Below are 222,174 nucleotides of genomic sequence, written 5' to 3'. Positions count from 1 at the left end.
CCAGCCTCACATGTACCAGACCTTAACTGTATATGAATCTTATGAGTTTTTTTCTTCATTGCATTAGCAGTATGCTATGCTGTCATGATGAAAAATAAAACTTTTCTCAATCGGATTCTTTTCATAAAGATCAGCATGATGAATTACACAAAAATACTCTTTTCCACCGATGTTTACTCCAGTCTTTGTGAGCCATTGCATGTTTTAGTCTCTTCGCCCCATCTCCCCCCGAAAAAGTGGTTTTGTGGCTGCTATCACTCCACAAGGGCCCTTGATCAACTTGGCAGCTGGATGTCAGATGCTGAGCTACTGAAGTAGCACTTTGTACTTACTTTTTTTCCTCACACTGCATTAAAAAAACAAAGAAAAAATTGTAGCAAAATATTGCGAAACATCAGAGAAGCCTGTGTTTTTTCAACATCACAGGAAAAGACAAAACATGCAGACACTTAAAGATTCACTTAGAATGACACACTTTAATCCTTGAGGGGATACTGAGCCATTTTCAAGTTTTTAGAAAGTACTTGGCTTGATAGTAGAATGTCATACCAGTCGATCCACACTCCAACCAGAAGGTGGCGGTCAAGCACCTGTAAACTTTTTGCCAAACCAATAAATCTCAAAGGAACAAGAAGAATCCGCTACTGAGAAGAAAATACTGTTCACGTCGATTTCCGTGTTGGTGAAATGTCGGTTATAGACTGTTTTTAAAGTGCTGGGTTGAACGCAGTTCTCAGGATGCTGCTGGTTTTGTCTGAAGGACATAAAGAACATCTCGCCTTTCTGACGAAGGTTGACACATCAGGTAAATTGGACAGAGCATGTAGAGCATGGACATCCTCTGTCCTGACTTCCAGAGACCCTGTCACGGGGAAAAGATGGAAGAAGCAACAAGGGGGAGATTCCGTTGTCAGAAGACAAGAGTATTATTACAGGGAAAGACTGAAACAGGGATATGTCAACCAAGACAAACATTAGTTTTAATTTTTAATATGTTGTCTTTGAACTTTGTACCAAGAATAATAGCATTTAGATTATTTATAAATGACGTTTTCTTTTTCTCTGAGTTTTACAGTGTCCAAAGTTTGTAGTTGTCTCTGTTTAAACTGCTTTATATGACGGATGTGTCCCCTATAACAACCACATGACTAGAAGGCATAAATGATAAACATTACATGACCATAAACTCGTATATGAATTGAACATGTGGATTATTACAGTCATTACAGTAATTCCTTTTTCATGGGCCTGTACAATTAGTTCCTTACAACTATGCCTGCACAACCTTTATCTTCCTGCTTCCGACTGAACACACATGACCCAGGTATTCAGCAGTGGGTAAATGGAAAACAAGCAGGGCTGCAGCTCTGCACCAGATTTGGCCACCCCTGTCCTAGACGATCACTACAATTCACTGAGTCTCTCACGTTATCTGTTCCTTGGGCCAGGACTAAATTCAATGAACAAGCTGCAGGAAGTGAATTTCCCCTATTACCCTAGAATAGTCTTCCTATGGAGTGGAGAATGTGTACCTTAATTAGAGCTTTTAAAACTAAAATTGGCTTTACTTAGAAACTTTGTCTTCTTACAGTATTAACAGTTTTTAAATTTGATTTCTTAATGAAATTAATTAGATTTTACATATTGTGTTAATGTTTTATCCTGGTGTGCTTTGAACTTTGTACTTTTTATTGATATTTTAATTTAAATTCTTTTTTAAGTGGTTGCAGAGTTTGGGCGCATAGTGCTGCAGTTCCTGAGGAAAGGATCTAGCCCTAAGATCTATGAAGGAGCAGCCAGTAAGTCTGGGAACCTTTTCATTAATTTCTGCTCCATGGAAATCACATGACATTTCAATATTGTCAGTGTTAAACTGAACTAAATCAGTCATGGGGAGATTTGTCATATCACGCTGCTTTAATTCACCCTTTTGTGACTTATGCACAAACAGTCGAGTCCTAACCTTAAATCTATGACACACACCACTGCTTGCAGGAAAGCTATGTGTCCCTGTGGAGATGGTGCAGTGTGGAGTAGAAGGCCTGATGTTCCTGATGACCGAGAGCTCCAAGCACATGGTAATTCTCGCTCTCTCTGTCTCTGTCTCTCTCTCTCTCTCCCTCCCCCTCTTCTGTCTTTACCTGCACAGCAGATTACTAATGAAGAATAGGGCCACCAATGTTAGTGATGACTAGTTTCCGTGCATCGTGTCAGTGACCCAGATCGCTACAGTATATTAACACCCATCCTTATCCACATAGGACGATAACATCAATGGCTACCTGTAATATTTTGTGATGTATTATCACCTCGTGAGCAATATATTTATTTTGGCAAGTGTGGAAAACATGCACTGTTCCCAAAGTCACTGTCCCAAGTGTGTGTGTTTGTATCTAGATCTCTGAAGTCGATTTCCTGGACTCAGTCTTGGTTTTGGGGTTTGATGATGAGCTTAACCAGATCCTCTTACAGGTGACTTTGAATTTTATGTGGGAAAGGGGTGTTTTTAGCAGTTAGCACCAGTTAGTTTACATCCTGCAGTTCATTGTGCTCCAGTTGAGTGTGTGAATGTTTGTGATTGCAGCTTTACCTACAGCACAACAATCAGATTCGCAGCATCCTGAGTCAGCTGCCTTCAAACCTTCCTGCTTTCCACAACTTGGAATGGAGACTGGATGTACAGGTGAGCGTGTGTGTGGGTGAGAGAGGCCATAACAGGTTGCTTTATGTGTAATTTAATTTAGTGGTTTTAATGAAAATCAATTTCTAAGATCAGACCATCAGACCTGTCCAACAGATTCAAACACTGAAAGCCTGGTTCATATTTACTTCATATTTAGATTTGTGCTTTTTTTCTTCCTCTTTGTTTTCTGTTTCTTTGTACTCTGGTTTCCCTCACTCCTTCTCGCTAGTTGGCCAGTCGTTCAGTCCATCAGCAGGTAATTCCCATGCTGACAATCCATTTGCACCTAACTAGAGGTTGTGGCAGTCACGGTGACCACAGCAGCAGAGTTCTTCAGACAGACCCCAGCACCCTCCTGCACCTCATCTCTACGCTGGATGTTGCTCTGGCCACAATGAAGTCCAGTCATTCTCGGCGCCTATTACGCAACATCAAATAATCACCCCGCTCACTCTGTTTGCTAGGAGTATCTCCTGTCACTGCAGAACACCATGTTGCTGCCTTTATACCTGCAAAACAAGCAGCAGTGTCAGCAATTAAAAGCTCCATTTGGATTAGTTCTGCAAGTTAGAATTTTTTTCTGATGTCGAGTCACAACGTGTGCAAAATCATATTTACTTTAGATAAGGCTTCTACCGTGTTGTTTATCTTTCTATAAAGTATAAGGCAGAAGTAAAACACAATTACTGTCATTTTTCAAAGCCAACAGTGTTGGCACAGTGCATCTTTTTCAACATATGCATGTGCATATTGGAACAGAATAAAACTTGTGACACAATAAAGAGTGATGCACAGTCATTGCTGTTTTAAGTGGAAATTGTTTTTCTGGTCATGTCTAAATGCTGCTGTAACAACACTTTTTATATATTGGCATATTTTGAGCTGTATAAAGGCACATCTATCTTAGGAAAACTTAAGACAAATCATGCAAAGAATCTGATGTATGAATTTGGTCAGTTGAGTAAATCAAGTACAAATGATTAATGGCATTTGGCTTGTCCCTTTTTTTTTTTTTTTACACGCTGGATGGCCTCTCTGCTGCAACCCTCCCATTTTATCCAGGCTTGGGATGAGCACCAAGGTGGCCCTTGATGGCTGGGTGGGGCTACACCTAGTGGGGGGGAATTTGATCCGCATTCTGTATGCCAAACTGATGCTCTACCCATCTAGCCACCAGGCCCCCCAGGGTACATAAATTACATTCTTTAATAATTACTTATATCAATGCTAAAAGACCTGCTAGACAAAAAAACATATTTCTCAAAGGTTATTGCTTAAAACACAAATAATCATTGTAAGGAACATTGACTGTAAAGAACTGCTGATGCATATTAGCATGACAATATGACTCTTTTCAAAGTTGTGTAGATTCATACATGGATCATTTGTCCTGTTTCTTGTAATATGCTCAAAGCTGACTATTCAATGCAGTATCAGCTTTTCAATTCACTTCAGTTCAACTATTTGTATATTGCCAATTTCAGACAAGTCATCTCAAGGCACTTTACAGAATAAAGTCAAGACTATAAAGATGTATAGAGAAAAACCCAAAATTCCCCCTTGAGCAAGCCCTCGGCAACAGGAAAAAAACCCTTTAATGGAAGAAACCTCCAATAGCAAAGCAGGCTCAGGGTGGGTGGTCATTTGCCTTGACTATATGGGGTGAGTGAAAACTGGGGAGAAAAAAAGAAAAGAGGAACAAAAAGCAACAACAAAACAGTGGGCAGGTTGGTAGGACAAGTACCTGTGCACTAGAAAACACTGAGCTCCAAAGCTTGCAAAAGGGACAGAGAGAGTGAGAAAGAGAAGGAGAAAGACAACTACGGGAGAGAGAATACACAAAGTTCATGTCATACAGTGGTGATTAATAAATGTGTGGTGATAGGGGAGGAGGAGAGGAGGAAAGGAGCTCAGTGCATCGGGTTCCCCAGCAGTCTAAGCCTATAGCAGCATGACTATGACTAACTATAAGCTTTATCAAACAGTTTATAAGACTATATTAAGCCTAGACTTAAAAGTCTAGGCTGTCATACATGACTTAAAAGTCTAGGCTTAAAACTTTAAGCTTAAAAGTAGAGAGGGTGTCTGCTTCCCAAATCTGAACTGGGAGGTGGTTCCACAGAAGAGGAGCTTGATAGCTAAAGGCTCTGCCTCCCATTCTATCTTTGGAAATTCTGGGAATCACAAGTAGGCCTGCATTCTGAGATTTAAGTGGTCTACTGGGATGATATGGTATTATGAGGTCTTTTATATATGATGGAGCATGACCGTTTTATATGTAAGAAGCAGGGTTTGTATTCTAGATTTTATGGGAAGCCAATTGAGATAGGCTGGTGAAGGTGAAATATGATCTCTCTTGCTAATTGCAGTCCGCAGTCTTGCTACAGGATTTTGGATTAATTGTAGGCTTTTTAGGGAGTTACTGGGGCATCCCGAAAGTAGGATATTACAATAGTCCAACCTAGAATAAACAGTTTCATGGTGCAGTCTTTAGGCATCACTTTGAGACGGGATGCTCCTAATTTTGGCAATGTTCCGTAGGTGGAGGAAGGCTGTTCTAGAGATTTGTTTTGTATGTGAGGTAAAGGACAAATCCTGCTCAAAAATAACTGAGGTTCCATGCAGTAGTACTACAGGCTAGAGTTATGCCATCTAGGGTGACGATATGGTTGGACATCATATTTCTGAGATTTTTAGGCCCAATTCCTATGACTTCAGTATTTTCTATGTTTAGAAGTAAAACATTGTGGGACATTCAGGACTTTATGTCTTGTAGGCGTGCTTGAAGCTTGATTAACTAATTTTTTTTCAACTGGTTCCATAGATAGACATAGCTAGGTATCATCAGCATAAATGGTAAATGGTAAATGGTCTGCACTTATATAGCGCTTTTCTACCTATTGGCACTCAAAGCGCTTTACACTGCTTCTTATTTACCCATTCACACTCACAATCACACACACACTCATACACCGATGGGGGAGCTGCTATGCAGCTGGCCAACACTCACCGGGAGCAACTAAGTTGGGGTTCAGTGTCTTGCTTAAGGACACTTCGACATGTGACCGGAGGAGCCGGGGATTGAACCAACAACTGTGAGATTGGTAGACAACCGCTCTACCTTCCTGTGCCACAGTCGCCCATAGCAATGGTAACTTGTGTTTTCTAATAATGTTGCCTAAAGGAGACATATATTAAGTAAAAATTATTGGTCCTAACACAGAGCCTTTTGGAACTCCATAACTAACTTTTGTTTGTGTGGAGGATTCATCATTCACAAATTGTACAATTTGATTATCCATTTCTTCCATTAACATTTAAATACAACTTTATTAATTTCTTAAGTTCTGTTTATTTGATTAAACTCTAAACCAGTCACATGATGAGAAGCTACTACTACTACTACTCTCCTTTCGGCTTATCCCGTGAGTTCGGGGTCGCCACAGCGGATCATTGTCCGCATGTTGATTTGGCACAGTTTTTACGCCGGATGCCCTTCCTGACGCAACCCTCCCCAATTTCTACCGGGCTTGGACCGGCACTGCATCGCTGGGGAGGGGGAATGGGCTGTTAGGGGTTCAGGGTCTTGCCCAGGGACACTTCGACATATAGCCAGGGCCGGGGATCGAACCACTCACCCTGCGGTCCGTAAGCAACTGCCTTTACCAACTGAGGTAAAGCCGCCCAGTCACATGATGAGAAGCAAAATGCAAAATCTGGCCTTACAGGCAGAAAGGCAAATATTGCTGAGGCACTGCCCTTTGTTTGTCAAGACAGCACAAATACTCATCCATGCTTCTATAAGAAGTAGGCTTACGTAATCTTATGCCTTTTTGACAGGCCAAATTAAAACTGCTGATATGAGAATTTTTTTCATTTTTTATGACATTCTCATTGATTTTTGACGTGTTTTATCTTTGTAATGATACTCACATTATGTGAAGCACCAGTTTCCTTTTATTGTGTGAATTGTGCTGAATAAAAGAAATGGTTGGTTGATTTTAGAAGCACTCCTGATCATGTGCATGCAGAATCTCTGGGCGGAGAAAAAAAATTATGATGAAATGTACAAAACACAATTAGGTAATTTAGTAAGCGTTATTTCTGTAATGCTTTTAATTGGATCAGATAGAAGGATCACATATTAGAATTTATGTAAAATCCTGTTGTAAAGACAAACTTTCTGACTGTGACCTTTCCAATATTGTGTAACCATTGAGTTAAAGGGCTTTGCTTGGGATCTAGTGCTATGTTATGAGCAGGCCACCAGATGCTGTTTGTTGGCAGAGGGCAGTCGGCAGGAGGGATTATAAGATTGGATGAGTAAGAAACAGGTCTGTCCATAAAGAAGCGATCAAGATTACCAGACTCAGCTTCACTATTATGTAATTAAGAGCATTTGTGATTCTTCTGGCAAAAATGAAGGCCAAAATGGTTATAATATATTTTTTTATGAGACATCAATTTGAGGTGTTTGCAGAGTTCAAGAGTAACAAATTGTCTTCTTTTGAATATTGTGAGATATATGGTTGCTTATAAAATGAGCAGCAAAAGGTAAGGGCTGGGCTATTTGATATGATTTCATTTAATTTTAATTGAATAATAGTTCTATTTTTAGCATAATGCCTTTCCAATTTGAAGAAATAATTCCCTATTTTGTTCATTTACATACAGCTATATAAAGTTTTAGCACCACATCAGAAAAGCATTTTTTTTAAACTTACAGTAGTTTTGCCTTTAAAACACCCATTAGCTAATTATCTAAAACTTGCAACAAATATCAACACATGTGTTACAGGCCCCAAACAACAGTGACCTGTAGACAGGTTATATACCCTGTTTCAGACAGGAAAAAGTAGAGACGGGAGACGTTAATTGTGTCCGTTCAATCAGGCTGTGTCTGTCTGAGAAGCAGAGGCCTGAAGGCTACGTTCAACTAGCGCTCATTTTGGTGAATACCCCACCTAGTGGCGTAACTTGACAATTACAATGAAAAGCTTGAAACTTAAAACCATAGTAAATGTTCAGAAATTTAGCCTCTCTGCACCAAAATACAAAAAACACATAATCCTAATCAACAATTGTGACCAACCATTGGTGGGTGTCACACACTCCCCAACAAAAATAAAATAGCTCCGGACATTTTCATTTATAACTCATTCACTCAATATAAACTAAATTTAGAACTTTAAGTACTACTCAACCCACTTTCTAAACCTGTGTACATCGACTTGTGAACCAACCCTGTTACGTATAAGACTGTGGTAAATATACTGGTGACATGTGGTGAAGTGAAGGAACCATGTGAGGCATCCAACAGTATGGCTGCATGTCCCAAAGTGTTGTGTAGGGTGTTATGTACACATCTGTACTATTCACTGATGGGTGTACTTGATGTGAAGGCTGGCCTAGTGTATTGTAAGTGAAAAACGTTACCGGTCGCCTGTCTCTATTAGACCTTTTGAGTGTCTGCTCCGCTGCTTCCGAGGTCAGACTTGGTCCTGCTGGTGCCTTGTTCAGAGCAGGTGACTCAGCTGCACTCTCACTCTCTGCAGAAGAATTGTGGATGGCTTCCGACTCTCCATCTTCCATATTGTAGTCCTCTTCCCCTCTACTTGCACATTCTTGGTCCTGATGTCCACTGTACTGTTCTTGTCTTTGCTCATTTATCAGTTTAGTAGGTGATTTGACCTTGTGTTTCAAACTTCCTCCTCTGACAGGGTGTTTATAGTTGGCAGTGGCACGTGATTCAGTGGGAGAAGAACCCACAGGAGCAAAGATAGGTTCACTAGAAGGGAAAGCATCTGTTCTATTTCTATTTCTCAGGTCATATCGTAACTCGTAGTAGACAGAGTTATCATCATCATCAGAACTTGTCTCACTGTGAGATTGTGGTTTTGTCTCTTTGCTGCTTGTTTTTGATCTCGTTCTCTGCTCAAGTGTTGCTTTTGTTTTTCCATTGTCTGCCGGAAGATCCAAAGGTAGATCGTTGACAAGATGCAACAAGTTACGATGCAAGACACGTGATCTCTTCCCATCCATTTCTGAGACAACTTTGTAGACTGGATTGTCCTGGTGACTAGTGACTTCAAGCTGGCAGGTAGAACTAGCTGCCGTCTCTCTGTGGTCTTACGATATAGGATCCCATCTTCAATGCATAGTTTTCCCCATTCATGCATCATTTTTTTACTTGCTCCCTTTACACTACGCTTCATGTCATCTGTGAGTGTTTTTTTTGACTCCTTCATTTTCATTATTTCGCCTATCACTGAATCATCTCGTTGAGCTCTTTGCAGTTAAGCGGGATCCATAGGCAACAAAACATCTCTGCTGCTTGCTTCAAGCTGGTCACCCTGTGAGATGGTCAGGGCGGCAATCCAGGCAACATCCTGATTTTTACTTGCCCTGCAGCCTTCCCATGTAGTAGTGACAGCTTCCCCAACCAGTTGCTCCGTACACTCTTTCATATATTTGTTGATGTCAAGAGGGCATCTAGAAAGAGTGTCTGCATCAACATTCACTTTTCCCGGTCGATAACGTATGTCAAATCTGAAATCAGACAGTTCCCCCACCCATCTGAAACCGACTGCATTCAATTTGGCTGTACTCATGACATACGTCAAGGGATTATTGTCTGTATAGATAGTGAAATATGGGGCATAAAACAAATAATCCCTGAATTTCTCGCAGACAGCCCACTTTAGAGCAAGAAATTCCAACTTGCCCGAGTGGAGCCGATAGTTTTTCTCGGCTGGTGTGAGGGTCCTTGAGCCATATCCAATCACCCTGAGTTTGCCGTTCTGATTTTGGTAAAGGACTGCTCCAAGCCCTTTGTCGGACGCGTCTGTGTGAAGCACAAATGGCAGTTCAAAGTCTGGATAGGCAAGAACAGGTGGATTCGCCAGCATATCAATTAACTTACACAGTGCCTCTTGGTGTCTCATTGTCCATGTAACTGGAGTTCTAGATGGTAACTGTGCACCTCTGACTTTCTGTACACCACGTCTCCCTCCCGTCTGCACCTCAGGATTCACCTTTGGTTGCAGAAGCTCATAGATTGGTTGGGCCAGTCTGGAAAAATCTTGGATATATGAGCGGTAGTAGCCCAAAAACCCAGCAATTCTTCGCACGTCTCCCACAGTGTTTGGCGTTGTATCCTTCAAGGCGTACACTGCCTCCAAATCTTTGGGATCAATACGCACTCCTTCAGCCGAGACCAAGCAACCAACATACCTCACCTCCCGTTTGAACAAGTCGCACTTTGTGGCCCTGAGTTTGACTCCATGACTCTGTAGGGCTCTAAGGACTTTCCTCAGTCCTTCAACATGGTCTTCAAACGTGCGAGCATAACATAAGATGTCATCCAAGTATGGAATGCAGCACTCATCTCGCAGGGGGGCAAGCATTTCTTCCATACTGCGTTGGAATGCAGCAGGAGCATTTGTTAGCCCAAAAGGGATTCGCACCCACTCGTACAGGCCCCAGGGGGTTATGAATGCAGTTAAGTGGCGTGAACCCTCAGCAATAAAGCCCTGGTGATAAGCCTTTCCTTGATCTAAAATGGAAAACCAACTGTACCCACCCAGGGTGTCTGTAAGGTCCTGGATTCTTGGCAATGGATGCCGGTCTGGTACTGTGTGTTGATTGAGAAGGCGATAATCGACGCAGAGTCTGAGTGTTCCATCCTTCTTACGTACACAGACAACAGGTGCTGAGTACGGAGATTTGGACTTTACAATCCACCCCTTTGCCAAAAGATCCTCGATATACTCCTTGACTTCCTTGTAAAGGGGTTTTGGAATGGAGGTGTAAGCTTTCTGAATAGGCGTGTTATCTTTCAGTGTGATGGACATCTCTAAACTCGGGATACACCCCATGTCATTGTCGTCCCGTGCAAATGCCGCTGATTCCTCTCGCAGCATTTTCTTGACAATTTTCTGCCGGTCATCACTTAAGTGACTGACATCCACTGGTGGGTCCCATGTTGATGTCCCACTACTTCCTGCATCCTGCTGTGCGGCAGAGGACTCCTCACTGCTGGTTCCCTGGGGGGTATGTGACTCAAACAAGTTCAGTTCCTTAGTCTCAATTACTTTTGCTACTGGTTCAATGCTCCCCAAGACAGTCCTGCAGTTCAGGGTTATACTGTGCTTTGTACGGTTACTAATGGGAACTGTGACGTAAGGGACTTTCGCCTGAGTGATTTCAATTAGACTATCCCCAACATCCAACTGTTGTAGCTGTGGATTGTCCTCATGAGGTTCAAAGAGCACAAGTGAATTTGACGTGTCAAATGTGGAGGGTACTTTACACTTAACATTTCTAACTTGACCAGCTGGAACAACTACATCATACTGCCCCAGTCTCAGCTTGCCATGACATGAACCCTTGTCATTGCTGAGTTTCGTCTGGATTAAGTTGACAAGTGCAGTGGCTTAGTCGCAGTGAAGATTCATTGCACCACGTATGAGTTTCACCAGAGCAGGGATGAGGCCTGTATCGCCCTTTGGTCCTAATACTAGCTGCTCAATTACATTAAAACCGATCAGAGGGGCATCCAGAGGAACACTGCTCACCAGGAAGGGCACTTGTATTGACAGATCTGGGTCACTGTTGTCTGGAAGACTCACAACCACTCCTATCCAACCATCATAAGGTAGTGGCTGTCCATTCACAGCCAGCACACTCAAGTCTTTTTTTCCTATGAGTTCAGCTAGTGGCCGTAGCTGGTGGTCAGGGAGGTAGGTCTTTATCCACTGGCGGTCGAGGAGGCTAACTTGTGCTCCAGTGTCTAATAAACATTCTACTGCATAGTTGTGAATGTAGCATTTGATTCGACATTTCCTCCCAACTAGCTGAGCTACAGTCTCACGGGCTTCAGTCTCATGTTCTGTGAGCAAGGATGGCACATAGCTTGTCTTCACATTGGCAGTTTCCTTCTGACAAAGCTCTGATTTTGTGGTGTTTGGCTGCCCGCTGCTACTTGGTGTATGTGCTTCAGCAAGTAAGTGACTGGAGCTCTGTCCTTGTACTCTTCTGAGACATCCAACTGCCCTATGACCTGCCTCTCCACATATGAAGCAATGACTGCATGAACTCATGCCTCCTTCAATACATCTCGGACAGCCATACTTCCTTGGTGTTAACTTGGGCTTGCTTTGATTAGTATGAATACACTGGTAAGATGGTTCTTGGACCCCTTTAGCTGCGAGGGCTTCAACCACTTTAGTCAGAGCATCAATTTTGGCATTCAGTTCCTCTATGACTTTATTTTTACTCCTTACTTTACCATCTGATGTACTTTCAATGTCTCTTTCAGTAGTAAGTTGAGCACTATGAGCATGAGTTACCTTTTGACGAGAGGATGCACCGAGTCTACGCTGCCTTTCGCTCTCCTCACTGGATACTTTATTCACCTGCCGTATTAGTGCTTCATCTGTCACACCATAGTCTGAGAGAAGGGGTTTGAGTTCAGTACGAACATCTGCGTATTTTGGGAGAAGGCCCTGATGGATGGTGCGCAGGAACACATTTTGCACTGTGCGCGGTTCATACTCAATGTCCATGTTATCTTGTTTAGAAGCAAACATAACTTTCTGTTTTAGTCCTATCATCCTGTATAGGAACTGTTGGGGGCTCTCATGCTCATGTTGCTTAGTGCTCATTAGCTCCTGGAAGAGCTCACTGCCGCTCTTTTCACTCAAGTGTGACCTTAGGAAACTTTTGAGTTCTGTGAGGGTTAGGTCATCTTTGTTGATGAGCATGTCTTTAAACTGTCCTGGTTTGATGATGCGAAGCACCCCTTGAATGATTTCACTGTCTGTGTGCTTTGCTTTGTGTCCCTCATCAATCCGTTTACACAGCCCATGGTAGCTGATGTCGGATGTACTGTCCCCAACCTGGCCCCCATGGACTTTAAACTCTCTACGCTGGAGGAAGGATAAATCCCTTAAGGAGACCATACTATCAGGCCTACGTTCGATGTGGTCTAATGGGGCTGGACTGTGATGTCTAACTGCTGTCGAGGGTTGTGGTTGTGTAGCTGTTAAGATGGGCTTTATTTGGACCGGTGACGCTGTCTTAAACTCAGCCAATCTTCTACCTAGAGCCTCATAATTAGTCATTAGCTGTTGGTACTCGACTACTTGTGGGTCATCAGAATGCACAGGATACGTGTCATCGGTATTATTCTTTACACTGCTCTGCTCTGACAATCTAGTAGGTGGGGATGCCAGTGTCATAGTCTCATTTTCACTACCTGACAATATAGATTGAGTGCATCTAACAGCACGACTAGACATAAGATCAGTAATGGCATCTCTCATGGATAGCAGATGGGAAAACCCCTGATCCTCTAAGTCGAGCAATGCCTGACAGTTCAAGTAAGTACATATGTAGTCAAGGCAACTCTCCTCATCACCCGGTATTACACTTGAAGGATCCAGGTCCTCTACTAGTGTGATATTCTTAAAAATTTGAAAGAGTTCCTCTGTTGTTAAGGCATGAAGGCTTTTCTTTATCTTCCATATTAACTCTTTTCTTCCGCTGTCATCCATGATGTTTCCCCTGATAAGTGATATCTCAGTTTTGCAATTTCCAGCAGGCTGTGCTGTCCTCCTCCAACTGGGGTTTCTCTCTAGCCCTTAGTCCTCGGGTTACCTCAGTTGCACACATGCAGCTTTACCATGCTGGTTCTGTGATGTCTGCCTTGGGTCTGTAGAGTTAAGGACCAGCACCAGCTCTCACCAGATGCCGATCCCAGCAGTGCCTCCAAAATTATGTTACAGGCCCCAAACAACAGTGACCTGTAGACAGGTTATATACCCTGTTTCAGACAGGAAAAAGTAGAGACGGGAGACGTTAATTGTGTCCGTTCAATCAGGCTGTTTCTGTCTGAGAAGCAGAGGCCTGAAGGCTACGTTCAACTAGCGCTCATTTTGGTGAATACCCCACCTAGTGGCGTAACTTGACAATTACAATGAAAAGCTTGAAACTTAAAACCATAGTAAATGTTCAGAAATTTAGCCTCTCTGCACCAAAATACAAAAAAAAAAACCACATAATCCTAATCAACAATTGTGACCAACCATTGGTGGGTGTCACACATGCATATCTGTTTGATCAATAGATCAGGGATTAAACAACGGTTGATGACCACTGGTTAGTCCACACGTTTGGAAAAATAAACATCTTGGAACAAAAGATATTTCGTGGCTCCAGAGAGATTTGTCACTGAAGAGCAGAATTTTGTTTTTATAGGCTGAAAGTCTCTCTAGACTTAGAGATGCAGCAATCTCTGTGTATGTAGATGGCCGTACTTTGAAAAGATTGACAGAATGTTACTGGATTTTGTTTGGAAGAGGAGAATTTGTTATATTAGGAAGTCTGTAAATAGTCTACAGCTACTCTTTCTGTAATTCCTGTCCTGAGACAATTGTACCTTTTTTTGTACCTGTAATTATACTGAAGTGTTCTGGTCTTATGTCCTTATTTTCATTCAAATTAAAATTCTCCGTTGTGTCTGCTTTTCCTCTAAAGAATTTTTTTTATCTTTAATTACACGGAAGAGGAGATTGACAAATATTTTCTAATAAATGTTATCTTTATGATTTCTAAACTATATATTTATAATTCGTTTTACTAATAATAAACCACTCTTTTTTTGTTTGAAATAAGATATTTTGAATATTTTTCCTCATTGCTGTTGTTTCCTCTCTGTACACTTATATGCTATTATAAGCCCCGTGCTATTCTGTGTTTGTATTTGTTCTTGGTTCAATACATAATTTAAGAAAAAATAAAACACACAGACACTAAAAAACCTAAAGAGATGTTGTTGTGACTGTGCGCCTTGGTGCGCACGCGTTCACGCGAGACCGGAACAGGAAATGTTTTTTTGTAGTTGAAGCCTTTTCGTCACCATCACCTGACCGTCAGTTTTACACAGGAAGTGGGTGGTTAAAGTTAATATGGCTGTTGTCTGAAAACAGAAGAGGAGCTGTCTTAAGCAATGAAATAGGATTTCTTAAAGTACAGGGAAGCAGATTCAGTTCAGTGTGTTAGGTGGTTTTGTCCGTTGTCCAACATGGCCAAATGTGTCCAATCTGTGCAGGAGTTCGTTCAGGACTCGTTTGTTCCGATGGTAGCCGTCTTGTGTAGTGAAGAAGCCGAGAAAGTGACTCGTAAGAACAACCTGCATTTTGCTGAGCTACTGAGGCCTTTCTGCAGACTCACGTCCGAAGGTAAGAGGAGCTGTGTAACGTTAAATCCCATCATGACCCTCGACGGCCAGTTTCGCAATTACCATCACGAAGCGTGGTCAGGTTTGTAATATCATTAGCCTAATGTGGGCTAACAGTTACCGATACAGTTGACAATTAGCTCCGCCTTGACTGCGGTAAAGTGAGCCGTCGTTGGTTAGAACACGGTCAAACCAGCCACTGCTAAAGTTTTGTTGCGCCTTTTGCCCCGTTCTTATGGTACGGTTACAAGGAACGGCCAAAAAGATACGCAGAGGCTCAGGGATTGTTTCACACAGACCACTGCAGTAAATATTATTTTTCGACGTAGTTATTATCGATCAATTAAAGTATTACTTGACATCTTTTATTTAAGATCAACGGAGAGTGTGGAAAAGAGGTTAAGAGGCGAGTGCAAGCAGGTTGGAACCGGTGGAGAAAAGTGTCAGGTGTGTTGTGTGAAAGAGTATCAGCGAGAATGAAAGGAAAGATGTTCAAGACGGTGGTGAGACCAGAGATGTTGTTCAGCTTAGAGACAGTGACACTGAAGAAAAGACAGAAGGCAGAGCTTAAGATGTTGAAGTTCTCTTTGGGAGTGAGGAGGATGGACAGGATCAGGAATGAGGACATCAGAGGGACAGCTCATGTTAGATGTGTTGGAGATAAAGTCAGAAAAGGCCAGATTGAGGTGGTTTGGACATGTTCAGAGGAGAAACTGTGAATATATCAGTAGAAGGATGCTGAGGTTGGAGCTGCCAGGCCTCTAGAGGAAGATCAAAGACAAGATTTGTGGATGTAGTGAGAGAGGACATGAAGTTAGTTGTGTGAGAGAAGAGGATGCAGAGGACAGGGTTGATGGAGGCAGATGATTTGCTGTGGTGACCCCTGAAAGGGAACAGCCCAAAGGAAAAGAAGAATTGACGTCTTATATTCGTCTTAAAAGGACGACTAAAAGCAGTAAAAGAATATAATATGTGAAAAAGCAGCTTATTATAATTCAGTGTTTGAAATTTATTTAAAAAATATATAAAAACTTGGCTGAAAGTTGTAATGTATTCCCATGCATGAAGAAATAATATTTTTCAACTCTTTTCAAATATTTTTAGAAAATGTTAAGATATTGGCAGGTACACCATTACACAAAGTTTCTTCATGATTTCATTTTGATAATATCTTTATTAAGGGTTAACTGAAACTTTCATTGATGGCTTTTGCGGTTAAAGAGTACTCAGGTTTGGATGCTCATAAAATGGTTTTCTTCATTCTTCTAAAATTTCAATGCATTCTGGTTTGTGAGCGACTGTGGCGCAGGAAGGTAGAGCGGTTGTCCACCAATCCCCGGCTCCTCCGGCCATGTGTCGAAGTGTCCTTGAGAAAGACACTGAACCCCAACTTAGTTCCCAGTGAGTGTTGGCCAGCTGCATAGCAGCTCCCCCATTTGTGTGTGTGTGTGTGTGATTGTGAGTGTGAATGGGTGAATAAGAAGCAGTGTAAAGCGCTTTCAGTGCCAATAGGTAGAAAAGCGCTATATAAGTGCAGAACATAAATCATTTAGACTCATTTTACTGTACGGTTTGGTAATAAAGTGAAGGCAAATTCCCACCTGACAGCATTGTAACTCATGTAACTCACTCATCTCATGTTTGAATGCTCATAAAAAACCTCTAAGGTAAAATTACCTTAGAGGTTACCTCAAACTTTTAAAATATTCTTGTTAAGAGTGATCTCTCTTATAGCATACTAAGTTTGAACCAATTTTACTGGACGATTTTTGAATAAATATAATTATCTCACCACACCAGCTTTTGTACTGTACAGTTTTTTTTTTTATAAAGTAAAGGAAACTTCCCCCCTAGAAGCATTGTAACAAACTAGGTCCTCAAGTCTGGATGCTCATAAAAAGCTTTCATTAGAGGTTACCCAAAATGTAAATACATTCTGGTTTAGACTCTTGTCTATGATCACCACATCAAATTTGACTCGTTTTAAAGTAGAGGGTCTGCACTTATATAGCCCTTTTCTACCTGTTGGCATTCAAAGCACTTTACACTGCTTCTTATTCACCCATTCACACATCGATGGGGGATCGGCTGTGCAGCTGGCCAACACTCACCAGCAGCAACTAAGTTAGCGTTCAGTGTCTTGCTCAAGGACACTTCAATGTGTGACTGGAGGAACCGAGGATCGAACCAACTACTACAGGATTGGTGGATGACTGCTCAACCTTCTTGTGCCACAGTCGCCCACTATTATCATTAGTTATTTACAGCAATTACTTTTCAAGCCATTTGTTGCCCCTGTTTCAAAATTTTTGAGATGTGGTGCTGCCATAATTTTAAAATTTTGCTATTTTCCTTGAATTATAAAATGTCTGTTTCAACATCTGATTTTTTGTTCATGTTCTATTGTAAATAAAATATGGGTTTATGAGATTCACAAATCATTGCATTCTGTTTTTTTATTTATGTTTAACACATAATCCCAATTGTTTAAATTTTTTTTTAAATCTAATGCAATCAAATAGAGTTGCTCTGCAATCAGTTCTTCTATAATGGTATAATTGTCACAAAGGTGACAATTCTACTCTATTTAAACCTATTTGCACCCTATATAAAATAAATGAGGTGGGCAAAAACACTCCAGTCCAACTCCACTAACCACTTCAACCTCAATAATAAACAGAGAGTAGAATTATTGTCAAAAGGAGAATCTTTCTCTCAACAAAAGAGGCCTCAGGCACAATCTGTTTCCCATTTTTCATGTTGCCCTTAAGACCACTTCACACACCAATTTCCCATTAAAATAATAAGTAAAAAACAATTTAATCCTAAAATTGCTTCAATATTGGTATAATCAGAATATACATAATGCAAGTTTTTGGTAATCTCTAAAGAATAGCTTTTTATTAAAGCTCAAAGGTAATGAGTGTTCGTGACAATGGAGTTACAATTTCCCTTTAATTAAAATATTTTTTTAACAGTAAAAACACTTCACAATTGATGCGGTGATAACAGACATGAGTCTAAACAAGAATGCTTTGAAATCTTTTGGTAACCTCTAAAGAAAGGCTTTTAAGAGCATCCAAACATGAGAACCCTGGTAGTTAGTAATGCTGACTTGGGGGAATTTTCCTTTTTACTTTAATAAAAAACTGTACACAATATTTGTTACATTACAAGGCAATTTTTTCAATATATATCATTAACTGACTCAGAATAATCAGCAAGAAAAATACAGTATTTCACATATCATAATTTCTACAGATTTTGTTCGTTCTGTTAATATATTTGTAATATTTCAACAATGTGTTAATTAATTATACACTATATTGCCAAAAGTATTCGCTCATCTGCCTTTAGACCCATATGAACTTTGGTGACGTCTCATTCTTAATCCATAGGGTTTAATATGATGTCGGCCCACCCTTTGCAGCTGTAACAGCTTCAAGTCTTCTGCGAAGGCTTTCAACGAGGTTTAGGAGTGTGTTTATGAAATACATAATACACAGGTGTTCTATCGGGTTGAGGTCAGGACTCTGTGCAGGCCAGTCAAGTTCTTCCACACCAAACTCACTCATCCATGTCTTTATGGACCTTGCTTTATGCACCTGAATTCATTTATTTGGATGGGTGAGCGAATACATTTGGCAATATAGTGTATTAACTACGTGTAATAAAAAAAAAGAACCTGTGTGGTTGCAACAAACCCTCAGCTTTTAAGCATCATTTTACCGAAAATATTAGCTCATACCGTAATTACGGGAGAAAAAGGGCAACAAAACTTTACGGGCGTCTAGCAGTTTTCAATTGACATCCATTGGCAGATGAAATGCGTCCTTTTATTGAAGAGGACCGAATGACACTGGGCTAAATAAAAGCCGAACAATAAACTACTTATGAGCTAAGAAGGATGAACTTGTGTGGACTTGAGTTTCAGTACAAAGCTAATTATAGATACAATATGAAAATTAAGTCAATGCTTATTAATGGCATAAAATAAATGGAAATCCTAGAAAATGCTTGAATTTTAATGTTGTGTTTTCAAGGTCTGAAATGTGCTTGAATTTTGGATTGAAAATGCATGAAACAGTAACTGTATGTCTTTCACAATAATTAGCAGTGTGACTAGGTGGTTAGTTTGCTTAGTAGGCGGAGAAATAAACTACTCTAAAATTAAAAATGTTGCACCTGCGTGTGTGACCCTGGCCCGCCCCCGAAGGCACTGAGTCTGACATGACTACGCCAACATGCAGGAGTTTGTTTTTTTTTTTATTAGAAATGGTCCAAAAATGAAAAATAAAAAAGAGGAGCAAATCCACTAATGGCCTCCTGCGAAAAAGACATAGAGCTTTTTTCCCCATGGAAGAGTCTGGGATTTCAAGTCACATGAAACGCTTGTTAAGGTATAGAAATTTCCAGTAACGTTAGACAAATGTTACATGTGTATGTAACAATTATGCTAACTGCTAGTTGGTGAATTTGTAGCCTAAATGATTGAGAGGCGCTGTGTGTGTTAGTGTGGTAATGCTAGTATTGCCTGTTAATAATGACACGCTCATTTATGGAATATGCAGTACACGTACCCAACGTTAGTTAACAGTTACGATAACGTTAGTAACTTTCTGCAACTGAAATATTCATCAAAAGTTATCCCACTGCATAACCCGCCACCTTATAGCTAACTGAGCAGGTTATAGTTTTCACATGGTTTGAAATCAGCAGTTTTTTCTCAACCCTTAATTTGGTTTCTAATTTATTCTAAACAGCAGGGCCAAAAGATTAGAACCATGTCCTAATGTACTCCAGTAGGACTCCACCAGCAGCTATGATCTCAATAATAAGCACACAGTAGAATTATCACCTTTTATGACATTTTCATCAAAAAATAAATAAATTACAACCATATAAAAGTAGAATTCATATGACTCCCATACCGGATTGGTCGGGGCCCAGGTTAACAACGACCGCCACCGGTGCCGTTGACCTACAGGGTACCAGTGGATATTGGACTACTGTTGGTCGAAGAAGGAGAGGAGGAAAGTGTGTTCATAGGCAGAGAGAGAAGAAAGCTAAAAATGTAGGACTGACAGTAGGGACTTTGAATGTTGGGACTATGACAGGGAAGGCTAGAGAGATGATTGACATGATGCAGAGAAGGAAGGTGGATATACTGTGTGTCCAGGAGACCAGGTGGAAAGGTAGCAAGGCTAGAAGCTTAGGAGCAGGGTTCAAGTTGTTCTACCATGGGTCAGATAGGAAGAGAAAACGAGTAGGAGTTATCCTGAAAGAGGACTTTGTGAGGAATGTTCTAGAAGTGAAAAGAGTATCAGACAGGTTGATGAGTCTGAAGCTGGAAATTGAAGGCGTGAGGTTCAATGTTACAGTGCCAGGAGTGTGATGGAAAGATGAAAGGAGAACTTTGAAGAGTTGATGAATGAGGAAAATGAAAGGGAACGAAGAGTAGAAGAGGTGACTGGTGTGGAGCAGGAAGTAGCAAAGATTAATAAGAGTGAAGTGAGGAGGATGTTGAAGATGAAGAGTGGAAAGGCAGTTGGTCCTGATGAAATACCTGTGGCGGTATAGAAGTGACTAGGAGAGGTGGCAGTAGAGTTTCTGACTAGTTTAATTAACAAGATCTTGGAGAGTGAGAAGATGCCAGAGGAATTGAGAAGTGAAGGGAGAAGGAAGATGTGCAGAGCTGTGGCAACTACAGAGGAATAAAGTTGATGACAATGAAGTTTTGGGAAAGAGTAGTGGAAGCTCGGCTAAGGGCAGAGGTGAACATTTGTGAGCAGCAATATGGTTTCATGCCTAGAAAGAGTCCAGCAGATGCAGTATTTGCTTTGAGGATGCTGATGGAGAAGTACAGAGAAGGTCAGAGGGAGTTGCATTGTGTCTTTTTAGATTTAGAGAAAGCGTATGACAGGGTGCAGAGAGAGGAGCTGTGGTATTGTATGAGGACGTCTGGAGTGGCAGAGAAGTATGTTAGAGTGGTGCAGGACATGTATGAGAGATGTAAGACAGTGGTGAGGTGCTGTAGGTGTGACAGAGGAGTTCAAGGTGGAGGTGGGTCTGCATCAAGGATCAGTTCTGAGCCCCTTCTTGTTTGCTCTCTCAAGCAATCATTTTCAGTATTTATCTATTTGTTCAAATATCTAATTTACCATGACTGTAAAATGTTGGAAAAGCTTAAAAGTGTTTGAAAAGTGCTTAAATTTGACAGTATAAAAGGCGTATGAATCCTGGTGCTAGCATGAAACTCAAATCAGTCCAGTTTTCTTTTCCCAGCCCTCCACTGCTCCACTACACAGTTCTACAGTGTCCTGAACTCTGCCATGCTTTGCACAGCCCTTCAGGTATAATCATTATCTACAACCCCAACTCCAAAAAAGTGGAATGATTTGTAAAACATTAATAAAAGCAGAATGCAATGATTTGCAAATCCCATGAACCCATATTAACAGTAAAACATAAACAACTGATATGTTGAATATATTGAAAATGAGACATTTTACCGTTTAATGGAAAATATTAGCTCATTTTCAATTTGATGATGATGTTTACTATTGTGTAGCATCCCCGCTTCTTTAACCAACTGTCTGTAAAATTCTGGGATGTGATGAGACCATTTGCTGCAGTTTATTGTCCCATTCTTGTCTGATGCAGGATTGTAGCTGCTCAACAGTCCTGGTCCTTTGTTGCTGGATATTTCATTTTATGACGTGCCAAATGTTTTCAATTGGTGAAAGGTCTGGACTGTAGGCAGGCCAGTTCAGCACCCAGACTTTTCTCCTGTGAAACCTTGCTGTTTTGATAGATGCAGTATGTGGTTAAGCATTGTCTTGCTGAAATATGCAAGGCCTTTCTTGAAAAAGACGTCTGGATGTTGTACTAAAACCTTTTATGTACAGCTTTGATGGTGCCTTTCCAGATGTGTAACCTGCACACATACCATCAACAATGCAGGCTTTTGTCCACTGACAAGCTTGATGATTCCTCTTCTCTGTAGTTCCCAGGCGTCCGTAGTATGAGCCACGAGATGACCCAATCTGTACTGAAGGTAGAGATTTAAGCGTTTTACAGCTAGAAGTAGAGAGATATTTTATGATAGGGAATTTAAAGGGACATTTAATGGCATTTTTTTTACGTGTATACTACCCAAACTAGAACCAGAAGAAGCAAGATCAATATCAGTGAAGGTGTCCTTTAATAATTTCACTCACACCTGGTCATCTAAAACATATGAGACTGAAGAGATCAGATTCTGATAATAGAGTCAGTTCAGCAGTAGAACCTGCAAAGTTATCTGTCCAGTTTAAAAGTAGCATCTCTTCGATTTTGTATTGCTTGTCCTCTATGATCCTTAAAGAGCTGATGTACCATTAACTAAGATTTCTAAAAGTGTTTCTGGAGGTGCAAAGGCTAATAAAATCTGTGGATTGTCTGATATGAAGTGATTTGCAGTTCGACAACGTTCTGTGGTGTATTTGAACATAGAAAAATTGTGTAAGTAATAGTTTTAGGCATCCCAACAGTATGGTGGCAGCAGCATCAATTTTATTTCTATTCAATTTTGAGAAACTTGGTAAGATTCGATCTAAGCATTTGGCTTGGCTTTCATCTGGTTGGTCAGCAGAGCTCTCCTCCACAGAATTGTCTTTGAGGTTTATGTCCTTCTTCTTTGGACTCCTGGACACTGCTTTCAGAGACAACTTCGTGGACAATATAAATTAAAAATGCAACCATAAGAGCCCAAAAGTTTGCCTAAAGAATAGTGTTTTCAGTTGCTTTTTAAAAGAATCAGTGGAATCAGCCATGTGCAGAGTCAGGGGCAGGACTGAAACGGAAGATGCCCCGAGGTTAAAAATGGGTTTTAGGGACCACGAGCAGATTTTGACCTGATGACCTCAATGCATTAGAGGAGCCAGGGGTCAACAGGTCAGAAATGTACTCGGGGCGTTGCCATGAAAAACTAAGTGAGTATATTTGATTGCTGACCAGTGAAGAGAACATAAAACCGGTGTGACTGTTGTTAAGACAAGCGAAGCGTGAATTACAATAGTTTGAACTAGATGAGATAAAAGCATGATCATCTCTAAATCTATATTGGACAACATTTTCCTCATTGTAAACGACTTCTTCTTCTTTTCCTTTGGGCTGTTCCCTTTCAGGGGTCGCCACAGCGAATCATGTGCCTCTATCTAATTCTATCCTCTGCATCCTCTTCACTCAGACCAAGTAACTTAATGTCCTCCCTCACTGCATCCATAAATCTCCTCTTTGGTCTTCCTCTAGACTCCTGCCTGGCAGCTCCAACCTAAGCATCCTTCTACTGATATATTCACAGTTTCTCCTCTAAACATGTCCAAACCACCTCAATCTGGCCTCTCTGACTTTATCTCCAAAACATCTAACATGAGCTGTCCCTCTGATGTCCTCATTCCTGATCCTGTCCATCCTCGTCACTCCCAATAAGAACCTCAACATCTTAAGCTCTGCTACCTCCAGCTCTGCCTCCTGTCTTTTCTTCAGTGCCACTGTCTCTAAGCCGAACAACATCGCTGGTCTCACCACTGTCTTCAACACCTTTCCTTTCATTCTTGCCGATACTCTTTTATCACACAACACACCTGACACTTTTCTCCACCAGTTCCAACCTGCCTGCACTCGCCTCTTCACCTCTTTTCCACACTCTCCGTTGCTCTGAACCGTTGACTCTAAGTACTTAAAGTTCTGCACCTTCTTCACCTCTGCTCCCTGTAACCTCACCGTTCCACCTGGGTCCCTCTCAATGACACACATGTATTCTGTCTTGCTGTGGCTAAGCTTCATTCCTCTGTTTTCCAGAGCAGACCTCCACCTCTCTAGATTATCCTCCACCTGCTCCCTGCTCTCACTACAAATCACAATGTCATCGGCAAACATTATAGTCCATGGAGATTCCTGTCTAACCTCATCTGTCAATCTGTCCATCTCCAGAGCAAACAAGAAGGGGCTCAGAGCCGATCCTTGATGCAGACCCACCTCCACCTTGAACCCCTCTGTCACACCTACAGCACCTCACCACTGTCTTACAGCTCTCATACATGTCCTGCACCACTCTAACATACTTCTCTGCCACTCCAGACGTCCTCATACACACACAGCTCCTCTCTCGGCACCCTGTCATAGTCTTTATCTAGATCTACGAAGACACAATGCTACTCACTATGACCCTCTCTGTACTTCTCCATCAGCATCCTCAAATCCTGCATCTGTTTTACTCTTTCTAGGCATGAAACCATATTGCTGCTCACAAATGTTCACCTCTGCCCTTAGCCGAGCTTCCACTACTCTTTCCCACAACTTCATTGTGTGGCTCATCAGCTTTATTCCTCTGTAGTTGCCACAGCTCTGCACATCTGCCTTGTTCTTAAAAATTGGCACCAGTACACTTCTCCTCCAGTCCTCAGCATCCTCTCACTCTCCAAGATCTTGTTAAACAAACTAGTCAGAAACTCTACTGCCATCTCTCCTAGACACTTCCATACCTCCATAGGTATGTCTTTCCGCTCTTCATCCTCTTCAACGTCCTCCTCACTTCACTCTTACTAATCTTGGATACTTCCTGCTCCACACCAGTCACCTCTTCTACTCTTCGTTCCCTTTCATTTTACTCATTCATCAACTCTTCAAAGTACTCCTTCCATCTTCCCATCACACTCCTGGCACCTGTCAATACATTTCCATCCTTATCTTTAATCACACTAACCTGCTGCACATCCTTCCCATCTCCATTTCTTTCTCTGGCCAACCTGTACAAATCCACCTCTCCCTCTTTAGTGTCCAACCTAGCATACAAGTCCTCATATGCTCTTTGTTCGACCTTTGCCACATCTACCTTCACCTTACGCTGTATCTCCCTGTACTCCTGTCTACTCTCATCAGTCCTCTCAGTGTCCCGCTTCTTCTTAGCTAACCTCTCTCTGTATACACTCCTGAACTTCCTCGTTCCACCCCAAGTCTCCTTGTCCGCTTTCCTCTTTCCAGATGACACACCAATTACCCTCCTACCTGTCTCCCTGATCAAATTAGCTGCAGTGGTCCAGTCATCTGGAAGCACCTCTAAACCACCCAGATTCTGTCTCAGCTTCTCCCTGAAAACTACACAACATTCTTCCTTTTTCAACTTCCACCACTTCGTCCTCTGCTCTGCCTTAGTCCTCTTCATCTTCCTCACGACCAGCATCATTTTACACACCACCAGCCTGTGTTGTCTGGCTACACTCTCCCCTACCAACACTTTACAGTCACTGATCTCTTTCAGATTACAGCGTCTACACCTGCTTCTACCTCCTCTCTTATATGTTACCCTTTGTTCCTGCCTCTTCTGAAAGAAAGTGTTCACTACAGCCATTTCAATCCTCTTTGCAAAGTCAACCACCATCTGACCTTCTGCAGTCCTGTCCTGAAGACCAAACCTGCCCATAACAGTCTCATCACCTCTGTTCCCTTCACCTACATGTCCATTGAAATCTGCACGAATCCCCACGCTCTCACCTCTGGGGATGCTCTGCATCACTTCATCTAACTCACTCCAGAATTTCTCCCTCTCTTTTAACTCACATCCTACCTGTGGGGCATAACCACTCACAACATTGAACATCACCCCTTCAACTTCCAGCTTCAGACTCATCAACCTGTCTGATACTTTTTACTTATAGAACATTCCATACAAACTCCTCTTTCAGGATAACTCCTACTCCATTTCTCTTTCTATCTGACCCATGAACAACTTGAACCCTGCTCCTAAGCTTCTAGCCTAGCTACCTTTCCACCTGGTCTCCTGGACACACAGTATGTCCACCTTCCTTCTCTGCATCATGTCGATCAACAAAACCACCAGCTGGTACTACGCAGTTTAGTTCTATGCAGTCAACATTAAACAATATTCAGAACTAATCACAGTAATTGTACACATGTTGTCATAATTAGGATAACAGACATTACATTTGCGTCATAAAAAATCCTCCATCTCCTCAAACGTGACACACTGTCTCTGTACAGTCAAACACAGTGAGACAAGATTGAGCACTGACAAACCTTCATTGAAACATGTTTGAAAAGGCTGCTGAGTGTATGTTGCTTTTATTTATATATGTGTGTGTGTGTATAAATAGATAAATAAATAAATAAATGTACTATTACCTTTTACAGGTGAATTCACAGGTTTACATCATGAGACCAAGATGACAATTGACAACTGAGTTATTGAAACACTGACAGTGTTATACCCAACACTGTTGTTAGCTTTTGTTTCAATAAAATGTTTGGGATGAAGAAATTAACTTTGCGTGCTACTTAATTGGCCTAATTTTAGTATATAATATTACTGTAGCATTGTAAATTTCACTAGAAAGTCAAATATCTCTTTTGTGGCTACTGTATTAGTGCAGTACCTGCACTTCAGTGCTACACATATTATCCTAAATGACTAAACATTGTGTACTTGTCCTTTTTCTTTAGGTCACATCAGGGACCCCAACAACCAGTTACAAGTTGTGAAAAACCTCCGCATTTGTGTGAACAATGTGATGACAAGCCCAAACACAGCGTCTGGTACCATGAGCCCTGCCCAGCGCACACTGCTTAATGAAGTGGTGTTATCCTGTCACCCACAAGAAGGTGCAGCGAGCAGTGTGATCACTGCAGGAGACTATCAGCTCAACTTCAGTGGTGAGGACTGATACAGAAATTTAAAGTTTCATTTGTATTTTATATTTTAGGATTTATGTGTTGTTTGGACAACATATAACAAAAAAAAAACACTACAAAGAAACCATGTTTTCTAAAAGCCAAGAAACAGGCCACAGCAAAAAAGTGTTGACTTCTACGAAAGGTATCCACAAAAACAAAATCACACAACATAAACTAACATTTTCCTCGACAGTCCTCGCCAGGTCCAGACCAAACATGCTGGACCATCTGATCCATGAAAATGTTTTTGTTTCACCTAACCATAGAATGTACTATCAGTATTTAATAGTTTTCTTTTCAATTTTGTGGCACTGTTTTTATTAGTTTACACACAATATATTTCTTTTTGTGTTTGTAGAAGCAGACTTGTATTACTGACTGCATGTCATCATGTCCTTCACGATTTCTGCTTAGTCCAAGCAGTTTCCCTAGATAATCCTTGCTGGAGTTGGAGGCATTTAGCTGATGAACAATTATACAGATATTGTAATATGGTATGATTGATTTAAAAAAAATAATTTACAGGCGTCAACATTGCAGGACTGTACAAGCCCCTTTAAAACATGAACTGGAATTCTGACCTTCTCCTAGCTTTGTCCAGAGGGTATGTTTGTGAGAACACAATGTATCAGTGACATGATCCCAATATTATCTGAACTTTATCCTTTGAGCTTCTAAGTGCAATGTCTGTATTATGTGCATAAGCTTGTTTGTGCAGTATGCTGCCCTGTCCTGAATTGTCGAGAGGAGTTAATGCGATCGAATTGGTGTTTTGATTACATTTTTATCCCTTAACTGCCATTATCGATCAGTTAAATTTTTTATTTTTTTTTAGATGCACAGCTCCAATGTGCCTAAAATAAAACACTGTTTCTCTAGTTTTATATCATGTTTTATATCATGTTGTCAAATTAACAACAATTACAATTTCCTGTTGTATATGCTAGTCATTTGTGTACCTTTCAGTGTATTTATAACATGTTCAAAAACTTTACTGGGGAAAAATTCTTGGATGCCTTAAACTATTAGGCTAACGTATTGAACCATGTGGGTTGTTGGATGAAATCCTTTATTTCATTATGTTTTCCAGCAACCACACCCTGGTTTGAGGTCTACAGGGAGACTTTCCTGCAGTCAATGCCTGCCTCCGACCATGAGTTCCTCAATCACTACCTCGCCTGTATCCTTCCAACAACATAAAGTTCTAACCAAGAAACATATTTATGTTGTGGTTAGGTCATTTTTAAATAAAATTCCAGTTAGGGAAAGGTTGTCCACATGTCCACGGTGTAGTTTTTGACCAGCGTTCCGATTCACTAGTAACTGGGCCTTCCACATCCAGGTGTATTTATACTACAATCCTTGTGTGTGTGTGTGTGTGTGTGTGTGTGTGTGTGTGTGTGTGTGTGTGTGTATCACAATATTCAATATCCAATATATTGATTTGTCCTTGACTTTGTGACCATGCAAGGCCTTCTTGTGGTGTCCTCCACAGAGGCAGTGCCTGTTGAGCAGTTCCTTAAGCTTTCCCAGGAGCAGCACAGAATTCAGCACAGTGGAGAATACACTATCCCCAAGTGGTTTATCCCTAACACACTCAAGTACTATGTGTTACTACATGACATGAGTGAGGGGGATGAACAGAGGTACTGAAACAAAGCTTACTAATTACACTGGGGTTCACAAATCTGACACTACATTGAAAGTCTGATATTTTTATGTAAACCTGCAAATAATTGTAAAGCTTGATAACACTGAAGTCTGACACCAAAGATAAAGAAGAAATATTAAACTTCTGCATTAACCCAAGCTAATTTTTTTTACATTGACCATGATAATTCCTTTGGTCACATCTCTTTAAATTCAATCCCTTTCATGTTATTAGATGGCACTAAGGACTGTGTGAGCCTTCAAATTAAAGGTGACCATTAGTGGTTTCAGAAGTTAAGAAGCAGTTGATTTGGTCCTGTTTTCACTTTTAAGAAGTATTTTAGACTCTACTACTCTTCATGGCTTTAATCTTGCTGATTGGAGTCAGCAACTTATTTGTCAGTAATAAAATTGGATTTCTAGAGAGAGTATGGAAAAACGATTTGAAGATGTCTTATGCCTCCTCAAACTTTGAGCCCAACTGTACAGTCGGTTGTATAGTCTTTTTGTGCTGCTTCTCATTTTAAAATGGTATCAAATGTTTGTAAAGAAAATACTGACATCTTGCATTAGTTGTCATTAGAGTTTTGATGGGCGTAACGTATTGTGTCCTTCCTCTCTAGAGCCGATACAGTGTATGAGGATATGAAACAGAGATATGGTCCTCAGGGCTGCTATCTGTTGAAAGTGAACTCTCGCAATTTCTCAACTGAAGACGATGAACAAATTCCAGATCCATGGAGCCAATACCTGCATAGGACTAACCTGCTTAACCAGGTAACACTGTAGCTTCGTCCGCTGGCATTAGCTACAGTAATTTTCATCTTTGGGAACAAAACCCAAATCAAAATCCACAAGCCAATGGGTCAGGACTACTAAAGAGCGATTGGCAAGCCTAAAAGTCCACCTCAAAAGTGTGTTACTGATAGAATACATCCAGTGATGGTAATTGAAACATGAAAACGTCTTTGTTTACAACCAATAACTATGTATCATGGGTGTAATGGTGAGTTAGTTTAAGAGCATAACACAAATCAGCCAGAGGTTTAGTCTCGTGTAACTAAACATTTTTGTTTACATAATATTTCTTATTGCAGGAAATACTCAGTGATGTTGCTTCATCTACAAACAGTGGTGCTGTTAATAACAGTGTCAGTGCAGCTGAAGACGAACTCCAACACACAACAGAGAAAGGTCAGCCCAATTAACATCTTTAAAAGTATTTACACCATTTCACTTTTTGCAGACTTTGTTGTATGGTAATCTACAATTCAGAAGGATTACATATGTTTTCAGATTCAGCATGATTCACCTTATGTTTCTCCAGCTGTTTATCTGGTTTGTGCACATACTACAGCTAATTAGCACTTGCTCAAGCACAGCCAAGAGAGAGAGAAAAGGAGATTGCACACGAGAAAAGACACGGGTTAACTAATGCTGACTTCCATCAGTTAAGAGACCTTTGACACGGAGTGCAATGTGTGCGCTTAAAGTTTGCAAGTAGTTTTTGTGTACACATTGGATGACAACTAGAGGAACATGCAGTTTTTGCTGGGCATGTTGATAATTTGTTTGCCACAAACATTCAGCTAGTTTATTAATGTGGGTTGTATGGTAGTGTGATTTTAGATACTGTTGCTGCTGTAGGTCACCAACCCTCTGAGTCCTCATTTAGTCACAACTAACTTAATGCTTATGTGTTTTCGTTGAGGTTCATAGTAGAATATCCTGCGATATATTAGTTGGATCTATTCTTTTTGTATTTGCTAGTATTACTCCAAAGGCAGTGTGCATATTTGAAGTTCAGTCTTTTGTTACTTTCTAAAAGAAAACTGAAGACTCATGTTTTCATATTATTTTGCCAGAATGATTGACTATAACTTCAGTTTCCAGTGGATCTACACTCAGTAACTATAATGAATACATAAACATTTGTACTGTAGACCTCAATTGTCATAATCCCCAGCTTACTAACAAAAGTACTGTAGGTTCACAGCAATCTCTGCTTCATTTAAAATGCTAAGGATGCGTGTCTACATACACAAATGTACACCATAGTGATAGAACGAACAGTGTGGGTTTCAATGTGAATGTCATTGTTTTCTTGGCCATGCTATCACAAACATTACCAATTTTATTTGACCTGATTCAAATAAATCTCCATCACTTTTCTAGCCCCACAACACCAAAACTACATACACATGGTCAGTGTCTGTGTAGTGAATATAAATTAAATTTATACTGTGTAACAAGCAATACATCACATTTTTTCTCAAATCATCTGATTTACCTGCACGTGGTTGTTTGGTTACTTTAAAACTCTGATAAAGAAATTGTTGTTGGTAAGTTTGGTGGTACACTTTTTCCTATCAGGTGAAATGTCCAACAGCCTGGAAAGCCATCCACTCCAGCTGAACACAGCAAGCAGCGCAGGCACCCTGCACAGATTAAGTTCTCTGAACGCTGAACTGAAGAAAGGAACAAAAGAAGCAGAGAACCTAGTAGGAGGTTCAGGAAGCCATGGTTCATGCCTAACCCTGAATGACCATGATCGCATCAGGCAGTTCATCCAAGAGTTTACCTTCAGAGGCTTGCTGCCACACATAGAGAAGAACATCAGACAACTTAATGACCAGGTAAGACTTCAAGCCTTGACCCTCAATGTAATATGAAAGATTTAGTTATAAATGAACAATGTAAACACATGTAACACTTTGACAAAAGTTAAAATGTGTTCAATTTAAGTAGCAATAAATTTTTAGACCAAAGTGTTTGAACTCTGAGGTTCATGAACTGTGAGGAGTTGAGGAGCTGGGAGACATTCAGCTCAGCTAGACTGTTACACCCCTCAGCATCAGCTTTAAGCACATGATCTGCTCCTTTGTCCACAGCTAGTCTCCAGGAAGGGTTTGAGTCGATCACTGTTCACTGCAACCAAGAAATGGTTTGGTGGAGGCAAAGTTCCAGAGAAGAGCATTAGTGAACCAAAGAGCACATGTGGCCTTCTGTAAGTTACCGAGCACTACAGCTTCATCATGAAACTTAAGTAGTTCTGATTAACGTTGTGTGACACATAAATACTATTGCTAGTTTGACGTTTCATGTCTGTATTGTCAGATATCCACCAGAAGCCCCTGAGTTGCAGATCAGGAAGATGGCTGATCTGTGCTTCCTGGTTCAGCACTACGAACTAGCCTACAGCTGTTACCACACTGCCAAGAAGGACTTTCTCTCAGACCAGGCCATGCTATATGCTGCTGGTGCACTGGTAAGAACACACACACTCATATACATCTATCCCTTTGTCTTGATAATGACTTATTCTTGTCCTTTCAGCCAAACCCATGTGCCTCCATCTAACCCTATTCTCTGCATCCTCTTCTCTCACACCAGCTAATTTTATGTCCTCTCTCACTACATCCCAAAATCTCCTCTTTGGTCTTCCTCTAGACCTCCTGCCTGGCAGCTCCAACCTCAGCATCCTTCTACCGATATATTCACAGTTTCTTCTCTGAACATGTCCAAACCACCTCAATCTGGCCTCTCTGACTTTATCTCCAAAACATCTAACATGAGCTGTCCCTCTGATGTCCTCATTCCTGATCCTGTCCATCCTCCTCACTCCCAAAGAGAACCTCAACATCTTAAGCTCTGGTACCTCCAGCTTTGCCTCGTGTCTTTTCTTCAGTGCCACTGTCTCTAAGCCGAACAACATCGCTGGTCTCACCACCGTCTTGAACACCTTTCCTTTCATTCTCGCTGATACTCTTTTATCACACAACACACCTGACACTTTTCTCCACCTGTTCCAACCTGCTTGCACTCGCCTCTTCACCTCTTTTCCACACTCTCCGTTGCTCTGAACCGTTTACTCTAAGTACTTAAAGTTCTGCACCTTCTTCACCTCTGCTCCCTGTAACCTCACCGTTCCACCTGGGTCCCTCTCTTTCACACACTTACAAATACATGTATTCTGTCTTGCTGCGGCTAAGCTTCATTCCTCTGTTTTCCAAAACAGACATCCACCTCTCTAGATTTTCCTCCACCTGCTCCCTGCTCTCACTACAAATCTCAATGTCATCTGCAAACATCATAGTCCATGGAGATTCCTGTCTAACCTCATCTGTCAGCCTGTCCATCACCAGAGCAAATAAGAAGGGGCTCAGAGCCGATCCTTGATGCAGACCAACCTCCACCTTGAACCCCTCTGTCACACCTACAGCACCTCACCATGGTCTTACTGCTTTCATACATGTTCTGCACCACTCTAACATACTTCTCTGCCACTTCAGACGTCCTCATACAATACCACAGCTCCTCTCTCGGCACCCTGTCATATGCTTTCTCTAAATCTACAAAGACACAATGCAACTCCCTCTGACCCTCTCTGTACTTCTCCATCAGCATCCTCAAAGCAAATACTGCATCTGTTGGACTCTTTCTAGGCATGAAACCATATTCCTCTTTTCTTTTCGGCAGTTCCCTTTCAGGGGACGCCATAGCAAATCATGTGCTTCCATCCAACTCTATCCTTTGCATCCTCTTCTCTCACACCAACTAACTTCACGTCTTCTGTCACTACATCCATAAATCTCCTCTTTGGTGTTCCTCTAGACCTCCTGCCTTGCAGCTCCAACCTGTGTTGTCTAGCTACTCTCTCCCTCTCTCTCTACTTTGCAGTCACTGATCTCTTACACTGTCGGCTTAAGATGTAGTCTACCTGAGTGCTTCTCCCTCCGCTCTTATATGTCATCCTATGTTCCTGCCTCTTCTGGAAGAAAGTGTTCACTACAGCCATTTCCATCCTCTTTATAAAGTGAACCACCATGTCTCCATCACATTCTCATCACCTCTTTTCTCTTCACCTACATGTCCATTGAAATCTGCACCAATCACCACTCTCTCACCTCTGGGGATGCTCTGCATCACTTAATCTAACTCATTCCAGAATTTCTCCTTCTCTTCTAACTGACATCCTACCTGTGGGGCATAACCACTAACAACATTGAACATCAGATCTTCAATTTCCAGCTTCAGACTCATCAACCTGTCTGATACTCTTTTCACCTCTAGAACATTCCTTACCAACTCCTCTTTCAGAATAACTCCTACTCCATTTCTCTTTCCATCTGACCCATGGTAGAACAACTTGAACTCTGCTCCTAAGCTTCTAGCCTTTCTACCTTTCCACCTGGTCTCCTGGACACACAGTATGTCCACCTTCCTTCTCTGCATCATGTCAACCAACTCTCTATCCTTCCCTGTCATAGTCCCAACATTCACAGTCCCTACTGTCAGTCCTACATTTTTAGCTGTCCTCTTCTCTCTCTGTCTACGAACATACCTTCCTCCTCTCTTTCTTCGTCTTTATAATGACTGTGAGCATTTATTCTCCAACTTAGCTGCATTAAGTAGGTCTGGCATGAGCAGCATTGCCTTTCATGAAGGCAATAATGCTCATAATTTTCAGCTGTTATGATCACTTGTTTTATAATCATATATTTCATTTCTACTCCTTTGGTTAGCTGTGCTTCTAGCTGTCCATGCCTATATCCATATATGCATGCAAAGATGAAAAACAAAATTTCGAATCAAAATAACTGTGTGGAAGGCTGTTACGTTGCATTTTAAATCCAACGCCAAATATGATAGTGCATACCAGTGATGAAATTGGCAAAGCTACTTACAGGTGAACAACAAGGGCACAAGCACATTAACAATACAAAGTGTATTCAAAAATCTCACAATTTTAGTTTGCTTTTGGCCAAGATTATACTGGGCAGTGGTGTTTTATTGCTTATCAGTTGGAAGATTCTTGATTCTCTTCTTCTTCATTCCTTGATTATGTCTGTCTGTGTTCTTTCCATTCTTCTGTAGGAAATGGCTGCAGTTTCAGCCTTTCTACAAACTGGTGCTCCTAGACCCTATCCAGCACACTACATGGACACTGCAATACAGACATACAGAGATGTCTGCAAGTATGTCCTAATTATTATTTTTACAATTGAAAGTGGGGCAGCACGGGCAATATTGGGGCTAACTGCTCTTGCAGTGTACCTTGTTAAAACACTTATGTTATAAACACTAAATACTAATATTTCGGACCTATTTTCTTAAATAAGATAAAACGTTTTGTTCGATACTCATTGTGACACCAGTTGTGGGGCACAATGCTATCTGTTCAGAAGTTTGTTTTGCATCTATGGTATTTGTCAATGTTTTTACTTTGATCCAAAATGTCAAAATTTTTCTTCTGACAGAACCTCTTCTTCCTGTCCTTTGCAGGAACATGGTGCTGGCTGAGCGCTGCGCCTTACTCAGTGCTGAGATACTCAAAAGTCAGGGAAAATACTCAGACGCTGCAACTCTCCTGATTAAGATGACCAGTGAGGTGAGAAAACCCTTACCATTTTTAGTTCTGCCCGACTCCAAAAACAGAACTGCCCCAGATTCACTGCCCATATCCATGAAAGTAGGAAAAAAATGACACCACAATCCAGTAGATCTCATACACTAAAAAAATGTGACAATTGTGTAGGCATGTGTAATATTAATGTGGGAACTTAATCTTTTTGTCCAGGACTCTGACCTGCGCAGTGCTCTGCTTTTGGAACAGGCTGCCCACTGCTTTATTAATATGCGCAACCCCATGGTGCGCAAGTTTGCCTTCCATATGATCCTGGCTGGTCATCGTTTTAGCAAAGCAGGACAGGTAAGGCTTTCAGCCATCACTGATCCATGTGGTCCAACGTAACATAGGGGTGTCATTTATAACTGTTGCATACACACAAAGCAGGGCTGGAAACACCCCAATTTTTAACGGAAATTGGTGTGTGCACATGCAAAGAATGCGAAATGCTCATAAATATTGATAGTGATATCAATGTGTGCCCAGTGCCCTTTCCTCATACACTACTTACAGAAAGTTGGGGATATTCAACTTTCGAGTGAAATTTAAGGAAAGTCTAAAAAGTTCATGCTACAGTGATATTAACAGAAGCTAAGAACAATGGTGTGTATACCACAACCAAAAAATCTGGAAAAAAAACCAAAATGGTCTTGTGATATCAAAATGTGAAAAGCATGATGAAGAGGACTGTTTAAATACGCATTTTCATTGAACCAGAACATTTAGTTGTCGATTCACGGATTAGACATGATCCATGAATTACGTTGTGATTTTTGCAGTTAATCACCTTGTTAGAGAACAACATGTTATGGAATAAGCACTGAAACATTAAAAAGTTGGACAAGTGCATTCAAAAGTTTGGAGAAGGTCAAAATAAGGTTATAGTGCATTTTAGGTGCATTCTGAAATTTCACCCAAAAGTTGAATATCTGTAACTTTTTTTGAGTAGCGTATGTTTGCAAAAGGCCCCAGTTCTGTACTGAATCTGTGTTATGTCTTTATTCTGCATTTACAATGTCAGTTTTATTTGGTGCTTTCAATTTTGTGACCTTGCCCTCAGTATTACTGGTTAAATGAAAATAGAGATAGGAATGTTATCAGTTGAAATATTGTTTAACTTTGTCATTTCTCTTTCACTTTCCGGACTTGTAATCCTTTTTATGAAATTTAAAAGGGCTAAACACTTGCTCTTGCTGGCATTATCAATGAGGCCATGGGAAAAAGCCAGAATAGGGCATTGTCAAGTTTTGGTGGTTTAATATTTTTTGTAATTTGCTAAATTGGTAATGGTTATGGAACTCATATGTAATATGGTAGGCTATTTCATGTAGTTTGTACTGGGTATATTTAATAATAAATGAAATAAATGGACATCACATGTTTCAGGTGATACTTCTCTAATACTGAGTTGTCTTTATATCCTGTATGCTTTCTCCTGGCTGTGTCTTTATGTAGAGGAGGCATGCACTGCGCTGTTACTGCCAGGCCATGCAAGTGTACAAAGAGAGGGGCTGGTCTCTGGCAGAGGACCATATCAACTTTACAATTGGTCGTCAGTCCTTCACACTACAAAAACTGGGGGACGCTGTAATAGCTTTCAGACAGATCTTGACTAATGGCAGCAGGCAGACCGCCACACAGCAGGGTGCCTTTCTCAGAGAATATTTATATGTTTACAAGGTAACTAGAGTTTGAAATTGCATTTGTATGCTGAAACACTTACTTTGCAGAGTTATCTACTAGGACCTACTAGGTGTTAGTAACCACTCACCTGGGTCAAAGTATAGCAAGGCTCCATTTTTTAGTATTTGACTGTACTCAGGTGATTTCCATTCAACTAATTGTGTGACTTTTAAAATAAATTGACTGCTCTATTGACCGTTGATTTAAGTGAGTTATTTTAAATTTGGTAAAGATTTCGTCAATAGTTTTTTATTTTTATGTGATTTTTTTGTCAGAAAATCCCAATAATTGACCAGGTTAGCTTAAAGAAAATCATTATCAGAACTATAGAGAGACTCATAATGAATATTTATAGGGAATTAAAATAGATTCAGAGGCAAACACAAGTTGGCACATAAATATCCAAGTTGTATATTTGGTTTTCAGAGTGTGATGGAGAGAAATGATGTCAGTCTCCCCCAGCTGCCGCTGCCCTGCATTCACAGCTCAGCCACAAGGGTCTATTTTGGACATGAACGCCGCCTTGCAGAAGGTACAACACTGCATTATCATTTGTAAGCTCCTTACAGGCTTATTTAAATCTGAAGTTACAAGTAGAAATTAATTCTTGCGGCTGTTGCTTACACTTACAATAACTAATAAGGCATTATCGTAAAACATGTTTTGAAAACTTAAAGTTATGCTGCCTATGCTAAGAACAAAATGCACCTTCTTTCTCACACTCTCTTATCACTGTCTTTTTCTTATCACACTTTTCTGCTTTGCCCAATATCATAGGTTGTATAAAATATTTATAAAGTGCATATTACATGGCATTTGAAAAGTTGTCAAATGTGAAAATATAGACTCGAAAACCTAAAATATAGTACAATTTTCAAAATGAGGTATTCATTTCTGACCCTGAAAGCAGTATTTAGGGACAGTTACAGAATTTTATTTTATATTGGGGTACCTTTGAGGAAAGTCATGGTTGAAAGATCTGAACATATAAGTGGGACAGAGGAAAAGAGGTCCATTATATTAAACAACTAATCATGATTCTTTTCTGGTTTTTAATTGGGGCAGGGGAAAAACAGGCAGCCACTCATGTTTCCCTGGACCAGGAGTATGACCAGGACTTGGCAGCCATGTGGTGCCAGCTAGAGGAACAGCTTGTGGCCGCTGCCAACCGGGGGATTGTTCCAGTAAATTTCGTGCCCACCCAATTCTGCCTGAACAGCCAGACAGACAACCTGCGCCACCCACTTGCCGTGGTGGAGGGTAAGAGGTCTTTTGACATAGAACTAACTGAAAATAAAGTCTAGACTAAAGCTTAACACAAATGTCAAGTTCACACTTACACATAAATTTGTAATAGCTGGACTCTGGTGAAGCTTTGATTCTGGGGGTGTGTGGTGCTGAGCACATTATTTCCATGCTCTGCTTGAACTAAACTGTTGTTTTCAGCTGTCTAGCCATGGCTCATCACCAACAAAGTTGTTGAAATGTCTGAAAAGGTCATTCTTGCTTTCTTCCATCCCATAAACTTATCAAACTACAATGATCAGCTTTTCCAATTTTTAATGCTTAATTCTTTTGTGTCAGCTATTGAAGACTTTGTTTCAGTTTCCACTGGACTCCTAAAGTGGTTGCTGGTATAGACTTTTTCAGCGTATGTATATGTTGCACCCCTCTTTGCGTAGTCAATAATAATAGACTGAGATGCAAAAGAACAAAGCAAGTAATAGAAAAAATGAAGCCTTAGATGTATTCTCAGACTCCTTGTTGCTGCCGTTTTCACACATGCACGTGGTTTTCAACTCGGAATCCATCAAAACTTGGAAGGGGGAAGACAGATTTCTGCACGTAAAGCCTGTTAGAGTGCTTCTCTTATTATTGGATCGTAAACAAAAATACATTTTAATCACAGCTATTGCAATTTTAAGATTGCGTTGTTTGAATTTTAAATGAACAATCATTAAGAGCTACTTTGTATAAACAAAGACATGTTCCAGGTAAATGCCAAAGTTAGGGCCAAGAAAACTGTTCTTAAGACATATTAAGAAGAGGTACTATTTTATTGTTATACATTGCATATTTGCATATTTCTTGTACCTACCATTTAAACATTTGTAAATAGTTTTAACCTACTTAATAACATTTACAGTGAAAGGCAAATAAATTAATTCATTGTACAGGAAGACTTATTTGTTTGTTGTGCATATGACAATAAATGCTCTTAGAAGGAGCATTGTTTTTAGTTCTTTTAATACTGGTTTCTGGAATACTGGAAAATACTAGGTTTTAATATGTATTTAAACTTTAGCAAAAAACTTTGAATTTCCCTTACACCAGTCTACACGTAACTATACATGTAGGTATATAGGTGTTTTGATATTACATTTTGATGGATGCTTGACAGATGATCAATAAATACCTTTTCTCTTTCTTTAGAATTAGGTTTTTTATTGTTTTCCATGACATATAATCATTGTATTTCGCCTAGTCAACATACGGCCATTGTTCTTTCTCCATCTCCACAGAGCCAATCATAGTGGAAGTGACATTTAGAAACCCTTTGAAGGTCTCTCTGGCTCTTTCCAACCTCTCACTCCTCTGGACGTTTACTCCTGATGATGTGTCTCCATCAAAGGAAAAGATGACTGAAGAGTTGGCAGGAGAGACGATCACTAATGCAGGGACCCTGGCTCTAGGGGTGAGCACCTGGACAAATTTCATCTTAAAAATTGCAAATTCTTATTTATTTTTCATTCATTATGATAGATATAGTAAAACTGTTCTATTCAATACATTGATTTTACAGATAACACAGAAAAATGACACTGTCACCACTGAGACCACCTTGGAATTTAATCTGGGTCCAGAAGAGTCCAAAGTGGTAAGGTGCTTCCATGATTTTCTGTTCATCTGAGTTAGTTAATCTGATCAAAAAGTGTTTGATCAGTAGTTAATTAATCTATTTGTATCTACTACAGAGACAGTGCTGCCCATGTGTGATATTATAAGTAATGTACTGTAGATCTTATTTTTCTAATTTCTAGTTAGTTTTCTCAAATGTTCCTGATTACAGAAAACATGTTTCTTGTGTATATGACATTTAGGTTAATACAGAAAACTGCTTAAACCCTACTGAAAACTTTGGAGCATCTGAATGTACCAAGTGTGTTCTAAGCATACCAAACATTTTATAGGGATTTTGTAAATTGTGTGTGTGGGTGTGTGTGCACTCTTGTCTTCCCACTGCTAGACCTAACAGCCAGTTTAACTTTAATCATAGTATGGATATTTTGAGAAAGTGACAGCAGTTATACTTTGCATTTGTTTTCAACTTATATCTGTTGTAAGGTTAAGACTTGGTTTTTGGTTAAGGGTAATGAATACTACTACGACTAGAGTTGTGAGTGTGTAGAACATGTCTGTGTGGGAGCGTGCACAGATTTTTCAATAAATAAAGCCAGAGATGGTGAAAATTCTGTAAATAAATGTTCATTTATGTTGTAGTTTTAAGTTTTTTGAAAGTTTGAACTTTGATGTCAGGCCCGACTCAGGCTGCTGCCACATAGAACTGGACAGCTAAACATTGGGGGTGTGGTGTACAACCTGGCTGCAGCCTCCTCTGGAGAGATTGGTCCCAACGCTGAAGGTAATGCTCACAGATTTGTTAGCAGTTATCTGCTGTAATTATAGCTGCCTACTTCATACTTTTTATATCAGGGTCTATGTGGGATGTCTTTCCTAAAGGCACATCCACAGGCAGTGATTGGAAAAGGAAAAAGTAGTTGGGGTTATACTTTCTTCTTTATGACTTTTATTTTAAATATTTATTGGTAACAACTATAAATTATTTTTGCTGTAATTGAAATACATTTCTGTTTATAGATAGAGAAGTTTTCCCACTTAAAAAAGAATTTTTGAAGTTTCCTTTTTGTAATATTCATATTGGCCACATGAGTTCACCACTACACCCTGTTTTAAATGGGGAGAATGCTCTGGATCTGATAACAGAGAGGGGGCCAAACATCCATTCATTATCTTGTGCTTATCGAGGTCACAGCGGCCGCAGATTTAGTAAGGCTTCCAAGACGTCCTTCTCCCCAGCAACAAATTCCAGCTCCTCTGGTGGGATTCTGAGGCCTTTGCGGGCCAGATGAGGGATTTAATCCCTATAACGTATTCAGGGTCAACCATAGGCTCTTCTAGTAGCTGTAGCCAAGAGAAGCCAAACTGCCAAATTGTCTCAATTTACAGTTAGTCTAACAGTGGACTAATGAAAAAATAAAGCCTCACTCTGTAAACCTTTCCAGCTAAATGCAAATCAACTCTTGATCACAGGTCTTCTGTGAACTCAATTCCAAGACATGGCTCATGTCAGCCGATGCTGCCTATGAATAGCAAACTGACACAGTTTGAGTGTTTTTGTAAGTCAGTTTAGAAATGTGTTTATTTTTGACTTTGAAGATCAGGTCACACTAATTTATGCAGAAAATTAGACTGGTAAAAGTTACTTTACTTTTTCCTGCAACTGTATCAATGAAGTGACCCAATGATAAATGATTTAGGATGTTCTTGCTGTCACCCTAACTCATTATGTAGATTTCCTTCTGTCAACAGGCCAGCAGACGATGGATTTGATGGTTTGTGGTAGACAGGACCTTAAAATTCAGGGCCCACGACTCAACCAGACCAAAGAGGACAAGATGTTGGTTCGACATGGTCCTGACCGACGTTTAGATCCCATCATAACATCACCAATGCCCCTGATGGAGGTAGCGCTAACCTTACTGTCTGTAGAAGCACCCATTCATGCTGTTGTCCACTATTAGTGTTTGTCAGACGGGTCGAAATTAACAAATAAATAAATGGGATCTGAATCACAAAGATTTGGGATTTGGGCAAATTTTGGACTAGACAAATTGTATGAATTCCGAAGTGAAATATTTATCTAGACTTTGCAAGTATTAAAATGTATTTAAGAAGGACAGTGAACCCCAGTCACGGCAGCTGCCCTATTAGTGTGTGAGTTATTGTAAGTGTGAATGGTTGAATCTGAAGAAGAAGATTAAAGTGCTTTGTGAACCAATAAGGTAAAAATGCATTAATGTAGAAAAACTGAGCATATAGTTTGAAGCTGTTATTCAGCTTTAAATGTGTATGTGATATGGCAGTAAAACATTTAATCTGAAAGCCATCTTCATTATTTAGCATACAAATATGAACGTGATCTCTATCTTCTCATCTAAATCTTTGCAAGAAAACAAAGGAGCATATTTGCTGTACTGTTTCAATGAATATTAATATATTAGATGTTAATATTTCAATTTAAATATTAAGATGATTTAGTATATTATTAACGACTTAAATTGTGCTTTGCAACAACTACAGGGTTTTAATTGATAGTGTCGGAAGTGCCAGTCTTCAACAAATGAAAACCTTTTGGCTAAGTAGTGTGATTCACCTATTCCCAGCATGTTGGTACATTTTCACAAATGTAGCTTTTCAAGATTCAGGATCATCCTCCACTCATCAGCTACAGTCCTCTGAGCTTGTTGTGAATTCTTCTTTGACATCATCAAAAGTTGTCAGTTCTGTGTTTTTATCAGCTTTTCCGTGTGTGTGTTTAACAGGTCTTCTTCCTGCAGTTTCCTACTGCTTTGTTGTGTGGCGAGATCAGGAAGGCCTACGTTGAATTCTGTAATGTCAGTGGTGTTGCTTTGTGTGGCGTGCGAGTTGCATCCACACACCCTGATTTCTTCACCTTTGGTAGCCAGGCCACCACACCAGTTACGCCCCTCAGTCCAACCTCAGCTGAAAACTGTTCGGCCTATAAAACCTTGTTCGCACCCCTTCAGCCGGGCTTAGTGGCATCTGAGATATTGGTTTCAGCTGAGGATTTCAGCCAGCCGTGTGGTGTGGTGGACATACCAATACATGGAAACACACTACAACCAGGGGAATCCACCCAGCTGCCTCTCTGGCTCAGGGGGCCAGACCAAGAGGGAGTTCATGAAATCAACTTTCTGTTCTACTATGAGAGCACAGAAAAAGGAAACAAAATCAGGTAATATTCATATTGGCTTAAATGCATGCATGGTAAGATTTGTTGGAATAAACCTCTTATGGTTTCATGAGAAGCCAATATTACTAAAACAAAAAAACTATATAAATCTATTATATAAATGTGCAGCAACATAGGACATTTTTATTCCACTTTCATTTTTAAGAGCAAATTTTTTGACCAGAATCAGTTAATTTCAGTGAGCACTTTATTATTAATAAAACCCATTTATTTCGACTGCAGGAACTTTCATATAAATTCCATCTGTACAGTTCAGACTGTTCTGTCCAGTACTTGGTGCCAGTTGGATCAAATATTTTAGGACAATAGTCAGACATGACTATTCTTGTAATGTTTGGTAACATTAAAAAAATAAAGTTCTGTAGTTTGATTTCTACCTGGGGAAAAACAAATTGAGAGCACCAACAAATGACCAGAGAGATGGGGAGTGCTAGTGAATAAGGTGAGAGGAAAAAAAAACTCTTTGCTCATAAGGGTTGACCATGGTCCTTGCATAAAATAGTTAGGCAATTGAAATTGTTACACAATATTAAAAATTGAAGAATAGAATGTATGTTGGCCTAGAGCCGGGTGATAAAAACTCAATACTCAAAACTCAAACAACAATAACAATGATATTTTGCCCAGCATTTTCTGGTTGCACTTTGTCAACTTTGCTGCTCAATCATACACTTAGATAACAGAACCTGTTAAGTGAGGGAAACTTTGGAGTTTGTGAATGATAAAAATAATTAAGGCATACTGGCAAATAACTGAGTTCAGATGCAGATAATGGCATAATGCTATACACAGTTTATCAGTTGAAAATATTAGTGTAGCATACTAAACATTTGGGTGGCAGCTTCTAGTTTTTAACTTTGTTGACCTTTACTTTTAATGACATGTGATCTTCCTGGGCAGAGATGATACCGGTCTTGTAAAAATCTGTTGAAAAGAGGTTTCCCATTCTTCATTTCTGCTGCTTTTTACTGGAGGGATTTTGTTACTGTGTTCAGCTTTGAAACACTCCTCTGTCCTACTTGATTTAAATCTACTGTAGCCATGTTGCATTAGACACAAGGCTGAACTGAGAAGGCTGTGGTGTTCAGGTCATTTCTAACTTTATACATGCAGTTAAGTCTTTATTGGATGTCATCTTGGTTTTGTTGTATAGCAAGACACGCTGCATCCGGTTTTCAGGCCACACCTATTCACATTAGTCACATGTAAAAATGCTGTTCTGTTATAAAATAATTGCTGATATAGTGATTTTTTTTTTTAACACTCAACTGATCATACTGATGAATAGACAACCCATTATCTCGCTCATATTTTCTCTCTTTATGTAAAGTCATCGGGTGTTGCGTCACACAGTCTTTATCTGTGCCAGTCGCTCTCTGAGTGTCCAGGCGTCAGCCTGCCGCAGCAGTGTGCCACCACATTACAGTGTGGATGACAATGGCAGCAGTGAAACACTGGTCTTTATTGATGTGGAGAACATCAATACGGTGAGATATACTGCATGGGAGGACATACATTTGTGTTTTCTTTGCCACTGATTTATTTGTAATTGCTCTTCTTTTATCTTTCAGAGTGAAGCTAGTGTGCGTGAGTTCCACATTGTCCAGGTGTCCAGCAGCAGTCAATACTGGCGCCTCTGTAAATGTATCAATCCAACCAAGGATAAAGGTATGTACAGTATACTGACACATCTGGGCTTAATCTTTTACATTGGCTTTGTCGGTTGATCCTTTTATTTTTGCTTGTACAGTCGGTATAGAAAAGAATTCCCCTTTTTATAGCATTCACATTTTGTCATTTTACAACCTAAAATAAAAACTGATTTTTTTTCCTGCTTGATTTACTCAATGCAGCTTACAATAAAAAATACCTTTGATTTTAAAAAGGATCACTGCCCTGTGTTAATACTTTGTGGAACCATCTTTTTTGTTAAATTACAGCTTTGAGTCTGATTGAATAGTTTTCTACCAACTTTGCACACCATAGATTGAACCTAGGAACAGCATGAGCCTCGATCTTTGATGTGCTATAAACAAAACACAGCGATTTCTGCATCATACTTTTTATGTCCTGCCATGCCATGACCCTCTACATGCTCTGACCAGGCACCACTGCTCACGCGTAATAAACAGAGTACTTCCTACCTTATTCCCTTTTCTTCTCCTGATGTACACTACGGGTATGACAGAGCAGCCAGACCTGATTCTGCAGATATTCTAGTGACTTAATTTGTGAAAGAGGTTTGAATAAGTCCTTTTTTGAGGAGTGTTTTCTTACACTCCTCCCAAATCAACGAGTTCCTTCTTATATTTCTTATCAATTTTATTGTTCTTTCTTTTCTTCTCACTTGTATGTTATAAGCCACATTTAGTAAATATCGCTGGAAAATTTATTTTTTAGTTTCATTTTAAGCTATAAAACAACAAAATGTGAATGTTTTGTATACTCTCTGTATTTACCTGTATATATGAAATGGCATGATTGGTGATTACTGCTATGGTCTCCACAACATAGTCTTTCACATTATTGGAAATTATAACACAGCAAGCTGAACCAATGAGCTGCAGTCTAAGCTGAACTCATTTTACCACGATTGTATAGTATATAATATTACACAGTCTTTGTTTTCCACCCTTGTTCCTGTTTGTTGCAACTCTATTGTATTGTGAAGTATTTTTATTCTATTTTGCTCCAGACTGCAAAGTTACCAGCAGAGAAAGAGCCAAGCTGTGTTTCAAGGCCACACGTTGCAAGCAAGGTAAATCTTTCTGATATTAACACCCCACACTAGTCTGCTATGGTTAGATTGACTATTTTGAATCAGCACCAGTTTGATTGTTCTGTTGTTTTCTAGCTAACGTTGGTGCTGTGGAAAAATACACGTTTGCAGATCTGAACCTGGGAAATGAACGGGTATGTTGATATTGTGCTTTGACATGACATTGTTTTTAATTGGTGCTATATAAACGAAGTTGAATATTGGAGAATGGAAAGCCTTCCTCGCAAAAATCAAAGTGGTCAGTTTAATTTCTTCAGTTGAATACATCACTTGTTCCTGTGGAGCTCGGCGATCAGGCATGATGAGGACTGATTTTACAGACAGTAGTTGATTACTTTTTGCAACTAAATTTCATAAAGTATTGTCTGTTTTGACTCTGGCTAATATAAAATTGGGGTAGTAGAAGAAACACTTGCAACTAAAAACTGCAATGTTTAGTTTGTATGGAAGTCATTATGGTAACATTTACACAACATCCTTGAATTCTGGTCTGTATGGTCTTTCTGTGTATTTTCTGCTCTTTGCTCCTCTGCCTTCCTCTCACCTCTTGCTACTGACTCTATGCAGATCATCAGTTCCTTCACACCCTGTGGAGATTTCTTCTTTCGTTGCTGTCAGACCTCAGAGTCTCAGAGAGTGGATGTGGCAGCATCCAGGACATCTTCCAGCAACAAGAGTCCGACCTCTTTCCCAACTGAGGTCAGAGCTTCTGACATCACCAACATTGTCAAGAAGTGCAATGAGCTGGACCTCAACATTATCATCATTTGGAAGGTACCCTGTTTACATTTCAGCCTGCTTTCTACTGTAGAAATTGTGGTATAATTCATATATACACACACACACACACACACACAAACACATCCACACACTTTGTTTCATTTTGATAAGAATTGTTAATAGTGTCTATTTTAACATTTATGAAAAGAAATGTGGGTTCAATCTCAATTTCCCTTTAGTTTCAGACTTTTCCACTATTACTTTTATTCATGTAATTTTAATTTTTATATCATAGACACAAATCTACTTTATTTTAGTTTTAGTTTCAATTTAGTGAAAAATAAAGGTTCTCGAGTACAAGTAAGGGGAAACTCACATTTATCTAATCTACTGTATTCAACGCTAAGATAAATTAAACATATTCAGCACAGTTGTTTTACACTGGCAAAACCTAATAAGCAAGATTGAATGTTAAACTATTTACATCTGGCCATGTTATGCACAGTTTTACATAATCAATTCACTAACAGAGTGGTGCTGTGAGCTTCTCTGCATTTTCAGCCGAATACATAGGCTAATTAATTTCTGCAGTCTTTGGGGCTTTTAATCCAAATCAAATGCAGCTTAAGCTTGCTACAATTCTTTTTTATTGGCACTAGTCATCCCCCACTTTTGATCATTAAAAACTGTGTTTGCATCTTGTTAGTTCTAGTGTTGGTATTACCGTTGGAGTCATTTTCCATTAACGATTTACATTGCCTAATGTAGACATTTGCATCTTAACACATATTTCTACCAAAAAGTAATATTAAGTCATATATACATGTTTAGTGTTAAAAAATGAAATGGGGCTGATCATTTCACATACAAACTGCACTTTAATTGTTTGATGACAGCTAAGAATGTAATAACTATAGACATTGCTTGAATTTTCTGTTTGTGATGTGTGTGTCTGCAGGCCTATGTGGTTGAGGACAACAAACAGCTGATCCTAGAGGGCCAGCTTCATGTGGCACTACAGACCATTGGCAAAGAAGCCAGTTCTTTCACTTCCAAACAGGCATGTGTCCTGTCTCACACATATCATACACATATCCGCCTAAATGTGACCCCCCCCAAAAAAAAAAAAAATGCAGCGAACACAGATCACAGATAGATATCATTTTGAAAATTGATTGGATGGGGCTAGAGCAAGAGGTGATTGTTTTGTGTACTGTAACTTTGAGTGTGTCTGTGTATGTGTTCTTTATTCAGGAAGCTCAGGAGATGGTGCTGCTGAAATTTAAATCAGAGCTGCCTCCTCCAGTCATCCTCCCCTCTGCAGAGCTGTCCCAAATCATCAAAATCAACCTGCACTACCCTGAGACCTACATGCATCCATTTGACCAGGATAGGTAAGTAACAAATGCATTGAATCTTGCTTGTTGGTAATAAACAGTTTGATGAGAAATAAAAAGTAGTTTAATAAAAACTAATAAAAATAGTTTCTTTATGGTAGCTCAGTTGGTAAGTCGTCCACGGACCACTGGGTCAGTGGTTCATTCCTCGGTCCTGGCTATATTTCGATGTGTGTCTGAGCAAGACACTGAACCCCCAACAGCCCATTCCCATCCCCAACTGTCCAGTGCCGGTCAAAGCCCTTTAGAAATTTGGGAGGGTTGCGTCAGGAAGGGCATCTAGCATAAAAAAAAATATCTGCCACAAAGATCTGAACTCACTGGATGAGCCAGGGATAGTCAAGACAAAGGCATTGAATGAGTATATAATTAGCTGTTATAGGATGAATTGTACTGTGCTCGAAATGAGTTGTCCTTATTCATACTTAGGCAATTTTGAAGTGCTCCAAAAACATTTTGTGTAACTTGTCTTGGATATTTGAAGTCAGTTTCAGTTAAACTGAAAACACACGAAAAAAAAAAAATTAAATATAAATACACATTACACAGGCATTTGCAACTAAGATTAAATTAGCAACAAGAGAGGAGCTTGATATCCAAAGGCTCTGCCGCCAGTCCTTAGTAACATCGGAAACTTCTGAGAGGAAGTCGATGCTGAACCTGTTTTTCTCTTATCTCTAGTCTTTGTGTGGTGCCAGTTACTCTGACTCTCTCCAACTGCTCATTGGCTCTTGTGGATGTCATCATTGACTTACGCCAAAAAAGCGTAGGGTAAGTATCGAAACTCTATGTATAAAGAGGGAGCTTTGTGATGGAATTGCTGAATGGGTGAGGTGCATACGAAATATCTACACTATTCCGGGTTCAAATATGGCTCAGGACTTTTGCTGTCCCATGTTTTATTTAAATAGTCTGAGTTATATTTAACACATTCTTAAGATTTCTATGCTTTTACTCTTTTTCAGCCCAGAATCTTTGGACATTTACAGCTCATTCACCTGGGTGGGTCAGACCCAGTATAAGAGGCAACTAAAGCCTCAGGAGATGCTGGGCCTGACTCTGCAAGCCTGTTTCCTGAAGGCTGGAGTCTACAACCTTAACACTCCACGAGTCTTTGCAAAGCCAGCTGAGCAGGACACCATGTGTGAGACAAGCCAGCAAACAGCTAGTCCTGCTCTCATAATCATCAACAACGCATGAGCAAAAGCGTCATGGCCTGGACAGATGGGAGAGCCTAGACTCTGTGGACACAGGAATTATAGAGCCACTCTTCTACATACACAATTGTCTTTGTTCTTGAATAAAACTGGACAGTAGGAAATGCAGATGTTTTTTTACCAATTAGTAAAATACAAACATTTTTATTTATAACAAACAGCTACCCTTTATAGAGATTGATAAGCTGATGTTACAGATGACAGTCAGTTTCACTTGGATATTATGTTATTCTGTATGCAGCCCTTCATAAACAAAATTAGTTTAGCCTTCTTCCATCCAGTTCTCCCTGCTTCCACGTCTTGATTTACCCCGTAAATCACCTGCATCTCAAAAACCTAATTTTGTTTGGACCTAGCAAGGTTATGCTGTTAAAGCAGTTCACTATAAAAGAGCACAGTCTGAGACAAACTGTTGCACAACAGTCCACAGCCAGTGATATCACATAATGACATCATTTTTTTGTTTGGTCCAGCTCACTTGTGCTGGCTTTCAGTTCTAGACTGAGCCGTTGCAATCTGCTGTCTAATTCAACACATTAAGTTTCACTTCTGTGGGAATCACATTAGCTGAATGGATCTAGTGTTTTTTTTAATTGCCAGTTACATACTAACCACAGTCTTTTGCATCTTCATGAATGTCTTACACTTCACCACTTAACTAAAGTCCCCAACTTCTCCTGAAGTCGTCAACAAGTGAAAGTTGACAACTGAACACCATTTTACTTTATTCTGTGTGACTTTCATTCTGTCAGTACAACAGCCCACCATAGCATTATCTGTACATCAGCTTACCTCCCCAACTTGTGTGCTTAATTGTATTGTGATTGAGTTCTTGTATGCAAAGACTTGACCGTTCTTCTGAAAATGATGTATTATATTTATATAACAAATTGGATGTAAATAAAAAATAAAATTGTAACAAATTATATGGTATTTACCGTGTAAGTAAACATTTTTATAGATATGGTGTTATGATTGATATGGTGACAAAATAAAGGGGCGTGTCGACACTCAGTCTGGATATATCGCGAGCAATTCAACAGTGCTGAGTTTGGCCACTTATTTAATGCTATGCCTTTCTTGCCACCTGATGAAATGTTTAACAGGGCCTACAGTATGTTGTTCAACTCATATTTTTTATCATATTTTATACTGGTTTGGGATGTTCCGTTATAGGCATCAGTTCTAGTCAATTGTTGGATTAACGAGATCATTGGCAGCAAACTCAGCAGTCAGGAGCCTTTATAATGGGCGAATTTTTATCAATCGACGTCAAAATGTATAATTTAAAAGTCTTGAGTCACAAAAATTGTTTCTTCAATACTTTGATTGCAAAATGTTACTTTTTTAGTTCTTAATCTAGGAGGGGGATGAAGATGAATATAACGTTTAAACACCATTTTTTCACTATTGTCTGCCTTTTCAAGTTTAAAGATTTTTTTCCATCTCCCTCCAGTGTCATAGTTACAACTTTTGAAGTTATCTTCAAAATATTTAGTAAATCTTTTTTGTTTCGAGTTGAGACTTTGGGGTTTAGAGTATTGAGAAATATTTTAGGGATTTGTAGTATTAAGAATTATTAGTGTTTTATTTTATTCTGTACAATTATTTCAATTTTTAATCTTAATATTGCTTTCTATCTTTAAACATGGACAGGTAGCATGGCGGGTGATAGCTTTTGCCTTGCCGTCATGTATTATTGTATGTATTATGAAGGCTGACATACCATACAAAAAACAATGTTATTGTCAACGTGCTATGAGAGGATATTCTTTATTAATCCATCAATTATCTTTCACTGCTTATCCTATTCAGGGTCAAAACGTACACGTTGGACAGTTCACTTGTCTACCCCAGGGCCAACACAGACAACCAACCTAACCTAATTAATGTTACCCTTCCACTCTAGTTCGAGTCCAAGCCTTAACATTAAAGTGGTACATACTAGTCAGCCTGAGGTTGAACAGAACTGGTTTACATTTATTTAGCCTTTATAATTGAGGTCAAAGTCGTTAGTGGAGTCATGCTGGAGTGCATTGTAAGAAGAGGTGGTTTCAAAGTTTTGGCCCGTGCACATGTTGGTGTAGGAGCAGGATCTGAACATGTCAGGGGGTGTGTGTTATACATTTGTCTTCAGGGTGTGTGTGTATATACATTTATGTCTTCAGGGGGTGTGTATATACATTTATTCATACTGCACTAAACTTTTGCCTCATATTTGCTGCTGTAACATGAAAATTTCCCCATTGTGGGACAAGTAAACATTTTTTTTATATTATTAGTTGCAGCCATTTCATCAGAGGGTTTAAATACTGTGTTTCCCAGTTCAGCCTAGACTCTCGTCACCTAAGATATGGGAAACTTTCCGTAGGGGTGGGGTTAGCCTTTTATTTTTTAAAACAATTTTTTTTCAGTTTTCCATTAGGACTTAAGGTAAGTGTATTGTATATTTCATCCGTTTTGGTTTGTTTCGATAAGCATATGGTTCTCTGTAGCTGCTTTTTCGAATGGACACGGACACCCTGACTGTTCTAAAGATACTTGGCCCCATATGCAAACTACTAAACCAGGAACTTGGGGTTCTGACACCTTTCTATTGGAACCAGCATAACCTTTTTCAGCAATTTACCTAGATTATTTTACTGGATCGGGCTACACGGGCCAGTCTTCACTCCACATGCATCATATTTTGTCCACTTGCTGCTGAATATTGACTACCCACTCCCAGGTGTTATTGTAAGAAAATAGTCAATGTTGTTCAGTTGTGTATGTGGATTAAGATGTGTTAATTATACATTTGAACATTAGGAGCCTTAATACCGGCTTCTCAAAGATCCAGTATTTTCCCACAGAGCCTGGCAAGAAATTTACTTTTGTAACAATTTCTTGGTAACGGGAATATCAAAAGGCAATTGCCTTAAATTTCTATACTATATTTCAATCTTGTTATTTGTTTATATGCCTCAATTATACAACCAAGCAAAACAACACAGTGCTACATTAATTGACAATATTTACCTGTTTTTGTTAAAAGTTGAAAGTGGACTACTCAAATGAAGCAAGTGATCATCTACCAGTTTTTACAAATCTCCATGGGGATATTAGATCCACATTATTAAGGTAAAATTTACAAGACAAAAATACAATGGACATTATGAAACAAGATTTGAATAATGTTTATATGGATTATGTAGACATACACTATTAAGCATTTTTCCATAATAACTGCGTATGAAAAACAATGTCAGTAGATAAAAGTAGTGAAAAATATGTTCAAAAGTCTTGGATAAGCAAGTGCCCTCTAAGATTCCCTTACAGTAGCTCATAGGTGCAGTCTAACGTGCCCCCCCCCCCCCAGTGGTGCAAAAACAAGGACATTTGTTTCAAAAGTCAAACAATTAGTTATAGATTACCTGAGTACAGTGATTGTGTTTAAAGTTTTGTAGTATAAATACACTGAGCAAATGTCCCTTTGAGTAAACTTAAATCCATTTTTAAAAAAAGGAAGGAATGTGATTACAGGCCCATATCAACATAGAGCATCCTCAACAATGACAATGTTACTGTGGCTGAGATGGAAGGGACTGCACAGACAACAACTGTGGCCCTTGTTGAGACTAAGGGGAGTAGCGTGTCTTTTCAAGTCATAATGCAAGAGTTTGTCATTCTATAAAGCTTTTTTAGACACCAAATAAAAATATTCTTATAAAAAGCTTAAAGCACAAAACCCGTACGATACTGAGACATTTTAAAAGGCACACAAAGCTCAGGGCGGGGTGGTGTGGAGAACTCTCCTGCAGTCCAAGTCAAATCAAAGTGAGCTCCCCTTCAGCAACACGATGATGATGATTCTTGTTTGCTGGTAGACATCTAACATGCAGTCCCTTGTGACTGGCTGTTGACCCACATATATCAGTCTTCTTGCGCTGCAACAGTTTCATACTGTGATGAATGTCTGTAGAGACAGTAGTGTTGGGCCAGGAAAAGAATGTCAAACACCACAGAGAACAGACCCAGACCAAACTTCGTGGGATCACCAAATATCAGCTTCCACTCATCTGAGGAAAGACCAACATTACAATTAGTCCAAATAAGCATTGTAAATTATGTACTTTACATTGCATCAGTAGTACTCTGTAAAAATATAACTTTTTTCCTTAATAATATTTCACAGGTAATCTCACATGATTCTGACTACCAAGAATTTAGGAGTCATCAATCATAAGCCTATTATTATTATTATTATCATCATTAATTACACTGCAGAACAACAACATACATGCTATTTATAGTATATTGCAGCAGCAAAGTAATATGATCTCTCTCCACACTCGAACTTATTTTGAAATCTCACATTTACCTGTATATTGACATAAAATCATAAAATGCCGCTTTCCAACCTTAGTTTTTTGGGGGGGGTGAGGCTACAGCTGCGAAAGGTTCAATTGAAAGGAGAGATCATTAATAGAGCAAAGCTGCCCCACCAGCACCGTCACAGGCTTTTGAGGAGGTGGTTTAGGGGAGGAAACAATGAAGTCTGATTTAATTACGTCATTGGGTTGATAATCAGCATGGAGCACACACTGCATCTGCACAGACTCATGCGTGAATCACACAGCAGTTTTAGTTCGCTCAATCTGCAAGTCTAAAGAAGAACTCTGGGGAGTGTTGAAGGAAGCCTTGAAGACAGTGTAGCCAAAACAATTTAAGATGTTCTAGGTCCAAAGCAAGTCAGACAAAACACTGACTTCTGCCTGTAGAAATCACTTTGTTCTGAAAAACATTTTTTTAATTGTGTACATAATTTCCTGAATTTCTAGTTATATCTTAAAAAAGAGACCTAAAAAGAGTATGGATTGGCACTGTAGCCTTACAGCAGTTGATAAGTTACAGTGTTTACCATTGTTGTAAGACTGTAGGATCATCTGTAGAATACTGAGTATGCCACCGGTGAAATCCAGCAACACATTGCCTATACTCCAACCCTCAGTACTCTTCCTTCTGTAGTTCATATATGCCTAAAAAAAAATTAAATAAATCACAGCCAGAACGCCACCAACAATGTAAATGTCTGTCTTAATTCACAAAAGGAACAAAAAATAAATAAATTAACATTACAACAATATGATACTGGACTGAATTGGACTGGACAATTAGGCTACCAGTGATAGAGACATCTATAGTTTTGGGTGAAATAATACAGAAATGTGTTCAATGTCATGCAATTCAATCCAGCAGTCCAATACTAGAAGGTATAACTTACCTGTGGTACATATTTGATAAGAGTGACTGCTAGTTTGATGTAGGAGAAGTAGTAAAGGTAATCCAACCATGTAATCACTTTGGCTATGGCAAGAAACAAGCTGATGAAGGCAAATGTCCAGCCAATCGCCAACAAGCACAAGGCCGTCCGGGAGACCTTTTGTCCCCCCCTCTGGAAGAGAAGTGATACAGAGGATTGTTGACAGAGGACCGAAACACAAATACATATGGCAGTATCCACTACTTTAGTCATTTTTCAAACAATGCTTGACACTGGGCAAAGCATTGACACTCCTTTTAAAGCTTATTCTTTACTGCAGTTTTACTGCAATTCCACAATATGTAGAAATAGATCTGAAATATTGTTCCCCACACCTACAGTGTAACTTAAAACACAAAACGTATTTATGGTATATTCTTAACAAGAGTAGTAGATATGATTAAAAGAATAACACAAGCTAAATAAGATATAAAAAGACAGAAATAACAGCATCAGGTTAAACTGCAACATTAATGTCCAAAACAAAAATGTCTCGCTTTTAAAGAAAATGACAGTTAGTGATTGGGTATTCTTAAAGTGTGTCCCAACCACACCTGCTCATAATGCATTCCTGTCAATAATGTCTTCCACTTGTTTTTAAGATTGTGCCAGGCTGCATTTTCTATACACTAATGAAAGTAGTCACTAAAACTCCAAAAAAGGTTGCTGAACATGCTCATAGTACTCTCACACAGGGGGTGTAGACATCCATTTAAAAGACAGAAAATGTAGAATACATTTATAATATAATAATTATGATTTAAAGACTACAGGGCCTATAGTATTCAGCACCATCAGTAAAATAAATTGGAGAGGGGCATGTTTCTGAATAGTGTGAGAATACAATAGATTTATTTCTAACAAAAACTTACAAGCTTCTTGACATTACATACAAACCTCATAGACAGCAGCTTGGCTAATGTACACCAAACAGAGCAGGACTGCGTGAAGACTGAAGAAGACATCATTTGCACTGACAGGGTTGATTCCATTAGGATTTCTCTTCAGAAACTCCTCCTACAGTGTAGGTACATAGTAAGGTCAATTGCAAAATATTAGTATCTGTTAGATCAGATTGAGTTTTATACATTGTCTTGTCCAGTGGAACTTCCATACATTACATGGAGGTTTAGGATAATGCACATAAATCAAACATATAATTCAATTTGTCCATTCGTTTCCATTTACCATATGCTACACTTAATCAGTGTTAAACTCAAAGGCTATGGCACAGAAGGTAAAGGTAGTCGTCCACCAATCCCAGGGTCGTTGGTCCTTTCCTCGCCTTCTCCAGTCACATGTTGAAGTTTCCTTGAGCAAGACACTGAATGCCAACTTAGTTGCTCCCGGTGAGTGTTGGCCAGCTGCATAGCAGCACCTTCAGTTTGGGTGTGTGTGTGTGTGTGTGTGTGTTATTGTGAGTAGGAATGGGTGAATGGAAAGCAGTGTAAAGCGCTTTAATGCCAATTGGTAAAGCGCTATATAAATGCAGACCCTTTACTATTTATCAGTTTTTTCAGATATTCAAGTGGGGATTCTCTGAAATAGATCATACATGCCCTCCCAATATGAAAACCATGATATATCAATATCAACACGTGACAGGAGGAGCCAGGGATTGGGATACGACCACTCTACCTCCTGCGCCACAGTTATGGGCGACTGTGGGCGCAGGAATCTCTTATGAATTTCCCAATCTTTTGTTGATATTACTGTATATACAGTGGATGCTGGGATTTTCAAAGTCTTCACAATTTCAGGTTGAGCAATACTTTTCTGAAATTGTTCCACAATTTTATGGTGCAGTTTATGGCAGATTGGTGAACCTCTGTCATGGCTCTTCCTCTCTAAATTGCTGCTAAATACCATGTTCCAACTTTTTTGAGATTATTTGGTGCCATCGAATTCAAAACAAGCTAATCTTTTCTAAGATTTCTTAGTTTCAACATCTGTTGTTGTTTATTCTCTAGTCTGAATAAAATATGGGTTGATGAGAATTGGAAATCATTGCATTCAGTTTTCATTTACATTTTCTTCCAAACTGTTTTGGAATTGGGGTTGTATATTTTAAAATAAAAATACAGGATTTATCATTAGAAATAAGCTATCATTCTAGACTGATTGGGCAGATGTTTGTAGATGAAAAACAATGACCTACGTTCCGCACAGTCACCTGTTTAGTCACCTATTTCTCTGGAACTCTGGACAATGTCAGGAGAAATCAGCAGGAGATCAGAGTCAGACGCGTTCTCACGGAAGAAACTCCACTTGATTTTAGTGCAGTCGCTTTTGAGCACCGTTGGTAACCTATGACTAGCACCCTTCAAAAGGTGGTCCTCAAGTTGCTTCTTAGTCATAACAATGCCAGTTGGAAGCTTGTGTGCTACAGAAACATATACATATCTTAAAGCTACTGCTGATATCTAATTATTTGTATGTTGTTTCTGGTCTTTATAACTAGGTCGGGTATGTTATAATAGGTCTATTTTGAAAGGAGGACAACTAATGGGAACACTATAAACAATTAGCCAGCCACCAGCATGACTAAAGATGGTTAAAAGATGAGAAGCATGTTCCAGGCCTGCACAACAGCATCAGTGATGTTATTATGGACCTTAGCAGCTTTGCACTGGGATTTGCGCTACTTTCCACAGAAAGCAGTGAGTTGGGCTTAACACTGTTTTACAGCAGGAGCTTTGGTGTGAGGTGTTTAGGGACGGTACAGAAAATAGGTCATCCAAACTTTGGAAACAATTAGGATAAAATAACCTAAACAATATTAGTATGACGGATATTCATAAGTAACAACAGATATATTAGTAAAGGATGAGGGAGTTACCGTTATATATGGAACCCAGAAGAGCCCGATATTGAAGACGCTATATGCAATAAAACCAGTTAGGTTGAGAGCCACAAAGTCAAAGTTGAGACCTACAACACTGAAAACAAACATATTAGTATAATTGGTCAGAGTCAATTTATATATAAATATATATACACGTATAAATTTAAGACAGCATGTAGAATCTACCTTTTCCTTCTCCAGTTTTCCCAGGCTTGTGGATAGAAGGACACAGACCAAGCTACAAAGTAAATCCAGCCAATCACCTGACTGAATACTGACAGGGCATTGCTATGGACAACCATAAAATGGATCCTGACAGACAAACTATAGGAAAGAGAATCAAGCACCATGACAGTGAAAAGAGGATGTTAAAATGTACTATGATAAAACACACATTTACATTTTTATATTCTATTTTCAACTATCCCACACAGACACTAAAACCGACACTTAACTATCTCTGCTCATGTTTACTGTCACTTCACAACCTGGATAAGCTTATTTGTCTTTGCAATAGACCTATGTTGTTGTCCAAAAATAATTAGAAACACACCTTTCCATTGCGTAACAAGTTGCTCTATTCCAAAACACACTTTTGAGACATTTTAAAAAATATATTGCCTTTAAAACTCTCAGTCACAACAATTTCTTTTGGGATCTCACATGTGCTGTTGACTCCTGCCACCTTAGATTACTGTACAGAGTTAGGATGATGTGGATTGTCTGATTATTTTAGGAACACGAGTAATTTACAAAATAAAAAACGTATCCTTTAAGTAAATTTACCAGTGCACTGAAACAGAATGGTACCCACCAGTTGAGGTCTGAGTTGTTGCTAAGCAGATATGTAGTCACTTGACCAACATCAAGGGCTGTCACAGTGAAACTGACAGAGGTTGCCACTGCTGGTAGCAGTACCTTAAATCAATAGATCAATCAGTCAATCAAACAAATTGTTGCAGTAAGCAGCAATTGCAACATTAAAACAATTGCTGCATCTGTTACCTGCTCAGGCATTAAAACAGCTGAGTTGTTCCCATTGGAGCTGTAGGTTACATTTAACACAATCACAGTTGGCTGGTTCACAGGGACACTAGAACAAGACACAAAACTTCAGTGAGAACTACACTGAGCCTGACAGCTGCTATCAACACAGATTCCCTATCAATATAATTATGTTATGTCTCGCAGCCTAAAACTATATCTAACTTCCTTATATGGCACTGAACCAATAAATGCTTCTGTGAACCATTATTAATCATGGTGTGATAAAATGAAATGGCAGTTGAAATTTCCAAAGCTCCAACTGAATCAAAAAGTTTTTAATTAAGCCGTTCTCAAGCATTTCCCATTTGGAATGTATTCCAAATAACCTCAGGATACCACCCAGATGAAGGCCTAATTGGCAAGTCTGGCAAATTAGACAAAGGCAGTGTAGAAAAAGTATTTGAAACGTGATTAATTTATTTCACAAGTGAGACGTGGCAAAATACAGAGTAACATTTTTTTACATTTAACTAAAAACACAAGCCCCAGGGTTTGACATTAATGTTTTTGCTCACCATGGACTATTGGTAGTAATTTTCTAAAGTTACTAGCCAATTAACATTTTCACATTTGCACCATGGGCATGTGAGTGTGACATCTGTACGTGGCACCTCGGTCTACAACGGTTCCAGGTGACACTAAAAAGTGACATTTGTCATTGTGTTGTGTGTTTTTTGTCTATTTGCATGTGTCGTGAGCTCACAGGTCCACGTATCGATGGGCTTATATTCGCTTGCCTTATGTTCGGTGCCTCATGTTACAATTACACAAGCAATCTCAGAAATGTGAGGCTCCTATGTGAGAACTGTATCTCATTAAGATGTATGTAATCAAATCTGCAGTCAGCAATAGTTCACATCTGAAAATGCGGTCTTCCCCAAAGAACACTGACTTGAGGAAAGCAGTACACACAGTGTAAGTAATTTATACTTTTGCTCTAATGAAAACTCAACTTTCTAAAATGCCAGACTGTTTTTACCTGGAAGTAATGGTGACATTGGTTTTAGAGTATTTTTCAAGGGTTACAGCCTCAGGTGCAAACAAACACGCTCTAGAATCTGCAGGACAGAAATGTTAAATCAACTTTGCTGTCAATCCAAAATGCTCACAGATGACATATCACATACGTAGAATGGATTGGTATCATCAAAGCATAAATGATTCAAGTATAAAGAATCATATTTAGGCATGTTTTATTAACATAACCATGAGGTTATGCTCAGTGCTGACTAAGCATTCCCAAACATGTTTTTCAAGCATGTTCTAATTATACTAGATTAAATTACGAGATGAAATCTGAGTGATTTTTTCTTTTTCAAGTGTGTTTTATTTTTTTTTGCTGCAGCACATTATGCCAACAACCCCAATGCACTGGTCTCTTTGAAATATACTTTTTCACACTGATGTTGGCAGTTTCACTGTAAATACCAAAATGTCAGTCACCAGATATGCTTGTCAGAGTCAGGAGCAGCAGTTGAGCAGGCAGCCATCTCTTTACAAAGCCCAGAAATTTCATCTTATGACTTGAATACTGCCAACCTAATGGACACAAGACACACAGGATGTCAACAAAGACGTAACTTGGAGAGTAATTCTAAATTTTAAGCATACCTGCCTGTGATCCAATTACTTATTTGACAGATGTCAGGAACCCTGTATGTATATACATACAAGAATTATTTGTAACGTATAGTTTTGTTTTCTTTACTGTGAGCTTATAGAAACCCCAATATCGAATATGAAGCAAATACACAGTTTTATTTAATACGTTTTGGATTTATTTTAAAACAAATTCAATCTCATAAGTATTGAACATGGATTTTTTTTTTATCCTTGGTACAGGTGCCACAGTAGGACAATTCCAAAGACAGTGGTGGGTGTGAATGCACCATGTGCACATGATAAACTTTTAATTATTTGAAAAAGAAGAAGAAGAAGTAAACATTATGGAAAATACAACACAACAAATGGAACCTGGCATTATCAGCTCATGCCAGGACAAAGCAAAGATTTACTTAAAACACTAATTAAAAATATTAGAGAACCAGATCATAAAATCCTTAAGGTCTTTATATCAGTGAGATTGGTAAATGTGTGAGTGTTACATTTACCAATCTCACTGTAAATTCAGTGTTGCACCTATTGGCATGAGCTGATTGTGACAGTTTCCATTTGTTGTCTTGTATTTTTCATAATGCTTACTTCTTCTTTTTTAAGATAATTAAACGTTTATCTTGTGCACATAGTGCAGTCACACCAGCCACTGTCTTTGGAATAGTCCCACTATGGCAGCTGTACCAAGGATTAAAAGATGGGATTAAATTTGTTTTAAAATAAATGCAAAACTTCTCAAATAACACTGTGGATTTGATTCATATTTGAATGGGGTTTCTATAAGCTCACAGTAAAGAAAACAATAACACGTTACAAATAATTCTTGCAGACCTTCTCTGTGCTACCCTGTAGGGGCAGCAATCATTGCCTATGTGTTTGTTACATATTGTTTCTGGTCACTACCCCCCTGTCTTATTAAAAACTTGGAAGTCAGGGCTGATTTTGAAACATGAATGATCAAGATTCTGAGGTCAAAGATCTGTGGCCCCTGTGACTGACTGACTGGTTGAACAGCCAAAAGAGACGCACCATTACAACAGATTTCGACATGCAAATGTTTTTGACGTCCAATTAAAATTTTGGAAAATGTTTTTGTTTGCATTTTTTATTAAAGACAATAACGTTTTGCTATCAAATGTTTTACTGGATTCCATTTTAAAGTCACGGAGTTACCTGCACTCCAAAGCATCCCCCGTCCTTACCGCTGCGTAACAGGCGGCTCACTGTCAAAAGTGTGAAAAGCGAAGTGTGCATCTAATAACTGATAGTGTTTCACGCCGTCGCGATGGTTTGTGTTTTTACTCTGTTCGCATCAACTGCATTTTAAATCGTTCTGTTCAAATCGGTTTCGGCTGTTCTGTGGTTTCTTCATTTTTTTGAAAACTAGTTTATGCTCGCTGGCTTCGGGTCTGAACTTCTGGAACTGTTAAGACTTCTATTAACAAAAGAGCAACTACTGACGCGTTCGGCTGACAGTCACGTGGACAAAAGTGAATCTCAAACACTGGTAACTTCAAGCGTGAAAATATTTACCAAAACCAGTAAAATAATTTTAAAAACGTACCACAGATGTACTTGTTACACACGACTCAATACTTCACTACCTGCTTCCTCTTAAGCAGGTCACAAGACACAGCGGTGTGTTCTTCTTTTGTGGCAGTTCGCAAACAAGCAGACGGTGGAATAGCGCCACCGTATGGAACGGAGATTAATAGGAGGTCGGATATTCTGCTGAATAGAAAAACTGAGGCAAATAAACTGCCCCCGTGTTTTCCTTAGAATGTATTTTTTCAGATTCACACTGAACCCCCCTAACAGCCTCTTCCCCTCCCCAGCTTTGCATTGGCACTCAAAGCGCTTTACAGTGCTTCTTATTCACCCACTCACACACAATCACAGACCGATGGGAGAGCTGCTATGTAGCTGGTCTACGCTCACCGGGAGCAACTAAGGTGGAGTTCAATGTCTTGCTCAAGGACACTTTTGACATGTGAACATACTGTGTACTTATTAGTAACAATGGTGCACCACCTATGTACATATTTGTTGTTACTTGATAACAATAAGACAACTTTGGGTATTACCAGGCTAACAAGCAGAGAATAAGATAAATACCTAACCCAACTTGCTCCTGGTAAATGCAGGTCAGCTGCAGGGCAGCTCCACCATCAATGTGCAATTGTGATTGTGAATAGTTGAATGCGAAGCAGTGTAGAGCACTTTAAGTACCAATAGGCAGAAAAGAACTATATAGGTACATAGCATTTACCATTTAGAAAGAGCTAGATTTACATGACCTGGAAAGGATGGACATGATATGTAATGTTAAAATATTTAGGTGTTTTAGCATCTATAGAACTCCTGGGTTTATACAATAAAGTTTGGGAAATGGGGAAATTCCCTAGTAGTTGAAAATGTGGTGGCAGATGTGAGGACAAGAAAGAGATCAGTAAAGAAGCACTGATTATTCAAATAAAGAAATCAGAAAGGGATCCATCACGCCCATCGAACTACAGACCCATAAACATTGTCATCACATATAGGTAAAATTATGGAAAGAATGATCATTGAAAGATTAACGTGGAAACAAGAGGAATTCTAACCTTCTTTCTGATGGTTTTAGGATTATAGGAACTATGAAACCAATCATATGCTTGGAAACACATGTCCAGATAGCTGATACTAGCAAATAATCCATAAAGACAGTTTTCTTTATTGTGGAAAAAGCTTATAATATAATTTAGAAATTATTAAATTAAATATGATTGGAATAATGGGAAGAACATTTAACTGGATTAAGGACTTTTTGTTTAATAGATTTATTTAATTTAGAGTTGGATCAGCTCTGTTAAGTAAATATATGGTGGATAATGGAACTCCTTACGGTAGTATCATTGGTCTATTGCTTTTATTGATTATTTATTATAATAAATAATCTCTTTTTTCAGGTAGTTATCCATGGACCACAAGGTTAGTGGTTCAATCCTCAGTCCCACCCATATGACAAAATGTCCCTGGGCAAGACACTCAACCCCCAACAGCCCCCTTCCATCACCAGCTTCGCAGTGCAAGCCTGGTAGAAATTGGGGAGGGTTGCATCAGAAAGCATCCAGCGTAAAAACTGTGCCAAATCAAGGCTTGAAACAGTATAAACAGTCTTACTCTTGGAGTTTCTTTCTCCTTCTCTGTCTCTCTGTCTGTTTCTGCAGGTGTCCCAGGCTTTGGAGCTGTGTGTTTTTCAATGCATAGCTACTGGTCTTACCAACCTGCCCAATGTTTTGATGTTGCTTTTTGTTGAACTTTCCTTTTCTCTCTCTCTTTCCACTTACAAGCCAGATGGTCGCCCAGCCTGAACCTGGTTCTGCTGGAGGTTTCTTTCGTTAAAGGGAGTTTTTTCCCTCCACTGTTGCCTGTAGACAGGACATAATTAACGAAATATATGAAGCACTTTACAGACTACAGGAATTGCATGTAACAGTACGCATTCCCGCCTGTAACACAGTAGATTTCAAATAGTAAATGGTCTGTACTTATAGTGCTTTTCTACCTGTTATTTCTATCTCAAAGTGCTTTTACTGCTTCTCATTCACCCATTCGCACTCACAATCATACACACTCACACAACGATGGGGGAGCTGCTATGCTGCTGGTTAACACTGATCTAAAGCAACTAAGTTGGGGTTCAGTATCTTGCTCAAGGACACAAGGACATGTGAACGCCCTACTTTCCTGCGCCAATTCAAGGAAGTGAAATTGGCGGATTCTTAGCAAAAGAGGCAGTCAAGGAGGAAGATGTCATGGAAGTTTCTCTTCGCAAAGCAGAAGCAAAAACAATAATGAGAAACAAGATTATCAGTAAGTGGCAGATTGACTGGGAGAATGGACACACAGGTTTTCATCTCTGTGCAATTCAGAAGGAAGTGGGAAATATGAGGACAATGGGAAGAAACACTAATGTAATATCAAGACTAAGATTAGAACACACTTGGCTAAACTTTACATTATATGTGATAGGTAGGAACCCATCTGGTTTATGTGATTTTTGCCATATGGAAGAGTCGGTAAACCATGTTTTATGTCAATGTCCAAAATATACGTCAAAGAGAGAGTAATTAATAAGACACATCATAGAAAAAGAATAATTAAATTTTAAGCATATACTTAACCAACCAGGAACTTATAATAAGATGGAACAGAGAAACAAGATTAATAAATAGAATTAATTTTTTAAATAAATACCAAAGGGATAATTACTGTGGTCCACCCTCCAGTATAGTAGGTGGCGGTAATGCACCTTTTTACGTTCGATGCCACCCGCCATTAAATAAAAGAGGAGGAAGAAGAAGCAGTTTGACCTTTTTGGTTAGTGCTTCCTGGTAAAATAGTGCCACACTGATAGACTGCTGGTACAAATGGCTAACGTCGGTTTTTTGCAGTCTTGTGCTCCGCGTTGCCTGCGTTCATGGTAAGACTCAATTATGTCACTTTAAATTTAATAAACTCTAGTGTTGAATAGCTTATTAACTTTAATTTCTCTTGGCTAACGTTAAGTTGCTAGCTTATATCCTCTTTTTACATGAGACACCAGATGCCTTGTTCTGATAGTGGTACATTCCACATTTTCATTATAAATCGTGTGTGTGTGTGGAATCCTGTGTGTGCACGGGCAGGTGTGTTTCCCCGATTTTCACTCAGACAGGTTGCCAGTCAGTGTCACAGAGACACCCTCGTCTCGGTCAAGCTTTACTGCTGCACACTCAAAGTGCTCAGCTCAACGCCAACAGGACCTCGGTGGTGCGCTGTGGTCGACAGAGATATGAGAGACTGTATCCTGTGTTACTAGTCCGGCCTGATGGATCTACTGTCAACCTAAGATACAAAGAACCCAGACGCATCCTGATGGTTGGTACATCTCACCTTATTTTCTGCTCTGTTTCTGTGCGTATCTTATCAGTTATTTAGTGTGAAAAAATAAATTGTAATTGGGTTATTTCAGTTTTAAGCTGGGAATTTAAATAGCATGCAGTTTGTACCCAATAGTTGTTTCCCACGTTTTGCTCAACAATAGCTGAGATCAGCACCAGCCCAGAGGAACATGTGACACTTTTTGAAAGCGGGTTAGTTTTTTAGGCAAAGGCAAGTGCCAGAAATATACTGTACAATCTTAATTGGGTAAATACTTGCATTTTTACTTAAAGTGGGGGCGGCTGTAGCTCAGTTGGTAAAGGCAATCGTCCACGGACCACAGGGTGAGTTGTTCGATCCCCGGCCCTGGCTTTATGTCGAAGTGTCCCTGGGCAAGACACTGAACCCCTAACAGCCCATTCCCCTCCCCAGCTGTGCAGTACCGGTCCAAGCCCGGCAGAAATTGGGGAGGGTTGCTTCAGGAAGGGCATCCAGCGTAAAAACTGTGCCAAATCAACATGCGGACAATGATCCGCTGTGACGACCCTCAACTCATGGGATAAGCCGAAAGGACAAAAAATAAATAAAAAATAACCTGCACTTTTTCTTAAAGTACTAAATTCTTGCCACAAAAGAACAGCACTTTAAATTCTTTTCTTATAATAAAGTAATAACTACACACTCTAACTCAACTTTCTACTGCACCCTAAATGTTGTAAATGCATGTTTAACCAAGCGGGTGTAGAAGAATGAGAGAAAGTAGTCCTCTAGTTAATTCATCACAGGCGTTATCTCAGACTGATTAAAAAAACAGGTGCCCAAATATCTTGCCCATATTGCATGTATGGAGACAATATCCTTTCAGTGTTGGTTAAGAACCTGAAAAAACAAATTTAAAAGACATGTTACTTGTCTACCAAGCCCGGTAGAAATGGTAAATAGTCGCTTTTATCCAAAGCGCTTTACAATGTTGCTTCCCATTCATACACACACTCACACACCGATGGTGGTGGCTGCCATGAAAGGTGCTCACCTGACCCACCGGGAGCAACTTGGGGTTCAGTGTCTTTCCCAATGACACTTCGACATGTAGCCAGGAGCAGGGATCAAACCACTGACCCTGTGGTCCATGGTCAACTGCCTTACCAACTGAGCTATATGAGAGGGTTGTGTCAGGAAGAGCATGCGGTGTAAAATAAAGGACACTTTGACATGTGACCTGAAGAGCCAGGGATTGAACCAACAACTGGGAGATTGCTGGACGACCGCTCTACCTTCCTGCACCACAGTTGTACTAACATTAATTAATGTTTTGTAATATTACTCTTGTTTCTTTGTAATTTGAAAGATGCCACTCAATCTGTCTACCCTGTCTGAAGAGGAGCGACGAGCTCGACAGAAAAAGAAAGAGGTGAAGAAGATGAATAAAGAAACGGCTGTCCACTATGAAGATGACTTTAAAGCTGACAAGTACAGTCACTTCTGGAAGAAGAAATGATCTTAAATGAAAATATAACGCACAACAGGGTTGTTATCCAGAAAAACACTCTTAACCTGAAGCTTTCATTTGTCAATAGATGTTTGTGCTGTTTAAACTTGGCTGGTTTCATTCAAAAAGTGATTCATATGTGGGACACGTACTGTAAATCCAGACAAATGAAAGGTTTGGCAGGATGACTGAACATTACAGAAGGAACTCTTTTGATGAGTTTTACCTTGAACTATAAACAAGCTATTACAGCTGACGACGACAACATCAACATAATAAATTATTTTAAACCTCTATGCTATGTGAGGGTATTTCATTAAAATCAAACTTGTTAAACTGTCCAAATCCTGCTGTTGAAGAAATGTTTTTTATTATTATTATTTTTAATTAATGAGCCAAAATCAGAAGAGTCAGCTTTATTGGCCAAAGATGTTTGTACTTACAAAGAAATTGACTGTGGTTTCTAGTGGTCCTCATCACTATATTGCCAAAAGTATTCGCTCACCCATCCAAATAAATGAATTCAGCTGCACAAAGCAAGGTCCATAAAGACATGGATGAGTGAGTTTGGTGTGGAAGAACTTGACTGGCCTGCACAGAGTCCTGACCTCAACCTGATAGAACACCTGTGTATTATGTATTTCATAAACACACTCCTAAACCTTGTGGAAAACCTTCCCAGAAGACTTGAAGCTGTTACAGCTGCAAAGGGTGGGCCGACGTCATATTAAACTCTATGGATTAAGAATGAGATGTCACTAGAGTTCATATGGGTCTAAAGGCAGGTGAGTGAATGCTTTTGGCAATATAGTGTACATAATGTTAGCATGAACAAAGCTGATCAAGGTCACTAAATGTTTATGGTAAACATGGTAATTTGTAATTTATGGAGACTGTTAAGTAGCCTATGAGAATACACGAGAGGAGTCGAAACAGGTGATCATACCAGATGCAGCTGGGGTTAGAGGACTGACAGATTGCATTGCAATTTGAGTTTTGATGCCAATAGAACATGGTGACAAGTAATATAAACTGCATTTAGAAAGAGGGCACCACAGGCACCTCACAATACCATGGCATTTTGAAATGCAGTTAATTTAGCCTTTTATTTAAAAATGTAATTCAAATTTAATGAAGGATGGAATTGCCACTTGCAAACCGATTTGTCATTTGCAAACTGCATTTTCAAATTACATGACGACTTTGCATATTAATATGCTAATTGCAAAATGAATTGGCATATGAATTAAGACTACAAAAAAACAGAACAATATGAAATGCAAGTGATTTGGCTTTCATTTGAAATTGTGATCCAAATAATTCAAACTGAATTGAAGATTGAATTGCCACTCTGCATATTGAAGTGCCAATTGCAAAATGGATTTTCAAATTGCATGGCCAAAATGAAAATTGAATTAGGAATTGCCATTAGAATTATGAGCATGATGTGATTCCAAAAAAAATAAACCTAACACTATATTTTGGTGGAAAAGATATTTATGATGTCCTTGTAATAATTATATCAGACTTCTTTCTACATAATCTTTCAGCCAAATACATCAATAATGAGCATGTGGACTGCATTGTGTGACAATGTTTCATGTCATAGGCTATAAATTATTACTGCAATTATTGGTATGTTAATTTTTATGACATGTTTAACATTGTTATTTATTTTTCTTTTCTCAAGTATTAGCTGTATTGTTTGGGTATGCTATTACACTTTTATGAATTGATACATTTCCTGAAATCTCCAGTACATTTCTAAGAAACAGTAAACAAAAACCCCAAACCTTAAGCTACACAGAACCATTAGTCTCCTTAACCAGTCAGCTCAAAACAATATAGCAAAAGGAGCAAAAGTGTGTTAAAAGAAGAGATGATGTGGGGGTTGGCATGAGTACAGAAAGTGTGAGGCAGAGACTTCAGCTGAGGTATTTCAATTGTGATGGAGAACACAGTGCTGCATTTTGGGGGTGTGAAATAATGAAGCAGCAGTGCAACAAATAAGATTAAAAGGAAAACTTTCTTTTGCAGAAGGTGTCAAGGGGGCAAAAGAAGACAAATGGAAGCACAAATATATGATAAAGGATGTGACAAGGAGAGTGTTATGAAAGGTTGAAAGAGGGATGGAGGAATTGTCACTTGGGTATGACAGGGCTGTGATGGGAGGAGATAAGAGAAGAGATCAGTATGCAGGCTAGCCAGGAAGCACAGTGGGCTTGATAATCCTAATAACAATTCTAATATTCCAGTAGAATGCTAGAAGTTTAATTGGGGATGGACAGGAATTCAAGCAGTTTATAGGTGCAAGAATGGAAAAGCCAAATGTGGTTAAAGCCCCATTTAGATTTTGTTTTAAATGAGTACACTACAGTTAGGTGTGACAGAAAAGATGAAACAGGCTGGGTGCATAGGATGTTGTGTGGGCATGTTAATGCACATAACACACTTAGGAGGAGTAGTAAAACAGCTGGAGAGTCTATCAGCAGGGAACCTTCGGTACTGACAACTATCCCGTGTTGTGTAACATGAACATTCAAATGTTAGTGCTAGTAAGTGCCCAGAGGGGGAAAGTGGGTATTTGTGAAAGCTAACTGGAATAATTTTAGGCAGGAAAGTAAACAGATGGATAAAACAAATTAAAGATGAGGAGGAAATAGAAGTGTATGATAGAAAATAAGAGAGGGTATTAGGACAACAGCAACCAGGTCTGTTCCGAAATGTAAAGTTATAATCAAAAGGAAGATTGTACCGTGGTGGAATGATAAATGTAAAGAAGCAGTAAGAGACAGAAATAGATTAGTGAAAAGAACTCATAACTTCCAACATATGATTACAAAAAAAGCAGAAGCTGTAGTGAGGTGTACAATAAGGAAGTCAAAAAGGGCATTTTGGAGGCAGTTTTGTGATTCAATAGGGGACACAACTTACAGTAGGTAGGGGAGACATGGGGAATGAGCTTAAAGATAGGAGGGGATGGAAGGGAATGGGCATGTCCTGTCCTAACAAATGGAGAGGCAGTAGCAGCAATGATTAAGGAGAAAGCGGAATTGTTAGTCAAAACATTCATATCTGTTCATAGTTCAGATAACCCACCCGAGGAGAAAAGAGGGGGGAGAGGAAAAACAAAATCTGAAATCTTAGAGGCCTAAAACTGAAAGGAAAACTGACGATGAGATAAACACTCCTTTTACCGTGGCAGAGTTAAAGAGGGCTTTAGCTAAAAGATGTAAAACAGCACCAGGATGAAATAAGTTATGTAATGAATAAACATTTAAGTGAGGAGGGACTAAGTAAGTATTGTCATTATATAACATAGGAGTATCGGATTAAGGGAAAATATCGACAGGGTGCAATTATTGTCCAATAAATAAACCAGGTAAAGATGTAAGCAAACCTACAAACTATAGTCCAATTGCACTAATCTCAAACATCTGTAAACTCATGAAAGACTGGTAAATGAAAGAGTAATTTACTATTTAGAAAAACTATATTTGTGTAATACTGGAATAATATTGACAAATATGTAATCTCTTACCAACCACTACAGACTTACAGACGTGCTGAAAATAGTATTCTGTCAAACAGTGGTGTGGTCTATGGTTCCCGTGTTGCTGTCAGAAACACCTAGGTAGATCTAGAATTACTCGACAGGAAAGAAAATGTGATTTGGTGGGTGATTGTTATAGCTACACAGAAACTAGATATCCAAGATACATTCAGATTTTTACGGACAGGTAAAAAACAGTGACAGTGTAACTAGTGCTGCAGTTACAGTTCCATCCCAAGGAGTGAATATTGCTAGAGGGACATCAAACTTTGAGTGTGTACACAGTTGGGCTTCATGCCAGACAAGACCTAACCTGGTTATGATCTGCAGTGACTCTGTCTCTCCTATGTCCAGTATTAGATCAGGTACATCGAGGTGTCAGCAAGACTTATTGACGAAGCACTGAGCATTCACTCTCCAGTACTAAGACAGTGAACAGATTTAAAATGAATCTGGGTCTCATAGGCTCACACTGGCCCACATAGGCATTGTAGGGAATGAGTAGATAGGTTGGCACAGCAAGCAATTAAACAGTTAAATATAGATTTCTCAAAGGTGGAAGAAAAGATTATAGTATGGGAAAACAAAAACTGGCAGCAGTACTGGGATTGGGAAAACATGGGGCAGACAATTTTACAGGGTATTAAGTATAGTATATGTAGGGAGAGTTTAAATCCAGAAGATGGCAGCAATTCAACAAATGGGATGTCGGCTGCGATAAATCCAAAGAAGAAGAAGGAAATGAAGAGGAGGAAAAAGAAGAAAAATTATTTTATCGCGAGAATTTGGTTTTCGAGACAGTGAGTGTCAATAAGCAAATCCGAAATGGGCTACTGGGACTTAACAGAGGGCACAGACTGTGTCCAAAAAACATGGATCACTGCCAAAATGGGCACCGCTTTGGGTAAATATCAGTATTAATAAAACAACTCCGATTCAGGTTGAACAGGTTTCACTGCGCATTGAAAGGAATAGAACTGTGGGTTTAAGTAGCAATAAGGTTTTTAACGCTAACGTTACCCTTGGTAATGCTAACGCTTAGCTAGCACATTAGCACTAGGCACAGCTTGTGATTCTCACGTCCGTAAATGTTATTAGAGGCTCAAGTTGGGGCTGGGTTAGCCCAGGGCTCCAGAAATGACATAAAACAAGCTGCGTTCATATCAGTAAAGTTACAACTAATTTTGTCTTGCGTATTTGTGCCTATTTCACTGTCAGTGTCTCACATCTCACCGATCAGCTACCTTAAAAACCTCATGGGTCAGGGTCAGACAAGGGTCCGAATGGGCACTCGGGCATATGTTACAGTGTTGTTTAGAATTCTGTCTTCCACCATCGATGTGTTCTTCCCCTTATATCAACCTGTACCTGACATTGTCCTAACCCTCGCCACCGAGAGAGGCGCAACATAAAACAACACAATTCAGTTAAGGTAATGGGACCTTAAGCTTCGCATTGATCTGACTGATCTGCTGTACGAAGTTTTAAAGACACTCAGGTATTTTTTATTTGAAATTATTTACCTGTGTGCTAATTTTTGTGAACAGATCAGCTATTGTCAATGCTATCACTTCCTTAGTTCCAGGGCTGTGTTAAGAATAGTGGTGATAAAATAATGCCTCATTTATTGGATCATTATTTTGTTAAATTATCCACTGCCTCTTTTAATGATGGTTGGATGCCTCACTTTAAAATCTATACATTTGTCTCCATTCATTTTCCCTTTCAAGTCATGCAGAGCTCTAGTTCCTGATGCAGACACACACCCCCAAAACATCAGGGTGCCTCCACCATGTTTTATTGTGATAATTGTGAAAAAGGTGTTATTCTTCTAATATGCAAAGGAGGTTATTTCTCACCACACATACCTCTGTGAATTATGACCAAATAATTTATCACACACTAAATCGAGAAGTAAGCAATGGTTTCCTGCGGGATTTTTCTCCCAAACGATTCAGACAATGCAAACTGTGCTTGACGTCTTTATTCTATTTACCTCTATGGTAATTGTCAAGTCCCCATTGTTTGTTTTGTATGGTTACATAGCACTCAAGCAAGTTTCCCAATATCAATTAATGTTCTTAATATTTGACTTCTTGAAAGAGTCTTAATGTGTCTACCTTTCTTCCATTTGTAGGTTATAGTCTTCACAGTTAGTACTAGTATCACCAACATTCATAAAAGTTTACTGTTTTTATTTTGAGGTTATAACAAAGCTGTTTTCCTGATCCCAGGAAACTACTCAGTTTGCTCAAGTAGTTTGCTACTTGAGTGCCCCTGGAGATTTACCCACTTGGAAATTTAAAGTGCAAGCCCAATTAAAAACACTTGATGCCTTTTATCAAGTGTTGACAGTCCTAAGAATAAATGTGACTTTACAAATTAAAGTTAAATAACTTGCGGGTTTATGAAGGGGGATACATCATTTTGCACCGATATTATTTATTATTTTACTTTAATTAGGGCTGCATGATATTGGGGGTAAAAAAAACGTATACTGCATTTTTTCTCTGTGATATGAAACAGGAATTTTCACTAGATGACTTCATTTGCTTAATTTGGAAAGAACCTATCATTCTTGAATGATTGTATTGGGTGATGTTTGTAGTTGAAACGTAACTACAATACTCTGCATGGTCCTTGCACACCTCACTAATAAAGTAGTATGAGGAAGAACTGGTAGCTAACTGAAGAGCGGGGGAAGGCATTGAGTAAACAAAAAAAATTTGCCACTCACATTCCCTTAATGTTTTATGGACATTCGTGTTGATTTTCTTTAGTTGCAAATATATACGTTTAATTGACCTTTTACAGAAAAAAAATGTGTGTGACTGAGAATATTGCAGGATACAACTTGGTAGTAGCATACAGCTCAAAATCTCTGTAATGTCTTGCAGTCTCCTACTTCCATTCAGGACAGTATCCTCGTTGCCTATGGGACAGTCCCAGATTAAATTTATAGAAATGATCAGTGCATTAGACCCTTTATTATTACCATTTTTGAATCTAAAAAGGTAAGAACCAGGATTGATTTAGAATTGACAAAATTAAAATGAAACCTGACCCTACTCAAAACTTTAAAAGTCAGTCCCTACGGGATTTTAAAGACTTTGTAATTGTTGTCACCTTAAAATGCCCTTTTTTGTTGAAACATTTGCAATGTGAGTCAATACAATTTATTTAGGCATTTGTTGCAATAAAATTTGGGGAGCAAGAAAAAAATTGCAAAAGATGCTTTGTAAAATTCAGTAAAGGTCTAACGGGACTTGTCTAAGTGAGAATAACTGATAAACCATTCATTTCGACACTATAAAATCACATTTTGTATATTTTACGTTTAATAATGTGTGCCTGTTTTTCCCTCTCCCCCCAGGCCTGGTTGGTTCAGCCTATCACATTGTGGCATTCCAGCCTGAATCTGCATTGGCAGCAGTGCAGAGGGCTACCAACGCAACTGTTACCATGGGTAAATATGCATTTTATATATTATTTGACTATTAATCTATTTGAATTTTAATTATTGACTACGGAAATATGTCTTTTTTTGTTTTTTTATAATTTTTTAAACCAACATTTGTACTGGTGCATTTTCTTCAACTTCAAATCACACATCAGTGAAATCAATCCATTTTAATAAACCCTCACCTCATTGAGGTTACAATATGTGCTGTTCACCTGTGTGATAATTTTGAAGGCTGTAGTGTTTAATGCTGTTGAGTTGTGTTGTGTTCTACTAATAGGAGTTTCTTTATTTATTTTACCACATCTGTATCAATGAAGCTGTGCTAAGTACATAATCATCTCTCTATGTAATGCAGTACAGCTTAACAGCAGCATCTTCCACAATTATAATACAGTAGCTAAATCAACTCAATCAATCAATCTAAAACAGTTTCACTTTAAACATCAAATCTACATTAAAATAACATTGACCTTAATTTCTTGGTTAAGTTTTAAAATGATGAATAATATAGAAATCAAATTAAAGTTTATTTATAGGGCACTTTCCAACAACCAGCTGGTTGACCTTTACAGTAAAAAATAAGAGAGACGTAGTTAAAAGTAATAATCTACAGAACTACAGATAAATGCTTGAAGTACTAAAAGGAAATAAAAATAAAACAACCAATTTAAAACTAATGGATAAAATAATGCTGGCAGGCCTTGTGCAAAATCAATGTGAACCCTGAGGGGACAAGCAGAAAGCCGTTGATCTTTGATAGTAATTCAGCAGTCAGCCAAAACGAGAGTTTGCAGGCAGGGCTAATATTACTCTTATTCTGTTACAAGTTTTATTTGTTCAACTGTCCTGCTAAACTATTTACTCACTTTTATTGTCCTTACATCGGTACAATGAGGCTCTCTCTGTCCTTCTTTTCGTTTTGAGCAACTACTGATTGATCGATTGGTTGGCCAATTATTGGGGTGATCTTTGACGTTCTAATAAATTGGCATTGGCAGATGTCTGCACTTAATGCACTTTATTATGCCAAAAAGTCTGTGGACACATCTGCATTCTACACTGCCACTAATTCAATTAATTCAAACATGACTGAAAAATTGGCGCATGCTGATATGTAAAATTATTGGACTGCATCAGTGTCAACCAGATGCATTTTACTGAAACTTAAAGAGATTAATAAACCAGATGCTACAAACAGCTCACATCAGCAGAAAAAAGTAATAACCCAATAAAGAATGTTTATTAGGCCATCTGTTGAACAAGTAAATCTCTCAGAATAATGGTAATATCAGCTCTGCTTGCAAGCTCCCATTTGTCATAGTGTTTGCAAATCATTAATTGCTATAAACAGACTAAAGAGAAAGCTGACTGCAGATTGCAGTATTTTGCAATTTTTTTCATTCAGTCTGCAAATATAGGCCTTACTAATATTAGGACCGATTGGTCCAGCTGGTAAAGCACATATCTTTTATCAAGAAAGGGTGATACTTTGTTTCATTGAAGCTCAAAATAATTATTACATTTAATCTTAAGGTGGCCATAAACCTTGTTTGTATTAAAGTGAGATAAGTCACCAGTGAAGAACAATATACTTGGCTTAACTGATTATTTTATTTTATTTTTTACTCAGTTAAAACAGTGCAATGTGACTCAAACATATGAAGTTCTAAAGTTCTGACCTTTGCATTTCACAGATATGGTATTGTCAACCCTGGTCCTAAGGGACCCGTGCTCTGCTTGTTTTACAGCTATCTCTGCACTACATTCAGTCAAACAGAAGTGGAAGAAACCATCTTAGATTAATGTAGGGTGGGGGAAGATAAAGTAAATTAGTATCTTCCAACTTCTGATTGACTAAATAGACCTGATCCAGGTTATCAGCAGTGGGTAGGGCACTATTTTGATAAGGATAATTGAAAAACAAGCAGGGGAGGGGTCCCTAAAGACCAGGGTTGTGCATACCTGCTCTAGAGGATTTGTTTAATACTGATATGGTTGCCTGTCTGTGTTATACCAGCTACCATGGGAGCTATTTTCGGCATGGCAACGTGTCTAAGTGCTCAGGCACGTGAAGCCCCTGATGATCCATTGAATTACTTCATTGGTGGCTGTGCCTCAGGGATTTTCCTGGGAGCCAGAAGTAAGTATCAGTCCTGGTAGAAAAAAACACTAGGTGCATTTTGCCCAGCAAAATCTCTTCAAAAGTTCTCTTCTCCTGACCTGAAGGACAAAACCTAGATTTTTTTTCATTTACTTTTGTCATTAGCCAATAGGGTAAAGTTTTTCTTTGATTTGGCATTTTGAGTCTGATTGACTCATTCATGAAAAATTTACAGTTATAGTTCGACCTTTACAATTGTCCTTATATGGACCATTGAATCTTTTTTACCCTTAAAAAAAAAACAACAGTTCTTAAATGTTTAGTAGTGATGGGTAGATGATGCCTGATGGAGCATGCGGAACATTTTCCTAACAGTGTTGACACAGTGTTGACCGTGTGTTGGTGTATTGCTTAATAGTGACATCTGCTGAATTACAAAAAACATTGCAGGCAATGTGGATAAAGTGTGGGGAGACTGAACTAAGCTCATCCTTTCTGACATGTGGACACCAAATGAATGATGAATTGGCCTTATTACATAACCAGCTCATAATGAAGTGTTAACAAAGAAAGCGATGTGTACACTCACTGGCTACTTAATTAGGTACATCTATATAATCCAACCTATTTTAAATGAGTGAGGGGGCCTTTAGAGACAGGTCTTATTATAATGTCTTCCTAAATACAACTTCACAACCCACTATAGCCTCAATAGTAAACAGAGTACAATTATCGTGTCAACTTAAAAACTGAGAAATTATTAGTTTATATATTCCAAGTAGTTTGAATATAACCAAAATAATATGACTGACTAATATAGTATGTCAAATGCAGAATGTACAAAAATATTTTTTGAAAGGAAGTATAAGTGAAAAAAATTTGAAATCAAAGTGAAAGTTTTGTTAATGTCATTAATAAAAAAAAAAAGTGCGAAAAAATTAAATAAACAGTCCTTCAGAAAGGAATTTGAACATAATTAACGGATAAAAACTCAGCAAAAGTGTCAACAGGAAAAGAAAACATTTCCATTATTTGACGTTATGAGATCAAAATGATGTAACCAACATGAAAGCCAGAGAGCTGTCTATGGGTGAAAAACAAGCCATTGTGAAGCTGAGAGAAGACTGAAAATCGATCAGAGCAATTGCGCAAACATACAGGGTTTCGCTCTTTGTGCTTGATATACCCCCCTCCCCATGCTTAGGCATTGTTTTGCCCATCATTAATATTTAATAACTGAACCCAAACTGTGTGTGTGTGTGTGTGTGCGTGTGCGCGCGTCTGCGTGTGTGTCATTGTTCATCCAACCAGCTCACAATGCAATGACTGGTACGTCAGCGTGTCTGGGTCTAGGAACACTCGCCTTCTTCACAAAAGTTGGGAAGATGGAAGGATGGAAGCTGGCTGGACCACCCAAACTATGAAGATGAATATGGCTTTCAAATTAACTATGTCTTTATAAAAGATTATTAAATAAGAAATAAATAAATAAAAACCTTCAGTCAGTTCACTTTGTTTCTTTGGTTGATATTCATTTTAATATATATATTTTTTAATTCCAGGATTGTTTTTTTGAGGGACCTTGAATTTAAAACTGAAGTAGTACAATTTTCCTGTTTTCTCTTTATTTTATTTTGATTGTGCATAGCTTTGTGGTGTCCTGTTGTTACAGCTGATCTTTAGGACCAATGACAGGACATAATGTTCTCCAGCACCCTGCCACACTTTTTGCACAGGGCCTGGGCAGTTGTCATTTCAATTATGCATGGACTACAGTACTTTAAGAAGGAAGGCAAAGAACAGGGGGCTTGCTTTGTTTTCTTACCCTATTGATTTTGGACTCAATTAGCACTCAGCACACTGCTTATAGCCCAACAGAGGAACCACCATTAAAGAGACTGATAGGTGTTGCATATTAGTTATGACTCTGGGACTTCTGTTTAGACTGAAATACAGATATACCTTTGACTGATGAAAGGGTCTGTGCATTTTTCTGCTCAAATGGTTCTCTTGCCATGCTAAATTTGGTGGCAGTATGCACTTCATATGCTGTCTGTTTCCACATTGGGATCCCTGTGTAGTACCTTAAGAGTGAGAGAGTCTAAGCTGGTGATTAGTGCAGACTTTAATGGATATATTGGTAAAGGGAACAGAAGTGATGAGAATGTGATGGGCAGGTTTAGTCTTCAGGACAGGACTGCATAAGGACAGATGGTAGTAGACTTTGCAAAAAGGAGCCAGAAGAGCCAGCAACATAGGGTGAAGTATAAAAGTGGGGGTTAAAGTACTCAGGTGTGCTACATCTTGTGGCTACATAGTAATCAGAAATTCTCTTGTCATTCTTTTACCAACTGGCTCCTCTGGCTCCACTGGCACCTGTCTGAACCTCCTCTGGCAGTGTTGCACCTCCACCCGGCCATCAATCTCCTGCCTCGCTGGAGATACATCCACTGTGCTGCAGCAATTTCCATCCCAACAACTCCAAAGCAGTTATCCTTTTGGTGCTTTTAGTCAACCACTCGTTGCCCTCCCAGCAGCAGTTGAAGCCGGGCTGTTGATCACAGTGCATTAGTCAGCCTTCCTAGATTGGCTAACCCCACTGTCAAACGTAACAACACTGCTGTCAACTTCAGTCTGCTTAACATCCACTCTCTCAAAAACAAGGGACACTTGATCCAGGATCCTCTTAATGACCACAAGTTTGATTTTCTCTGTTAAACCGAAACAGGAACAGCCCAATTACTTTTCCCAACTTAATGACCCTACTCCTCCAGGTTTCGTTTACATCTGTCTGGTGTGTTTGTAATTAAGCCACCATCTCTCATCTCATTTCGGAATATTAAGGACATTAATATTTGAAACCCTCTAATACAACCACACTGGGCCACAATCCAGTTTCTTCTTTTGTCTCTCCCAAGTCTGGAGAACTGTAGAGCATTGTGTCAGGAAGGGGATCCAACGTCAAACCTATGCCAAATCAAACATGGGAATCATGACCCTTCTGTTTTGCTCATGTGATGGACAGATGAAGTTAGACTAGACCATGGACTATGATTTTTGTAGATAACATTGTAATCTTTAGCGAGAACAGAGCACAAGCGGAGGAAAATCTAGAGATGTGTAGGTATGCTCCGGAAAGAAGACGATAGATGGTTAGTTGCAGCAAGACAGAATACATCTTTGCATGAGAGGGACCCAAGTGGAATGGTGAGGTTACAGGGAGCAGAGGTAAAGAAAGGTGCAGGACTTTAAGTAGTTAGGCTCAGCAGTACAGAGCAATGGAGAGTGTGGAAAAGAGGTTGAGAGGTGTGTTGTTGACACAGTGAACATAGGTAACATTCTTACCATTTATTCTGTATAATCATGATGACAGAAGAGACCAAAACTTAACCTTTGGTGAATGTGTGGTGGCAAGCATGCATATAAGTGTGCCCCATACAAAGAGTCAAACAAGAGTGAAATTACTTTGTTACATATGCTATCTGCTCCAAAAGAATAAACCAGACTGACACAAAAAACAAATAGATAAATCAAATAAAAATCAATTAAACAAGTTTTACAATATCCAGTGGTATTATGCAGGTGCAACAAATAAATGGTGATGATTGGATTATTATGAAGACATTCAAAAGTTAGAAATGAGGATATGATGACACAATCCGCAGTTATGATAAATTGGGGTATGAAACTTTGACAGGAAAACATGCCAGTGTCCAATTTTAGTGCAGTTTCAGTTCTAGTCCTGCTCTTTATAGAAGGGGGAGGATTCTAATGACTCTAAGCAGTGATCAGTCTCCAACTGAATGTTATTCTCTGTCCAGCTAGTTTACTATGCAGTAGGTCAATGGGATTGTCTAGGGTTTAGAGGAGTTAGACAGTATCCTGCACCAGTATCCTACATGACAGGAGTCATGTCCACCACCAATTCTTTTGTTTAACTGATTCTGAGATGCAGATGATTAAGCCCACACCAGTCCCCCAAACCTTTCCTCTACTGAAAGGTATTCCATGTCTCCACCCTGATTATATCCTACAATTGCAGAGACACCAGAGAACTTCTGAAGGTGGCAACCTCTATAATGGAATCATCCATTCCAAATTGCTTTGAGAAGTTTTGTGAATCCAATCCTAAGCTACAACTCCCAGGTAGAAATGTTTAGACTAAGTTAGGAGCTCTGTGAGGGAATTTTATGAATGTTTGTCAGTGCAGTCCCCGGTGTTTGATGTCAGAAAATCTACTTCCTTGAAGCAATATTGACCTGTTTTTTCTTTGCGTCACTAATGTGCACAAAGGTCTAATGGACTATTGTTAAGCCATAAATCCACTTTTGATTTTTTCATTGCTTGTTATCCTTTGCAGCAGATTAAGAGCTAATCAAAAACATGTTAATAAGATTGGCCATTAATTTGTATAAAATGCTTATAAACTAATAATTGACTGCTGATTGATTAACATGGTATTTCCAAGTGAGTTCTCTAGTAAAGTCAATATGTACAGTATTGTGCAAAAATAATAGATAAATAGTGTGCAGAGATGTAAGACAGTAAATCAATCAGACAGGATTGCTGTTAAAGCCGGACTATGTCTGTGATAGATAGTCTGTCATAGTGTTTAAACCTCTTCCCTCTTAAAGAGGGAACTCCCTTCCTTCCCCTGAACCTTTACCAAACATCTCTCAAAATGCTCCAACTGGTTCAAAACTCAGCAGCTCACATCATCAGCAAATCTTCCTCTTTTCATCACATCACCCCTGTCTTACAGCAACTCCACTGGCTCCCAGTTAAATACAGAATAGACTTCAAAATCCTCCTTTACACCTACAACGCCATCCACAATCCTGCTCTTTCATATCTGTCTAATCTCCTCCACATCACCTCTCAGCACCATGCCTGAGAGAGCAGGAGGTACAGTGAGGTCTGTACCCTCTGCTCAGCACCTGGGCAGCAAAGCTTTCGGCCGCTCTGCTCGCAAACTCTGGAACTCACTCCCACCGGACATTCGAAACATTGAGTCTTTTCCGATCTTCAAATCCAGACTCAAAACCTACCTGTTCAAGATCGCCTACTCACCATAATGTGTCATTGTATTGTCCTGTCACTGTCTTTTATTTTGTTTGTTCATTGATTGTTTTGTACAGTGTCCTTAAGAGATTTGAAAAGCACTTATAAATAAAATGTATCATTAGTAGTATTATGATATTAGAGTACGTATGGTTTTAACGTGTTGTTAAGGGCCTGGTAAATCCCACCCCACCAGGTGTGGCTCCGCACAGCCACCAAGGGCCACGTTAGTACCAGTCCCAAGCCCGGATAAAAGGGGAGGGTTGTGGCAGGATGCGCATCGGCATAAAAAAACAAATACCAAATCAACGTGCAGAACACGTTTCGCTGTGGCGACCCCTGAAGGGACAAGCCTAAAGCCTTTGATCTTTTGTTGTTATTCTTCATTGTAATGTTTTGGTATGTCTTCCTTCTTAACTCAACAAAAATTTCAGATTCAGATACAACACTGTAGCCTGAATCCACCCCTGCCGGTGCGGAAGAGAGTGAGAAAGAGAAAAAAAATACCCTGAGAGTGAACAAGAGAAACAGCAATCAGGTAAACATGCTCTCTCCAGGTTTTAAGTCAGCAAATAACAGTAACAATAAAGATGAATTGATGTGCTGCCTTCACAGCACATGATAATATAATCACGAGACAGAGTATACAGTAAGCAGTTATTGGCGACTTTCATCATATGCACCCAGAACTTCAGGGACCTGATTGGTAGGCATGGACATGTTACTACACATGTGCCCTTGATAAATGGTAAAGATGGTTTACCCAATTTATAATTCCTTATTTGAGGGATTGTAATTCCTCTGTATTTTGGTAACTGATATATGATATTTGGTAACTGATATATAGTTATTGTAGGCTATTGCACACCTGCGGCACAGCCATACCTAAAAGATTTTTAAATGGTATTCAAGTATATCTGCTATTAATTGTCATATTTTCTTAGCCCCACCATATACTTAAACACTATGTAAACCTCCATCTCCATTTGAACAAGTTAGTAAACAAGTTTTAGCCAAACAAAAAGATATGCAGGTTACCCATTCTATTTACTGTAGCGGGAACTGATAAATGTGCCAATTCACGGCCATATACCTGTGAACATTAACAGAAAGTATTAATGTTCACAGGGGGGACTGTGGCGCAGGAAGGCAGAGCGGTTGTCCACCAATCCCGCAGTTGTTGGCTTCTACCTCCTCCGGTCACATGTCAAAGTGTCCTTGAGCAAGACACTGAACCCCAACTTAGTTGCACCTGGTGAGTCCTGGCCAGCTGCACAGCAGCTCACTGGTGTGGCAGGTAAAATGCTGTCTGTAATTGAGGTTATAAATAACCACAGAGTCTAAAAGTTCTTTCCTATTGCTGTTATTTGTTTGGCGAATAGCATTTGTGCTGTATGCACACACTAGTGGAGGAACACACACACCCAGAAAAGTGAATGAATTGAATTCTAGAGAAATTCATAAAAAAGTACAAGAAGACAAGCTAAAGACCACAGTTGACTTTTACAGCACTATCCTGTTCATAAAAAGGAAACAACTAGTTTGACTCTTTCAAAGCCAGAAAATGTCAGTAAAGTCCTTCAGTAAAGTCAGATTTTATTTCATACATGACAAACAATCAGCTAATTACACATGTTAGACAATAGGAAAAAGAGCAATCAAACTGCAATCTGTAACAAACATGTTTAACCAGTGGAGTTTGAATATAAGGACCAGCATAATACATATTTATTTTGTTATTAATGAGCAGTGTAGAACTGTTTAATTAAATATGGAATCAAACTCCATACTGTAACAAACATGTTTAACCAGTGAAGTTTGACTTCTTCAGTAACAAAGTGATTAATAATTAAGCTTAAAACTAAAGGCTGACTGCAGGGCCACTATCTCTGTTATACGGTGGTAATAACACAAAGAGAAAGCTCTGAAGGGCTGTGTCTTTAGTGTTAAAGAATTCACCACAATCTGGAATTGGAAATTGAAATCAAGATGTCGTCCAGTCCTACAACAGGTTTGAACCTTCTTTTACTCAGTTTTGGGATTATAGGCTCTGTGTATGATTGCTTTAGGTTTTTGGCATGTTAAAAGCAGATTTTTAGAGTTTTCTGAGCATGAAGACCTCAGCACAAGGTACAGCAGAGATGCAAACTACTATAAATTGAAAGATATGTGTTATAACAATTTAAAATCAGATAATTCAGCAACTTTTTATTGTCTCAGCTTTTCACTTTCAACCGTTGAAAAAAAATCTTTTTTTTTTTTAAGTTTTAGTTGCAGGTGCCCTCAGTTTCTACAGCTCTTTTGGATTTTAATCACATCTTCATTAACGAGAACGGGGACATAACACTGATGGTCATAACAGTCCTGTAGACCTTCCTCTCAGAAACAAACAAATCAAACACATAATTACTTTGCCCGATTGTTGCGATACAACAATACAGGACCGGGCAAGAATGGCCTGCAGACATCACACAAGGAAACACTGAGGCTCCGGTTTTCTGGATTAACACTCAAGAGAAGTGTTTCTGTCAGTGCGGGATTACATGAATGTGGTGGAAAATAGTTGTCATAAGGAATCACAACAATTCACATTTATTAACCAAGGATTGGACTTATTCGCTTTTGTTAATACTTGTATAGGATTTGCTAATATATCTAGAGTGCTTAATAGCTACAGATTTGATTAGCCAATTTTTAAAGAAAATCCCACTCTACTCAGTTTGTTCAGGTGCCACCTGTCAACCCTCCAAACCATGTTTCTGGTCCTCTGCATGGTGTGAGGCTGCCATCTAAAGTTGTTTGGCTGTATGTTTATTATGAATTTCAAAACAATAATTGTTTTTAATGTGTTGACTCCTTGGTGTGAATTAGCTTGTGGAGAGGAAGTTTAGCATAGGATAACAGAATGTCACAAGAGATAGGAAATTCAGAAAAGACAATGAAAAAAATTTACAAACTGCAGCTTGAGTCAGTTCTTCATTCAGAAATTATATTTAAAGCTGCAGAGAGAGAGAGAGAGAGAGAGAGAGAGAGAGAGAGAGAGAGAGAGAGAGAAGAGAAAGATATAATAACTAAATTTAGTATGGTGTATTGTTACAAAAAATGCCAAAATGCTATCTCATTTATAGAATGCAGTTGGAATTGAAAAATTTAATACAAATCATTGAAACGACTGTTATGGAAATTTTGGGCTTTAAATCATATTCTGCTGAGGCAAAGTGATTTTACAATGTATACATTTTATAAAACAAAACCCCACAACTTTGGTGCACGTGGTATAATTCATTTCATGTTTTTTGACATCAACATAGACTAAAAATTATATAAGATATATTATATATATTATATTATATAAGATCATTAGTCTGCATGTTGATTTGGAACAGTTTTTATGCCCTGGGACACTTCGACACGTAGCTGGGAGGAGGAGGGCACGAACCTCCAACCCTTTTGTCAGTGGGCGGCCACTCTACCAACCACGCCACTGCCGCCCCTGTGAAATAAAATTACATGATGAACACATTTCTGGGAGTGCTGTCATATCTTTGAGTTGTTTGCTTGTTCATGTGCCTTGTTCTGCTCCTGTATGGTATGGTTATTAAAGAGAATAAGTGTGCTCCCATACCTAAATTCTCTTCTGTATTTCTCATGCAGGTAGTAGTTCCTCTGGGTTAACCACAGCAGCCCCTTCCAGTGCCGGTCTTAGTCTGGATGCTGCTGACATCGCTGTGGTTGTCATCTATTTTACCTTTGTCATGGTGGTTGGAATCTGGGTATGAAGTTAATCTACATTCACTTTTGACATAATCAGCAATATCTGTACAGCTGCTAAAGTATCCTGAACATACTGAGAGGAAATATGTGTAAAACACTGTATGATATCGAACAAAGAGTTAATCACACACCGACAGGGGAGCTGCTATGCAGCTGGCCAATGCTCACTGGGAGCAACTAAGTTGAGGGAGTGGTAGACAACTGCTCCACCTTCTGCACCACAGTTGCCTCCGTGGAGGTGATAAGTTGCTAAGGCAGTCATCCACGGACCACAGGGTCTGTAGTTGGATTCCTGGTACCTCCTGGCTACTTGTCAAAGTGTCCTTGGGCAAGAAACTGAACCCTAAGTTGCTCCCAGTGGGTCATGTGAGCACCTTTCATGGCAGCCCCCACCATCAGTGAATAAGTGTGTGTGAATGGGTGAATGAGTAGCAACATTTCAAAGCACTTTGAAAAAAGTGCTAAATAAGTAGGCATTTGCCATTAGACAGGTGGAAATATGGACTCAGACTTTAGTGTTGGTGTAAATTTACTGCTGACTTAATATGATCCTTTTCTTTCATACAGTCATCAGTGCGAGCCAATCGCAGCACTGTAGGAGGATATTTCTTGGCTGGCCGTTCAATGACCTGGTGGCCTGTGAGTATCTGTTTTTCTAGTGCGCATGGACAAAAAAAGTCACGTCAATTATTTTAAATAGGGTGGCCAAACCTTTAGAACCACCTCTTCTAATAATGCACTCCAGTACTCTTCACTAACCACTTCCATCTCAAACAGAGAGTAGAATTATCGCCTTTCTGAATGTTTAAACATAAAAACTGAGAAATTATAACATTATAAAAGTAGAATTGATGGCAGAGCTGCTGTAATGGATTGCATTAGATCGTCATTGAGTGTTAAAAAAGAAAGCTAAACTACAGGTGATAATATAATAAAGAATATATATATTATAATATAAATATATATAATCTCATTGGCAAACATCATTATTTGTAATACACTTTGATGCCAGGGACAACTAAGCCTCTGGGGAATCATTTTAAGAGATTGTTGTAATTTGGGTATGAGAATGCTGGTGAAATCATGCATGTATTAGGAGACCACCACTCAGCCCTTAACCCCTTTTAAGATACAAACTTCAAAGACAAACGAGAAAAGATAGGTAAAAAAAGAAAAGGTGGCAAGATTATTTTAACAACACAGATCAGCTCAACAGCTCAACAGGATTGTTAAGACTGTCAGCAAAATTGTTGTTCCTAAAAGAGATCTATCAGCAGTGCTGCATACGCAGAGCAATCTCCAATCATTAAGGACCCTTACCACACCTCTCACAGCCTGTTCTCACTCCTGCCATCTGGCAAGAGGTACAGGAGTATGAGCTGCAGATCCAGCAGGATGCTGAACAGCTTCTTTGCACAAGCTGTGAGACTGATAAATGGAATGTGCCCCCCTTCATTTATGCACCCAATCACATACTCACAACCGACTGGTTCCCCTCAAACACATTTTAAAACCCTGTCCATGAGAGGACTGCTGCTCAAAAAGTGTAACTGTTTCCAATTTAAAATCACTTATCAATTTAAACTCACTCGTCACATTAATCTACTGTGTGTTGTGTTTTGCTACCTATTTACAGTTTTTGTTTTTTTATTAGTAGTTTTCTCTTTTGTGCACTGTCAGAGGCTGGTGAGGAAAAAATTTTTAATTACCCCCTGTGTATATATTAAATACCATATGTGAAATGACAATAAAGAATTTTGAATCTTCCAATCTTTAAAAAGTGTATATAAAATATAAAATGTTGGACTTAGGCACAGAGTATTCAAAAACATCTACTTAGGATTAGTCAGTCATGCAAAAACAAAACACATTTACCAAAATTCACACTTCATGTCATGACAAAAACATACTCTTGCAATGTGAATTGTGAGATATATGTACCTTTATGAACCATCTCAAATCAGTTAATATGGCCACAGGTAGACTCTGGTCATGTAACAGAGAGTCAGTTTTTGATTTTTTTATAATTACAATAATTTTTCAACAATATGTTTTCACTTGGTATGTTTTCACATTTTTTGTTTTATGCATTTTTATTTCATTTTGAAATAAATTTAGATTGCAAAATATTGTGCTGCTGGATAAAATCAATAAGATTAGTTTTACTACCATTTGCTTAGGGACAAAGTAAGTCAAGTTAAAACTGCAACAAAGTAACAAAAATGTTTATATGATGTTATAAATGTATAAAGCTTTTGGAGTTTTCGAAGCAAAACTTTGGTACTGCTATTTTTAAAAAAGTATTGTTGCAACCCAAAACCAGTTTGGAGAGAGAAAACTTTTTGTTACAGTGAAAAATAATACTGCAACAAAGGAATCGTTTTTAAAACAAAAATTAATGGCAGCACGGTTGTGCAGTGGTTAGTACTGCTGCCTTACAGCTAGAGGGCTCCGGTTCCCTGACTGACTGTGACTTTTCCTTGTATAGTTTGCATGTTTTTCTTGTTGTTACGTAGGTTATCTCGGGGTACTCTGGTTTCCTCCCGCAGTGCAAAAACATGAATGCTACGTTAATTCGCTACTCTAAATTGGTGTGAATGGTTGTTTGTTTGCACATATTTCTCTCTGTTGGCCCTAAGATAGACTGGCGACCTGTCCAGGACACTGCCACTTGCCCTGTGACGGCTGGGATGGCCCCAGCCCCTCTTTGACTATAAACAAGCTACATGGTTACATATAATGGATGGATGGATAGATGAGACCAAAACTAAATGAAATAAAAACTGTTTATATATATTTTTTAAATTATTTAAAATGTTTTCTAATGTTTGCAGTTTTTCCGCTTTTGGTCTTTCTTCTCCAAGATTTGCTCTTTCGGTTCCCAGTTTTTGTGTTTGCGGTTTGAAAACTTTTTGCAGTTCTCATTTTTTGGTTGAGGTTAAGGTTACAACACATTATCCCACACTGTGGGATAATGATGCCTCTTAATTGGCCAGCCAGGGCCGAAGGGACAGCAATGACGAACCATTGACTTTGGCCAGAGATGTCTTCTTTAGCCAATATCATTAGGAAACACACATTTCCTTTGCTACACAGATAACACCCAGTTATCTATTAAAAGATTACAAAACAATTAACGAAAAACTTCAGTTGCTGAATCTGCAAAGTACAAATTGGCTTCCAAGTTAACCCAAGTTATCGGATTGTGGTTGTCAGTTACTGAAACAACAAAAAACCTTTTTTACGATCATGAGTCTCAGGCAAATGCATAAATAAGCACATACATTTTCAAATAAGATCATCTTAAAAAATATTAAACATTTACTTTAGCTCACATATGAACAAAATCTCTACAACAGTCTTCTTTCACCTGCAGAATATTGCCAAAATTGGGAACATCCTGTTTCAGAGTAATGTTGAAAAAAATAGACATTATTAGGATGTCGAAACTCCCTAAAAATCCTCCAGTTGATCCAGAATGCAAGAGCATTAACTGCGATTAGGAAGGGAAATTATATTTTTCCTTTATTAGCATTTCTCCATTGGGTTCCCACAAAATATAAAATTGAATTTGAAATCTTCCTCCTTACAGACAAAGCTCTCAAGCTCCATCATATCTCAAAGACCTCATAGTAACGTATCACACCAACTGACCACTTAAGTAGGTAGGTGTTTCTGGGTTTCTCTGTGTCAGCCCTGAGATAGACTTGCAACCTGAACAAGGTGTACTTCATCTATACCCAATGAAGCTGGAAACCAGCACCCCTGTAAAGGGTGGATTTATAATTGCCCTTATTTCCCTTATTTCTAATTGCTTATTTGATGGATTAATACCGTGTATAGTTAGTAGCTTCAATCTGATTTATGTTGTTATTACATTTCTTCTTCATTCCTCAGGCATCCTCTCACTTTCTGTAATTTTGTTAAACAATGTGGTTAACCACTCCACTGCCGTAGCATTTCTTTGCCAACACTGGTATGTAATCTGGACCAACAGCTGGTCCTGTCTTCATCATCTTTATTAATTACCTAACGTCATCCTTACTAATTGCCTAATTGCCCTGGTTCACTTTTTCTGCTTCTTCTGACCTCTCTCTTATTTTCTACATTCATCAGCTCCTCAACGTACTACCTCTACCTTCTTCATACACTCTTGGTTTGTCAGCACGTTTCCATCTACATCCTTTACCAACTTAACCTGCATCACATCTTTCCCAGCTCAATGTCACTGTCTGTCCAGTTGTCCAGTCCTTTTATCCTTCCTTAGTGTTCAGCTTCTCATACGTCTCATCATATGCCTTTTCCTCAGCCTTTGCCACCTCTCTCTTCCCACCTCGGTCTTTACTTGTCTACTTTGATCATCTTTTTTACTATCCCAATTCTTTTTTGCTCGTCTCTTTCCTCTTATGCTTTACTGAACTTCCTCATTCTACCAACAACTATTTGTGTCCCCCTTTCTCTGTCCTGATGTTATACCAAGAACCTTCCAAGCTGTCTCTCTAAGGACTTCTGCAGTCTGCACATCTTCACTCCCAATCTGCGTCTGATTCACCTTCTCTGAATTTCACCCAAAAGTCTTCCTCTTTCATTTTCCACCATCTGGTCCTCATTCTTTCTCTTTGTTAACTCCAACGTCATCCTGCAAACCACCATCTGGTGCTGCACTCTCTAGCTACACTCCTCCTGCCGACACCTTACAGCCTCTCATCTCTTTTAGGTTGCATCCCCTACATAGAACGTAGTCCATCTGTGGGCACCTTTCTCAACTCTAGTTTTTCACTGCCAGTTTTGTATTACGGAGGTGGACCCAAGTGAAGAGATGGTAAGAGGGAGTATACTAATAAAATTGGCTTTATTAAAGACAAAACTAAAAAGAGCCAACAGAAAACCACTCTTAAATGGAGAGTAGGAATAACACAAAGCTCTTATCAAGAAATATGGCTGGTTTTATTTGATAACCAAAACAATGACAATCCAGTGTTTAGCCTAGGATGCAGAGATCCAGTCCTACATGCCTCTCTGCAGTATCCTTACAACCGTCAACCCCACCACAACTTCCACGTACCTATAGAGACTGTGTCTGTTTCCCGATCAAACTAAATAACATAAACCAAAAATTACCACAAAAGGAGTTAATCATGATGACCTAATAAAAGTTAAGACAACTCCTCTTACAGAACAAAACCCCAAAACTATTAAATGTGGATTATTAAATATCATTACTCTCTCTTCAAAATCTCTGTTATTAAATGACTTAATAAGTGATCATCAATTCGACTTATTTTGTCTTACTGAAACTTGGTTGCAGCAGCATTAGTTATCATGTTCCTATAAGCACAGGCCGAGGTGGAGGAGTGGCAGCAATCTTTCACTCAATCTTATCAATAAACCCTACACCTAAACATGGTTATAACTCATTTGAGAGCCTTACTCTTAGCCTTTCACACCCAAACTGGAAAAATCAAAAACCACTATTATTTGTTATCGTGTACCGTCCTCCAGTCCCTTATTCAGAGTTTTTGATTGAATTTTCTGATTTTCTATCTGATTTAGTGCTTAGTACAGATAAAGTCATTATAGTGGGTGACTTTAACATTCATGTAGATGCTGACAGTAACTGTCTCAACACTTCGTTTAATTAATTATTAGATTCAATTGGTTTTTCCCAAAAAATAAATAAACCCACTCACTGTTTTAGTCACACGTTAGACCTTGTCCTTACGTATGGAATTGAAGCGGATAATTGAACAATATTTACTCACAACTCTCTTCTGTCTGACCATTTTTTAATAACATTGGAATTTACAATAACAGACTATACAGCAGTTAGGGAAAAATTCCACTATAGCAGATCCTTAAGTGAAAAAGCTGTAAACAAATTTAAAATTCTTTCATCATTTGCTTCACCATATGTTAATACAATGGAAAGTAGCCATCTTAATGTTACTCCTGCACAAGTAGATTATCTTGTTGACAATTCTGCAGCCTCACTACGTACAATACTCGATAGTGTTGCCCCTCTGAAAAAGAAGGCAGTAAACCAGAAGAGGTGATCTCCATGGTATAGTTCACAAACACGCAACTTAAAACAAGCAACACAAAAGTTAGAAAGGAAGCGGCGTTCCAGAAATTTAGAAGAATCTGATTTAGCCTAGAGAGGTTGTCCACCAATTTCGCACTTGTTGGTTCAATCCCCGGCTCCGCTGGTCACATGTCAAAGTGTCCTTGAGCAAGACACTGAACCCCAACTTAGTTGCTCCCTGTGAGTGTTGGCCAGCTTTATAGCAGCTCCCCCCAGTGTGTGTGCGGTTGTGAGTGCGAATGGGTGAATAAGAAGCAGTGTAAAGCGCTTTGAGTGCCAATAGGTATTAAAGTGCTATATAAGTGCAGACCATTTACCATATATTATAGCTTTTGAGTATGTTTTCCACTCATTTTACAACAGTGATAGGGATCCTTTTACCAACTCTGCAATCCTTCTCTGTTTACAGATCGGAGCCTCTCTGATGTCCAGTAATGTTGGCAGTGGCTTGTTTATTGGTCTAGCTGGAACAGGAGCAGCTGGAGGCATTGCTGTTGGGGGATTTGAATGGAACGTAAGAAACATGGCTTGCCGTTCACTGCGTGATTTTGAAAGAGAAGATCTCTTGCATTGTGGACTTTCCATATACTTTATAAGAGGATGCGATATAAATCTATCCACTATATAGTGCACTAAAAATATCCCACAATGCAACACTAAAAGTAGTGTACATCCCATATACACTAATTTCTGCTAACAATCCCACAATGCAGTGCTCGCTGTTTAGGAGGTGAAAAAATTACTGTTGTGCAGATGTAAACAGCTGTTATAGGTGACATAATATTACAACAGCCAGTAAGTATCTTAAAAACATCAATTGCCTGCTCACTATTGAGTGAACTACATAGTGTATTTTAAATAGAGAGAAGGAAATGAGTGAGTAGGGAGTTATTTCAGAGAAAGCCAACCGGGTTCAAATCCCACCCCACCAGGTATGGCCCCACCAAGCCACCAACAGCAACCTTAATCCTGGTCCTGAGCTCGGATAAAATAGGAGGGCAGGAAAGGCATTCGGTGTAAAAACAAATGCCAAATCAATGTGCGGAACAAGCTCCGCTTTGGTGACCCCTGAAAGGACAAGCCAAAAGCCTTGATCTTTTATCTTCGGGATTCCTGACACCCACTCACCCACAGTCATGGTTTGTGTCATATTAAATTAAACATATAGCTAAAAGTTCAGTTCAATTCAACTTTTTATATAGCGCCAATTAATAAATAAATAAAGTTATCTCAAGTCACTTTACATAATAAAAGTCAAGACTATAAAGATATATAGAAAACCTAACAAATCCCCCTTGAGCAAGCCCTAGACAACAGTGCAGAGGAAAAACTCCCTTTATTGGAAGACACCTCCAGCAGAACCAGGCTCAGGGTGCGTGGCCATCTGCCTTTACCGGTTGGCGTAAGTGGAAAGTGGAGAGAGAAAAGAAAAGAACAACAAAGCAGTGGGCAGGTTAGTAGGACCAGTAACCGCACAGATTAGATTTAGAGTAGATTTTTAAATATAAAATACACAACTATGATTCCCAACAACATAAACCAAAAGTAACACAAATAAGAGCAAATTAGAGGATATATAGAGATGTCAGGCCCTTGATGAGTAATGCTGACAGAATTTTCGATTTTATCCAATTTAGTGCTTAGTACAGATAAAGTCATTATAGTGGGTGACTTTAACATTCATGTATATGCTGACACTAACTATCTCAAAACTGCATTTAATTCATTATTAGATTCTATTGTTTTATCCCAAAATGTAAATAAACGCATTCACTGTTTTGCACCCGAGAGCTTGTCCTTTAATATGGATTGAAACTGTTTATTTAAGACTATTTCCTCATAATTCTCTTTTGTTTTACCATTTTCTAATAACATTTGAGTTTAAATTAATGGACTATAGAGTAGTTAGAACAAAATTCTACTACAGCATGTGCTTAAGTGAAATTGCTGTTAACAAATTTAAGGAAACGATTTCAGAAAACGCAATCTCCATGGTACAGTAAAGTTCAACTCGCAAGTTAAAGCAGGCAACACAAACTTTAAAAAGAAAGCCTGCATTCCACTAATTTAGAAGAATCGCATTTGGCCTGAAACAACAGTTTAAAAATGTACGAAAAGTCCTCCATAATGCCAGAACAGAACATTATTTATCACTGATACAGGACAACAAGAACAACCCAGTTTCTTTTCAGCAGTGTAGCTGGGCTAACTAAGAGCCAAAGTTCTGTTGAGCCTAGTATTCACTTAACTCTAAGCATCAATTACTTCATGACTTTGTTTATGTCTAAAATTGTAGTTATTAGAGAAGGAATTCACCAGATCATCCCCCCAATTATTACAGATACAGTATCAGTAATCTATCGATAGACAAAGGCCATGTACCAAAGGGCTAGAAGGTAGCTGTAATCAACCTGCCATTTAAAAAACCCCTGTCTTGACCCAGGTGTTGTAGCCTATTACAGAAAAGTATCCATTCTCCCCTTTATTTCTAAATTCCTTGAAAGGGTTGTTTGAAGACTTTCATGCAGGAGTTAATCATAGTACAGAAAAAGCACTAGTAAAAGTCACCAACCATCGTCTTTTGTCTTCAGATAATGGGCCTTTCTTTATACTGCATTAGGTTGCTGTAAGTCTTATTTACCAGATTAATTCCAATTTGTTCATGTTAATGATGGAAATTCCATGCACACAAAAATAAGTAATGGAGTTCCAAAAGGTGCTGTGTTAGGACTAATGCTTTTTACTTTATATATATCTCTTTTAGGCAACATTATTACAAAATGCTATGCTGGAGAGCATCTATCTATCGAACCCAATGAAAAGAGAATCAATTAATCAAACTTCAACCCTTCCTACAAGACATAAAGCCCTGCATGTCCTACAGTTCCCTACTTCTAAATTCAGAAAAAACTAAAGTCATAGTATTTTGGCCTAAAAATCTCAGTAATATGATCTCCAACCTTATTGTTACTCTAGATGGCATATGCGACTCTGGCTCTGAGTACTACTGTAAGCAACCTCAGTTATTTTTGACCAGGATTTGTCCCTTTACTCACATTGAACAGCCTTCAGGCCATTTATCATTTTACCAATACCAGGATCAGGACTGCCAGACCTTGAGGCATGTGAAGACATCAATATAACCAGTGGGTGGTTTTGCATATCAACGTCCAGCATATCAATTGTCTCATGCAAAGTGAGGAAACGGTCCTAAATAAGGCTTTATTGCGGTTGTCTTCATGTTCTGCTTGCAAGTAAAAAGCATGCCTAGCTGAATCCAGGATAGGTGACTAACTTGACCCACTTGCAAACATATTTTGGATTGTTTGGTATTACTTGTTTGGTTGTCACCTCTGTGTTATCCTATTGTATAATGCAATCACTACACTGGCAACAAAGTGACAAACAGAAGACAATGCTGACAATGTGCTCTTGTAACTTGAGTATGTGTGTTTTTCTGTAGGCAGCATGGGTCCTGGTGGCTCTGGGTTGGATGTTTATTCCTGTATACATCTCAGCTGGTGTGGTTACAATGCCCGAATACCTTGCCAAACGCTTTGGAGGCCAGAGGATACGTATTTACATGTCTGTTCTGTCACTCATCCTCTACATCTTTACCAAAATATCAGTAAGAAATACTTACATTTAGACTATATTTTCAGACTTTTTTAATCAAAACAACATACAAGTGAGGAACTATCAAAGAGACAGACACTGTGTGTGTGTGTGTGTGTGTGTGTGTGTGTGTGTGTGTGTGTGTGTGTGTGTGTGTGTGTGTGTGTGTGTGTGTGTGTGTGTGTGTGTGTGTGTGTTACCCAGACAGATATCTTTTCAGGGGCATTGTTCATCCAGGTTTCACTGGGCTGGAATCTCTACCTATCCACAGGAATACTGCTGCTGGTTACTGCTGCTTACACTGTGGCAGGTAAACACACATGTGTATTCATGTCACATTTTTTTCCATGTGGAAACCAAACACTAAGAGTTATAGTAAGTGCCAGGACACTTTGTGTAAGATAAAATAACATGAAACACAACTGTAAAAAAAAAAAAATGAAATGACTGCTTTCCAGAATCGAAGCCACCAAATTAAAATTAAATTAAATTTCTCCCCAAGGTGGTTTCAGGTATTCTTAATTTAAGTCAAACTTTGACCAGATGTCTGTCTTTCACTATTTGTGTAACACAATTTAATTCAGTGCACATTTTGCTAATTTTATGTATAACCAGGCCCTCAGACACCACATTCTGATTTCAGGTCAGCTACAGTAGCTCAGGAGGTAAAATACTTGAGTGTTGTCTAGTTATCTGCAGGACAGCATTAAAATGTTTGATGCCAGATGTGATTGAGATGGAACATCAATGATTCATTAATCATGTTTGAGTAAATTAATTAAGTAACTGGATAAAGGTGGAACATACAGTCCATGCTTGTGTAGTCATCCACAAGAACATTGTGTTTTCTGTCACAAACTAGTCATGTGTCTTTATATTTTCTTTGTAGATTTTGTAGACAGCAAAGTCTCAGCTTTTTATAAGCAAAGTAAAGCCTTCACATTATTTAATGATTAACCTTAAATTTTCCTCCAATTCAAACTCCCAGAGCTTTACTACACAAAGTAAACACAAGCTTCATCTCCACTGTTAATCTCTTCTCTCCTAAGACACATATTAGTGTGACTTGAGCAGAGCTAAGGTCCTGTGTGGTGCTGGACTGTGTGTTTGTGGCTCTGTACCTCACTTCACTTTCAGTGTGTGTCTGCTTTCCTCCACCAGCAGCTCAGTCATACCCTCAGCAGTCACCTCAGATGGTGGCTGCTTATTTTGCTGAAGCCTCAGAAATTCAAGAGATCACATCCAAGAAATCACAGTCAGGAGTCTTTGTCTGCTGTTTCAGATGGGTTTAGACATGAAAACTAAAGCAAGTCTGACCTGACAGTTGTACGAGAGTATGTATCAGCAGATCTGGACAGCCCTTTTGTAGAGGCAATCTTACTTATATCCAGTGGATTGATCTGGAATGGATAAATAATTATCCACTCCAGAGATCGTTGTTACAAACGATTATGTCACACTTTCTATAGTGTATTTTAATTCTTGCAGGACCCAAAAAGGAGGAGACGGCAAGGGAAGGGGTTATAATTAAAGTTTATTTAAACAAAAGGAAACAGAAAATCACTCCGTGAGGAGGACGGGAAAACTCACACTAATACTCGCAACAAAAACTAAGTAAAACAGACAAACAACTTAAGAGGCTGGGGAGAGAGGATTAACTAAATAATAACCACACCGGGAAGACAAGCGAACTAAGAAACTAGAATAATACAGAAAACCTAAACAACAAAACTACGCCGGAATAAACTGAAAACCAAACCTCAGACCAAAACTCAAGGAACAGGTGGGCACAAGAGGGCAAAGTCCAAAGGGGGTAATCCACAGGCGTGTAGGGGAAGCGGGGAAGCCAAAGTCCAACGCGGTAACTCATTAGGAGAGTTCTCTAGGGAAGCAGGGAAGACGATCTGGCAGTCAGCAGTGGGGAAAGCTGGGTATAAATAAACTGGGGAACAGGTGAAACCAATTATAACAAAATGAGGAAGGTAAAGATACTGAAAAAACTCAAAGGAAGGGACACAGGAGGATCAACAAAATAAAAGCACAAAACAGGAAATCAATTTAAAAAAAACTAGACCAAAACCAGGGACTGTGACAGATTATTGTATTACATGTTATCAACAGAGCCAATAACAGAGTAATTCTACAGTACATGTTTACGAATAGTAGATTCCCAAACACGTTCACAAATCAATTCCACTGAACAAGATAAGAAGCCATAGGAGATCAGTCTCTACCACTGTCCCATTCTGATTCTTGGAGAAGAGAGACCTTGGTTATGGTTCTATCAAAGTTATTGGCCCGTTTTGATACGAACCTGACAGACTAGCTCATTTTCATCCTTTATTGTGGGGATGATTTTGCCAATCACCCATGAGTTTAAAGGCGCTGACTCATCATTAATCAACACAATGCAGCTAGGAACAAAATTGTGGTTTGCATGAGCCCATTTTTGCTGCCTTTGGAGCTCAGGCATTCTTTATGGCTTCCACTTCACAGAGTAATGTCTGTAGACCCTCTTCATGCTGATATTTCAATGTAGCACCAAGCATTTTCCTAATAGAACTGATTAAATGGTCCTATAGCTCTCCATAGTGAGAAGCACATCATCCACCTGATATATGTTCCATTCTTCTAGAGTCCTTTTGAGCTCTCGCTCAGCTCTAAAGAAGTTTGTTCCATTATCTGAACGTATTTCCAAAACCTGACTTCTTCTTGCAATAGACTTGCAATAGATCTTCTTGCTCTTTGACGGAGCATTAATAAATGAGTCTGTGTGCAATGATGCTTCCACTTCTATGTGGACAGCTCGGGTAGCCAGACATGTAAATATGACACCATATCTTTTTGCAGTTGTTCTTCCTCACTTAATACCAAAGGGACCAAAGCAATCAAATCCTGTTCTGGTAAATGGTGGTTTATCAGGTAAGAGTGGGAGATCTGCCATTTGTTGCCACCCCTTGGATAGAACAGATTCTACACTTAGATAGAATCTTTCTGATTGCTGAGATTGCATTTGGAATCCAATACGTTTGACGCAAAGTAGACACAAAACATCCTTTGTGACCACCATGGCCTATCCTTCCGTGGATGTCCTTCAATATGACCTGTGATATTCGATGGTCCTTAGCCAGAATGGTAGGGTGTTTGGATTCCTCAAGCATGGCAGTCTGGGTGAACCTACCACCTACTGGAAGATTCCATCTTGAACCACTGGTTTAAGTTTATCTATGTGGCTGCTCCATTTCACTGGTTCTGCTTTTAGCAGAGCAGAAATATCCTCCTGAAAATTCTTCAGCTGGCCGTGATGAATTATTTTAGCCCCTGCTTCCTGAAGCTCATCTAAAGTTAGGTTTTTTTTTCTTGTTTTGTAGATCAGCATTTTTCTTTGAAGCTGAAGACATAACTTATCTTTGTCCCTTTTATTTTGGACTATACTTTCCAATGGCTCCTTTCTCTTTCTGGAAAAAGTTAGAAGCGTATCCTTCAACCTGAGGAGCCATGCTACAGCCCGCTTTAAACATGTCCATGATGAGTAGTACTCTATCAACCTTTGAATTATATCTTTGCTTTGTTCAGCTGCGGGAACATTCACTGACATTGTTTTTCACCTCGGTATTAGCTGTTTCAAGCTCGTGCTGGTGATCGGGATTCTTTGGTTATTTCTCTACTGACTGCGTAAGGAAGTCAGGTCCAAATATGCACAGTTTATTTCGCTGAAAGGCATTTTCATTTTGACCCCTTGATGCACAGTCTGCAGGATTCAACTGAGAATTTACGTAGTGTCACTGTGAGACTGTTGAGGTCTGCTGAATTGCTGACACCCTATGCTTATAGGGTATATCAGCAATGAGACATCAAAGTTTCTTTGACTTTGATGTCTTATTGCTGATATATTTTAGCACTGCTGTGCCATCAGTCCAATATATGGAGTCCTCCAATAGTAGCTCCAACTCCTTCCTTAGCTTTTCATCCACAGATCCTGCTAAGGCATAACTGTTTGGCATTTTGATATCCAAATCCTTTAATGCAAGATAAATGCAGTAGTGTCCATTTACCAATCTAGCAAATTGTGACACTCTTTCCATAAACAGAAGATCTGCCTTCAACATCTGCTCCTCCTCTTGACCAGCTCGGGAAAGTCATATTTGAACTGCTGAGTCCTAACTTCCTCCAGCTTTGCAACAGTTCTATTTCTGGCCTGATGAGAGGTATTTGCACCCTTTAGAGAAGGTGCGACCACTTATCTACATCCTTTTGTCGTGGGATGTTGTCTTTGCTTACTAGAATATCCTTTTGTGGGCGACTGTGGGGCAGAGAGGTAGAGCGGTTGTCCAGATATGTCCCCCATGGCAAAAAAGACTAAACTTAGTTAGTTTCGATAAAATTGGAAGGGCCTCTCTTGTTAGACCTGAGATCTACGCTCACATCCTTTTGAATATTCACTTGCTTGGCAGAAGTGGTGAAGCTCTTCTTACTACCACTTGCCCTCCCTGACTTGATTCTTTAAGGACACCTTATGTATTCTTTAGGTCTAAGGGTGTAGTATGACCTGGGCTTCTTTATTTACAAACTCCACTAGTTCTTTAAACCTTATGCTCATAATTCTCATAAATGCCGAAAACCACATTCCTTCACTTCTTTCTCAACTCGCATGGAAGCTTAGAAACAATCACCCATATGATAGATGCAAAACTCAGTGAGATCATCGATATAGTCAGCAGATTCCTGAAACACCAACCAGTGAGTGTACCCAAAGCAGCCTTGCAAAGACAGTGTACTATTGTAATTCTGTATGGGATCGTGTCTGCTTTATATCATATTGCTTTTTGACAGAGCTATGAATAAATACAATGTGCAGAGAATGATCATAATATTCCAGCTCTTCGAGCAGCAACAACTTCAGTGTGGTTTTGAATGTGTAGTTCAGGTCAGTGAGATGTTATGCACTATGAATCAGGCTTGCTTCAGTTTATTATCTGTATTTGGCTGTTTCATCCTTTCTTCAGTTCTTACAGTCTACCTCCCCTGTCACTGAGATGTGCCCCTATAGCATGATATAATAATACAACAATGTTTACAATACAGATAGTATTGTGCAAATTTTAAACACCACAATTTGTACCTGTTTCTATTCAAATTGTAAATCCTCTGCGGAGGAGTATGAGTTGATTTTAAGGTCTGGGTTGTGTGCAATAATCATGGCGTTATCGGCAGTGGTTATTGTTGTTTTTGTTATTTTATTATTATTTTTTATTTTTTTATTGAGTTGGCCTTACATTTCACAATTATTGAGACCACTGTGTTCCTGGACACACAATGCTTTACTCTTCAATTAAATTGTTTGTATTACAATAGTTGACTATCTGCCAATTAAAATCTATCCACTGCTTTTATCCCTGTTACTAAGAAAACATTCCTTCTGAACTAGAAATTAAAAATCCAAACTTTTACCAATCTCTGGATCAATCTACTCACAGAATAAATACACTTTCATAGCATTCATTTCACATACCATTGTATTTTTCTATCAATGTTATTGTGGTGGCTATAATAGTGTATGTTTATTATTACTATCAATATTATTAAATTCTATATTTTTTATCTTTGTTTTTAGGTGGTTTGGCAGCAGTGATTTACACTGATGCATTCCAGACGTTGATCATGATCGGGGGAGCCTTTGCGTTAATGTTCATAGGTAGGATGAACACATTCTTTCACTCACACATTAAGACACACACACACAGTTTGTGCACACACACAGTAAAAAAGGCTTCAGCTTGCTGGAGAATGGAGAAAAAGGGGTGTAATGCTATGTGCAACAGGGCTTACAGTTCAAGATATTCAAGATATATTTAAGAATAAAAATACATTGATGTAAATAAATGTTGTTTTTTGCTTCTATGGTAAATGAAACAAAATATTTTCAAACATTTGTTTTTTATTTTTCCCCCTTTTTTATACAGTCCCATCCAAACGTATTGGAACAGTGAGGCCAATTGCTTTATTTTTACTGTAGACCCAAAACATTTGCGTTTGACATCAAAAGATGAATATAAGGCAGGAGATCAACATTTCAGCTTTTATTTCCAGGTATTTACATCTGTATCTGATACACCACTTAGAAGAAAGCACCTTTTGTTTAAACCCACCATTTTTTAGGTAAGCAAAAATATTGGAAGATGGTGTGTTTTGTTGCCTAGGTGTGTCCTATTACATTGATTATTCAAACAATAAATAGCATTGAACATCTACGCTCAGATCCAGATTTGGATTTAGCCTGGTCAGACCGCATTTATAGTTAAGAAAACCAGAGAGCTGTCTATGGGTTAAAGCCAGAGAGCTGTCTATGGTTAAAAAACTTGCTATTTTGAAGCTGAGAGAAGGTGGAAAATCAATCAGAGCCATTGCACAGCCAGTACAACCATTTGTATTGTCCTGAAGAAGAAACTAACCACTGGTGTACAAACGTTGAAAAGGTAGATCAGGGTAAACAGCAGTTGACGACAGAAACACTGTGAGAGCAATGAACGGCCCTAATACAACTGTTAGTGACATCAGCAACAACCTCTAGAGGGGAGGAGTAAAGGTATCACAATCTTCTGTTTGCAGAAGACTTCATAAACAAAATTACAGAGACTACACCAAAAGATGTAAACCACTCATTAGCAGGAAGAACAGGAAGGCCAGGCTGGAATTTGCCAAAAAGTAAAGAGATGAGCGTTACAAATTCTTGGACAAGGTTTTATGGACAAATGAGACAAAGATTAACCTTTACCAAAGTGAGGGGATGTCTGGAGAAACAAAGGATTTGCTTATGACCCCAAACATCAAAGCTCATCTATAAAACACAGTTGAGATAATTTAATGGTTTGGATTTGCATGGCTTCTTCTGGGCCAGCCTCATTAATCTTCACTGATGATGTAACATGATGGCAGCGGCAAAATTGAATTAATTAAAGAAGTCTACAGAAACAATTGTCTCACAATTTAAAGAAAGATGTAACCAAACTGATTGGGAGATCCCTCATCATGCAACAAGATAATGACCCAAAACACACTTCCAATGGACCAAAAGACTTAATTAGGAGTTAAGGTGGTCAGTTTTTACCTTAAACTGAAAAATTACACTATCACCACTGTATTGGTCTCAATCTCAGTTTAATATACTTTGTGATGCATTTTCTATTTTTACAATGTATATAATCACATTTTGAGTTATAAAGTACTGTACCACAGCACATTTTGGCCTGTGTTAAATAGTAGGTGATGTGTGAATCACTTTGTTGACAGCTAATATTGACAATATGTGTTTTTATATATTCCTCAGCATTCTCCAAAGTTGGTTGGTATGAGGGGCTTGTTATCCGTTATATGTCATCTGTACCTTCAGTGACAGTGACCAACACCACCTGCCACCTGCCACCTAGTGATGCCTTTCACATGTTTAGAGACCCCATATCAGGAGATATACCCTGGCCAGGTCTGGTGTTTGGACTCACTGTACTGGCTACATGGTGCTGGTGCACAGATCAGGTGACTTTACCTAAAATAATTAAAAATCCAACTTTTCTAAATTGGGGTTCAGGTGGCTGGAGGGATCTTAATAATCTTGTAAATAACCCTAATCCTGAAATGAATTACATGCAAAAACATTTGTTGTTATTGCTTTACAAATCTGTTTAAACTGCCATGAGCAGCTATAATTAGCCAGGCAACATTAAAATTTATTATTGCCTGAAAACTGATTACCTTGCTATATGCAGTTTAGCACTAACATGAGACTCAAAATCAATCCACTCCCCTCTCCCTGCACAGTTATTCTCCTCTACTTTCTGCTACACTCTGACATGCTCTGCACATTCCTTCAGGTATTATAATCAAATTAAAATATATGACAATGCTGCAAAACTAATCAAGCAAAAAGCTCTGGATTTGTCTCACTGGGCTTTACTAAAATAAAATTATAGCGAATATCTCTGCATGCTGCATGCTGTCAGTGCTGTTTTAATTTTGACTTAAAAGAAGCAACCATCATACTGTGTATATGGAACATATTACATTACATTAATTCAATTCAATTCAACTTTATTTATATAGCGCCAATTCACAACAAAGTCATCTCAGGGCACTTTACAGAATTAAGTCAAGATTATAAAGATATATAAAGAGAACCCAACAATTCCCCCTGGAGCAAGCCATAGGCAACAGTGGAGAGGAAAAACTCCCTTTATCGGAAGAAACCTCCAGCAGAACCAGGCTCAGGGTGGACGGCCATCTGCCTCGACCGGTTGGGGTGAGTGGAAAGGGGAGAGAAAAGAAACAGAGCAACAAAAAGCAACAACAAAACATCGGGCAGATTGGTAGGATCAGTAGCTTCACGCTGGAAGACACACAGCTTCAAAGCCGGGGGACTCCTGCAGAAAGGGACAGAGAGAAGGGGACAGAGGAGGACAAAGACAACTACGGGAGAGAACACACAGAGTTAATGACATACAGTGGTGACAGAGGAGAGGAGAGATGGTCAAGAGGAGGAAAGGAGCTCAGTGCATAGGGGGGTGGGTCCCCCAGCAGTCTAAGCCTATGGCAGCATAACTATAACTAACTATATGCTTTATTAAAAAGGAAGGTTTTAAGCCTAGACTTAAAAGTAGAGAGGGTGTCTGCTTCCCGAATCTGAACTGGGAGCTGGTTCCACAAGAGAGGAGCTTGATAGCTAAAGGCTCTACCTCCCATTCTACTTTTGGAAATTGTGGGAACCACAGGTAGGCCTGCATTCTGAGAGCGAAGTGGTCTACTGGGATGATATGGTGCTATGAGGTCTTCTATATATGATGGAGCCTGACCATTCAGAGCTTTACATGTAAGAAGCAGGGTTTTAAATTCTATTCTACATTTAATGGGAAGCCAATGGAGAGAAGCTAGTGAAGGTGAAATATGATCTCTCTTGCTAGTTCCAGTAAGCACTCTTGCTGCAGCATTTTGGATTAATTGCAGGCTCTTTAGGGAGTTACTGGGGCATTAGCATAGAAACAAGGATATAGGTATTCTATTTAATCATTTAGATAGATATAAAGTTGTTTTTGTAAAAATGATACAATATATTAAAACAGGGAGCAATAAGCACTTAGTCAGAAGACGCTTCAGTGGAATAGCATGAATAATTAACTCTTGTACTGTATGTCCAGAAGACACTGGCTAAAGCCATAAGGATTACATTATGAATTATTTAGATTTTTTATTTATGTTCATTCACTTTTAAAAACATGTTTTAATTTTGTCTGTATGGGTTAGCATGTGAATATTTAGGGGGAATTTTTTTCATTACATTTTCATTACATTCACATCACATTCATCATAAAATTTACAACCTAGCAAAATGTATAAAAGCTGAAGGGCTTTCTAAAGTTATTTATTAAACAATAATGTGTCTAATGTGTTCTTAGTAACTTCACGTGCACCGTATTGTAAAGTGTTGTTTTTTTCTTTTTTATGCTAGTGGACATTCTTAAATTTCTCTGTTATAACCTCATTGTTTTCTTTGATCATGACAATCACCACTCACCATTGACCATCACAGCTTACATTCTAAGTCTCTTATAAGCTGCACACACTCACTTGTGTCCCATTCCCCCTAATACACATGCATGGACAAATGCCAGGAAAATACTTAATCTTTAACATATAATTAAATTTAAATACGTCTTCTGTGATTTTGTAAGAACAGGTCGACTACTCGATGCATCTTTTTTATTTACCAACAATGGTGATGAACACTGAGCTGAAATCCATAAACAAAAGCCATGAATATGTCCCAGGGCTGTTGAGGTGGTCCAGGAGGTGGTCCTGCCCTGTAGGCCAACTGCAGGGAGTGTAGTTTATCTTTGCAACGTTGATCTCCTTTGTCAGTGAATTTCTGGCCTCTACAGGAGTCTATCCCCACTTCTATAAGCTCCCTCTCTAGTCCTGCAAAGTCCTCATAGTGTATTGTGTCCTAAAAACTGACATATGATGTAGCACTATCAGTTACATTTAGGAGATTTCACCTTTTGCTTAAAAGCCAATGGCAGATGGACCATGCAGTGATCTGAGTGAACAAGAGCTGCTCTGGGAACAGCAATATGCATCTTTCAGCACAGTGTAGCTATGTTCAAGTTTATAATTATGTGCTGTTTTTTGTTTTGGCAGTTCATGGTTCAGTTTTGATTTGTAAAAATTAAAAAATGTGTAAAGATTATCTGGATGTAAACATCAACCAGTACAAATGAGGAAAACTCTTGCAGAGAAAAAAATAGGTTACAGTTTATAAATAGGGTCTGTAGGTCCAGGCTACTTAACACTGTGACATCAGTACAGCAGCCTTCATTGATAAAAAAGCAGATTCCATCTCCTCATTTTTTTACCAGATACCTCAGTGACACGGTCCATTATGTACAGGTGAAAGCCCGGCAGCTTTACCCGGGATGGATGCGCTGAGTCAGGTTTCAGTCCATATTTGTTTTATTCAGAAGTAGCAGCCTGTCCATTTTATTGAGCAGGGAGCAGACATTAGCCAGATGAACTGCCGCAGCTTTACAAGCACACCAGCACTCTTACCTCATCTGCATCTCCTCAATAGACAGCCAATGTAATGTTCTCTCATGAGTAACAAAAATGGTCAAGTTGTTTTTATTTTTTTTTAAAGTTATAGTGCAACCCCAAATCCAAAAATGTTGGGAAGATAAGTAAATGTAAATAAAAACAGAATTCAATGATTTGCAAATATCATCAACACATATTTTTTTCACAATAGAACATAAACAACATGTCATATGTTAAAATTGAGACATTTTACCATTTCATGGAAAACATTAGCTTATTTTGAATTCCATGACAACAACACAAGAGGGTCATGTTTACTATTGTGTAGAATCCCTTGTTTCAAATACATTTTTATCATCAACATAATATTTAATGCAAAATTAGCAATTACATGTTTATAAAAAATATTTACATTTAATTTAAATATTTTTATTTGTTTATAAATTTTTGCACATATTAGCTCATTTTTGGCAGCAAACACCTCAAAATAGTTGGAAGAGGGGCAACAAAAGACTGGAAAAGTAATTGCAGCAAATCAAAAACAGGAGGAGAAGCATTTGACAACTAATTAGATTAATTGCCAGGTCAGTAACATGACTGGCTATAAAAGGGCATTTCAGAGAGCCAGAGCTTTTCAAATGTAAAGATGGGCAGAGGTTTACCTTTCTGCACCAAACTGCACCAAACAATTGTGAAACAATTTTAGAAAAATATTCCTCAACATAAAAGTGCAAAGAATTTGAAGATACCACCACATAAAATATATATTATCATCCTATCATCAGAAGGAATCTCACAAGGGACAAGGCTGAAGGTCAAAACTGGATGCATATGATCTTTGGGCCCTCACGGGGACTGTGGTGCAGGAAGATGTAGCGGTTTTCCACCAATCTCACAGTTGTTGGTTCAATCCCCAGCTCTTTGGGTCACATGTTGAAGTGTCCTTGAGCAAGACACTGAATCCCAACTTAGTTGCTGCCGGTGAGCGTTGGCCAGCTGAACTAGCAGTTCAGCACCTGTACTACCAGACCTTTCATCAGTACAAAACATTTGGTACATCATAAAACAAAAAATTCCGCAACATAGGTACTGGACTTTTGAGCAGCTAAAATCCTGCATCAGACAAGAATCAGACAACTTTACTCTCTTAAAACTGCAGCAACTGGTCTCCTCACTTCCCAGACATTTACAGACACCCTAAAAAATATTTAAATTTAAATGTAAATATTTTTTATAAACATGTAATTGCTAATTTTGCATTAAATATTATGTTGATGATAAAAATGTATTTGATTGAACGGTTTTTGCTATCAAAATCAAGGGGTACTGCTAAGTTAACTTAGCTGTACCCCCCTGTATGCTGTTAAAATGTATCATGAAAACTTATTCGGTTAGAATAGGTATTTAGTTGTGATGGTTTGGGAGTAGCCAATGTATTGTCACCAGGAGTCCTCACAAGTACAGAAAACAAATATGTGTATGTTTATGTGTGTCTGTCTGTCCTTGTACACAGGTTATAGTCCAGAGGTCTCTGTCAGCCAAGTCTCTGTCCCATGCAAAAGCAGGCAGTGTCTTCGGTGGCTACCTCAAATTGCTGCCCATGTTCTTTATTGTCATGCCAGGCATGATCAGCCGAGCACTGTTCCCAGGTCAGTCTTTTTGTCTTTTTGTCTTTTTGTCTTTTTGTCTTTTTGTCTTTTTATTTGACTGTCATGTCATGGCTCTTTGTTAGTGGATGCAAATTTAATTACTACCTTTCTATGACTGGTGGAGAGCCTCTAATACACTTCTCCTCAAGGTGGTGTGCTTCATCCACAGGTTTTATGTTCAAAGTGACATCATGAAGTGAGATTGGACTGTCAAAACAGCAGCTCTGGTTTTCCCTGCATTCAGGGACTGTACAGACTGTAGGTCATCTGTGCTTCTCACACAGTAAGAGCCTAGTAGCCTCCACAGTGAATTACCTCTACCCCACCGAAAGCACTGAAGCCAGCATCTTGGATGGTAATGGACTGTAAAAACATTTAAAATATTTTTGTGAGATATAATTGGCAATTCACTAATTTTATGGTAAAAGAAAACTGAAAAAATTAGCCTGGAAAGGCCTTGGAATCATGCCTGAGGAGCAGGAAAATGTTGCTGGGAAGAGGAACATCTGGAAAACCTTTCTCAACCAGCTGCCAATGCAAAGTTACTCTAAATAAGCGGGACAAAATTGTCTTAATGTGAGGAGGTGCCATTGAAATCTCATTAAACTCATTAAACAGCAATAGCAGCACTGCAGAGATGTTCCTTTTCAAAAAAAAAAATCTGTTTAACCAATCAGATAAAAGCAGCGATTTCTGTTTCATTCGTTCATTAGTTTTTATAGCATTCTTACATATTGTAATTTTATAACAACTACCTGGTATGTGAAGATTGTGGCAAAGAGTGAATCACAGGTGTTTTATAGCAGGGAGCGGGAGGCTTGGGTAGAACACTGAGTTATTTTGTCCATTTGGCTTATCCCTTGAGTTCAGGGTTGCCACAGCAGATCATTGTCTGCATGTTGATTTGGCACAATTTCTATGCCAGATGCCCTTCCTGATCCAACCCTCCTCAATTTCTACCGCACTTGGACTGGAAATACACAGCTGGGGATGGGAAAGGGCTGTTGGGGGTTCAATGTCTTGCCCAGAGACACATCGACATATAGCCAGGAGTAGTATGATCACTTTTAAATCTCTTACTCTAAAAGGATTTGATATTTATCTTGATGCATGGGTCAAAATTTCTTACAAAAACAATTCAGCTTCATTTATAATAATATAGTATGCCTCAGGACTGTGCTGATTAAGTTGATATAAGATCTTATTTAGCTTCTTTCAAACTGCAAATAATATTTTGCATTTTGCAATAGTTGAACTAAGTACATTTGTTCCTTTACTACATTTAATGTACAAACCCGATTCCAAAAAAGTTGGCACACTGTACAAATTGTAGATAAAAAAGGAATGCAATAATTTACAAATCTCATAACATATGACATATCAAATGTTTAAACTGAGAAAATGTATCATTTTAAGGGAAAAATAAGATTTGATTTTAAATTTCACGGCATCTACACATCTCCCAAAAAGTTGGGACAAGGCCATGTTACTCCTGTGTGGTATCCCCTCTTCTTTTTATAACAGTCTGCAAACGTCTGGGGACTGAGGAGACAAATTGCTCAAGTTTAGGAATAGAAATGTTCAACTATCTTAGGTCTCCTTTATCGCATCTTCCTCTTTATGATGCGCAAAATGTTTTCTATGGGTGAAAGATCTGGACTGCAGGCTGTATGTGTAAGCTGCCCATGCCACACGCACTCATGCAACCCCATACCATCAGAGATGCAGGCTTCTGAACTGAGCGCTGATTACAACTTGGGTTGTCCTTGTCCTTTTTAGTCCGGATGACATGGCGTCCCAGTTTTCCAAAAAGAACTTCAAATTTTCATTCGTCTGACCACAGAACAGTTTTCCACACAGTCCATTTTAAATGAGCCTTGACCCAGAGAAAACGCCTGCGCTTCTGGATCATGTTTAGATATGGCTTCTTTTTTGACCTATAGAGTTTTAGCCAGCAGGGCAAATGTCATGATGGATTGTGTTCAACGACAATGTTTTCTGGAAGTATTCCTGAGCCCATGTTGTGATTTCCATTCCAGTAGCTTTCCTGTATGTGATGCAATGCCATCTAAGGGCCTGAAGATCACAGGCATCCAATATGGTTTTCCGGCCTTGACTCTTACGCACAGAGATTGTCCCAGATTCTCGGAATCTTTGGATGATATTATGCGCAGTAGAAATCCAAAATGAGCCAATATTTGTCAAGGCATTTCAAATTTCTGACTTTCAAAATTTGATATGTTATCTATTTTCTATTGTGAATAAAAAATAAATTTATGAAAATTTGTGAATTATTGCATTCCTTTTTTATTCGCAATTTTTACAGTGTAACAACTTTTTTGGAATCGGGTTTGTAGTAAATGTAGTAAATGTATATGTATAAATGTATTATTATTAATATATTACTGATACCATCCAAACATGATGCTATGGGATAAGAACGTGTTGGAAACAGTTTTTTCGCAGTACTTGCTGAGCTGCAGCAGATTTAGCTCAGTATATCCAATAAAACCTTGACTTAGATGATATTGGCACAAGCTCTTGTATAGACTGATTTGACTCTTCTGTGATATAATAAAAAAAATGCAGACTGTGAACTCACTGCTTGTTAGTCTGTTAGCCTATTAGTTAGAACAGGCTTGTCTCAGTGAGATTGATAGCTTACTCTGAGGACACAGATGATAAGCTAGAAATAATAATTTTTTTCTATGCCTATTTGTTACAAACAAATTAAATTGACCTGCTGAACTTTTGTTATAGAATTTGCGTCTTTGGGAGTGAGATGGTTGAAAAAGAATATTTTTGGAGCAAGTTAAATGAAGAGATTTAGGGATTACCCAAGAAAGAAAGAATAGTGATCAGAGTAGACGTCAGTTGCCATGTTTGTGAAGGGGCCAGAGGTGATGGGTAGTTACAGCATCAAGGAGAAGAATGTGGAATATGTGGAGCCAGAAAAAGATCTGAGGCTGTAAGGTGTTAGAAGGGGATAGTGTATTTAGACAAACATTAGTTGGTGTTCTTCAATATAGGTTTGGAGTTGAGGAACAGAAAGAGAGGAAAATTATGTAAAACTCAGAGAGATGGGGATTCACTGGGTGGCAATGAAGATGTGCTGGATGACTGGGCTACTACTGCAGAAGTGGTGAAGGAGAAAGCTAGGCAAGTACTTGATATGACATCTGGACAGACAAAATGAGACAAAGAGACTTGGTGATGGAATGAGGAATTTCAGGAAAGCATAATAGGAAAGAGAAAGGCACATACAATCCCAACAAGAACTGGGATTGTAAAAGAACAGGTTAATTTCTTTTGGATCACAACATTGAATTTAAAACTGTCTAAATGTGTGTTCAACTAAATGTGTGTAACTGTAAATGTAATATACAGTACACCACTGTTGGTCCTCTTTGAGAGCATTATAAATTATAAAATTATTGATTATTAATATATATTTTGTTGAATTGACTATTACAATATTTTGTAATACCTCATTAATACTATAATATATGTAATCTATTACTAACCACTACAGATATACTGTGAGTTTGTGTGTGGGTGTTTATTAGTATGTGTGACAAAAAGAGAGATAAACAATTTTAACCACAAACAAGTGATTTAACCCTAATTTCACTTTTGATAGTTTTGGTCAATATAATTGTTAACTATAATCATTTAATATCACATAGACTTGAACCTGTACAACAGACAGTAGACTTAGAGTTTGTTATCCTGTATTATATTTGATTCCTGCTACCAGTGGACTAAGTTTTAATACGTTTTATTTCTCCTCCTACCTGTGTCTCTCTTTGTGCCTTTGTAGATGAGGTAGGTTGTGTGGATCCAGATGTGTGTCAGAGTGTGTGTGGAGCTTCAGTTGGTTGCTCCAACATCGCCTACCCTAAACTAGTGGTAGAACTAATGCCTGTAGGTGAGTGACATACAAACACACAAGCACACACACACAATCAGTTATGTTCAATCTAAGTATTACCATAAATGTATAATAATAAAAATAGCGGTGAGGTGCCATGGACCTGCCAAGGCCGTGCCACAGACTTGTCAGCAATTTAAGTTTACTTTTTTTTTTTCAGTGCACTTAAAATATTTAAAGAATAGTAACCCATTAGGTTCCAAACCTCGAGACCACATATAAAAATAAATCTTTTTTTGTAAACTTAATATCCCATTAACCTGCACGCCTTTTACAATCACTTTAAAACAACAATACATTATACTATTGTAAGTCTTAACTGACCAATGAAAGCAGAAAAATACCTTAATTCTAAATTAGGGTCTATTTACACAGGCACATGTCCCTAATTTCCCATTTAATTTAAAATGTGAAAATGTCTGCTTAAAAAGTTTGAAAATTCTAAAATAATAAATTAAGAAGAAAGTACCTTTCACTTTCCACCTTAATTTACACAATGTTTAATAATTAACAAACCCTTTGACTATAAATGTAGATTAAATTAAGGAAGCTTAACAGTTGCTTAGAGCCCTGGTGCTAAAATTACTTTATTAGCCAAGATTGGTAAATATATTGGAAGTTACTCACAAAATGGCAAGGAAGCTGTCCAGGCATTAACACATTTAAGAATTCTCATTCAGTTATCACAGTCCTTAAATATTTATGAAATAAGTGATTATTCCTTAATTAAACCAAAACCTCCTACAGGTGACAAACTGTATCCTCTGGGCTGGGCTCACCATCTAGTATTGAAAAAGTTCATTCTAGAATCTCACTTCTCAAATCTACTATCAGGATTCTGACCCACTCAAAACAAAAACAACTACAACAAAACTACTTATAATAAAATTACATTCATGCCAAATCTAAGAACTAGCCTGGGTGCAATAGACCTTTTTTTCTGTGGTGCAACAACTTTGTTGGGTAGAATGTCCATGAAAGGAAAAGTAAACTCTTAGTCTCCTCTTTGTCCCGTGTAAGTGTGAAAGCTGCCACTGACGCTTCTCAACTGGACCACAATTATGTTTCCCACCCACCGCAGATGCTGTAAGAAAGATTAACATAAATTATGTAGAACGTTAGCAGTGATGTTATATAAACCTATCTCATGGAGGGATTTTCAGTTGTTTGCGTTTTTTGTTAATAAACCCTCCTTTCACCTCCAAAACCTCCTCTTGCCATCTCCTCTTTTGGGTCCTAATTATAAAATTAAATACACTGCTAGTGTGACAGGTTCAGGTTAGGCATAATATTATCATTGTTAGCAAACCAGTGATTGTTAATTTTAGCATTGTGGGCAGTTGCCCAGTCCTGTTGATCTCTTCTCCAAAGAGCTTGTGAGCAGACAGAAGAATGTAATGCTCTAAAATCTCATGGCAGATGGCCACGTTGATTTTGGACTTAAAACTATGGACCAATACTAGCAGACAACATGGCACCCCACCACCGATTGTGGAAATTTCACACTGGAGTTTAAGCATTTTGAATTCTGTGCATCTCCACTCCTCTAGACTTTGGATCCTTGAGGCATTTACAGGCTTCATGTAAATCACAGTACTTAACATAACACATTATGACTACATATATACACACAATATATATTGGTCGAGGCAGATGGCCGTCCACCCTGAGCCTGGTTCTGCTGGAGGTTTCTTCCGTTAAAGGGAGTTTTTCCTCTCCACTGTTGCCTATGGCTTGCTCCAGGGGGAATTGTTGGGTTCTCTTTATATATCTTTATAATCTTGACTTTATTCTGTAAAGTGCCCTGAGATGACTTTGTTGTGAATTGGCGCTATATAAATAAAGTTGAATATTATTACACCACTTAACATTCATACATACCTAACCAACTTCAGAATAATAAACCGACAGGTTGCATCTCCCCCTTCTAAAAGTCTGGATGTCCCCATCGGATCCTATCTTTGTAGGTTAACTGTACATATTAAATGGCTAACCATTATATAGGCATATAGTAATATAATAACAATGTAGAATGTTTTGTTTTTCTTTTGTATTGGGGTAATGGTGACTCTTCTTCTTGGTTGATGGGTATTCTTAACCCTCGATGCCCCACAACTAAGCTGACTAAACTTCAACTGTAACCTCATCAAAAAGAACTACGTGTCTGTTAGACCCTATCCCGACTAGACTACTCAAAGATGCTTTACCCTTATTAGACACATCTATTTAAGACACATTAATCTATCTCTAGATACTGGCTATGTACCACAGGCCTATAAGGTAGCTGTATCAAACCACTACTAAATCCCTGTCTTGACCCAGGCATTTTAGCCAATTACAGACAATCTCCCATTTATTTCTAACATCTTTTTAAAAAGTAGTTGCAAAACAATTTTGAGACCACCTATACAGAAATAATTAGTTTGAAGACTTTCAGTCAGGATTTAGTTTATCATAGTACAGAAACAGCACTGGTAAAAGTCCCCAACAATTTTTTTTTCTCAGATAATGGACAAGTCTCTACATGTGTTCTGTTAGATTTTAGTGCTGCATTTGATACCACTGATCACAACATTTATTACAGAGACTGGAACATGTAATTGGGATAAAAGGAACTGCATTATTCCTGTTTTGTAAGGTACTAGTTTTAGGGTTGGACCCAATTAGGTGCTTGACACAACTACTCCAGTTTAAAATAAGGTTTATTATAAAATATAATATTTGGCAAAACAGGATGGAGATTTAGTAGGTCCTCCGACTCGCTAGATGGTTCTGAACTCCAGTCTATGAGAGAAGACAAGAATATGAGTATCTTGACAGTGACTTGTGGGATATGTGTCTGAACATGAAAACAAAAATTGCTAGAGTCAGTTGGAAGATGAGCGGAGTCTAGAGGAGAAGCAAAGTTCTTATTGAGTAACTTGACGATAGGGTAGGGAAATGGTAGGAGGAGGGGACACTGAGGAAAATGTAGTGGTCTGGATCCGTAATACTGAGGCAGGCCTGGTAGTGAGTCCCAAAAGTGATATTATACGCGAACTCCAAAACCCCTTTAGTGATCCAGTGCCCTAGTCCAATAGTCTCATAGTTCTGGATTCCATAAATCTCTTACATGACACAAACATGTTTGTTAACATTCTTACAGTGGATGTTTACTTGGCGGAGTCCTTGATACTTGATAATGTCTTGGTACACAAATGGTAAACTTGAAAAAACCTTCAGTGGATATTCATTTGCTGAAGTCCTTGATACAGGTAACTTTAATACATGCTGGATACTAGTCTCAATTCCGTATTAGCGTAGTACTAAATAATTACATAACTTGGTAAAAACTTAACATGGTATGATCAAAACGTAGACATGACATGGTAAATCTTCACATTATAATCACGTGGTTACAAGGGCTTGTGAAAAACTCATTAAATTCATTAGGTTGGCATTAGAGAGTCAATAGGGAGCGATTACTCACATAACCAAAGTAGCAGGCAGAGTCAGTTCAAAAACGTAGCGTGGCCTGAACCGTAGATAGCAAAGATGATTTAGATGAACGCTGGAAAGCTGCAGTGAGAAAGCAGCCAATCTGGTAGCTTGTTGAGGGAACTTAGGTGGTGTATATAAACACAGTGTTGAAAGGAGGTGAAACTAATTGCCAGTGATTAGTAAAGCAGGGAAAAATGTGACGGGACCAGGAACAGGAAGTGCCTGCAAAACAAAAGTCTTGAAGTGGGAAGTGAAGTTGGTTGATTTTGACAGGTTTAAATCTTTTTTATCAGATAAATTCTAATTTGTATACCTTAATGATGAATCTTCCATGCACACAAAAGTTATCTATGGAGTTCCACAAGGTTCTGTTTTAGGACCAATACTTTTTACTTTATATATGTCTCCTTTAAGCAACATTATTAGGAAATACTCCGTAAATTTCCATTGCTATGCTGATGACCGCAAGCTATATCTAGCTATCGAATGAGATGAAACAAATCAATTAATCAGGCTCCAAGCCTGCCTAAAAGACATAAAAGCCTGGATGTCTCAAAATTTTATAATCCTAAACTCAGACAAAACTGAAGTCATAGTATTTGGGCCTAAAAGTCTCAGAAATATGCTGTCCAAACATATTGTTACCCTAGATGACATTACTCTGGCCTCAAGTACTACTGCAAGTAACCTTGTAGTTATTTTTGACCAGAATTTGTCCTTTACCTCACATATAAAACAAATATCAAGAACAGCTTTCTTCTACCTACAAACCTGCCAAACGAACATTGCCAGAATTAAGAGCAGCCTGTCTCAAAGCAATGCAGAAAAACTAGTCCATGCATTTGCTACCTCTAGGTTGGACTACTGTAATTTCCTATTGTTGGGATGCCCCAGTAACTCCCTAAAGAGCCTGCAATTAATCCAAAATTCTGCAGGCAGTGTACTCCTAATCAACAATCAGAGAAATGGTAAATGGTCTGCATTTATATAGTGCTTTTGTACCTATTGGTACTCAAAGTGCTTAACACTGCTTCTCATTCACCCAGTAGCACTCACAATCACAAACACAGCTGGGGGAGTTGCTATGCAGCTGGCCAACACTCAGTGGAAGCAACTAAGTTGGGTTTTAGTGTCTTGCTCAAGGACACTTCGACATGTGACCACAGGAGCCACGCATGGAACTATCAACTAGGGTGGACGACCACTCTACGTGCTGCACCATAGTTGCCCCAGAGAACATAATGTCCCTTGTAACAGTCTCATAGAAAGGGGATAATACACAATACAGTCTAAAAATCGCGACTCTGAAAACATCAGGTCTGTCTGTACATCCTGCTTGCTTCTTTGTGCGAGCTAAACCAAACTTTAGTGAGACATTTACAGGCTTCAAGTAAATCACATTACTTAATGTAACACCATAAAACAGGATATATTATTACACAACACAACAACGTTTTGAGTGCCCATAGGTAGAAAAAGCGCTACATTTTAGATAAGAAGTGTTCATCTTAAACAGACAGGCATCCAGGATGTGCAATGCAGGTTATCCTTTCCCACACTCCACCCATTGGCAGGATTGAAGATTCTAGTAGTCATAGTCTCTGTATGACTTCAATGTAAACCGCTCTGGTATTCAGACTGGCGAATATGATGTCCCAGCGTTTACTCTCTGCATGTCCTCCTTTGGTTCTTCGGGAAGTGACCGTCCACAGACCAAAAACATCTAGACAACTTGAGTAAATGGTGGGTCAACAGTCTGTCTGATCGTTTGTCTGATCAAAGGCCCACCTAAGGTCGATGAGTGTAAGGTTCTACATGAAGTCCATTACATTGTTTTTTTGGCCTTATGCACATGGAGAATGTCTCTGCCAAAGAGTAGTAGAATATCGCGTCTGGATCAATTTCTGGGATTTTGTCTATCGACTCCACAACAAAAATGTTGGCACGCCTCCCTGTTGTCTCTATTACTCCAGAGCAAGTCTTCAATACATACAGAGTGAGTGTGTGAAACCCTGTGGGATGGTATTCACTTCCACACTCACCACACGTGACTGTCTTATCACAGTCTTTAGGCATATGATTAAAGGAAGAACAGCATCTGAAGCACCAATGGTCTTACTCAGGAACAGGTGGCACTTTCTTGATGGATGAGGATGAGCCGTGAGATGCAGTGGACATTGTTTATCAGGGTAAATGAGGTAGTTTTCTCCAGAGGTTTTCTGATAACCTCCTGCTGCTGGAGAAACCTCCAGTATTTCTGACAGAAACAGGTGGGTAATACTTTTACTTTGCAGCCTTTTTCTAGGGATGCTTGAAACGGGGCTAGTGACACAAGCGAAGCTGGGATCATTGTAAGTCTTAGTCTTACCCAGCCTTTTTCTGGTTGATTAATTGATATGTAGTCATACAGTACTGTAACTTCACTTCTGACATCACGTCTACAGTTTGTAGAGTTCAGCCATGTTTTGATTGCTGAAACAAATAATCGTGCTTCACCTATATCAATGCTACTATGGAGCAAAGGTCACAGTATTTTTGTTTGGTGTTGGTTCACAGTTTTTAAACAAAATTTTCATGATCGAACAGATAAAAACCTTGATACTCCCATCTGTACAGTTTGTAAACAAAAACATTTTCAGCGTATAAGTATATATACACCTCAAAATGCATTCAGTATGGACACAAACATTCTACATGGTCTCTAGATACTGCGATCACTACAGTGTCTTTGTAGACACAACAAAGGTGTTCGTAATGCTGACACAATGTAACTTCAAATGAATGATGTTTGAATCAATTTTAATGTGAAATATAGGCATACCTTATCAGGCAACAGGAGAATTCAATTCAATTTCATTCATAGCGCTAATTTACAACAGAATCTTTGCACTGCACATTATATAAAAGACAGATATAAAAGACTATACAGATATGTAGAGAAAACAAAACACTTAGAAAACAGTGGAGAGGAAAAACTCCCTTTAATGTAGGAAACCTCCAGCAGAACCGGGCTCAGGGTGAATGGTCATCTGCCTTGATGGGTTAGGGGGGGTGGAAAGTGGATAGAGTAGAAATGAAGAGAAAGAAGAAGCAACCAACAAAACACTGAGCAGATTAGTAATGAGAGAGCGAGAAAATTCATGTGATGCTGAGAAGGGAAACTTTCTGGGATTTAGACTGTATGTAAACTTAGAATAGAAAACATATGGTCATTTTGTGTTCAGGGAAATTCACTTTTTATATGCATCTGTGTATTAAATGTAATTATTTTAAATCTTAATTATTTAAAAATGAATAATAAATAAGCCCGAGTAATAAAAATAAAAAGTAGTAGGTAAATATCTTTATTTAACAGCTTTTTTACAATGATTCACATCTTTTTGATTTTTCTACCCCATGCAGGGCTTCGTGGTCTGATGCTGGCAGTGATGTTGGCTGCTCTGATGTCATCTCTAACATCCATCTTTAACAGCAGCTCCACTCTGTTTACACTGGACCTCTACCACAGAGTCAGGTCTAAAGCTTCCGAGATGGAACTCATGATTGTTGGAAGGTAGAGCTGTACAGTTTAACTATTACATATAGAACAAATAATGCAAAGATCAGAAAATAAACACAATGTAGTGTTTACAGTATGTAAACACAATCAAAGATCCAACCCAAAATGTCTATCAAACTTTAAAAATTACTTGAACGTAAATTTAAACAGTTTGGACAAGTGGACTCTACATCCAGCAAACTTAAAGTGGGTGGTAGAGATGTTCTAGGATTGAGAGAAGTTTAGACAGCATCTTCCTCTTAGCCTCAACATGTACAGAGCCTGGCTCCACAGCAGCAACAGAGCCAGCCCTTCTAATTCATTTGTCTGGCTTTGTTAGTGTCTGCCACCTTTATGCTGCTGCCCAGGCAGACCACAGAATACAAGATATTACTGCTTACCACAGACACATAAAACATCTGCCACACACAAAGATACAGCCTCTGCAGGAAATATAGCTGACTCTGGATCTTTTTCTAAAATGCTGTAGAATTTATTGTCCAGTTTTGTTTAATGTCCAAGTTGACTCAGGTATTTGTACTCTGCCCCTCTGATTATTTTTACCTGCTTCTGCCATTTTTTCTGCCATTTTGATCTGAGTTTGGTTACTTATTTGTCCCCATCTGTCAGTCTCTGTTTTATGCTTAGTTTACTTGTTTGTTTCCCCTGTTTGTTTAGCTTAGTTATATAGCCAGTTTCCTTGCTTTCCCGGCACTGATACAATTTAGTTTATCTTCCTTCTCCTCCGTATTTAAGTTAATGTTCTGTTTTTTTTTTTCAATTTAGTTGTTACCTTTACTGCGTGTGTTTTCCTGACCTGCTTGTGGAGTGATTTTCAGTTGTGTTCACTCCGCTCAGTTCCCTACAATAAACCCACCTAATATTAAAACCTCCTCTAGCTGTCTTTTTATTTGGGTCCTTAAAATCTAATATTCAATCTGTGACACTGTCTACAGACATACAGTGCTGTAGACATACAATTCTGTGCAGACATATAGTGATGAAAACAGATCAATCCATTTATCACATCACTGGGAGTCACAGATATTAAGCACTGTTTGGCCTGAGTCTATATGGTGTTATGGCCTTTGTGGGCAAAAGCTCATTGTTTGAGCTACTGAAATTATGTCGCAATCCGAAATGGTGACTGGGACTATACCACCTCAAATTGTTTATTAAAGTAGAAGTACACACTATAACATATTGACTACATACTAAAAAATTCACTTAAAGTAAAAGGAAACAAGTACTACACTACGTATTATAAACAGCATTGTATTTGATGCTGTTAATACATGAATATAATAAGAATAGTGCATATTTGTTTGGTGAACTAAAGATTTACATTTGGTTATTTGACAGACACCTTTATCCAAAGCGACTTAGACATGAGGTACAAGGCAAGCAAAAATCTAATTCAAGTAGAAAATATCAAAGTGCTATCAGAAGCGTTTCCAATTCATGAGATGCAAATGCAAGAAACAGCAGAAAAGTAAAAAAAAAAAGTAGATTTAAGTGCAAAGGAAGGTGCAGAAGATCACTGAGCTTAAGAGTTTTGCTTGCTGTTGTCTGTGAGGTGCTGGGACCACCTGATGCAGACAGCTACAGGAAACCAGTATTTTTCTTCTTGGTTAGAAATGTTTCACTACCCATCCAAGCAGCTTTTTCAGTCTGAGGAAAGTTGGCTAGGGAACCAAGTTATATCCTCCAGAGTAGGCTTTGTTCCCGAATAGGCTCGTTAGGTGGGAGGTGAGAACAAGGTGAAGTCATCAATAGGTAAGGATTACAACTAGAGGAGTCTTTGACTAAATGTGTTGGTGGGTTTGAAGTGAACAGGTACGTGGTGTCTTATAAATCTTTTTAGCTTCTCTGACACTCCAACCATGTAAGGAATCAACAGGCTTTGCCTTTGAGTCTCTGTGCATTGTCCTTATCCTAAACAAGGTTGCATCCAGATCCAACAGAAGGAAGTAGAGACATTTGTAGAAATACTTACAATTCATTTTCTTGATACTGTTAGTGGATGATGAATTGTAGCCTCAGCTGTTTAGTCCTCGACATATGAGTAGCTTATTGTATCTTTAGTTCATTGGTGCATTAATTCATACTGAAGGAATATGCAGTTTAGAATAGTTTAAATATTATAACTATGGGAACATTTCATTTCTATGTTGGGAATTTAAATTTAGATCCAGTTACTCAAAAGGAATGCAACAGAGACACTCATCCAGGGGTTAACCATCTATCCTATCCATGATTCTTATATCATACAATAGCACTACTATGGGGATCCATCATCTCTGCCTGTAGAAATTAGATAACAATCTTTATCCTACTTCTCCTTTAACCCCTTGAGCACTAAATTTAGCAGTTGTTATTTATCCTAAACATTTTTCTGCGTTATAAAACAACACACCCTGCAGGGAAAGATCAACAGGTTAAGACTTATTTGAATACAGTCCTAATACTACAAATATTTACACAGTGATATCTGACCTAGTATGGCACGATATGATTCATTTCTGACACAGCCTAAAGATACATTATAAAATGTCAAATTATTCTTGCAGTTGCTATTTGTAATTATAGATACATATCTGAATCTGAAACTGTGCTATATTTGATTTTACCCAAATCTGACGTATAAATAATATTGTTTGCATTTTTAGGGTGTTCATCCTGATATTGGTGTGCGTCAGTCTGTTGTGGATTCCAGTTATTCAAACAGCCAATAGTGGACAGCTGTTTGATTATATTCAGTCTGTGACCAGCTTTCTAGCTCCACCTGTTACCGCGGTATACCTAATGGCTATTTTCTGGACACGTGCTAACGAGCAGGTAGGTCACACATAATAAAGCATACTTCTTTGTTTTTTCTGCTATTTCTCCATGCTAATCAGATGCTTGTTGTAAGAGGATCAAATGCATGTCAACATGAGAAATGTATAAAAATTAATCATGACATGGATATTTTTACATTCTAGGCAAGCTCACATTTAAAATTTGTGAAATTAAATTGTGACAATGTTTAATGCAATGGCTGACATTGAAAAAAGTTGGCCAATAAAAGTCAAAAAAGACAATAAAAAAAAAATATCAGACTGATTCACTGTAAAAGTCTTCTATGTCAAGCAGCAAACCCAGACGCATTATTAGATTGACTGACTGGAACTAGCAAGAGAGATCATATTTCACCTTCACTAGCTTCTCTCCATTGGCTTCCCATTAAATGCAGAATAGAATTTAAAACCCTGCTTCTTACATATAAAGCTCTGAATGGTCAGGCTCCATCATATTTAGAAGACCTCATAGCACCATATCATCCCAGTAGACCACTTCGCTCTCAGAATGCCGGCCTACTTGTGGTTCCCAGAATTTCCAAAAGTAGAATGGGAGGTAGAGCCTTTAGCTATCAAGCTCCTCTCTTGTGGAACCAGCTCCCAGTTCAGATTCGGGAAGCAGACACCCTCTCTACTTTTAAGTCTAGGCTTAAAACCTTCCTTTTTAATAAAGCATATTGTTAGTTATAGTTATGCTGCCATAGGCTTAGACTGCTGGGGGACCCACCCCCCAATGCACTGAGCTCCTTTCCTCCTCTTGACCATCTCTCCTCTCCTCTCATCCAGCAATTGTCACCACTGTATGTCATTAACTCTGTGTGTTCTCTCCCGTAGTTGTCTTTGTCCTCCTCTGTCCCCCTCTCTCTGTCCCTTTCTGCAGGTGTCCCCCGGCTTTGAAGCTGTGTGTCTTCCAGCGTGAAGCTACTGATCCTACCAATCTGCCAGATGTTTTGTTGTTGCTTTTGTTGCTCTGTTCTTTTCTCTCTCCCCTTTCCACTCACCCCTACCGGTCGAGGCAGATGGCCGTTCACCCTGAGCCTGGTTCTGCTGGAGGTTTCTTCCGTTAAAGGGAGTTTTTCCTCTCCACTGTTGCCTATGGCTTGCTCCAGGGGGAATTGTTGGGTTCTCTTTATATTACTTTATAATCTTGACTTTATTCTGTAAAGTGCCCTGAGATGACTTTGTTTTGAATTGGCGCTATATAAATAAAGTTGAATTGAATTGAATTGAATTAGACTCAATTTCAATTCAAATTTATTTATATAGCGCCAATTCACTGAAGTCATGTCAAGACAATTTACAGGATATAGTCAAGACTATAAAGATGTATAGAGAAAACCCAACAATTCCCCCTTGAGCAAGCCCTAGGCAACAGGGGAGAGGAAAAACTCAATTTAACATTTACATTTACATTTAGCAGACGCTTTTATCCAAAGCGACTCACAAGTGAGGTACAAGGCAAGCAAAAATCTAAGTCAAGGAGAAAAATCAAAGTCTTATCAGAAAAGTGTTCACAGTTCAGGAGATGCAAGTGTGAGAAAGAGCAGAAAGGAATTTTTTAAGTGCATAGGAAGATGCAGAAGCGTTTAACAGAAGAAACCTCCAGCAGAACCAGGCTCAGGGTGGGCAGCCATCTGCCTCGACCAGTTGGGGTGAGTGGAAAGTGAAGAGAGAAAAGAAAAAGAGCAACAAAAGCAACAACAAAACATCGGGCAGGTTGGTAGAACCTGTAGCTGCACACTGGAAAAAACACACAGCTTCAAAGCCCGTAGACACCTGCAGAAAGTGACAGAGAGGGAGACAGAGAAGGAGAAACACAACTACGGGAGTTAATGTCACGTAGTTACACATAGTTAATGTCATACAGTGGTGACAATTGTGGGGTAAGATGAGGAAAGGAGCTCAGTGCATTGGGGGCTGGTCCCCCAGCAGTCTAAGCCTATAGCAGCATAACTATAAGCAAGTATAAGCTTTATCAAAGAGGAAGGTTTTAAGCCAAGACTTAAAAGTAGAGAGGGTGTCTGCTTCCCGAATCTGAACTGGGAGCTGGTTCCACAGGAGAGGAGCTTGATAGCTAAAGGCTCTGACAGTAGTCCAACCTAGAAGTAACGGATGCTTAAGCTAGTTCAGATAATATCACAACGAAAACCATATGTATTACAGTTACACAGTCAGTTAGTCACCAAAGACTGTGTCCCTTAAACTCTGTATTATAAAAAATATTGTAAACTTTATTAAAAAATTACAGTAAAATAATGAATATTAAAAATGACCTTATTTCTGATTAAGGAACATTTGCACTAACCCAATGTGCATTAAATATGTTTTTGGTATTGCAATGGGATCCAAACCTTTACACCCAACTGTAATAAACAGAAGGACAGTGACAGCATTTTGCAATATTTATTGATAGTTGTAAGAGTTTTAGTACCTTAATTCCACAGCCTAAGTGAGTTTTCCCCAGCTCAAGTGATCAGAAATATTTTTATTATAAAAAATATAAGTAAATCAAACTCACTTAGTAGGCCAAATATGTGGTTACCTAGGCACACAGCAGCAGTGCCATAAACTCTGCACCTATGATGAAAGCTATTAAGAAATAAGCATAAGCAAAATCCTGGTATTATAACTAGATTTTGGCACTAGGCTTCTTTTAAAAACAGGTCAAGGCATTAAAAATTGAGAACGATCATTATTGTGTTTTTCTTTTGCCAGTTCCATATGAATTTGCATTTAATATGGTTTGTATGATTTTTTTTTTATGTTTGTGTGTATCAGGGTGCATTCTGGGGACTGATGACCGGACTAGTGGTGGGAATGATCCGCATGGTTCTGGAGTTCTCCTATATGGCTCCCTCCTGTGGTCAGCCTGATGTTCGACCTGCTGTTGTGGCTGATGTCCACTACCTGTACTTTGCTCTCATCCTGTTGGCTTTCACCTGCCTTATCATTGTTGTTGTCAGCTTGGCCACTGCCCCAATACCGAAAGAACATGTAAGAATAGAAAAAGCATCGAAAAATGTTATGCTTTAAGATGAATACTTTACATTGTAGAAAATCGAAGTTTATGTCACGCATGTTTAATGTTTGGGGATGGGTGCCATCTTGCCATCGTGCACGCACACAACCTGCTATAGTAGTTAAACTAGGGTACCTGCATACACATTGTTTTGTTTGGTTCAGAACTTCTTTAGATAGAGATGGGGCAAAAATATGGCGACACACCGATACTTACATACTATGGCACCTGGGATAAAAAAAGTTTTCTGAACTTTCTGCCAGTGTTGATGGCTGGGCATCAGCTTAGTGAGGAACAGAAACTGAGTTTGTGTTGTCTGACTAAAAAAATATAATTGAGGCTGGACTACAACAGTGGCGCTGAGAACAGATGCTGAAACAGGATCAGGAAAGGTTTTCTATTGGTCAGAACAGGCATGGCATTGGCATTTCTCTCTGGAAATGTCAAACCTTTACTACTTTTATTTTTTAAAAGCTGTAACCAGAAGTACCTTGGTGATAGGTGAAGTCAACCTAGAGTGCTTTATATTCACAAACAAACCTTGAAGTGAACCCAATATCCAAACTGTACGGTAGACTTTGGTTCACTTTAGAACTTTGGGAAAAAAAAGTTTGACTCATCAGTCTGAGTTTGTTTTAAAGGCTGAAAGGGACCATATGTTTTAAAGATCCTTTACACTAAGAAGATGAATGGATTTTAAATGTTTCTGCCTTCTTCATTTTTTACTTTTGGCTGCTCCCTTTCAGGGGCCACAAGGGGTCACTGTGGAGACCCCTTTTAGGGGTCATGTGCCTCCATCTAACCCTACCCTCTACATCCTCTTCTCTTACACCAACTAACTTAATTCCCTCTCTCACTACATCCATAAATATCCTCTTTGGTCTTCCTCTGGACCTCGTGCCCAGCAGCTCCAACCTCAGTGTCCTTGTACCCATATATTCACAGTCTCTCCTCTGAACATGTCCAAACCACCTCAATCTAGCTTCTTTGACTTTATCTCTGAAACATCTAACACTCTAACATACTTCTCTGCCACTACACGTCCTCATACAATACTACAGCTCCTTTCTCAGCACCGTGTCATATGCATTCTCTAAATCTTTGAAGACACAATGCAACTCCCTATGACCTTCGCTGTACTTGTCCATCAGCATCCTCAAAGGAAATACTACATCTGTTGTAAACCTTCTAGTCATGAAACCATGTTGCTGCTCACAAATGCTCACCTGCTGCCCTTAGCCTTGCTTCCACTACTCTTTCCCACAACTTCATTGTTTGGCTCATCAGCTTTATTCCTCAGTAGTAGCCACAGCTCTGCACATCTCCCTTGTTCTTAAAACTGGGCCAAGATGTTGTTAAAAAAACTAGTCACAAAATCTACTGCCACCTCTCCTAGACACTTCCATACCTCCACAGGTACATACCATACCATCAAGACTTTGTGCTCCACACTAGTGACCTCTTCTACTCTTCGTTCCCTTTAATTGGATAATGGGTCAGTTGCTGTTGACTGGGGAAGGGCCCTTATTTGCTACATCAATACCTGCCTGAGCTTTTTTATTTGAGCTTTTGCAACTTTCATAATATCCCATTTCTAGTCAGTTGCATGTGCAGCTTTAGCGATATGAGAGTGACTAATGTATAACACATTATCTAAAGCTGTGGTAAGCCCCAATGTACTGTGTCAAGTGTCAGACAAGAGTGTCCATCCATCAATGATCCATAACCATTTATCCACTTTGGGTCATGGGAAGTTGGAGCTCAGCCCTGCTGTCATACGGCGAGAGGCGAGGTGCAACCTGAAGAGGTTGCCAGTTTAGCTCATGGCAAACAGAAAGAGAAATACACAGACAAACAGCCATTTACATTCACACCTATGGACAAGAGTCATTTATTAACCTAACATGCATCTTTTTGGAATGTGCGAGGATTACTCTAGTTTCCTCGCACATTCCATGCAAGCACAGGGAGAACAAGCACAACTCCACCAGTTACATAGCGCTTTTATCCAAAGGGCTTTACAATGTTAATTTCCATTTACCCATTCACACACATGGATGGAAGTGGCTGCCATGCAAGGTGCTCACCTGACCTACTGGAAGCAACTTGGGGTATAGTGATTTGCCCAAGGACACTTCGACCTGTAGCCGGGACCAGGATTAAACCACTGACCCTGTGGTCTGTGGATGCCCGCCTTACCAACTGTGCTACAGCTGCCCCTACCTATTGGTTTCTACCTTGGTACTCAAAGTGCTTTACACTGCTTCTCATTCACTCACTCACAGTCACTGGTAGCAACTAAGTTGGGGTTCAGTGTCTTTCTCAAAGACAGTTTGACATGTGACCGGAGGAGCCGGGTATTGAACCAGCAACTGGGGGATTGGTGTACAAACGCTCTACCTCATGCACCACAGTCGCCCTAATAATAATAAGCAATAATTTAACTATAACTAAATTAATACTGTATTAATTTACCCCAGCTGTGCAGTGCTGGTCCAAGCCTGGTAGAAATTGGGGAGGGTCGAGTCAGTAAGGGCATCCGGCGTAAAAACTGTGCCAAATCAACATGCGGACAATCATCCGCTGTGGCGACCCTGAACTCATGGGATAAGCCGAAAGGACAAAAAAATATATATATTCATAAAGAAAATGTTGTGTATTTATTGCCCTTAAACCAGAATTAGAAGCTTTTTTTACGTAGGTATAAATGTTACAATAAAATTCAGCCTCTGCACTTAACTCCTAAACCCCAGAGAAGCAGTGGGCAGCAATAGGCTGCGACTGCGGCGCAGGAAGGTAGAGCAGTTGTCCACCAATCTCACAGTTGTTGGTTTAATCCTTGGCTCCTCCGGTCACATGTCGAAGTGTCCTTGAGTGTCCTTGCTCGCGGTGAGTGTTGGCCAGCTGCATAGCAGCTCCCCCATTGGTGTATGAATGTGTGTGTGAATGGGTGAATAAGAAGCAGTGTAAAGTGCTTTGAGTGCCAATAGGTAGAAAAGCGCTATATAAGTGCAGACCATTTACCTGGGGTGCTCAAGAGAGTTAAAGTTCCACTAGTGGAAGTTGGACAGGTATTTAAATATTCATAAAAACTGCATTGGTAGAAACACCGGTTTTGTGCTTGCAGGAAAATGAAGCCCATTATGTTCTTATTGTCTTTGTGATGGGACAAAAATCTATTTGATAAATCTTAAGCTACAGCACTGCCTGATTACAGTGAAAATGAACTTGAATAACGCTGGCTAGAGTCACCTCCTAAGCAGTGTTAAAACAAGTTTAGGATTAAGCAGGGGAGAACAATTACTGCAGTGGAAAAGAGCTAGTAAAGGTTGTGAAGCTGGTCTTTATCAGATGTTATTTCTGATGTAAAGCTATAGGGGTGTAAAGCAGAAAGGCTGCATTTTGTGCTGAATTTTTTTCTTCTCCTGTCCAGCTTTACAGGCTGACCTGGTGGTCCAGATATAGTCAGGAGTCACGGATCGACCTTACAGGTCCCAAGATGGCTTCTGGCCAAGTAAACCCTGACCACAACCCAGGCTCTGGCTGCTTGCCAGATTCCAGATGGTGGCGAGCTGCTCTTTGGGTGTGTGGACTTAATGGTGCAGCCAATACCCCTTCACCTCAAATGACTGAAAATGGTGAACTAAACTCACTGCACGAGGAGCCACTCTGGAGAAGCGTCTGCAATGTCAATGCCCTGCTGCTACTCGCTGTTAACGTCTTCCTTTGGGGATACTTTGCTTAATGTGCAGGTTTAATGAAATAAATGTCATGCCTATGAACAAGTTGTTATTAGTAGTTAGATTGGTGTTTATGTGTTAAATACTGTGAGTTTGCTGGCTAAGCAGGAATTTCTGTAGGGGCAACCTGCTGGGGAGCTTTGCCCAAAACTACATAGCTTCAGGCACTTTTTTTTTCTTCCTGTTTGCATTCACACTACTGGTGAGTAGGAAGTCAAAATTAACACAGACTGGCCAATAGTCAGTCTGCAATAATGTGTCCCTCCAGATACTTTTTGATGTTGTAAATGTACATAAGAATGTACCAATCCTCTGTGAGTTCTGTGCAGCCTTGTAATTTAAAACCTTATAAAAACTTTGCAACATACTATCGCAACAATTGCATATTTTTGGCCTCAACAATAACAAAAAGCAATGCAAAATCCTGGAGAGACTGTTTAATATGTTCCTATATTGATTTGCAGTGAGACTGGAGACTTTCCTAATATCCGGCAAAGCATGTTTTCCAATTTTCACTTCAGTCAAATGGCAGTAATCATAAAATACATCAACATGAAACAGGCAAGTTAACACAGTTTGCTGAAACAATGCTGCTTGCTACCCAGGAATGAAGGCAGATACTGGTTGGTTGCTCTCAGGAGCTGGGCTGTAAGCTGTTGTGATCGCTGCTGTCTCTGCCTGGCAGAGCAGATCTCTGATCAAATTTATACTGCATTGACTCAGTGCTGGACCTGATTAGCATACACATGTTTATGATTCCTGTGCAGCCAAGTACCTATTTTAAAGTAGGAGCTAAAAACATTCCTCAGATAGCCTTCTAAGAACTTTTATCATTCATTGTCATTTAGTACCAAAGTGTTGGCATGAAAATATAATAATAAGGATAATTATCCTTATGCTGATTGTCCCATTTCAGAATAATATTTATAATAATTAATTTGTTTATTGGTTGTATTAATAATAGGAATCATCAGTCTAACTGCAATTGTCAGCTAAATGGTAGTGGAGAAAAATACCTTTAGTACTCTGAAATTTAGTAAAGTAAAAGCATTAATTAGAACAACGTATGCCAACACTATACTAAAGTATAAGTACATTAGTAGTGATTACTAATGTATAGTGATTTTTCATTTCTGTGTAGGAATACACATAGCTGTATATTAGCAAACACCTTATGAGATGCAGAAAAGCTGACAATATAATATTGCACATATATTAGATTGTCAACTGGTATTTAACTATAACAGTTAACAACAATAGCTACCATTTGCTGTAACCAAGTCACAGCTCCTAAAACAATTTAAACATTGTTTGGTTGAACAGACAACCACTATTAAATCTTGCACACAACAAGACTACAAACACATTGCACTCACATAAATAACTGTCCAGCAGTGACTCCATGCCAGGAAAATTGCAAAATGGATTTTTGCTCTAGGAAACCTGCATGAAGACTGCTTTTGGCCTAACACTATCATTGTGCCGGCAGGAAAATCCAATAACGCCTAATAATGATCATGTTAGACTGATGTCTAAGTGACTTAACTATAAAATCTATAATCACTTTTAAAGATTTATAAAGTAAAAGCTGAGTGACATCACACTTATTTACACTGAAAGATGCAGTAGCTTTGAAAACCTTGTATTAGTGATTTGCCATTTATCAGGTTATTTCTTCTGATTTGTTCCTTTTTTGTTTCATAGTAAGTCAGATTTTTGTGTACCGCATTATAACGTTTCTACTTGATTAATGTTATGATTATGAGTTCTTATGAGTTCTACATACAAACTACATGTCATTTATTGTATTTTAATAAAGTGCAATTAAATAAAAATTCTTCCCCCTCAGACTAATTGGGTGGGACTGTACACTTGGGGCAATGGAGGGATGGGGCTTCATCTATCCTGCGTATAAATCTAGGCTGGGGGAGGAAAGGTTTCAAAAGATGTTTCTTGGTACTGATGAATATCAGAAACTTATAATAAAGACCAAGAGAAAGATGAAAAAGCTTCTATTTCAGCATCACTGAGTTGATAATAATAGTAAGAAGAGAGTCGACAAACTGGCAATGAATCAGATTGTCGACTTTTTTCAAAAGGCCATGTCCATGTAGCCTCAACATTTGGTGTTGCCTGGGGTGTTGATGTTTTAAAATGTTTTCTGGATGTATTTAAATAATGGCCATTTTAAACATTTTACATTACAAATAGTCCAATATCTTGTTTCAGTAGTTCACATAATCAGCAACGCACCATCAAAGTTCTGCTAGTTAATCATAATGCTTGTCTGAATAAAAACTTACTATAGCACGCTTCCCTTCCTATAAATGCACCAGTCCAAAACTAAAGTGTAAATTCAAACTTTCTGATTAGCATACTGTGATGGAAATATATATACTTTGAGTGTGATATGGTGGAGTGGTTAGTGCTGCCAGCTCATAGAAACCTTCTATGATAAGGGTTCATGGCCATGGTCTTCTGTGTGGAGTTTGCATGTTCTCCAGGTACCTCCCACAGTCCAAATACATGCATGTTAGGTTAATTGCCCATAGGTGTGAATCTTTAGCACACTTGACTGTACTGTACTGTAAAATAGTATACAATAGGTTTACTGGTCGGCACTGTCTTAGGTTCTGTGTCCTGTCCTGTGTTATTTTCTGTTGTCTGTCTACACTGTCTGTCTGTACTGTTTTTCGTCTGCACTTGTTTGCACTAGGTTGCACTCAATGCACTTTACATAGCTTGTGTTGTTTTGTAGCACCTTCTGGAGGAAAGTTTCTACTGTGTACCGTGTACCACTGTGTATAGTAGAAATGACAATAAAAGCCACTTGACCTGACTTGTCTTGACTTGACTTGACTTATTTGAGTGTGAATGGTTGTCCGTCTATGTATGTCTCTTTATTGTTTTTTAGTGGGACATTTTTTTTGTTAGGATTAAATGTGTCACTTTTTGCGTAGCTTAGCAATTTAAGGTAAAAAAAATGGCCTCTCTAAGAGTTTCAGTCTGTTTGTTTTACCTGTCTGTCCTTGTCAGCCTCATCAGTATTCAACCTGGAGGCCATCGTTGCACCGTTTCAACTTTGCAGGAGTGAACAGACACACCTTTGAGAAACATGAAAGTATGTTTTAAAACATATATGAAGTTAGGTAGGAGGGGGCTGTATGTTCCTGAGCATCTATAGGTTTGAAGGAAGGGTGTGCAGCTGACATGGGTGTGCTTTAAACAGAAAGGATTTAAGGCTAAGAGTAGTTCATTCTGTTTGGAACACTTGACTTAAAATCTCAGAGGGTTTACAATCTCAGAGCAGACAGGTGTGGCTGTGGCTTCCCTGCACCCATGGCTCAGCTCTCCATCGCAGAAGTGGGCCTGCTGCTTCTTTTAGTGCCAGTCTTGGTGAGTATTCACCCTCAGCTTTTTTTTTTTTTTGGTTGGTCCTTTCAGCTTATCCCGTGAGTTCAGGGTCGCCACAGCGGATCATTGTCCGCATGTTGATTTCGCAGTTTTTACGCCGGATGCCCTTCCTGATGCGACCCTCCCCAATTTCTACCGGGCTTGGACCGGCACTACACAGCTGGGGATGGGAAAGGGCTGTGGGAGCCTCACATTTGTCTTTTATCTTGACACAAGTGTGACAAGTTGCGGACCAAGAGTGAAGCAGCTTTTCTGAAAGTACTAGTACTAAGCACAAGGCTTGATAAAGCAAACTTAAGTAGATACAATGTTTATTTATAGCCATTTTCTAACTACGAAGTGTGCAGCTGTTATAGACAAATTTGTTTAATTTACTTTTTTACACTGTCTAACTAAATAGGTAAAAAAGAGCTTGCAGGTGTGGTGTGATTAGAAAGTTCCTATACTTATAATAATAATAATAATAATAATAATATAATTAAATTATTGTTAAATGTTTAATTAAGGTACAGATCCAAAATGAGCACTACAAAAAACAAAAAAAACATAATTAAATCAACTTCAATTTAATTGCTTATCTTCGTAGGTTGGATTTTAAGCAGAAAAAAATAAGCAAATGTTGGGGGTAGACACCAGCAAAACAAAGCTTTTTAACTATAAACTGCAAAGAATCTCTTAATTTGGGTATCTGTTAATTATTATCCCAGCATGTGGTGTAGAGAGTAAATATGATAGTCGCCGGTAAAAGGGCAAGATTTGCTCAAAATCCTTTATTAAGGAAAATCTCTGTACCACTGACAGTGATTTGGAGACACAACAGTCTTTGATAGCACCCTTCTAAATTAAACCACAAAAGAAAAGAGCGTGCAAGGTCATATAAAAACTGCTTTAATACAAGTTAGAGCAGAAGAGCATTTATCACCTATTTGTGATTACTTAAAATGTATTCAAGTTTTTTTTAACCCAAAATTTGCTTTAAGTGGCATCTACAATTACAAAGCACAGAAAAGACTGTGGGGAGAAAAAGTAAATTGTGCACATGGTTTACTTTGGGCTTTCTAACTACTGACTTTGTGGTCCCAATATATTGTTTTCTTTTTCAGTGTTAGACAGCTGCTTTCAAGTTTCATCTTTCCCTCTGTTACAGCTCACATGAGGCCAAAAGGCTACTACTTCATAAAGAATTACGTTGAATAAGCTGTAGGCTATAAGGTAACTGTTTTAACACACAGTAGTCCTGGCATTATGGGCAAACATTTAAGTCCCATGGCCACCCTGGATGGTCTCTGTACCCCCCTACAATCACCAAACTCCCTGCTGAATCTTGTCTCTAAACTAAAATTCATGTCTCCTGCTATAAATGTATCAATCATTACGGACCACTGCCAGAGTTGCATTCAAAGTATTAACTGTTGAGTTCACTGGAGCCGCCCTCAAATCAAAATCCCCAAATTACTGTTCTTCCTGGAGTTGTTGGAGTCATTATCGCTTCGAGCACAAATAGGAAGGCTTACAGCGTGTCACCCAAAAAAATAATCACAGCATAAACACTCTCACACTGGTTATGCATGCACACTAAATGAACAGTGATTAAGAATTAGAATGGTACTGATCCAAACTCCAATGTAGGGGTCCTAAATGAGAGAGACTAAAGCTTTATTTTAAAAAACAATCATCTTCCTCCCTGATTCCACATGCATGGTGACAAAGGATATCCCTAAAACCAATAGTTGCTGACCACATTTCCCAGGCCAAATGCTGGATAAAACATTAAATAGCATTTAGATTATCGAAAATGAGACTCTGTGAATATCACTATATGGTAGTATAGGGTTGGCATATAATGACTTGGTAGCATAAAATTGTTTTTCAGCTTTGTGTTTCACATATGTTTTTCTGATGTGACATAGAATTCCTATTTGCCATCTTTCTAATTACCTACCAGTCACATGGGCTGATTCACTGTCATTGTACACTACACCCACAAATACAAGTTACTTACCACTCAAACAAACAACTATTATGTGAACAAGTTCCAGTTCTTTACTAGGCTAACTTACACCTAGGAAATTGGTCTCCCCCAAAACACAAAACTTTTGCTACGAGAAGAGGTGATGAATACCTATGTCCCACCTTTTCTTAAAACAACTGCTGACATCTCTAAAATAAAAGTTCTTATTAATTTGTAAATCGTTGTATTCTTTTCACAGCAGCCCAGACTGTTTTGGAAACAGGGTTTCTACTAGAAAATTAGACAAGTATTCAAATAAAGTGCTTGAATAAATGTTGTTGGTACAGGCGGTTAGTAGTCCTGCTGCTGCTGTACCTGCTGTTTTTTCCACATTCAAATGCAATTGCACTGTTTACATGCTGGACATTCAAATGCACTATACTGTTTACATGCTGCTCTTTTTACACCCTTAGCACACTTGACTGTACTGTACTGTAAAATAGTATACAGTAGGTTTACTGGTCGGCACTGTCTTAGGTTCTGTGTTACTTGTGTTGTCTGTCTACACTGTGTGTCTGTAAGTTTTTCGTCTGCAGTGTTTGCAATAGGTTGCACTCGATGCACTTTACATAGCTTGTGTTTTTTTGTAGCACCTTGGTTCTTGGAGGAATGTTATCTCATTTCTACTGTGTACTGTGTACCACTGTGTATAGTAGAAATGACAATAAAAGCCACTTGACACTTGACTTGACTTGACTACTCTACAGCACATTATCTGCATAACAGCCTCTCAGGGAATTGTAAAGACACTTCTGCAAAAGGGACTTGGTGCACAGTCACCAAGAGAGAACCTTCATGTTAACTTGAACATTTTTATATTATTTCTACCATCAGGACATAGCAGAAAAGGTGTTGATCTGTAATCTTTCCAAGCCAGACTTATTAACAGAGTATAAACAGTGCAGGGAAAATGTTTAAACTGTGTTTGTACATGTTCTGCTTTTCTCAGGCAGATACCCTGTTTAGAGGCCCACACAGTATAAAGCAGGCTTACATTTAACATATAACCTGAGGGTGCGAAGCAGATAATCATGATCTGGACCAACTGGAATGGAACCTTATACTCTCTGAGCCCTGCGGGCCTCCAACTGTACAGTTTCACCTACTCTGTACAGGTGCAAACTTGTACTTTATGTCTGGTATTTATACTAGTTTGAAGGTGTTTTTTGTTTTATGTTTATTGCTCTTGATTTTCTGATTTATCTCTATTAAGAAACTAGTTGAAAATATTATAGCTACAATTTTGAAAAGACATATTATATTTTCTTCTACTGCCAGATCCCCTAACTTTGAGGATGTGTGGCTAGTTTACGTTTTTACAGAGAGCCACATTCAATATCAGGAAGACATGAAGTAAAACTTAAATATGTCTATCAGTGTCATTATGAATTAGACTAAGCAGTATCAATGAAATAATATTTCAGTTAATCCATTTATATAAAATTTCAATACTGAATGTGTTGATATTTAGTTAGCTCAACTTTACATGTACAAGACACCATGGAAGTACTGTGTAAATATATTTATTTGTATGTACGTATGATTTAAGTAAATGTTTTGCACTTATACAGCACTTTTCTACCTATTGGCACTCAAAGCGCGTTACACTGGTTCTTATTAACCCATTCACACTCACATTCACAAACACACTCACACCAATGGAGGAGCTGCTGGGCAGCTGGCCAACACTAACCGGGAGCAACTAAGTTGGGGTTCGGTGTTTTGGTCAAGCACATATCAACATGTGATTGGAGGAGCCCGGAATCAAACCAACAACTGTGGGATTGTTGGACAAGTGCTCTACCTTCCTGCAATTTGATACAAAAACTCTTGGCACCACAAATTTCATGGCTGAACGTACCTGGACAGGCTTGGACAGTTCGGAAAACACATAATTTCAAGTAAAATACTTGAAAATATACATCCTTGACTAAAAGTAAAATTAAAGTAAAAAAATACTCGAAGTACAAATACACAAAATGTACTTCATTACAAGAAGAAATGTAATTTGTTACCTCTGCAATTTTAGCCATTGCAAGAGAGATCTTGCAAGAGAATTTTCTTGACATTACCGTGAGGGTTTTTAGATTATTTGACTACATCTGGCAAAGATAACAGTGGTGCTGAACGTTCTCCTTTTATACACAATCTGTCCAACAGGTGACTGGTGGAGTCCAAACTCTTTAGAAATTCTTTTCTTACCCTTTACATCCTGGTGAACATCGACAACTTTTTTCCAAAGGACAAATGTGATGCAGTGGGCAGTGGTGCTACACAGCTATTCAGTTAGTCTGACTAATGATATTAAAGTAATAGACTACAAAAATCTTTAGCTGCTAATTTCTCATCAAGCCCTTGGAGACTTTTTAACTTCCTGCAGCCTCCATATATTGAAGGACTCATCCCACCTATCACACAAACTATTTGAACTCCTACCTTCAGGCAGGTGTTACAGGACAGTTCGAACTAGAACAACCAGTCTGTTAAATAGCTTCTACTATACTGTATGCCAGTCTCATATAGATGCAATAACTATTGTTACTTATGTTTTAAATAGGTGTAAAAATGATCCTTATTTATCCTTACAAATATATGTGGCACTATGTATGTGTGAGTATGTGAGGTGTTTATCTTTTATATTATTTTTTAAAGTTAGCTATTATTACTATTTTTTTATTACTGTTTTTCTGAATCTGAATCTGAATCTCTTCTGTGGTCCCAGTACTATCAGTCTTGGTCACAAAAGGCTTTAAAAGCCCCTTTACACAATATATATACCTATTATACTACATATATTTCTATGAAAGAAATATTTGATAAAGTTTATATAACCTGCATATCTGCTGAATGGTTTCAGATACTCGGTCTTGAGGCAAAACACTCAAAGATCAGAAAGAAGAGAGAGTGGATACTTCCTCCTGTCGCAATGTGGGAAAACACAGACTACACCCAAAGGGAATTCATTGCCAAGGTTATTTGGTTTTTAACATTGTACCCCAGAGTTATTCTGTTGTGTTAATTGTTAGAAAGTTGATGGATGATCTTTGAATGAATGAACCATCCAACTGGTTTCCTTCACATCATTGGTTTTTCTGCTGCTAACCATCCAGTAGCTGTATTTGTAGCAGTTGGGAAAAGACCATTTCAGTTAGTTCTAGTCCTCAGTATCACTAAATTAAATTTAGCCCTGGGCTAAAGGCTGCAACGGAAGTATTGTTTGAACCCTGTGAATGTGGCAAACTAATGCAGGTAGCAACAAGCTCTGTGTTAAGATCTGAACATAGTATACCCTGAATATCCCTTTAGTATGAGTAAAAGGTCTGAGTATAGACTTTTCTACATGTCCTAACTCTCTTAGTTATGGCTATAAACTCAAAGACCTGGTGGTTAAATCCACTACTGCTACTTTGAATGGGCATGATGCAAAGCAGTAAGATACATGGAGATAATGTAAGATATTGCAGGTAAGATAATAGAGAAAATAATTAATCATAGCAAATCAGCTGTCAAAATACAGCTAGCACCATGGCTTTAAGTATCTTTTTCATTACAAAAAACTAGTGGGTTTAATGCTGTGACTATGCAACCCGATATCTAGCACGCACGCACACACACACGCACACACACATATATTTGAAGAAAGTTGTACCTTCTACAATGATGAAAAGCTCAAACAATATTCAGAGAATTTTTAGGTTTTATTACACAGTTGACAACATGTAGACAATGTGTAAAGTACATGCAAACAACACATAAAGTGTGTGCAGAGAACATGTGCCTGCCCTTTAATGGCCACTTTTCATTAAATTGAGGAACAATCATTACTATGTTCCTGCTGTGTTTAGAGTAATAAGGCCAAAGTGAGATCACAGTTTGACCACCAAAATGTGTTAAATTAAGAGTAGTTGATAGTAAATACCATATTCAAACTATAACCATGACAAAAGATTTCACCGTTTTAACAGATCTGTGCTTTGTTGTTAGATTCGCTCTGATAAAGACAAAGATGCAAAGGTGGAGTATTTTCTCTCTGGACCAGGAGCTGACAAACCACCCTTCCACCTCTTTCGTGTGAATCCTTATACGGGGTTTGTAACCATCCATGGGATTGTGGACCGGGAGAAATACCCATCCTTCAATGTAAGTCTCTCAGAGACTTAATATTTTGTCTTTGTATGACCTGTATCCTGTTGAAACCTGTTGGGAGAATTGATGCAGCTGAAGGGGCTTTCCAAAGATTTTGCATGATACAGGATATTCAGTTTAATCACTAAAAAGAGTACGACTCACTACTCTCACTACTCTCTTCCTGTATTGTGTTAAGAAGAACACCTTTTTTCTGTTTACTCAAAAACATTGTAAGTCAGGCATTGGGGTGGATGAAATTTTTACATTTAACATTTAGACTTTAGAGCGTCACATTCACACTCCTTTTTGTGGTTTCATTACTGAAATATGATCATTCATGTTAGATAACATGTCTCAAGACACTGTATTTTAGGCATTAAACCAAAGCTTTCTTTAATCTTTAACAGACATTTAAGTTCAAATAGAACAAAGAAAGAATAATATTAGCATCAGATTATAAAATGGTGAACAAATTGTTGAACATTTTAAAATATTGGATAGGCTTTTATTTACTTTGTTTGCTGTTATTGTCTTCTGAGAAGGATTTGTTGAAACACTGACTTTGATAAAAACACTGATACACACATTTTTAATAGGTAGAGCATAAATCTCTTATAAGTATAAAATAATAAGAAATTGATCTGCTAACTTAAATTTACTTAAATTAGTTTTTCTTATAACAATTCTAATTATTTACAATCCTTATTTAGACACTAAAACCATCAATGACATTTCTTTATTCCAATATGTGTGGTGGTGTGTATGGTTCCCCAATTACTATTAAATTGTATAGTAGTCTGAAGAAAGCCAGTCTACTATGCATGTGAGATCTCCCCAGATATATATGGAGTAATGATTGCTCACCACTATTGAAAAGCTTGGTTTGTTAGATACTTTACACAGCTAGATCCACTTATGGGAATTGCTTTTTAGCTTTTTGCCACATCTTGTAGCCTTCATCAGTTGAGTTTGCTCAGTTGTCATGAATAGATTACTTTAGAAAATAAAGCTGTGTTATTGGCTTTTTGCATTAAAAACAGTGACATCAACTTATCTAACACTGTTTCATGTTCTAATGTAACTCATGCAGCTAACAGGAAGTGCTATATTTACAAATGGAACTACAGCAGAGGCAGATATTCCACTGATGGTCACAATCTTGGACCAGAATGATAATGCTCCTTATTTTGAGCTTCATACTGGAAACATCACAGAAGCAAGCAAAAAAGGTAATGCAAGACCTGAAAATAAATAGTGTTTTCTTAGTCTTGTGGTGTGAGTGATGGGTCCTACAAGTATACATGTTGGTCAAAGCAGATTTTATGTCACCAGCTATCCTATCCAACTCAGCAACAGGTGGTGATTGCTTGACAATGCTGCCCCTCTCTTCACCTCAGTGTCCACAGACACTCATACATACATAAAGTACACTGTATGTACATGTATCTAATGATACAACCGCAAATTCAATCATCAATCAAAGGCCTAAATCGTTCTGGTACCAGTTACAGTTATAAACAACCTCATGCGCAAACATGGTGTTTGTTATTGGCAGCCCATGACTTGCACAAATGTCAAAAGTAAGAAGCCGCTACTTGGTTCTGATCAAGCAGGCTGTTCATCCCAAGTCACCCCCCAAGCAGAATTATAGAGTACCCAAGTGGTATAGATGGAGTGCTCCGGTCCTATCAGCTGGCTCTCAATGAGTTGTCAGCTGAATTTCATCTTGAATTTTCACCTCAGGTAATTTATTTCTTAGTTACACAAAAAAGTTGCAACTGTAAATGGGGCAGCACTGCAGGCCACTGATGACTTAAAGTTTAATAAATGTAAGTAGCTCACCAGAGTATTCAGGACTACAGCTCTTACTGTACAACTCCTAAGTTTTACAATTTCCAACTTCAGACTCATCAACCTGTCTGATACTCTTTTCATTTCTAAAACATTTCTCACAAACTGCTCTTTCAGGATAACTCCTACTCCATTTCTCTTCCTTCCAACCCATGGTAAAACAACTTGAATCCTGCTCCTAAGCTTCAAGCCTTGACTTCAAGCCTACCTTTCGACCTGTGCCCCCTTATGGTTACATTAGAAACTTAAGTACAAAAAGTGTTAGCATCAAAATATATTTCAAATAGAACAAAAATAATCATGCAAAATTATATATGTATTTCTTACTTGTAGTTACAGATGAAATCACATGTAAACATACTATTATTGCAGCTGGTAAACGTGCACAGCTGGATTTCAACCACTTTTGTTGTTTTCAACTGCTTTTTTATTTTTTGTTTGTTTTGGTAAAACAAAATTACAGAGCATATTCAGAAGACTTTGTTTTAAAATTCTACACTTAGTGTTTCTAGATTGGGAATGACCTATATGGTCCTAGAAAGCCTCAAACATTGGCATTTCCCAATGCACACGAGTGACAGTGATGATGATAGGGTTCTTCAAGCAGACAGAATCAGAATCCACTGGTTTCACTTTTATTAAAATGTATAATATATCTATCCAAACTGCTACCCCAACGGCACAGGGAAACATTCAGTCAGTTGTTTTAAACATTAGTTGTTGTTGCTGTTTAGACCAGTTACAACTTAACGTTACCATATTTTATGTTTGGATCATATTTGGATGTGGTTTATTTTTAAATGAATTAAGCACAAAATTTATCTACACACTGACTACCCATGATGCGACCCTAACCCAGAAACCACCAGAATAAACAAGGTTTAGCCCTTGAGATTTATTGCTCATATATTTAGAATGAGTACAAATGACATCAGTGTGGGTCCCACAAAATAATTTAATAAGCAGGTACACAGGACACAGTAGTTAAACACAGTAGTTACATTTCAAAGAAAGGTGGTTTTTCTTATTTACCCAAAATGCAATATATACAAAGAAATTGTCATCACTAACAAAACTGGGCCCTTAAAGAACTCAACAAGAGATAGCTAAACTTAAAATATCAAACTGAACTACAACACAAGTTTTTACCATGAACAAAAGAAAAAACTGACCTAACCTGAGTGACACACAAAGGGCACAAGGGGCAACATATATGGCCAAACCAGTATGAGACACAAGGAGTAGACATTACTGTAACTAAACAAATTCTAAACATACATTTAGTCATTTATATTTAGTTATTTAGCAGATACTGCCTGGAGAAAACGTCAAAGCAAACTGCTATCAGAAGAAGTGTTTCCATCTCATGAGAAGTGCAAGTGCAAGTGAAGATCAGAAAATAATTTTTTTTCAGTGCACAGGAAGGTGCAGAAGAGTTCTGTTTTCAGCAGTTTTTGTGTATTGGAAGTAAGGTTGCTGAACGTGCAAGTGTTGTTTGTGTCTTCTGTGTGGTCCTGGGACAAACAGAGCACAGCCAATGGGAGGGATTGTAGACCTAGACCAAAACACACTAGACCAAACGTAATAACATATTAATGTAACAAAAAATATTTCAAATGACCTATAACAGCTGAGGAAACATTTCCCAATATTTTTCCCTTCCTGCATTCAATGGGGGCACTTGTAGGGCTGATGTAGTAGAAAGCATTTAAGGCTAATAAGTGCCTCAATTCAATTTAACTTAAATTAACAAGTATTGACAATAGAAAATTAATCAAATGTTCATGCTACATGGACTAATTGTGTTGTCAAACAATTAAACTTAATACTTAAAACCAAATGTGCTGCTTTCCTCTGATTATGTCAAGTTAAACATAATAGTGGAAAGAAAATGAGCTTAAAAATAAAGGTAAGTGAAAACATTACCAAACAAGTCTAGGGTGTGGCTGAGGCTGTGTCCATCACATGCTGACAATCCCCTTTGGAGCTCTGAAGGAAAAAACTGGCTCTAGATTACTGGGCTTTGTGTGAGTTTCATCTGGTACCTTCTGTTGTCATTTTAAAATAAAACCATGGTGGAAACCTTTTAGTACTTAGACAAGATCCCTCATAGTTAAAAAATATAAAGAGTGTAAGTTCTCACTGTGTTTCCTGCAAACGCAGGACTGTTTCTTCTTCCGAATAGATACCCTTTTGTTTCAAAATACTTATATATATATATATATATATATATATATATAATATATATGATTCATTGTCAGGGTCCCAGGTCACCCTCTTATTTATCAAACGTTGTATCAGGTAACTACAAGTATGTACTTGTAAGTAGAGTAAACCTACACCATTCTTATGTAGCGCTTCATTTACCCTTTAAACATAGGATAGCACCTAGTTTTATTAAACCCCCTCTTTTAAATGTCAGCTTAACTATGATATTAAAGATTTTGTTTTCATTACACCCAATACTCAATTAACTCTGCTATGTGTTATTTACTCAAAATACATTCAAAATTAATCTTAAAACTTGGAAAATAAATAAAAATAGTGGTCTTCAACATAAATCTTACCAAAATTATAACTTAATATTTTGAGTTCCTAATTGTGTTTACAGTTTACTTTTACAAATAATTAAAGAAACATAGGTGACATACACACACCTAGTATGCGCGGCTGTAACTTTCTAGTATTCATTTTCCCTCTTTCAGGACACAAATCACAATAAGTCTAAAATAAATCATGACAGCACCTTTAAAGTTCAATTCAGTAAGATAGTGAGCCCACTACACACACTCACACAAGTCAACAAACAAAATAATTAGGTAAAATAAAACAACCCCCTTTTGCAGACCTGAACGATGCTTGGGGACGTGGTGGCCATTAACGTTGAGACCCTTTCACTTCAACAAGCAGCAATAAAAGTTAGAGTACTCATATATAAGCAGTCAATGTCACTGTCCGAGCTCGCTGTAGCAAAAACGGAGCAAACAATCTGCAGGAAACTCCCGCCAACAGCCAATCACATTACTCAAAACATTGACATCATATCTTACTTTCCCTAATTACCTATGACAAAACAAACATAATTGGTTGCACTGAACACAAGCACCTGGCACACAGTACATTTCACCCAAACTACTTAAACCAGGTAAAGGGATTGTACACTCAAAGTAAATCATCTGAAACAGCTAAAACAAACAACAAACAAACAGAATACATCTCCATGGATTCAACATACCAGAAAGGGCTACTTACATATTGTAAATGAACTGGTGAACTATATATAATAACAGGGCCTTTCTAGGTACAAAAATGTACACCATAAATGCAAGGACGTACTCTGCAAAATAATTAAACAGGTGCACTAATTTCACACACTGGATCTTTTTTAGCTGGGATTGTCCTATCCATTGCAGGAACCTTTGTTATGCAGATCATGGGCAAAGATGATGACCAAGCTGGAACCAGTAATGCAAAGATTGCCTACAGCATCATCAGTCAGGAGCCACAAGACGCAGGTCACATGTTCACTATAGATAGAGAAACAGGCAAACTGTATGTCAAAGAGCCCACGCTAGACAGGGAGGTGAGTTTAAGACACACTGCATTTACTGAAGTAACTTTTTCCTGACCCTTAATATTAATGATAAATAGTGCACTTCCATGTAATTTACTGAGCATTACTTACTGTGTGCAACATGTGTGATGTGATGTGAAAAGTTGAATCGAAGAAACATTTTTCTTTGTTACAATATTATGGTGGACTTGAAATTCAGAATTTTACAGCACCAAAATTCTGTTCCGAGAAACTCACTGTAATTAAGCTTTATTGATCATAAGTCCTACAATAACAGAACAATGAGTGTTTTCATACTATGGCTTGTTGTTTTTCCACCGACAGATGCATGACTTCTACAAACTGGTTATAAAGGGGACTGATTGTGAAGGTGGAGCAGAAGGGCTAACGGGAACAGGAACGGTGCAGATCAAGGTTTTGGATATTAATGACAATATCCCAACTCTTGAAAAATCTGAGGTGAGAATTCTGGCCTATACAAATCACACATGATAGAACACACACTGTTCAAGAAGAGACAGAAAAAAAAAGAGAGAGTCACTCAAACAGTAGCCTCGAGTTTGACGGAAGGAACCATAGTGAGGAATGGGAGGAGTCGGATGGATGGCACAAGTTATGGAGCAAGGGGGTGTGCTGAAACCCCCTCAGGGTTTGGGTATTAGACTGTTGGCAGGAAATGAACCACCCTGGGAGCTGAGCTGGAGTACAGCAACAAACAAATCCTTTTGGAATGAGTGGCTGCAGGTCGGCGATGAGGAGTGAAACATTCTAGAGGTCAGGCTGGAGGTCGACCACTGAGGCGGAGCCCCTCTGGAGGAGAGGCTGAAGGCTGGAGAAATCAGCAAAACCTATTAGGAAACATGGCGAGTCGGATGTCAGTCGACCTCAAAGTAGGCTCTGGAACCAGAGAGATGGCAGCTAATGCAGGGGACCAAGAGCAGGACCAGGAGCGTTGAAATAGCAGGGCACCTGGCTGGGGCAGGAACAGGAGAGGAAACGGCCAGCTCAGGAACAGTGGAAGCCCGACTCAGGGACAGGAACGGGTTCAGGAACAGGCTCTCCAAGCCAAGGAACAGGCAAAGAATTGGCCAGGATGGTCCCCTTTGAACCACAGGCTTCGTTGACCTGAAGGGCCCATCCGGACTTGAGGCTGTGTCGACCTAAATGAAAAGAAGGCTCAGGGTCAGGTCAGAGTCCACAAAGGAAGAGCTTCAGAAAAACAAAAAACACCTTTTGGAGTGGCCAAGTCAGAGCTCAGACCTCAACCCAAGAGAGCCATACACATGAGACATCCAAAGAATATGACAGAGCTAAAGCAGTTCTGCCAGAAAGAATGAGAATGAGAGGTGGCACGAAGGAGGGGAGTAGCCAAGTTATCGTCCCAGCTGGAGAACAACTCCCAGCCCAGTAGGACACAGTGACATTTCTAAGTAAATGGTAAATGGTCGGCACTTATATAGCACTTTTCTACCTATTGGCACTCAAAGTGCTTTACACTGCTTCTCATTCACCCATTCGCACTCACAATCACGCACACACCGAGCTGCTATGCAGCTGGCCAATGCTCACCGGGAGCAACTAAGTTGGGGTTCAGTGTTTTGCTCAAGGACACTTCAACATGTGACCGGAGGAGCCGGGATTTAACTAACAACTGCGCCACAGTCACCCCATAGCTTCTTCACTGACAGACTGTTATATCCTAAGTGTCTGAATGAGCGATATTGTAGGTCTTTTCCCCCTGCTACTAATGAACTTTACAACCAGAGCTGCTCCCAGTGAACCAATGCGCATTATAATACACATTGCTACTACTGTTTCTAAAACTGTGCAATAACATAAACCCTAATGCAACTGTTTGTTTGATGATTGTATACTTGTATTGTTGATTTGTTTATTATATATCGACTACATCGGCACATTTGTACATTTTGCTGCTGTAACATAGACATTTCCTTACTATGGGGCAAATAAAGGTTTATCTTATCTCCTCAAATATTGCCTTTTTTTGCCTCCTTGCTCAAGATGGTAGTGCCTTGAGTTGTGAAGACCTTTCTCTTCTATAAAACTCAACAAGACAGAATAATAAGTGTAAACAAAATTAATAATTTTTTGCTCAACCATTCATAGCTCTTTAAGCAACTCTCTCAAAATTCCCACAGCCGTACATGCTTTTCAAATCTGTTAGTTTAGCAATTAGAGAAAGCTTCATCCTCACCATTCATGAATGCCTGCTATCTGGACTGTTTGGAGACTGTTTAAATGCCTTTGATTATCTTAAGCCCCTTTCAGACATGCACTGGAATTCTGACATTATCCTCATTTTGTCAGGAGGGGTTGTATGTGTGAACGTAAATGTCCGAGTGAAACGCTGCTGACATAATCTGGATTATTTCCTTATAGCCCCATAGTGCAATGTCAGTATTATTGCGCGTGACCTCATATGTACAGCACGCTGCTCTGTGCTGAATCATCAGTATGATTAAAAGTGAATGGGCATGTTGATGAGGTTTCTATCACTAAAGTGCCGGTATAGTCGAGTGATTGAACCGTTTTTTCTTAGATCCACAGCTCTGCTGTAAATTAAACAGTTTACCACAGATTAGGTTTAGTATCAAATTGGGCCTTTTGTGCTCGCAGATCGCACATGGAAATCGAGTGTATTTTCACACCTGAGGACACTTCTCACTTGGGTGATTTCCTGCTAAGTCACATGCCCGAAAGGTTTACTCCTGGTAATTTCTGAGGCTGAATTGTCCTAACATTGTCCGGAGTTCATGGCTGGAATAGCCTTTATGTTTCCTAGTCTGTGTAATGTATATCCATTGTGAGAGTCTGCAACGTTTTGTGAGGTACCTTGATGAATTAAGAGAAGATCAGAACTGTTTAAATTATCTACACTACTCACATAAAGCTAGGGATATTGGATTTTCAGGCAAAATTTATTGAAAATGTAAAACGTTCATGCTGCACTGAAGCATTTAAGTAGAAGCATGCAATGGTAATTTCTTCATCTCAAACTATTTATTGAAATAAACGATTAACAATTTATCAATTGTTAGGTGTTGTCTTTATGATGATGTCAAAATGTTAACAGCATGCATTCTGAAATTCAATATCCCTAACTTTTCGTGAGTAGTGTAGTTATTACCTAGTAAGCTAAAAAAAAAAACAAAGACTTGCAATCAAGAATATACCTTGTAACTTACAAAGTATTTTCTTGATTGCAAGTCACCTGCTCTCTGTCTTAGGCTTACAAGTTGTACTATGTACTCTGGGTCCACTCTCCAACAAATCAAGGAGAAGGATTTAAAAATTTGAGAACTCAAGCACAGCAAGCAGATCACCTGCTCTCTGTTTTAGGATCTGAACAGCCTTTCGCTACTAACTGGAGGAGGAGGTTGTCCAGCACTCTCACAGTTGTTGGTTCAATCCCCGACTCCACACATGTCGAAGTGTCCTTGAGCAGGACACTGAACCCCAACTTAGTTGCTCCCGGTGAGTGTTGGCCAGCTGCATAGCAGCTCCCCCATCAGTGTGTGAGTGTGTGTGTGATTGTGAGTGTGAATGGGTAAATAAGAAGCAGTGTAAAGCGCTTTGAGAACCAATAGGTAGAAAAGCACTATATAAGTGCAGACCGTTTACCTATCAATGTCAGTGGTAAATCATTTACAGACTTTTTAACCAGGGTGTTTGAGGATACAGTCTTGGTGCATGAAGCTTCCCATAGGTTGCTAAAAATAACCCAAGACTTTAGGAGAATGGGAGATTATTCCAAAGAGAGTGAGCCAGACGGTAGCCCCATCAATCATTCTGTGCCAGCTGCTCCTTGACTGATTATCTCATACAACCAGATCAACCTCTTCTACAACACTGCCTCTCTCTTCTTCTTCTCTCCTCCCTTGGACCTCCACAATGGAGAACCTTTGCAGATTGGAGGAACCCAAGGGCAACAAGGGCAGACAATCAGAAATTCACTCCACAGGAGGACAAAAAAAGCAAAGACCAACAGACCAAAAACTACGCAAACCTGGGACAAGCATACACCCTAAATATATAAATGAGGGAGAACTAAGAGATTAACTTTAACAGTGTTCGGAGTTGGTTTGCTATACAAGAAAGCATAGACTGTGCGAAAATAGAAGATCTGGATGGGAAATTAAAGCTAACCAAAGTGGTGAGCAAATACACCTTAACTAGGCACGAATAGCACACAATAAAACTAAGCAAACCCATACATTATTGACAGACCCCTAACCACCTGCATCTTGTTCTTTAGTTCCCTCTTTGTATTTAAAACCCCTTCCAATGATCACTCTTCATCAGATTGTTGTCAAGGGTCCAGGATCATTATCACCATCCTACTGCCATGAATTCGTGCTATGTGGACTCTTTGTTTGGTGATTGTTTTGAAAACTAATGCTTTTCTTCTATAGACGTTATTTTTTGCTTGTTTGGACAGTCTGGTTTATGTTACTTTACTAGTCTATAGAGAGCATTTAATATTTTGGATTTACGAGACGATCTGAACTGTTTATCTAGATATTACATCGTAAGCTACTTTGTCAAGACTGGTGATCAAAAATATACCTTTATTCACCTGTATCCTTATCTAGTCATTAGGCTAGTTAAATAGATAAAAAATAATTTATATATCCAGTGATGTGTTATTTATTAATGATATTTGATGTGTCAAATTGTCAGCTTTGTTTTGGCCAGAGGAAGACAGAACTAAGTACCTTTACACAAGTTATTGTAACACACTAGATTTTGTTTGTGTACTTGAAATATGTTTTTTTTTCAACTGTGTTTGTACTTGTATTTCAGTATATTGATTTTAAAGTATTTTACTGCACCTTATTTAGTTTTTTTTTTAGTTTAAAAAGTAATATGTGCAAGAAATGATGTAATTTACATAACTGGAAAGCAGTAATCAACACTTGCCCATTGCCTGTCAGATTTAAACATTATATGGCCTGCCCCTAATGTGAACTGGAGTCCTGAGATAAGACTGGTGACCTATGCAATAGGCCAAAACTGGGATTGGTTTCAGCACACTGCAGCACTTTAAGAAGTATAGATAGCTGGATGCATTAACGTGAGCAAATAGAAATGCACAAACTTAAATACCCAACTAAATTGGGCGACTGTGGCGCAGGAAGTTAGAGCACTTGTCCACCAATCTCACAGTTGTTGGTTCAATCCCTGGATCCTCTGGTCACATGTCCAAGTGTCCTTGAGCAACACACTGAACCCCAACTTAGTTGCTCCCGGTGAGTGTTGGCCAGCTGCACAGCAGCTCCCCCATCGGTGTGTGAGTGTGAATGGGTAAATAAGAAGCAGTGTAAAGTGCTTTGAGTGCCAATAGGTAGAAAAGCGCTATATAAGTGCAGAACATTTACCATTAATCTGAAACCTGGTCGCATTCAGTTGAGGCTGAAGTTTATCATAAAAACAGATTAATTCAACATGTCCACAAATGCGACGGCATCATTATTAGCAAGCTGTGTTTTGTTGAAAATATGAAGAATTCCAAACTTCAAGTTGCTGTCAGTCAATTTTATTTTTTCATGATTTGTCTACACACAAAATGTAGTTTAAATAGAAATTTGCACACGAGCTGACACATTGGCAGTGTAAAGAGCTAATTTGATTAAAATAGGAGCCCATTGGTTGTATTATATGGCTGACACACTTTTACTGTGGACGTAACCTTGGATGGTTTGCAATTAGGCCTTTTAAAAAACTGTGACTTTATTTTTATTAAGCAGCTAGTTTCTGTCTTCATTGTTTTTATTTCTCTCATGTCTGTTTTACATATATGTATACATATAGTATCTATGCAACATCAAAATCTACACTCAAGGGTCCATTAAATGCAGCTGCTTCTATGGTTAATTACACAGTAGACATGGACTTTCATCAAGATAATAACATTGTCTGATCTTTGTAAACCATCTCTGACTATCTGCTTATTTCTGTTTGATTACGTTTGGCCTCTTTAAATGTTGTTAGTGATTTTGGTCTGTTTATAGCTGATATTTGTTTCCAGTGTTCTTAGCATTGTGCAAAAAAAGTACAAAATGCAGATTTGCTTATAGCAGATTAACAGTTTCCCCTTTACTAAACTGTATTCTGTTTGCAGTACTCTGGCTCAGTGGATGAAAACGTCGCTGATGTAGTTGTGATGAGAATCAAATCTCTGGACAAAGATCTTGAACACACTGACAACTGGCTGACCGTCTTTACAATTGCCAAAGGAAATGAGGATAATCTTTTTTCTATTGAAACTGACAAAAAAACCAATGAGGGCATCCTCAGGCTGATCAAGGTATTTTTCTTCGTGTAATGTGAATTTAGGGCATTGTAATTAGTTTTTATTTTAACAATTTATTTAACTTCTATCATAGGTCAATGATTTGTTCGTTTATTGCTATATCTTTAGTTTGTCTATCCTGACGCTATTAATATTCCATTCCCAATTCCATTCCCAATTAAACAGCCTGTAGACTTCGAAGAAGTCCAGAACCTTGAGCTTGGCCTGCTCATTGAGAATGTTGCTCCTTTTGTGGATGGTGGTGCTGTTCTGATGGATGTGGATGTTCAGGTTGGAGAGGGTAGCCCTCTGGCTGCCGGAGCTAGTGCTGGAGCTGGTGCTGGGGCTGGTGTTGGTGCTGGTGTGGGTGTAGGAATGGACCTGGGAGTAGATGCTGGAGTGGATGCAGATGTAAATATAGGTTTAGATTTGGGCTTAGACACTGACCTGGAAGCGGGTGTGGATGGGGGGCTTAAGCCAGAGACAGGGCTTGGCCCTGGAAATGGTGTTGGTCCCGGAGTGGGCACTGGACTTAAGCCAAAACCAGGAACAAAGCCAAGAGCACCAGCAAAAAGCTATCCCCTTAAGATAGCAGTAAATAATGTCCCAGAGGGTCCAGCATTTAAACCTCAGACCAAGAATGTTCCTGTATCAGAAGATCCAAATGAAATGCCTGAGGATGGTGTGATCACAGTGTTTCCTGCTATTGATCCAGACACAGGAAAACCAGCTGAAGATGTCAGGTTAGTCAAAGCACAGTGGCAGTGTGCTCAGTCTCAGCTGCCAAAGAGCAGTGAGAAGTCACTAGATTTACAAATACCAGAAGAACTGGACATATTTTCATATTATGATGATGATGACTATAAAACTGTGAAACTCAATGTGGCACTACCTGGAAAGCCAGGAATTGAGAAGGTACAGGGGCATGAATATGTTCATACATCTCTCAGCAAGAGAATGACTTATTACTTTTACTATTGTCACTTCTCTTGTTGTTCTGGATTAACTCTTGTTCATTCTTGTTATTTGTTGTGCTTTAGTTATGCCAAAGCCTATGATCCAGACAACTGGTTCACCATTGATAAAGAAACAGCTGAGATTAAACTTCACAAAGTACCAGACAGAGAGTCAGCATTCTTGGTGAATGGTACCTACATTGCCAAGATTCTGGCCATAACCAAAGGTATGGTATTACCAAAAGTAACAAAAGTAAAGAAAAAGAATATGGAAGGGTTGTGCTTGGAACCGGAGATATTGTAACAAATGTGTGGTTAGGTGGGGAGGTTTCTACAGTCATCTAAGTGCATATACACACAAAACGTATTGCTTTTTGGAATCAGAAACTCATCAATTTTGCTCTGACCAAATTCTAAATGCATTCGCACTTGCAGTAAAGCTCGTTGTATAGTTGTGTCAGTACATCTTTGTAGAGGAGTTTGTTTTGAGAAATATGTCATGGTTTGTGAATGAGACAATAGAAAAACAAACCAGAAACACAGACACACCACTGTGCAGCCAGCTGGTTTGAAGTCAATACTGTGAGAGTGAGTGTGCCAATACTGTGCCACCCACCATAATAGCAGTGCCGTCAGAAAAATGTATTTTATTTTGTCATGTGTATATTTATTCAACAGTATACCAAGTAGTTTGTACAATGCAATTTGTACAATTATGTCAAGTTACTGATTGGTGTAAGGCAACAACTGGTAATTCGGTGTTCTGACTGACTTTAACTAACTTAACTGTTGTCATCCTCAGACATGCCATCAAAGACAGCCACAGGAACCATAGCCATTCAAGTTAATGACTCCAATGACCACTGTCCCACACTGACTACTGTTCACAGCAGTCTGTGCTCACATGAAAAAACTGTTTATGTAACTGGCTTTGACAAGGATGTTAGCCCCAATGCTGCGCCGTTTACATTCAGAATCATACCGGATGGGACACGAGGCAGCTGGGACATAGAGGTCATCAATGGTAAGAAAATGTAGTGATTTATGTAACATAGATACATATAAAGTATAATCATTTGTGTCTGTAGTATGGTCATGCAAATGTTTTGGTATTCACGTGCTTATTGTTTTTGTTTGCATGGTAACAACACAAAAAAACAGAAGAAAAGTCAAATCTGATACAATCCCAAACAGAAACCAAAAAATGCACTGGACAAAATTATTGGCACGATTATTTGGAATAAATAACTGAAATCAATGACCTCCTGTAACCATGAATGAGTGTCTTACGCCTCTCTACTAATGTTTTGGGCCACTCTTTTATTGTAAATTGCTCCAGGTTATTGAGATTTGAAGGATGCCTTCTCCCAACTGCTGTTTTGAGATCTCTACAGATTTTCTATGGGTTTCAGATCTGGACTCATTGCTGGCCATTCCAGAACTCTCCAGCACTTTGTTTGTAACCATTTCTGTGTGGTTTTTAAAGTCTGTTTCGGGTCATTGTCCTGCTTGGGAGACCCATGACATCTGGTGGAAACGCAATTTTCTGATTCTCTGAATAAAGAAGGCTGACACTGATTCTTAGTTAATCATCATGATACTGTTCACATAGTCAAGGCATCCAATGCCACAGACATTTACATTTAGTCATTTAGCAAACGCTTTTATCCAAAGCAACTTACAAGTGAGGTACAAGGCAAGCAAAAATCTAAGTCAAGGAGAAAACATCAAAGCAAAGTCCTATCAGAAAAGTGTTCACAGTTCACGAGATGCAAACTCTTTTTTAAGACTTTTAAGTGCATAGGAAGACGCGGAAGAGTTCTGTTTTCAGCAGTTTTTTAAATTAGGAGAGATTCAGCTGAGCGTGCAGAGTTTGGTAGCTCGTTCCACCATCGTGGGATCACAGTTTTGCTTGGTGTCTTCTGTGGGGTGCTGGGACCACCAGACGTCGTTCGTTGGCAGATCGCAGAGGGCGAGAAGGATTGTAGACTTGAATGAGTGAGTTGAGGTAAGCGGGAGCTGTCGAGTTAACCACCCTGTAAGCAAGAGACAGAGCTTTGAACCTGATGCCAGCAGCTACAGGAAGCCAGTGTAGAGATCTAAAAAGTGGTGTGACATGGGTCTTTTTTGGCTGATTAAAAATGAGGCGAGCTGCTGCAGTTTGGATCATCTGCAAGGGTTTGATTGTGGATATCGGTAACCCCATCAACAAAGCGTTGCAGTAATCAAGACGAGATGTGGCCAGCGCCTGTACAATGAGTTGGGTTTTATATTTCGTGATGTAGGGTCTGATCTTCGTGATGTTGTAGAGAGCAAATCTGCCCTAGAGACTGAGGAGATGTGGTCCTTGAAGCTCAGTTGGTCGTCGATGATGACCCCCAGATTTAGTGGGGACAATCACTGTAGATCCAATGTTGATGCTGATGTTGTGTTTCATCGAAGGTCTGGCTGGGAAGACAAGGACCTCGGTCTTGGAGAGGTTGAGTTGAAGGTGTCTCTCACTCATCCAGGCTGAGATGTCTGAGAGACAGGCAGAAATGCGCGATGAGACAGTGGAGTCGTCCGGTGGAAAGGACAGGAAGAGCTGCGTGTCATCAGTGTAGCAGTGATAGGAAAGACCATGTGAGTGAATGATGGCACCTAGGGATGAAGTATAGATAGAAAAGAGGAGAGGACCAAGAACTGAGCCCTGCGGCACACCAGTAGAGAGGCTAAGAGAGTGAGAAAGATGCCCCCGCCAGGATACCTTGAAGGTTCGTCTCGATAGGTAAGAACAAAGCCAGTCTAGAGCTGATCCAGAGATGCCCAAGTCAGAGAGTGTGGACAAGAGGTTCTGATGGTTCACATTGTCAAAGGCTGTTGATAAGATCTAGTAGAATTAAGACAGATGATTGACCTGTGGCTTTTGCAGCTCGAAGATATTCCACAACAGTCAGGAGTGTCGTTTCTGTGGAGTGACCCCTCTTGAAGCCAGACTGGTTGACATCGAGGAGGTTGTTCTTGGAAAGGAAGTCTGAGAGTTGATTGAAGACTGCTCGTTCCATTGTCTTGGCCAGAAAAGGAAGGAGGGAGACAGGTCTGTAGTTCTCCACTACAGAGGGATCAAGAGAAGGCTTATTGAGCAGTGGGGTATTCAAGGCCTGCTTGAAAGAGGTTGGAAAAGTCCCTGTTTTGAGAGATGTGTTGATGACTTGTGTAATAGTTGCCATTAGTGCGGGTGCAACTGCTTGAAAAAGAGTGGAAGGGATTGGATCCAGAGAGCAGGTGGTCGGATGGTTAGAAAGGAGGAGGGTGGATACGTCATCCTCAGTCAGAATTGCAAATGATGAGAGCAATGGAGTGTTGGAAGAAGTTAGTAGGATGTCAGCATCTGGAGGAGAGAACTGTGAGCTGATGGCTGCCACCTTGTTGGTAAAAAAGTCGGCAAAGTTGTCAGCAGTGAGAGAGGTAGATGGCGGAGGTGAAGGTGGGTGAATGAGTGATTTGAAAGTGGAGAACAGCTTTCTGGTGTCCGAGGTGTTGCTGAGCTTCTCCTGGTAGTAATTGCTCTTTGCCCTGGTGACACTGTGAGAAAAAGGTCCAAGCAGATTCTGATACTCAGCAAGGGCAGATGGAGTCTTGGATTTGCGCCACTTCCTCTCAGCACTCCTGAGCGTGGTGCGTTGTTCACGGATCCCGTCAGTGAGCCACGGATTAGAAGGTGGATTAGAAGGCACCAAAGAAACCCCAAAACATCTTTGAACCTCCACCATGTTTGAGAGTAGGGACTGTGTTCTTTTCTTTGAAGGCCTCATTTCTTTTTCTGCGCCATGTCCTGTGCCATGATGTCCTGTGCCATGATGTCCTTTACCAAAAAACCTCTACTTTTGTCTCATCTGTCCACAGCACAATACATAAGTTTTGGCAAACTACAGTCTTGCTTTTTTATGCCTTTGTGTCAGCATCGGTGTCCTCCTGGGTCTCCTACCATAGCAACCCTTTTCATTCAGATGGCAACAGATAGTGCGAGCTGACACTGTTGTACCCTGCGTGTGCAGATCAGTTTGAATTTGTTTGGAAGTTAATCGGGGTTCTTTATCCAACATTTGAACACTCTTTCATTGTAATTTTTAAATTAATTTTGATCTTCCTTTCCAAGTCGAGGGAGGTTATCTAGTGGCATGGGCTGTAAACCTCTTGATGATATTATGAACAGTGGACACAAGAACATTAAGATCTCTGGAGATGGACTTTTTCCACAATTTTGTTTCTCTGAAATCCAGACTCCTCTTTACACTTCTTTTCTCCATGCTCAGTGTGACACACAACACAAAGGTTGAGTCAACTTACTATATTGCCCACGTGTGTTTAAATACAAATTACAGGAGCATCGCATGCTTGAAAAGCAATTATTTCTAACAAGGTTGAAAAGGTGCAAATAAGAAAGAACCCATTTAAAATTTACATATTCAAATTATGACCAATACATTCGTATTAAAAGGATTTTTGTACCTTAAATCTGAGTCAAAATAATTTGACATTGAATGTGCTGTGCTGCTAGTTGAATGAAAATCTAGAAGAGGGGACAGCTGTAGTATAACATACAAGGGGGAAAAAAAACTATGGACAACGTCAGATTGCCCATAAGAAGGCAGGCCCAGGTGCAGTGTGTGGCAGTTCCAACACAGTTACTTGTGTATTAACACTGTGTGTGACAATCCTCTATTCTTGTGTCTCTAGATACCAGTGCTGCACTTCATTCTCAGGAGGCACTGTGGCCAGGCTCATATGAGCTGCAAGTGGCAGTGTTGGATGCTCAGGGTCTATCCTGCCCAACCAATGAGGTTTTTATCGTGGATGTTTGTACCTGTTCGGAAAAGGAGCACTGCATATTAGGAGCAGCCAGGCTGGGAATGAATTCATCTGAGCTCTCTGCACCAGCCATAGGCCTTTTTTCAATGGCAATATGCTTATTATTGTGTGAGTTGAACTTTACGAACACACTGTTTATACGATACTGCACCATATAAGTACATACCTTCATTTCAAATGATGGCTTAATTTTTAAGGTTTTTATGGTTTTAATTTATTCATCTCCATGCAATGTATCTACAAACCTGCTGTTAAAGGTATTTTGCATATTCAACAATACTGTCTATGACCTTGTTGCATTAGAAATATGAGCACAAATGTTCACAGAATTTAAGCAAGAAAAATAGCTGACGCAGCCCTGCTCATTTTAACTCATTTCAGAAGGACATCACCAATCGGACCATTTCTAAATGTGTACTAATACACCCCCTTCAAGTCAGTTCTTATTAGGTGCACCTTTGATCACAATTGCAGTATTGAGTCTGTTGAGGAGTCTTGAGGGTGACTGTGGCGCAGGAAGGTAGAGCGGTGGTCCACCAATCTCACAGTTGTAGGTTCAATCCCTGGCTCCTTCGGTCACATGTTAAAGTGTCCTTGAGCAAGACACTGAACCCCAACTTAGTTGCTCCTGGTGAGTTTTGGCCAGCTGCATAGCAGCTGGAAAACTCCCAGAGGTATCGGAGGTTGGGTTTTTAAGAGAAAGGGATTTGGTGTCAAAGCCTCAGGTGTAGTTATTTCTCAAAGTATTGCTGAACTCACAGAACTTGCAGAACTCAGTAAGAAACCGTGTGTCTCCACAGCTACACACTGACGCTTTTTCTTCTACCTTGTTGCGACCCATCCACCTCATAGTCAGTTCCTCTGCTCCAGGTACCGTGTCCCGTCTGCACCCTTCAGTAGCTGAGCTGAGCTGAATCCTGTTGAAACAAAATCATTGCTATCGGTTGTTTCCCTGACAACTACAAAGACAACCATCAAAAGCAAACTATCAAAGCTATATGATGTCATTAATGACATAATCAGTACATAGAAACATAACAAAACACACAATACATACTACATAAAACTAAAACTAAAACTGAGGAAACCCTTGGTTGGCTCATACACCTGCTGTGGACCTCATTGATGCGGCCGATATCCGAGCCAGTGCAACTTTTGTGTTTTGAACTCTCATTATATATTGTTATTGTTCTGTATAACTTGGCATGGTTAGTGCTAGACATGCTGTTCTGATTAGTTCACAGACTGAATCTAGGGTTTACAGAGAATAGTCTGAAAAGGATAAAATATCCAGTTCTCTGGGCAAAAATGCCTTGTTGATGCTAGAGTTCAGAGGAGGATGGCTAGGACAGTTTAAGCTGATAGAAAGGGAACTTAAATAACCACTTGCCACTTGTACAACCAATGCTTGTAGAAGAGTATCTCTAAATGACATTTGCTTGAAACTTAGAAGCATATGGGATACAGTAATGGAAGACCACACTGTCAGCTAAGAACAGGAAACTGCAGCAGCAATTCTCAAGTCTCACTAAAATTGGTCATAAGAAAATGTAAGAAAAGTCTGGGCTGTTGAGTATTGATTTCTGCTGCAACATTCAAGCACAGAGGAACTGGAAACCTTAAGGGGATTGCAAATAAGTTTGAGCCCCTCTAGGGGGCAATGTGGTGGTGAAAGTGAGCCTGATGCTTGAGGGCCTAGAATTCAGGGAACTGAAGCTTGTGTGAGTGCTATTGGAGTCATTACTCCAAAAACTCCAAAAATTACACCTTGAACCAATAACTAATCCCATTGTAACAAAATCATTACAACAGGTAGTTTTTGTAGTTTATAGAAATTTATAACATAGTTTTTAGTTTTTTTTTTCAAATTGCCTGAAAGGTTTTGCCTCACATTTGTACATTTTTCTGCTGTAACTTGAGATTTCCTGTTAATTGTGAGCAGCTGAATGTTAGATTGAACACAACCGTCATCTGTAATTTGGTACGTAATTTATGGATTTCCAATATGATGGTGCACAATAAGAGTTTCAGATGGCACTGTCTTGATGCCCAAAACATTTTAAGTACTTTCACTATGCAAGTCACATTTACTGAACGAGCATGAGTATACTTACATTTTGATGTATAATTTGTTTATAACACATGAAAGTTAAAAAAATGTAAAAAGTTTATAAAAGTTGGAGTTGAGATGTTAAATTGCGTGTAATGTCACACACTCTAGCTGACACTAAACCAATGGAGAAGTAGAAAATTTACACAAAACTACTTAAAACTAAAAATGCCAAAACTGACAAAGTATAAAGGGCCTGTTTGAAGTTAAAATGACATTTCAAACCCAAAGAATTATGATATAGGAAGGTGATGCAAAGTTAAAGAGAAGTTGAGCAATTCTCTTATTCACTTACATTAAAAAAATTCAATAAAAATAATTCAAGTCACTGAGGACAAAAGTAATAGATCTTTTGACTAAAGATGTTTTTTTATGACAAACCATTGAGGACTAGTTATGAAATTATGTTATCAAATTATTTTTTGTATAATTTAAGTTGATTTTGGTGCGTTCAGATTTAATTTAACTAAATTTAAATGCTAAACGTTCTGCACTTATATAATGCTTTTCTACGTTTTGGTACTCAAAGCCCTTTACACTGCTTTTCATTCATCAATTTGCACTCACAAGCACACACACTCACACACTGATGGGGAGGCTGTTATGCAGCTGGCCAATACTCACAAGAATCAACTAAGTTTAGTGTCTTGCTCAAGGACACATTGACATTGGGGCGACTGTGGCACAGGAAGGTAGAGCAGTTGTCCACCGAGCTCAAGTTAATAAACAAGTTTTAGCCAAACAAAAAGATTTGCAAGTAACCCATTCCATCTACTGGAGCAGGGTAGAGCGGTTGTCCACCAATCTCACAGTTGTTGGTTCAATCCCTGGTTCCTCCGGTCACATGAACCAGCTATCGCCGATCACATATAGAATAAAAAATAGTCCTGACATTATTGACTGGTGGACACCACAAGTGTAACTTCATTATATATATGAAGGAAACAATATCAGTGGTAGTGTTATTTTTTGAATTGCATTATATTGAGAATGATTGCAGTCATCTGTGACATCTCTGAGTTCTTGTATTTTAAGATGTGGCTACATGCTTTTAATTCACTTGTTTCACTGTGTTGATCCATGTTTTACTACTCTGCAGTCATTCCTCTTCTCTTGATGTTCTGTCAATGTGGAGAAGCAAACACCACATTTCCAGACCAATTTAGTGATCTACCGTTTGAGACCAAAGAACACCTCATATCTTACCACACTGAAGGCAGAGGTGAAGATAAGGTAGATAGTTTCTTTTCTCTTTTTTTATGAAAATTATTTTATTTTGGTTTATTTTAGTTTACAGATATACAGAATAAAATATAACTATAACACAGTGCTATCAGAATGAATAAATGCCTGAGTAGAATCCAAGTTGCAATGAGGGGAAAACGTAGTAAACAGCAAAGCAGTGTGTTATGTCACTGGGTATGGACTACTCCTCTCAAAGATCATTTACCCGTGTTGAAATTTCAAGCTGCAATTTAAAAATAGCTGTGATTTTTGGTTTGAATATTTAAGGATAAGTCAAAATTCTATCGTTCATAGGTAACTTTTTTTTTCTTCTGTTCTCTTTTAGAAAATGCCACTCCAAAGTATACCCATGATGTTGGGCATGCAAAAGAAATATGAGGCAGCTCAAGCAATAACTTTAAACAGCATTTCTTCAAAAATCACAGAAACTCATCAAACAACCACATTCTACAATGAGTCAGTGCAAAAGTATCAAGAAACCAGGCAAAGTTTTAAGGAAGTTGACGATGCCCACAGGTTTTCAAGGGAATCATTCAACCATGGCAATTGCAGTGCTACATTCAGCAGGCAAACACTTGGTATCCAAAATACCACAGCCTTCTATGAAGATATAGCTCTACCTGTTGCTCTCCTGGAAGATTACTACTCACAGGTATTATGTAAGCTTCAAATGCAGCACATTTCCTGTGTAGGAATCTATCTCCAGAGTATTGACAGTCATTTGTCCTTTTTGATCCTAACCAGAAAGCAGCATCAGTTGTGCCAGTGAAGGATTGCGTTGTGGAATATGATTTTGAAGGCCAAGGCTCCTCTGTTGGCTCGGTGGGATGCTGCAGCATCTTGGAGTCTGACAATGACCTGCAGTTTCTCAGTGATCTTGGCTCAAAGTTCAAGTTTCTTGCTGAGATCTGTTCCCCTCCTACACCAAAGCTCTCCCTGACAAGCAAGGTAGCAGGTACTGTTAAAACCACAGTGGATAGTGTTGAACCACTTTCAAAGCCCAAATCTGAGCACATCGTTGAAACTAAGCAGTCCAATGTAAAAACAGAAGAAGTGATGCCCTCTACTAATATTTCCAAATTATCTGTTACTACTGTAAACACTGACCAATCATCAATGAAACATCCTCACTCTATGGCCACTAACATCAGCCATTCTCCTCTGCCACATCCAGTTCAGAGTGTTGTGCTACAGCATCCAGTTTACTATACTACTCCTGTGCCACAGCCCATGAACTATGTAATTCAACCACAGCTAAATAGCACAATTTTTATGGCAGATGGGGCCCATGGTGCACAATTTCCAGGTCTGTATGTAGTCAGTGACTCCCAGAATCCTTCAGGTCTCTTGATCAGTGGTCATCAAGGCTCTCCATCTGGAATAGTTTTTGAGTGCCCCAAAAGCGCTAAAAGTTCTGTCAGCCCCACAAGTCCAGTCAGCCCTCTGGTCTTACCTGGTAGTCAAGGTTTGTGCCAAGGCTCAGTCCTTGTGGATGGTTGGAAAATAATAGAGCCAAAGCCTGGTGGTAATTATACATTCATTAAAAAGAAGAGAGAGTCAGGTGAGGCAGAGATCAGATCAGAGGTTGTTGATAACTGTAAATTGGGAGTAGTGGAAAGGGAGGTACAGAACAAGACGAAGGAGAAGAAAAACAGGGGGTCAAAGGGTGGCCAAAGATATTAGGCAAAAGCCAACAAAACACAAATTTACAAATAAACTGAAAATTACAACTAAAAGACTCCTTGAGAAAAGCATATGACTAACAATAAATTTGATAGTTGACAGAGAGGGAGAGAGAGTGCAAGGGAAGGTTACCAAGGGAACACAGTCAGTGCCATGACAATTCAATTCAGTCCATGTTTTATCTATATATCTCAAGGCATTTTACTTAATAAAGTCAAGACTACATATATTTAGAGAAGGCCACAGTGGAGAGGAAAAACTCCCTTTAACAGAAAAAAACAAGCACAGGGTGGGCTGTCATCTCCCTTGAGTGGTTGGGGTTAGTGGAAAGTAGAGAGAGAAAAGAAAAGAGCAACAAGAAGCAACAACAAAACATTGGGCACGTTGGTAGCAGAAGATGCCAAGGAAGAAATGACACAAAGCAGACATTTACAACAAAATGTTATGAGGCTCGCATTCTCATTCTGGCAACAGGAAAACCAGCTGTTAGTTTTGACCATTTAGTTTAGTTATTTAGAGAGAGGCACTGGCACGATTGTGTGTCCACTGATCTGACTGTGAATCATTTGTATAATTTGTGCATTATGCTCAAAGCACATAAGCACAACAAAAGCATGGGAACAAGTGAAAAAAGTTACAGGAATATTTTGTAAACTGGTGCCTGTGTATTAGTCTTAGCCCTGTTATTGCTGGGACAACAAAGCAAAAAACAAACAACACTTTCTACTGATTTAATCATTTATCATTTGTTTTTCATAAAACACATTTGGGAAGTTGATAGTTGTTAGATCTACAATATTTTTGGTTCGATTTTTTGTGGTGGTGGGTCAGGCCCTTCAATTAATGTTTATTTCACTATATTCATAATTCATTTTTGTGTTAGAGGCATCTATTCTTGCTGAAATGTATAGGAGCATATTTTAGGCTTTTTTTCATTACTAGACAGAACATGTTTTAAATAGTGATAAAGTAAAGAAACTATGCTGGGTTTATAAACACACTGTATATGTCCTGCATAGTTGTGTGGTCAGACAGTAGTTTAATGATTTAATATTACAAATATGAAAGAATTTCCCATTGGGATGAATAAAGTATCTATATATCTATCTATCTCTCTATCTCAAATATGACTATGCTGAATACTGCCATCCTTCTTATTGTATTTCACACATTATATGGTCTGTTTTGAGAACAGAAAATGTGCTTATTAATTTTTATGTCACTATTAAACGTGTTAATGTTTTCTGTCATATTTATTTTTTTAATAGCTGCATTCTGTCAAATACTGTTCCAAACAACAACGAAAAAGATAGCAAAATGATAGCATCTCTCCATACTTGTGGTTCCCTTTGTTCCCCTTAGAGAAGTATTGAAATTGTAATGAAAGACGGGGCTGAGCTGTGTTGTGCATGTATATAACAGATACCCACAAATTTTATCAGGCCCAGGGCTTTTATTCACTTAAATTTTTATGGAAGGCTCTTTCTACTTGCTTTTGTTCAGTGTTAAAGTGCTTTGATCTTTCATTTCCTGAATTTCAGAGTAAAAATCCTCAGTGTTAGAATGTTTGTAAAAACAGTTAATCACAAAACAGAACAACCAGCCTAAAACTTTACAACATTACTAGATTCACCGTAGGCAGTAGAGGCCCAGGTTCTAAAAAGGAGCACACATCCATGACCTACAGGAAACTTTAACAATAAAAGCATTTGATACTTTTTAAATTATTTATCATTTACATGTAATTTGTGGTAATGTCTACCTACATTAATAGGTCTAGGTTCTAACAAAAGCAAAGATTTCTGATCTACAGGATGTGCACTTTCAAAATAAATGTCTTTATTTATTTTTTCATTACACCATTTAAATAGCGTAATAAATTTAACATGAAGTTCTAGCAGAAACACTTATCAATGACCTACAGGAAACACACTTCCAAAATAAAAGCATTTAGTTACTTTTTTCAATCCTTAGCATTTAAATGGTAAAAAAAGTTTCTGGTGAACTTTCCTTTTATTATGTCAACTTCCGTTAAATGTTTACTTATTAACATATTTCTTTTTTTCATTCAACTTCTTAAAATTTTTGTTAATTCAACTTTTATCATAACAGTTTTCTTCTTTTTCCATCTTGTTTTTTCCTCTTTTTGTTCATATTTATCTCTCATTCTCCTTTGCATTCATTCAACATTCCCCTTTTTGCCTCCATATTTGCAGCTTTAAACATGCAAATGTGTCAACTCTCTGAAGTTTCTGAGCGATTAGCATCGCTCAGGCAGCTTAACAGCTTTCCCACATAATTTTCTCAGACATGCCTTTTCTAGTTGAAAAATTACTTTCCTGGCCATAGAACCAGAGTGGAGCCAGCTCCCAGTTCAGATTCGGGAAGCAGACACTCTCTATATACTTTTAAGTATCAAATGCTTCCTCTTTAAAAAAAAGCCTATAGTTAGTTTTAGTCATGCAACTATAGGCTTAGACTGCTGGGGGACCCACCCCCCAAAGCACTAAGTGCCCATCTCATCAACGGAGCTCTGAGGATCAGCTCCATATGCTTTAAGACTCTAAATTATTTTAGGCCAGGCCTGGCCTTGGCTAAATTAAGCTACTCATTCTCTTAGATGTGAATGTAGGAACAGTGAACACATACAATAAGATGATATTTTGATAATTTAAGAATTGTCTGTGAATTTATTAGAACTGTCACAGACTGATTTTTATTTAGCATGACAATGTTAGTAAACATTTTCATCATGAGTCCTCTAAAGGCAATTTATAAACAAGATAGATAAGATCACACCGGTTATTTACAAGCCATCTCTCCCCCTCATGCTCTGTTGCCTTGAATCCAATTGAACCTGCATTTCTTCCATTTCTAGAAGAAATATGTCACCTGAAGCCAACAACTTGTCTTGTAGACCAGAGGTATCCAACCTTTTTTCCCTTGAGAGCTACTTTTACAAAATGAAAATGTCTGAGAGCTACATATCTATTGTAACATATTTTAGAATTTTAGATAAGATAGATGTCTTCTCTATCTTATTTCAACCCAAACAAACCAATTTTCCTGAACCTTTACTAAGAAATTGAGAAATTGAGGAGGGTTGCATCCGGAAGGGCATCCGATGTAAAAACTGTGCCAAATCAACATGTGGACAATGATCCGCTGCGGCGACTTTGAACTCACGGTATACGTGGCGCAGGAAGCAGTGTAAAGCGCTTTGAGTGCCAATAGGTAGAAAAGCGATATAGAAGTGCAGACCATTTACCATTTACCATAAGCTGAAAGGACAAAAAAATAAATACATGTAAGATGGTTTGCCAAATAACCACTCAAACTTGACTAATCAAGTTTTCAAATGTATGTAGGATTTATTAACCATTTGGTAAGTGAAGTGTTGTAGACCCCTGTTCTAGACACTGTCCTGGCCTGTATTATTAAGGTTTTTGACACCAGTGGTCCTAGTATCTTGGCCATAGGTAATTGTTGCCTTGAGACAGGGTTTGTTCCAGCCAATTTTAAACATGCAGCCTTAATGAGACCCAACTAGATCCCACATTTCTTTCCACAGTTCTGCCCAAGGTTCTGGACAAAGTTATTCTGATTTGAGTATCCAAGGGTCTACTTTAAACTGCTTCAAATCCTATTTGATGAACAGGACTTTCTCAACTTTGTCAACCTTGGTAGGTTCTCATTGTCCTTAGCACCTGTTAACTGTGGGTCTCCCCAAGGTTCCATCCTCAGTCCTACTATCTTTCCCCTGGTTATGCTTTCTCTTATGGCAATCCTATGGGCCCTGGATTTAGCCAGAAGCAACTGGAAATTGCAGTGGCTGCACTGGAGGCAATAAGCTAAGGTCAAAGGCCGAACCAGATGTAATAATAGAAATAAATATGTCAGTATACAGAATTCATTAAATTACATGCAGGGTGGGATTTATGTGGGTTTCTGCTCATATTCAAATAGAGGGGAATAGTTGACAAAACTATTTCAAATTTCTAAAGAGGATATTGAAATAATACTCCTGTATAAAGGCAGGAAATGCACTTCCTTATCAAAAATGGTGTTTCTTGAATCTGGCAAAAAATTATGATGAAAAGGGCAGATTTCACAATTTAGTGCAAGCATACATGTGGCTCAAAAGTCTTGGCACTCTCCAGCTTCAAATGACCCACTTGTGTAAAATTCTCCTGCTAGAAGGAAAATAATAAAGTATTTCTGAGTTTTTCAATTTAAGGTACAATTTCCTTGTTAATATTATTATTTAAAATATTTCCCTTCTCTGTTTTCAACCTATTTTGACTGCAGCTTCTTAACATTTTTCCATGGTAGTCTTCAGTCTCAGGTATTTAATGAGAATGGTAACACTTTTCTCACTTGCTCAGTCTTTAGATATAATAATGAATTCTAGAACAGCAAAGGTTGAGTTGGGAAGTATTACTATTTCCGGATCTCTACTACCATCACTACTGATTGCTGTGTATGTAACTATTATCTTGTCCACATGGTAGACAACTTTCACAGTGAACTGATTCATGGTAGATTACCTTCACAGCTTCAGAAATATACACTATATATACATTGTGGCTCACTGAATTTCAAGTAAATGCAGGCATGAAATATGTAAATTTCCCTGGCAGCCATGTGGGCAATTTATTTAACTAAACATGACCTGCAGGCAGTCACAGTGGATTATTACACATATCATCAAGGCAGACAAAAGCACTTGAGTGTACGCGTTGAAAATATGTTTTTTCTGATCTTTTAGATGCCATCAACAAATGTCACAAAAACTAAATATTGACAATTCAGACACTTCAGTAAAAATATAAATGTAAAGTGCTCAAATAAATAAATAAAACTTAATACATAAATGTGTGGAAAATATTATTTGAGTGTGCCTTAATATTTTTGTTTTATTTGTATATTAATAACTTAGTCTCATATGTAACATGTGTTTTTATAGCTAAGAGAAGTGCAAAGAAAATGATTAGAATATTGTATAAGTAATAGTAAAACTGAGCATGGTGACATAGGGTGAAGAATGTATGTGAGTTGTTTTGCAGATGGAAGAGCAGGGGGCCAGCTGAAGAACAGGAACCAGGCTTAATGTCTGCATCTCCAAATAAGGAAGACAACCTGGAAAGAGACACTCCCGGCAAGAAGCTGCAACAGCAGCAAAACAGACTGTCTATATAAGATAGGGTCAAGGGAGAGATAGTCAGACTTTTGCCCTGACAATCTGTGTTGTTGTTAGGGAAGAAAACTCTGACCCAGAGCTCTGTACAGTTTGCATTTGTACCTTGTATTATTTCGATTATAGTGTTAAATTGTTATAATAGAATAAAGCATCTTGACAGACCGTCGTTGTCCTCTCCAGATTTTGAACACGCTACAAATACTAAATGTTTAATGCTGGTCACATAATTTTAACTCAGTCTTTGAAGTCATGGAATAAGAAAGGGGTCAATCTCAGCTCATACTGGCAATAACTAAACAAACAATAAGACTCTCAGTCGTCCAGGTTTAGTTATCCGCAGATTGAATCATATCAACATGACTTCTTTCTTTTTGGTTAGAAATCTTTCGCTACTTATCCAAGCAGCTTATTCAGTCTGAATAAAATGGCTATATAGTTATATCCTCCAGAGTAGGCCTTTGTTAGACACTGTCCGAAATAGGCTCGTTAAGGTGGGAGGTGGTAACAGGGTGGAGTCTTCAAGATGTAATGATTACAACCCTAACTTCCTAAACCCCCTAAGATGGGGGTCATTAGGTGTGGCCCACTTTGTGGACGTGTGAAGTGGTAAAATGCTGCATGAAAAATGGGAGACAGGTTGTGCCTGATGCCTCCTACTATTTTGAGAAAAGGATTCTCCATGTGAACATAAATGGCTTCTTCCATACCATCTGTCTTCTCTGTCTAAATTGTGTACATTACAAATCATTGCATTCTCTTTTTTTTATTTACGTTTTACACATTATCACAACTTGTTTTGAATTGGGGTTGTAACAACAGTATATAATATGTTACCCACACTGTGTTGTAATGCAGCTAGAATAATGCAATACATCATCAACAGGACTGGCTTAAATATCAATTTACTTTCATAAATTAAAAAGTTTTAACCTTAAAAATGTGAAAAAGTGCCTCGATCACAATACTTACTTAAGTAAATTTCTGCCTCTTCCATTAATCAAACCGCAAGTCCAGCAGCAAACATATGTTAGGATAGTAATGGAGAAGGCCTCCATTTTCTTAAAGAAGCCTGCATTTGTGAACTTTGCTACTCAAAAAAGTGCTAAAGTGACAGTGGTTGAGGCAGGTAAAAATGACAAAAAAATACCACAATAAATTATTAATTTATTTTGGGCTGTTATACTGACATTAACTTTCCAGTTGCCCGGTCAGTAAAGATGGCTTTCAAAAGAGCTGAGTGGTGTCAGGCTGATTGGTCACACTGAAAATATACTATAGAAGCTTTGTGGCTGAACACCAGCCACATGCTAATGTTAGGTGTGGTTCAGCCACATCTTTTGAGTTAAAAAAATAAATATCTGTAGACATATATAGGCTTGTCTGACCATGGGTGCTCCAAGGGTTTCTGGAAGAGGGAGGTAGTTATGTAGTTAGGTCTACCTTGGCTTAAAACGATCATCCAAAGAAATCCTTAAAGGGTTTCTGTGGAAGAAGCCTGGCGGTACTAACTATAGAAGGTAAATTTGAAACATTAACATTTTGTATCTTAAACCAATTTGCCTCCATCTTTGACATCTAGACATGTACTGTTACCAAAATCTCTTCAGCTGCTTTACTAAATATCTGCACGTGGCAGACTTTTAATTTGCTCATGCAAATAACAACCCAAACAATGTAGTTTTTGTAATAACAAAAAGAAATTCTGATCATTTTCTCTATTAACTGTAGTCATTGTTTAGCCGATAATAATTTCTTCAAATTGCTTGTTTAAGCTAAACAGCGGTGTAACCATTTGTAACCCTAACCCTAACCATTCAAATAGGAGCATATTGGTTCCATAACACAGATGCCTAAAAAAACAAAACAAGCTGAAAGAAAACAAACAAAAACGCTTCAAGAACTTCAATGCAGACGGATTAAAAAAGGTTTAGGTGAAAAATGTCTTGATTTCTGATCTCAGGACTAAGAATCAAAGACAATGTTCGCATAGAAATTTAAAATCTTGCAGTGCCCTCCATAATGTTTATTTAATGTTTTGTGATTACTAAGCTCACTAATCACTCTGTCGTCACAATTAGGTTTGTCTAATAGTTTATTTTGTGTTTCTCAGGCAACTGAAGATGTATTTGACTTTCACTACTATAACAAAGGGGTGCTTTAATATTGACCTGGCATCGCAAGAGAAGATATCAGCAGCTGATGACATCAATTCACACATTCTCAGTTTTTAGTGTATTTTTGCACATTGGTTTGGTTGGGCAATCACGTTGGGCTGTTATTCTGGTAACTAAGTATGTAAATAACTATATTAATCCTTATAAGGTGCAATTGTTGAAATCAAACTTTTGTGCATTTCAGAAACACTTGTAGCTGCTAAGGTTTACTCATTATGGCCTTATGATTGCAAGTTTATAGAAAAACAACACCTCCATCCTTACACACAGCACATTTGGCCTACATTTTCATGTTTCAGCAACATTAGGGATGTCACGAAACCAGAAATTTAGTACCAATACTAGTGAAATTCTACTTCTTTAATTTATAATTTGACAATGCAGCAAAAACAAAAGAAAAAAACCAATAAAAAGTAAAGTAAAAGTATTTCACAATAAGGCTATTTTATTTTATACCAGCAAGAAGAGTGGGATGGTGCATTTAAATAATATAAAGTCTTTATTGTTATATAAAACAAAATAAATTTTGTGAAAAAATAACACTTTATGTTGGCATAGCATTTCTACTACAGTGCCCAGTTTTTTGAAAAAAAAACCCCCCAAATAAACAAACAAAACAACGCAAAAAATAAATAGCTAAGAAAAGGCAATTATGAGGTCTGAATTTTCAGTTATAGTTTACAGAAAACCACAAAGGCTGTTGCACAAACAGCATTATAGTACTGTATCTAAACAGGAAATATGTCAATGAGTCATTTTGGATCTGTGTCATGCTACTGATACACTCCTATTTTCATCAGTCTAGATGTCCACATTGCTCATGCATTGTTTGCAAACATACACATGATCCGAAGCACATTTTCGTGCTTCTGGTCTATGAGTTTCTACAGAAAGTATGGAAATATGTAAACTTAACAAAGGTGAAACAGATCATCTATTCCCCTACATCAGTGCTACTACTGAACACAGCCTACAAGCCTTTTAGAGTGGTGTGTGTTCATAAAACTTTTTAGAACCATGTTTTCATTTTCAAAACATGGAGTATCACTATTGTTGTGATGGGCAGCTTTCTTCAAATGTGTTCCTGTATGATCCCCCATACTCACATATGTATTCTTATGTAAACGAAATGCTTCCCATGTACGAGTGAACTCATGCCCAAACACGGATATGGTATGGACACCAATGGTGGTTCATGAGACACTCTATGTATTGTTTACACTCAGCTCACACATGCACACTACATGCTGACAGGATGAATGGTTATGTCAGTAGAGTACTTATATTTTAGACAGCACCCAGATCACCTTGTTAGCCTTTGTGAATGTTGTATTGCTACAACAGATGCAGCTGTCACAATTGACTAATAAGGATAACATTACCATTTAAAGATACAAATTAATTTAATTTTGCTACTTAAAATAAACAGCTGAAATTATCTCACTCTTAAGTCCTTGTGCAGATCTGAGTTCTTGTCTTTAAGCAACACTGTCTCCTAAAAATTATGCTCCTATGCAGCTATATGAACAAATTGGATTACATTTTTGTCTGGAAAATAATCCCTGGGTGATTATGTTTTTGTTAGGAACAATCAGTGCATGTTATGTTCTATGCAACTTATTTTTTGAATGAATGTAACCTGTGCTGCAAGAAGGTGTTTGTGGTTGGTGGCAACCAAATAAGCCCAGTACTGTCATACTTCAATTCAGAACAGAGTTTAACTTTAGGATATGTTTGTGTGTGGATATGTTCAGGTAACCAAAGCAATGTGTAATGTCTTAATGTCTGTGTAAAGCAGATATAAACTTGAGTTCTGAAAATGAAGAAAAATCACCCAGCCAAATTTCAATGATTACAAAAAGTTATAAAGTATATAAACATAGTTTTCAATATATAACCATAATAACTATGTGTTGCATCACTGTGATGTTGTTTTGTCCACATAGATAAAACTTTCTCTTGTAAAGCCAATTATGCAATGTTGTAGCTGTCTAAAAACTGCTTCTGCATTCCCTCCTCTGTCTTATTGTTATTCCAGACATGTCTGAATTTGCTGAGCTCACCTCTTTTGTCAACCTGTGACATAAAAGCGTAAAGCTAATGGAAAATTGTGTTCTTTAAAGGCTGCTACAAATCTAAATATTGAATAAATAATATTAGATCCTTTTTCAACAACCTACCCTAAATAACATATGATAATATTATATAAGCTTAAAAAGGCTGCATTTTAGGTATTAGCCTAATTGAAATTGAATACGGTTTTTAAGAAGTTCCATGTAGTAGCTCTGGCATGCCATTAATAAACTGTCTAACTCCACAAAGCATTACTACATATTTCACAAACTTTTTACCTTTTCAGCAATCTATTTAGTCAGACCTTGGTCTTTCACTAACCCTAACCAACTGCAATGAGTGCCTAATCAAATCCATAAAACTGAATAAAGCATCAATCAAACCGTTATACTACAAAATTAAATATTTTGTTGATATCTCTAGGAAAATTGAATTTTAAGATTTAATTGACAAGTTCAGCATCTAGTATTTGAAACTTGGTATTTATATTTGTCAACATCTAATTTTTTAAATAAAAATCATAATAAAGTTACACTTATGTTCGCCATACAAATATATTTGCATTAGCAATTTATCTGAAAAGAAATCCAATTATTATATGACAGAGTTGCTTCAAGTTGGAAGTATTCAAAAATTTCATTGCAAAAACTTAGAGGCACCGTTTCCATAAAGGGCTTTTAGTAGTTGATGCAAAGTGTATCCATTCACAACCAATTTTTTCCCTACAAGTTCCATCTGTTCTGTTGCTTGCACTTGTCAATGGCAGAATTACAATTCTTATAGCATTAGTTACCTTCTTTTTCTCTTTGTGTAAATTATACTTGTTATTGCCAGAGAAATCACATTCTGACACATCCAATGGTACCATTGTAACCATTACAAAACAAGAACCTTAATCTTTTCATATTTTTACTATCATTTTGGTACTTAAGAATTGGTTTTTGTGACATCCCTTGTATACAAGGTACCCATATATCACATGGTACAGCACAAAATCATTGGAAAGTAATCAAATGCAAAAAAAATAAATAAAAAAAATAAAAACACATACAATTAAGATGAAAAAAACCCCACAGCAACTCAGATAATAAACTTCACCCTGCTTCCTGTACAAAGTTATGGAGAGACTTAGTGGTAGCTTTCTCCCCAGCTCTACTCTTTTCGTACAGAGCACCTCTAAGTAAAAAAAAAAAAAAAAATCAATATAGCAAAATTTAAAATGTACACATCTTTAGCTAATGAAATTATTTATGTTTGACAAAATCTGGTAAAGAAAATAAATTAAGGCATGCACATGATAATGTCAAATCTTGAAATATCTATTCTTTTATGGTTTGCTTTTTAAAAATAATAACCCTGCACTGTTAGAAGATCTTCCTGTTAGGAAGAAACAGATCACTCACTCAATCCTCTGAAAAAAGGTAGCTGCCAAAATAAAATTCAAACTCACTGGAATAATATTGTAATATGCCCAAGCATTTAAAGGCCCATATTTACATTTTCGTGTTGTGTTAGAGCTTTAAAAGGCTGATATTTACATACATGTTCATACTGATTCAGCCGCAGTGCAGCAATACAAACAGCAACACTTACAGACAGGAGTGCTTCTTTGAAGAAATTGCACATATTAAGGTAAAAAAAATGAATATTACCATTCACCGTTCTCAGATCCCTTCCTAAAGGAATACTGTGGTTTAAAAAAATGATATGTATAAACAATAGAATACCATTAGACAAGACACTCTCTGTTGGTTTGTAAGGTGATGGTGATGCATCAGAGTGAAGCAGTAAGCCAGAGTGAGCTGCGGTTCTGTCACATTAAGGCTTTGAATAAAATATCATAGCTGAAAATCTGCTGCTCCTTCCAAGATAAACCAAAAGTAATGTTAACTTGAAGTAGTTAGGCTGGTACAGACAAAAGACATGCAGCAATTCACCTATACATACACTCTCTCACGCTCTCACACAAACACACAGTTCACTTTGAGCAATTTTTTATTGTCCCTTTTAGATTTTTTCTCCTTTTCAAAGTTTGAATTTTCCTTTTTTCCACTTCACTATGTTTTCTTGGCAGCATTACATGATGTACATATTTGCCCTCACCCAGCTGTGCCCCCCTCCTCCTCTCTGCCACGATGCCTCTGAATGGATGGAGTGGGCACTAGGTAGATAGAGAGGAGCTGCAGGTCTGGAAGGAGATTAGGGTGGGAGTTGTTGGGGCAATTCAGTAGTCTACGATAGGGGCAAGCTCAGGGTGCAGGTCCACTGTGATGTTCTTATAGAGGCTGCTGAGTGAGATGTGGGGGCTATAATGAAGGTTGTTGAGGCCGTCCAAGTGTTGACGCTCTTTGGAATACCTCAGCAGTTTATACCTAGAAAAACACAGTGACAGAGTTTATTATTTTGAATAAATATTATACTCCCTGTACTATTTATTTTAGGATTTGGCCTCTGTACTCCCCCACATCGACTTTTTTAAATGAAACAACCAAGATCTGAGCAAAGCCAAGACTTACAGCTTTAATTCAAGGGGTTTAGCTAAAGTGTGGCATTAACTATTCATCAATTACAACCAATATTATACACATACATTTTTCTTTCATAAAGAAAAAACAAAAACAAAAAAACAAACAAAAATAATTACAACCAAATTATGTTTTTAATACTTAGAGTAAAATCCTTGCAGTCAATGACTGCATGAAGCCTGAAAACCAAACATTCTCGTTTTCCTCCCTCAAGATGCTTTCAATGGGCTTTACTGCAGCTATCATGAGCTGCTGCGTGTTCGTGATACTTTCTGCCTTTAGTCTTGTCTTCAGTTAGTGAAAAGCTGCTCTACCGGGTTATGATCAAGTGGGCCAATGAAGAATAGAACATTTCTTGGCTTGATAAGCTCTTGGGTAGGTTTTGCTGTATGTTTTGGGTCCTTATCAATCTCAAATATGAAGCAGTGTCCTACCAGTTTTGCAGAATTTGGCTGAATCTGAGCAGAGTATGACCCTATACACTTTAGAATTCATCCTGCTATTTTTATTAGTAGTCAGGTCATAAATAAACACAAGTGGCTACCAAATGCTCGCGATACCATGTCCGACAGATCATGTGTTATGCTTTGGATCATGAGGTTTTCTTTCCTTCTCCGTACTTTTCTCTTCCGATCATTTTGCTACAAGCTAATCTTGGATTTATAAATACAAAAATGTTGAGTGAGTTATAGTAAAATTATTTTAAAGGAGCAAAATACTCCATTCTTCATTATTTTTAAATTACTTTAAGTTCTGATTAAAGAATATTTGTACTAGGTAAATGTGTATTCAATATTATGTTAACAAAAAATATTAGTTTTCTTTGTTTACTATGATATTTCCAAATAAGGGCATCCAACCTTTGGCAACCAAATGTAGGAAGGGGGTAACAATGCACCAAGGCACAACATTTACTAATTCAAAAATTTGAAATTATGCATTGTAAAACTGGAATGTTGATTACAACCTAAAGTTCAAACTGTGACTCCCAGAACTTGTTGGTGTAATTTATTTAACAGTAGAGAGTGCCATAGACCAAATATATGTTCTTGACTGTCGGGACCAGTTTACTGACTTTCACCTGCTAGCGGAAGATAACGAGGTGGCATTAATAAAGCGCAATTGAACTTGAAATCTGCTGTGTGGGACTAGAAATTGTGGTAAACAGTTAATTGATAACCTCCAAAAAAAGACAGAGGCAGGTGGGTAATTATCTGTCAAGCTTATAATGAAACAACTGTAACATGTTAAGTATTATTGGATCTCATGCTTCTTGTGTAATTGGTATTTGCACCACGTTGCTAAAATACATACACTGAAAGCTGAAATGGTAACAGGACAGTGTTTGTAAAGTCACATTATTGCAGTTAGTAGTGACTGTGTACTGCTAAACTTTCAGCAGCTCTGTGTCTCTTCTGTCAACCTGCTGTCTCCTAACAGTACAAAGTCTAGCTTGGAAATTGTAGCCATGCCATGTTTTTTCCCCACATATAACAGAAAATTTTTATGTCACAACATGAGTTATGCTCAAAGGGAAATGGTTTAAAATTACTCTTCATTTTAGCTATATTTATAAGTGTATCTACACTTGATGGATTTAACAACTATTTTCTGTATACAGGACAGCAGATCACCTTCAAGGACCCACCACTTCTACATACACATACATACTACACTTACTGTACTTATCAGAACAAGTTTAGAACCTGTGTGTGAGCTTGCTCTGTGCCGAATCTTCGGGAAGTATAAAGGCGAGTGAGTGCTTTTAATCAATGATGTTGATGATGTTTCTATCACTTAACTGTAGTCGAGTGACTGAACCTTTTTATATTAGATGCCTGGGTCCTTTTCTACCTACTGGCACTCAAAGTGCTTTACACTGCTTCTTATTCACCCATTCAAACTCACATTCACACACACACACACACACACATACCCCGATGGGGGAGCTGCTCTGCAGCTGGCCAACACTCACCGGGTGCAACTAAGTTGGGGTTCAGTGTCTTGCTCATGGACACTTCAACATGTGACTCTCCAGTTGGGGATTGAACCAACAACTGTGATATTGGTGGACAACTGCTCTCCCTTGCTGGGCCACAGTCGCCCCTAATATATTGCCCCTATATATCAAACTATCCCTCCTGTGCACGGTGATCGTGCAAGGAGATCAAGCTGATTTTTACACGTGTGGCCGCTTCTCACTCCAGTAATCTCCCGCTGTGAGTTATATGTCTGAAAGGCCACTTCAGACAATGCCTGAGGCTGCATTCTTCTAACATGTCTGAAACAGACTTGATACTCATTCCAGGAATATGAGAGATCCTGTCCTTATCCTTTGTAGAGTCACCCGGGGACTGGATCCTATCCCAGCTGTCAAAGGGTGAAAGACAGGGTACACCCTTGACCAGTCTATCTCAGGGCCAACACAGAGACTTACAAAGAAAGACACCCATACAACTGACAAGACTGTAATAGCTGAACCATACACAGAGAATTTAATTTTGTAAAAGTTATATTACGTCATAAAGGTCAATCTCTTAAGTCTAGACAGCTCTTTTTCATTTTGGTTTTGGTGAATTCTTGAGTTATTAGTACAGTATAGTTTTTGTAAACATGGATCATTTATGCACTAGGTATTATTCAGATATTAGGAAACAGAAAATGAACGTTTTGTTTGTGTTTTCTGATTTGCAGCGCATTTCCTTTTCTTTGTGCTTTTATATTTCTACAAGCTTTGTCCCGAGGAGCCACCATAGTTAGAGAGACAGAGACAAAACTTGGAGGAAATTTTTTGTGCATCACATCATCTGACTAAGTCAAAATAAACATAAATTAATGAGAGCAGCTGTGTGGTAGATTGAGATTTAAAACTACTATTCATCACAGACACCAGGACCCCACCCCTGGTCACTGAAAAGAAAAACTGCGTGGGAGTTAGAGTTAAACACACTGTATTCCCAACAATCTATTTCTACTTATTGAGTGCCAATAGGTATAAAAGCGCTATGTAAGTGCAGACCATTTACCATCTGTACTCACACTGCCAAAAAGCAGACCTGCTCCTCAAACCGCAGTTGCTCAGGTTGCAGTTTGGCCTATTTAATGCACAACCAGACTGGGGCTGAAATCTGTCCAAAATGCTAGAGTGTCTGCCAAGCTTTACATAATACTCAGCTGTCATGTTACAATACAGTTTAACTATTGATCAATATAAAACCCACACAGAGTGTAGAATGTAACATCAACCATTCACACACGTCCTCTTGGTTTACACAATCTTTGGATTATGTAGTGTTCAGCAGGTGTCTCTGCTGTCTTGCTGATGTTGAGGTTCTCTTTGGGAGTGACGAGGACAATAGGATCAGGAATGAGTGCATGAGAAGGACAGCTTAAGTTAGTGTATATATTTTGGAGATAAAGTCAGAGAGGCCAAATTGAGGTGGTTTGAACATTTGCAGAGGAGAGATTGAATTGAATATATTGGTAAAACAATGCTATGGTTGTAGCTGCTTTGCAGGAGATCTAGAGTAAGGACAGGGAGGAGATTTATGGATGTAGTGAGAGAGGACATGAAGGGAGTTTGTGCGAGTGAAGAGGGTGCAGAGGACAGGGCTAGATGGAGGCAGATGATTCATTGTGGCGACCCCTGAAAGGTAACAGCTGAAAACAAAAAGGCCCCTGTATTGACAGGGAAAGATTGTACAGTACAAAACAATTATAACTTGTTATGTTTACTCAAATTACATTTAGATTTTTGCTATTTACTTCTGGTTATTTTTACACAAGTATTTTTACTTGTACTTTAATTTCACTGCATTAACAGTACTTCTACTTGAGTAAATCAACTTAATACTCTTTTTACCTCTGTTTTGAAAAGAGTGTGTGGTCAAAGAACAGCAGACAGAAATGGGAATGAGATTCGAGTCCGAGTTGAGAACTATACATTTAAAAATGAACAGCAGTGAATTTTATGAATTGAATTTCATTGCAGGATTGTGGAACCTATACATAATTTCAATGATTTCCACAAATCTAACAATGTGGGGAATTCCCACATTAAATCAATATTTCATTGATTTAAATTGATTTAATGACAACCCACTTTGTCTTGACTTTCCTTCTCTCTGCGTTATTCATCCCTCTTTTGTTGTAGTGCCTGTCACTAGCACATACACCTCGATTTCAATCATAAAAGGATGCAAATATAACTGGATAAAATGTAATTCTTAAGAGTTTTAGTTATTTGAAAAATTACAATGTTTATTATTATTATTATTTTGTGCTTTAATATGGTGTGATGAGGTACATAATGAAAATATTTTTTTCTCTGCCACAAAAAAGGGGATGACACATAATTAGTGATAAAACATCATGTGTTTTTTAAGAATTCTCAAGACACGGTCAAGTTGAAGAATTGGGTATTGGGGGGAGGGCTACATCATCATACTGATGAGCCACAAATTAATCTTGGTGGTTTCAATAATGTAATGGAGGACAAGGGTCAGAATGGCCACTCGATAAACTTGTAACTTTATTTGTTAAGCGCTTTAAAACAACTAGGTTGACCAAAGTGCTGTACAGCTTAAAAACATAAAATAAGAAGTATACAATAGCATAAAACATGTGCAGACAGAATAAAAGAATAACAGACAGAATAAAATAACAAACATATAAAATAATAAAATAATGTCAACTCAGACTGTGTTAAAGGCCAATGAAAACAAGTGGGTTTTAAGAAAGGATTTAAAAACAGGCAAGGATCAGGCCTGTCTGATGTGCAAGGGCAAGTCATTCCATAGTTTTGGAGCATCCACTGCAAAAGCTCGGTCTCCTCTAAGCTTACGTTTAGTTTTTGGTAAACAAAGAAGCAGCAGTCCGGCTGATCTTAGCAACCATGGTGGAACGTATGTATCCAGAAGCTCAGAGAGGTACAGTGGGGCAGCTCCTATTAAACGTTTAAAATGTATCCTAAATTGCACAGGCAGTGAAATGAAGATAAAATGGGAGAAATGTGCTCATATTTTCGAGTCCCGGTTAAAAGATGTGCTGCAGCATTTTGGACAAGCTGCAGTTGAGAGACTCAAACTGACTTTCGCAAAGATAAAGTGCATTACAGTAATCCAGCCTGGTGGTAACGAAGGCATGGATTAAGGTTTCACAATGCTGCTTCAAAATGCCAAAACTATTAAATGTCGATTATTAAATATCAGATCTCTCTTTTTCTAAATCTCTGTTAGTAAATGACTTAATAAGCAATTATCAATTTAATTTATTTTGTCTTAATAAAACTTGGTTGCAGCAGGAAGAATATGTCAGTTTAAATGAGTCAACCCCCCAAGTCATATTAATTATCATGTTCCTAGAAGCACAGGCCGAAGTGGAGGAGTAGCAGCAATCTTCCATTCTAGCTTATCAATAAACCCTACACCTAAACATAGTTATAACTCATTTGACAGCCTTAGTCTTAGCCTTTCACACCCAAACTGGAAAACTCAAAAACTTCTATTCTATTTGCTATTGTGTACCGTCCTTAAGCCTCTTTTTCAGAGTTTTTGATTGAACTTTCTGATTTTCTATGTGATTTAGTGCTTAGTACAGATGAAGTCATTACAGTGGGTGACTTTAACATTCATGTAGATGCTGACAGTAACTGCCTGAGCACTGCGTTTAATTCATTAATAGATTCAATTTTTTTATCCCAAAATGTAAATAAACCCAATCACTGTTTTAGTCAAACCTTAGACCTCGTCCTTACGTATGGAATTGAAACGGATAATTTAACAATATTTCCTCTCAACTCTCTTCTCTCTGACCATTTTCTAATAACATTTGAATTTACAATAATGGACTAAACAGCAGTTAGGAAAAAATTCCACTATAGCAGAAGTAAAAAAGCTTTAAACAAATTTTAAGAAACGATTCTTTCATCATTTGCTTCACCATATGTCAATACATTGGAAAGTAGCCACCTTAATGTTACTCCTGGACAAGTTGATTATCTTGTTGACAGTTCTGCAGTCTCACAACATACAATACTTGATAGTGTAGCCCCTCTGAAAGAGAAGGCAGTAAACCAGAAGAGGTGATCTCCATGGTATAGTACGCAAACACGCAACTTAAAAGTTTAGGACTGTAGCCAGGTTGACTAAGAGCCATAGTTCTGTTGAGCCTAGTATTCCCTTAACTAAGCAGCAATGACTTTATGACTTTCTTAATGAATAAAATTGTTGCAATTAGAGAAAGAATTTACCAGATCCTTCACACCCAAATATTACAGATAGATCTTCACGTACAACAATGCTAGAATCATCAATAAGGCCCCAATCCCTGTTAGACTACTTTTTACCCATAGATCTCTCTGAGCTAATTTCAATTATTACCACATCTAAACCAACAACCTGTCTGCTAGACCCTATTCCAGTTAGACTGCTCAAGGAAGCTTCACCCTTAATAAATACTTTGTATTAGATATCATCAGCTTTAGAAACAGGCTATGTACCACAGGCCTATAAGGCCTATAAGGTAGCTGTAATCAAACCACTACTTAAAAATCCCTGTCTTGACCCAGGTGTTTCAGCTAATTAGAGACCAATATCTAATCTCCCCTTTATTTGTAAAATCCTTGTAAAAGTAGTTGTAAAACAATTATGTGACCCCCTGTACGGGTATAATTTGTATGCAGACTTTCAGTCAGGATTCAGAGTTCATCATAGTACAGAAACAGCACTGGTTAAAGTCATCAACGATCCTCTCTTGGCATCAGATAATGGGCTAGTCGCTATACTTGTTCTGTTAGATCTTAGTGTTACATTTTATACCATTGATTACAACATTTTATTACAGAGACTGGAACATGAAATTGGGATTAAAGAAACTGCACTAGGTTGGATTAAATCTTATCTAAAAGACAACAATTTGTTAATGTTAATGATTAATCTTCCATGTACACAGAGGTTAGCTATGGAGTTCCACAGGGCTCTGTGTTAGGACCAATACTTTTTACTTTATATACGTCTCCTTTAGGCAACATTATTAGAAAGCACTCCATAAATTTCCATTGCTATGCTGATGATACCCAGCTATATCTGGGTATCTATAAAACCAGATGGAAAAAATCAGTTAATCAAGCTTCAAGCACAGCTACAAGACATAAAGGCCTGGATGTCCCACATTTTTTACTTCTAAACTGAAGTCATAGTATTTGGGCCCAAAAATCTCATAAATGTAATGCCCAACGATATCGTTATTCTAGATGGCATAAGTCTGTCCTCCAGTACTACTGCAAGGAACCTTGGGAGTTATTTTTGACCAGGATTTGTTCTTTACCTCACATATAAAACAAATCTTTAGAGCATCCTTCTTCCACCTACAGAACATTGCCAAAATTAGGAGCATCCTGTCTCAAAGTGATGCCGAAAAACTAGTCCATGCATTTGTTAGTTCTAGGTTGGACTACTGTAATTTCCTATTTTTGGGATGCCCCAGTAACTCCCTAAAGAGCCTGTAATTAATCCAAAATACTGCAGCAAGAGTGCTGACTGGAACTAGCGAGAGAGATCATATTTCACCATCACTAGCTTCTCTCCATTGGCTTCCCATAAAATCTATAATAGAATAAAAAAATAAAAAATAGAATTTATGCTTCTTACATATAAAGCTCTGAATGGTCAAGCTCCATCATATATAGAAGACCTCATAGTACCATATCATCCCAGTAGACCATTCGATCTTAGGATGCAGGCCTACTTGTGGTTCCCAGAATTTCCAAAGAACAGTAGGCAGAGCCTTTAGCTATCAAGCTCCTCTGCTGTGAAACCAGCTCCCAGTTCAGATTCGCGAAGCAGACACCCTTTGTACTTTTAAGTCTAGGCTTAAAACCTTCCTTTTTAATAAAGCATATAGTTAGTTATAGTTATGCTGCCATAGGCTTAGACTGCTGGGGGACCCACCCCCCCAATGCACTGAGCTCCTTTCCTCCTCTTGACCATCTCTCCTCTCCTCTGTCACCACTGTATGTCATTAACTCTGTGTGTTCTCTCCCGTAGTTGTCTTTGTCCTCCTCTGTCCCCTTCTCTCTGTCCCTTTCTGCAGGAGTCCCCCGGCTTTGAAGCTGTGTGTTTTCCAGTGTGCAGCTACTGGTCCTACCAACCTGCTCGACGTTTTGTTGTTGCTTTTGTTGCTCTTTTCTTTTCTCTCTTCACTGTCCACTCACCCCAACCGATCAAGGCAGATGGCCGCCCACCCTGAGCCTGGTTCTGCTGGAGGTTTCTTCCATTAAAGAGATTTTTCCTTTCCACTGTTGCCTAGGTCTTGCTCGAGGGGGGAATGTTGGGTTCTCTCCATACATCTTTATAGTCCTGATTTTATTTTGTAAAGTGCCTTGAGATGACTTTGTTGGGAATTGGTGCTATATAAATAAAATTGAATTGAATTTAATAGCTGAATTGAATTGAATTGCTATGTGAGAATGGGCTTGACTCTAACCAGCTGCCTCAGGTGAAAGAAATTAGACTAGAAAAAGACTGGATATGGCTTTTAAGCTTCAGGTCAGTATCCATTTAAAACCCAAGGTTAATAATTTCAGATTTGGCGTATTAAGCCAAGGGACCCAAGTCCCACTAGATGAGTTACTTCCCAACACAATAACCCCAGTCTTTGAGTCATTAAAATGTAAAGAGTTAAGAGCCATCCAGGCCTTAATGTCCTACAAACATTCAAATAGTAAAGTGACAGAGAAGCCATTCTTCTTATTGAGGGGAACATAGATCTGACAATCATCAGCATAGCAGTGAAATGAAATGCCATGTCTTCTAAGGTTGGAGCCCAGGGGCAGGAAATGCAAAGGAAAGAGGATATGGATATCCTAAATCCTAAATAGGCTAGCCTAAAATAGAGCCTTGTGGAACCCCAGTGGAGAGAGGAGCAAAAAAGTTCTATCTTTTTAAGTAAGACCTGAACCAATTAAGAGCTAAGCCCTTTATACCGACCCACTGTTCTAAGCAGGAGATTAAGATATAACGGTGCACTGTGTCAAATGTTGCAGTTAAATCAAGTAATAGAAGGACCACACAGTCACCAGAATCAGAGGCTAGAATGTCAGTAAGCACACGCAAAAGAGCAGACTCAGTACTGTGTTTCATTCTAAAACCAGATTAGAAAGACTCAAGTAAATTATGCTCATTTAAAAATGCTATTATCTGACTATAAACAATTTTCTCTAAAATCTTTCATAAGAAAGGGAATCTGGAGATAGGTCTAAAATTCGCAAGAACATTGTCGATATAGCCCAGGTTTCTTGATAAAAGGCTGAACTATGGCATGTTTAAATTTTTTGGGGACAACCCCAAAGGTTTGACTGCCATTTATAATGGTGAGAACAGATGGCCCTAAAGTATGACCCCCACACATGGGCTTTGTGGGGGTCATACTTTTGTGGTTTGGTTTGTGGGTGTTTACTTTTAGCTTTTTTCACTGTGGGGCTACTACGTCCAATACAGTCTGGCAGGTTGCGTGAAAAAAGCTGCTGAGCTCCTCTGTAAAATTGCCCATGAACTCAGGGATGACATAGTTCTGACTGAAACGGATTGAAAATTGAGCAGCAGAGGAGGGGTTAATAACACGAGATAGCTGAGCAGGAGCACAACTTTTAACCACGTTACAAGGGAAGGAAATGTTAAAAACCACAGGCAGATCAGTGTCACAAACCTCCAGATTAAAAACAGGCATGCCAAAACCAGATCAAGTTTGTGTCCACACTCTTGTGCAGGTCCAATTTCAGACTGCACCAAATTAAAAGAGTCAATAACATTTAAAAAGTCATAAACCATAGATTTGTCTGGGTCACACACATTGATATTAAATTCACCAACAAGAAGAACACATTCATATTTGGGAGCAACTAAGTTGGGGTTCAGTGTTTTGCTCAAGGACACTTCAACATGTGACCAGAGCTGGGGATCAAACCAACAATAGCGGGATTGATGGACGACTGCTCTACCTCCTGTACCACAATATTTTGTTGGAAAAATGTGTAAATTTATTATAAGAACAGGTGATTGTAATGGTTTGGCCACCCTATTTAAAATAAATTAGGGGGCCAACACTTTAAAACCACTTCTTCAGCTCTAGAGCTTCACCATCCCGCCTACCTAGCTTTAGGTTCTACAAGGAGAAAGCATCTCCACCTCTGTTGCTAAATGCCGCATGCGGTGGTTCCATGGGAATGTTCTAGGAATGTTTGGCCCTGCTTCTGATCTTAAAAACCTTCAGAGACCCTCAGGGATTCATGTAGAGAAAACTAAGCTCAATGCAATTTTTTCCCCTAAATGTAACCATAAATTCTTAATATTAACCATAAAAACAGGATGTTCTGCCTGAGTTCTAGTAGTGATCACTGACGATCACCTGAGAATTATGGACTACATCTACTCAATGCTCTGGGTATGGAGATTTGCTCTATATCAACAGTGTATGTTGGTGGGGGAATAAAAGAAACCGATCCTGACGTTTCTTATTATGCTACCAGAATCTTGTCTTGACTACTATGCCCTATAATGATCTGATAGTGTTATCAGCATGCACAGTGAAATCCTTCCAGATGATCTAGAATGAGGCAGCAATTCTAATTTCTGATCAGCCCCAAAAGTCATACCACTGATCACATCTCTACAATGGCTAACAGAACAGAGTTCTTGACTCAAAATCATTAGCTCAATACTCCCACAATCCCCCAGTGCAGGAGGTACAGTGTCAGTTTGAGTATACAAAATATGTTGAACTTCATTATCAACATTATCAGCATTTGGACAGGATGGATTTGTGCTAGGTATTGCTTTTGCTGTTTTGGTAAACAATAAATGGATATTAGATTAAATGTATTGTGTAAATGACAGTGCAAAATGGAAAGGACAACTTGTTTCTTCTTTAGCAGAGACCTTTTATATGTTCTTACCTCCCAAGAAACTGCACCTCTCCCCTGTGATGATGAGGAATTGACTTGTATTTGCCGATCTCTCCCTCTGGACGCGTGACATTAAGACCAGCATAATGAACCCTGGGGAGAAACAAGGCTGCATTCCTATTTGAAGCATTTAAGCAATATATTCATATAGCCAACCTCAAATCATTTTTATGTGCTTTAGCTGAACTGAATTTTGAGCTCTAAACAAGTCTAGAATGTGCTTAACCTGCAAGGTTTGGTCAAAAATAATACATGAGGTGGTTGGGCATGGCATAGCAGAATCTATACCATGACCAATTTGTCTCTATCATATGAGAGGTATATTTGTTACAATGCATTTCTCAAGACTAACACAATGCATACAGAGGAAAGTATGAAGGGTATTGTAAGGATCATTAAATTTCAATATCATTACTATGCGTTTGGAGTGTTGTGTGATTGTGGACAGTAATGATGGGATCATATTCTTGACCATTCATGTTTATCTTTTTTTCTATATTATTTATTCATTTTATACTTATAAGCTGTACACAGATATAGATGTTTTAGTATGTTAGTTAAATGCTGAACAAATAAAACCTCACCACATTCACTTTTTGCTACCATTCCATTTGGCTAAAAATAATTCCTTAAAATTTTCAGCTCTAATTAAACCTTTATAAAAAGTTACATAGAGAGCACCTGACATTTTATTTAGTAAATTGGATAGTACAACCAACTTTCCGGTGGAAAAGCAGCTCTAGTGTCTGTTAGTCTGCAGTCTGGACTGGTTAGTTAACCTGTGCCATAAACCTTTTATGGCCTTCTATGGTACCTTTTCCCTATTTTCTATTAATTTGAAACAGTCTGAATATTTTGTGCACATGTCTGCATAGTGGCGCTCTCAAGTTTTAGTTGATGCAAATGATGTGATCTGGATACCAAGGTAGTTGTCATTGTTCACAGGGTCCAATAATCACTCATTGACGCAACATACGCAGCTTTCTTCCGCAAGCTAATTTTCAGTGCTCTGTAGTTGTCATACAAAGATTCTATTTTAGACCTAATCATTCTCCTGAAGAGCAATATAATAAAATTAATTAACTGATGTAACAGGTATGACTTCTCTTAGTCCCTCATTGACCACTTGAGTAACCAGGTTAATAACCAGGTTGCTCAAACAAACCTTTTTAACAGAGAAACAAGTTTACATACACTCAGAGACCTAGTTACCTCAAGTCCACATATAAATACTCCTTTACCACTGACTTCTTTTTGAAGCATGGCTCACAGATAATTTCTGAATCATTGGTGGAGCAGGGGAAGGCTTCTGGGGCTCAAGCCTAGAATCTTTCTCAAAGAGCTAGTAGAGCAACAGTTTTATTACTTTGGAATCTCCATTTTACAAATTCTCCAAAGTGCCATTCATAAGAAAAAGATCCCCTAGCTGTGACTCACAGCCCATTTGGGCTTTTTTAAATGGTGGTGATCATTTGTGGCGTTACCTTTCTGGTCACATCACCACCTATTTCTACCATGCACGCACTTGTTTGAAAAAAAAAAAATCCAATCAACTTATGTGGCTGTGATCATTTTTATTCAGCCTTACTGTATAGTGACGGAAAACAATTCTTTCTGACTTGTCTATATTTGATTTATTTTTAGCCACGCGTTCATGACGCTGCAGAGTGATAGCTGGAACACAGTGCCCAACTCAGTGGGTGAGGACCAACCCATGGTCCGATTACTTTCAAACAGCTTGTTAACAGATTGTTAACAGGAGTTAACAATCAAGTGACACCAGTATCTGGACTTTGGTGAAATCCCCAATTGTCCAATCCAGAGCAATATGGGCTATTGCTATTGTGGCTATAAGAAGCTTCTTATAGCCAAAATTAGAGGGGTGGGGTAAAGACTATTTAATATTTAATAGCAATATGCAGCAGTTAGGCAAAAATTCCACTATAGCAGATGCTTAAGTGAAAAAGCTGTCAACAAATTTAAAAAAATTATTCTTTCATCATTTGCTTCACCATATGTTAATACAATGGAAAGTAGTCTCCTTAATGTTATTCCTGCACAAGTAGATTATCTTGTTGACAATTCTCCAGCCTCACTACGTACAATACTCGATAGTGTTGATCCTCTGAAAAAGAAGGCAGTAAACCAGCAGAGGCGATCTCCATGGTATAGTTCGCAAACACGCAACTTAAAACAGGCAACACGAAAGTTAGAAAGGAAGTGGCGTTCTAGGAATTTAGAAGAATATCATTTAGCCTGGAAAAATTGTTTAAAAATGTACAAAAAAGCTCTCCGTGATGCCAGAACAACATATTATTTGTCATTAATAGAAGAAAACAAGAACAATCCCCAGTTTCTGTTCAGCACTGCAGCCAGGCTGACTAAGAGCCATAGTTCTGTTGAGCGTACTACTCCCTTAACTCAGCAATGACTTCATGACTTTCTTTATGTTTAAAATTGTAGCTATTAAAGAAAAATTTCAACAGATCCCCCCCCGAAATATTACAGATAGATCTTCATGTACAACAGTGCTAGAATCATTGGTAAGGCCCCAATCCCTGGTAGACGGCTTTTACCCATAGATCTCTCTGAGCTAATTTCAATTATTACCTCATCTAAACCAACAACCTGTCTGCTAGACCCTATTCCAACTAAGCTGCTCAAGGACGCATTACCCTTAATAGATACGTTCATATTAGATATCATCAATCTATCTTTAGAAACAGGCTATGTACCACAGGGCTATATGGTAGCTGTAATTAAACCACTACTTAAAAAACCCTGTCTTGACCCAGGTGTCTTAGCCAATTACAGACCAATATCTAATCTTCCTTTTATTTCTAAAATAATTGAAAAAGTAGTTGCAAAACAATTATGTGATCAGCTTCATAGGAATAATTTGTATGAAGACTTTCAGTCAGGATTTAGAGTTCATCATAGTACAGAAACAGCACTGGTAAAAGTCACCAACGATCTCATGGCCTCAGATAACAGACTCATCTCTATACTTAGATCTTAGTGCTGCATTTGATACCATTGATCACAACATTTTATTACAGAGACTGGAACATGAAATTGAGATTAAAGGGACTGCACTAGGTTTGTTTAAATCTTAACTATGTGATAGACTTCAATTTGTTCATATTAATAATGAATCTTCCATGCACACAAAGGTTAACTATGGAGTTCCACAAGGCTCTTTGTTAGGACCAATACTTTTTACAAGCACTCTATACATTTCCACTGCTATGCTGATGATACCCAGCTATATTTACCTATGGAACCAGATGAAAATAATCAGTTAATAAAGCTTCAAGCCTACAAGACATAAAGGCCCTGATGTCCGACAATTTTTTACTTCTAAACTCAGACAAAACTGAAGTCATAGTATTTGGGCCCAAAATCTCAGAAATATGATGCCCAACCATATTGTTACTTTAGATGGCATAAGTCTGGCCTCCAGTACTACTGCAAGGAACCTTGGAGTTATTTTTGACCAGGATTTGTCCTTTAACTCACATATAAAACAAATCTCTAGAACAGCCTTCTTCCACCTAATATATATAAGTAAAAGACCCATGATAAGAACCAGTTTGTTGGCTTGGCCTCATACATTTAAAACAAAGATTAAACTTATTTTTATTATAATTCACTTTTTTTTTTTAAAGCAATATTTATGGAAATAGCACAATTAACCATTTTCTTTCATAACTGCCTGGATTGGCAGGAATAATTTGTTGTATATGCCATCAGCATAAATGCCCTGTTAGAAGAGGAATATCCCAGGGGGCTTTCATTGAGGCCCCCGGTGAGGAACAGGATAAATTATTTGCATGCAAAAAATACATCTTTGTTTTCAACTTTGTTTAACTTGACTCTTACATGGAATTTACCAACCAAAGGTGCTGAATGAAAAAGTAAATACCCCATTTGTTTTCTGTGTGCACCCAAAACATCTATTTTCCTCTTGCCACCATAGCTGAAAAATCTTCTAGGGGACTGAAATAATCACGGTAACCCAAAGAGATCAGGAAAAAACTAAACTTTTTAATATATTTATATTTAATAATTTCAAAAATAAAAAATACTTCCATACTGATTTAAGCCTCTTCTATGAGAAACTCTTCTTCAATTATTAGACAGACTTCTGTCCTGTCCTGTCAGTAACCCCAACCCTAATAGTCCAAAACTAAAAGTGCTAACAGCCCTTAACTCAAAAATGGGGGAGGGCTGCTGGTGGCAGCAATGACCTATTGTTCTGTGCTAGTTACTGGAGAAAGAAAACCTGATTGGAAATTTCAGACACTTTTATTTTTACATTAAAATACAATAATATCTAATTAATGAATAAACTATCAAAATGGAGAGAGACCACCACCACCAAACAGTCCATTCTGGTGCAGGGAGACAGCCACCAAGTTTCAGCCTATAAAACCCTTTGAAATATGACAGAGAAGATTCTCAGTCATCCAGGTTTCATTATCTGATGATTAAATCATGTCAACTGGACCTCTTTCTTTGTGGTTTGAAATACAGTAAAGTCAGACACATTTATATTTTTTACTAAAATTACTTAAAATAAAATAAAATCTGAGTCTACATTGTCAAACAATGTAAATGACAGTAATGTTTCAGCAACTATAAGGAGAAACTGAATTATTATGCTGCTAAATAAAGTCAGACTTTTCCTGCTGAAAAACTTGACTGAAGTCATGCAGTAAAAGTCCTGAAAGCTCTGCACTTAAACTTTTTTAAGTCATCAAAAGCTTGCACTGCTGCCTCAATATTTAAAGTCAGTGTAACTTTTTTGTGGTAAGAGATGGGTTAGTTGCTTTCTCCTTTTTACACTGGACTGTGAATGTAGAGGATGCCTATGAATGTAGAGGACAAGTGAAGAACTAGAGGATTGTCTGCTAAGCATAGTAACACTCCACACATTAGATCCAACTCTTCCATTTCAACTATCAGACATTTGATTAAAAAATAACTTAAATTACTTCTGTTACTAGTTGATAGTTAGTTTATCATATCATTATTATCTCCACTGCTCATTTTTCTCTCCCAGAAGGATAATTCCCCTTCATTTTCACCATCTGGTTTTCATTCTTTCATTAGACCTGTTTGTTTACACTGAATCATATGCTTCTTGCAACAGGTTGAGAGTTAGGGCCCTATTAGGCAGGTCTGCAACTGCTAGTGTCATTGCAAACTTTGCACAGTAAGTGCTGTACAAAGTCCCCCTACTGGCCTGGGGCCCCAAGCAGTCACCTGGCTTGCCGGATGGCATGGAGTGCCTACTTTTATATGGAACACTACAACCCAGAGACAACCAAACAACCAACAAAGACAGACATCTACGGACAACAGCAATCCAAAATTTATAGGTTACATGTCACAAGGAAATAAAAGAACTCAGCTAAAACTTGGAATTTGCTCACAAATACATACATTACTTTTACTTTTAAGTCTAGGCTTAAAACCTTCCCCTTTGATAAAGCTTATAGTTAGTTATAGTTATGCTGCTATCGGCTTAGACTGCCAGGGGGACCCAACCCCTGATGCACTGAGCTACTTTACTCCTCTTGATCATTTCTCCTCTCCTCTCACTCCACAATTGTCACCACATTATGACATTAACTTTGTGTTTTTTCACCCGTAGCTGTGTCTCTCTTTCTCTGTCTTCCTCTCTCTGTCCCTTTCTGCAGCTGTCCCAGGCTTTGGAGCTGTGTTTTCCAGTGTGCAGCTACTGATCCTACCATCCAGCCTGATGATTTGCTGTTGTTTATGTTGCCCTTTACCTCTCCCTACTTTCCACTCACCCCAACTGGTCAAGGAAGATGGCTGCCCACCCTAAGCCTGGTTTTGCTAGAGGTTTCTTCCGTTAAAGGGAGTTTTTCCTCTCCACTGTTGCCTAGGTCTCAAGGCGGAATTGTTGGGTTCTGTCTATTCTGTCTATACATCTTTATAGTCCTGACTTTATTCTGTAAAGTGGCATGAGATTACTTTATTTATATAGCACCAATTCACAAAAAAGTTGAATTGAAAAACTTAAAAGCTGTTTGAAAAACCACTCAGCAAAAAACTTCCTCACAAAAGAAAAAGAAAGAAGTGCAACAATCTGATTTTCTCCACCCATCTGACCCATTAAAGACTTCACATTTTACTGTTCTGACATTTTGGGATCACTCTTAAACAAAATACTTCAGTCAACATTGAAGAACTCTAAAAGTGGGGGAAAGGGACTGGAAGGCAGAAAATGCAGACTCAAAGTTCAATTTCAATGATAAGTGAGTGAAGGATGCAACATCCTTTTTCAGACAAAAACATTTGAATACCTCATTCTGGCCAAACTATAAATCGAAGGACAGCTGTACTTACATAATCCTATCATAAAAGGGTCATGTCAGCCACACTATAAAACACATATCCCCCACCATTCTCACTTTGTAAATGCACACACAGACCTTACTGTCCATGGATTTAAATAATAAATTGCTTCCGCATTGTTCCCCTTGTTCTGTTACATCATTTATGAGTTTTTCACATCTACCCTATGTTTCCTTACTCCCACCATGCTTACACACTTAAGCAGATATAATTTTTTGCCACTTGCAATAAGTTACATTTTACAATCAAACAATTGCTTAAAGCAGTGCCATGGAATTTGCATGGCTTAAGAACCCAGACAAAGCTAACTAATGAACTAAAATCAATCACTCAGTAAAATTAACTAAATGCTAAAATATGGTTCTAACAGAAAGCACACTTGAAACCCAATTTACAACATATTAATGATGCAGAAGGATGATTTATCATTTATGTATAACTTAAGCATACAACATTTACACTTGCCAACATTCATGGCCATAACAATGATGATCCACCTTTTTTAAAGAGTTTTTTCACAACTACAGTGGATTTTTCAGCTTTCAGACCCTTATCCCTATTTTTTTATGTTGCAGCCTAATACTACAATAAGAAGAATTATCACTGGAGGAAAAATCATAAATCTTCTTGGAATCCCATATTATTAGACTTCAGTGGAAGTCAGTATGTAATAAATAGAACTTATTATCAATGGTATAAAGAACAAATATCTTATTGTCATTGTGTTATAAACTAATTGTCCTAGTAGGAAAACCATTAACTTTTTAAAGACAAATCCTCAATTCCTGTTAAGGGGTAGGACATTCCATTTCCTGCATTTATGATTTGCTGCAGCTCTCCTTTTTTTATTTGTTTTAGTTTTTTTAATTTGTTTTCTGACTTGCAGCGTGTTTCGTTTTTGTTTGCGCTCTTATATTTGCAAGTGCTTTGTCCCTAGGGGCCACCATACCTATGCCCCCAACTGAAGATGTTTTAATGTAAATGCCATAATAATCCATTCACACAAATTATTCTCTTACGATGACCTGTTCCCTCACCTGTGCAGATGACTGAGTAGGAATGCTGACATATATGAAGTTATAGTTGTGATGTTCATGGTGCAGTTTTTCTGCTGTCAGCCTTTTTGTCTAACAAGGCTGCGCACACACACACACGCATGGCCCACTGTTGCATGTGAAATGGTAATGTCAGCACTGCCCACAGTTGCATTTGTGTTAACTATGTTAACTAGTGACTGTGTCTAATAGCTAATTTCTATGAATATATTTAAACATTAGCTGCCTGTATGTTACGCTAACCATCACATTAGTTAATAATTAAGCAAATTCTGTTATTATCTATAAGCAGCCTCCACTCTAAGAGTATTAAAACTTGAAACTTTTACAGTAGATTAAAGTGCGATAAATTGCTATTAACTATAGACAGTCTGCAATTAAAAATTTTAATTGATTGACAGCTCTATTTAAAGTAATTAATATATGAATATAGAAATGCCTTTGTCATTATTTTGATCAATTACTCTTTACCACAACAACACCTTTATTAATTAGTTGTTTTATAATTTTTATTTAGAATGTGTATCTGCAACTGTTCAATAAAATACAGTGAAATAAAAATATTTAACTGATTTATAGTTAGATAGAAAAGTAAAAAAAATTTAAATGGAAATACATCAAGTATAGTACTTGACTAAATGTAGTTAACACCGCTGCAAAACACAACCAACAGATGAACCAGGGATATTTTTTCATTCCAAACATTCTTCCTTGTCAGAGGAAGACAAATTTTTAAAATCTGTAGTTCAACTGACATAACCCCTTTATGCTACTTTTAAACTTCAAAAAGCACTGCTACACTGTGGTCTTAGTAAGGTTTATGTTTCATAATCTTGGTTCATCTGTCATGCCTGTTAGCATGCATCTCACCCATATTCAGCCATATATAATCAATTGTGAAAAACAAATACATTGGTGGCACCACTTTAAACAACTTATAATTATCAAGCATGTGTCAGAATACTTTATGCATTCATTGTATTGTGCCCCCTAAAGTGGAATTATATTTATGGGCAGAGATGGGAATTATGGGTAACCATAGGCCACAGAGGCTCGCAGAGGCATTGACGTGCACATCTCCCAAAACTCAACACGTTGTGTGTAGATGTGCATTGGACTAATTAGATAATGTTGGAACAGAAACCGCACCTCAATTATTTTAAATAGGGTGGCCAAAACATTAGAACCACCTCTTCTTATAATGCACTCCAGTACGACTAAACTACCCACTTTGGCCTCAATAATAAACACATAGTGGAATTATCACCTTTCAACCTAAAAACTCAGAAATTATAAACTTGTAAAAGTAGAAATTATGTCAGAGACACCGTATTGCATTGCATTAAATTGCACAGGTGGTAATAAAGTTATGCCGGATCAGTGTATATTTTGTTTATATATTCAGTCTTTATCATAATAATTTTGTTTTCAGTGTGTTTTGATAAAAGGCTAGACTTTTATTAGAAAGCAAAAGGATCCCACTGTTATGTTATGAGATGTGTATTTCAACTTATGACTTTGTTTCCAACAAGGAGAATTCCTTCCTTTCCTTTCCTTAAAAAAAAAAGGAAAATAGGAAAAGGCTGGACAGAAAAAAACAGCTATATACTGTATAGTATATACTATAATTCACATGGGACAAAAGCTATTGGGTTAATGAAAACTGAAATAGTTTCACAATTTTGGTCTTTAAAATGAACACTCCTGCTATCTCTGAAAATAATTATAGCTTTATGACAAAAAGGACAGGACACTGTAGTTCTCCACGTCTATCAAATAAATCAAATGCTCATTTGAGAAATGAATGCAGAAAACAAGGTAGCTCACATGCTTTGTGTGTTCTCTTCTGTGAAATTTAGCTCAGTAGACCACACCTAAGTAAAGCATCCTGCCAAAGAACCATTCCTGCACGGGTCTGGAAAAAGTTCACCAGGTCCTATCCATTTATGGTCGAAATCGGTGCTTGTTTCTTCATTTTCACCAAATGGAAGTTTTTTAAACGTGATACTGTCCACTTGTGGACACGTACCTCTACAATGCAAGTATACAAGAAATGTGCAAACTTGTCTGAGTGTTGCGTGTCTTTGTTCATGTGTTTCGACGGAGAAGTAGAATTCCACCTTTATGAGACTAACCTGTTCCACAAGTCATCATCCTCTCCTCCCCAGCCCCAAAATGCATTGGGAAAGCCATTAATCTTGCGGAACTGCTCCACAGTAAGGCCACTCACACCACCAAAGAACTCACTGTATGGAAGACTGAAAACAACAACAAACATATGTTAAACATACATCTTTATGATGTGGATCATTCACGGGATGTTGAGATATGAACTGCATCTTCAGCAGCAAATCAAAGTACAATTACATTCAATTATCATAGACACGACTGTCATGTCAATACTGAGCTTTATACTATTTTTCTGAACCTGGGGCAGAATGATTATACAACATACATGTGTAACAATAAAAAAACCCCAAAAATTGCTGGAAAGAACTTCATTCATTCAGTATTTTTTGACATCAAGACAGACTAAAAAGTACCCATATAGTTCACCTAACGTTTAATTCAATATCCCGCTAGCAGGGTCAAGTTTTGGTAGCCATCAACTAGCTTTTGGTAGAACAGTGGTTGGACATTTGACCATTTTTCTCGCCAGAATTAGTGCAGTAATAATATATTTGTTTTTGTTTTGGTTTTGTGACAAAAACCTGACTCTTAAGCACGGTCTACATAATTAATTTAATTGTAATTTGATTTTTCCTCCACTGGACTTATTTTGGGAGCATAGATCACAGATTTGTATTGTATAGTGACAAAAAAGAACAACTAACTTTTCTGCTAACTTTTCTTATTTTTTGGCCGTGTTCATGCTGCTCCTGGGTGACAGCGCAGGTGCAGGGAAAAGAAATGGCAGGGGAGAGACATAGTTGACCAACATTATAAACTGGGGAAAATCGGCTGGGGAAAGAAACTTATTTAGACTTCTATGATGCACCTTGTGTAAGTTAATATTTCTGTCAGACTTTAAGCAGACTTGGTTTAAAAAATGAGACTGCAACACAACGCTGTCCTCTTTCATTCAGCCTTTAACTTAGCTGCTTGTTCCGATCTCTAGCATTCTGTTAAAGAAAGTTAAAGAAAGCTGATTAGAAACCTGGTTATGCATATACCTGGCAGAGAAATCAGTTTTCTTTGAAAATAAAATCACAGGGAAGAGATCTGGTTTACCTAATCCCCTACCCTTATTGGGAAAAATCTGTTTTCCCATTTACATGACAGTTTACCCATAAAGCAGACTATAACCTTGTTACTTAAGGCCATGTGAATGCACTGATAGCATGTAAGAACTGCACTAAATAGCACCTTTGGGATTTCAAATGTCTGTTTAATCCATTGCACCAGCAGTTCTGATGTGTGTTTGAGGCTATGGTCCTTCTAAAACACCCGAGGGTGTCCAAGACTAGCTGGTAGTTCAGAGTAATTCTGAGGTATTCCTTTTTATTATTACACCCACTTTTCATATTGTAACAGGTCAACTGGAAGCAAAACAGGCCCGAAGCATTTGGTTTATGTGGCAAATCAATGGTGTTCCTTGTCTGTGGTCAGTTCAATTTTTCAACTTTTAAGGTGTCACATATCAAAATATAGCACAATGCCTCAGAACAACAGCTCCCATGGGGTACAGAGATTAAATATACGCTTATTTTGACTTCCATAATAAACTACTAGGGAGATCAGCAAAAACCATTCCATTTGCAAAATGTGCCATGTAAAAACCATGTGAAAGAGCATGCCAAGGCACCACTCTGATGTAAGGCTAAAGGAACAGCAAGTGGCTAAGGCTAATGAGCACATCCCTCACACCTCACTCTGGAACACATTCCTTCACCCAAGTTAGCAACAGACTTCAACTACCAACAATCAAAACAACTCCTTCATTAATTCCTTTAATTTGAAAAAAATTAGGTCTCTCAGCATTCAATAATATAGTACAACAGTGCCTAGATGCAGCGTGTTCTTTAGACAACCCATGACTGACTCAGTATGAAGCTTTATTCCTATGAAAAGCATACTTTGTCCATTTGAGACATAATTTCATGGTTACTTGTCTAGATTTTGTAATACCTCACTCTCAAAATGTCTCTGCGCATGCTCAGATTTGCCGTGCTCCTCCTCAAAGCTGTCTGTTACCTTATACATATTTGCTGTGCTTCACCTCTAACACTCATGCACTCAGGAGCTGTTGCTCATATTTTGTTAAACAACCTCAGATGACTCTGTCAAAATTCACCAATCAATGGGGTTGATTTCTTATTCACCTTTGACATATTTTAAAAGTCTGACATACAGTTTACCTTTATAGTGAAAAGGCTGCATGTTTTGTTGCTGGCTTTTGTTGCTCTTTTCTTTTCTCGCTTTCCACTCACTCCAACCGGTCAAGGCAGGTGACCGCCCACCCTGAGCCTTGTTCTGTTTGAAGTTTTTTGCGTTAAAGGGAGTTTTTCCTCTCCACTGTTGCCTAGGGCTTGCTCCAGGGGGAATTGTTGGGTTTTCTCTACATATCTTTATAGTCTTGACTTTAATATGTAAAGTGCCATGAGAAGACTTTGTTGTGAATTAACACTATATACATAATTGAAGTGGAATTGAATTATTTAAGGATCCCACAACCAATTACTACCAATATAAGAAAAATGTAATGCAAGAACAGTTGCAGTTTACTAGAATTAGCTGTAATTTGTAGAAGCCTTGCATAGAATAAGCACATCCAGTAAACCATTTTTCATTTTGTACTCATCATATTCATCCCTGACAACAAAGTGTACTGGGAAAACAGATGACAAACACTGTATTAGTGTTTTCCCCCCTTTTTTAAAGGACAAAAGAGGTTTAACTGCCTGTGTCCCTGTTTACAGAAACAATGTGGAGCGATTTCATTTCCTAAAAAACAGCCGTTAGTTTAAAGTCATCAAACCAAATTGAAGTATACGTACACACAGCATAATCCTCAGTATGAAATTTACTCAGTGTGTTAAATGTATAATTTTTTAGTATAAATTTATACTAATTGTCTCCTCAGCCTCCCAGCTGCAAACAGAAGCTGCTATAACAAACAAATGTAAGCTGGGGGGGGTCTACAGCTGATGTTTATTGTCTCTAGCAAGCCGAAACTCAGTAAATCTGCTTTTTGACCAAATTTAAAATCTATTTTCACTTTTGGTATCTCTCTCTGTTGGATAGTTGCAAGTTTCTGATCACGCTGAAAAAGCAGAACAATAGAAGAACCAGCCAAACTTCCTGCAGAGGTTTAAGGGTTTTCATTCGGACTTAAAAGAAGTTGTGATTCAGGCCTCTCAGGTGTGACGCCATCTCCATGATTACACACCATGCCCCGTGCCCAGCACAAGCACACCAGTGTTCTGATTTCTTATGTGTCATGTAAACAGGAAAGCTGGTTTCCGAAATCGGGTAGGAGATTACAGAAACCTGGTTTCCCCAAGCAGTTTTCTGTCGGAAAGCAGATTTTTGATGGGTTAGGGTAGATCGCAGATCTAACAAATTACTAAATGTAAATGTCAAAAATAAAAAGCTGGTATTAGAGTGTCCTTAAGTAAGGCACTCAGCATTAGCCCTCCCAGGTATCGCATCTCAGGGGGATGTTTTTTATGCAGAAAATACATTTCATTGTAACATGTACACATTTCTATGTACTCAATCACAACCAATAAAGCCTCTAATTCTAAATGTACTGCCCCCCAGTTTGATTAAGCTACATGCTATACTTCACATATTGCCAGCACTTTTCTACCTATTTGCACTCAAAGTACTTTACACTGCTTCTTATTCACACAGTTGCACTCACAATCACACTCCAATAGGGGAGCTGCTGTGCAGGTGGCCAACACTCACCAGGAGTAACTAAGTTGTGGTTCAGTATTTTGCTCAAAGACACTTTTTCATGTGACTGGAGGAGCTGGATTGAACCAACAACTGCGATATTGGCGGACGACTGCTCTACCTTCCTACACCACAGTCACCCCAGGAACATTAAGAGTGGCTAGTGCTTAATGTTACCTAATAGATACTTAAAGATGCAGCCACTTGCATGAGAATAAAACTGAAACAGACAGAAACAGAGTGCCATTATAGAGCAAAGCCACCAGCTGTAGTTAAGCATAAGAGAGGACTTTAAGCTAAGTGTGCAACTTAAGATAGCACTAACATGACAGGAAAGCAGTGTTCTATTCTCCCCATAATTATCAAAAAAAGAAGAAATAAATGCTAATAAAATTAATAAAGCTTTTATTAAAATTTGTATTATACAATCATTCTGCCTCAGCAAAATAAATAAATAAAAATTTTAAATAATAAAAATTCAACTCTTATACAATTGCTGTAATATCACAGGATAGGAATGGGAAGAAAATCGGTACTTGTTAAATGACTACACATAATTAATTGTGCATTAGGAGGTATATTTAAAAGAAAAAAACATTTTGATTACACACTCACATGTACATGTACTTATCCAGCTTTGCAGCAAAATGGCGTGGCATCTGACCACAGCCATAGTAGTTTCGATCGTTCTCTGGGATGTGGTCAACATCATGGAAAATCAAGCAATCCCAGTCCAAGTCTTTCATGGCTTCCAGAAATCCCACATTGAACAGCATGGCTCTGTTGAAAGGCTGGTTCCCACTCTAACACAGAAAAAAGAAATAAGCTAATCACAAGAAGCCTAGTTTAATGGCAGTTGTGTTGTCATCTAATCCAAGTTCCCTAATGTAACACCCCATTTGCACTTATTGACCCCATTGTCAACCATTGCTCTACATACAGATGTAGCCATTGAAATTGTCACTCTCTGCCGCGTGAGTTCGTCACTCTTACGATGATTGCTCATCTCTTGTCCCGAAGGATGGCATGTGATTACAGTATATGGTCTGTAGGTGGCATTCACCTTACACTCAGAGTTACAGCAACCGGTGCATGAGCAAATCATAGTCCCAAAAACAATGTATCCTAACAGCAGTAATGTATTTGTACACCAACAAGATACTGGAGTAGAAGATATATACAATATTATTAAAGAGGTATGAAAACAGCTAACTTTTCCTAAACATAACATTTCAAGGAACCTAAATATGTTGTAGTTAATCTGACATTATCAAGCTATCACACAGTTAATTACCATTCAGACATTTACAGCTGCTTTAAGTATTATTATATGGGACTTGATACTACGTGCCAACCATGCCTTAAATAGCAATAATTGCTAGTAGAAAAGAAGAATAACATGGGTATGTGTTTAGGAGAGAGGAGAGAATGAAGCATATTTGGTCATTTAGACAGAGTTTAGGAGACAGGGTGGAATCACAGTTCGAGGAATTTTTGTAATTGTGTTTTTGGTTTTTCCCCCACCTTAAAGGACAGAGGTAGTCTAACAGCTGTGTGCCTGTGTCAATGTTTTCAGAGATACACTTTGACCAGTGGAAACTCCCCGTATTTTTTTCAGATGCTAATGACAGCGCACATTCAGCCTCATGACGTGCGATTTGAAAAACAGCAGTTACAGTCTTTTAGCTGATTCCAGCTAACACTACCCTTTTTATCTCTTACAAGCATAAACTCATTAAATCTGCTTCTTGTCCAATTAATTTAATGGATTTTCACTTTTAGTAACTCCCTCTGTTGTAAAGTCGCAAGTTTGCGACACAACAACGAAGCAACGGGGAAAATTTGATCACTCCGAAAATTTAGAACAATAGAAAAACAGCCCAATGCCTGCAGATGACTGGGAGTTTTCATTCATATTTAAATTAAGTTGTCATTCACACCTCTCAGGTGTGAGGCCATAGTTATTCACCCTCCCCTTGCCCAGCCCCTTTGTAGAGAGGTTTGTTCTGGTGGTATTCGCCATGAGAGAGGTTTGTTTTGGGGTATTCACCATGACAGTAGATTAGAGTGAGAAGGAGCGGAAACAAAGCAGAAACCCGCTACAGAGCTCATGATCCACACCGAACAGCAGGAACGTCATAAATGAGGGGCCATTGATAATAAATATTTCAGACACTAAGACTGGACAGAATTTTTCAGTCTTTAAACGTCCAATCTAACTTGAAAAAGCCTCTGGACATTTACAGGTGTGGATTCCCCAACCTCTCCTCTGTCTGGTCGGATTAGTTTAAAATGAACTGTAATTAACAACACTGAACTACATGTTGAAAACACAGTAGCCTATGAAGAGATAATAATAATAATAATAATAGTATTATTATACTATTATTGGGATGCAATGGGAGCAAGAGAAGATGCAGCGGATTCATAAACTGCGCATATTTTGAATTTTTAAAACTTAGACTGGTAAAGGCCACTTTGTGTTACTTTCAGTTTTATTTAAATGTGGTTTGACTTTGATGTAAAGCAGACATTACTCCATAGTGATTATGTCTACTTTCTGCCTCTCTGCGCTGGTTGGCTTTGAAACAGCTGATCTAACAAATCTATACACTGTGATACTATCCCACAACATGTTAATCGTCAATTAACGTAAAATCTAAATAGTCTGATAACGATGAGCTCATTGACAGCAGGGAGGTGGTTGTTGTAGTTTAGCCAAAATCTGACACCACCTTTTAACTTCTAAAATTAATAACAACATTTTAAAACTCTATGAATATGAACTACCACCGTAAACCGCTTGCTTATTCTTTGGCAGAGATCCGCATGAAAAAGTTAACACAGCATCAGTCCTGTAATTAAAATTAAACATCGGGTCAAATTAATAGACTGAGATTGAATAAACTGATATACTACAAGTTAGTGCATTTTCAGGTCAGACCTGCAGTTATAGAGGCTGACATATAAACGATCATAACTTCAGGAGAAGGGAGAGACAGCTTTAAGTGAATTCTATTATTAAACTATAAGGAAAATAACTGCATAACTTTTTTTTAAAAAAAATATTTTGTCATTCCATGGAAAAATCAATACAGTCGATGATGAGATGAGAAAGGCTGTAGAGGAACTGCCCCAGCTAATCTGACTCCAAAACTGTGCACAGTAAAACATCGATTGAATTAATTGCAAATATGATTACAGCCCATGATGAATAAAAACTAATCCAAGTAATTCATATAACATTTAACAATATTTACACAATCTGTTACAGTGTGCAGAATTTCCAGTAGGGTTAGACATATTTAATCTTAGAAATAAAAACATATATATATAATAATTGAGCATCTAATTTACTTATCTTAGTTTCCTATCAAGTAAAACTCTTAAGATTCCTCAAACCTTTAAATCTGCATTTGTTGTCAAAACCTTTGAAATATAGACTCAACTGAAAAGTCATTCTCAACACAGTCAACACTTAAAAGTTTAACACTTATGAGCCCACTCATACCGTACGGATTTAACTTGAACAAAAATGCGGATCATTGATTTGTACTTCTTTCAGGCTGCTTAATGGTGGACCTAAAGTGTCATCATTTAAATATGCACTTATTAAGTCACTAAGGGCCAAGCAACCTGTTCTGGTAGTGATTGACTGTGCTTACATGCACATAAGTAACCTGGTTACTTGCAGCACAAGAGTAACCTGATTTCACCTCCACCTCTGACTTATGTTGGAAGCCTCGTGTGTTTGTGACACAGCAGAGTGACAGTGGAGGGATTGAGAGAAAGAAAGGACACATGCAGCTTGTAGAGTCTGAATTTTACAAATCCAGGGGGAAAAGTGACTTATTTAGACTTTTACGAGACACTTTGTGTTAGTTACATTTTCTGTCAGACTTTGTTTTAAAAATTCAATTCAATTCAATTGAACTTCATTTATCTGAAGCTGGATTCTCCAAACATTGTTTGAAACAGGTTATAGAGTACACTCCAAACCCACCCTTCCTCTGCCAGGACTAGCTACCTGCTCAGCAGAAAGTTACCTAAAAGAGAGAGGGGAGAGCAGAGGATCTGTAACGGTGACTGATTTCTATAGTCTCCATTCTTTTTAAACTTTACCCAGTGATTAATGTGAGAATAAGTTTTCATTTCAATTTTATGTTTATATTAAGTAAAAGAGTGGAAACAGTTTGAGAAGTGTATTCGGCTGCTATATAATTATTGTAGAAGATGCTGCTGCTGAATTGTACTGTTTTAGTCAGAGATTCTGTACTTCGGTACTCAGCTTCACTGATTTTAGCGCTCATCCTGTTCATGGCTGCAGGGGAGCTGGAGCCTATCCCAGCTGTGACTAGGGGAGAGATCAGGTACACCCTGGCCAGTCCCTCTCATTGCCAAATCAGAGAGACATACAGAGACAGACAACCAATAACACTCGCAATGACACATATGGGCACTTTAGAGTCACCTATTAAGTTAACATGCATGTCTTTGGGGATTCAAATGGGGAGCCTTCTAGGTGTGAAGTGACAGTACTAAGCATTGCTCAGATGATGTACAATAAATAACAGTAACTCCAGTTAGTAAAACACAACTCAACAACATTAAATACTTCATCATTCAAGATGATCATACAGTTTAAATCAGCAGATATTCTAACATTCATAAGGTGAGGAATTAACAATGTGGAATAGTTTTGGCAATGTGTAACCAATTCTGTGTATTTGATGATTTAAAAATACACTAAAGTGCGTTTTATCAGATATTCTTATTCATGCTCTACAGATAATTTTTCATGACATAAATACATAAAGTTTAATTTGGTCATTGTAATTGTGTTTTTAATTATTTTAAATAATTCACACATTTTCAACATTGATAAAATGTTCATTTAGGTTAAGCAAATTTTTGTCTCATTTGCTAATAACAAATTGTAATTTTTATGATGCAAAAGAAAGAAAAGAACAATATTGGCAATAAATATCATCTACTGGCCCCCTGCTCTTTGAATATCGGCATTGGCCTTTTAAAAACCCATATCGGTCAACTACTGATAGAAGAAACATGCATTTCACTAGTTAGATTTCTGATTGAGTAATTAACTGTGATGCCAATAGTGACTGTCATTTATTAGATGGGCCATTTTGTCTTCTCCTGGCAAAACAGGTCAAGTACACAACTTCAAAACAAAAGCATTTTCTTACTTTGTTTTAAAATAATTTCAATGGTAAAATTATATTTAGCTCATTTTACATACACACATCTCTACTTTGTGATGCTTTGTACAGTATAGGATCTTACAAAGAAGAGCTTAAAATGCAACAATGTCAACTTTTCTTAAGATGCCATCTTTCTTATTGTGAACTTCCATTTTATTGACTCTCTTATTTGACTTTATTGCTTACTTTCTACTTGTCTCTTTCATCCTCTTTTTTTTTCTTTTTTGTATGACTCTCCTGTTTTGGGAGCGTTTCTTTTTGCTTTCCTGATAAGCCCCCCCAGTGTTTGTAACTGAGACTCCGCTCAGCCCAGCCAACTAATAACCTATGTAGTACAATTCACACAAAAGACTGTACCTGTTCAATGACATAAAAGGCAAACTGCAGCCGCTGTCTCTGTAGCATAGGGATGAGGTGTTGAAAGAGAATGGGGAGATGTTCATGGCGGTTTCTAAATGGAATCAGGACGGCCACCTACAGCACAAATCAGAAAAGAATAAACTTGTACTGTACTATTTAGGATATATAATTACTAAATTTGTAAAAAGCAAAAACCCACCTTCCAGCGAGATCTGCAGTCCTTTGGTTTCCAATAGCCTCCAAAGCCAATATTAAAAAACTTTGAGAATCTCAGTTGCAACTCTTCCATAGGGATCTCTGTCATGTTCACTTCCATTACGCCCTCTAGGAAGAGTTTTTAAGAATGTTATTTTCATGCTACTACCTCTCTGGGTTCTGAAGTCTGTTCATAAGGGTTGTTATCCATTTTTGTACACTGCAGACAATTGGGTTTGAAATCAAAAGATGGATCTTAGATGAAAGATCAGAATTTCTGCTTTTTTTGTGGTATATACAGTATACCCTGACAGGCCATTTTCTGTTTACCAAATGTGTTGGTAGTAAATAACATTAAGCAAGGCAACATTTGATTGCGAATTCCTTGTATGCAATAACTGCGCCAAATCTGTCACTCACTGACATCAGTAAGTCAATAGTCTATAGTATTTTTTGGGTTTTCCTGGCTTTTACTTCAGCCTCCTCTAGTTGTTTGTGTAAGGGCGAGTTCTCGCTTAATCTCGTCTTCAGCAGGTGAAATGCATGTTCAGATGGGTTAAGGGCTGGTGATAGACTCAGTCATCGTAAAGCCACCTGTTTTTTCCCTCTGATGAAGTCCTTTAGTTTAGTTGTTGTGTTGGTTTCATGTGTTGGATCACTATCTTGCTGCATAATAAAGCTCTTGTCAATTGATTTTATGCATTTTTCTATAATTTTGCAGACTAATGCTTCACCATTGTGAGTTATATTTCCAATAAATATTTATTATCCGGTTCAAGAAGCAGCTATGTAAGCACAATAAAAAAAACATTGTTTCTCTCTCACAGGACACACCTACAAAACACAAAACATTTGAAAAAGATAAAATTTGGATGATCAGATACATATTGGGCTAGGAGGGGACTGTATTTTAGGCACAAATAACATTAAAAGGTTTTTACAAAACCTTTGATACTTGGTTCGTTTTTGACTAAGAAGCCTAACTGAAGTCATTGCCACTTTGAAACAACACTTTTCTGATATTAAATACATAGTCACTTACTCATAGAAGGTAATCGCTCTGGGCAAGGGAGGTCCTGAGCATAGGTGAAGTTCTCTGGGAGGTATGTTGTTGGCTGGACCAGGTATTCACTCGAATTACTGCCATCAGGATAGTCTGCAGTATGAGAATTTACAGATTAGTACTGTAAACCAAATCACATATGTCAAATGACAAGACTTAGTGCTAGAAGGACACAAAACAATACTACTACAACGGCTTAAGGGATTCAACCTAGGAGCCACACACTTTACAGTTTCTGATTTTATCATGACAAAATAAATGTTATCTCTTCCTAGTATCAGAGGTGATAAGGCTCCAAAAGGGAGACGGTTTTCTAACTCAAAAACGAAGGCAATGAGCAGTGCATGAAACCAAGGCTTAATAGAAAAACTATAACATGTCCATACAGTGTGTTTGTAAAACAAGGGCAGGGCTCTAAGCAAATAAATACATTTCAGTGTAATCTAAAAGGCTTTTAGAAGCGAGTATCTCTCCTCTACTGCTAGTACTGCGAGTCCTAGTACTAGTACTGCGAGTACTAGCATTAGCTTCCACCACATGTAAGCCTTCACCACATGTGCTGGTGTATATTTTTATTAAAAAATATGTGAAACTCTAATGCCTAATACTTTCTCTTACCACTCACCCCAACCTGTTAAGGCAGATAGCTGCCCACCCTGAGCCTGGTTCTGCTAGAGGTTTCTTCCGTTAAAGGGAGTTTTTCCTCTCCACTGTTGCCTAGGGCTTGTTCAAGGGGGAATTTTTGGGTTCTCTCTATACATCTTTATAGTCTTGACTTTATTCTGTAAAGTGCCTTGAGATGACTTTGTGGTGAATTGGCGCTATATAAATAAATAAAGTTGAAGTTGAGTTGAAAGTTGGCAGAAGCACACAAAGCGCTGCTGGACCTAGCCTTTCAGAAGCACTAATACCCCTTTTTTCCTGAGGGGACCCCATACTATGGAATTGTATCAGTGGTGGGAGTAAGTACTAAACTATGACATTATCTAATGCATTTTGGGTTGCATATGATTGTAGTTATTTTCCCCAGACCAGCCTGTAGGCACTTTTGGAATAGCAGTTTCTTCATAAGAAAACAAAGATTTGTGGATGTGGACTTCCAAAAATAACAACCCATGCAACAACGCTGTACAACAAACAAAGTTTTATTCACTTTCATTTTATTGTTTTATAATCAAATTTCACACTTAAATAACTTTTAATCCATCTAGATGGTCATACCATGAACACATTATTATTATTTCAGTGATGATTAAGGTGATCTTACCCCTTAATTGCACATCTTTTTTTATTTTTTAAATCAGCCAAAAACATCAAACAACTCTTCAGATCTCTGCACTTTCCTCCTGTAGCTGCCTGTATCAGGTTAAACGCTCTGTCGCTTGCCTTAAAAGCAGTCAACTCAACAGCTCCTGCATACCTCAACTTATTCAGGTCAACAATCCCTCCCGCTCTGCTCAACTAATCTATACTGTGTGAATGGTACAAATTCTCTGTGTTTTTAAAATGCAGAAGTATCTTTATATTTTGCTGATCTGATCTTGGCACTAATCAAAGCCATTTCTGGTAAACAGCATATCTGAAAAGACCATTAACATACACAGAGACAAAGTCTTTAAACCTGCTTTGCTATACTCATTACTGTTAAATCCTTACAACTTGGCCCTACTCTCGTCTTTCCTATTATCAACCTAACCAGCCAATGGCACACAGGTCTTCCTGTTCTTTCCACCAAATGAATCCACTGTCTTGTTACATAATTCTGCCTGTCTGTGTGATATTTCTCCTTAAATAGGAGAGCGATGTTTAGCTCAGTCTCTGAGTAAGAAGTTCTAGTTTTCTGAGCCTGGCATTTAATACAATGGAATTAACTTAAAGGGGACAATCCCGGAAGTTCTAAGTCTGCCAAAAATCTGGTCATCAGTGACCACCAAGTGAGCTTTATTAACAACATCTCCTGTCTCTAGAGCATGCCGATTTGCTGTCTACAACACCAGAAAGATCTGACCCCATCTTTCTAAATATGCAAACCAGTTTATTGTATAGGCACTGATCATATCTTTTGAGGTGTCCTTCAACTAAAGCAATTCCCTGCTGGCAGGGCTACCAGCATGCACATCAAATCCCTTCAGATGCAGCAGCGTCTTTCATGTTAAATCAGCCAAAAAGAACAAAGGTCACACCAATTTTCAGATCTCTGCACTGGCTTCCATTAGCCACCTGCATCAGATTCAAAGCTCTGACTCTCACCTACAAGATAGTCAAATTAACAGCACCTTCCTGCCCTAAGTCCCAGCCCAAGCAACAGATGTGTCCTTGAGCAAGACACTCAGCACTAGCTCCGCAGGCGTTTAATGAAGAGAATGAGTCATTTGCATTAAAGCATCGGCCAAATAACTAAATGTAACTGTAAAAAGTATTTTTTATTCAACAAACTGTTCTTTAGGAGCTTAAATCAACATAATTGCATATGTTACTCAAAAATTATTTTTAATAATATTAATTCATGTAAATATTGCAAAAAGTTGCTGCAGGTGTTATGTCATTTTTCTTAACTAAAATTTACTTTGCAATCCTGCATGTTTGTACCTGCATTTTTGCAATCAAACATGCAGGTAAAATGTGGGTGTGTTGTACTTCAACCACCACTAAACCCCAACAATAGTGGTGTATCGTTTAAAAGTCATACTGTTTTATTCTGTCACACCAACTTACATATTGTGTAATAAATACATCAGTAATAATCGAGAAACGGCAATGATCACCATAGTGCTAAAAAAAGATTGTCTTGTTGTTTTCTGCTAAAATTAAAATGCTCTAGATGGAGTCTGGCCTGACTGGAGCTGAACTGCATTACAGATTATTGGCATAAAGTTCCGCTTTAGTCAACTTTCCCTTGTCACACAGCTCCACTCCAGTTGCATCTGAACTGAACAGTGGGTGGTTATCAGAAGCATAGGTGGCTTTCTATTGATTATAAATAGGCAGCTGCAGCGGGCCCAGACTTTGGGCCAGACACCTGTGGCTAATCCTAACATTGATTACATGGGTTTCATGATTACAGTTATGCTGTTACCGTAAATATTGCTTAATTTATAAAGTAAAACTAAAAACTCCCTGTAACAATGATCTCAACAGGCAGAAAAATATTTCAGACACAATAGAAGTGTTATATCACGTATGAATCCCAGTCATGCAAGTAAAAAATTATTAAAAAATAAGGTTATGGTCTGCAGCATTCCACAGACATCGATTTATTTGTGTCGCCCCACTACAATATCAACTTTGACAGCCATATACTTTTATATAAACTTTATTTTGGCACCTATTTAAATTTGTTGAAATGTTATTACACTATAAAGCTGAACACATTGTGGTCAATCTTTAAGTGCGCACAATTTCTCATTCTTGGTTAGTGAACAGCAGGACATGTTTTACTATTCCTACCTATTTAGAAAGTTCACAAAAACTAAATGAAGCATCATCAACATCCGGACCATGTGGTGCCATCTCTAGTTAAAACTGAAAGATTTGCCTTTCAATCTCTCCTCTCTTAAAGACCAAACTCTGCTTCTGTTAAAAAAAGCATTAGTTTTTTTTAAGTAGGCCATTTTGTTCTAAACTGTCACAGCAGTATAGCTGTGTTGCCGGTAACGTTAATATGAAGTAAACTATGTTACAATCATTTTAACTATCACCAATAAGCTAACCAGTCAATTGGAAGTCTCACGATTTTGATAAAATTGTCTCTTAAGGGCAGCACGGTAGAGTGGTTAGCTCTGCCATCTCAATGCTAAAAGGATCCCAGCTGTGGCAATTCTGTGTAGAGTTTAAACTGATATATAGTACAGCTACGCAATTTGATCCAGTTCACCAAAAAAATAAAAATTCAAGACCAAAAAAGGAATCTCATATTACCACATGAAGCTGTTGATAATATTAATGTAAACGTGTTCACATTTGTGCTTGTGAACTTTCAAAGGAGGAAAATATGAGAAACATATGACAACACAAACACTTGGTATGGATAAAAGCAGCAGGTAAAGCTGATTTTAACAATGACACCACCTGCCTCATCTATAATACATTTATTAAGGTAGTATTTTTAGTTTTATCTGTATTTGCAAAGTAACTAAAGTTATTAGATAAATGCAGAGGAGTAAAAGTGACATAAAATGGAAACACTTAATTCAAGTATTAGTACATCACCTTCACACTTCAGGCAATTAGCATGTCTTTGTACTGTGAGAGAACCTGAATACCAACAGGAAGCCCAAATACCCACAGGAAACCCACCCAAGCACAGGGAAAAGACGCAAACTCTGCACAGTATGACAAGCGTCGGCCGAAGATACAAAACCATAACCTCATAGCTGTGAGGCAGCAGCTTTAACCACTCCATTACCACACTTTGCAGCACACAGCATACAATCAATTTTCTTCTGCTATATACAGGCATTACAGTACATTTACTAATTCTTTTTACACTCAATACACTGGGCATCTTTGGAGTTATTTGATATCCCAGATCAAAAGCAAATTCATCATTACCCTCTGATTAAATGGTGTCCATATTGTGGCAACTGCAAGGTTAGATAGCATAATGGCTAAAGAGAAAAGAGCCAGGAAGACCTTGTGGTGAAGAAGAACAGCACTCACGAATTTTTTGATTATTTGGAGTTGTTGTTAGTGTATATATAAAAGCAGAAAGACCTAGAAAATGTATAGCTAATATGCACACTTTATCATTTATTGCAAGTCATATCAACACAATTGAAAAATGTTATTTTACATCATATTGTGCTTGCCTACTGTACGCTGTATATTTGTATTTTACCCAAGAAGACCTATGAAACTATCCTATATAATACAGTGTTTATGTGTGTATTGCTTACCAGTCCCATTGAGAGTACTGTTCTTGTTGGTATACAATCTGATCATCTGTCCAATGGTTCTCACATTATCTCTTAACATAATGCCCTGGGCCTGCACCATGAAGAAGTATGTGTTGGCTGAAAGAACAGTACAAAAAAGTTTGGTCAGCTTGATCCATTGAATTAAGTACCGTTGAAGAATGTAAACCAGAAGAAAGTAATAAAAAATTATCTCAAAAGTATCTCTCATAATTCTGGCAAATAGAAATAATATTGGTAATCCTAACCTAAAACAGGTAAAGTTTAAAGTCTGATTTAATGTCAGACAGTGAGGGGAAAAAGGTTATGTCTTTTAATACAGGGTATGTAAATGTCTGGTTTTAACTGTATATTTGTGTGTCATTTGAGCAAGTACCTTCCCATATCCACACCATTTGTAAAACAATTAAATTTACAATAGATCTGATTCTCACCTGTTGCATGAACAGTTTAAACCATTTACCACAACTACAGCAGAAACAGCACTGAATGCTCTAACAGAATACTGTTCACACCAGTAGCAGATACTTCAGAGTATGACTTTAATAGTTACGTTAAACACAGAGACATACGAAACCAAAAGTCTAAACATTTATTTGCAGTGTGTGCAACAACCACATATCGCCATAAAGCTGTTAGTTAGATTTAGTCCCCAGGCATGGATATCCTTGAATAAAGCATAATCCATAGTAGTTAGTTGACTTTCATCACTACACATTTCATAGCCAGATACAACAAACTAAATCAAGCTGAGATAAATGTGCAGAGTCTGTGATAAATTGAAAAGAACTAACAAATAGCGTTCTGTTCCTTGTCTGCGTTCACAATTTTATTTAATTTTATAAAGCAGCCATGGTTCTAAGAACCTTCTGTCAAGTACCAGCAATTTCAGTACTGGTTCTAAATGAATACATGTGTTTTAATTCTTTAATCTTTTCTAATAAAGAGTAATTTTTCTTAGACATCAGTCTAACATGATTTTAAGTTAATTTGTCCAGAAATGCTACTCCATCCCTAGCATAACAACGTATTGCCAGTCGCATCATAAAACCACAAAACCAAGAGAATGGGGACAGAATTGGGCATTTTATTTTTAACCAATTTGCCATTCATAATGCATTCTCCTCTTGAACGCAGCATTATAAGTATTTCTAGGCCTGGGGTGGACCGATTAGCAATAACCTCCTATTAGTTAGCCTGTAAACCGTAGCTGGTTAGCGTTTTTACTTACAGCATCGTCTCTTAAGGCACTAACGCTAACGCTGTAGCTTGTGTGGCTGCCAAACGTAATCCAAACATAATCACATTAACTGTTACCTTGTGACGTGTTAGTGTAAGCCTCCATTAACTAACCTATTCCAGGTGCCACATAAATGAAGTAAAGACAAGTGGTGGACATGGAAAAGAAGAATATGAAGGCCAGAAACGACCGATTGGAGATTCGCAGCAGCCGCTTCCAGTTCACCATTTTGGCTAAGGCCTGCTTCTTATTATTTTATATGAATCCCATAAAATACTTTGAAGATTAAAAAGTCCTCAGATAGTTAGATAACAAAGTCAATGCCCAGGCATGCAGTACAGAAAAGCTAACGCTAGCGGTGCTAGGTGCCCTGCCAAGAAATTTCCAGATGAAAAACAGGCCTGCAGGCTTAGCGGTAATATCAGGCAAGTGAGAGAGCGAACCTCCTGGACCACTGCCAGCAGGGCATATTGAAACCGTTACAATACGGACCAAGGGCTCAGCAGTAATTCTACTTAAGGACAGTCGTAGTAGTCTTCCATTGTTATGGCTTCACTAGCGAGGGCTTTTCCGCTAGGTTGAAGGTTGGTCACTAAAGGAGGCAGAAACGCACTCCTTTTTCCACAGTCTATTGACGACCTGTAACGCTGCGATATTCCCAACACAGCCGGCGTAGTAGTTCAACAAACCGTACACAAACGAGTCCAGTCCTGCCACTGCATTTATGCTAATGTAGCACAAACGTGGCATTCAAAACACATACATGAAGAATAAGGTATAAGAAATAAACTCTTTAACATATTAGGTTTGCTTCCTTTCCCTTTTCTGCAGATAGACCGTTTCCGGTGGGTGTAAAAACGGTACCGCCCCCACGTCGCCATAGAAACCAGTGTTTGTATTTATGTAGTATGTAGTTATACTATAATTTTAACAAATTTCGTGATTTTGCGATTGCAACAATTATTCAGCTAATACATGTGAATCAAGAAGGAACGCAATGTTGTTCAATATCACAACTTTTCCGCAAGACGTCTTTTCTTATGAACCGTCATCTGCATTATTGTCTGTGAATCAGCTGCCGGTGGAGTTTAGAGTTACCATAGTCAAATTTGTTGCACCGAATTCTCTGTTTGTGCAAAAGCATAATGTTCAAATAAAAACACAGTGTTCAACGCCAGCATAGTGCATTTTGTCTTAATAGTCTGTAAGATTTGTAAGAGCACGCTCATTTATGGGGCCAAAATGGGGTCAAAATCAACGCGATTTCGATCGATATATGTCGAAGTGTCTCTGGGCAAGATACTGAACCCCCAACAGTTGTGCAGTGCTCGTCCAAGCCCGATAGAAATCGGGAAGGGTTGCGTAAGGAAGGGCATCCGGCGTAAAAACTGCCAAATCAACATGAGGTCAATGATCCGCTGTGGCGACCCTGAAGTCACTGGATAAGCCGAAAGGCTTGTAATAATAATAATAGTAACACGTTAACGCAAATTAAAGCCACAGTGTGTTTATGCCGTTAGCTTCCCAGCTAGAAAGCAACGTCCCCACAACTTTCGGTAACATTTCCCACAAGTTCTGTAAGTGTTACAGAACTTGTTTTCTAAAAACATACTGATGTTCTGAAAAAGCTTTCCCCTATAGAAAATGTGATTGGAATGTTGTATTTCTAGATTTATTTTTATTTTGTTCTTTCGGCTTATCCTGTGACTTAAGGGTCTCAACAGCGGATCCTTGATCATTTTGCAGCGCCTTGCTTATTTCAGTTGAGTTGTGACGTTTGCAGCGCTCTTCCTAATTTGGATGTGCGGTGGCTTTTGTAGCACTTTTCTCAGTTTGGTTGTGGTGGGGCTTTTGCAACACGTTTCTTAATGTTGCGCCTGTGTTTTCAAATTGATGAAGTTGTTTTTGTATATTTGCTTGTGTTTTCTCAAATTGCAGTGCTTTCAGCTCTCAGGGCCACGGCAGTTTTGAATTGTTATTTAGGTTCGTATATATGGATAATGCAACTGCAAGGTGGCACAAGCCAGTGTCTTCTTGTGCCAGTCCCAAGTCTGGATAAATGCAGAGGGTTGTGACAGGAAGGACATCCGACGTAAAACACATGCCAAATTAAAATGCGAATCATGACTTTCACACCGAAAATGACTCCCATACCGGATCAGTCGGGGTGAAGCACAGTGGCACTGAAGAAAGGACAGGAGGCAGAGCTGGAGGTAGCAGAGCTTAAGATGTTGAGGTTCTCTTTGGGAGTTACGATGATGACCAGGATCAGAAATTAGTACACCAGAGGGACAGCTCATGTTAGATGTTTTTGAGACAAAGTCAGAGAGGCCAGATTGAGGTTGTTTGGACATGTTCAGAGGAGACTGTGAATATAACGGTAGAAGGATGCTGAGGTTGGAGCTGCCAGGCAGGGGGTCTAGAGGAAGACGAAAGAGGAGATTTCTGGATGTAGTGAGAGAGGACATGAAGTTAATTGGTGTGAGAGAAGAGGATGCAGAGGACAGGGTTAGATGGAGGCACATGATTCGCTGTGGTGACCCCTGAAAGGGAACAGCCGAAAGGAAAAAAAGAAGAAGGTTTGTATATATGGATCTGCATTTCAGCAAATTGAAATTTGATACAAGGTGCTGGTTTGCCAAGTCTCAGCTTCATGTGTAAAGTACTTTTATAATAAATTATACTAAGAACCTATTAAGACTCCCAGGTTTGTGTTTTATTTATTCTTTTTCAGACCAACCATCATTTTAACAGCTGTTGATTTGGTTTAAGCTCTAGCTGACAGAAAAACTATCATCACATTGTACTTTATTAGAAAGATTTTTCTCTTCATAACTTATTATTGCCTGCTTTAAACATTTTATTTATTTTTTGTCCTTTCGGCTTATCCCATGAGTTCAGTGTCGCTACAGCAGATCATTGCCCTTCCTGACGCAACCCTCCCCAGTTTCTATCGGGTTTGGACTGGCACTGCACAGCTGGAGAGTGGAACGGACTGTTAGGGGTTCAGTGTCTTGCCCAGAGACACTTTAACGTATAGCCAGAATCAGGGATCGAACCACTAACGCTGTGGTCCGTGGACGACTTACCAACTGAGCTAGAGCGGCGCCTATTGTCTGCTGTAAACATCTGGTTCACTAATTGCTTTCTACTAACGTATACAATATAACATAAGGGCATAATAAAACAAAACAGGTTGAATGATTAGCAGAATTTACTATAAAAAAAGAGAACCTTTGCTGAGTAGCCACAGGATTAATGCTGGTGTTCTTAATTTCATGGAGAACTAGGGTCAACAATAAAGGTAGTAGCCGTCTAGAGTCATAAATAAATGAGTCAAAAATAAATGTGATGTTGTGAAACAGATATAGGAAGTGGGGTAAAACTTTAAAATTAAATTTAAATAGCAGGCCTTTCTTATATAGGTCGGTATTCGGTGAGGATGGATACAATGTGTTTATTTCTATCTAACATGGACCAGGGGTATAGTAATGGTCTAGAAACATTTGATTCGATTTTTCGGAAAGATACGTTTTTTATTATATTCTGAACTAGTGACAATGGGTAAAAGCACCAGTGTTGGCAGGATTTCTTGTTACTGGGCATTTAGGTGTAGAGGGGAGGAATCTTTCACTGAATAAAACAAATTTGTCATTGAAAAGTAATGGTTGATTGAGGTCAGTGCTTTTCTACCTATTGGCACTCAAAGAACTTCACACTGCTTCCTATTCACCCATTTGCATTCACAATCACCCACCAGCAGCAACTAAGTTGCAGTTCAGTTTCTTGCACACACTTTGACATGTGACCTGAGGAGCCAGGGATCGAACCAACAACAGTGGGATGGGTGGACAACTGCTCTACCTTCCCGTGCCCCCGGGTCATTTGATTGGCGCTCTTCAAAGAAATTAGTGAATTGTCATAAACACGGGCTGGCCTGGACCCAAATGCAGAAGTATGGGAAGAATTCAGGTCAGACAGATAAACAATCAGACAGTTATAATTATGCAGGCAGTAGAGCAGAACAGGCAGACAGGTTAGCAGGCAGGCAAGTGAGATATCAAGTTTTTTTTAACTAAAAATCGGAGCTTACAGTGCGGGCAACTAGAAAAAAATAAACCAAAAAATAACAAATTTTGTCTCAACCAGAGGAGGAGCAATTAATGAGTAGGCCATTTACATTACTAAGGTCACAGAAAAAACAAAAAAGGTAAGTAGCTGCACAAACCAACAGGGAGAGTGAGCTCATAAACTCTTAAAAATACAGCCAGAATCTGCTGGTGCAATGACTTCAACAGGTAACCACAAAGGAGTGTTTTCAACACAGGTAACATCAATATAGCTGAGTGAATTTGCTCTCTCTTCAACAAGGGAATGATAATATAGTAGGAATGAGCTACCATAATGGTTTCTGACCCTCATTTTCTCTAGAGACTCTGTGTCAGTCCACACTTCCTAAGTCTGCCTCTCTGTTGCTGTGTGTTTCCAAATAGAAATGGGCTGGTGTAAAGCTATTCTAATAATTATTAATCATTGTTAGATTAATAATGTTTCCAAGTTTCCAAGTTTGTATCCAATCCTGGAATTTGTTTAATGTATGCTCAATAATGTTAATTCATATAATTTGTCTTTACCTTTCATGTGCAAGTTTTACTTATATCAAAAGAAAAAGAAAAAGCCTTTTCACCCCTACAAACCACTCCAGGGGAAGCTTAAAAACATGTACAGCATGTATATTTAGTGAAAAAGGGTGAACCAGCATTCCTTCTTATGCTGAAGGCTTTAAAATGTAAAGTTAACATTACCGAATATACAACGTCAATTCCAAAAAAGTTGTAAAGATGTGTGAAATGTCAATAAAAACAGAATGCACTGAATTTCAAATCTCATCAATCCATATTTCCCTCAAAATAGAATAAAGGCATATTTCAGATGTTGAAACTGAGACACCAATCTTTTCTATTGTTGAAAGGTCTGGAATGCAGGCAGGCCAGATCAGCACCCGGACTCTTCTACTGCAAATGTCAATGAAACATTGTGGATGTGAGTAGTCTTGCTAAAATATGCAGACCTTCCCTGAAAAAGATGTTGTCCTGATGGGAGACAATGTTGCTATGACCTCTATCATATCTATAAATAAAAAGGCTACATGAAAGATATACAAAAACATGCATTTGTTCATAAAATCACAGACACACACACACAGTGCATATTTTAAAACAAAACTATATGTATAATTATCATTTATTTTGAATAGTTGGCATTTCTGATGATTCAGACCTAGTCTGCACACCATTTGTAATATATAAAAGAGAAAAAGATGTTTTCCAACAGCCTCATAGAATGATTAAAAAAAAAGAATCTTATCAGTAATAGCTGAACACATTTATGTAGGGATTGCCAGTCATAAATTTTTTACTTACTTTTTGGTCCTTTCAGCTTATCCCGTGAGTTCAGGTTCACCACAGCGGATCATTGTGCGCATGTTGACTTGGCATAGTTTTTACACTGGATGCCCTTCCCGACACAACCCTCCCCAATTTCTACTAGGCTTTGACTGGCGCTGCACAGCTGGGGATAGGAAAGGGCTGTTGGGGGTTTAGTGTCTTGCTCAGAGAGACTTTGACATACCTCTAGACCAGGGATCGAACCACTGACCTAGTGTTCCGTGTTGCCTTACTAACTGAGCTACAGCCGCCCCTCCAATCATATCATTGAAAAAAACAAACAATACTTTAAACTACTAGTTTAATGTAACGAGATAATGATGGGATGTCCAGCATTCAGTTGTCAGGTAAACTGCTGTGGATTTTTTAACCCTTTCTTGCAGAGAAGCATATTCTTTATCATATTGGCTAGGAATGATTTTATGGGTCTTTGCATCACCTGTTCTTTCTCTCTCTCGCCTCCTTCCCTCTTGTTTCTCCATCTTTCTTTGTGCTGCTTCTCAACCTGGGCGACTGTGGCGCAGGAACGTAGAGTGGTTTTCCACCAATCTCACAGTTGTTGGTTCAATCCCCACCTCCTCCAGTCACATGTTGAAGTGTCCTTGAACAAGACACTGAACCCCAACTTAGTTGCTCCCAGTGAGTGTTGGCCAGGTGCATAGCAGCTCCCCCATTGGTTTATGACTGTGTGTGATTGTCTGAATGGGTGAATAAGAAGCAGTGTAAAGTGCTTTGAGTGCCAATAGGTAGAAAAGCACTATATGTCATTAACTCTGTGTGTTCTCTCCCATAGTTGTCTTTGTCCTCCTCTGTCCCCCTCTCTCTGTCCCTTTCTGCAGGTGTCCCCTGGCTTTGAAGCTGTGTGTCTTCCAGCGTGAAGCTACTGATCCTACCAATCTGCCAGATGTTTTGTTGTTGCTTTTGTTGCTCTGTTCTTTTCTCTCTCCCCTTTCCACTCACCCCAACCGGTCGAGGCAGATGGCCGTCCACCCTGAGCCTGGTTCTGCTGGAGGTTTCTTCCGTTAAAGGGAGTTTTTCCTCTCCACTGTTGCCTATGGCTTGCTCCAGGGGGAATTGTTGGGTTCTCTTTATATATCTTTATAATCTTGACTTTATTCTGTAAAGTGCCCTGAGATGACTTTTTTGTGAATTGGCGCTATATAAATAAAGTTTAATTGAATTGAATTATATAAGTGCAGACCATTTAACCCCCCCCCTTTCATGAGAAGGAAAAAGTGGATGTTTTTTTTATTTTGTAAATGTGGCTTAGACTGGCTGAAGTAACAAAGTCACTGGTTCAATCTCCAGCCTGTAATGGTGTGTACAGCAAGAGAAAAGAAAAAGAGAAGCACTTACCCTCCCCCATTAGCATCAGCTCCACTGCGGTGTCCTTGAGCAAGACCTTTTCAAACATATAGCTAAACTGTATTTGCCTGTAGCTGGTCTCTAGGGAAGTTGCAGTCCTGGGTGTGTTTTGTGCTGAGCATATTTATTTACTCTGCTCCAAATGGAGTTTATTTGCATAGCTTCAACTTTCCCCTGTGCAGCTAGGCTCCTCTTCCATCTGAAGTGCTGTTACTCGACAGCACAGCTGATTTTCCATTTACAATGAATGTGCAACTGATGCTGTTCCAGCTAATCCAAGTTGCTCCAGTAAACCTACACAGTGGGCACAGGTCAGACTATAGTTGGCTGGGCAACTTCCAGATGTGAAGGTTTTTAAAAAGTAATTGTGACAAGGGCAATTCTGCAAAAGAGCTAAAAACTAACCTAAATAAATAACTTCACTTCAAGCCTCTGGTTTCAGGTCTACAGCTCTGATAAAGGGAGGAATGGGTTGCTGTAAAAAGTTAGAATGGTTTCCATGATGATTATAGAAAGCATTTAATATTATATTGTTATATAATATGCTATTATTAATTTATACAAGCAAGGGTGCTAAAAAATAAAAAGGTTTTTGTAGAAAGAAGGTTCCTTCCATGTGCTTTAGCAGAGAGACATCTGAATGGAGTGGTTTTGACATTATGCTTTGACTGTATGCTTTTGTGTGTTTGTATAAGATAAATTGATAGATGTTAGTCAGATAAACAATGCAAACAAATTTAGTGCTGATAGACAAATTTACTTTAGGATACAACTCAGTTTGACAGTTTGTGACATCATGAAAGTCCAGTTGATGTTTGTTTTTCTCACTTGTTTTCAGTTGTTACGAAGTCCTCTTATCCACTAGTTTTTCTTCCTTTAGAAAACAGTTAGATAGTGTCTTCCTTCGGCCTCTGTAGGTTTCTGTTAAAGCACAATGTTGAGATGTTTTGCCAGAAGTCCGGTAAGTAACTTATCTTCTGTTATAGCTAATATAGTTCAAAAAAATATTCTAGCCAGATATACTTTAAACACAGTTATATAAAGTATGTTGTTTACCTTGTATTTTAATACAAGACCTCTATATTAACATTTTATACTTTAATTGTAGTTGCTCTTGCTCACCTGTACTTTGAAATTAAAGTAAGGTTCCAATACATATATCACTCACAAACAGTAGAAGTCAAACTAGTAAACTCTTTGTTTATAATAAACTAAAGATTATATTATTTGATGATTAATAGGATAAAAACCAAGATGTAGTTCCTTATTGATTTTCAACTAATTTATCAATGACATGTCAGGATTATCCAACTAAAGTAAAAACAGTTGAGAACAGTACAATGTCTATAAACTATTTACAAAGCAAAACAGGTTTGCACAACTGATCAATAACATTGGATAACTAAAAAGTACAGTAAAAGAAACATTTGTAGGCAGCATGTCATATAAGGAATTCACAGTAGTAGTAGTCAGGGTCACGCAAAGAGGCATGACTTCAGGTGTGTAAGGGGTTTAAGCCATCACAACATGAACAATGCTTCCAAAGTGTTTTTTTATCCAAAGAATTTTTAAGTCAATAAAACCTTAAGTTTTCATCTTTATGTAACAGTTTGACTAATTTAACACTTCCTTACACATTTTAACATTTAATATTAATTGCATTTATATCACATTCATATACATTGCATTGCATAAAAATTTGATAATCATTTAATAAATAAATAGTGGCACTAAAGTAGCATGTAATATAATTGAATATATTTTGAATGAGCTCAAACCCTCATCAACATCCACCTGTTGTCTGAGACGTTTACAGAATCTGACGTTACAACTGACAAAATGCTGCTCTTCCACGACCACTTAAACTATTTAAACCAAAAAGAAAACACAAGGGGAGTTGATCATAGTAACCTAATAAAAGTTAAGACTATTCCTCTTACAGAATCAAAACCCAAAACAATTAAATGTGGATTATTAAATATCAGGTTTCTCTCGTCTAAATCCCTATTAGTAAATGACTTAATAAATAATCATCAAATATCCTATCATCATTTATTCTGTCTCACTGAAACCTGGTTCCAGTAGAATGAATACCTCAGTCTAAACAAGTCAACCCTCCCAAGTCATATTAATTATCATGTTCCTAGAAGCACAGGCCGAGGTGGAGGAGTAGCTGCAGTCTTCCACTCAAGCTTACCAATAAACCCTAGACCTAAATATAGTTAGAACTCATTTGAGAACCTTACTCTTAGCCTTTCACACCCAAACTGGAAAACTCAAAAACTTCTATTCTATTTGTTATTTTGTACCATCCTCAAGCCCCTTATTCAGAGTTTTTGATTGAATTTTCAGATTTTCTATCCGATTTAGTGCTTAGTATAGATAAAGTCATAATAGTAGGTGACTTTAACATTCATGTAGATGCTGACAGTAACTGTCTCAACATTGCGTTTAATTCATTATTAGATTCAATTGTTTTTTCCCAAAATGTAAATAAACCCACTCACTGTTTTAGTCACACCTTAGACCTTGTCCTTACGTACGGCATTGAAACTGATGATTTAATAGTATTTCCTCATCATTCTCTTTTGTCTGACCATTTTATAATAACATTTGAATTTACAATAATGGACTATACAGCAGTTAGAAAACAATTTCATTACGACAGATGTTTATCTGTAAATGCTGTAAACAAATTTATAGAAATGACTTCTTCCTCATAATTTTCATCACCATGTGTAAATGCAATAGTGAGTTATTTTACTCCTGTACAAGTTGATTATCTAGTTGATGATTCTGCAGCCTCACTGCATATGATACCAGATACTGTTGCCCCTCTAAAAAAGAAAGCAATCAATCAGAGGAGCTGACCTCCATGGTACAATTCACATTTGCGCAATGTGCATTTGTGCATTTGCGCAGCTCAAAGCAGGCATCACGAAGGTTAGAAAATAAGTGGTGTTCCACTGATTTAGAAGAATCCCGTTTAGGAGTCCAGGTGACTAACAGAGTGCAGGATGTGACATGTGAAACGTCACAGGAGAGGACGGCACAAGACAGTAACATGGCAGCATCCAGTCAGACAAACAACTTTTTTTCTCTTTTGCGAAGAACCACTAGTTTTACGAAAAATACTAAGACAAACCCGCAAACAATACCTGGAACAGATTTTATCTTTTTCTTTTCATTTTTTCGCTCTACACTGGAAGACTTAACAAACCTGGAATCACCCCTAGTTCATGTGTTCTTTATTTCCTAAACTCCTCCCATTTCCTTCCCTCCTTCCCACTACTCCCTTTGCATCAGGATATAATACTCACTTAGGCAGATCAATCATCACGTAATTTAAATTAAGCTTCTTATCTTACAACCAAACATACTAGTATTATAGAATGTTAAACTAGTATCATGGAATGTGCGTGGCTTCAGAACCCAGAAAATAAAACTTAATTAATTGGATATTATTAATTCCTTTCATCACACAGATGATTAATTAATAATCATTTGGCTAAGCTAATAGCTGATATATACTTCTTAGGGGAAACCCATTTGAACAATTCCAACCTTCCAAACCTAACGTTTGAATATTATGACAAAATATACTCATTAACATATAATAGCAAGCAAAGTGGTGTTTAGATATTAATTAAAAAAACATCCAATTAGTCCTCAACACACCTGTGGTTGACTCAGAAGAAAGATTTGTTATTATAAAAGCATCAATTAATCCAACAAAGCTCACACTTGTTATCATTTACGGTCCAAACAATCAATTTTTTCCCATTTTCATTATTACGTAATTCAACAAACATCATTATCACCGGAGACTTTAATACGGTTTTAAACACCAAAATTGATCGCTCAGATACATCTGGCAACACAAGAAATTCACACTCTACAGAAATAATAAAACAATAATTACAATGGACTCAGTGACAGCTGGAGACTAAATAATCCCACATCTAGAGAATATACTTACTTTTCCCCTCTATATCAGACCTTCTCCTGAAATGATTTTTTTCCTCATCAGTAACTCACTCACCAAACAAGTAACTGAAACCACAATTCACCCAATCATAATCAGTGACCACCCACCCAATTCACTTACACTAAACATCCAAACCCATATTAAACTATGCACACGATGGCGTTTTAATACATCATTACTCCAAGACACTGAATTTGATAATCTCAGAAAGAGAGAGTGGTCATCCTTTCTGGAAATTAATGACTCTATGGATAGCAAACCATCAGTACTATGGGAAACAGGCAATGCAGAACTTAGAGGTAAAATAATATATTACTCATCATATAAGAAAAAACGAGAACAAGAACTGGAAAACAAACTGGAACAAAAGAATAAAGAATTAACAAACTCACACTCCATAAATCCCAGTGAACAATCATAAAATGCGACATGACATTATCCTACATAGAAAAACCCAATTCCTTATTCAGCAACAGTTCCATGAGTTGTAAGAGACTTGCATGGAACATTTTGGTTGGAGAAGTACAGTTAAGGTGCATTTAATTGTCATTGTAGATTTAAGTAATAAAGTCTGGCTGAAGCAGGGGAAGAAAACAGACCAACGTCATCCGTCTCATAATTTTACTGTTGTTTACAGGTATTATAACCAACATATATCTGCATACAGCCCTCAGATACGAGGTCTGTTACAAATACAGCCATCATGACCCTTCTACTGAAACCCAACAAAGACCCAACCCATCTTTCCAGTTACTGGCCTCTCTCACTTATCAACACAGATCTAAAGATCATCACCAAAGACATCAGACAATCAGAAGTTGATCATCTCCAAATTACATATAAAATCCAGTATTCATCTCTTTAACAATCACCAAGGAAATAATCTTTCAAAACTGGAAATGTAAAAGCTCATTACATATCAGTCACTGGAGAAATCTTCTCACAGAACACATAACCATAGAGAAAACATCATCTACATACAAAACAACAACAACAACAAAAAAAAAACAGCAAACTTCAATAATGCTTGGAACCCATTCTTACAATATTTTCACTTACAAAACAAAATGCCTGGGACTGAAGCCATGCACATCTCCACACACACACAGCCACAAACAGCAAAAAAAAAATAGTCTAGTCATGATCCTATTTTTTTAATCTATTTTTTAAATAAATACCATAGTTCTTATTAATATCCATCATTATAATTATTACCAGTAGTAATTGATTTTGATTATAGTTATTATTATTATTATCAACATCATTCTTCTTCTTCTTCTTCTTATTATTATTATTATTATTAAGTGGTAGTATTAGCTTTCCTTTCCCCCCCTTTTTTTCTTTTTTTTTGTGTGTGTGTGTATCATTATATCATCATTACATTATTTAACTATGACATGCTTTGCATCCTTTCTATTATTGCTAATGTTATTATCAAGCCTATATTAGTTTCATTTTCATCATTATTATTATTACTACTATTATTATTGATATAATTACAAACATTTTAACAGTTATTTAACCTCTTTGCTATATATATGTATACGTGTGTGTATATTTTTATTATGTCTGTTCTGTTTAAGCTTATTTATATGAATGTACTATCAGTTTTCTCATTAATAAGTATTCTACAATATATATGCTTAAAACATGTTTATATCCTTAGTATACCCCTACCCTTTACTTTCCCATGCCCATCCCAACTATTATTTCTTTTATGATTATACCCTTTCTGCTCATCATCACTACCCCTCCTCACTTCTTCAATGCACCTTCACAAATATACACTGTACATAGGTTCGCCGTATCTCACACTGTTGTTATGATATTATGTTTTGTATTGTGTGATTTGTACTGTTTTTTTTGTTGTTGTTTTAGTTTTATTGTTGTCCGTGAAAAACAAAAGCCCTCCATAATGCCAGAACAGCATTAATAGAGGACATTAAGAACAAACCCCGGTTTCTCTAGTCAGCCAGGCTGACTAAAAGCCATAGTTCTGTTGAGCCTAGTATTCCCTTAACCCTGAGCAGCAATGACTTCATGAGTTTATTTACAAATAAAATTGTAGCCGTTATGGAAAGAATTCACCAGATCCTCCCCAGAAATATTACAGATGGATCTTCACTTACAATAGCTCTGGAATCATCAATAGGACCCCAATCCCTCTTAGACTGCTTTTTACCCATAGACCTTGCTGAGCTAACTTCAAATATTGCTTCTTTAAAATTAACATTTTACACGCTAATATTAGATTTGATTAATCTATCTTTAGAAACAGGCTATGTACCAAAGGCCTATAAAGCTGCTGTAATCAGACCTCTGCTTGTCTTACGGAACCTTAATGGTGAATCTTCTATTTGCACAAAACTTAGTAATGGAGTTCCACAGGGCTTTGTGCTAGGACCAATACTTTTCAATCTGTACGTCACCTCTAGTCAAAATTATTAGGAAATATTCAATAACATTCCAAAACGTATAAAGCTCAATGGTCAAGCTCTGTCATATTTAAAAGACCTTATAATAATGTCTCTTCGAATTAGACCACTTCAATCCCAGAATGCAAGCTTATTTGTGGTTGCTAGAGTTTCCAGAATTAGAATAGGAGGCAGAGCCTTTAGCTATCAAGCCCCTCTCCTGTGGAACAAGCTCCCAAACCAGATTCAGGGGCCGACACGCTCTCTATTTTTAAGACCAGGTTTAAAACCTTCCTTTTTGATAAAGCTTATAGTTAAATCTGCTCAGCCAATCTGATCCTGAAATAGATCCTAGTTAAAATGCTATGGGTTTATACTACTGGGGGACCCCCCAAGAGCAATGAACTCCTCTCCTCTCTTTTCTCTCTATACATTTATTTTTCACCGCCGCATGCTATTAGCTTTGTGTCTTCTCTCCCCTCTCTGTCCCTTTCTGCGGTGTCCCTGGCTTTGAAGCTGCGTGTTTACAGTGTGCAGCTACTGGTCCTACCAACCTGCCCAATGTTTTGTTGTTGGTTTATGTTGCTTTTTACTTTTCTCACTTTCCACTCACCCCAACTGGTCAAGCCAGATGACCACCCACCCTGAGCTTGGTTCTGCGAGAGGTTCCTCTGCTACGGAGTTTTTCTTCTCTACTCTTGCCTAGGGCTTGCTCAAGTGGCATTTGTTGGCTTGCCTGTATATACTTGTAAAGTCTGGACTTTGTTATGTAAAGTGCTGTGATATTACTTTGTTGTGAATTTGGGCTTTATAAATAAAGTTGAATTGAATTTAATTGAATATTTGCTAACTGCTAACAAATTGTAATAAGCAGTCCAGAATAACTTATCCATACAATATTATCCACAACTTCTGGTGGACAATACAGTTGATTTAGAAAATGACCGAAATTATCGTTTAAGTTGTGTGACAAATCAGGATAAATTGTTAGCATAACATACAGAGAGCTATTGTTTTTCTTATATTAATAGCAATTAGCGAAAATTCTGTTTTCACTTTGTCATTACAAGGTTCTAATAAGAAAAAAATATTAGAAAAATTTGATGTAAATTTAAAATGTAAAAGGGATATGAATTTATTTTCAAATGTGCTGTAGATTATTTGATTTTCAAGTAATGTATAGATTGTCCAACAAATAGTCCACTACACATATCAGTTTCCTGCTTCTTTGCCAAAGCTCTCCCTGAGCTACCTTTAACAATTGCTTCTTCAAAACTAACATGCCTGCTAAGACTCAGTCTCAACCAGGTTGCTCAAACATGTTTTACCTTTAACTGATGTC

The 222,174-nt window shown here is 38.4% G+C and overlaps 8 protein-coding genes across 18 annotated transcripts; 6 read left to right on the top strand and 2 right to left on the bottom strand.

The window, feature by feature from the left end:
* Window positions 1–622: 622 nt before the first annotated feature.
* commd2 (COMM domain containing 2) lies at window positions 623–3,481 on the top strand. Its single transcript, XM_067512323.1, has 6 exons — window positions 623–805; window positions 1,722–1,799; window positions 1,996–2,078; window positions 2,398–2,472; window positions 2,585–2,683; window positions 2,913–3,481. Exons 1-6 carry the CDS (start codon window positions 739–741, stop codon window positions 3,120–3,122), a joined length of 612 nt encoding a protein of 203 aa, XP_067368424.1. The 5' UTR covers window positions 623–738; the 3' UTR covers window positions 3,123–3,481.
* An 11,144-nt stretch (window positions 3,482–14,625) lies between these two features.
* On the top strand, window positions 14,626–49,613 carry trappc8 (trafficking protein particle complex subunit 8). Of its 3 annotated transcripts, none has more exons than XM_067512316.1 (29): window positions 14,626–14,925; window positions 26,427–26,636; window positions 27,748–27,837; window positions 28,129–28,303; window positions 28,931–29,084; window positions 29,405–29,501; window positions 30,681–30,943; window positions 31,199–31,314; window positions 31,425–31,575; window positions 34,185–34,285; window positions 34,593–34,698; window positions 34,888–35,019; window positions 36,172–36,396; window positions 36,826–36,931; window positions 37,465–37,659; window positions 38,922–39,094; window positions 39,203–39,277; window positions 39,937–40,042; window positions 40,993–41,165; window positions 42,024–42,457; window positions 43,806–43,962; window positions 44,047–44,143; window positions 45,171–45,233; window positions 45,330–45,388; window positions 45,822–46,028; window positions 46,933–47,038; window positions 47,233–47,368; window positions 48,053–48,142; window positions 48,337–49,613. In XM_067512316.1, exons 1-29 carry the CDS (start codon window positions 14,769–14,771, stop codon window positions 48,569–48,571), a joined length of 4,389 nt encoding a protein of 1,462 aa, XP_067368417.1. In that variant the 5' UTR covers window positions 14,626–14,768; the 3' UTR covers window positions 48,572–49,613. The 3 variants fall into 3 exon arrangements, with proteins under 3 accessions (XP_067368417.1, XP_067368418.1, XP_067368415.1); XM_067512317.1 differs by having other exon boundaries at window positions 41,011–41,165; window positions 46,933–47,034; window positions 47,229–47,368; window positions 48,337–49,612; XM_067512314.1 differs by having other exon boundaries at window positions 46,933–47,034; window positions 47,229–47,368; window positions 48,337–49,612.
* A 1,975-nt stretch (window positions 49,614–51,588) lies between these two features.
* ctns (cystinosin, lysosomal cystine transporter) lies at window positions 51,589–61,048 on the bottom strand. 5 transcript variants are annotated; one of them, XM_067512319.1, is made up of 11 exons: window positions 60,961–61,048; window positions 59,226–59,321; window positions 58,762–58,840; window positions 57,741–57,828; window positions 57,550–57,653; window positions 56,922–57,059; window positions 56,730–56,829; window positions 54,788–54,907; window positions 53,852–54,022; window positions 53,489–53,606; window positions 51,589–52,646 (listed from the first exon to the last, which is right to left on the bottom strand). In XM_067512319.1, exons 2-11 carry the CDS (start codon window positions 59,296–59,298, stop codon window positions 52,501–52,503), a joined length of 1,137 nt encoding a protein of 378 aa, XP_067368420.1. In that variant the 5' UTR covers window positions 59,299–59,321; window positions 60,961–61,048; the 3' UTR covers window positions 51,589–52,500. The 5 variants fall into 5 exon arrangements, with proteins under 5 accessions (XP_067368420.1, XP_067368421.1, XP_067368419.1 ...); XM_067512320.1 differs by lacking the exon at window positions 60,961–61,048 and adding an exon at window positions 60,570–60,954 and having other exon boundaries at window positions 51,589–51,923; window positions 53,389–53,606; XM_067512318.1 differs by lacking the exon at window positions 60,961–61,048 and adding an exon at window positions 60,570–60,954.
* Window positions 61,049–63,713: 2,665 nt separating this feature from the next.
* Window positions 63,714–66,084, top strand: mrpl55 (mitochondrial ribosomal protein L55). The gene is made up of 3 exons (XM_067514299.1): window positions 63,714–63,861; window positions 64,067–64,298; window positions 65,650–66,084. Exons 1-3 carry the CDS (start codon window positions 63,809–63,811, stop codon window positions 65,797–65,799), a joined length of 435 nt encoding a protein of 144 aa, XP_067370400.1. The 5' UTR covers window positions 63,714–63,808; the 3' UTR covers window positions 65,800–66,084.
* A 4,006-nt stretch (window positions 66,085–70,090) lies between these two features.
* Window positions 70,091–76,417, top strand: ndufa11 (NADH:ubiquinone oxidoreductase subunit A11). The gene is made up of 4 exons (XM_067513812.1): window positions 70,091–70,247; window positions 72,717–72,809; window positions 74,824–74,946; window positions 76,219–76,417. Exons 1-4 carry the CDS (start codon window positions 70,169–70,171, stop codon window positions 76,329–76,331), a joined length of 408 nt encoding a protein of 135 aa, XP_067369913.1. The 5' UTR covers window positions 70,091–70,168; the 3' UTR covers window positions 76,332–76,417.
* A 5,404-nt stretch (window positions 76,418–81,821) lies between these two features.
* On the top strand, window positions 81,822–129,019 carry slc5a9 (solute carrier family 5 member 9). The gene is made up of 14 exons (XM_067513811.1): window positions 81,822–81,979; window positions 83,623–83,741; window positions 84,310–84,381; window positions 90,234–90,338; window positions 93,288–93,452; window positions 93,644–93,749; window positions 99,054–99,134; window positions 100,767–100,972; window positions 105,531–105,666; window positions 109,487–109,594; window positions 116,480–116,630; window positions 119,285–119,453; window positions 122,234–122,449; window positions 125,908–129,019. The coding sequence occupies exons 1-14, from the start codon at window positions 81,958–81,960 to the stop codon at window positions 126,217–126,219; spliced, it is 1,968 nt and encodes a 655-aa protein (XP_067369912.1). The 5' UTR covers window positions 81,822–81,957; the 3' UTR covers window positions 126,220–129,019.
* A 307-nt stretch (window positions 129,020–129,326) lies between these two features.
* On the top strand, window positions 129,327–159,593 carry LOC137131426 (desmoglein-2.1-like). 2 transcript variants are annotated; one of them, XM_067512660.1, is made up of 14 exons: window positions 129,329–129,610; window positions 134,497–134,610; window positions 135,624–135,779; window positions 136,858–136,996; window positions 141,032–141,201; window positions 141,517–141,651; window positions 147,335–147,520; window positions 147,692–148,248; window positions 148,546–148,688; window positions 149,264–149,485; window positions 153,181–153,420; window positions 156,522–156,655; window positions 156,993–157,319; window positions 157,412–159,593. In XM_067512660.1, exons 1-14 carry the CDS (start codon window positions 129,554–129,556, stop codon window positions 158,348–158,350), a joined length of 3,519 nt encoding a protein of 1,172 aa, XP_067368761.1. In that variant the 5' UTR covers window positions 129,329–129,553; the 3' UTR covers window positions 158,351–159,593. The 2 variants fall into 2 exon arrangements, with proteins under 2 accessions (XP_067368762.1, XP_067368761.1); XM_067512661.1 differs by lacking the exons at window positions 136,858–136,996; window positions 141,032–141,201 and having other exon boundaries at window positions 129,327–129,610.
* A 6,094-nt stretch (window positions 159,594–165,687) lies between these two features.
* b4galt6 (UDP-Gal:betaGlcNAc beta 1,4- galactosyltransferase, polypeptide 6) lies at window positions 165,688–208,476 on the bottom strand. 4 transcript variants are annotated; one of them, XM_067512663.1, is made up of 9 exons: window positions 207,696–208,475; window positions 206,361–206,477; window positions 201,445–201,558; window positions 200,407–200,531; window positions 200,205–200,321; window positions 195,241–195,428; window positions 190,860–190,982; window positions 181,274–181,375; window positions 165,688–170,169 (listed from the first exon to the last, which is right to left on the bottom strand). In XM_067512663.1, the coding sequence occupies exons 1-9, from the start codon at window positions 207,721–207,723 to the stop codon at window positions 170,022–170,024; spliced, it is 1,062 nt and encodes a 353-aa protein (XP_067368764.1). In that variant the 5' UTR covers window positions 207,724–208,475; the 3' UTR covers window positions 165,688–170,021. The 4 variants fall into 4 exon arrangements, with proteins under 4 accessions (XP_067368764.1, XP_067368763.1, XP_067368766.1 ...); XM_067512662.1 differs by having other exon boundaries at window positions 207,732–208,475; XM_067512665.1 differs by having other exon boundaries at window positions 207,610–207,731.
* Window positions 208,477–222,174: the final 13,698 nt, after the last annotated feature.

This window comes from Channa argus, chromosome 8 (assembly GCF_033026475.1).
Source record: "Channa argus isolate prfri chromosome 8, Channa argus male v1.0, whole genome shotgun sequence".
Taxonomy (NCBI): Eukaryota; Metazoa; Chordata; class Actinopteri; order Anabantiformes; family Channidae; genus Channa; species Channa argus.
This window is presented reverse-complemented; position numbering and strand designations above follow the sequence as displayed.

Excerpts from the sequence above, each read along its gene's own strand:
- commd2 (XM_067512323.1), top strand. The coding sequence starts at position 739 with ATGCTGCTGGTTTTGTCTGAAGGACATAAAGAACATCTCGCCTTTCTG. Across the intron at positions 806-1,721 it reads GACGAAGGTTGACACATCAG|TGGTTGCAGAGTTTGGGCGC; the intron begins GTAAATTGGACA and ends TTCTTTTTTAAG. Across the intron at positions 2,684-2,912 it reads AATGGAGACTGGATGTACAG|TTGGCCAGTCGTTCAGTCCA; the intron begins GTGAGCGTGTGT and ends CCTTCTCGCTAG.
- b4galt6 (XM_067512662.1), bottom strand. The coding sequence starts at position 207,846 with ATGGTGAACTGGAAGCGGCTGCTGCGAATCTCCAATCGGTCGTTTCTG. Across the intron at positions 206,478-207,731 it reads TTATGTGGCACCTGGAATAG|CCAACACATACTTCTTCATG; the intron begins GTTAGTTAATGG and ends CTGTTCTTTCAG. Across the intron at positions 190,983-195,240 it reads CTGGATAAGTACATGTACAT|TCTTCCATACAGTGAGTTCT; the intron begins GTGAGTGTGTAA and ends TGTTGTTTTCAG.
- ctns (XM_067512318.1), bottom strand. Across the intron at positions 58,841-59,225 it reads GACTCTGACAAGCATATCTG|ATTCTAGAGCGTGTTTGTTT; the intron begins GTGACTGACATT and ends TCTGTCCTGCAG. Across the intron at positions 54,023-54,787 it reads GCCAAGCTGCTGTCTATGAG|AGGGGGGGACAAAAGGTCTC; the intron begins GTTTGTATGTAA and ends CTTCTCTTCCAG.
- trappc8 (XM_067512316.1), top strand. The coding sequence starts at position 14,769 with ATGGCCAAATGTGTCCAATCTGTGCAGGAGTTCGTTCAGGACTCGTTT. Across the intron at positions 45,234-45,329 it reads GGCCACACGTTGCAAGCAAG|CTAACGTTGGTGCTGTGGAA; the intron begins GTAAATCTTTCT and ends GTTGTTTTCTAG. Across the intron at positions 47,369-48,052 it reads CATCCATTTGACCAGGATAG|TCTTTGTGTGGTGCCAGTTA; the intron begins GTAAGTAACAAA and ends TCTTATCTCTAG.
- mrpl55 (XM_067514299.1), top strand. The coding sequence starts at position 63,809 with ATGGCTAACGTCGGTTTTTTGCAGTCTTGTGCTCCGCGTTGCCTGCGT. Across the intron at positions 63,862-64,066 it reads CCGCGTTGCCTGCGTTCATG|GTGTGTTTCCCCGATTTTCA; the intron begins GTAAGACTCAAT and ends GTGCACGGGCAG. Across the intron at positions 64,299-65,649 it reads AACCCAGACGCATCCTGATG|ATGCCACTCAATCTGTCTAC; the intron begins GTTGGTACATCT and ends GTAATTTGAAAG.
- ndufa11 (XM_067513812.1), top strand. The coding sequence starts at position 70,169 with ATGGGCTACTGGGACTTAACAGAGGGCACAGACTGTGTCCAAAAAACA. Across the intron at positions 70,248-72,716 it reads CAAAATGGGCACCGCTTTGG|GCCTGGTTGGTTCAGCCTAT; the intron begins GTAAATATCAGT and ends CTCTCCCCCCAG. Across the intron at positions 72,810-74,823 it reads CAACGCAACTGTTACCATGG|CTACCATGGGAGCTATTTTC; the intron begins GTAAATATGCAT and ends GTGTTATACCAG.
- LOC137131426 (XM_067512660.1), top strand. The coding sequence starts at position 129,554 with ATGGCTCAGCTCTCCATCGCAGAAGTGGGCCTGCTGCTTCTTTTAGTG. Across the intron at positions 149,486-153,180 it reads GGACATAGAGGTCATCAATG|ATACCAGTGCTGCACTTCAT; the intron begins GTAAGAAAATGT and ends TTGTGTCTCTAG. Across the intron at positions 156,656-156,992 it reads AAGGCAGAGGTGAAGATAAG|AAAATGCCACTCCAAAGTAT; the intron begins GTAGATAGTTTC and ends GTTCTCTTTTAG.
- slc5a9 (XM_067513811.1), top strand. The coding sequence starts at position 81,958 with ATGTCGTCCAGTCCTACAACAG. Across the intron at positions 90,339-93,287 it reads TTGGGGGATTTGAATGGAAC|GCAGCATGGGTCCTGGTGGC; the intron begins GTAAGAAACATG and ends GTTTTTCTGTAG. Across the intron at positions 109,595-116,479 it reads GGTAGAACTAATGCCTGTAG|GGCTTCGTGGTCTGATGCTG; the intron begins GTGAGTGACATA and ends TACCCCATGCAG.